At 34.1% G+C, this 271,734-nt stretch overlaps 31 protein-coding genes, 3 long non-coding RNA genes and 3 pseudogenes across 45 annotated transcripts; 10 read left to right on the top strand and 27 right to left on the bottom strand.

Moving 5' to 3' along the window:
- Window positions 1-4,506: 4,506 nt before the first annotated feature.
- Window positions 4,507-7,599, bottom strand: LOC147389709 (short-chain dehydrogenase/reductase 1-like). Its single transcript, XM_086417783.1, has 5 exons — window positions 7,500-7,599; window positions 7,178-7,421; window positions 6,123-6,197; window positions 5,568-5,732; window positions 4,507-5,105 (listed from the first exon to the last, which is right to left on the bottom strand). The coding sequence occupies exons 1-5, from the start codon at window positions 7,532-7,534 to the stop codon at window positions 4,725-4,727; spliced, it is 900 nt and encodes a 299-aa protein (XP_086273909.1). The 5' UTR covers window positions 7,535-7,599; the 3' UTR covers window positions 4,507-4,724.
- Window positions 7,600-28,023: 20,424 nt separating this feature from the next.
- LOC147389708 (short-chain dehydrogenase/reductase 1 pseudogene) lies at window positions 28,024-29,113 on the bottom strand (annotated as a pseudogene).
- A 1,777-nt stretch (window positions 29,114-30,890) lies between these two features.
- Window positions 30,891-34,127, bottom strand: LOC147389707 (short-chain dehydrogenase/reductase 1-like). Its single transcript, XM_086419371.1, has 5 exons — window positions 33,973-34,127; window positions 33,651-33,894; window positions 32,508-32,582; window positions 31,953-32,117; window positions 30,891-31,492 (listed from the first exon to the last, which is right to left on the bottom strand). The coding sequence occupies exons 1-5, from the start codon at window positions 34,005-34,007 to the stop codon at window positions 31,112-31,114; spliced, it is 900 nt and encodes a 299-aa protein (XP_086275497.1). The 5' UTR covers window positions 34,008-34,127; the 3' UTR covers window positions 30,891-31,111.
- Window positions 34,128-39,951: 5,824 nt separating this feature from the next.
- On the bottom strand, window positions 39,952-44,093 carry LOC147389706 ((+)-neomenthol dehydrogenase-like; annotated as a pseudogene).
- A 7,867-nt stretch (window positions 44,094-51,960) lies between these two features.
- LOC147389705 (short-chain dehydrogenase/reductase 1 pseudogene) lies at window positions 51,961-53,050 on the bottom strand (annotated as a pseudogene).
- Window positions 53,051-54,827: 1,777 nt separating this feature from the next.
- On the bottom strand, window positions 54,828-58,102 carry LOC147389704 (short-chain dehydrogenase/reductase 1-like). Its single transcript, XM_086419273.1, has 5 exons — window positions 57,910-58,102; window positions 57,588-57,831; window positions 56,445-56,519; window positions 55,890-56,054; window positions 54,828-55,429 (listed from the first exon to the last, which is right to left on the bottom strand). Exons 1-5 carry the CDS (start codon window positions 58,014-58,016, stop codon window positions 55,049-55,051), a joined length of 972 nt encoding a protein of 323 aa, XP_086275399.1. The 5' UTR covers window positions 58,017-58,102; the 3' UTR covers window positions 54,828-55,048.
- Window positions 58,103-65,421: 7,319 nt separating this feature from the next.
- Window positions 65,422-66,856, bottom strand: LOC147389703 (uncharacterized). Its single transcript, XR_015170690.1, has 3 exons — window positions 66,290-66,856; window positions 65,976-66,043; window positions 65,422-65,887 (listed from the first exon to the last, which is right to left on the bottom strand). It is a non-coding gene; the product is annotated as an uncharacterized LOC147389703 (long non-coding RNA).
- Window positions 66,857-67,819: 963 nt separating this feature from the next.
- LOC147389702 (single-stranded DNA endonuclease family protein) lies at window positions 67,820-74,504 on the bottom strand. Of its 2 annotated transcripts, XM_086418745.1 has the most exons (14): window positions 74,346-74,504; window positions 74,069-74,226; window positions 72,837-72,898; window positions 72,602-72,729; window positions 72,079-72,130; window positions 71,919-71,991; window positions 71,711-71,784; window positions 71,169-71,228; window positions 70,823-70,994; window positions 69,946-70,045; window positions 69,652-69,734; window positions 68,888-68,988; window positions 68,670-68,800; window positions 67,820-68,405 (listed from the first exon to the last, which is right to left on the bottom strand). In XM_086418745.1, the coding sequence occupies exons 1-14, from the start codon at window positions 74,411-74,413 to the stop codon at window positions 68,000-68,002; spliced, it is 1,668 nt and encodes a 555-aa protein (XP_086274871.1). In that variant the 5' UTR covers window positions 74,414-74,504; the 3' UTR covers window positions 67,820-67,999. The 2 variants fall into 2 exon arrangements, with proteins under 2 accessions (XP_086274871.1, XP_086274872.1); XM_086418746.1 differs by lacking the exon at window positions 74,346-74,504 and having other exon boundaries at window positions 72,602-72,733; window positions 74,069-74,147.
- A 2,220-nt stretch (window positions 74,505-76,724) lies between these two features.
- On the bottom strand, window positions 76,725-88,153 carry NAD-ME2 (NAD-dependent malic enzyme 2). The gene is made up of 19 exons (XM_086417639.1): window positions 87,755-88,153; window positions 86,567-86,663; window positions 85,049-85,167; window positions 84,792-84,959; window positions 83,647-83,775; window positions 83,256-83,316; window positions 82,642-82,745; window positions 82,467-82,550; window positions 82,225-82,331; window positions 81,999-82,101; window positions 81,166-81,279; window positions 80,851-80,916; window positions 79,266-79,338; window positions 79,075-79,161; window positions 78,939-78,993; window positions 78,775-78,846; window positions 77,458-77,520; window positions 77,161-77,275; window positions 76,725-76,913 (listed from the first exon to the last, which is right to left on the bottom strand). Exons 1-19 carry the CDS (start codon window positions 87,881-87,883, stop codon window positions 76,842-76,844), a joined length of 1,818 nt encoding a protein of 605 aa, XP_086273765.1. The 5' UTR covers window positions 87,884-88,153; the 3' UTR covers window positions 76,725-76,841.
- A 5,217-nt stretch (window positions 88,154-93,370) lies between these two features.
- Window positions 93,371-94,615, bottom strand: LOC147389700 (F-box protein SKIP23-like). The gene has a single exon (XM_086419381.1). The coding sequence runs from the start codon at window positions 94,498-94,500 to the stop codon at window positions 93,394-93,396; it is 1,107 nt and encodes a 368-aa protein (XP_086275507.1). The 5' UTR covers window positions 94,501-94,615; the 3' UTR covers window positions 93,371-93,393.
- A 3,763-nt stretch (window positions 94,616-98,378) lies between these two features.
- On the bottom strand, window positions 98,379-99,539 carry LOC147389699 (F-box protein At2g17036-like). Its single transcript, XM_086419796.1, has one exon. It carries the CDS (start codon window positions 99,537-99,539, stop codon window positions 98,379-98,381), a length of 1,161 nt encoding a protein of 386 aa, XP_086275922.1.
- A 4,601-nt stretch (window positions 99,540-104,140) lies between these two features.
- LOC147389698 (F-box protein SKIP23-like) lies at window positions 104,141-105,148 on the bottom strand. Its single transcript, XM_086419795.1, has one exon. It carries the CDS (start codon window positions 105,146-105,148, stop codon window positions 104,141-104,143), a length of 1,008 nt encoding a protein of 335 aa, XP_086275921.1.
- A 3,543-nt stretch (window positions 105,149-108,691) lies between these two features.
- LOC147389697 (putative F-box protein At1g65740) lies at window positions 108,692-113,977 on the bottom strand. Its single transcript, XM_086419794.1, has 4 exons — window positions 113,686-113,977; window positions 113,213-113,479; window positions 112,937-113,124; window positions 108,692-109,846 (listed from the first exon to the last, which is right to left on the bottom strand). Exons 1-4 carry the CDS (start codon window positions 113,975-113,977, stop codon window positions 108,692-108,694), a joined length of 1,902 nt encoding a protein of 633 aa, XP_086275920.1.
- A 7,564-nt stretch (window positions 113,978-121,541) lies between these two features.
- On the bottom strand, window positions 121,542-122,615 carry LOC147389696 (putative F-box protein At5g55150). Its single transcript, XM_086419792.1, has one exon. The coding sequence runs from the start codon at window positions 122,613-122,615 to the stop codon at window positions 121,542-121,544; it is 1,074 nt and encodes a 357-aa protein (XP_086275918.1).
- A 3,000-nt stretch (window positions 122,616-125,615) lies between these two features.
- LOC147389695 (putative F-box protein At5g55150) lies at window positions 125,616-126,701 on the bottom strand. The gene has a single exon (XM_086419791.1). It carries the CDS (start codon window positions 126,699-126,701, stop codon window positions 125,616-125,618), a length of 1,086 nt encoding a protein of 361 aa, XP_086275917.1.
- A 3,685-nt stretch (window positions 126,702-130,386) lies between these two features.
- On the bottom strand, window positions 130,387-131,625 carry LOC147389694 (F-box protein At2g17036-like). Its single transcript, XM_086419790.1, has one exon. It carries the CDS (start codon window positions 131,485-131,487, stop codon window positions 130,387-130,389), a length of 1,101 nt encoding a protein of 366 aa, XP_086275916.1. The 5' UTR covers window positions 131,488-131,625.
- Window positions 131,626-135,975: 4,350 nt separating this feature from the next.
- LOC147389693 (F-box protein At2g26160-like) lies at window positions 135,976-136,824 on the bottom strand. Its single transcript, XM_086419789.1, has one exon. It carries the CDS (start codon window positions 136,822-136,824, stop codon window positions 135,976-135,978), a length of 849 nt encoding a protein of 282 aa, XP_086275915.1.
- Window positions 136,825-143,765: 6,941 nt separating this feature from the next.
- LOC147389692 (F-box protein At2g26160-like) lies at window positions 143,766-146,100 on the bottom strand. The gene has a single exon (XM_086418502.1). The coding sequence runs from the start codon at window positions 145,051-145,053 to the stop codon at window positions 143,923-143,925; it is 1,131 nt and encodes a 376-aa protein (XP_086274628.1). The 5' UTR covers window positions 145,054-146,100; the 3' UTR covers window positions 143,766-143,922.
- A 140-nt stretch (window positions 146,101-146,240) lies between these two features.
- LOC147389691 (F-box protein At2g26160-like) lies at window positions 146,241-151,632 on the bottom strand. 2 transcript variants are annotated; one of them, XM_086418500.1, is made up of 4 exons: window positions 151,479-151,632; window positions 150,081-151,272; window positions 146,753-146,922; window positions 146,241-146,673 (listed from the first exon to the last, which is right to left on the bottom strand). In XM_086418500.1, exons 2-4 carry the CDS (start codon window positions 151,213-151,215, stop codon window positions 146,356-146,358), a joined length of 1,623 nt encoding a protein of 540 aa, XP_086274626.1. In that variant the 5' UTR covers window positions 151,216-151,272; window positions 151,479-151,632; the 3' UTR covers window positions 146,241-146,355. The 2 variants fall into 2 exon arrangements, with proteins under 2 accessions (XP_086274626.1, XP_086274627.1); XM_086418501.1 differs by having other exon boundaries at window positions 150,081-151,163; window positions 151,479-151,620.
- Window positions 151,633-156,175: 4,543 nt separating this feature from the next.
- Window positions 156,176-161,877, bottom strand: LOC147389690 (uncharacterized). Of its 2 annotated transcripts, none has more exons than XM_086419078.1 (3): window positions 157,344-160,087; window positions 156,978-157,147; window positions 156,176-156,885 (listed from the first exon to the last, which is right to left on the bottom strand). In XM_086419078.1, the coding sequence occupies exons 1-3, from the start codon at window positions 157,372-157,374 to the stop codon at window positions 156,619-156,621; spliced, it is 468 nt and encodes a 155-aa protein (XP_086275204.1). In that variant the 5' UTR covers window positions 157,375-160,087; the 3' UTR covers window positions 156,176-156,618. The 2 variants fall into 2 exon arrangements, 1 of the variants encoding a protein (XP_086275204.1); XR_015170799.1 differs by lacking the exon at window positions 157,344-160,087 and adding an exon at window positions 160,758-161,877 and having other exon boundaries at window positions 156,180-156,885.
- A 3,112-nt stretch (window positions 161,878-164,989) lies between these two features.
- LOC147389689 (Stress responsive alpha-beta barrel domain protein) lies at window positions 164,990-171,640 on the bottom strand. 2 transcript variants are annotated; one of them, XM_086419076.1, is made up of 10 exons: window positions 171,398-171,640; window positions 171,254-171,319; window positions 171,056-171,164; window positions 170,081-170,208; window positions 167,348-167,487; window positions 167,167-167,235; window positions 166,694-166,832; window positions 165,784-165,846; window positions 165,662-165,705; window positions 164,990-165,378 (listed from the first exon to the last, which is right to left on the bottom strand). In XM_086419076.1, the coding sequence occupies exons 1-10, from the start codon at window positions 171,519-171,521 to the stop codon at window positions 165,292-165,294; spliced, it is 969 nt and encodes a 322-aa protein (XP_086275202.1). In that variant the 5' UTR covers window positions 171,522-171,640; the 3' UTR covers window positions 164,990-165,291. The 2 variants fall into 2 exon arrangements, with proteins under 2 accessions (XP_086275202.1, XP_086275203.1); XM_086419077.1 differs by having other exon boundaries at window positions 171,254-171,311; window positions 171,398-171,540.
- Window positions 171,641-174,737: 3,097 nt separating this feature from the next.
- LOC147389688 (uncharacterized) lies at window positions 174,738-176,275 on the bottom strand. 2 transcript variants are annotated; one of them, XR_015170990.1, is made up of 4 exons: window positions 176,212-176,274; window positions 175,556-175,735; window positions 175,400-175,469; window positions 174,738-175,133 (listed from the first exon to the last, which is right to left on the bottom strand). It is a non-coding gene; the product is annotated as an uncharacterized LOC147389688 (long non-coding RNA). The 2 variants fall into 2 exon arrangements; XR_015170989.1 differs by having other exon boundaries at window positions 175,556-176,275.
- A 1,229-nt stretch (window positions 176,276-177,504) lies between these two features.
- LOC147389687 (F-box protein SKIP23-like) lies at window positions 177,505-178,932 on the top strand. The gene has a single exon (XM_086419788.1). The coding sequence runs from the start codon at window positions 177,760-177,762 to the stop codon at window positions 178,930-178,932; it is 1,173 nt and encodes a 390-aa protein (XP_086275914.1). The 5' UTR covers window positions 177,505-177,759.
- Window positions 178,933-180,835: 1,903 nt separating this feature from the next.
- Window positions 180,836-182,749, top strand: LOC147389686 (F-box protein At2g17036-like). The gene has a single exon (XM_086417532.1). The coding sequence runs from the start codon at window positions 181,019-181,021 to the stop codon at window positions 182,198-182,200; it is 1,182 nt and encodes a 393-aa protein (XP_086273658.1). The 5' UTR covers window positions 180,836-181,018; the 3' UTR covers window positions 182,201-182,749.
- Window positions 182,750-191,006: 8,257 nt separating this feature from the next.
- Window positions 191,007-192,688, top strand: LOC147389685 (putative F-box protein At3g25750). Its single transcript, XM_086419072.1, has one exon. The coding sequence runs from the start codon at window positions 191,255-191,257 to the stop codon at window positions 192,449-192,451; it is 1,197 nt and encodes a 398-aa protein (XP_086275198.1). The 5' UTR covers window positions 191,007-191,254; the 3' UTR covers window positions 192,452-192,688.
- A 1,058-nt stretch (window positions 192,689-193,746) lies between these two features.
- On the bottom strand, window positions 193,747-199,233 carry LOC147389684 (elicitor-responsive protein 3-like). The gene is made up of 5 exons (XM_086419073.1): window positions 198,984-199,233; window positions 196,589-196,654; window positions 194,921-195,047; window positions 194,381-194,495; window positions 193,747-194,010 (listed from the first exon to the last, which is right to left on the bottom strand). Exons 1-5 carry the CDS (start codon window positions 199,048-199,050, stop codon window positions 193,945-193,947), a joined length of 441 nt encoding a protein of 146 aa, XP_086275199.1. The 5' UTR covers window positions 199,051-199,233; the 3' UTR covers window positions 193,747-193,944.
- Window positions 199,234-200,745: 1,512 nt separating this feature from the next.
- Window positions 200,746-206,150, bottom strand: LOC147389683 (elicitor-responsive protein 3-like). The gene is made up of 5 exons (XM_086419608.1): window positions 205,936-206,150; window positions 205,547-205,612; window positions 203,487-203,607; window positions 201,662-201,776; window positions 200,746-201,039 (listed from the first exon to the last, which is right to left on the bottom strand). The coding sequence occupies exons 1-5, from the start codon at window positions 206,000-206,002 to the stop codon at window positions 200,971-200,973; spliced, it is 438 nt and encodes a 145-aa protein (XP_086275734.1). The 5' UTR covers window positions 206,003-206,150; the 3' UTR covers window positions 200,746-200,970.
- LOC147389682 (chromosome transmission fidelity-like protein) lies at window positions 204,339-209,457 on the top strand. Of its 2 annotated transcripts, XM_086419610.1 has the most exons (4): window positions 204,339-204,503; window positions 206,401-206,544; window positions 208,214-208,418; window positions 209,135-209,457. In XM_086419610.1, the coding sequence occupies exons 1-4, from the start codon at window positions 204,501-204,503 to the stop codon at window positions 209,188-209,190; spliced, it is 408 nt and encodes a 135-aa protein (XP_086275736.1). In that variant the 5' UTR covers window positions 204,339-204,500; the 3' UTR covers window positions 209,191-209,457. The 2 variants fall into 2 exon arrangements, with proteins under 2 accessions (XP_086275736.1, XP_086275735.1); XM_086419609.1 differs by lacking the exon at window positions 204,339-204,503 and having other exon boundaries at window positions 206,329-206,544; window positions 209,135-209,456.
- Window positions 209,458-213,889: 4,432 nt separating this feature from the next.
- On the top strand, window positions 213,890-219,355 carry LOC147389681 (uncharacterized; the record flags this gene model as incomplete). The annotated part of the gene is made up of 8 exons (XM_086419787.1): window positions 213,890-214,043; window positions 214,378-214,531; window positions 215,265-215,319; window positions 215,861-215,918; window positions 216,486-216,580; window positions 216,685-216,791; window positions 217,422-217,550; window positions 217,837-219,355. Coding segments are annotated over exons 1-8 (2,142 nt in total), but the record flags the coding sequence as incomplete, so codon positions are not given.
- A 5-nt stretch (window positions 219,356-219,360) lies between these two features.
- LOC147389680 (uncharacterized) lies at window positions 219,361-221,742 on the top strand. Its single transcript, XR_015170643.1, has 2 exons — window positions 219,361-220,153; window positions 221,415-221,742. It is a non-coding gene; the product is annotated as an uncharacterized LOC147389680 (long non-coding RNA).
- Window positions 221,743-226,567: 4,825 nt separating this feature from the next.
- LOC147389679 (bifunctional UDP-glucose 4-epimerase and UDP-xylose 4-epimerase 1) lies at window positions 226,568-230,743 on the top strand. The gene is made up of 9 exons (XM_086418639.1): window positions 226,568-226,978; window positions 227,076-227,125; window positions 227,233-227,368; window positions 228,149-228,250; window positions 228,422-228,649; window positions 229,070-229,151; window positions 229,235-229,317; window positions 229,426-229,517; window positions 230,402-230,743. The coding sequence occupies exons 1-9, from the start codon at window positions 226,784-226,786 to the stop codon at window positions 230,487-230,489; spliced, it is 1,056 nt and encodes a 351-aa protein (XP_086274765.1). The 5' UTR covers window positions 226,568-226,783; the 3' UTR covers window positions 230,490-230,743.
- A 2,200-nt stretch (window positions 230,744-232,943) lies between these two features.
- On the top strand, window positions 232,944-237,141 carry LOC147389678 (CASP-like protein 4A4). 2 transcript variants are annotated; one of them, XM_086417610.1, is made up of 3 exons: window positions 232,944-233,367; window positions 234,295-234,430; window positions 234,577-235,021. In XM_086417610.1, the coding sequence occupies exons 1-3, from the start codon at window positions 233,117-233,119 to the stop codon at window positions 234,721-234,723; spliced, it is 534 nt and encodes a 177-aa protein (XP_086273736.1). In that variant the 5' UTR covers window positions 232,944-233,116; the 3' UTR covers window positions 234,724-235,021. The 2 variants fall into 2 exon arrangements, with proteins under 2 accessions (XP_086273736.1, XP_086273735.1); XM_086417609.1 differs by lacking the exon at window positions 234,577-235,021 and adding an exon at window positions 236,944-237,141 and having other exon boundaries at window positions 233,039-233,367.
- A 293-nt stretch (window positions 237,142-237,434) lies between these two features.
- Window positions 237,435-240,404, top strand: LOC147389677 (Thioesterase superfamily protein). The gene is made up of 3 exons (XM_086417611.1): window positions 237,435-237,680; window positions 237,772-237,918; window positions 240,127-240,404. Exons 1-3 carry the CDS (start codon window positions 237,435-237,437, stop codon window positions 240,268-240,270), a joined length of 537 nt encoding a protein of 178 aa, XP_086273737.1. The 3' UTR covers window positions 240,271-240,404.
- Window positions 240,405-241,440: 1,036 nt separating this feature from the next.
- Window positions 241,441-249,768, bottom strand: GB1 (GTP-binding protein 1). Its single transcript, XM_086417612.1, has 7 exons — window positions 249,609-249,768; window positions 248,150-248,361; window positions 246,494-246,634; window positions 243,448-243,556; window positions 243,280-243,341; window positions 242,394-242,497; window positions 241,441-241,724 (listed from the first exon to the last, which is right to left on the bottom strand). The coding sequence occupies exons 2-7, from the start codon at window positions 248,240-248,242 to the stop codon at window positions 241,616-241,618; spliced, it is 618 nt and encodes a 205-aa protein (XP_086273738.1). The 5' UTR covers window positions 248,243-248,361; window positions 249,609-249,768; the 3' UTR covers window positions 241,441-241,615.
- Window positions 249,769-250,560: 792 nt separating this feature from the next.
- LOC147389675 (protein phosphatase inhibitor 2-like) lies at window positions 250,561-254,682 on the top strand. Of its 3 annotated transcripts, none has more exons than XM_086417894.1 (5): window positions 250,561-250,654; window positions 251,691-251,756; window positions 253,141-253,253; window positions 253,353-253,526; window positions 254,111-254,682. In XM_086417894.1, the coding sequence occupies exons 2-5, from the start codon at window positions 251,752-251,754 to the stop codon at window positions 254,353-254,355; spliced, it is 537 nt and encodes a 178-aa protein (XP_086274020.1). In that variant the 5' UTR covers window positions 250,561-250,654; window positions 251,691-251,751; the 3' UTR covers window positions 254,356-254,682. The 3 variants fall into 3 exon arrangements, with proteins under 3 accessions (XP_086274020.1, XP_086274022.1, XP_086274021.1); XM_086417896.1 differs by lacking the exon at window positions 250,561-250,654 and adding an exon at window positions 250,779-250,852; XM_086417895.1 differs by lacking the exon at window positions 250,561-250,654 and adding an exon at window positions 250,997-251,222.
- Window positions 254,683-255,493: 811 nt separating this feature from the next.
- On the bottom strand, window positions 255,494-260,309 carry CPFTSY (signal recognition particle receptor protein, chloroplast (FTSY)). Of its 2 annotated transcripts, XM_086417892.1 has the most exons (11): window positions 259,584-260,301; window positions 259,354-259,458; window positions 259,186-259,259; window positions 259,023-259,081; window positions 258,876-258,913; window positions 258,263-258,383; window positions 258,105-258,173; window positions 257,916-257,998; window positions 257,000-257,068; window positions 255,872-255,934; window positions 255,494-255,720 (listed from the first exon to the last, which is right to left on the bottom strand). In XM_086417892.1, the coding sequence occupies exons 1-11, from the start codon at window positions 259,902-259,904 to the stop codon at window positions 255,607-255,609; spliced, it is 1,116 nt and encodes a 371-aa protein (XP_086274018.1). In that variant the 5' UTR covers window positions 259,905-260,301; the 3' UTR covers window positions 255,494-255,606. The 2 variants fall into 2 exon arrangements, with proteins under 2 accessions (XP_086274018.1, XP_086274019.1); XM_086417893.1 differs by lacking the exon at window positions 255,494-255,720 and having other exon boundaries at window positions 255,872-255,955; window positions 259,584-260,309.
- Window positions 260,310-261,835: 1,526 nt separating this feature from the next.
- LOC147389673 (uncharacterized) lies at window positions 261,836-265,384 on the bottom strand. 2 transcript variants are annotated; one of them, XM_086419229.1, is made up of 4 exons: window positions 264,974-265,384; window positions 264,585-264,676; window positions 264,290-264,358; window positions 261,836-262,009 (listed from the first exon to the last, which is right to left on the bottom strand). In XM_086419229.1, the coding sequence occupies exons 1-4, from the start codon at window positions 265,209-265,211 to the stop codon at window positions 261,962-261,964; spliced, it is 447 nt and encodes a 148-aa protein (XP_086275355.1). In that variant the 5' UTR covers window positions 265,212-265,384; the 3' UTR covers window positions 261,836-261,961. The 2 variants fall into 2 exon arrangements, with proteins under 2 accessions (XP_086275355.1, XP_086275356.1); XM_086419230.1 differs by lacking the exon at window positions 264,290-264,358 and having other exon boundaries at window positions 264,974-265,360.
- Between the last annotated feature and the right edge of the window lie 6,350 nt (window positions 265,385-271,734).

The following is a 271,734-nucleotide window of genomic DNA, read 5'->3' as shown; positions in this document are numbered from 1 at the left end:
TATCAGAAAAGAATTATTGCCTGATTGGTGCAAGCACCAAGCACAGTGCATTGCATGCATCATGAAACCAAAACATGTGTTAAACTGGTCATTAGAAGGGTCATCCCCATAATTTTACCAATCTAGCAATCCTATCATTCCAACGTATGGGCATATTACTTATTTCTTTACAGCCTATTCATCCACGTACTAGCTCATTATCAGAATGTAACTACTGCCTGATTGGCACAATCTTAAGGTCATGACCATTCTACAAGTTGCATATCATTTACTCGATTCACATCATGAACACAAATAATAATGAATGACAAAAGGCCTAAAATACATCTTAAGTGTCTTAACAAAAAGAGACCAAGGTTGCTCTTAATAACCTTTACAAGCATGAGAGTGGATTTTAATAGAACCAACATGATGAACGATCGAAACAGCATCATTACTCTACATAAAGTACAAGCTAATAAAAAAAACCCAAGAATAATGAATAATATAAAACGAAGACAAATTCTACCTTTTATGCTTTTTTATAGAGCTTGTTTTTTTTTTTTTTTTTTTTTGCTTTTCTTTGGAATAAATGTATAGATAATCATTTGCATATATCAATAAACATGAAAACAGTGTTAAGACTACATATCGATATGTTACTTGAAATACAAATTGATATAAGGGTATTCTTATAATTATAATTATTCTTCAGCAAAAATATTTTTGTAAATCGAAGATGATAATTTCCCACTATTACAAAAAAAAAAACAAAAATAAAGAGTGAGGATTTTCAAAAAAAGAAGAAGAAGAGGAAGGTGTGTACCGTTGAAGAGGGTTTCTTGAAGAAAACCAAAAGAATGAGAGAGAGAGGATACCTCAAGTCTTCTCCTACGTTCGGCTTCTTCGTTCTGCACCTCTAGGGTTTCTGAAATCAGATTAAATTTGATTTTCAGGATTTTTGAAAAAAAGAAGGAGAAGAAAAAGGTGTGTGGGGTTGAAGAAGAGAAAGGTGAGTGCCGTTGAAAAGTGTTTCTTGAAGAAAACTAGAAGAATGAGAGAGAGAGAGGTCGTCTCCCACACGAGTTCGAGTTCGGCTCCTTCGTTCTCTACTTGGGCTTCTGAAATTAGATAAGTTGTTTTATTACTTGGGGTGTAACTAGTAATAATTGACCTGCCAATATCATATTTCTTAGGAAATTTTGAAAATGATGAGGGTAAATTTGGAATATAAATTTATTCCCTTCCCTTCCCTCCTCGTCTCTCCACTTTTGGAGGGAACAAAATTCAGTACTTTTTCCCTTCCCTTCCCTCCGTTTTTCTTCTCTTCCCTCCTTACTTAACAATCCAAACAGGAGAAAGGAAGAGAAAATAGCATATTTTCTCTTCCCTTCCCTCCCTTTCCCTCAATCCAAACACAGTGTTAGAGTAACCACCAAGGGGGTGGCTGAATAGTACCAACCTGGGGTCAAGGAGTCTGCTCCTTCTTTGATCTCAAGTTTGAATCCCACTTCCCATAAAAAATCTTGGTGACTATGCACTATTTCACTTAAGTGGAGTAAAGCCTGGGTGTAGGGCGTAGGGACTAGTCTGGTGTGCACAAGTTGACCCGAATATCCTTCGTTATCAAAAAGAAAAAAAAAAAAAAATCTCTCTAGAATAATGATAAATTGACTCCACCCCCCCCCCCCCTAATAAACTCCCCCCACTTAGTGCTAGAACCATAATTTTTTTCCTTGAAATAAATAACTGCACTATGTTATAGAGATGTGCAATTGTGTATCCCGAGAAAATTTATGATTTTATGCACAATCATGTGAGGAGAGTTTGATGGGAATTTGTCAGAGGGTGAGTTAGAAAATCATGACTCTTCCTTAATCCAACATCAACTTTTTGTCATTGTTATATATATATATATATCCCTAATAACCAAAACGTCTCGGCTTGAATTAATAGAAATTGAAAGAGATACTTTATCCGATTTATTAAAAAATTGGTGCAACGCTGTCTTAAACAAGTTTTTCCTAGACCAGGCTCAATATAATGTTAATCAAGGATTATTTATTTGTCAATGGGATTAGGTTAATGTTTCCAAGAGGCTAATAATGTTCATCAAATGCTCAAAGGAGGTCTGAATAGTTTTATAAATGCAAGGGGCCTAATAAATTGCTCCAGTTCCCAAGCGCAATTCCAACCTTTGTGCCCACGAAATATATATATATATAGCGGCCGGTTCAGCAACCCTAAAGTTTGCCAAACATCTTGCCAAATATTTTTCAAAACATGGGTTAGAAGTTTTGGAATGAGCTGATTTTTTGTGAGGATGATCTCTATGATGAGGACATCATCCTCACTAAAAATCAGCCCATTCCAAAACTTCTAACCCCATCAAAAGTGATTTACAAAAATATGATGGTCCACGATTCTTCAACTTGTAAATTAAGGTTAGAAGTTTAAAAATGAACTGATTTTTTTATGAGGATGATCTCTTCACCGTAGAGATCATCCTCACAAAAAATCAGCCTATTCCAAAACTTCTAACCCCATCAAAAGTGATTTACAAAAAATGTCCAACAACCAATGAGACAATGACGTTGGCCGTGACGTCTTGCATGCATTCTATTGGAGTATTTTTCCTAAGGTCCAACAACCAATGAGACAATGAAGTGTGGAGTATAAATGAGGTACCCAATTAAGTTCGTCACGAACTATCTCATGACAGACAAGTGCATTTATATTTCCATCAAGACCTGATCAAACGATATCATACATTCAGAAAAATAATCAGACTAGGTTTATCTCATACTTAAGGACGGTTAACTTTTATTTTCGACCTTGTGTCGTGCTTAGTAGCAACGTATTTCAGAGACTTTCTAACGCTCCAACAAAACCAATGAAATGTTGACACGTCAAAAGCAGGGGCGGGCCAGGATTTTCTGTCAGTGGGAGTGGGACTTGGGGGGATGGGAGGGCTAAATTTGAACTCGATGACTAATAATTATATCGATCCTCTACATAAAGATCTATTTTATTCAGGAAAAACAAAACAAAATAAAGATATGTTTTCAAAATACAATGATTCCTACATTTTATAAGAATTTTGTATAATTCCCCTTTTTTTTTACTGAACCTCTTTTAAGTTAGATTGTTTTTCGTAATTTGAGTTTAAATTAAAAAAGAATTCATGCTGTTTCCTAAAAAAATGTAATACCCAAATGGTTCTAAGGCATCTAGTTGGGGATGTGAATTTTATCACTATGACAAGGTTGAGGAATATTATTGGTCAAAATATCTATCAATTGGTTGTCTTGGTAGCTCGCATATTCGATGGGATATGTAAGTTCCTTTCTAAATACTTTAGTTTTAATCTATATTTTAAATAGAGATTATCGACCTTTTAATATAAATAGAAGTCTCTACTAATGTTTCATACCTCGAACACATTAAATTCATAACCTTTTGTGCATAGGTAGGCATTGTACTCTTTGCCTTAATTATATAAATACATATTTGATTCTTTCAATCCAATCTGCGATCCCTTCTCAATCCTCTCAAGGAGTTAGTTTGACTTAATGAGCATTCTCTACCAATCAAAACAATAAAATTTGACTTGGTTTGAATCATCTTTCAATTGGTATTAGATTTCATATCTTAGTTTTATATGCAACTTGAATTAGTGGTTAGAAAAGAAAATCTCTTCTTCTATTTCTCAAGGCCCCAACAAAAGATGAATTGTCTAAATTTATTCCTATTTCTCAAGGCTCCAACACATCTCATATATCAAAGGAGTATGTAAGATGCTAGAATGAATTAATACAATTAAACTTTTTGGGGCAAAAAGATTAATAATTTAAACAAGCAACAAATTACAACTAGTATAGAAAGTATTAAGAAGACACACTTGTCTATGATAATTCATAATTTTTATACATTTCGTTTAGATTAATCTCTTAAGTCCTTCTTATAATGGAGTTTTGAAGTTTTTCATACATTCTAGAACTATATTTCCTTAAAAAAGTGGTTGAGATATTTCTAAAATTCTAAGATATTAGTTAAATTTACATGTAGTCTGTGATTCTCAGTTGCTTCAATAACTTCCCATGAGTGCATGACAATATTTACATGTTAATATATACAAGTATTATATATATTACAATAGTTATAATTAGATACGATTCATAATAAATTTTATTTTACTAATAGATAGTTGAAAAAAGTGAAGTCCAATCTTTGTGTACATTCTGGTATTTAAGGATATGGTTTGATGCATTTCAATTTATGAAAAGTGTGAAAATAACGACAACGACAAACTTTCAAACATGTAGCGAGGGATTCCATATTCTATAGCGGCAGATATATCCGCCTCTATAGACCTTTTTTTTTTCTTTTTTTCTGAAGTCCGGTGGGGGCTATAACCCCCACTCGCCCCTATGTAGCTCTGCCCCTGATCGGAAGAAAATACAAGGTAAACTCAATTGGATTAATTAAGAGTTCATGTCACTTGTAGTCCTTATTAATTCTCATCCATTTTATTTTCAAACGCTCAGTTTTTATTTTATTTTATAACAGTGTAATACAAGTACATTCATGCAAAAGAGCTACCTACGTGTAGAACATGCATCCACAATAGAATAGTTCTACATTTATTCTCTTCTAATAATATGTGTAGAACATCCACAATAGAATAGTTCCACCTTTATAAGTCTCTTCTAATATGTTTCTTCCAATTTTATTTTTTTTTTCGATCAGAACAACATTACTTCCTTTCGAGAAAAGAAGAGGCCAGAAGATCCGCCATCAGGTAACAAAGCTAACCACACTGGAGTTTCGGCGCCTTCTTCAACGGTCAATGACCCAGTATTGAGATTAATATCTGTTTTTACAAAACCAGGACAAGCAGAATTTATGATGAAGGTAGGGAACTTTTTTGCAAGAATCCTTGTGTAAGCATTCATAGCTGCTTTAGAGACCATGTAGCCAACAGGAAATGTGCTAGACCAGCCTTTGCTTTCTAACAACCCATCCTTGTAATCCTTTAGAAACTCATTCAACACTCCCTCAACTTTCTCCTCAGTGAGACCATCAACATCATTTAGTATCATCTTAGCCCTTTCATTAGGGACATACTGGAGCACAAGTTGAAGACCTTAAATGAGGAATAAAATAAGAAAATTACCCTTTTACCCAATTAATTTTGCATTTTTCCAACACAAAAATTGCTTTGTGGATCAAGTGATTATTCTAATTTTTTGGAACTAAAAGATGGCTTCAAAAAATGTCGGATTAATGGTGAATTTATTTCATATATCAATAAGATGATAATTCAAAAAATGTTAAAAATAGAATAATTTGTGAATTTTTCAAAACATCATCAATTAAATCGTGATTAATCGTGTTTTTTTATTATTATTTATAAATCAAATATTTTTTCAAAAACTCGATGGTTTTTAAGAAAAAAATATTGCAGAATTTTGTCATTATGATTAGAACAGCGACCAATCTCCCCTCTAAATTATTGTTCTATGAATAGGATTAGTGGACAATTAACTTTCATCCAATATGTCATTATAGAGGAGGAGTTTTTGTACCTCTAGTTTGCCAATTGTGGATGAAACATTAACAATTCTTGGTGATTTGGAAAGCTTAAGATAGGGAAGAAGTGCTTCAGTCACTCCTTTGGTGCCATAGTAGTTTGTTTTCAGACATTCTTCTGCTAATTCGTATGTAGATTTCATTGCTTCCGACACTTTGCGCTGCATTCATGAAGAATAGTTCAGTACTTCCTATAGTTAAAAGGGTGAATTACTATTTCGTGAGCTGAAAATGAGTTATTTACGATTCCCGCTCACTGTTCATTTTTATTACCAAAACGTGAACAATCACATTTTTGTTAAAAACAATTTAGAACGAAGTGACTATTTCATCGGTTTAAAGTGACAATTTCGCAGTTCTAAAGTGAAATTGTCACTTTAAACCTTCTAAATAATCCTTTTGAAAACCTTTGAATTCATTATCGTTATTGTTCACGTTTTGATAATTAAAATGATCGGTGAACTAGAGTCGTAAAAAGTTGAGCACTTTTCTTAAATATCTCCAGTTAAAATTACAAAATTTCCTAACAAACCAAATTCTCATAAACTTACCAAAGCATCCTCGCTGCTTTGGCCCGGTGTAATGTCACCATTTATTATGGTTCCAGTAATTCCTGCATTGTTGACCTGCATTGAGTTTCAGTTTTTTACCTATTCATTAAGACCATTTCACAACTAGCACAAAAATTTGTAATAAAAGAAGAAAAAAATTCAGCGAAGCAATTTGATTTACTCATTATGAATACATTAAAAAAATGAAGATTATACAGGTGGATAGGGCCTTTCTTAAGAACTATTTGATAGTATGTACACATGGATAATCACCCAACTTCCACCTAAACTACGACCATAGCTATACGAATGACAAATCTGGTGCTGTGTGAAAGCGTGCAATAAATAAAATGAACTACGAGCAAGAGATTAAATGCAAAACGAAATAAAGAAAATAGAAACATGAGACACGATTTACATAGTTTGGCAAGATGCCTACGTCCACAGACAACGATGATCAATCCACTATCTACAATGAGATTTCTACAAAGTTCATCAAAAAACCCTAGTCCCTTGTTACTCCTATTCCTAACTCTCTCTGATAACTCTCTTTCTTACACACAAAGAATGAATCCTAAAAATACCCTTTATATACTCAGGGTTACAAAGAGGATAAAACGAGTCAAATCAAAACCCAAACCAAACAGGTCATACGGGTTGTTAACGGATCATCAAGAATCCGGATTGAATTCATGACAATTCTCCAACATGTCGAACATGCTGGTCACCATCACCATGACCTCTCTCCTAATTATCTTCTAATGGATTTTAAAATCCGAAGTATAGATTATGTAAAAAGGGTCATAGGTAATGAATTTTTTAAATATCTGAAACAAAAAATAAAATAAATGACGGGCATGTTCAACAAAGACTGATTATATCCCAATTAAAGGAATATATAAAATGAAGGTTCTATAAAAAGAGATACAAAGATCTAAAATAACGTACATTGAAATATTGAAAGTAGATATGAACACATTTTCAATAATATTAATGTTGATAACGAATTAAGAAAAAAAATAGAAACATCTAAAAACATTGATTTTGAATCTTACCAAGATATCAAGTTTCCGGAATTGGGTATGGATGAATTCTGCCAAGGAAGCAATACTTGATGGGTCCATCAGATCAAGTTGATGAAAAACAACATCACATAGTCCAGATTTTTTGAGATTTTCAACAGCTTCAACTCCTCTTTTCTCATTTCTAGCTGTTAATACTACAAAAACTCCATTCTGAGTTAACTGTTTACATATCTCCAATCCAATTCCTTTATTGGCCCCTGTAACAACTGCAACCCTGAATACACCATTATACCTTAATAAGTTTTGATGAGTCTTACAAATAAATCATAAAATATAAAAGTAAAACTAGAACCTTTTAGTTGTAGAAGAAGAAATCGTTTCTGCCATTTTATAAGGAAGTGAGTTAGATGCAGAGAGAGAGAGAGAGAGAGAGGAGCAGAGCTGATACTTCGTTAAGGATCATGGCTTCCCATTTTATAGTAGCCCCAAAGGGATTTTTAATTGCTAATCCCTGGAAAATATGTTAATTACAAAGATTTCTTGTACTTGTATAAATTTATAAGACACCCTTGGCCTGATCAATAAAGATTGCTTTCGAATGGCGTAGGCCGTGACGTCTTGCATGCATTCTATTGGTGTATTTTCCTAAGGTCCAACAACCAATGAGACAATGACGTGTGGAATGTAAATGAGGTACCAATTAAGTTCGTAACGAAGTATCTCAGAACAGACAAGTGCATTTATATCTTCATCAAGACCTGATCAAAGGATATTAAAAATTTGAACTCATTGACTAATAATTATATTGATCCTCTACGTAAAGATCTATTTTATTGAGGAAAAAAAAACATAAAGATATGTTTTCAAAAATGCAATGACTCCTACTCTTGTTTTCAACCTTGTGTCAAAAGTAGAATTGACATCTTTCAGTGACTTTCTAACGCTCCAACAAAACCAATAAAATACTAACACAGCCAAAGCATGGGCGGCCAAGTATTTTTGTTAGTGGCGTGGGGGGACGGGGGGAGACTAAATTTGAGCTTGAGTACTAATCATTATATCGATCCTCTACACAGAGATCTTTTTTATTCAGCTAAAATAAAATAAAAATGTATTTTCAAAGTACAATGATTCCTATATTTTATAAGTATTTTGAATTTTATAGTAGCCCCAAAGGGATTTTTAATTTTTCGAATGGCATAGGCCGTGACGTCTTGCATGCATTCTATTGGTGTATTTTTCCTAAGGTCCAACAACCAATGAGACAATGACGTGTGGAATGTAAATGAGGTACCCAATTAAGTTCGTAGCAAAGTATCTCAGAACAGACAAGTGCATTTATATCTCCATTAAGACCTGATCAAAGGATATTAAAAATTTGAACTCATTGACCTGATCAAAGGATATTAAAACTTTGAATCCAATGACTAATAATTATATTGATCCTCTACGTAAAGATCTATTTTATTGAGTTAAAAAAAAAAAAAACATGAAGATATGTTTTCAAAATGCAATGACGCCTACTCTTGTTTTCAACCTTGTGTCAAAAGTAGAAGTGACATCTTTCAGTGACTTTCTAATGCTCCAACAAAACCAATTAAATGCTAAGACGGCCAAAACAGGGGCGGCCAAGGATTTTTGTTAGTGGGGTGGGGGGACAGGGGGAGACAAAATTTGAACTTGAGTACTAATAATTATATCGATCCTCTATGTAGATATCTTTTTTATTCAGCTAATATAAAATAAAATAAAATTATATTTTCAAAATGCAATGATTCCTATATTTTATAAGTATTTTGTATAATTTCCCCCTTTTCTTAAAAAGGAGGGAAGGGGAGGGGGGGGTGTTTAAATTTGAACTCGATGACTAATAACTATATTGATTCTCTACCTAAAAACTTTTTTATTCAGCAAAAACAAAACAAAATAAATATATGTTTTCAATATGTGATGATTCCTACATTTTATAAGTATTTTGTATAACTCCCCCCTTTTTTTTTATTGAACATCTTTTAAGTTAGACTGTCTTTCGTAGTTTGAGTTTAAATTAAAAAAGAGATCATGCTGTTTCCTAAGAAATGCAATACCTAACTGGTTCAAAGGCATCTAGTTGGAGATGTGAATTTTATCACTATGACAAGGTTGAGGAATATTATTGGTCAAAATATTTATCAATTGGTTGTCTTTGTAGCTCTCATATTCAATGGGAAATGTCAATTCCTTTCTAAATATTTTAGTATTGAGTTACATTTTAAATCGAGATTATCGACCTTTTGATATAAATAGAAGTCTCTACTAATGTTTCATACCTCGAACACATTAAATTCATAATCTTTCATGCATAGGTGGGCATTGTACTCTTTACCTTAATCATATAAATACATCTTTGACTCTTTCAATCCAATTTGTGATTCCTTCTCAATACTCTCTAAGAGTTAGTTTGACTTAATGAGTCTTCTCTACCAATTAAAACAATAAATTTTGACTTGGCTTGAATCATGTTTCAATTGGTATTAGTTTTCATATCTTAGATCTTTATGCAACTTGAATTAGTGGGTAAGAAAAGAAAAACTCTTCTTCTACTTCTTTAGGACCCAACAAAAGATTAATTGTATAATTTTATTCTTATTTCTCAAGGCTCCAACACATCTTATTTATTATCAAAGGAGTATGTAAGGTACATGATGCTAGAATGAATTAAGACAAACTTTTTGAGGCAAAAAGATTAATAATTTAACAAGCAACAAATTACAACTAAGATAGAAAGGATTAAGAAAACACACTTATCTATGATAAGACATAATTTGTATACATTTCATATATATTAATCTCCTAAGTCTTTCTTATAATGGAGTTTTGAAGTTTTTCATACATTCGAGAACTATATTTCCTTAAAAAAGTGGTTGAGATATTTCTAAAATTCTAAGATATTAGTAGAATTTAGATGTAGTCTGTGATTCTCAGTTGCTTCAATAACTTCCCATGAGTGCATGACAATATTTACATGTTAATACATACAAGTATTACATGTATATATATATATATATATATATATATATGGGAAATGTTCAGTAACAAACATTTTGACAAACATTTTGGCAAAACATTTTTCAAAACATGGGTTAGAGGTTTTGGAATTGGCTGATTTTTTGTGAGGATGATATCTACGGTGAGGAGATCATCATCACCAAAAATCAGCTCATTCCAAAACTTCTAACCCCATCAAAAATGATTTACAAAAAATGAACGGTCCACGATTTTTCAACTTGTAAACTGGGGCTAGAAGTTTTGGAATGGGCTGATTTTTGGTGAGAATGATCTCCTCACCGTAGAGATCATCCTCATCAAAAATCAGCCCATTCCAAAACCTCTAACCCATGTTTTGAAAAATGTTTTGCCAAAATATTTGTCAAAATGTTTGTTGTTGAACGGGACCCTATATATATATATATATATATATATATATATATATGGAAAACGTTGGGCACCTTACGCTTTACCTTGCGTGTTTTGTCCTACATAGGTTAGAAGTTTTGGAATGAGCTGATTTTTGGTGAGGATGATCTCTACAGTTAGAAGATCCTCATCCTCACCAAAAATCAGCCCATTCCAAAATTTCTAGCCCCCTGTTCATAAGTTGAAAAATTGTGGGCTGTTCATTTTTTTAAATAATTTTTTATGGAGTTAGAAGTTTTAGAATAGACTGGTTTTTGGTGAGAATGATCTTCTCACCATGGAGATTATCCTCACAAAAAATCAGCTTATTCCAAAACTTCTAACCCATGTAGGACAAAAACATGTAGGGCAATATATAAATATATATTATGTTATTTTAAGGTTATGGTTTGATGCATTTCAATTTATGAAAAGTGTGAAAATATATATGTATTCTGGTATTTTAAAGATATGGTTTGATGCATTTCAATTTATGAAAAGTGTGAAAATATGTATATATATATATTCTGGTATTTTAAAGATATGGTTTGATGCATTTCAATTTATGAAAAGTGTGAAAATAACAACAACGACAAACTTTCAGACATGTAGCAATAGATTCCATATTCTATAACGGCGGATATGTCCGCTGTTGTAGACCTGTTTTTTTTTTCTTTTTTTGGAAGTTCAGTGGGGCCTATAACCCCCACTCGCCTTTGTGTTGCTCTGGCCCTGGTTGGAAGAAAATACTAGGTAAACTCAATTGGATTAGTTAAGAGTTCCCACTTGTTGTCCTTATTAATTCTCTTTCATTTTTTATTTTTTTTGAAGATGATCGAAGGTCTAGATGTGGAGTATGGATGAAATTTTATCATTTAAATTATTAACATAGTCTCAAATTCTTCATCTTGTATTCCATCCAAGGTGGCTTATTTTGTTTAATTGCTTTGGAAAAGGTTCTAACTGTTGACAAAATACCTTTTCTTGAAAATTTTATTTGTTTGATTTCTATTCCAAATTGGAAGTTAGTGGGTAGCGGTTAATTATCTCTTACTTGTTCTATTTCATACTAGTTTGATTTTCCCTAGGTTGATTTTGTTAAATTTTGTTTGTTAATATTATTGGCTAGAAATAACATCACCTCTCCTTTATATTGATCTACCGTCCAACAATTTGTTGGAACTTAGAAACTTTACAAACACGGATTTTTTTAACGTAGCGTATTATTCATGAACTATATGCATGTTAAATGTCTAATTATACATGATAATTAAAAAATTCTTTTTGACTATAAAATTTAATATCTTCAAATTTGTATTTTCACATTGTTAGCTCTTCCAAATTTTTAAAAAACAAACCTGAATTATACTTTAATTTTTCTCATATCATATTCTTCTATTTGCAAAATTAGAGTATTGGAAAATTTCTTGGAGTCCAATGACTTTATAATAAATAGAATAAAAACAAAGTATTTATACTGTTAATTTTAAGTAATTTTATGGCCATTTTTTCCAGGTTTTTTTTTCCAATAACAATTTCAATTAGAAATAGAGAATCTAGATCAAGGAAATGGCTAATTATTGGAATAAATATATCTATTGGTTTTTTTAATTGGATTTGATGAATTACAATCAATAACATTCTTGGATTAAGTAAAGGTATGGAAAAAGAAGGATTTTGATCAAGACCTATAAAGTTGTTTTTAGAGTCATATTTACAAAGACTTTAAGATTCAATTATATATTAAATTTTCTAAATAGACATAATTCATTAATAGTCTATATTTATTATTAATTTTCAAATAAATTATATTTTTTTGGCATAATTCAAGTTATTTATTTGTGATAAGTCAAAGTCACAAGATTCAAAAGAATGACTAGGATGAATGAAAAAGTACATTACAATCTAGAACCCACAACAAGACTATGGACTAAAATCTATACCCATTAGACCCACACTAACCGCAGTGCCAAGATCTCCTTGACTTCTCATTTTATAGGATGCAAAACAGGCTTGTTGCCCCACGTAAAAGAAAAGTATTTTTTTTTTAAATGTTACACCCTAAGAAATATGTTAACTACTAAGACTTCTTGTATCTTATGGAATTTATAATACCCATTTGACTTGATTGGTAATTTTGGCTTTGAATTCTCTTTTTCCAACAGAAAAAAAAAAACTTTGAAGCGGGCAGGCCATTTTAAAATTTTGTAGGAACTCTCTTCATTGAATCACACGAGGTATTTTCAAGGAGATATTTCAAATTTTGGTGGAAATGACGGCTTATAATGTGTGAAACGATGTCTATTTCAATCTCACTTCAGCACAACTCATTTGTTTTCCTAATTAACAAAAAATTATGACTTGAGATAGTATAAATTGGAAGATGCAATTAACAAGATTTTCTGAGACCAGACCTAATAATGTCAATCGACGATTAATTATTGCTCGGTGGGGTTAGGCTAAAGTTTTCAAAGGACTAATAACGTTAACCAAACAGTTGAAGGAGGTCTGAATAGTTTTCTAAAATGCAAAGGGCTATAATAAATTACTGAATTTTCATGCATCTAATGGGGAATTTTTCCTAAGGTCCAACAACCAATGAGACAATGACGTGTGGAATATCAATGAGGTACTCAATTACGTACTTAAGGAATCGTGTCATAATAGACCAGTGCATATGGACCGTGCTAATCTAACTATCCCACGTGGCAAATTCAATCGACTACTCTGACCTGTCAAGTTTAAGTACAGTAGATCTTCTCTCCTTGGATACACGGCTGCACTTCTCCATAAAAAAATGTATCTCGAGGGAATCGTGCATCCCCAAGAGAACGTATCTACGTTTCCTAAATTTATGACGTTAGATAGTCGATTGAGCATATATATCTTCATCAAGACCTGATCAAACAATATTAGAGTCGTGATAATCTGACCACCCCACATGATAAACTCAATCGACTACCTGACATGATAAGTTTGGAAATTGTAGATATGTGCTTCTCGGGATACACAGTTCTCCCGAGAGACATTTTTATGAGAATGTTAAAATGTGTATCTCGAGGAGTGCAGATCAACGGTTCCCAAACTTACCATGTCAAGGTAATTGATTGAGTTTGCCATGTGAGGTAGTCAGATTATCACGACCCAACAATATTAACCTTCTAGACATTCAAAAAAACAACTGGACTAAGTTTATCTCGTGCTATCATAATGAAGCATGCATATCTTCTATGATAGGCGTGACCTTATTAAACAACTCTTTTTTATATAAAAGTTGGAGTTATTTATGAAAACATGATCGACTTTTGATGAATTTACGATTCCAGCTCATTGTTCATTTTAATTACCAAAACATGAATGGAAACGAATTCGAAGGTTTAAAATGACTATGTTGCAAGTTTCGCAATTTTAAATAGGATAGTCACTTTAAATATGCAAAATAGTCACTTTAAAACCTTCGAATACGTTATTGTTCATGTATTGATAATTAAAATGAACAATCATAAATTCATCAAATTCAGCTCACGAAATGGTAATTTGCCCCAAAAACTGAGATATCAAACAAAGAAGTACTTTTTTGCTTATCAAAATCTTGATAGGTTGAGTCTGGGCTTGGTTTTCTTTTATCTTTGTTACAACTTTTCACACTTGACACACTCAACTCTATTGGGTTACAGTTCATTGACACTGGAAAACTTTACAAGCATGGCTAAGTGAAGATATACTGAAAGGTTTTAGAGATCAATGACCTCTAGCTAGGATAGTATTTTTTTATTATTATTAGGATGGCACAAGTATTTACTGTTGCACCACCTAATCCCATAGAAGTTTCCTAACATACAGCAGAATAAATAAGGAAACCACTCATTTTATAAACACTCTCAATTCCCTCTTCCATTCCATCAAATACGCATGATGGCTCCACTTTAACCTCTTGGTCTCACTATCCCTTCTCCTTTTCTAAGTAGATTCACCAACAAGATCATTACATACTCCCACATCGAGTAAGTCAATGTTTAGAGCCTGAGCAGAATAAGTAAGTCAATGTTTAACACTAAGCATTTTAAAGTTGGGCAGGTTAAAACCTTAAGCAGGCAATGTCATTACTGTGGACCAGGGGCACTATACAACTAGAGAGAGCGATCTCTTGCACTAGTTTTATCATTGACCCAACCCCATCGGGTCGTCCAATACTATATTGCTTTTACCAAGTTATATATAAAATAAATAAAAGAAAGAGACTTTTGAAGCTTTGATGACATTCTTAGGGCCTTAATATATTTAGGACTCACTTATTAAGATATTTTGTCAGTATATCTTGATTCAACCACATTGGAAAATCATTTTTAATCTTCTTGCGTGTTCTTCTAATTTTGTATCAAAACCATCCTACTTCTTTATGCAGGTGTCGCTTTACTTGTATCAATTGGTGTCAGAGCATTGTTGTAATGTGAGCCTTGACGTCACTTGAATTTTAGTGATTACTTTCATGATAACTTCACAGTTGTGAGCCATTCAAACTATCCAATAGAGTGATTCTGTGACTATTTACTAGTAGAGAGATTCTAGATTATCTTCTCTCACTACATGACACAATGGGTAAATTTGATGCAAAGGTCCGTCGAATTTAGCCAAATTTAGCCGGACCTTGGCGCCAAATTTTTCACCTTTTTCACGTAGTGTCTGAACATCTGTTTGGTTGGGCTGTTCCCAAGCTTTTGACAGTTTTGTAGTTGGGTGGTTCCGGGGATCTTAAAGCACCTGACTAATTGATAAGGTCCCAATTATTCGATTTTGGGACCGTAATTGCATTAAGATTACCATTGCATAAATGTTAGTTCCTTTAAATAATTGCAAAATTATTTTATTTATCCAAATTAATAAAGCTAATGATATATTAGTGTTAATTGTAGCGCACGTGGAAGCCAACAAATCGCGAAACAATTACGGTTACAATACACGAGTCGAAGGGAAGTTTCCAGAAAAATCTCGGTCGATTTGGGCGCCACGTCACCGCGCCGCGGCTAGGCATGACCGCGCCGCGGTCATTTCGAGGAATTTATCCTCGAGATTTTTACAGAAGCTTCTAGAAGCTTCGGTGGTTGTAACTGATTGGGTAGTTCGAAGCAAATCATCCGAAAAGTTGACCCGATTACCCGAATACAAATGTTATAAATTGGGGGCTCTTCTCTTCTTCTCTTGTTCCATAAGTTTTGATTTTTTCTTCTTTTAATTTTCTGTAATTTTTCCTTTTGGTGAGATCTTGAGTGTAGTGAGAACATCAAGAGTAAGCCATTGGCTCTATTGTAACTCTTTTGAGAGATCCATTCAAGAAGGAATCAAGTTGCATCTTCATCTTCTTCTCCCATCTTCTCTTTGCTTTTTAGTATTGTTGCAATATAACCCTTGCAATGAGTGGCTAGAATCTCCTTAGAGGTTCAATAATGCCAGAGCAAGTCCATCCATTTAATGTAGTTTAAATTCATTATTTTTGCTTATCTTGTTAATCATTCTATAAATTCTCCTTTGATTAGATTCCTTAGCTTATGTTTATGATTCAAGCTTTGATAGCCATTACTTAGATAAGTTCAAGAATGGCTATGCTCTGTGAAGAATTGAAATATAGGTTAAGCAATCTTAATTAAATCAGTATTTCATGAATGATCCTTAGTTACATTCAATGATTAAACGGCTCCACTTTCCGATCCATGAGCAATGACTTGCTACATGGATTGAGTTAGATTCAAATTTAATTTACATTATGGATGGTTTGTGAAGGCTACATTGAACTCTCTAATCTCCCTTCCTTTTATCTTCAACCTCTAGTTTCTGTTTTAAATAGAATTACAAGTTTATTTCCATCTTATTTGTGCAACAAATCAGTTTTGTTTTTAAATCAATCTGTTTCAAAGCTTTGTTTTGGTTTCTAATCGAATGAATATTTGAATCTTCGTTGTCCCTGTGGAACGAATTCGACTTACCCAAAGTCCATTTCTTAATCTTAATCTCTGCATCTCTTTTGCAAGCATTACAACCGATCAAAATGGCGCCGCTGCCGGGGACAGCGAGTTGATTCATTTTTCAATTCGGAAAGTATCCGAAATAGTTTCCGAAACAGAACCGAATGTGTTTTGCTTGAAACAGAAGCCAAACGAACAAAAAAAAAATTGAAAAAAATTTCATTACAATCCTCAGGATATCAGAAACCATTTCCAATTTGAAAAATCGATTTTCATCAAAATTTTACCGCGCCGCGGTTGTCCCTTGGTGCGCCGCGGTGACGTGGCAACATTTTCTGCTGATTTTTTCTGGACAAGTTTCTGACATCATGGACATTGTAATGGTCATATTGATTTTTTTTTCTTAGTATTCTGATTTGAATAATTTTGTTCTGTTTAGGTGAAGGACTTGACGGAAGTCGACGGAAATTGACGGAAGGCGACACGTGGAATTTTTATCCACTACATTGGTTCCATCACCAAGAAGATCAGCACTTTTAAATTCTCTGCATTTTATTTTTTTTTAGAAACCAACTTGTATTAGGAACTTGAATTTGTATTAAATTTTAATTGTATCCGAGAGGGCTTGGATTGTAATAGAATTAGGGACGGACGATAGTGGGACGAAACTATCTCAGCCCCTCGGGTTCGTACACCAAGTTTGGTGTTGGTGGCCCGAGTCGACTCAACTCGATCATCCCCCGTCTAGAACGGGAGGTAAATTTCGAAACACTCACGCATCACTCGCTAGTGAGTTTCTGTATTGCTTTTGAGTGACTAATCTGTACACATTGGATTGCACATAGTAACAAGGGCACCCTTACGAGGATGGCACCATAAGATAAGAATCGGAGTTCATTACCGATATCTTGCCCTTCTAGGAAAATCAAATTCACAGCAAATTAATTAATTAAAATTTGATTAGACTGGACTCTAGGTTCCATCGAGCTCATTAAGCAAAGCTAATCAAAAGTTGCACCAATTGCACTTCTTGATCGTGAACAGTACCTAGCGCAATCTTGCCCTGTAGTTCTACGTGAATTCAGGGGATAGACTACGTCTATTCAAGACGAGAGGTGATCTAAGAGTGCCCTTGCTCAGCATTGTGCGCCACCTCTCCTCTGGAGATTAAACTGGCTGTTCCGATTTCAGAGATTTGGGTTGGAGGCTTTGATTAATCCTTTGAACCAGTTAGGAGCTGTCTAGTAATAGGCACCCAGTTCTCACGTGTGAATTTCTCCCTCCTATTGTGTGCAATTTGGTAGTGTATGTTAGGTAGGAGATCGCAGAAAAATCCGATTGTATTTGATCCGGAGATCACAAGGTCTCATCCTCTACCTAAGGTTAGACGAGAAAACAACACCGTTCTCACTCCACCAGTCCCAGAAATGGATCCACATCCACTTCCACCTCATCACATCCATGAGGATCAACGAACACTCAATGAGTTGTTCGCACCTATTACTGCCAACCCTCCATCATGTATAACTCTACCTGCTGCTAACGTGGCACAATTTGAAATTCGGGCAGCCACCATCAATATGCTGCCCAAATTCCACGGTTTCGAAAGCGAACAACCGTACAATCACCTCAATAAATTCTTGACCTTATGCCAAACATTCAAAAATGGTCACCTCGACGATGAGAATGTTAAGCTTAGGTTATTCCCTCTTTCCCTCGAAGACCATGCTGCGGCTTGGTTAAATTCCCTGTCCTCCAACTCTATCACTACGTGGGATGAGTTGTCGAGAAAATTCATGGCCAAATTCTTCCCTATGGCGAAGACGGAACAATTCAAAAATGCCATTCGGAACTTCAAGGGAAGACCGGATGAAGAATTCTCTCAGACTTGGGAAAGGTTCAATGACCTTCTTGTCAAATGTCCACATCATGGGATAGACAAAGCCCAATTAGTTAATTTCTTTTACCGAGGTCTCCCAACAGCCCAGCGTATTCTTCTCGAGTCTATGCATCAGGGTAAATTCATGAATCAAACTCCTAATCAAGCTTATGAATTCTTAGTCGAATTGGCTGAGAATGCTCGAAATTGGAGCACAAACATAGGAGATTTCGATAGAGGAGATTTAGGAGCCAAGAAGCCGGGCATGTATGAGGTTAAGTCTGACCCTGAACTTAAGAGTGTCATGAATAGCCTTGTGAGTAGCCTACAAAGTCTCAACAAAAAGTTTGACGCCTTCAGTGTCAAAACCAACTTTCAAGAAGCCACTCCAATTCTACAAGTTGCCACAGAGACATTTTCATCATGTCAGCTGTGTGAGAATTTCAATCATTCTACAGAGAATTGTCCCACCTTGACTCTCTCGCAGTCAGAGCAAGCCAATGCTGTTGGAAATTACAGCACGTATAGGAAACCCACTCCTAACTCCTATAGTCAGACGTACCATCCCGATAATAGGTTTCACCCCAATTTCTCCTATCGACAAAGTGAACCTATCCAATCAGGAGGTCCTCCAGGGTTTCAGAAAAATTTCAATCGTCAAACTCATGCCAGTGCGAACCTATCTTTGGTTCCGCAGCCATCCTATTCTTCACCTCAAAATTCTGATCAACGGGCGATCGTTGTCGACCCTATGACCAATTACTCTCCTCCTGTTGCTCAACCAAACTCAGCATTGGAATCAATGATGGCTGAGATATTAAAGCAACAACAGCAACTCATACATCAACAAATCCAAACTACCCAGAGCCAGTCTCAGACCAACCAGGTCACGGCACAAGCAATCAAAAATTTAGAGGTTCAGATGGGTCAGTTAGCTTCATCCATAGGAGAGAAAAATAAAGGCCAGTTTCCTAGTCAAACTGTGCCTAATCCAGCAGGAACTGTTCCAAGAGGACAGTATGAAATCAATAGTCAGGCAGGTCCCTCTAATTCTGTCCAAGCCGTCCACACCTTACGATCTGGCAAATTGGTGGACAATAAAGTTGAAATGCCTGAGGAGGTTCTATCCAAAGAAACAACCTCTAGTGCACCTTCCACAGAAAAAGAAGACCAGTCTAAGGAAACACCTCCTCCTCTCGAAAGTCGAGTGATCATTCCCAAAGCTCCATTCCCTCATAGACTTCTAGACAACAAAAAGGGAAAACAATTGGAAGGAATTCTAGAAGTCTTCAAAAATGTTCAAATAAATATTCCCTTCCTTGACGCAATTCGTCAAATTCCCTCATATGCCAAGTTTCTCAAAGATCTCACCACAGTGAAGCGAAAAACTCCTGTGCCAAGAGAGGCTATGATGACAGCCCAGTCTTCCTGTCTGATTCAGCAGACAATTGTTCCTAAATTCAAGGACCCAGGCTGTCCTACAATTTCTGTGCACATTGGAGAAACGATGATTGAGAAATGTCTATTAGATCTTGGGGCTAGTGTGAATCTTCTTCCTTTCTCAGTCTACCAGCAATTAGGTTTAGGTGAACTTAAACCTACGGATATCACTCTGAGTCTAGCAGATAGATCGGTGAAGATTCCCAAGGGAATAGTGGAGGATGTGATTATCAAGGTGAAGGATTTCTACTTTCCTGCCGACTTCGTAGTTCTTGACACTGAACCTGTCATTAACCCAAATTCTCATGTGCCAGTCATCTTAGGAAGACCTTTCTTAGCCACTTCCGATGCAGTCATCAAGTGTCGCAATGGTATCATGACCCTATCATTTGGGGACATGAAGGTCAAAATGAACGTCTTCCAAAATAAGTTTCAATCTACTGACATGGATGATTTGGAAGAAGTCAACATGATCGACACCTGGTCAGTAGTACGTTCAAAGAAGAGGAGAACAAGGATCCGTTTGAAGAGTATTTTGGCCAATTCGGCCTTGAGTTCGATACTGAGAAATCCATCAGGGAGGTGAACTCTCTTCTTGAATCTGTCCCTATGATGGATTGGCAGCCAAAAATTCAGAGTCTGTCCTCTCTCTCGTCATCTCCAATAGTGGAAGAAATTCCAAAGCTTGAGTTAAAGCAATTGCCTGATACGCTGAAATACGCATTTTTGGGTAATGCTGAAACTTTTCCTGTCATTATCTCCCCTACTCTAGAAAAATCACAAGAAAATCGGTTACTTGACGTTCTGCGCGAAAATCGAGAAGCTATTGGGTGGACCATAGCTGATATCAAAGGCATCAGTCCTTCTGTGGTCATGCATCAAATTCATCTTGAGGAAAATTTCAAACCATCGAGAGAACCACAGAGGCGACTCAATCCGGTGTTACAAGAGGTCGTCCGAAAAGAAGTCATCAAACTTTTAGATGCGGGTATTATATACCCCATCTCGGATAGTAAATGGGTTAGTCCAGTTCAGGTTGTCCCTAAAAAGTCAGGTGTCACAGTTGTGACAAATCAGGATAATGAACTCATACCTACTCGAGTCCAAACCGGATGGAGAGTTTGTATAGACTACCGAAAACTAAACACGATGACACGTAAGGATCACTTCCCTCTTCCATTCATCGATCAGATGCTTGAACGTTTAGCCGGTCATGCTTATTACTGTTTTCTTGACGGATATTCGGGATACAACCAGATCCCAATAGCCCCAGAGGACCAAGAAAAGACAACGTTTACCTGTCCATTTGGGACCTTCGCCTATCGACGTATGCCCTTTGGGCTATGTAATGCTCCTGCCACCTTTCAAAGGTGCATGTTGAGTATATTTTCTGATATGGTCGAAGACTTTCTTGAAGTCTTCATGGACGATTTTTCTGTATTTGGGTCGAGTTTTGATGACTGTTTGGATCATTTGAAATTAGTTTTGAAAAGATGTCGAGAGAAGCACCTTGTGCTAAATTGGGAAAAGTGTCACTTCATGGTTACCTCTGGGATAGTTCTAGGGCACATTATTTCCCACAAAGGAATTGAGGTAGATAAAGCCAAAGTCGATCTCATCGCAAATCTCCCTCCACCTAGAACTGTGAAAGAAGTTCGTTCGTTCTTAGGGCACGCAGGGTTTTATAGAAGGTTCATCAAAGACTTCGGAAAAATTTCAAAACCCCTGTGTGATCTGTTAGCCAAAGACATTTCTTTCGAGTTTTCTACCGCTTGTTTATCCGCCTTTGAGAAGCTAAAAACTGAGTTGACCTCAGCACCTATTATCCAACCACCCAATTGGGATCTCCCATTTGAGGTGATGTGTGATGCATCCGATTACGCTATAGGTGCTGTATTGGGACAACGAGTTGACAAACTCCCCCATGTCATCCAGTATGCCAGCAAGACGCTTAATGATGCCCAGCTCAATTATTCCACCACGGAAAAGGAACTACTAGCAGTAGTTTTTGCCTTAGATAAATTCCGTTCCTATCTTATAGGGTCCAAAGTAGTCATTTTCACTGACCACGCAGCGCTGAAATACCTTCTTGCCAAGAAGGATGCAAAAGCGAGGTTGATACGATGGATTCTTCTTCTTCAAGAGTTTGATCTCGAAATTCGAGACAAAAAGGGATGCGAAAATGTGGTTGCAGACCACTTATCTAGGCTAGTAGTTGAAACTCTCTCTGACTCTCTTCCGATTTCTGAAAATTTTCCTGACGAGCAAATTATGGCAGTTTCTAATTCTGACACACCTTGGTACGCTGACATTGTCAACTACCTGGTGACAGGTCAAACTCCCACCTCTTGGAGTAAACAAAATCGCCTGCGTTTCCTCGCCCAAGCCAAATGGTTCTTCTGGGATGATCCGTATTTATTTAAATACTGTCCAGACCAGATAATTCGTCGATGTATTGATGAGAGAGAACAAAATGGTATTCTCGAGTTCTGCCACAATCACGCTTGTGGTGGACATTTTGGAGGAAAGAAAACAGCAGCTAAAATCTTACAGTGTGGTTTTTATTGGCCCACAATCTTTCGTGACGCTCATCTCTTTGCTAAATCTTGTGATAGATGTCAACGTCTAGGAAAAATCAGTCGAAGAAATGAGATGCCCCAACAACCAATTTTGATCATCGAAATCTTCGATGTTTGGGGCATTGACTTCATGGGTCCCTTCCCCATTTCACACGGATTCCAATACATTTTAGTCGCAGTCGACTACGTGTCAAAATGGGTTGAAGCCACAGCTTGTCGAACGAATGATCATAAGGTTGTTGTTCAATTTCTAAAAAATACTGTGTTTGCCCGATTTGGTACCCCTCGTGCTATCATTAGTGATGGAGGGAAACATTTCTGTAACCGAGTTTTTGAAAGTTTGATGCGCAAATATTCAATCACTCATAAGGTAGCTACTCCGTATCACCCACAAACCAGTGGGCAGGTCGAAATTTCTAATCGTGAGATCAAAACCATTCTTGAAAAAACCGTCAATCCGACTCGTAAAGATTGGTCCTTACGATTATCTGATGCCTTGTGGGCCTACAGAACAGCGTTCAAAACTCCAATTGGAATGTCCCCTTATCGTTTAATCTTTGGTAGAGCTTGTCATTTGCCAGTCGAACTTGAGCATCGAGCTTATTGGGCGATCAAACATTTAAATTTTGATCTAGCGAAAGCCGGCGAGCTTAGAAAACTTCAACTCACTGAGTTGGAAGAATTAAGGAATGATGCTTACGATAGCGCAAAACTTTACAAAGATCGAACGAAAATCTGGCATGATAGGCACATTCAGAGAAAATCTTTCCACGTAGGCCAGAAAGTGCTCTTGTATAACTCTCGCCTTCATTTATTTCCAGGGAAATTAAAGTCCCGTTGGACTGGACCATTTTTTATCCACAATATTCACCCTCATGGAAACATCGAGGTACTCAACCCAGCCAATGGAAATATTTTCCAAGTCAATGGCCAAAGGCTGAAGCCATTTCAGACTCTCCCTCATCCATCAGAAAAAGACTCATTTCTGAGTAATCCTGTGTACCAGGATTAGCTCTAATTCCATGTCTGGCTGAAGACATTAAACTTAGCGCTACTTCGGGAGGCAACCCTTGATTTTTGTACATATTCTGCGTGACCATGTAGGATTTATTTTTCAATTCTTTCTGCATTCACTAACTTTCTTTCAGGTGTACACCCTGTGTAGTGTGCTTTTCACTTTTACACCCTGTGTGGAACACTTCTTTTGGTTGTACCTACAACTTTTGCAATGTAATGACATCCGCTTTCAGGTGTACTCTAAACCTCTACTCTTTAATCATTGAGGACAATGCTAACTTTAGGTTTGGGGGTGTGGGATAGCACATTTCATTTTTTCACTTTTTGTACATTATTTTCGGTACATTTTCAAAAATACCTTCATCAAAATTTTTATATGTATTGTCATCATACGAATTTTTAAAACCAGGCTCATGTCCAGTTTGTTTATAAATTCTTATTCCTCGGAAACAAGATATTTTGAAAAACAAACTTCACGTCACTTCTGATTGTAGTGAAAAAGTTATTTTGGATTAAGAGTTGTCTTCTTCACTGTCTAGAATGAGAGGGAAAGCTTGAAAAATAATGAACTTTGACCTCCTTGTCCTTTGGTTGGCTGAATAGAAGAAAAACAGAACTGTAGTTGATATTTTTGGAGACAGCAACCATAGGATTAGACTGGGTACCTTGAAAAGGGCTACCTGCTTTTTGAAAAAAAAAAAAAAAAGAATATCAGAAAAATGATAAAGCGTGAAAAAGGTTGAAAAGAAAAGCAGAAAGATGTGAAGGTTAGAACTGAAAAAGTGCAAATTGTAAAAAGAGTCCAATGAGACCAAAATAGTTCAGTAGGGTGAAAGCCGTCAATGGTAAAAACGTGAGTACACTGGAATATCACAGATAAAGCCCCTTAGAGGTATTAAAGTGAACATCCATACTTCTCACAATCCCAGACAGGAGGCTCAGTTTCGAGTTAGAATTTAGGCAGACCCATACATTTTAGTAGTTAAGAAGGGAAACCTTGTTCCGAAAAATTTATGTTACAATCAGAAAAATTTGTGCACACACTCAAGATATTTCTGAAAATGAGGAATAAAAAGAATTTTTACTCAAATAGACCTTTGACTGGATTCTGAAAATTGGTGTGATGGCATTATATACAATAATTTTGAAGTTGTTATCTTTTAAAATGTTAGAATTTTGTGGGTATATTCGCTGCAAACCCTCACGAGTCAAACTCGTCCACTAGGGGTAACCTAGGGGTTTAAGGGCTTACTGCATAAGCTAAATGCAGTCGGGAACCTCACGAAAGAGGAGTTGTTTACATTTAAGTTTTGCTCGGGACTAGCAAAATTGAGGTTTGGGGGTGTGATAAGGTCCCAATTATTCGATTTTGGGACCGTAATTGCATTAAGATTACCATTGCATAAATGTTAGTTCCTTTAAATAATTGCAAAATTATTTTATTTATCCAAATTAATAAAGCTAATGATATATTAGTGTTAATTGTAGCGCACGTGGAAGCCAACAAATCGCGAAACAATTACGGTTACAATACACGAGTCGAAGGGAAGTTTCCAGAAAAATCTCGGTCGATTTGGGCGCCACGTCACCGCGCCGCGGCTAGGCATGACCGCGCCGCGGTCATTTCGAGGAATTTATCCTCGAGATTTTTACAGAAGCTTCTAGAAGCTTCGGTGGTTGTAACTGATTGGGTAGTTCGAAGCAAATCATCCGAAAAGTTGACCCGATTACCCGAATACAAATGTTATAAATTGGGGGCTCTTCTCTTCTTCTCTTGTTCCATAAGTTTTGATTTTTTCTTCTTTTAATTTTCTGTAATTTTTCCTTTTGGTGAGATCTTGAGTGTAGTGAGAACATCAAGAGTAAGCCATTGGCTCTATTGTAACTCTTTTGAGAGATCCATTCAAGAAGGAATCAAGTTGCATCTTCATCTTCTTCTCCCATCTTCTCTTTGCTTTTTAGTATTGTTGCAATATAACCCTTGCAATGAGTGGCTAGAATCTCCTTAGAGAGTTCAATAATGCCAGAGCAAGTCCATCCATTTAATGTAGTTTAAATTCATTATTTTTGCTTATCTTGTTAATCATTCTATAAATTCTCCTTTGATTAGATTCCTTAGCTTATGTTTATGATTCAAGCTTTGATAGCCATTACTTAGATAAGTTCAAGAATGGCTATGCTCTGTGAAGAATTGAAATATAGGTTAAGCAATCTTAATTAAATCAGTATTTCATGAATGATCCTTAGTTACATTCAATGATTAAACGGCTCCACTTTCCGATCCATGAGCAATGACTTGCTACATGGATTGAGTTAGATTCAAATTTAATTTACATTATGGATGGTTTGTGAAGGCTACATTGAACTCTCTAATCTCCCTTCCTTTTATCTTCAACCTCTAGTTTCTGTTTTAAATAGAATTACAAGTTTATTTCCATCTTATTTGTGCAACAAATCAGTTTTGTTTTTAAATCAATCTGTTTCAAAGCTTTGTTTTGGTTTCTAATCGAATGAATATTTGAATCTTCGTTGTCCCTGTGGAACGAATTCGACTTACCCAAAGTCCATTTCTTAATCTTAATCTCTGCATCTCTTTTGCAAGCATTACAACCGATCAAAATGAACTCCGATACAAATTATTAAATTTGAAAAATTTAATAAGTTCAATCTCTATTAGGATTGTAGTAGAAACTAATAAGTTCAATCTCCGGCAGCGGCGCCATTTTGATCGGTTGTAGATCTTGCAATAGAGATGCAAAGATTAAGATTAAGAAATAGACTTTGGGCAAGTCGAATTCGTTCCACAGGGACAATGAGAATTCAAGGATTCATTCGGATAAAAATGCCAAAACAGAATTTAGAAACAAAAACAGATTAGTTTTAAAAACAAAGCAAAGTTGTAGTAGAAACTAAATTGCAATCTAAACAGAAAATAAAGATTAAAATTCTAAGAGAGAGGGATTAGAGAGGTCAAGTAAACCTTTGCAAGTAATCCATAGTGTAGATAAATTCTGAAATTAACTCAATCCATGGAGCAAGTCATTGCTCATGGATCGGAAGATGGATCAATTAAATTTTTGAAAGAAATTAGAAGCTATTCATGAAAATCCTAATATGATGGAGATTGCCCAATTTATATTCTGATTATTCACATAGCATAGCCATTCTTGAACTTATCTAAGTAATGGCTATCTAAGTTGGATCAAAATTATAAGTTGGATTACCTTAATCATAATAGAATTTTCGGAATTAAAACATGTAAGCAAGCAAGAATTTAAATCTACACTAGAGGGATTAATTTGCTATGGCTTCCTTAACTTCTCTAATGAGAATTTAGCCAATCATTGCAAGATTCATAATTGCGACAATTAATAAAAAGCAAAGAATATGGGTGAAGAAGATGAAGACGATGATCGATCCGAAGTTCTCCTTTTATAGCTCTTCCAACAATTACATAAACAATGAGTGGTTCCTCTTGATGTTCTCACTACACTCAAGATCTCACTCAAAGGAAAATTGCAGAGAATTACAAAGAGGAGAAATCAAAACTTAGAAAAGAAGAGAGCAAGGAGAAGGCCCTTCTCTAAAATCAACCCTCAAATTTATAATGTTCGTATTCGGGCAATCGGGTTAACTTTTCGGATGATTCGCTTCAAACTACCCATTCAGTTACAACCACCGAAGCTTCTAGAAGCTTCTGTGAAAATCTCGAGGGCCAATTCCTCGAAATGACCGCGGCGCGGTCATGGCTAGCCGCGGCGCGGTGACGTGGCGCCCAAATCCTTCGAGGTTTTTCTGGATGCTTCCTTTCGGCTCGTGTATTGTAACCGTAATTGTTTCGCGATTTGTTGGCTTCCACGTGCGCTACAATTAACACTAATATATCATTAGCTTTATTAATTTTGATAAATAAAATAATTTTACAATTATTTAAAGGAACTAACATTTATGTAATGGTAATCTTAGTGCAATTGTGGTCCCAAAATTGAATAATTGGGACCTTATCACTAATCCATGGGGAGAGGGCACATGCAGTCCCTCCCCCCATAGGCACCGGGTAATTTCTGGGATGAATCCTTAAGGGGAGATTCAAACTCAATACATCTGCTTTGTTAAGCGTGATGATCTTGACCATCTCTCCAACGTTTTTTGGGTTTTTACTATAAATATTCAATATCATTAAAATTATATTTTTCGTTGTTAACTTTACCAAATTTTCAAGACATACAACCCTACAACATGACACTTACAATTTTTCTAGGTCCAATTTTTTTCATCGCAAAATCAGAATTCTAGAAAACTTCTTTGGATTCAAAGAACTTCACTCAAAGTAGAACAAAGACAAAGTATACTGAGTGCAACTTTATTAATGTCATACACTGGATTGCTCAAGTCAAACTCAAGAACAAGTAAACTGATTCCCAAAACTAATATAGCATACAAACAAGTAGAAGAGCCACTGAAGTGTCGAACATCGACATTTATTCTCTTTCAATAAGACCTTTATTTTATTTTTTTCAGTCAAAATGATACTACTTCCTTCCAAGAAAAGAAAAGGCCAGAAGATCAACCATAAGGTAACAAAGCTAACCACACAGGAGTTTCGGCACCCTCTTCAACGGTCAAGAACCCAGTATTGGCATTCAAGTCTGTTTTGACATAGCCAGGACAAACAGAATTTATGCTTAAATCTGGGTACTTCTTTGCTACAATCCTTGTGTAAGCATTCACAACCGCTTTAGAGACCAAGTAGGCAGTAGGCCAGCCTTTGCTTTGATGCAAATCTTCCTTATAGTCCTTTAGAAACTCATTCAACACTCCATCAACTCTCTCCTCAGTGAGACCATCAACATCACTTAGTATCACTTTAGCCCTTTCATTGGAGATATACTGAAACAACACGATTAGAACAATAAATTGGTCGTAGGTAATGGCTCACATTGGAAATTGAAGCCTTAGACAAGAAACATAAGATGTTAATTTTGGATTTTCTAGAAACCACGATGAATATCATTGTGTTTCATATGATATCCCCACCACTTTGTAAACCATTTTTTGAAAAACCGTGGACCGTCCATTTTTTGTAAACCATTTTTGATGGGGTTAGAAGTTTTGGAATGGGCTGATTTTTGGTGATGATGATCTCCTCATCGTAGAGATCGTCCTCAGCAAAAATCAGCCCATTCCAAAACCTCTAACCCATGTTTTGAAAAATGTTTTGCCAAAATGTTTGTTGCTGAACATTTCCCATATATATATATTGTGAAGATGATCTCTATGATGAGGAGATCATCCTCACCAAAAATCAGCCTATTCCAAAACTTTTAACTTCATCAAAAATGATTTACAAAAATTGGATGGCACACGATTCTTCAACTTGTAAACTAGGGTTAGAAGTTTCAAAATGAGCTGATTTTTTATGAGGATGATCTCTTCACCGTAGAGATCATCCTCACAAAAAATCAGCCTATTCCAAAACTTCAAACCCCATCAAAAGTGATTTACAAAAAATGTCCAACAACCAATGAGACAATGACGTTGGCCTTGACATCTTGCATGCATTCTATTGGAGTATTTTTCCTTAGGTCCAACAACCAATGAGACAATGACGTGTGGAGTATAAATGAGGTACCCAATTAAGTTCGTCACGAACCATCTCATGACAGACAAGTGCATTTATATTTCATACATTCAGAAAAATAATCAGACTAGGTTTATCTCATACTTAAGGACGGTTAACTTTTGTTTTTGACCTTGTGTCGTGATTAGTAGCAACATATTTCAGAGACTTTCTAACGCTCCAACAAAACCAATGAAATGTTGACACGTCAAAAGCAGGGGGCAGGCCAGGATTTTCTGTCAGTGGGAGTGGGAGTTGGGGGGATGGTAGGGCTAAATTTGAACTCGATGACTAATAATTATATCGATCCTCCACATAAAGATCTATTTTATTCAGGAAAAACAAAACAAAATAAAGATATGTTTTCAAAATACAATGATTCCAACATTTTATAAGCATTTTGTATAATTCCCCCTTTTTTTTTTATTGAAACTCTTTTAAGTTAGATTGTTTTTCGTAATTTGAGTTTAAATTAAAAAAGAATTCATGCTGTTTCCTAAAAAAATGTAATACCCAAATGGTTCTAAGGCATCTAGTTGGGGATGTGAATTTTATCACTATGACAAGGTTGAGGAATATTATTGGTCAAAATATCTATCAATTGGTTGTCTTGGTAGCTCGCATATTCAATGGGATATGTAAGTTTCTTTCTAAATACTTTAGTTTTAATCTATATTTTAAATAGAGATTATCGACCTTTTAATATAAATAGAAGTCTCTACTAATGTTTCATACCTCGAACACATTAAATTCATAACCTTACGTGCATAGGTAGGCATTGTACTCTTTGCCTTAATTATATAAATACATATTTGATTCTTTCAATCCAATCTGCGATTCCTTCTCAATCCTCTCAAGGAGTTAGTTTGACTTAATGAGCATTCTCTACAAATCAAAACAATAAAATTTGACTTGGTTTGAATCATCTTTCAATTGGTATTAGATTTCATATCTTAGTTTTATATGCAACTTGAATTAGTGATTAGAAAAGAAAATCTCTTCTTTTATTTCTCAAGGCCCCAACAAAAGATAAATTGTCTAAATTTATTCCTGTTTCTCAAGGCTCGAACACATCTCATATATCAAAGGAGTATGTAAGATGCTAGAATGAATTAATACAATTAAACTTTTTGGGGCAAAAAGATTAATAATTTAAACAAGCAACAAATTACAGCTAGTATAGAAAGTATTAAGAAAACAAACTTGTCTATGATAATACATAATTTTTATACATTTTGTTTCGATTAATCTCTTAAGTCTTTCTTATAATGGAGTTTTGAAGTTTTTCATACATTCTAGAACTATATTTCCTTGAGATATTTCTAAAATTCTAAGATATTAGTTGAATTTAGATGTAGTCTGTGATTCTCAGTTGCTTCAATAACTTCCCATGAGTGCATGACAATATTTACATGTTAATATATACAAGTATTATATATATTACAATAGTTATAATTAGATACGATTCATAATAAATTTTATTTTACTAATAGATAGTTGAAAAAAGTGAAGTCTAATCTTTGTGTATGTTCTGGTATTTAAGGATATGGTTTGATGCATTTCAATTTATGAAAAGTGTGAAAATAACGACCACGACAAACTTTCAAACATGTAGCGAGGGATTCCATATTCTATAGCGGCAGATATATCCGCCTCTATAGACCCTTTTTTTTTTCTTTTTTCTGAAGTCCGGTGGGGGCTGTAACCCCCACTCACCCCTGTGTAGCTCTGCCCCTGATCGGAAGAAAATACAAGGTAAACTCAATTGGATTTAGAGTTCATGTCACTTGTAGTCCTTATTAATTCTCATCCATTTTATTTTCAAACGCACAGTTTTTATTTTATTTTATAACAATGTAATACAAGTACATTCATGCAAAAGAGCTACCTACGTGTAGAACATGCATCCACAATAGAATAGTTCTACATTTATTCTCTTCTAATAATATGTCTAGAACATCCACAATAGAATAGTTCCACCTTTATAAGTCTCTTCTAATATGTTTCTTCCAATTTTTATTTTATTTTTTTCGATCAGAACGACATTACTTCCTTTCGAGAAAAGAAGAGGCCAGAAGATCCGCCATCAGGTAACAAAGCTAACCACACTGGAGTTTCGGCGCCTTCTTCAACGGTCAATGACCCAGTATTGAGATTAATATCTGTTTTTACAAAACCAGGACAAGCAGAATTTATGATGAAGGTAGGGAACTTTTTTGCAAGAATCCTTGTGTAAGCATTCATAGCTGCTTTAGAGACCATGTAGCCAACAGGAAATGTAGTAGACCAGCCTTTGCTTTCTAACAAACCATCCTTGTAATCCTTTAGAAACTCATTCAACACTCCCTCAACTTTCTCCTCAGTGAGACCATCAACATCATTTAGTATCATCTTAGCCCTTTCATTAGGGACATACTGGAGCACAAGTTGAAGAACTTAAATGAGGAATAAAATAAGAAACTTACCCTTTTGCCCAATTAATTTTGCATTTTCCAACACAAAAATTGCTTTGTGGATCAAGTGATTATTCTAATTTTTTGGAACTAAAAGATGGCTTCAAAAAATGTCGGATTAATGGTGAATTTATTTCATATATCAATAAGATGATAATTCAAAAAATGTTAAAAATAGAATAATTTGTGAATTTTTCAAAACATCATCAATTAAATCGTGATTAATCGTGTTTTTTTTATTATTTATAAATCAAATATTTTTTCAAAAACTCGATGGTTTTTAAGAAAAAAAAAATTGCAGAATTTTGTCATTATGATTAGAACAGAGACCAATCTCCCCTCTAAATTATTGTTCTATGAATAGGATTAGTGGACAATTAACTTTCATCCAATATGTCATTATAGAGGAGGAGTTTTTGTACCTCTAGTTTGCCAATTGTGGATGAAACATTAACAATTCTTGGTGATTTGGAAAGCTTAAGATAGGGAAGAAGTGCTTCAGTCACTCCTTTGGTGCCATAGTAGTTTGTTTTCAGACATTCTTCTGCTAATTCGTATGTTGGTTTCATTGCTTCCGTCACTTTGCGCTGCATTCATGAAGAATAGTTCAGTACTTCCTATAATTAAAAGGGTGAATTACTATTTCGTGAGCTGAAAATGAGTTATTTATGATTCCTGCTCACTGTTCATTTTAATTACCAAAATGTGAACAATCACAATTTCGTTAAAAACAATTCAGAACGAAGTGACTACTTCCGAGGTTTAACGTGACAATTTCGCAGTTCTAAAGTGAAATTGTCACTTTAAATCTCTAAAATAGTCCCTTTAAAAACCTCTCAATTCATTATCGTTATTGTTCCTGTTTAGATAATTAAAATGATCAGTGAACAAGAATTATAAAAGTTGAGCACTTTTTCTTAAATATCTCTAGTTAAAATTACAAAATTTCCTAACAAACCAAATTCTCATAAACTTACCAAAGCATCCTCGCTGCTTTGGCCCGGTGTAATGTCACCATTTATTATGGTTCCAGTAATTCCTGCATTGTTAACCTGCATTGAGTTTCAGTTTTTTACCTATTCATTAAGACCATTTCACAACTAGCACAAAAATTTGTAATAAAAGAAGAAAAAAATCCAGCGAAGCAATTTGATTTACTCATTATGAATACATTAAAAAAATGAAGATTATACAGGTGGATAAGGCCTTTCTTAAGAACTATTTGATAGTATGTACACATGGATAATCACCCAACTTCCACCTAAACTACGATGATAGCTATACGAATGGGTACTCGAATGACAAATCTGGTGCTGTGCGAAAGCGTGCAATAAATAAAATGAACTATGAGCAAGAGATTAAAAGCAAAACGAAATAAAGAAAATAGAAACATGAGACACGATTTACATAGTTTGGCAAGATGCCTACGTCCACGGACAACGATGATCAATCCACTATCTACAACGAGATTTCTACAAAGTTCATCAAAAAACCCTAGTCCCTTGTTACACCTATTCTTAACTCTCTCTGATAACTCTCTTTCTCACACACAAAGAATGAATCCTAAAAATACCCTTTATATACTCAGGGTTACAAAGGGGATAAAACGAGTCAAATCAAAACCCAAACCAAACAGGTCATACGGGTCGTTAGCGGATCATCAAGAATCCAGATTGAATTCATGACAATTCTCCAACATGTCGAACATGCTGGTCACCATCACCTTGACCTCTCTCCTAATTATCTTCTAATGGATTTTAAAATCCGAAGTATAGATTATGTAAAAAGGGTCATAGGTAATGAATTTTTTAAATATCTGAAACAAAAAATAAATGATGGGCATGTTCAACAAAGACTGATTATATCCCAATTAGAAGGAAAATATAAAATGAAGGTTCTATAAAAAGCAATACAAAGATCTAAAATATCGTAGATTGAAATATTGAAAGCTCATATGAACACATTTTCAATAATAATATGTGATTTCGGACAGAATTGAATGGCAGAATAGGATTCACTAGGCTGATCTCAAATCTTTGGGATAAGGCTTGATGATGTTGATAAAGAATTAAGAAAAAAATAAAATGGAAACATTTGAAAACATTTGTTTTGAATCTTACCAAGATATCAAGTTTCCCGAATTGGGTATGGATGAATTCTGCCAAGGAAGCAATACTTGATGGGTCCATCAAATCAAGTTGATGAAAAACAACATCACATAGTCCAGATTTTTTGAGATTTTCAACAGCTTCAACACCTCTTTTCTCATTTCTAGCTGTTAATACTACAAAAACTCCATTCTGAGCTAACTGTTTACATATCTCCAATCCAATTCCTTTATTGGCCCCTGTAACAACAGCAACCCTGAAGACAACATTATACGTTAATAAGTTTTTGTGAGTCTAACATATAAATCATAAAAAATAAAAATAAAACTAGAACCTTTTAGTTGTAGAAGAGGAAATCGTTTCTGCCATTTTTTATGGAAGTGAGTTAGATGCAGAGAGAGAGAGAGGAGCAGAGCAGATACTTCGTTAAGGATCATGGCTTCCCCTTTTATAGGCCAAAGCGCAGTCGTAGCCCCAAAGGGATTTTTAATTGCTAATCCCTGGAAAATATGTTAATTACCAAGATTTCTTATACTTTTATAAACTTATACGCACTGTTGGCTTGATCAATAATATTGGGGTGTGATTTCTGTTTAGAATAATGATTAATTGACCCCCCCTCCAATAAATTCTCCTCACAAAGTGCTAAACCATAATTTTTTTTCCTTAGAATATGGAGATGTACAATTGTCGATCCCGAAAAAAATTTATGATTCTATGCACAATCGTGTGGAGAGATTTGATGGGAATTTTTTAGAGGGAAAGTTAGAAAATCACGACTCTTCCCTTAATCCAACATCAACTTTTTGTGGTTTGTTATATTTATATATATAAATTTAAAGTTTTGCACTTTTTCCCTAATAAACGAAAGGTCACGGCTTGAAATAACAGAAATTGAAAATGATACTTTACCCGATTTGTTAAAAAATTGGTGCAACGCACTCTTAAACAAGTTTTTCCTAGACCAGGCACAATATAATGTTAATCCAGAATTATTTATTTAGCAATGGGATTAGGTTAATGTTATCAATGGGATAAAGTTAATGGCATAAATAGTTTTATAAATGCAAACGGCCTAATAAATTGCTCCAGTTGCCAAGGGCAATACAAACGTTTGTGCCCACGAAATATTGATTGCTTTCTAATGGCGTAGGCCGTGACGTCTTGCATATTCGACCTTGTGTCAAAAATATGTTTCAAAATGCAATGACTCCTACTTTTGTTTTCGACCTTGTGTTAAAAGTAGAAATGACATCTTTCAGTGACTTTCTAACGCTCCAACAAAACCAATAAAAGTAGAAGTGACATCTTTTGTTTTCGACCAATAATTATATCAATCCTCTACATAAAGATCTTTTTTATTCAACATACATAAAATAATTGAGTTAAGACACTTATATTCTTTAATCATTGAGGACAATGCTACATTTAGGTTGGGGGTGTGGGAGAGCACATTTCAATTTTTGTATGATATTTTCAATATATTTTTAAAATACCTTCATCAAAAATTTTGTATGTACTGTCATCATACGGATTTTTAAAAATCAGGCTCATGTCCAATTTGTTCATAAATTATTATTCCTCAAAAACGAGATATTTTAAAAAATAAAATTCGTCACTTCTGATTGTAGTGGAAAAGTTATTTTGGATTAAGAGTTGTCTTCTTCGTTGTCTAGAATGAGAAGGAAAGCTTGAAAAATACTGAACTTTGTCCTCATTGTCCTTTGGTTAGCTGAATAGAAGAAAAATAAAACTGTAGTTGATATTTTTAAGACAACAACCATAGAATTAGATTGGGTACCTTAAAAAGAGCTACCTGCTTTTTGAAAAAAAAAATGATGAAGCATGAAAAAGATTGAAAAGAAAAGTAAAAAGATGTGAAGGTAAGAACTGAAAAAGTGCAAATTTTGAAAAGAGTTCAATGAGACCAAATAATTCAGTAGGGTGAAAGCCGTCAATGGTAAAAACGTGAGTACACTGGACTATCACAGATAAAGTCCCTTAGAGGTATTAAAGTGAACATTTATACTTTTCACAATCCCAAATAGGAGGCTCAGTTTCGAGTTAGAGGTTAGGCAGACCCAACCATCTTAGTAGTTAAGAATGGAAACCTTGTTCCGAAAAATTTTTGTTACAATAAATATAAAAAATTGGTGCACATACTCAAGATATCTCTAAAATGAATAGTAAAAAGAATTTTCGCTCAAATAGACCTTTGACTGGAGTTTTGAAAACTAGTGTGATGGCATTATATGCAATAATTTTGAAGTTGTTATCTTTTTAAAATATTAGAATTTTGTGGGTATATTCACTGCAAACCCTCACGAGTCAAACTCGTCCACTAGGAGTAACCTAGGGGTTCAAGGGCTTACTGCATAAGCTAAATGCAGTCGGGAACCTCACGAAAGAGGAGTTGTTTAGGTTTAAATTTTGCTAGGGACTAGCAAAATTGAGGTTTGGGAGTGTGATAAGGTCTCAATAATTTCATTTTGGGACCGTAATTTCACCAAGATTATCAAAGTTTAAATATTAGTTCCTTAAAAATAATAATAAATTATATTCAAATCTCAAATTAATGTGGCTAACAATAGTTTGTTACTAATTTCAGGTGAAAAGGGTATATTCAGAAATCAACAAAAGGTGTAACAGTTACTATTACAACATGCGAGCAAAGAGGAAGCAATCAACCAAAGCTTGATCGATTTGAGTGCCACATCACCGCGCCGTGGCTAGGCAAGACCGCACCATGGTCATCGCGAGGAATGTATCCTCGAGATTCGCACAGAAGCTTCCAACTGCTTCGGTGGTTATAACTGATTGAGTCATTCGAATCAAATCATCCGCTAAATCGACCCGATTACCCGAATACGAATGTTATAAATTGGAAGGTTGATTTTAGAGAAAGGGACTCGCTTCTTCTGTAATTTTTGGTTCTTCTTCTCTTTAATTCTCTGTAATTTTTCTTTGGGAGATCTTTTGAGTGTAGTGAAAACATCAAGAGTGATCCATTAGCACCTATTATAACTCTTTTGAGAGACTATCAAAGAAGGAATCACATTGCAGCACTATTCCACATTATCTTCTCCATCTATTATTTTCTTGCTTTTATTATTATTGCAATATGACTCTTGCGATGATCGGCTAGACTCTCCTTAGAGAGGTCAAGAATGCCGAAGTAATTTCATCATACTTATGTTGTTTTAATTCTTTCTTTCTACTTTACAAGTTAATTCTAAGAATCATCTTAAGATAAGATCAGCAAACTTATACATTCAAATCAAGCTTAGATGATTGTTATTTAGATAAGCTCAAGAACAATCATGTTATGTGAAGAATTGAAGTATAAGTCAGCTAATCTTATTTAAGTTTGGGATTCTCATGAATACTCTTTGGTTACCATCAATGTTTAATTTGATCTATCTTTTGATCCACTAGCAATGACTTGCTACGTGGATTGAGTTATAAATAGAATAAATCAGCATTTTTGATGAATTGCAAAGGTTGAATTAACCTCTCCAAGCTCTTTCCCTTATATCTTCAATCTCTGTTGTTAGTTTTAATTTCAATTACAAATTAGTTGCTACTTACTTATCTGTTTTTACAAATCAACTTGGTTTTTAAAGAATCTGTCTTCTAATTATGTTTTGGCCTTTTTATCCGAATGAGTTTTTTAATCCAAACTGTCCCTGTGGAATGAATTCGACTTACCCAAAGTTTTATTTTACATCTCTATCTCTGCATTTACACAGCAATTTCTACAATTGATCAATATGAACCATGCTAATCTAACTATCCCACCTGGCAAACTCAATCGACCACCCACAAGTTTAAGAACAGTAGATCTTCTCTCCTCGGGTTACACGGCTGCACTTCCCCATAAAAAAGTGTATCTCGAGGGAATCGTGTATCCCTAAGAGACATATCTATTTTTCCTGAACTTGTCACATCAGGTAGTCCATTGAGTATGCATGGGGTAGTGAGATTATCACGACTCTGCATATATATGTCTTCATCAAGACCTGATCAAACAAAATTAGAGTCGTGATAATCTGACTACCTCACGTGGCAAACTCAATCGACTACTTGACATGACAAGTTTGGAAATCATAGATATGTGCTCCTCGGGATACATAGTTCCCATGAGATACATTATTTATGAGAACGTTCAGCTATGTATCTCGAGGAGTGCATATCAACGGTTCCTCGAACTTGCCATGTCAGGGTAATTGATTGAGTTTGCCACGTGAGATGGTCAAATTATCATGATTCGACAATATTAACCTTCTAGACATTCAGAAGAATAACTGAACTAGGTTTATCCCATGCTTATTGTAATGAAGCATACATATCTTCTCTAACAGAAGTGACCTTATTAAACAACTCCTTTTTATATAAAAGTTAGAGATATTTATGAAAAACATGATCCACTTTTCACAAATTTACAATTCCGGCTCACTGCTCATTTTAATTACCAAAACATGAATGGTAACAAATTCGAAGTTTTAAAATAACTATCCTCCAGGTTTCACTATTTTTAACAGGATAGTAAATTTGAATATGCAAAATAGTCACTTTAAAACCTCCGAATACGTCATCGTTCACGTATTGATAATTAAAATGAACAGTCATAAATTTGTCAAATTCAGCTCATGAAATGGTAAGTCACCCCTAAAATTGAGACATCAAACAAAGAAGTGCTTTTCCGCTTTTCAAAATCTTGATAGGTTGAGTCTAGGCTTTGTTTTCTATTATCCTTGTTGTTTCAATTTTTCACACTTGACACACTTAAATCTATTGGGTTACAGTTCATTGACACTGGAAAACTTTACAAGCATGGATAGGTGAAGATATATCGTAGGGTTTAAGAGATCAATGACCTCTAGCTAGTATAATATTTTTTTTTATGTATCGCAAGGTATCCCAACTTTTAGGATGACACTAGTATTTACTGTTGCACCACCTAATCCCATAGAAGTTTCCTAACATGCAGCAGAATAAGTAGGAAACCACTCATTTTATAAACACTCTCAACTCCCTCTTCCATTCCATCAAATACACATGACGGCTCCACTTTAACCTCTTGGTCTCACTATCCCTTCTCATTTTCTAAGTAGACGCACCGACAAGATCATGACATATTCTCACATCAAGTAGGTTAATGTTTAGAGCTTGAACTATAAGCTTTTAACACTAAGCATTTTAAAGTTGGCCAGGTTAAAACCTAAGCGAGCAATGTCATTGCTGTGGACTAGGGGCACTATACAACCAAAGAGATCAATCTCTTGTGCTAGTTTTATCATTGACCCAACCCCATCAGGTTCTCCAATACTACATTGCTTTTACTAAGTTATATATAAAATAAATAAAAGAAAGAGACCTTTCATTGATCTAAAAGGCTTTTGAAGCTTTGATGACATTGTTAGAGCCTTAATATACTTAGGACTCACTTATAAAGATATTTTGTCAGTATATCTTGATTCAACCACATTGGAAAGCCATTTTTAATCTTCTTGCGTGTTCTTCTAATTTTGTATCAAAACCATCCTAGTTCTTTATGTAGGTGTCGCCTTTACTTGTATCAATTGGTGTCAGAGCATTGTTGTAATGTGAGCCTTGACGTCACTTGCATTTCAGTGATTCCTTTCATCCTTGGAGTCTGGATAACTTCACAGTTGCGAGCAATTCGAACTATCCAATAGAGTGATTCTGTGACTATTTACTAGTAGAGAGATTCTAGATTATCTTCTCTCACTACGTGACACAAGGGGTAAATTTGAGGCTAAGGTCTGTCGAATTTAGCCAGATCTTGGCATCGAATTTACGCCTATTTCACGTAGTGTCTGATCATTCATTTGGTTGGGCTGTTCCCAACCTTTTGACAGTGTTGTAGTGGAGTGGTTCCAGGGCTCTTAAAGCACCTGACTAATCCTTGGGGGGAGGGCACATGCAGTCTCTCCCCTCATAGGCACCGGGTAATTTCTGGGATGAATCCTTAAGGGGAGATTCGAACTCAATACATCTGCTTCATGAGGCGTGATGATCTTGAGCATCTCTCCAATGTTTTTTGGGCTTTTACTATAAGTATTCAATATCATTAAAATTATATTTTTCATCATTAACTTTACCAAATTTTGAAGACGTACAACACTAAAATATAATACTTCAAAATTTTCTAGATCCAATTTTTTTCATCGCAAAACCAGAATTCTAGAAAGCTTCTTTGGATTCCAAGAACTTCACACAAAGTAGAACAAAGACAAAGTATATTGAGTGCAACTTTATTAATGTCATACACCGGATTGCTCGAGTCAAACTCAAGAACAAGTAAACTGATTCCCAAAACTAATATAACATACAAACATGTAGAAGAGCCACTGAAGTGTCAAACATCGACATTTATTCGATTTCAATAAAACCTTTATTTTATTTTTTTCAGTCAAATGTTACTACTTCCTTCCGATAAAAGAAGAGGCCAGAAGATCCACCATCAGCTAACAAAGCTAACCACACAGGAGTTTCAGCGCCCTCATCAACAGTCAAGAACCCAGTATTGGTAGTCAAGTCTGTTTTGACATAACCAGGACAAATAGAATTTATGCTTTTAAATCTGGGTACTTCTTTGCTAGAATCCTTGTGTAAGTGATAAGGTCCTAATAATATCATTTTGGGACCGTAATTTCACCGAGATTACCATCATATAAATACTAGTTCCCTTAAAATAATAATAAATTTTATTAAATCCCAAATTAATGTGACTAACAATAGTTTGTTACTAATTTCAGGTGAAAAGGGCACATTCGGAAACCAACAAAAGAAATAACAATTATGGTTACAATACGCGGGCCGAAAGGAAGTTTCTAGAAAAATATCGATCGATTTGGGCGCCACGTCACCGCGCCGCGGCTAGCCAAGACCGCGCCGCGGTCATTTCGAGGAATTTATCCTCGAGATTTTTACAGAAGTTTCTAGAAGCTTCGGTGGTTGTAACTGATTGGGTCATTTGAATCGAATTATCCGCTAAATCACCCCGATTACCCGAATAAGAACATTATAAATTTGAGGGTTGATTTCAAAGAAGGGGTCCCCTCTTGGGTCCCTCTTAGGCTCTTTTCTTCTTTAATTGTCTTTAGTTTCTTCTTAGAATTCTTTGTAATTTTCTATTGAGAGACCTCTTGAATGTAGTGAGAACTTCAAGAGTGATCCATTCATACTTCTTGTAATCCTTTGGAGAGCTATTAAAGGAGCATTACTAATCAATCATCATCTTCTTTACTCAATCTCTCTTTTCTCTTTTATTAATTTCTGCAATTTTAGTTCTTGCGATGATTGGCTAAATTCTCATTAGAGAAGTTAAGGAAGCCATAGCAAATTAATCCCTCTAGTGTAGATTTAAATTCCCTCTTGCTTACATGTTTTAATTCTGAAAATTCTATTCTGATTAAGGTAATCCAACTTATAATTCTGATCCAACTTAGATAGCCATTACTTAGATAAGTTCAAGAATGGCTATGCTATGTGAATAATCAGAATATAAATTGGGCAATCTCCATCATATTAGGATTTTCATGAATAGCTTCTAATTTCTTTCAAAAATTTAATTGATCCATCTTCCGATCCATGAGCAATGACTTGCTCCATGGATTGAGTTAATTTCAGAATTTATCTACACTATGGATTATTTGCAAAGGTTTACTTGACCTCTCTAATCCCTCTCTCTTAGAATTTTAATCTTTATTTTCTGTTTAGATTTCAATTTAGTTTCTACTACAACTTTGTTTTGTTTTTAAAACTAATCTGTTTTTGTTTCTAAATTCTGTTTTGGCATTTTTATCCGAATGAATCCTTGAATCCTCATTGTCCCTGTGGAACGAATTCGACTTGTCCAAAGTCTTAGTTCAAATCTCTATCTCTGCATTTATTTAGCAAGATCTACAACCGATCAGTAAGCATTCACAACTGCTTTAGAGACTGAGTAGGCATTAGGCCAGCCTTTGCTTTGTTGCAAATCTTCCTTACAATCCTTTAGAAACTCATTCAACACTCCATCAACTCTCTCCTCAGGGAGACCATCAACATCACTTAGGGGGTGTTTGTTTAGCACTGATTTCAGCACTTAATACTGAATGCAATTCAGCTTCAACAATCAGCACATTTGTTTACTCCACATTTTCAGCACTTATTACTGAAAAATAAGTAAAAAGTATTAAGTGAAGTTGGATCACTTAATTTTTTTGCTGAAGCGGTAAGCACCAGTCTTTTTCAACACGGACAAGTATGCCCTTATACTTGAAATGATATTACCTCTTATGTCCTATGGATAATAATATAAACACCCCACAAATTAATAAGGCAACCCACATCAATATTATCTCTCTCCTATTTTCTCTCTCATCTACGTATTTAAATAATGTTAATTCAAATTAATTAATATTAATTCAAATTAAATAATATTAATTTAAATTAAAAATAATAATATTAATTCAAATTAAAGAGAGAAAATTTCGACCCTTAAAGGGTCGAAATTTTCTCTCTCGTCCAGTATTTAAATAATATTAAATATTTTGAAAAAATAAAAGAGGAGAGAGAATTTTCCTCTTTCCTTTTTTATTTTTTTAAATATTTAATATTTAACGAAATATTTATATTTAATATTCTCTCTCTTTAATTTGAATTAATAGTATTTTTTAATTTGAATTAAAAAATTTTAAATTTTACTTTTTAAATGATGTGGAGGAGAGAGAATTTGTTCGGCTAGGTTCCCAAAATGAATTTCATTAAATTTAGTATTTTTTTAATAAATAATTTTTTTTTTGGATTTTATTAATAATTTCCCCTTAAACATATAACTCTTGAAAAAGGTAATATAGTCAATTTACCAGTTTTCAGCATTAAGTAACAAACAGATTTATGTGATTACAACGCTTAATTTGAATCAATTCAGCACAATTCAGATCAGTAAACAAACAACAATTTTAGCACTTAAATTAAGCGCTTATACAGTTTTACCAATTATAATCATTCAGCACTTATTTGATCAGTTTAACAAACAGCACCTTAGTATCGCTTTAGCCCTCTCATTGGAGATATACTGAAACAACACGATTAGAACAATAAATTGGTCGTAGGTAATGGCTCACATTGGAAATTGAAGGCTTAGATAAGAAACATAAGATGTTAATTTTGGATTTTCTAGAAACCACGACGAATATCGATGTGTTTAATGTGATATCCCCATCACTTTGTCCAACATTTTGATTATTAATTCAAGTCCAAGATACAATTAAGTCCAGTTGCACATTGTATAATTAATATACTATAACTTGCACTACTATTAGATACAACTAGAGAAAGAAAGTGAATAACTTAAGAGTACATGAGCTTGAGAACATTTTTTTTTTCTCGTAAAGCGCAGGAAAAGTACAACAAGGTAGACCTTTTTTGTCTCCATTTATTTACAAATTACCAACACAAATTTCTTTTTGGATCAAGTAATTTTGCTAATATATCGAAAGTAAAATATGAACGGTTTAGAACAGGGATGGATCTCTAGCCCAATAGCTGTTATGCTAATAGGAATACGAAGACAATCGTTAGTCTAATATGTCACTAATAGGGAAAAGTATTTGTACTTGCAGCTTGCCCCGTTTGGATGAAACATTAACAATCCTCGCTGATTTGGAGAGCTGAAGGAAGGGAAGAAGTGCTTCTGTCACTCCTTTGGTGCCATAATAGTTTGTTTTTAGACATTCTTCTGCTAATTCGTATGTTCGTGTCATTGCTTTCATTAAATTGCTCTGCATTGATGAAGAGTAGTTATATAAGTCCTTTCTATAGCAAAAACTTACAAAAACCTGTTAATAAACTATTTTCTCAAAGACTTACCACAGCATCCCCACTGGTTTGGCTCCTTAAAATGTCATCATGGTTCCACTAATGGCTGCATTGTTAACCTGCATTGAGTTCCAGTTTTGTATCTACTCATTAGCACTGACATTGTAAAAGAACAAAATAATTAGCCAAGCAATTGGATTCCACTTTATCTTTTTGTTGAAATTTTTACTCAAATGAAGAGATGTGTATGTAGAGATCTTTTGAGATGAAAGCAGATATAAACACACTTTCAATAACTGAAGACGCGGTTTGAACATAATTATAAAAAATGGAAACTTATCAAAAGATCTATATCGAATTATTACCAAGATATCAAGCTTGCCAAATTTAGAATTGATAAAATCTGCCAAGGAAGCAAATACTAGATGGGTCCATCAAATCAAGTTGATGAAAAACAACATCACATAGTCCAGATTTCTTGAGATTTTCAACAGCTTCAACACCTCTCTTCTCATTTCTGGCTGTTAATACCACCAAGACTCCATTAAGAGCTAATTGTCTACATATCTCAAATCCAATTCCTTTGTTGCTTCCTGTAACTGCAGCACCCTGAATACAAAACATTATATGTTAGAGGCTATATATGGTGGGTGTTACAGATAAATAAATAACGGAAAAAAGAAAAATTCTGATTACTACTTTTTAGTTGCAGAAATGGAAATTGTTTCTGCCATTTTCAATGAAAGTGTCAGATGAGACATGAGAGAGACAATATTTTTGTTTCAAGAGTTACTTTCTTATAAGATGTAACTCACCCCCAAAGTTTGAAAACAAAAATGAACTTTTTAATACTACCTCCCTGAGAAGTATGTTAAATAGAAAAATCCCCTGTACTTGGATATGGAAATTCAAACTTTGGCACACAAAAACAAAAAAAAAAGATTTGGAAGGAAAAAAATAAATAAATAAAATAAGTATATATATACATATACTGTTTAATAACAGAAGACGCAACTTTAGACGTAATTAAATGAAGAAATAATTCATTTAGTCATAGTGACAAAGCCAGGGTTAGGGAATAATTCGGCAAGAGAATGCTTTGGAAAAATTCACTATAGGAGAAATATTGGATAAATTAAAAAAATAAAAATAATTATTTTAAGTATAAAAAATATATATTTATTTTATATTAAATGAAAAAAAGTATACTTTAAAAATGATAAAAATAAAATAAACTGTGATTTTTTTTTTTTTAAATGTCAATTAAATCACTATTGATCATGAATTTTCTTTTTAAAACAAAGATATTTTGAAAAAATTTTGTGATTTAATCAATAAATATTAATATCGTGATTTAATCATGATTTTTTTTTTTTTTTATAAGATTTTTGTCACCATGCTTTTAGTCAGCCCTCTACTTTGTATAAAACTTTGATTGATGACAGCCACAATGATACTTTATAGAAGGCGTTGGAAATCTATTATTTCGTGTCCTCGAACAAGCTCCTATGGAAAACTTGGTTTGGTGTTTTCAGTTTAGGATTAATAGTTGGTCAATGGGGTTGGTACATTAAGATCCTAAGAGAGTCATTGCATTGGTCAACAGTCAAAGGAGGTATGATTATTTCCAAAAGCACATGGGGCCTTAATAAAAAAAGGGCATTTTCCAACTTCTGTCTTGAGTCGTGACGTCTTGGTTGCTCTTGGGACTTAGAAATATAGGTCCCCCACCTGGTCAACAATTGAAAAAATAAAAGGCAAAAATAAAGAAACAAAATTGTATTATTTGAGACACCATTGACAGAATCGTTTACATACTATAGAAGTCCCACCATGATTGGTCAAAGTGTACATGGGGATAGCGGACACCCACTGGTTGGATAGGGTAACCAGGAATGAATGCACCAAGTTGAAATGAGATAAGGAGGCCATTAGTTGTAGTACCCTCAAGAAACAATAGAACTTGTGGAAATTTATCGCAAGAAGCCTTTCTCTGTATTTAGATCCTTGAAAAAACATTTCTGCATCAAATAGCTAAGACCCATTAATTTTACAGAACTAAGACCCATATGTTCAAATCTTCTCAAAAAAAAAAAGCCCATTAAATTCTCAGAAAATACCTAGAGAGATAATGAGAATAAAACAGCAAAAGAAACTCAAAATGATTCAAAAATACTCATCTCTTAATAATAATTACTATACATCAAAGAGGGGGGGAAAAAAAAACTTCAATTTGTAGAGAAGAAAACCCAGTTTTTTTTTCCTTCTTTTTATTAGTTCCGAAGACCCATTGTTGGGTCTAATTTGTTGGGTTAAACATACATAAAATTCAGCAAAACATGAAATTTAAAATAAAAATTAAAAAATAAAAAGGTTAGAAGGGTTTGTGATTTCTTACCTTTGAGAGAGAGAGAGTGAAGACGAAGCCGTGACCTTTGTCGGCGTGAATCGAAGAGGAAGACGCGAAAAAGAAGACGAACGCAGAGGGTAGAAGATGAACTCGAACTTAGATCTGGTTTTCAGATGTGTGGAGTTCAGAAGAGGAGCTGAATCTGGTGTCTTCGAACGCAGAGGGCAGAAGACGAAGAAGACAATGACTCAGATTTGTTTGAGACGAAACAAGATGAGTTCGTTTCGAACGCAGAGAAACGAAGGAAGAAGAAAAACTCAGATTTGGGTTTTTTTTTTTTCGGGGAGGTAATTGTAAAATCGGAGAAGTTATTTGTTTAAAACGATTGTACTTCCAAGTTTGATCTGGACCGTGGATCTTGCGAATATCGAACGGCTCAAACAATGTGTCGCAATGGGGGTCGTAATGGGGGTCATAGGAACCCGACTGATATATATATATATGAACAACCATTTTGGCAAAACATTTTTCAAAACATGGGTTAGAGGTTTTGGAATTGGCTGATTTTTTGTGAGGATGATATCTACGGTGAGTAGATCATCATCACCAAAAATCAGCTCATTCCAAAACTTCTAACCCCATCAAAAATTATTTACAAAAAATGAACGGTCCACGATTTTTCAACTTGTAAACTGGGGCTAGAAGTTTTAGAATGGGCTGATTTTTGGTGAGAATGATCTCCTCACCGTAGAGATCATCCTCATCAAAAATCAGCCCATTCCAAAACCTCTAACCCATGTTTTGAAAAATGTTTTGCCAAAATATTTGTCAAAATGTTTGTTGTTGAACGGGACCTTATATATATATATATATATATATATATATATATATGGAAAACGTTGGGCACCTTACGCTTTACCTTGCGTGTTTTGTCCTACATAGGTTAGAAGTTTTGGAATGGGCTGATTTTTGGTGAGGATGATCTCTACAGTTAGAAGATCCTCATCCTCACCAAAAATCAGCCCATTCCAAAATTTCTAGCCCCCTGTTCATAAGTTGAAAAATTGTGGGCTGTTCGTTTTTTTAAATAATTTTTTATAGAGTTAAAAGTTTTAGAATAGACTGGTTTTTGGTGAGAATGATCTTCTCACCATGGAGATTATCCTCACAAAAAATCAGCTTATTCCAAAACTTCTAACCCATGTAGGACAAAAACATGTAGGGCAATATATAAATATATATTATGGTATTTTAAGGTTATGGTTTGATGCATTTCAATTTATGAAAAGTGTGAAAATATGTATATATATATATATATATATATATATATATATATATATATTCTGGTATTTTAAAGATATGGTTTGATGCATTTCAATTTATGAAAAGTGTGAAAATAACAACAACGACAAACTTTCAGACATGTAGCAATAGATTCCATATTCTATAACGGCGGATATGTCCGCTGTTGTAGACCTGTTTTTTTTTTCTTTTTTTGGAAGTTCAGTGGGGCCTATAACCCCCACTCGCCTTTGTGTTGCTCTGGCCCTGGTTGGAAGAAAATACTAGGTAAACTCAATTGGATTAGTTAAGAGTTCCCACTTGTTGTCCTTATTAATTCTCTTTCATTTTTTATTTTTTTTGAAGATGATCGAAGGTCTAGATGTGGAGTATGGATGAAATTTTATCATTTAAATTATTAACATAGTCTCAAATTCTTCATCTTGTATTCCATCCAAGGTGGCTTATTTTGTTTAATTGCTTTGGAAAAGGTTCTAACTGTTGACAAAATACCTTTTCTTGAAAATTTTATTTGTTTGATTTCTATTCCAAATTGGAAGTTAGTGGGTAGCGGTTAATTATCTCTTACTTGTTCTATTTCATACTAGTTTGATTTTCCCTAGGTTGATTTTGTTAAATTTTGTTTGTTAATATTATTGGCTAGAAATAACATCACCTCTCCTTTATATTGATCTACCGTCCAACAATTTGTTGGAACTTAGAAACTTTACAAACACGGATTTTTTTAACGTAGCGTATTATTCATGAACTATATGCATGTTAAATGTCTAATTATACACGATAATTAAAAAATTCTTTTTGACTATAAAATTTAATATCTTCAAATTTGTATTTTCACATTGTTAGTTCTTCAAAAATTTTAAAAAACAAACCTGAATTATACTTTAATTTTTCTCATATCATATTCTTCTATTTGCAAAATTAGAGTATTGGAAAATTTCTTGGAGTCCAATGACTTTATAATAAATAGAATAAAAACAAAGTATTTATACTGTTAATTTTAAGTAATTTTATGGCCATTTTTTCCAGGTTTTTTTTTTCCAATAACAATTTCAATTAGAAATAGAGAATCTAGATCAAGGAAATGGCTAATTATTGGAATAAATATATCTATTGGTTTTTTTAATTGGATTTGATGAATTACAATCAATAACATTCTTGGATTAAGTAAAGGTATGGAAAAAGAAGGATTTTGATCAAGACCTATAAAGTTGTTTTTAGAGTCATATTTACAAAGACTTTAAGATTCAATTATATATTAAATTTTCTAAATAGACATAATTCATTAATAGTCTATATTTATTATTAATTTTCAAATAAATTATATTTTTTTGGCATAATTCAAGTTATTTATTTGTGATAAGTCAAAGTCACAAGATTCAAAAGAATGACTAGGATGAATGAAAAAGTACATTACAATCTAGAACCCACAACAAGACTATGGACTAAAATCTATACCCATTAGACCCACACTAACCGCAGTGCCAAGATCTCCTTGACTTCTCATTTTATAGGATGCAAAACAGGCTTGTTGTCCCACATAAAAGAAAAGTATTTTTTTTTTAAACGTTACACCCTAAGAAATATGTCAACTACTAAGACTTCTTGTATCTTTTGGAATTTATAATACCCATTTGACTTGATTGGTAATTTTGGCTTTGAATTCTCTTTTTCCAACAGAAAAAAAAAAACTTTGAAACGGGCAGGCCATTTTAAAATTTTGTAGGAACTCTCTTCATTGAATCACACGAGGTATTTTCAAGGAGATATTTCAAATTTTGGTGGAAATGACGGCTTATAATGTGTGAAACGATGTCTATTTCAATCTCACTTCAGCACAGCTCATTTGTTTTCCTAATTAACAAAAAATTATGACTTGAGATAGTATAAATTGGAAGATGCAATTAACAAGATTTTCTGAGACCAGACCTAATAATGTCAATCGAGGATTAATTATTGCTCGGTGGGGTTAGGCTAAAGTTTTCAAAGGACTAATAACGTTAACCAAACAGTTGAAGGAGGTCTGAATAGTTTTCTAAAATGCAAAGGGCTATAATAAATTACTGAATTTTCATGCATCTAATGGGGAATTTTTCCTAAGGTCCAACAACCAATGAGACAATGACGTGTGGAATATCAATGAGGTACTCAATTACGTACTTAAGGAATCGTGTCATAATAGACCAGTGCATATGGACCGTGCTAATCTAACTATCCCACGTGGCAAATTCAATCGACTACTCTGACCTGTCAAGTTTAAGTACAGTAGATCTTCTCTCCTTGGATACACGGCTGCACTTCTCCATAAAAAAATGTATCTCGAGGGAATCGTGCATCCCCAAGAGAACGTATCTACGTTTCCTAAATTTATGACGTTAGATAGTCGATTGAGCATATATATCTTCATCAAGACCTGATCAAACAATATTAGAGTCGTGATAATCTGACCACCCCACATGATAAACTCAATCGACTACCTGACATGATAAGTTTGGAAATTGTAGATATGTGCTTCTCGGGATACACAGTTCTCCCGAGAGACATTTTTATGAGAATGTTAAAATGTGTATCTCGAGGAGTGCAGATCAACGGTTCCCAAACTTACCATGTCAAGGTAATTGATTGAGTTTGCCATGTGAGGTAGTCAGATTATCACGACCCAACAATATTAACCTTCTAGACATTCAAAAAAACAACTGGACTAAGTTTATCTCGTGCTATCATAATGAAGCATGCATATCTTCTATGATAGGCGTGACCTTATTAAACAACTCTTTTTTATATAAAAGTTGGAGTTATTTATGAAAACATGATCGACTTTTGATGAATTTACGATTCCAGCTCATTGTTCATTTTAATTACCAAAACATGAATGGAAACGAATTCGAAGGTTTAAAATGACTATCTTGCAAGTTTCGCTATTTTAAATAGGATAGTCACTTTAAATATGCAAAATAGTCACTTTAAAACCTTCGAATACGTTATTGTTCATGTATTGATAATTAAAATGAACAATCATAAATTCATCAAATTCAGCTCACGAAATGGTAATTTGCCCCAAAAACTGAGATATCAAACAAAGAAGTACTTTTTTGCTTATCAAAATCTTGATAGGTTGAGTCTGGGCTTGGTTTTCTTTTATCTTTGTTACAACTTTTCACACTTGACACACTCAACTCTATTGGGTTACAGTTCATTGACACTGGAAAACTTTACAAGCATGGCTAAGTGAAGATATACTGAAAGGTTTTAGAGATCAATGACCTCTAGCTAGGATAGTATTTTTTTATTATTATTAGGATGGCACAAGTATTTACTGTTGCACCACCTAATCCCATAGAATTTCCCTAACATACAGCAGAATAAATAAGGAAACCACTCATTTTATAAACACTCTCAATTCCCTCTTCCATTCCATCAAATACGCATGATGGCTCCACTTTAACCTCTTGGTCTCACTATCCCTTCTCCTTTTCTAAGTAGATTCACCAACAAGATCATTACATACTCCCACATCGAGTAAGTCAATGTTTAGAGCCTGAGCAGAATAAGTAAGTCAATGTTTAACACTAAGCATTTTAAAGTTGGGCAGGTTAAAACCTTAAGCAGGCAATGTCATTACTGTGGACCAGGGGCACTATACAACTAGAGAGAGCGATCTCTTGCACTAGTTTTATCATTGACCCAACCCCATCGGGTCCTCCAATACTGTATTGCTTTTACCAAGTTATATATAAAATAAATAAAAGAAAGAGACTTTTGAAGCTTTGATGACATTCTTAGGGCCTTAATATATTTAGGACTCACTTATTAAGATATTTTGTCAGTATATCTTGATTCAACCACATTGGAAAATCATTTTTAATCTTCTTGCGTGTTCTTCTAATTTTGTATCAAAACCATCCTACTTCTTTATGCAGGTGTCGCTTTACTTGTATCAATTGGTGTCAGAGCATTGTTGTAATGTGAGCCTTGACGTCACTTGAATTTTAGTGATTACTTTCATGATAACTTCACAGTTGTGAGCCATTCAAACTATCCAATAGAGTGATTCTGTGACTATTTACTAGTAGAGAGATTCTAGATTATCTTCTCTCACTACATGACACAATGGGTAAATTTGATGCAAAGGTCCGTCGAATTTAGCCAAATTTAGCCGGACCTTGGCGCCAAAATTTTCACCTTTTTCACATAGTGTCTGAACATCTGTTTGGTTGGGCTGTTCCCAAGCTTTTGACAGTTTTGTAGTTGGGTGGTTCCGGGGATCTTAAAGCACCTGACTAATCCATGGGGAGAGGGCACATGCAGTCCCTCCCCCCATAGGCACCGGGTAATTTCTGGGATGAATCCTTAAGGGGAGATTCAAACTCAATACATCTGCTTTGTTAAGCGTGATGATCTTGACCATCTCTCCAACGTTTTTTGGGTTTTTACTATAAATATTCAATATCATTAAAATTATATTTTTCGTTGTTAACTTTACCAAATTTTCAAGACATACAACCCTACAACATGACACTTACAATTTTTCTAGGTCCAATTTTTTTCATCGCAAAATCAGAATTCTAGAAAACTTCTTTGGATTCAAAGAACTTCACTCAAAGTAGAACAAAGACAAAGTATACTGAGTGCAACTTTATTAATGTCATACACTGGATTGCTCGAGTCAAACTCAAGAACAAGTAAACTGATTCCCAAAACTAATATAGCATACAAACAAGTAGAAGAGCCACTGAAGTGTTGAACATCGACATTTATTCTCTTTCAATAAGACCTTTATTTTATTTTTTTCAGTCAAAATGATACTACTTCCTTCCAAGAAAAGAAAAGGCCAGAAGATCAACCATAAGGTAACAAAGCTAACCACACAGGAGTTTCGGCACCCTCTTCAACGGTCAAGAACCCAGTATTGGCATTCAAGTCTGTTTTGACATAGCCAGGACAAACAGAATTTATGCTTAAATCTGGGTACTTCTTTGCTACAATCCTTGTGTAAGCATTCACAACCGCTTTAGAGACCAAGTAGGCAGTAGGCCAGCCTTTGCTTTGATGCAAATCTTCCTTATAGTCCTTTAGAAACTCATTCAACACTCCATCAACTCTCTCCTCAGTGAGACCATCAACATCACTTAGTATCACTTTAGCCCTTTCATTGGAGATATACTGAAACAACACGATTAGAACAATAAATTGGTCGTAGGTAATGGCTCACATTGGAAATTGAAGCCTTAGACAAGAAACATAAGATGTTAATTTTGGATTTTCTAGAAACCACGATGAATATCATTGTGTTTCATATGATATCCCCACCACTTTGTAAACCATTTTTTGAAAAACCGTGGACCGTCCATTTTTTGTAAACCATTTTTGATGGGGTTAGAAGTTTTGGAATGGGCTGATTTTTGGTGATGATGATCTCCTCATCGTAGAGATCGTCCTCAGCAAAAATCAGCCCATTCCAAAACCTCTAACCCATGTTTTGAAAAATGTTTTGCCAAAATGTTTGTTGCTGAACATTTCCCATATATATATATTGTGAAGATGATCTCTATGATGAGGAGATCATCCTCACCAAAAATCAGCCTATTCCAAAACTTTTAACTTCATCAAAAATGATTTACAAAAATTGGATGGCACACGATTCTTCAACTTGTAAACTAGGGTTAGAAGTTTCAAAATGAGCTGATTTTTTATGAGGATGATCTCTTCACCGTAGAGATCATCCTCACAAAAAATCAGCCTATTCCAAAACTTCAAACCCCATCAAAAGTGATTTACAAAAAATGTCCAACAACCAATGAGACAATGACGTTGGCCTTGACATCTTGCATGCATTCTATTGGAGTATTTTTCCTTAGGTCCAACAACCAATGAGACAATGACGTGTGGAGTATAAATGAGGTACCCAATTAAGTTCGTCACGAACCATCTCATGACAGACAAGTGCATTTATATTTCATACATTCAGAAAAATAATCAGACTAGGTTTATCTCATACTTAAGGACGGTTAACTTTTGTTTTTGACCTTGTGTCGTGATTAGTAGCAACATATTTCAGAGACTTTCTAACGCTCCAACAAAACCAATGAAATGTTGACACGTCAAAAGCAGGGGGCAGGCCAGGATTTTCTGTCAGTGGGAGTGGGAGTTGGGGGGATGGTAGGGCTAAATTTGAACTCGATGACTAATAATTATATCGATCCTCCACATAAAGATCTATTTTATTCAGGAAAAACAAAACAAAATAAAGATATGTTTTCAAAATACAATGATTCCAACATTTTATAAGCATTTTGTATAATTCCCCCTTTTTTTTTTATTGAAACTCTTTTAAGTTAGATTGTTTTTCGTAATTTGAGTTTAAATTAAAAAAGAATTCATGCTGTTTCCTAAAAAAATGTAATACCCAAATGGTTCTAAGGCATCTAGTTGGGGATGTGAATTTTATCACTATGACAAGGTTGAGGAATATTATTGGTCAAAATATCTATCAATTGGTTGTCTTGGTAGCTCGCATATTCAATGGGATATGTAAGTTTCTTTCTAAATACTTTAGTTTTAATCTATATTTTAAATAGAGATTATCGACCTTTTAATATAAATAGAAGTCTCTACTAATGTTTCATACCTCGAACACATTAAATTCATAACCTTACGTGCATAGGTAGGCATTGTACTCTTTGCCTTAATTATATAAATACATATTTGATTCTTTCAATCCAATCTGCGATTCCTTCTCAATCCTCTCAAGGAGTTAGTTTGACTTAATGAGCATTCTCTACAAATCAAAACAATAAAATTTGACTTGGTTTGAATCATCTTTCAATTGGTATTAGATTTCATATCTTAGTTTTATATGCAACTTGAATTAGTGATTAGAAAAGAAAATCTCTTCTTTTATTTCTCAAGGCCCCAACAAAAGATAAATTGTCTAAATTTATTCCTGTTTCTCAAGGCTCGAACACATCTCATATATCAAAGGAGTATGTAAGATGCTAGAATGAATTAATACAATTAAACTTTTTGGGGCAAAAAGATTAATAATTTAAACAAGCAACAAATTACAGCTAGTATAGAAAGTATTAAGAAAACAAACTTGTCTATGATAATACATAATTTTTATACATTTTGTTTCGATTAATCTCTTAAGTCTTTCTTATAATGGAGTTTTGAAGTTTTTCATACATTCTAGAACTATATTTCCTTGAGATATTTCTAAAATTCTAAGATATTAGTTGAATTTAGATGTAGTCTGTGATTCTCAGTTGCTTCAATAACTTCCCATGAGTGCATGACAATATTTACATGTTAATATATACAAGTATTATATATATTACAATAGTTATAATTAGATACGATTCATAATAAATTTTATTTTACTAATAGATAGTTGAAAAAAGTGAAGTCTAATCTTTGTGTATGTTCTGGTATTTAAGGATATGGTTTGATGCATTTCAATTTATGAAAAGTGTGAAAATAACGACCACGACAAACTTTCAAACATGTAGCGAGGGATTCCATATTCTATAGCGGCAGATATATCCACCTCTATAGACCCTTTTTTTTTTCTTTTTTCTGAAGTCCGGTGGGGGCTGTAACCCCCACTCACCCCTGTGTAGCTCTGCCCCTGATCGGAAGAAAATACAAGGTAAACTCAATTGGATTTAGAGTTCATGTCACTTGTAGTCCTTATTAATTCTCATCCATTTTATTTTCAAACGCACAGTTTTTATTTTATTTTATAACAATGTAATACAAGTACATTCATGCAAAAGAGCTACCTACGTGTAGAACATGCATCCACAATAGAATAGTTCTACATTTATTCTCTTCTAATAATATGTCTAGAACATCCACAATAGAATAGTTCCACCTTTATAAGTCTCTTCTAATATGTTTCTTCCAATTTTTATTTTATTTTTTTCGATCAGAACGACATTACTTCCTTTCGAGAAAAGAAGAGGCCAGAAGATCCGCCATCAGGTAACAAAGCTAACCACACTGGAGTTTCGGCGCCTTCTTCAACGGTCAATGACCCAGTATTGAGATTAATATCTGTTTTTACAAAACCAGGACAAGCAGAATTTATGATGAAGGTAGGGAACTTTTTTGCAAGAATCCTTGTGTAAGCATTCATAGCTGCTTTAGAGACCATGTAGCCAACAGGAAATGTAGTAGACCAGCCTTTGCTTTCTAACAAACCATCCTTGTAATCCTTTAGAAACTCATTCAACACTCCCTCAACTTTCTCCTCAGTGAGACCATCAACATCATTTAGTATCATCTTAGCCCTTTCATTAGGGACATACTGGAGCACAAGTTGAAGAACTTAAATGAGGAATAAAATAAGAAACTTACCCTTTTGCCCAATTAATTTTGCATTTTCCAACACAAAAATTGCTTTGTGGATCAAGTGATTATTCTAATTTTTTGGAACTAAAAGATGGCTTCAAAAAATGTCGGATTAATGGTGAATTTATTTCATATATCAATAAGATGATAATTCAAAAAATGTTAAAAATAGAATAATTTGTGAATTTTTCAAAACATCATCAATTAAATCGTGATTAATCGTGTTTTTTTTATTATTTATAAATCAAATATTTTTTCAAAAACTCGATGGTTTTTAAGAAAAAAAAAATTGCAGAATTTTGTCATTATGATTAGAACAGAGACCAATCTCCCCTCTAAATTATTGTTCTATGAATAGGATTAGTGGACAATTAACTTTCATCCAATATGTCATTATAGAGGAGGAGTTTTTGTACCTCTAGTTTGCCAATTGTGGATGAAACATTAACAATTCTTGGTGATTTGGAAAGCTTAAGATAGGGAAGAAGTGCTTCAGTCACTCCTTTGGTGCCATAGTAGTTTGTTTTCAGACATTCTTCTGCTAATTCGTATGTTGGTTTCATTGCTTCCGTCACTTTGCGCTGCATTCATGAAGAATAGTTCAGTACTTCCTATAATTAAAAGGGTGAATTACTATTTCGTGAGCTGAAAATGAGTTATTTATGATTCCTGCTCACTGTTCATTTTAATTACCAAAATGTGAACAATCACAATTTCGTTAAAAACAATTCAGAACGAAGTGACTACTTCCGAGGTTTAACGTGACAATTTCGCAGTTCTAAAGTGAAATTGTCACTTTAAATCTCTGAAATAGTCCCTTTAAAAACCTCTCAATTCATTATCGTTATTGTTCCTGTTTAGATAATTAAAATGATCAGTGAACAAGAATTATAAAAGTTGAGCACTTTTTCTTAAATATCTCTAGTTAAAATTACAAAATTTCCTAACAAACCAAATTCTCATAAACTTACCAAAGCATCCTCGCTGCTTTGGCCCGGTGTAATGTCACCATTTATTATGGTTCCAGTAATTCCTGCATTGTTAACCTGCATTGAGTTTCAGTTTTTTACCTATTCATTAAGACCATTTCACAACTAGCACAAAAATTTGTAATAAAAGAAGAAAAAAATCCAGCGAAGCAATTTGATTTACTCATTATGAATACATTAAAAAAATGAAGATTATACAGGTGGATAAGGCCTTTCTTAAGAACTATTTGATAGTATGTACACATGGATAATCACCCAACTTCCACCTAAACTACGATGATAGCTATACGAATGGGTACTCGAATGACAAATCTGGTGCTGTGCGAAAGCGTGCAATAAATAAAATGAACTATGAGCAAGAGATTAAAAGCAAAACGAAATAAAGAAAATAGAAACATGAGACACGATTTACATAGTTTGGCAAGATGCCTACGTCCACGGACAACGATGATCAATCCACTATCTACAACGAGATTTCTACAAAGTTCATCAAAAAACCCTAGTCCCTTGTTACACCTATTCTTAACTCTCTCTGATAACTCTCTTTCTCACACACAAAGAATGAATCCTAAAAATACCCTTTATATACTCAGGGTTACAAAGAGGATAAAACGAGTCAAATCAAAACCCAAACCAAACAGGTCATACGGGTCGTTAGCGGATCATCAAGAATCCAGATTGAATTCATGACAATTCTCCAACATGTCGAACATGCTGGTCACCATCACCTTGACCTCTCTCCTAATTATCTTCTAATGGATTTTAAAATCCGAAGTATAGATTATGTAAAAAGGGTCATAGGTAATGAATTTTTTAAATATCTGAAACAAAAAATGAATGATGGGCATGTTCAACAAAGACTGATTATATCCCAATTAGAAGGAAAATATAAAATGAAGGTTCTATAAAAAGCAATACAAAGATCTAAAATATCGTAGATTGAAATATTGAAAGCTCATATGAACACATTTTCAATAATAATATGTGATTTCGGACAGAATTGAATGGCAGAATAGGATTCACTAGGCTGATCTCAAATCTTTGGGATAAGGCTTGATGATGTTGATAAAGAATTAAGAAAAAAATAAAATGGAAACATTTGAAAACATTTGTTTTGAATCTTACCAAGATATCAAGTTTCCCGAATTGGGTATGGATGAATTCTGCCAAGGAAGCAATACTTGATGGGTCCATCAAATCAAGTTGATGAAAAACAACATCACATAGTCCAGATTTTTTGAGATTTTCAACAGCTTCAACACCTCTTTTCTCATTTCTAGCTGTTAATACTACAAAAACTCCATTCTGAGCTAACTGTTTACATATCTCCAATCCAATTCCTTTATTGGCCCCTGTAACAACAGCAACCCTGAAGACAACATTATACGTTAATAAGTTTTTGTGAGTCTAACATATAAATCATAAAAAATAAAAATAAAACTAGAACCTTTTAGTTGTAGAAGAGGAAATCGTTTCTGCCATTTTATATGGAAGTGAGTTAGATGCAGAGAGAGAGAGAGAGAGGAGCAGAGCAGATGCTTCGTTAAGGATCATGGCTTCCCCTTTTATAGGCCAAAGCGCAGTCGTAGCCCCAAAGGGATTTTTAATTGGTAATCCCTGGAAAATATGTTAATTACCAAGATTTCTTATACTTTTATAAATCTATAAGCACTGTTGGCTTGATCAATAATATTGGGTGTGATTTCTGTTTAGAATAATGACAAATTGACTCCCCCTCCAATAAATTCTCCTCACAAAGTGTTAGGACCATAATTTTTTTTCCTTAGAATATGGAGATGTACAATTGTCGATCCCGAAAAAAATTTATGATTCTATGCACAATCGTGTGGAGAGATTGGATGGGAATTTTTTAGAGGGAAAGTTAGAAAATCACGACTCTTCCCTTAATCCAACATCAACTTTTTGTGGTTTGTTATATTTATATATATAAATTTAAAGTTTTGCACTTTTTCCCTAATAAACAAAAGGTCACGGCTTGAAATAACAGAAATTGAAAATGATACTTTACCCGATTTGTTAAAAAATTGGTGCAACGCACTCTTAAACAAGTTTTTCCTAGACCAGGCACAATATAATGCTAATCCAGAATTATTTATTTAGCAATGGGATTAGGTTAATGATATCAATGGGATTAAGTTAATGGCATAAATAGTTTTATAAATGCAAATGGCCTAATAAATTGCTCCAGTTGCCAAGGGCAATACAAACGTTTGTGCCCACGAAATATTGATTGCTTTCTAATGGCGTAGGCCGTGACGTCTTGCATATTCGACCTTGTGTCAAAAATATGTTTCAAAATGCAATGACTCCTACTTTTGTTTTCAACCTTGTGTTAAAAGTAGAAGTGACATCTTTCAGTGACTTTCTAACGTTCCAACAAAACCAATAAAAGTAGAAGTGACATCTTTTGTTTTCGACCAATAATTATATCAATCCTCTACATAAAGATCTTTTTTATTCAACATACATAAAATAATTGAGTTAAGACACTTATATTCTTTAATCATTGAGGACAATGCTACATTTAGGTTGGGGGTGTGGGAGAGCACATTTCAATTTTTGTATGATATTTTCAATACATTTTTAAAATACCTTCATCAAAATTTTTGTATGTACTGTCATCATACGGATTTTTAAAAACCAGGCTCATGTTCAATTTGTTCATAAATTATTATTCCTCAAAAACGAGATATTTTAAAAAAAAAAATTCGTCACTTCTGATTGTAGTGAAAAAGTTATTTTGGATTAAGAGTTGTCTTCTTCGCTGTCTAGAATGAGAAGGAAAGCTTGAAAAATACTGAACTTTGACCTTCTTGTCCTTTGGTTAGCTGAATAGAAGAAAAATAAAACTGTAGTTGATATTTTTAAGACAACAACCATAGAATTAGACTGGGTACCTTAAAAAGGGCTACCTGCTTTTTGAAAAAAAAATGATGAAGCATGAAAAAGGTTGAAAAGAAAAGTAAAAAGATGTGAAGGTAAGAACTGAAAAAGTGCAAATTTTGAAAAGAGTCCAATGAGACCAAATAATTCAGTAGGGTGAAGCCGTCAATGGTAAAAACGTGAGTACACTGGACTATCACAGATAAAGTCCCTTAGAGGTATTAAAGTGAACATCCATACTTTTCACAATCCCAAACAGGAGCCTCAGTTTCGAGTTAGAGGTTAGGTAGACCCAACCATCTTAGTAGTTGAGAAGGGAAACCTTGTTCCGAAAAATCTTTGTTACAATAAATAAATAAAAAATTGGTGCATATACTCAAGATATCTCTAAAATGAATAATAAAAAGAATTTTTGCTCAAATAGACCTTTGACTAGAGTTTTGAAAACTGGTGTGATGGCATTATATGCAATAATTTTGAAGTTGTTATCTTTTTAAAATATTAGAATTTTGTGGGTATATTCACTGCAAACCCTCACGAGTCAAACTCGTCCATTAGGAATAACTTAGGGGTTCAAGGGCTTACTGCATAAGCTAAATGCAGTCGGGAACCTCACGAAAGAGGAGTTGTTTAGGTTTAAATTTTGCTAGGGACTAGCAAAATTGAGGTTTGGGAGTGTGATAAGGTCTCAATAATTTCACTTTGGGACCGTAATTTCACCAAGATTATCAAAATTTAAATACTAGTTCCTTAAAAATAATAATAAATTATATTCAAATCTCAAATTAATGTGGCTAACAATAGTTTGTTACTAATTTCAGGTGAAAATGATATATTCAGAAATCAACAAAAGGTGTAACAGTTACTATTACAACATGCGAGCAAAGAGGAAGCAATCAACCAAAGCTTGATCGATTTGAGTGCCACATCACCCCGCCGTGGCTAGGCAAGACCGCACCATGGTCATCGCGAGGAATGTATCATCGAGATTCGCACAGAAGCTTCCAACTGCTTCGGTGGTTATAACTAATTGGGTCATTCGAATCAAATCATCCACTAAATCGACCCGATTACGAATGTTATAAATTGGAAGGTTGATTTTAGATAAAGGGACTCGCTTCTTCTGTAATTTTTGGTTCTTTTTCTCTTTAATTCTCTGTAATTTTTCTTTGGGAGATCTTTTGAGTGTAGTGAAAACATCAAGAGTGATCCATTAGCACCTATTATAACTCTTTTGAGAGACTATCAAAGAAGGAATCACATTGCAGCACTGTTCCACATTATCTTCTCCATCTATTATTTTCTTGCTTTTATTATTATTGCAATATGACTCTTGCGATAATCGGCTAAACTCTCCTTAGAGAGGTCAAGAATGCCGAAGTAATTTCATCATACTTATGTTGTTTTAATTCTTTCTTTCTACTTTACAAGTTAATTCTAAGAATCATCTTAAGATAAGATCAGCAAACTTATACATTCAAATCAAGCTTAGATGATTGTTATTTAGATAAGCTCAAGAACAATCATGTTATGTGAAGAATTGAAGTATAAGTCAGCTAATCTTATTTAAGTTTGGGATTCTCATGAATACTCTTTGGTTACCATCAATGTTTAATTCGATCTATCTTTTGATCCACTAGCAATGACTTGCTACGTTGATTGAGTTACAAATAGAATAAATCAACATTTTTGATGAATTGCAAAGGTTGAATTAACCTCTCCAAGCTCTTTCCCTTATATCTTCAATCTCTGTTGTTAGTTTTAATTTCAATTACAAATTAGTTGCTACTTACTTATCTGTTTTTACAAATCAACTTGGTTTTTAAAGAATCTGTTTTCTAATTCTGTTTTGGCCTTTTTATCCGAATGAGTTTTTTAATCCAAACTGTCCATGTGGAACGAATTCGACTTACCCAAAGTCTTATTTTACATCTCTATCTCTGCATTTACACAGCAATTTCTACAATCGATCAATATGAACCATGCTAATCTAACTATCCCACCTGGCAAACTCAATCGACTACCCACAAGTTTAAGAACAGTAGATCTTCTCTCCTCGGGTTACACGGCTGCACTTCCCCATAAAAAAGTGTATCTCCAGGGAATCGTGTATCCCTAAGAGAACATATCTATTTTTCCTGAACTTGTCACATCAGGTAGTCCATTGAGTATGCATAGGGTAGTGAGATTATCACGACTCTGCATATATATATCTTCATCAAGATCTGATCAAACAAAATTAGAGTCGTGATAATCTGACTACCTCACGTGGCAAACTCAATCGACTACTTGACATGACAAGTTTGGAAATCATAGATATGTGCTCCTCGGGATACATAGTTCCCATGAGATACATTATTTATGAGAACGTTCAGCTATGTATCTCGAGGAGTGCAGATCAACGGTTCCTCAAACTTGCCATGTCAGGGTAATTGATTGAGTTTGCCACGTGAGATGGTCAAATTATCATGATTCGACAATATTAACCTTCTAGACATTCAGAAGAATAACTGGACTAGGTTTATCCCATGCTTATTGTAATGAAGCATACATATCTTCTCTAACAGAAGTGACCTTATTAAACAACTCCTTTTTATATAAAAGTTAGAGATATTTATGAAAAACATGATCCACTTTTCACAAATTTACAATTCCGGCTTACTGTTCATTTTAATTACCAAATGGTAACAAATTCGAAGTTTTAAAATAACTATCCTCCAGGTTTCACTATTTTTAACAGGATAGTAAATTTGAATATGCAAAATAGTCACTTTAAAACCTCCGAATACGTCATCGTTCACGTATTGATAATTAAAATGAACAGTCATAAATTTGTCAAATTCAGCTCATGAAATGGTAAGTCACCCCAAAAATTGAGACATCAAACAAAGAAGTGCTTTTTCGCTTTTCAAAATCTTGATAGGTTGAGTCTAGGCTTTGTTTTCTATTATCCTTGTTGTTTCAATTTTTCACACTTGACACACTTAAATCTATTGGATTACAGTTCATTGACACTGGAAAACTTTACAAGCATGGATAGGTGAAGATATATCGTATGGTTTAAGAGATCAATGACCTCTAGCTAGTATAATATTTTTTTTTATGTATCGCAAGGTATCCCAACTTTTAGGATGACACTAGTATTTACTGTTGCACCACCTAATCCCATAGAAGTTTCCTAACATGCAGCAGAATAAGTAGGAAACCACTCATTTTATAAACACTCTCAACTCCCTCTTCCATTCCATCAAATACACATGACGGCTCCACTTTAACCTCTTGGTCTCACTATCCCTTCTCATTTTCTAAGTAGACGCACCGACAAGATCATGACATATTCTCACATCAAGTAGGTTAATGTTTAGAGCTTGAACTATAAGCTTTTAACACTAAGCATTTTAAAGTTGGCCAGGTTAAAACCTAAGCGAGCAATGTCATTACTGTGGACTAGGGGCACTATACAACCAGAGAGATCAATCTCTTGTGCTAGTTTTATCATTGACCCAACCCCATCAGGTTCTCCAATACTACATTGCTTTTACTAAGTTATATATAAAATAAATAAAAGAAAGAGACCTTTCATTGATCTAAAAGGCTTTTGAAGCTTCGATGACATTGTTAGAGCCTTAATATACTTAGGACTCACTTATAAAGATATTTTGTCAGTATATCTTGATTCAACCACATTGGAAAGCCATTTTTAATCTTCTTGCGTGTTCTTCTAATTTTGTATCAAAACCATCCTAGTTCTTTATGCAGGTGTCGCCTTTACTTGTATCAATTGGTGTCAGAGCATTGTTGTAATGTGAGCCTTGACGTCACTTGCATTTCAGTGATTCCTTTCATCCTTGGAGTCTGGATAACTTCACAGTTGCGAGCAATTCGAACTATCCAATAGAGTGATTCTGTGGCTATTTACTAGTAGAGAGATTCTAGATTATCTTCTCTCACTACGTGACACAAGGGGTAAATTTGAGGCTAAGGTCTGTCGAATTTAGCCAGATCTTGGCATCGAATTTACGCCTATTTCACGTAGTGTTTGATCATCCATTTGGTTGGGTTGTTCCCAACCTTTTGACAGTGTTGCAGTGGAGTGGTTCCAAGGTCTTAAAGCACCTGACTAATCCTTGGGGGGTGGGCACATGCAGTCTCTCCCCTCATAGGCACCGGGTAATTTCTAGGATGAATCCTTAAGGGGAGATTCGAACTCAATGCATCTGCTTCATGAGGCGTGATGATCTTGAGCATCTCTCCAATGTTTTTTTGGGCTTTTACTATAAGTATTCAATATCATTAAAATTATATTTTTCATTGTTAACTTTACCAAATTTTGAAGACGTACAACACTAAAATATAATACTTCAAAATTTTCTAGATCCAATTTTTTTCATCGCAAAACCAGAATTCTAGAAAGCTTCTTTGGATTCCAAGAACTTCACACAAAGTAGAACAAAGACAAAGTATATTGAGTGCAACTTTATTAATGTCATACACCGGATTGCTCGAGTCAAACTCAAGAACAAGTAAACTGATTCCCAAAACTAATATAACATACAAACATGTGGAAGAGCCACTGAAGTGTCAAACATCGACATTTATTTGATTTCAATAAAACCTTTATTTTATTTTTTTCAGTCAAATGTTACTACTTCCTTCCGATAAAAGAAGAGGCCAGAAGATCCACCATTAGCTAACAAAGCTAACCACACAGGAGTTTCAGCGCCCTCATCAACAGTCAAGAACCCAGTATTGGCAGTCAAGTCTGTTTTGACATAACCAGGACAAACAGAATTTATGCTTTTAAATCTGGGTGCTTCTTTGCTAGAATCCTTGTGTAAGCATTCACAACTGCTTTAGAGACTGAGTAGGCATTAGGCCAGCCTTTGCTTTGTTGCAAATCTTCTTTACAATCCTTTAGAAACTCATTCAACACTCCATCAACTCTCTCCTCAGGGAGACCATCAACATCACTTAGGGGGTGTTTGTTTAACACTGATTTCAGCACTTAATACTGAATGCAATTCAGTTTCAACAATGATAATAATATAAGCACCCCACAAATTAATAAGGCAACCCACATCAATATTATCTCTCTCCTATTTTCTCTCTCATCTACGTATTTAAATAATATTAATTCAAATTAATTAATATTAATTCAAATTAAATAATATTAATTTAAATTAAAAATAATATTATTAATTCAAATTAAAGAGAGAAAATTTCGACCCTTTAAGGGTCGAAATTTTCTCTCTCGTCCAGTATTTAAATAATATTAAATATTTCGAAAAAATAAAAGAGGAGAGAGAATTTTCCTCTTTCCTTTTTTATTTTTTTGAATATTTAATATTTAATATTTAACGAAATATTTATATTTAATATTCTCTCTCTTTAATTTGAATTAATAGTATTTTTTAATTTGAATTAAAAAATTTTAAATTTTACTTTTTAAATGATGTGGAGGAGAGAGAATTTGTTCGGCTAGGTTCCCAAAATGAATTTCATTAAATTTAGTATTTTTTTAATAAATAATTTTTATTTTTGGATTTTATTAATAATTTCCTCTTAAACATATAACAGTTGAAAAAGGTAATATAGTCAATTTACCAGTTTTCAGCATTAAGTAACAAACAGATTTATGTGATTACAACGCTTAATTTGAATCAATTCAGCACAATTCAGATTAGTAAACAAACAACAATTTTAGCACTTAAATTAAGCGCTTATACAGTTTTACCAATTATAATCATTCAGCACTTATTTGGTCAGTTTAACAAACAGCACCTTAGTATCGCTTTAGCCCTCTCATTGGAGATATACTAAAACAACACGATTAGAACAATAAATTGGTCGTAGGTAATGGCTCACATTGGAAATTGAAGGCTTAGATAAGAAACATAAGATGTTAATTTTGGATTTTCTAGAAACCACGACGAATATCGTTGTGTTTAATGTGATATCCCCATCACTTTGTCCAACATTTTGATTATTAATTCAAGTCCAAGATACAATTAAGTCCAGTTGCACATTGTATAATTAATATACTATAACTTGCACTACTATTAGATACAACTAGAGAAAGAAAGTGAATAACTTAAGAGTACATGAGCTTGAGAACATTTTTTTTTCTCGTAAAGCGCAGGAAAAGTACAACAAGGTAGACCTTTTTTGTCTCCATTTATTTACAAATTACCAACACAAATTTCTTTTTGGATCAAGTAATTTTGCTAATATATCGAAAGTAAAATATGAACGGTTTAGAACAGGGATGGATCTCTAGCCCAATAGCTGTTATGCTAATAGGAATACGAAGACAATCGTTAGTCCAATATGTCACTAATAGGGAAAAGTATTTGTACTTGCAGCTTGCCCCGTTTGGATGAAACATTAACAATCCTCGCTGATTTGGAGAGCTGAAGGAAGGGAAGAAGTGCTTCTGTCACTCCTTTGGTGCCATAATAGTTTGTTTTTAGACATTCTTCTGCTAATTCGTATGTTCGTGTCATTGCTTTCATTAAATTGCTCTGCATTGATGAAGAGTAGTTATATAAGTCCTTTCTATAGCAAAAACTTACAAAAACCTGTTAATAAACTATTTTCTCAAAGACTTACCACAGCATCCCCACTGGTTTGGCTCCTTAAAATGTCATCATGGTTCCACTAATGGCTGCATTGTTAACCTGCATTGAGTTCCAGTTTTGTATCTACTCATTAGCACTGACATTGTAAAAGAACAAAATAATTAGCCAAGCAATTGGATTCCACTTTATCTTTTTGTTGAAATTTTTACTCAAATGAAGAGATGTGTATGTAGAGATCTTTTGAGATGAAAGCAGATATAAACACACTTTCAATAACTGAAGACGCGGTTTGAACATAATTATAAAAAATGGAAACTTATCAAAAGATCTATATCGAATTATTACCAAGATATCAAGCTTGCCAAATTTAGAATTGATAAAATCTGCCAAGGAAGCAAATACTAGATGGGTCCATCAAATCAAGTTGATGAAAAACAACATCACATAGTCCAGATTTCTTGAGATTTTCAACAGCTTCAACACCTCTCTTCTCATTTCTGGCTGTTAATACCACCAAGACTCCATTAAGAGCTAATTGTCTACATATCTCAAATCCAATTCCTTTGTTGCTTCCTGTAACTGCAGCACCCTGAATACAAAACATTATATGTTAGAGGCTATATATGGTGGGTGTTACAGATAAATAAATAATGGAAAAAAGAAAAATTCTGATTACTACTTTTTAGTTGCAGAAATGGAAATTGTTTCTGCCATTTTCAATGAAAGTGTCAGATGAGACATGAGAGAGACAATATTTTTGTTTCAAGAGTTACTTTCTTATAAGATGTAACTCACCCCCAAAGTTTGAAAACAAAAATGAACTTTTTAATACTACCTCCCTGAGAAGTATGTTAAATAGAAAAATCCCCTGTACTTGGATATGGAAATTCAAACTTTGGCACACAAAAACAAAAAAAAAAGATTTGGAAGGAAAAAAATAAATAAATAAAATAAGTATATATATACATATACTGTTTAATAACAGAAGACGCAACTTTAGACGTAATTAAATGAAGAAATAATTCATTTAGTCATAGTGACAAAGCCAGGGTTAGGGAATAATTCGGCAAGAGAATGCTTTGGAAAAATTCACTAAAGTAGGAGAAATATTGGATAAATTAAAAAAATAAAAATAATTATTTTAAGTATAAAAAATATATATTTATTTTATATTAAATGAAAAAAAGTATACTTTAAAAATGATAAAAATAAAATAAACTGTGATTTTTTTTTTTTTAAATGTCAATTAAATCACTATTGATCATGAATTTTCTTTTTAAAACAAAGATATTTTGAAAAAATTTTGTGATTTAATCAATAAATATTAATATCGTGATTTAATCATGATTTTTTTTTTTTTTTATAAGATTTTTGTCACCATGCTTTTAGTCAGCCCTCTACTTTGTATAAAACTTTGATTGATGACAGCCACAATGATACTTTATAGAAGGCGTTGGAAATCTATTATTTCGTGTCCTCGAACAAGCTCCTATGGAAAACTTGGTTTGGTGTTTTCAGTTTAGGATTAATAGTTGGTCAATGGGGTTGGTACATTAAGATCCTAAGAGAGTCATTGCATTGGTCAACAGTCAAAGGAGGTATGATTATTTCCAAAAGCACATGGGGCCTTAATAAAAAAAGGGCATTTTCCAACTTCTGTCTTGAGTCGTGACGTCTTGGTTGCTCTTGGGACTTAGAAATATAGGTCCCCCACCTGGTCAACAATTGAAAAAATAAAAGGCAAAAATAAAGAAACAAAATTGTACTTTTGCTGTTTCTTTGGACAAACACATGAGGTACCCCATTACGTCATGAGCTATTTTAAGGTACATCTGTGATCCATCATAACTGATACAGATCTTCGTCAAAACCTGGTCAAACATACTAACCATCCAATCTTATTGCATTTGAGACATCCAAGACTGAACACATCATATAAGATACGAGGCCTTGTCTCACTAGATCTGGTGAATCCAAAATTCACTAAGATGAAAAATACATCTAGAAATAATAAATCGTCATTTTTTTTTTTTCAGATTTTCCTCCAAGAGACATTCAAGAGATACCTTTGTTAATACTGGCTATAAAAAATCTCAACTCTCTTGCCTTCCTGGCATGTTCAGGTGAGTTGTCAGTTTCTGAATCGCTCAAATCGATTATATCGATCTGCCGACTAACAATTTGTTGACACTTGGAAACTTTAAAAGCACGGATGGATGGAGGACTCAAGAGATCGATGACCTCGGGTGTAGCATTGTTATGAACATTGGGGTCCCGACGAATGGTGGCATTACAAACAGCTTCGCTTTCTGATTCTATGTCAAGCAACAGACTTTGGAGCTTTAGATTAACTTCGATAGCAACAGCTTTGTTTTCTGATTTCTTAGCCCTTGGTTTACCATTCTTTTTCTTCCCTTGAGCTTTTCTCTCCTCGAACTCCACAATCTTTTCTGGGCAAGCACTGAAAAACACAAAACTATTCTCAACGTTGAAATTTTTTTTCTTATTTGTCATAGAAAGAGAGTAAAAGATTCATCCATAAAACATCGTTTAAAGTTGACAGAATTAAACCTCCCGGCTATGGAGAAATGAATTTGTATATTTAAGATGAGAACAGAATATGTTATAAATAGAATAATAGATACATTGCGATCATAAATTTACTATAATTCACAAAAAATAAAATGGGTTTCCTATAATATTAAAAAAGAATAAGTATCGTCACCTCTCTATTAGATCAGCCGGTACTATAGAGGTTTTGAGGCCATCAAACTCTTCCCAAGACACCTCAAAACATTCTCTTCCCTGCAATTTTCTGTTCTTTATAATTGCAGATATAGGACAAGTAACTGGCATCTGTAAAATATAAAAAATATCTTATTATATATGAAAGATTAAAAAACTCAGTGAAGTTCTCTACTGAATTTTTAAACCAAAATATACCATTTGCAATGGAAGTTGAACTCCTAGTTTTGATGAAGAGGAACGTAGATTAGCAAATCGCCTCAAGTCTCTCTCAGCTATCTTGGGAAGGATGTATTCATCTGGGCCACAAAAGCAGATCATGAATAAATTGTAGCAAAAAAGAAAGACATAAGCCTATGTATATAACTACGGAAGTATGCTATATCAAAGAGGAATGTCATAATGTTTCTCATTTTAGGAACTCAACAATTCCATCCTCCATCATATACATTGGTCATCTCATCCAGGTATCCAACAAGAAACCACCTCCTCACTAATATCCAAAACCATGTTAATTGGTTAGGATTATGATGCAGGAGCATCCAACCCAAGCCCAAGAATCGTGGGCCTACTCAATAGTGGCTCTGGCCCAAACAATCATGGGCCTCGTACTAGGGACATTTTGGCACTTTTTTTTTGAGTGCCAATTTTTCTATCTCAATTCTTTGGATTTTGATTGATAATTGAAGCCATCTTCTTGGCCTGCACCAGGTGAATTGATGGTTCAGAAGGTGTCGACAGTGGGTTGCTTATATATAGAAGTTGAAAGGGCTACGGCCAGAGGTGGTTTATTGATTGGACAGCTTGGATAAGTAAGACCTACCATTTTTGGAAGAGAAAATTGATGCGAGTTTCAACAACAAAAACCATACAGATACCATCTCTATACAATGTACTCGTGCATCAAAAATTATCACGTGCATGTCTATATTATTGCAATTGTGCAAGGAGAATGAGGGCACCTATCATCTCAGTAGTCCAACCAAAAAACTGACCACATACTTGTTGAAGTTGGTTTCGTTGGAATGGATGTTGAACAAGCACCCTACAAAGATTAAGTAATTTGGATCAAGTTTCATAAAACTTGTTCTTTACTATTAAGCAAGTATGATTTTAAGGACATACTGGGTTTTACTTGGGAGACAAAACAAGAGGAATACTAAAAAATTGAACAATCAACACAATTTACTGATCAGTAACTTATCAAATATTGCTTTAGGATTATTTCACAGCATATTTGATTCAAATAAACCTACCTATGCACGGCCTCTGAATCGGCTGAGTGGCATTTTGGCTTCAAATATGCATTGATCACTTGCAAGAACTGATTATCCTTTTGAGGATCTTCCTCATTCACTACAAAAATCACCAAGTATTAATAAGCAATGGATTAGCTGCACTCCATCATTTCAAATGACTAAAATTTTTGGACCTAGTGATGCTAAAAGGCAGAAGTCTAGTTTTCTACGTTCAGCAGACAAACGGGAGAAATTACCATAAACACGCACATGCACACATGCACCCATGCATACACACAAACAGAGCAGCCAGGGAATCGAATTAATGGGGGTAGTAGATATCCCAGCCCAAACATCAACCCAATCAGTCAATTTTTCCTGGGCAATTGCTCATAAATTTTCTTGTCCAAAAGAAAAAATCAATTGGATGACATATTGGAAAGACATTTGGGCTATCTGGCTTAAAAATCCCAATGAAGAGGACTATTGACTAGAACTTGTGTATGTGTTCCATACTCCCAGGCATACATAGATGTACAGGGATATACATTGCATAACTCTAAAGTGTACCCTATCATTCCTTTGTTGTAAGCAACTACTTGAACAAAGATTGTGATTGTGTCTAAGTATTGATTATGTTTGAACACTTGATGAAGTTAAAATGCCATTGTGGTTTAAAGATTCCAGCTTGATGAGTTGGTAAATTCTGTCTGTGACAATACCACAAGACACAAAAAGCCATTGTGGAACAGAAAAGAAACGAATATAGCATTCTGGGTTACAACAAAAGAATGATAGGATAAAACATGTTCACTATTATGCTTTTCTAGAACCAAATGCATGTCTAATCTAACAAGAATCACTATTCACTAGCAGAATGTTTTGCTGGACTCACCACTAATGTTCCGTTTATACATCAAACAGTTCTCTTTGTTTGCATCATATTTAGGAACTTGTCCTTGTTTCTTTGAAACTTTTGTTTTCTTTGCAAATGCCAATCCTTCGGATGCAATCCGTTGAAGGACGATATGATCCCCGGCAGATTTAACAATCTGGCAGGCTGTTTCCTATAGCCAGTAACAATAAAGGAATCAGATCCTGCTAAACAAAAGAACAGCACGAAAGGAGGGGAAAAAACAAAAGAAAAAGAAAAACTCAATTCATCGTATCTTGATAAGCTGCCTACTTAATTTTATTAGTTCACGGAAGTTAGAGAAAGTATATAGCTCTTTCTTACTCACCGGGCCAAGCCCATGAACACCCTGAGAGTAATCACTGCCAAGAAGAAGAGCCAAAGTAATCTGAAGAACACAATTTATCGAAAAATATTTCTTGAGACAATAAGAAGGAAATCAGTACCAAGAATATGACCAAATAAATATATATGATAAGTTAAACACTTTCAGAAAAAATAAAATTATGAAAATCTTCAATTTAACTAAAATAATTCTAAAGAATATCAATTCCAACAATAAAACATTGAAATCTAATCAATGCCTTGAAATGCATTTCAGAAACTCGTGAAAAGGGGAAAGTATGCAGGGGAGAAACTTCTCCCCTGCAATAATATAAAGCCACAACACAACTGCTTGTCAATTAGGACCCAACCCAAAACCACCAATTTCTAGTACTAATAGATTCAATCTCCAGTCAAACTACTTATACTACTTGGTGATACAATTAGTAATGAAACTAAAAGCACACAAAGTAATAAAAATTAAAGAAAGAAGGACGATGAGTTTCGGCATCACCAAGTAATCATAAAACAAAGACAGAAGCTTACAAGTGAGTTCCTGCCAAACCCAAGTTTTCTCTCAATGTCTGCCATTTCATAACAAACTACATGACCACCTTCCCCTAATTAATCATCAAAGAAATTTCATGATTGGTACAATAATAAAAAAAATTGGATTGAAAGCCTCTAAACATCCATGCAGAAATTAAGACAAGAAACTCAAGAGATCACACAATCCATAGATGAATCCACTCACCTAGGTGAATATCTCTGTACACCGTCTTAGCACCAAAAAGGAAGACATCCGAATCAGCAGTGAAACATCCATCCTGAAGAAGATGGTAGTACTCATTATGAATCTGTGGCTGATAATATCAGATACTATGAACAGAACTCAGCAGGAACACTCAACTTACACATAATGATTCCGAGTTTAACAATGCACACTGTGCCTCTGCTTCTTCAATCCTGATTCCAGAATATATGACATCATTTTATACGGAGATGGGGACAGAAAGTTCTGTACTTTTTAAAATATCAAGCTACTCTATCTTGATAGAAATTTTATAATGAAATGATATCCTTACTTATTAGGAAACGATAAGTGAGTAGATACCCACAAAGGTACATTTGAAAAAGAAGGAAACAAAGAAAAATTGGTGGGCTTCATAGATGCAGGTGGTGGTTTCCTTATCAATTAGGGGGAGACATTTAAAAATTCATATTTTCTTGCATTGAAGTATGCTCTTCGATTTGAACGTTAACATGTCAACTTCATCATTTACCAAATTAAATTAATAGGATAACAAACCAAAGGAAGTCTATCCATATAAGAAAAAGTTCATTAGTGCTTTTCACACTAATGAAGTTGTGTTTCTCTTTCAATCAGTTTTTCTCTACAAAAATTATTATTAAATCTAGAATTGTAGCCAAGATTACCCATCTAAGCACGGGATCCCAAGTACCGTGCCAAGGACTTTGGCCTCTTTTATCATACACGAAAACTCAGAACCCATGTTCCTACGAAGAGATGACACCTTGCATGAATTCTTCTCGTCACAAGCAACCTGTCTTGATAGTGTATCCAAATGTCAACACAACCAAAACCTTAGAAGTAGAGAGATACAAACAGGGGGAAAAAGATGGGAAGATCAATCCATAAAGAAAGACCTACCTCATTAGTTAACCCCAAACGTCGTCTATAAGTAGCCAATTTGATATTTGGAATAGATCCATCTGTTAAACAAAAAATAATATCAAAAAAAGTTTTTAAAAAAATCCAATTATTTTTCTAATTGCACATATCACCTTAACCTTAAATTTGCCAATGGCATTAGCATGTCTTGAGTGGAAGACATCAGGGAAAGGGATTAACCACTATAGAAGACATTGCTATGAGTGAGATTAAAAAGCACATGGTGGGAGATAGGTGGGCATACAACATAGACTCAAAAGTCTAAACTAAATGACACACATGAGTGATATGCAGATTAAGCCCGTGTCAAAGTGTTTTCTCTAAGATGGTGTGGATTATTAGGAGGCTTTCACACGACATGAAAGTTGGTTGCATTTGAGTGATGGAGAATCAGAGGCCGACACCTAGTTTCTTTAAAAAATAAATAAATAAATAAAATGCTAACTATGAACAAAACCATGTGGCTAACTAACTAGAAAGGTCGATGTCACCAGTGTAATCAAAGCGAGCACCTTGGTGCGCCTCAGGCAGGACGAACACAAGGCACCTTAATATATTTGAGGCAGGGAAATGTAAGTGAGGCGTACTAAATAAACAAGAACACTAATACATTACAAGATTCTATACTCACTTCTTGTATAAGCATAAATTTTGAGAAATAAGTCCTATCCATCTATATAAACATTTAAATTACCAAGATCTTTGCTTCTTTTTTTATTTCTATATATATATATATATATATATATTGTTCCATTAGAATAAAAAGAAACCACTATAATTTTTTTCAGGTAAGATTGCATCAAATATGGTTATAGCATTCAACATTCTTCTAAGGAAATTGCTCTTCTGAATTTGACACTATAAGAAAATATATCCCACAAACAAAACAAAACAAAAAAATCATCTAGAGATATCATTTTAGTTCTCAAAGCAAAAGAACTCGTAAAAAAACAAATATCCATTGAGAATCTTCACCAAAACTGAAAATGGATTAACAGTTTCCACACTAAAAAAACAATCAAATATTCTGGAAAAAAATGCATCATTTTCTATATCTCAAAGCATAAACTTCATCAAGAAACAGAAACCCATCAAGAATTTGCACCAAAACTGACCACCCATCATCCGTTTCCACCAGAACTAAGTACCCATCTACCAATTCAACAATGTTAAACAGAAAAGACGAAGAGATATAGTGAAGAAGCACATACCCGTTACGAATATAAGGCTACAATTCAAGGCAAGTAGGGCTCTAAGCCTGTGAAAGAGGTTTTTAAGGTAAACCTTGTCGATTATTGAAGAGTGAGATTTGCTGGCGGTTTGAAGCTGAACTATCCAACATGAGAGATCTATGCAAACCCTCTTGTTCCTATTCATATTAGAACAAAATTTGAAGGAAAAAAATCAAACCTTTTTCATTTTTGGGTCTCTGCAACAAAAGGGAGTGATTCAAACAGAAGTATAAAATTGAAAAAAAGAGAAACTTACTGGAGATGGTGAAGAGGGAGAGTTTTCTTGCAGGATTCCAAGATATCCCATAGATTTTTCACTCCCATTTTTTGAAAAAGGAAAAAAAAATTCACATTTTATCTTGTTGGCTCTTGAGGACTATTGGTACTTGAAAAGAGAAGAAAGGCCTAGTAAGAGCTATTGATTCTTGAATTTAAAATGAGAACTTTTATTGCCACACTAACATTTTCTTATTACACACCAATATTAAAATTAAGAATAACGCTGGAGCGTGGTATGATGGACCTCAATTCACACTTTGCAGACGTGGATGTGTGTACGGAACAGGAACAGAACCGTAGATGTTTTTCATCGACATACTAGTGAAGGGCATCTAGGTTCTATGCGCCCCTCCATGTCAGCAAACTGTGAATTGAGGTTACTCTAAAATTGAATAATTTTCAAAGGAGTGCTTTTTAAAAAGAAATAAATCTCACCCACACCTTTCTCTCAAGAGTCGGGAGAGACTGACTCAAAAAAGCCACTCAAAATTTACTTGCCAACGTGTCATGTGATTAGAATTATAGATCTTTTTCTTCAGAATACACATGGAAAAAAGATAGAGTACTGTTTTTAGAACTCAACCTAATAGAAACTCAAAAACTCACTGATGTGGCATAGGCAAAGAATCGTAGATTCTATCTCTCAGGATACACAACCAACCTGACCGACCTACCATCTACAAATGTGTATCTTGAGCGAAAGAATCTATCATTCTTTGCGTATGACACATCAGTGAGTTTTGAGTCCGGATGTCAAGTTGAGTTAAAAAATCATTAGTAAAAAAGATTTATGGGTTATACACACATCCACTTCAACTAGTGAATTTCAAGTGAGTTTCCTTGTAGTAGTTTTGACCAATTGAAATATCCTCAAATCCACAAAATATTAAATATGTGTCATTTAAATTTAAGAGTTCAACGACCATTCATTTTCAAAACCTTTGATCGTGATTTATGAATTTTTCTTTTTAAAATCTGATCTATGATTGAAAAATTAGAGGAATTCAGTGTTATTGAGTTTAAAAGCAATCGAATCAAGACCATCGAAAAATCACTACAACGAAGTACAAGAAAAAACAATGACAGATGATTTGCTCTCGAAGAAGTGATATAGTGGAGACGTGTGCGCCCATACACGCACAGAAGAATTTGCGGGGGATATTAAAATTGGGGTGTTATCAGACGAGGTGGTGTCTAAAGAGAGCTGATATTGGCACCCGACTTATACATTTTACACCCCCATTTCTTAAATTATTATCACACCCAATTAAAGATAAAAATGCACTCTTCAATCAAAGACATCCCAACATTAGAGTAATTTATAAAGAAAACGATATTATGGTAAATTTTTCCTCATTACCAACATTAAATATTGAAGATTCTTCATTTATGGATTATATGTTGATGCTTTTGTATTTGCATGTAAAGATGAGAAATTTTAATATCTTTCAAAGTGTTTTAATGCGTTTTTTATCAACATAATTATAATTTGTAATATTTATAAATAAATAAAAACACAATTCATTTCATTTACAAATAACTAGTAACTAGAAGGTGGCACATGCAATCACAAGCACACGTCAAAAGGGTATTTGTAATTTAAAATATTGATTAAAAAACTTTTTAAAGATTATTTTATATAGTGAAAAAGAATACTTATGTAATTTTGAAAACTAAACAACTGTGTTTTAATCAAAATAATAACACTAAACTGATTGGAAAAAAAAAAAAAAAAATACTCAAACGTGGAATGTGCATAGAACCATAGATTTTTTTTCTTGTTCCTTTGAGATACAAATTTTTTTTTTTTTTTTTTTTTAAAGTCAATTTAACTCGGCTCTAACCAAGATGACCCTGGTTAGATATTAAATTGAAACATAATAGTGGAGGCCACTCAAATCTTGGTGTCAAACAACTTCGACTCCGCATCTCTCATTATATGTCATTATAAGAGTAATAGTAAAGATAAAACATCTAGACCCACTTTAAACTCAAAACATAAAATTTACATTAAAACTTAAAAACACTTTCTTCTATTTATCAAGTTCAAGAGGTATGAAAACCTTCAACCATAGATAACATAAATAAAATTAGCAAAAAAAATTGATTACAGATACCTGTCAGATAGAATTAAATCAGTTCCATAGAATTACTGGTAGTTCGTTATAGTCCTAGATCCAACTCTAGTCGGGTATAGATGAAAGGTATCCAGAACCAAGCTTTTCGGTCCCAATTAAATGGATAGTCATCGACTGCCATACCCTCGACATTTTACCAAACTTCAATTCCAGGTCTGCTTTTTTAAGGAATTGTGAAATTATTGATGAAATGGTTATGAACATCAAATCAAAAGCAGTTCAGAGGAATTAAATAATATAACCATCATTCCAATAGCAAAACTTCAGACTTATAAGTGCCTAAAGTTGCCTTCAAATTTAAAAAATATATGCCTAAAATAGCTACAATTGGAGAATTATTTCTCGTGCACAAGGGGGCTGTAAATAGGGAACCACATACTACGCGCCACGTAATCCACAATCTCCTCCTGTAACCAAGTGAAAAAAAATAATTAATTAAATGAATATCAAATTTTACCTCCAAACAAGTGTATTGGGTGGGAATTTACTAGAATAAATGTATATTATTTCAGGCACATTTTCCAGAGTTGCTTTGGACTTCAGAGTATACAATAGAGAAATGAAAATATTGAGGAAGTATAATTTAATGAATTCATGGAAAATTACATGCAATTTTAATATTAGTAAATATAAGAAATCGAGATTTATTCATACCTTTGACATGTGCTCAAGCTCTTTGGCTCCTACATCACCATGCCCTTCAGCGAGGTCTTCAGCAACAGCCTCTCGTACAACAGCTGCTCCAACTTCTGCTGTGATATGTCGAATGCTACATGTTGCACCATAATATTACATCAAAAATATGTGCAAGATATCACATCATATCTAAACACAGCATACTAAAATGTATGTCTTTGAAATTGACCAAAACTTCGACTGGATATATTTTAACAAGAATTTAGTCATTCTATGAAAGATACGCTACTTATCCCATGGAGATCAGAATCTTACCTTGCAATAGAAGGATAGAGGATGCCATTCTGGATTTCTTCATCTGTTATATATGATGCAAGGCTGTAAAGATAACATGTTAGAATAGAATCGCTAGGTCAAGGTAAACAAAACATGCCAATAACATTATTAACGGAGACAAAAATATTTCATATCCATAAGGTTCAAGTCTCATCAGTGCAGTAAATTCATTACACCATTCATGTACTTAACACATGTTAAAAAGAGTCAAAACTTATGTTATTTGATTTTGAGACCAGGAGACCGTTGAGCAGAGGTATAAATGAGCTCTACTTGCTTCTTCCATGGCTTACCTATCAAAAAAGATTTTCAAAACCTCTACAGTAAAACTTAAATCTTGAAGCAGTCTCCTATTCAAGTTAGAACCTTCAAATGTTAGACTACACTAGAAGGTGGCATGCGCAAATATGCATGTATCAAAAGGGCTTATCTGAAATTTAAAACATTGATTAAAGTATTTTCTAATATTACACAGTAAAAAGGATATTTTTGTAATTTTGAAAACTAAGCAATGCGATTCTAGGGTTATAGGCTGCAATTTTCTTGGTTTTTGATGAAAATGACCATGATTATATTAAGTTTAGATATAAAGGTGGGGGCATTTGTGGGGTCAAAATTTGGTGTTGAACCACTTCTACTCATTATAATGGTAAAGATTAATGCTGAGGCTTTTCTTTTGCCTTTTGTGATAAAGTTCCATTTTATTCACTGAAAACAAATCATAAAAGAATAGTGCTCCACACATATGAAGAGACAAGTGTCCCAGAGCCTGAGGACCTCATATATAAATCAATGAGAATTCTTCCAGAGAAATTATGCTTTATGAACTCAACATGTGGAAGGTTTCCAGCTGGACTAGAACTACCACATCAATTGAATGGCAGTCAATAACCTACTAAGGATCAATAAATAAGCACATACCAATATTGAAAGGTAAAGACTGATTGGGTTGGAAATCCCGTGAACAAAGGACATAAATTTCAAACAAGAATGCCTAGAAGTTTGAATGTTAAAGTAACTCTTGTGAAAAGAAACTACCAAGGGTTTATAAAGGAAAAAAAAACCAAGGACTATACTCAAGTCACTAATTCAAACCCACTTCCTCCCCTCCCCTTTCTTTAGCACTTTGGTTAGCACTGCATTAATGAATTCTATCATTAATGTCAAGCAATGTGAAACTAGAGAGGTAGAACCAGAAAATTCCCTTAGTTTTGTCTTACTTCTCATAAAAAAACAAATACTAATTAGTTAAAAATTAAAATGAAGTATAAAGTATCCAAAACATTCCGGTCTTACCATTCAGAGGCAGCTTGGAGCATCCCGTCTGAAATAAAATGAGCACCTGAGAGAAGAGTTCCCAAACCAATCCTGAAACAAAGATAAAATATCATCATATAAAGGATTATTGCTTGGTTTTTTAAAGGCTAAATCAACATAAGGTATCAGCATTCAGCACGCACCCAGGAAACAAATACATGTTATTTGCTTGATTAACATGTCCAACTTTTCCATTCTCTGCACATAATAATAGTTGTTGAGATGATACTGTATGAGAGTTTAAACAAAGAAGCATCAAATAGATGTACAAATGCTAACCAAGATTCACGTTTTCAAAAGGGCTTCCGCTACCAAAAACTATGTTTTCTCCCGCATATTTGAATGCATCAGCAGCTGTGCATTCAGCTGTTCCATATGAAACACAAAAGAAGAGTTTAACAGAGAAAACAGGGTCAGGAAAATCAGAATGTTACAACTTGAAGAATTAGTTAGGGTTTTAAAAGGCAAACCATTAGTTGTAGGATTTGACATAGCAAATATTGCTGGCCTAACAGAATCTGACTCTCGCATGGCCTTAAGTACCTGCTTTATATACCTCAGAAATGATGTCAAGCAATACTAGTATGGAATGCAAACAAATACTAAGAAAGAGGCATATATATCAAATCCAATCAACTACTTGTTGGACAAAAAATAACAAACAAAAAACATGTAAACTTGACAGCACAAACACTTGGATCAATGTCATAAACAAAATCTGGGTATTAAATATAGCTCTCAACTTGCACATAAGTGTTGGGATGGTTCCATAATTATTCCTTTTTTTTTTAATAGGTAAAGATGGGTTAGTGGTTAGCATAAGAAGTATGGGTTCAAGGGGGTTTGAACTTAAAACGTGAGAACAACTTTCCACACATCTTACCACTTGGCTAAGTGGCACTTCTTAAGATGGTTCTATAGAAGCCCATGAGCCTAACTCATCCTCACAAAACCGGCTTGTAAGGTGAGGATTACCCCAGGTTTATATATAGCCAACGGTCATGATACCAAGGCGATGTGGGACTATCACTCACACTCCCCCTCACGTGTAACGTGTCTCCTACATCCCTGTGGCCACCCGCTCTGATACCATGTAGAAGCCCATGGGCCTAACTCATCCTCATAAAACCGGCTTGTAAGGTGAGGATTGCCCCAGATTTATATATAGCCAAAGGTCATGATGCCCAGGCGATGTGGGACTATCACTCACAGGTTCCATAATTAGACTTTGTTATGCAATACCCAAAACATTTCAATCGATTTTCTTTCATTCAACATCCTCATTCCTAATTTTTTCTTTCCTGGAATCACCAGTTATCCCTCTCTACATCCTCATCTTTGCTAGTAACTACATTCTATGAAAATGTTGTTTCATCACTGCCCAACAGTCAACTTCATAAAACACAGCTTGTCTTACTGATGCAGGACTGTGAATGTTTCCCTAGGATGATAAATCTGATATCAGACTGAATTAATATAAGCAATGCAAATATAAATCATTAGCTCATACATTCATGCATATGGAAGAGAATCCAAGCAATAATCAAAATAGTCCTAAGGTTGAAACAATAGAAGCAAAAAAATAAATAAATAAATAAAACAAAAAAATCATCTAAATTGATCACTCAGCTTTGTTGGTAAATTAATATAAAATAACTAAATAGACCCTGGTAGTTCAATCTGGATCATCCCAGTCACATGGCCAGTTCAAGCACCTGGAATGAATAGTTTTAAGTAAAAAAAAAAAAAAAAAAGAGGTTTTTAATCTTCATTACAGGTCCAAGAAATTTGATCAAACCAGTCAAGGATGCAATTCACCATCAATTGGACCGGGCCGGTCTGATTCTAAAAACATTGGGGTTTCCATTGATGTGGTGGCATGCTGTTAGGCACAAAGGATGGTGGATCATCATCACATAAAATGAAAAAAAAAATAGAGCTTCATACGTGAATTTATGGACAACAAAAACAACAAATAATAAAGGCACCTTGAATAGTTTATTTCCCTCCAATGTGCAAGACAGTAATAAGTATAGCATATATATTTGAACCCACCTCCTCATTGAAGATACCACCAACTCCGGACAGACCTAGAAGCACATGGGGCTTTACCTTTTTAACCTGAAAAAATATTGATACAATGAAAATTATAATGTACTATTAATACCACCAGGCAATCTGAACCTAATTACAAGAAACTAATACATAAGCCAAGATTTCCCTCTAGCCTGTCAAAAAATAAAGTAAAATAAAGAAGCGAAAGAAGAAATATTTCTACGTAGATATCAAATTGCATTTTATTTCTAAGGATGGCCAAATTAAAAGCCTTATTAACTTGAATAAAGACTGAAGCATTCCTGCAATATTTACCACTTCAACGAGACTAGCCCCCTCCCTGAGTCCCTCAACCTCTCCAGGACCAAAGCCTCTTGCAAAAGGTGCAGCTGTGGGATCAATAACTTTTCTGTCTTTGGTGACAAGTCCCTGTGCCCAAACCATTATTTATCATGCACAAGTCAAATAAAATTAATAGATGATCAGATGTGATGTAAGTGAAATAATGCAGTTTTCAAATTGATATACCACGGGGTATTTGACAATGTTAAATATGCATATAAAATTGTTTTAAAAATCATTTTCATGCTTTTTTCCATGAGAAGAGGACAAAATTCACATATGAAAATCAGCTTTCTAAAGTTTCACCTTAATGTCAATAACTTTCCATTCATTTAGTCAATAAGCATTAAACTTAATCAAACATTTTAACATCTCCCAGCCATCTGATAACTTCTTTCTTTTTTTGTTTATTAGAGGAAAAACTAGTACATGCTAGGTGGTACATTCCATTGGATAGGTAATGTGTTTGATCATAATTACAAAAATGATGGTTACTTAATTTGTGTTTTTTCTTAAGAAATTTATGATTAATTCAGGAACAAAAAGAAAATAGAAGATCCAAGCACCCTAAGTTGGTCAAGTCTGTTTATTTTGATACTGCACACCTGCTTTCACAACTATATTGACCCACTAATCCTCAGACGCTAGTCTACCCTAAACATGGGTGCCATGGGGTACCATTTCCAGAAACAATAGATTCTGCACATAAATTCAGGAAAGAGATCTTGGGAAATATCATAGGGTGTATACTAGAAAAAGCTAAAAGCTTAATCACCAAAACATGACTAAGAAGAACAGAAGCACACATCTTTATCCAGTAGCCAGAATGGATTGTTTGCTTCCATTTCAGTAGTTCCCGTCATCCTAGCAACAGCCTGTTTGGCCATGTTAAGGACACCAATCCCTGCACTGAATGTGAGATGTGAAAGTATTATGATCGAGCGAGACTACAAATAGCAAGCCCATCCTGCTTCAAGAGAAGTAACATATAAGCAAGAAAAACAACACATTTCTGTTGAATTTCTCAAGTACCTTCCAGCCCCAACTACAACAATCTTTTGTTTTACAAAGTCACTCAATGGTCGACCCTGTGCTCTAACAGCTCCCAGTAATCCAGCAAGTGCAACACCAGCAGTTCCCTGTTAGACAAAGTATTGGCACAATGAGCCATCATTAGTAAAGGCACACAACCTAATTTCATGAAAACTCAACATCCCTTATTAATTAATCAATGGAAAACATAGAGAACCCGAACACCATCAGGCGATTCCCACCTGTATGTCATCATTGAACATGCGAAACTTTTTGCGATACCGATGTAGAGTTTCAAAAGCCCACTTCATTTGAAAATCCTCGAACTGATAAAGGTGTCAGGACTATTCAATAACTGTGATTATTAAAAAAACAATACAAGTTATATGTTGAACTGTGTTTTTGAAAGCTATGGACCTGCACAATAGCCTTGGGCCAACGAGTGAAAACGGCTTCCATGAATTCATCAACAACGGATAGATACTCTTCTCCTTCCAACCTAGGTTGTCTTAGTCCTAAATCTGCAAAGCTAACACCAAGTGAAAAGAGAGCGTGGAAAGACAGGTTCAGAAGCTAATTAAATGTGGTACACTTTTATAATATTAAGTTGAGTACATGTTCGGAGAGAAAGTGGAGTATACTCTGCAGTCAGTATCTATTTTAGTAAAATGAGAAACACAATAAATAATGACTGGCACAGTAAATATTGAGAAACACAGAGTACTCAGTACTCACGATCTCTCTAGGACTTGATACCTAAATACTAGAAGTATTATTAGATGCCGAGTGCCTTCATCTGAATTGATTTAGTCTATAAATGGATGCAACTCAGGAAGGATATATTCAGTTCCAAACTTAATCAATGTGAAATCAGGGAATACTTTCCCAAGTTATGAAGAAATTAGATTCGTCATGAAGCCCTCTTTTCCTCTTTTTGAAGTTTCCTAAATTTATTTCTCGAAAAAAAAACACACACACACACAAGTAAATAAGGACCAAATATGAGATGGCGAGTAGAGATTTTAACTCACAAAGACGATCTTCAAGAAGTTTTTGATTGTTGGTGCCAACATCTAGCATAACTGGAAGAATCTGTGAGAAAGAAATTGCAGTTGATCAAATAACACGGTGAGAAAAAAATCTGAGATAGTTATATCAAAGGGAAAAATGAAATCTGAAAGAGATATGTAGTTGCTTTTAGCATACTCAAAACTATTATCCAAATTCAGAAAAATCTAATGAACTGATTATGGGCTTTAAACAGTACAAGAATTAATGGGTGGTGCCTAAAGCCCTCTTAGAGAATATCATATAGGAGAGAGAATTAAATACCTATGTGACCATATTCAATATGTCACACGAATAAACTCTAAGTCATGATTGACACATACGAGAAGGGGGGGTGGCACAGATAATACGTACTCTCTGTGGGTTCATGCCAGCAGCAGCAATATACATATCAAGTTTTCCAATAGGTATCCCAATTCCTTGAACTCCAAGGTCTCCAAGGCCAAGAATCCGGCTACCATCTGTCAGCACTATCATGTCTACCTGTGTTCAATAGAAGAGACAGTAAGATATGACAAATTCAATGACGCAGATAACATGGAGCTGCAAATACTTGTATGCTGAGTTTATTGAAGTGCTGTTGCAGGAATGAAAAAATAACCATCTTCATGCATCAGGTAGGGAAAGTTCCTCACAATTCCTACGGAAGGTTTCATAGAAACGTAGCAAAATCCACACTCAACCATATGTCTGCTTCTTGCACATAATAAGAAATTAACAATTCCTCAAAGGATGCTCTTTGTTTTGATTTTGGTCAACAAAATAATTATAACAAAGCATTATAGACACATTTGAGAGAACGCGATAATTTTTTAAGCTATTCTTTATGCTGATCTTTATTAGTTTTCATTTGACCAATTGATGCGTGTTGGTTTTAAACTAAATAAATTGTTTCAAAGAATGCCAAATCTTGAGGATATCAAAATCCTTGATAAAACCAGAGGTGGAAACACATGGAAACTTTGGCACACATGCATGACATTCCCTTTAGGATTACAGCCTTCCAATTTCCAATAATTATGGAAGGATGAGGAACCAAGTCCATGAAATTTCAATACATCATAGACCTAAAAATATCTACGTTTTAGATGATAAATTTTCTTTTAACATAATAAAATCAGGACCAAGCAAAAAGGGTAGAAGAATAATGTATGATGAAATAGACTAAATCATCAACTTCAAAAGACAGTTAAATTCTCGCAGCTGTCCATTAGAGGATGAAAAGAATAAGCTCCTTATAAAAGTTACAACCACATCATATGTGGATTTCAAGTTAACAGTAAAAATGGATAGCCCGGATTTTTTTTCAATTTGCAACAAGGATAGAAATGTTGGAATGACCTAACTTCTGAAGAGGAAGATATGTTTATTATGGAAATCATTCTTGTTAATAATAATGATAATAGTTAAAATAAATAATAAACCAGACCATTGTGGCATTTCTAACCTTATCTAAAGAGGATTGCATATTCAAAAAATTCTTAAGATACGCTGAATACCTGTTGAGATGGCCAGTTGTAGATCATGGACATCATCTCGCCTTTATCCTTTGCACTGAAATACATCCCCCGTGGGCGTCTAAACAAGCCTCCATAGTTTTGACAAACCAATCCCACGGTTGGAGTGTAAATTATTGGAGCAAAGTCTTTGATGTTATCAATAAGCACCTGTATGAACCAGCTACAGCATTATTTCAAATTATAAGAATTACTACACACGCCATACATTTAAAATACTTATTGTCCACCAAGCTTACTCTGTAGTACAACGTCTCATTCCTGTCATGCAGTCTGTTCAGGATCCTCCATTTTGCTAAAGAAACTACATTAGCTGGTTGGTCACTGGTATTTTTCTCCAGTGATCGATATGACTCCACTAACATTTCAAACAACATAAAAATGGAATCAAATCTTCTTTGTTTTAAAATAATAAATACAAAAAATTAATAATAGTAATAATAAACATCAGGATCAGGAAAAGAGATCTGTTAAGAGTAAGATCCATAAATAATAGCCATATACAAGAAAGATCAGATGTTACTGGTGACCTTTACTTTAATTTCATACTAAGCAATTTTACAATGAAAAACAGAACATTGAAAAAAGTGACCAGAAAAACTTTCCCTCGAAAAGAAAGAAAATGATGGAGAATGCATCTCAAACATATTCTGTGAGCTGTCCAATACTTCTATATTTACTTGTAAGTATTTAAATAAGTTCTCAATAATGTTAGCATACAGAAATGCATTGCAAGATCGTGTTATTTACTAGGATATAGCTTCATGCTTAATATAGCCATTTTTGTTGTTAGGCCCTCATATAAATATGCCAAGAGTAAAATAGAACACTATTAATCTTCATTTCCACACACCATATGGTTCTTTATAGTAGTTAGATTATTTACGAGTGTGTTTTTATGTTTGTTTTAACATTTATGACGTTTTAAAGAAAATTCACCCGAATATTTCATCAGTTCCATGAAAAATATATTATTTTCCACAAGGATAGAAATATTTCCAATTCCATATTGGTCTTATCATTTACTATTGTTTCACAGAAAAATATATCAATATTTCCATGAAAAAAGTATTAATTTTCACAAGGATCGAAAGATTTTCATTTTTCCATGCCAAGTGAAAGCCTCTAATACCGAAATTTAATACATTTGTACTAAATAAGATACTTATAGTATATAATTTAACTAATTAGTAGAAATGAACTCCAATGGGTTCTTACAAGAATTATCTAATTGTTGTACTTAAAAATGCTTAGAATCAGAAAACATGGGATACTCGTACTCTATAAGCATTTTGCACATTATATTGGATAAACAAATTTAGTTGGCTACTTCATGCAGCAAATGAGTAACTTAGTCTACTTACTTGCAAGCCACAGCTATCAGGTTTAAGATATGCCAGGTCAGTTCTGTTTTCTATTGAGCTCATATGTAAGTTCTGGGGAACATGAGAACCTACAGATTTCTCTCAACATACATCCATCGTAAATATTTTACATCAAAATTCAATTTGATGACTATTTCATTTTATTTTTTTCAGATAATAATCTTTCCTTTTATATGAGCAATCAAGGCATCCTACAGGATTCTTGCAAATTTAGCACATGCTGTCATTCAGTACAAATTTAGATCCAATGTTGAATGCAAAATCTAAAACACAGTAATCTTGAAAAAGGGATAAGCATGGCTTGACTAGAGAACGAATGCATGAGAACTAAAAACATATGTAAAGAAGATATATTAAACCTATTAGACTCACTAAAACGTTCATATTGCTGCTCAAATGATATAATGCGAGGTGGAAGGAGGCCACGGAGCCCAAGTCGGTCTCTTTCTGTCAAAGGGAAACCAGTATCCTATCGGCAAAATCAAAGGAAGAAATTCAAAAATAATCTCATCAAGTGAAGAAAGTTCTGTAACACAGACACACGGGAAATCATAAAACCTGTTTTAAATCATGCAGGAATTTAACCCACAAAACAAGTAGAAACAATAAAACCATGGATGATCCTTATGAAAAAAATATAACTTGAACAGAGGTAGTTAAGTATCTCACAAAGGCACAACCACAAAACCATTGCTTTCATTGTTGATGATTTCATCTTGATATGAAAACATATTGCGTACTCTCTACTTACAGAATATGAATATTATAAGTTGGAATTAAATAACAATTCTGAAATTGCATTAATGAGCAATTGCTTTAATAATTTGAGAAATATACTCATCTTTCAATCATGGTTTTGGAAATCATTTGAGATCAAGATGACTCGCCTAAGCCATCTTGGCATTGTTCCTGAACAAGATGAGACACCATAGCCAAGATTTATCTTTTAGTTCTTTCAAGTTCACAAAACTGCAAAAAACATTTTGTCTTGTCGGAGACACTGACTCGATATTGCTTGTAAACTAGATGAGACGAAAATCCAACATTTATAACTGCGCCTCCAATCCAAGTTCAAGTATGGAATATTGGATCTGATTAGCCCCCAAAAAAAAAAAATTCATCTTTTTTGCCTTACAAAAAATTCTTTCTGTAGGTTTCAGGTTTCTTAAAGTTAACTCACTCAGGACATATCCCTACATTAGATAAAGAGCAAAACAAGCACAATTTCTCATCCACAATTACGACCTTAGTTCAACAGGATCCGTTCTATAGTCTCGTACCTCCGTATCATTGACTGCTAAGGAGACATAAATTTCATAGATACTAGGATAAAAATTCAATCAGTATGAAAAAAAAACAAATCAGTAGCTTCGCCATGACATCAAACTCTGTTCAAACCCCTAAATTTCTCAAATTTACAAGGAAACTCGTCAAACTCCCCACCATACTTACAAAATCCGTGCAAATCGAGATCCAAAGCTAAAATCAAAATTTTCTTAGCTCCTACTATAAATTAACAGAAAAAAGCTACTAAACCTAACAATAACAAAGCAATCTAACCTTATTGAACCATGGATCGTGAAGAATATCAGCTCCTCTCTTGTGAACAATACAGGGACCTGGTATCGCTGCTGAGAACCGCCGTACCTGGCGTAGATTCGATGCCGCAGTTCGAGTAATCTTCCACATTTTGTGCCCTAAAAAACCAGATCAGACACCAAAAGAAGAAGAATTTTTCGAGGTCAAAGCGATTCTTCTCTTTGCTCTACGCTCGTTTAACACTGCATTACTCCTGAACTTGGAGAATCAGTCAGATTTGAAGCTGATGTTTTTTATCTACCCCTTTAGTCTTAAATAGCAGACTTGTAGTCAGAGATATTTGTTTTACCTTTCTCTCTCTCCCTCTATTTTCATCGCGTTTGAAACAGTCGAAGAGATTGGGATTCGAGAGAATGAAATCACATTCCAGCTACCCACAATCTACGGTTAAGTTTGAGGAGACGAAATGTTCATGGACGCGGATTTAGAACTGTGTCCCCGTTCCCGTTCCTATATTATACGAACGGTGTCTACGTGGCACGTTTTTGTTGGAGTTTAAAACACTAGGGTTTATGCTCGCTGTGATTAAATCCAATAAAAATTTGGCACTTAAATAGAGTATGGACATCGTAAGTTGTTATAGGAACGGGACACCGTTCTGGATCACGACTCAATTCCGACTCAATTCTTAATGGATGGTGGTTGAATTGAAAAGGGGCGGGGTATATATGCCATTATAACAATAATGGAGAGATTCTATTCAAGCACCAAATTTTATTTAAAACACACTTATCTTTTTAATATTAATGATCCTCAACATAGATTGCTCTGTCATAAGTAAAAATTAGTGTGTTAATAGAATCTCTTTATTAATACCGGCATTATAATCAGAAAGTGCTGTGTTGACTTCCTTGACACTGCATTTGACTATGGACAGAATCAAAGATTTTTTTTTTTTTTTTTTTAATGTATTTTCAGTGAAAATTTCAGAGATGTGAAAAATTGACGCAAAAAACCACTAAAATACAATCAATTTATATAATAATTGCCACGCCAATTATTATATAAATCATTGAAGAATGGGTAATTATAAATGCACCCCACATGTTATTAAGGGCAACCAGCACCATAATCAAATTGTTGTCTTCTAAGAATTAAAAATTTGTTTTGTCTTATATAAGTTAAAAGTTAGAGAATGAACTGCTTTTTGGAATGGATGATCTCCTAAAACCAACCCATTCCGAAAATTCTAACCACATCAAAGATAAAACAATTCAATTATGGTGTGTATTGCCCTTATTAATTCATGGGGTGTTTTTATAATTACCCTTGAAGAATTACATATAACTAGTGTGGCATAAGTAAAGTTGGTGGGGGCAATAACAGCTCTTTTTTTTTTTTTTTTTATCACAAGGCACACAAGAGAAAAACAAATTTGTGGTTTTGTGCATATTCTAAGTCAATTGAATGTATTTAAGTGTCTTTTTTAGTTAGATTGATATTAAATGAAAGAGTGTTGATATTCTAACTAGAAATTCTTCACTCAATCAATACTTGGCTGACGTGTTACAAATATGAAATCATAGATTTGTTTTCTTGGGATACACAAATGCACATCTCTAATAGGGATTTGCATCTATGTATCCCCTGAAAATAGATCTATGGTTTTGTCTATGTAACACATCAACCGAGTATTGATAGAGTGAAGCTTTCTAATTAGAAAATCATTAATCTAATTGAAAATCTATGATTTTACACACAACACGTCGATGCAGTATTAAAAGCAATGTCCTTGGAAGTCGGTTTGGAATGACTTTGTTGTAATAAAAGTCACCATGTTCAGGGTCCACAGTGAAAACCTTAATTCTGAGTTGTTCTATATTGACTTACTAAAGCACTGCACACTGACATGGTGGTGTGCACGGAACCATAAATGCTTTTCATTCGATGGAAAAGCATCTATGATTCTATATAGGAATGGCAACAGATCCGTTCGATACTGAATCAATGCCATGTATTCAATTTGAACAGATTAATGAATATGTGAACCAAATCCGTTTTGATTAGATCCAAACACATACCTTATTTTTAAATTATCAATGTTCACTAATTTTAAAAAATCTACCTTCCTACTACAAATATAGAGGAAAATAAAAAAGATTAAAATATTTTATTCATATGAAATTAAGAATAATAATTAGAAATTATTGAAAAATGTTTGAATTCAGATCGGATTTAGATAGATCCTAATTCGATCCGAAATTATTTTAAATCTAAGATTTCAATCCAAATCTGATTTTTCAAATTTTTTTCAGATCAGACCGATTCTGACGTCCGGTATATTTCGAATCATTGCCAACCCTAATTCTATACTCCTCCAAGTCACTGCAGTGTGGAAGGCAGTGGTGCAGAAAGTCGGATTAGCATTTTTCTTTCTTTAATCATTCAAGCTGTCGCTGCTGAATTTTATACGAACAAAATGGTCCCACATATGAGACCCTCACGAGGTCCATTATTACGATTCCATTAATGCATAATCTTTGAACCTATCCCTTGCGGAGAGTATAAAACAAAGATCAGAATGATTGATGTTTTTAATCCATGCAATCGCATTGTTTGTGGGCCTCGTAAAGAGCATCAGATGAGGTTCAAAGCGTGCCAGGAAAAAGGCTTATAACGTGGGAGAAATACCAAGGGTTAAGGACGAAAGAATGCCACGTGGAAAATTGGAATATGAGAATGTTACTTGAATGTGATCGATGGATGAGATTAAAGAGATTTTCAATTGAAACTGATCTCTAGGAAGCTAATATCTCCTTCCCATCTCAACCTTTCGTTGAGGTCAAACTCCATAAAAGTTACCATAATAATCTTCGCTTTCTAATGCGCGTGGAATACATTCTCTGCGTGTAAAAGGGTTCAGTTATTCTATTAAATCAACTAAGGTTAGAGGAAGAAGGGACCAGATGCCAATCAACCAATGGTTCATGTTGCATCAAATATTCTCCACACAAACCCAAAAGTAAAATAAAACAAAATTTAGCCACAAAAAAAAAAAAAATCTATGCAATAAAACACAATGGTGGGTCTTACTCTCTTTGTCAATCTAATCATAAACAACATTTCTCAAGAAGAGATTCTACTTGTGTTGATCATTGGTCATAAGGAAATAATGCAATCCTCCATGTTGACTGCAATTATCGGTGTTCACCGCAAATGGGTGCAACACTATTGGTCACCCAAGCAATCTTAATAGTTCAAAATATGATTGGTGTGGTAATATTCACCTTGAAATTTCTAAAGGTACTAGAATTTCAGGCCCCATTTACACGCATAAATTTATGAATCGTGATAATATGACGCTCCCGTCTGACAAACACCCACATCATAGAATCGTAAATCAAATGCCTTAGGATACATAAGAAGAAGATTTATTATTCTACATATCATGAGACAAATGATCTACGATTTTGTGATGGAGCATTTGTGAGAAGGTGGTGTCATATTCTCACAACTCAAAAATTATAACAGTTATTTGTACACGAAAATATGTTCCATATACTTACTCTACTTGAACCTAATTATTTAGTGTTTGTTTTCCTTTTATTAGTGCCCAAGCATAATTTATAACCGAATGCTTGAGATTCGTTGTATCCTGGAACGGGAACATGTTTGACAATATCTTAAAGCATAAATCCCAAAAAAGAGCTTTTAAAAGTTGGTCCATCGAATTAATCCTTCTCCTTGACCCAATCATGTATAAAGTAATGTCTATGTTGATTCAAGTGTGTTAATTATCGTGGTCCTATTGTTAAATAGTTGAAGTCACTTGCTCTTTTCTTGCAGTTTATCATTAATTATCTACTTGAACATGTGTATATAAAAAAGGGTGAATTACCATTTCGTGAGCTATAAATGAGTTATTTAGTATTTCGGCTAAATGTTCATTTTAATTATCAAAACGTGAATGATCACATTTTCATTAAAAAAAAGTTCAAAATGTTAACGAATTTGGCAAATTTTAAGTGATTATTTCACAGGTCTAAAGTGACTATTTCCATTTAATAACTTTAAACTTGTGAAATTGTCACTTTAAAACCTCCATGATCGCTCGCGATTTTATAATTAAAATGAACTATGAGCCGGAATTGAAAATTTGTCAAAAGTTTAATCACCTTTTCATAAATATCCCTTAAAAAAAATTAGAAATTTGTTTCCAAAATTGAGTACATTTCGAAGGTATATACTTGCAAAGTTGATCAAAGTCTGAATATTAATATTATGACATAGATTTAAAACCCGCCATCACCTATTAATGAGTAATCACTAACATGTTTGCCCGTAAAATAATTAAATAAATAAATTTGAGCACATTAATGGGGTGTGGCATCTTTTAAAACCCGGATATGAATTATCTCTCCTTACAAACTCCTTCCTACCTAATCCTTTAAAAGTACTATTAATATACTTGCGCTTTTGGATTGAGAGAAGTGGAAAGATGAGAAATTCAATTTCTTTCCATCATGTTTTGAGTGACTAGAGAGAATTTGGGATAACTTTAAAATTTTAAAATATCTTAAAAGAGATCAAGGGATATATTTTAAAAGGGTTTCTTTTCATTTCTCTCCACTTTTAGAGAGAAAGAAAACCTTTTTTCTTTTCAATTCTTTTCTCTTCTCTCTCCACTTAACAATTCAAACAGGAGAAATGATGAGAAATTCATTTATTCTTCTCTCCTCTCCATTTCTCTCAATTCAGAGATAGCATTAAAGTCTTTATACCAAAAGAATAAAAATATGAACAGTAAATTATCAATGAGCCTAAAATATTCTAATGAGGCAATTATCAGAGTTGTTGCAGTTAGTGTAAGGACTTTTGAGCACGTATACACTTAATTGGTGACCACCGAGAAGAGCGATTTGTCATTTTTAGCTTAGCTTCCATTTTAGACCAAATGTTGAATTATGTGACGCCTGAGATTAGTTTTAGTAATGTCAGGGCCATGGAGAAACTAAAAATGATTTTCTTGGCTAAGGAGAATAATGATTAAAAATCATTTTTGTGATTAATGATTTTGTCGATCCTCTATTTTTAAATGCCCCAAGACAAAGTGGGGAGGAAGTTTGAAAATGTTCTGGAAGTATTTCAATGGAGCAAGCTATTACTCAAGAAAAACAAGACGATTATATATAAAAGTTCAATTGACAATGCCATCCAAGACAAGACTTTGTGATCATAAGTTATTGAATCGTTATAATATGACGCTCCCCTCTAACACATGCCCCCTATCCCCCATCTATCCCCCATCGCAGAACCATAAGATCCATCCATAAGAGTAAAAAGTTACAAAGAATTGAAGCAAGTTAGAAGAATAATTAGAACAAATCAAGTCCAATTTCAGTTTCACAATTTAAACAGAACAGTATGGAAATTTAAGTCCATAAAACATTATTTCTAAAGTCACTTAAAATACCAAGATTATTAAATTAACCCTCCTCAAAGCACCACACTAGAACATGAGCAATTAATCCTCACTTAAAAAACAAAAACAAAAAAAAAACAAAAAACCCACACCCTGAAAATTGAATAATTTATCCATAACATCAACAATAATAATAAATAAAAGACGTAATAATATAAACTATTTAATTACACCACCTCTAGAGAGTAGGCTCGATCCAAATTTTCCTCGGCATGATCATCGGTGACACAATTGGGTAATATTTTTCAATTCTACCATCTTCTAAGTTGAAAACTCCCATGTTAATAGGCCCATATACAAAATTCTTATCGCAACAATCGTCATTTGTAAAGTAAATGCAATTCGGCTTACAACCAGGAAAATCTGAAGCCAAAATTGACATGGAAGAATTGTTACCTAAGAACAATGAGTGTCCACACAAGCTCTTCACATCGACCCACTTCGGGCCAACTCTATCTAATTTGAAGACTTTGAATCCAATTGTTGCGCAACTCAACCATCCATCTAAATCCTTCCACTCCAGTAATCTTCCAACCTGCAATAGATCCCCTAACAATTCCACAAGATACTTTTTTCCATCCCAATATTCAGTAGGTAAGAACGGTGCAACTAATATTTGCTTGGGACATCGAAAACTGATGTCTAGTGCCAAAACTTGTCCCTTCTTGTGTACAACACAAAATTGGCCTTTATAGAAGATAAGATCATCAAAACAGTGCCAATCCCTATTTATTAGAGTCCAAGTTTTGTCAACAGGCTTGAAGAAGGCCAATTTTACTAATCCACCATATAGTACCATAATGGCATAGTCAGAGGTTGATGTTGGATTGGCGGACAAAACTACTCTACGCAGGACAAAAGGATCAAAAGCATGAATTTTGGCAACGTTTTGTGTGAAACCTGTCAATGACGGGAGTTCGATCTCATTATTGATCGACAATAAAGGATTAAAAAGATACATTGTGAAGTTCTTATCCAAAAAAACCAGCCATCCAAAGCAGGAACCACGACAGTAGAGGAGGTTGCGGGGGATCTGTACTTGATAGTCATAAATCCTATCCTCAGAGAGGTTGTAGAACAAAGCGGGTGTTTGCTCGTTGGGACTATAATTAGTATGAATCATGAGCAGTGGAAGTTGACGGGGTAAACAATCCCGATATTTAATATAAACAAAGCGCCATGAAATACAAATAGCTCCAAATCGGATATAATCTTTGATGATGACTAGTCGTTTGGCTATTAGAGTTAGAAGATCCTCTGGAAGGTTAGACCAATTAGATGCCATAATAATATAACCTCTAATAATCGATTTGAAGGATATTTGAAGGTTGAAGAGAGTTCATTAAAAATAAAGAAATAGGAAGAGATGATAAAATAAAATAGAATGATAAAGGAAAAGGAGGAAATTCTTTCTTCAAATATAGCGGTGGTGTTCTTTCTTATTCTTTATTAGGGTTTTCCAATGGAATGAATGTTGTAATAGCCTAATAGAAGAGTTGGACTACAACTCTGACTCTAGTTACGTGACATTCTTGTAAATATTAGTCCCATTCTATTCAACAACTACAACAACCAGCGATTGAAGCTAAGCCGTACGTTACCCAGATTAGACCGAAAATTGGTAAGACAATGCTCACACCCTGGTTAAATTTAGTTGGACTCTTCACACACACACAAATAAATTATATATTAAAAACGTAATCTTATTTTATAGTCAAACTTCTTATATTTTTTATAAAGGGATACATATAATTAAATAGTTAAATTTCTAAGTGATAAGATTTCATAATTAAACCCCGAGGGGTTGGCTTAATGGCAATTTCGGGCTGATAAGCGGTTAATGACCCGCTTATAGGTTGTGAGTTCGATACCTAATATGAGCATTAATTCCTCAGGGGCCACCCATGAGAGCATGTGCCCCATGACTAGTCCTTGGACAAGACTATGGTCTGTGGACCTGGCACAGCTTGATACGGGCCCGGTCCATTGTCTAAAGGGATACCCGGTTATTAAAAAAATCAAAGACTTCATAATTAAGAAAATTTCTACAATTTTGTTGAAAGGAAATATTTTTTAGTTGTGATTTTTTGCCTCCCCCCTTTGACATACTCCCCATACTCTCCTGTCATGACATGTGTTATGACCATAGATTTCCTCGAGAAACACAACAGCACATCTCATAAATATGTGCAGTTGTGTATCCTAAGGGAAAAAAATCTATGGTTCTAACACATGCCATGTCAGGAGAGTATGGGTGAGTATGTTGGAGGGGGGAGTCAAAAAATCATTATACAATACTTTTCAACAGTTTACAAGAAAGAAAGAAAAAAAAATGCTTCATCAATTTAACCATTGGTTTTTGTGAAAGAATTCAGATCGTATGCACCTGGGTGGAAAAATGAAACTCTCCTCCCACACCTCATACGTGCTATGTAAGCCACAATCTAAGGAAATTTTGAAAAAAGAGATATTTTAGGCTTTAATTTATAAGATTGGCATGTATTATGTGAAGAGTCCTGATAATATGACTCACCAGGTGGCATACTCAAATGACTCCATGGCGTGGACAAGTTCGGGAGCCATAGATCTATATGCCTCAGGATACACAATTTTTGGGGTTGTGCAATCGTGTATCCCAAGGTGTTCATATCTACGGTACATGAACTTGTCATGTCATGGAGTCATTTGAGTATGCCACGTGGCAAGTCATATTATCGTGACTCTTATGTGAAAAGCATAAGTCATAGCACCAATGTTACTTGGATCTCAGATTTTCTTAAAGTCAATCCATCTATAAGTATAGATGGACACACTTTGAGATCTCACATCAGAATCCTAAAGAGTTTTACAAAGTAGTAATGGTTGGAAGTAATGAAGTAAGAAAGGATGAAAGAGAGATTTGGATCTTTTCCTATTAAGAACTTTTCTTGAACTCAAGATTTTTCTACTTTCCAGTGTAAATTTAACTTGGTTTAAAAGTCCTAGCCAAAGTGTTTTGTCCTATATGGACTAAAAGTTTTGCAATGGGCTGATTTTTTGAAAGAATGATCTTTGTCACAAAACTCAGCCAATTCTGAAACTTCTAACTGGACTATCAATTTATAAACCACTTTTGATAGGGTTAGAAGTTTTGGAATGAGCTGATTTTTTGTGAAGATGCTCTCTTCACCATAGAGATCATCCTCACAACCAAAAAAAAAAAAAAAACAGCCCATTCTGAAACTTTTAGCTTATATAAGACAAAACTTTGACTGTTGAGTTCGACTCTATATGCATGTACTGACTAGTGCATGCATGCAGCAAAGTGGGAATCTGTGCTATTTGACGAACCGCGGCGAGGGAAATGTTAGTCATTGAAACCGCCAATGTTTAGTTTCCTAGAGAAGCATTAATTTTATAGTCTTGTGTTAAATTGCAACTCCATCTCCATACCATCCTTTGATAATTTCATGGAAGCCTATATCTGGTTGACTCTCACTCTATTTAGATTTGAGAATATGTAACTTTGACATCCTCAATTTATTGAGAAAGTTGTAAATGGTGGAATTATATGAAATTTAAGAGCAAGGTAGCGATGAATTCTAGTGATATTAACCTTGGGAAAAATAAAAAGAAGAAACATTTTAGTTTCTCCGTTAACATTTCTTAAACGTATCTCGACCGTTACATAATCCACAATTTCATATTTTAACAGAAATTTCATAGTTAAACAGGGCAAGTCCCTCTTCTCGACATTCACCAAATGAACACTAGGCTTTTCAAATTATTTTTTTTCTCTCAACAAGTAGCTTTTCAAATCATTCAATTGAGACCCTAAGATGATACAGAATTAGAGCTAGAACTGAAAGAGTGTTCTATTATCTTTCATGGTCTTGCTAAATTTTGGAAGTAACATAAGAGCAGAGAAATCTTTCGACAAAGTAGCCCGATGCATGATAAAGTTTTTAAATGTCTTCATCCATTTCTTTCAAGAGTGCTATTTTGTTCTTAAAATTCATATGGGTTCTCTTCTTTTACATTGCCCAAAACAAAGTGTGAAGTTCTTATTGAAGGCATTTAGGAACTCAAGAAATAAGTATTTAGGGAGAATTCCTAGGTTTTCTCACATCCGTGTCTATTTCTAGGGAGAAATTGGTGATCTGATGGTCTTGATCGTGTCCATAATTCTGACCTTGATTTCAGGTCCGGTTGTGATCCCTAGATCCTCATATGGGAACTCTTCCTTTGACTGCATGTCAAGATTCTTTCAGGATATTTGGATGCCTTAACTTGAATTCCTCCTCCTAGGGTTTTCCCGCTCAAACTGTCTCTTGGCTAATTAGGAACATTGATAATCTGACGCTCTTTTTTCAAATGTTCCCTGACCGGGCAATTACAGAATCACAAATCTTTTTCTCGTATGTCTTTTGCTTTGGGATACGAGAAAAAAAATTGTGATTCTATAATTGCTAGGTCAAGGAGCGTTTGAAAAAAGAGTGTCACATTATCACGACTCTATTAGTTTATACTCCATTGACTGAGATCCCTCGCCCTCAGCCTTGACTGGTGATGCCGGCCCTGACGGAACGGAATTAGAAAAGTCAGTTGTGGATTCCAATCCTTGTTCTCAAGCACCAACTACGCCTTCAAAGCTCTTCGTTCAACGGCTCGGGTTGACCAACCAATTGATCGAGTAAGCTTCGTAGAACTGCGGGATGCTGGACAAAGTCAAATAATGGGTGCGCGATTGGAGAATCACTTCCGAGGGTTAGGATCAAGGGCTGGTCGAGCCAGCCTGACGGCTTCCCTCTCCTTTGATAGTCATTAGGGCGAGTACTTTCGCTCCACTAGCTTGAAGTGGCAAAGGGAAGTCCCAAGTTCAATCATGTAATTCGCCTTAACGGACCGTAGGACTAGTAAGGTCCCATTAGTGCTCTACTAGTATAGCAAGATTTTCACAATTACAACAATGGGTAAAAAAACCCAATCCAGTAAAAGAAGTTTAAATTTGCCAATAAACATATTCAACAAATAATAAGCCGTACAGATTAACTCCAAATTTGATTCAATAACTAAAAGAACGTGAAAGTTTGCAAAGTTCCAGCAATAAAACATTATTTAACAAAAGATTAAATTAATCATCCCAAAAATTAGTAACTTGTCCATTACCAACCCAACAATGAGTTACCTGTAACAGCCCTGAAGGCTAGGCTCAACCCAAATGGGTTGCGGCATGATCATCGAGAATTTTGTTGGGAACTCTGTTTCAAAACTGTGATTTTCTACATTGAATACTCCAATGTCATTAGGCCCATATAGTGGTCTTGGCTGAGTTGACTGTTTCTTATAATATGTGAAATAGATGCAATTTGGTTTACATCCTGGGAAGTCCGAAGCTGAAAGAGAAATTGAAGAATTGTCACCTAAGAACAACGAGCAACCACCCAAGCTATGCAACATGTTCCACTTTCGCTCAATCGGGTCAAGTTTAAGGACTACGAATTCAGCAGGTGCGCCAGGCCAGTAATCACCACCATACTCAAAGTAATCTGTGCAGTTTATAAATTCCCTTATAATCAGCAACAGTTCTCCTGATGATTCCACAAGTTGATTACTTCCCGGCCAATAAAAGAATGGCAATTGCGCTACGTGTTCCATCGCTATGTGTTCTATCGACTTAGGATGACGAGAACTGATGTCAAAAGCCTTGAGTTTTCCAAAGCAGAGAACATACAATTTGTCTTTATAGCACTTAACATCTTTAAAGGCTTCATATTGATCTTCCCCAACCAAAGTCCAATTTTTATCACCAGCTTTGATGAAGCCCAATTTTGAATATCTTTTGTAGATTACGATAACCAAGTAATCGTGGGTGGACGCCGGATTGGCTGTTAGAACGACTTTCTGGACATCATTCGCAGTTAAAACTCTATTACCTCGGTATATGGGCTCTAATATATTAAGAGAAGGGAGATGAATCTCATTATTGGTCGACAAGAACGGATTTAGAAGACGAATTGTTGCTCTCTTGTCTACCGTAATTAGCCATCCAAAACTTGAACCACAACAACGGCCCTTATGTGGTACTACTAGTGACTTGAAGTCATAGACTCTTTTTTCCAACAAGCAGTAAAAACTGCTTTTCTGTGGCTCGTGATCCTCATTATGCTTGAAAGGAAACATAAGCACTGGAAATTGTCGGGGTAATTGGTGTCGATTTTCGATGAAAAAAGAATGCCATCTGACGCAAGTATTCCCGAATCGGACGTAATCTTGGATGAGAAATAACTTGCTCATGATCAGAGTAATAAGATCGTGTGGAAGGTCAGACCAATTAGACGCCATATCTCTGTATCTGAATTGATGATCGACTAAAGAACAATAAGTGAATCTTTTGGGTTTTTATTTGAGACATTCAAGTTGTTGTCTAAAAAGAACTCATTCTGTGATTTTTTTTTTTTTTTTTCTAATTCATATTTTTTTCGTCTGTCAATAATTTTATTATAAAGAAAAAAAGTTTTATTATGCTCTCTTCTTCGAAAAAGTTTCACTGTTCCACTTCGACTGGAACTCTTATATTATTTATTTACAAAAAACCACATATCGCCATAACCTAACGCTGTTGACGTAGCATACACAAACTCATAAATATTTTTTCTTCAAAAAAGATCTATGTTTCACGTCAAAAGAGCAAGTAAAAAAAATTATCTCCTCACGTCTCTCTTCTCTAAAAAGGAAAAGAACTTTACCCGAACTCGAACTCGAACTCGAACTCCTCCATCTTTCAAAAGAGTTTTACTCGAACTCAGGGTTTTTACCCTTAGAATGTGAAAATATTAAAATTTCGTGTGGATTTTGGTTTGACTAGGGGTGTCAATGGGTCGGTTCCGATTCGGTTCCTAGGGAACTTAGAATCATAACCATTAATATTAGTTCGATTCCAGGTCCGGCTTCAAAATAAATGGAACTGAAATCAAAACCGTCAAAAATCACGGGTAACCATCGATTCTGATTCTCAAGAATCGAATGAAAAAAAAAAAGTATTTCAAATCATTATACCAAAAAAATTTCTTCAAAAAATTAACATATTATCAACAAATTATTAACTTAGTTATAATTTGTTATACTAAAGATACAAATTAATGATTTTTTTCAAAAGAAAAAAAAATTAATGTTTGTTAAAAGTAATAAATTTTTAGAAGAATACCTCATTTTAAACTTCAATCGATAATTTATATGAAAAATTAAATAATTATATATAACATGCATTTATTTTGAAATAAAAATACCTTAAATCTTCTATAGTATGGAAATAAATGACAAAATAAATCAGTTCCGGCTATTTATGGTTCGGTTTTGGTTCCTATCGGTTCAGTTCCATTTTAAACTCGACTCTAATCAGTTTCAATAAAAAGGGATCCGGAACTGAGATTTTTGGTTTCAATTCCGATTCGATTTCGATTAAATGGGTACCCATTGACACCCCTAGGTCTGACAGCTCAAAAGGATAATTGTTAATTTCTGAATTCTTTTTTAAAGGTAATCAGGGTTTAAGTGGACCCTGACCTACAATATTGAAAGGAATCAAGTGATACTTTGGTACATAGGATAATATTCATCCATTCCGACGTGATACAGTGAGTTCAAATAGTCTTACTAAGTAAGAATTTCACCCTGACTAAGGTTCTTTGCCCTCATCTTGTGGAAACCAAAAAATGATCCAATACTTCAAAGTTGTAACAAACAAAATGTGGTGTTGGATTGCTGATGTTGTTATCCATTTTAGCAAAACGAGTCTTAGTAAGACTTAAAATCTTACTATGTTAGTAAGGAAAGTGTTTCCCTGATACAATTTAGCTCAACACTAAAATCTTGGGGTTGATGATTGTTTATTTTTAATAGGTAAGTCTCTTTTTAATGAGTTTTATAACTTGGTGCTAGTAGGATTTGAACCCAAGTATCATCACCCAATTAGACTTCACCAACTAATCTAGTTGGCACATGTAAATGATGATTGCCTTTCGGAAGAACTGAAACAAGTAAGCAAAGTTGTATTTGCTCTATAAGTTTCCTAGTAAACAGAAGTAAAGATAGTGTAGTGGATGGTAGGGGTGAAATTGAAAATGGCCCAATGGAGGTAATTGCCCCCACTCAAGTTTATGGGGAAATTAGATGTCCCTTCCAGTTTTGTAATTTTTGAGAGACTTGTGATTTCAAGATGATGCCACGCTCGTTGTATGTGTTTTGCCCCCACCCAAACCCTCACCCCCACCCCCTACCCAACGATTTCTTTTGTTGTTTGACATGTGGCAAAAATGACATCAGCAATAGAGAGAAAATTTCTCTCTCTTGCTCACACATCCTCTGCCCACAAATTTCAATATGGGCCATTGAGACCATATGGATTATCACATTGTCAACCTAAAAATCTTCTAAATTTTATTTTAAAAAAAAGACTATTTTGTTTTTACGAGCTTATGGCTATCGAGTATCCAAACTTAAAGTTAAAATTCAACGGTGATGGCCCTACTGCCTTAGCTAGACCTTAATCCATTTTTTATATTTTATTATTATTATAGTTTTCTTCAATAAAATCGCATCTCCTTTTATTTCCCTATAAAACTCTCACGTCTATATGTTCATCCCTTATGATTTAATTTTTTTTCCTTATTAAAAAAAAATCTCTCCAATGAGAGTTCTTTTATTTAAATTGCACAATCCTAATTTCTTTGCTCTTGCGAAAGGTCATGACGAACCTAGTTTCGTAAGCCACTGGCTCTGAAAAACTCACAAAAAAAAAAAAAAAAAAAAAAAAAGCGGGATGCAACTGTGATGGACTTTATAGACAGGCGTTGACCACTAAGAGGTAGAATTGGATTTTTGGCAATCTAATTACATGCTACTTAATGAGATTAAGAGAAATTACTCAAAAAAGCCAATTGCATATTCTTTTTTCAAATGATCATTTAATTGTAAGAGGATGTTAGAGAATCGAGTTCGAGTTGTAGATTATAATTAAAAAAAAGTACAAAATTACATTTACAAGCAATAATCGATTCATAGAGACAACGTTAATCTAATGTTATTTTTACTTCAAATCCAATTCGAATTTACATAATTAAGTTAAAAACAATTTGTGAAAATAAACAATCTAAAGAAAATATGAAATTTAAAGACTTAAAATACTATGAAGAAGTTTAGATCAGTCCGATACACCATCATAAATTCTATTAAGGATTTTACAATCTTTTATTTATCTCGATCCACTAAACAAAGTTAATATTTGTGGATCGGAAGATTAATTCGTTTTATTAAAAAAGAAATTCAAAGTATGTGATTAATGTATTAAGTTAAGATTATATGATAAATATTAAGAGTTCTCTGTGAAGCATGGGTTATCTTGAACTTATCAAAAAATAAATCATCAAAACTGAGAAACAATTAATATTAATTCCTATAATAATTACTTAAATTCATCACAATAAAACAATCAACCATTATTATAAGAATAATAAAGAAATTAATAAAAACTTGCTCAGACTTCCTCGACCAATCTAACAGAGAATTTAGCCGATAATCATTACAAGAACAATAAAGCAAAAATAAAAAATAAAAAGGACATGAGAGAGATAATAGAAATGAAAGAAAGATGAATCTTCTTTATTGCTTCTTGAATTTTGAAACCGACAAAGGTTCTTCGATTACAACTCATTCTAAATAGAAGCTAATAAAAATAGGAAAATAAAACTACTATTATTCTAAGATCTAGATATACATTTATAGATCTCCCTCTTTTTATAGATATCCCATAAGCTTTGACTTGGTCTCCTATTTATAGAGATCATATTAGGGTTTGTAGGGTTCAAAAACCTTTCGTAAACAAAATAACTTCAAAACCATACTTCAATACGAAGTATTTTTAGTCGCCAAGCTATTGTACAAATCTTGAGGTTCGACTATTCGAAATCACCGCACTATCCAAGTTAACCAAGGCACCACCTTTGGGCCTGAATTTTGGTCCTTAGTCTTATTTTGGATCCTGGATCACGTGATATCTTCAGATTTTTCTAATTCAGCTTGAAATTTTACAAATTTCTCCTATTACAAATAAATAACTGCAATTAGGTCCGAAATACACATTTAATGACAATCAATATTAAATATGAACTAACAATGAATTATATCTAATTAGAGGATGTAGTATATAATTTATCCATAAATTCTATGCAATTAAGGTTTTAGAAACCACTTTCTAGACCCTTATCAAATTGGATGTAACATATTATGATACATTGTATCCTATCTCAACAAGAAGGGAAGGTTGGAGAATAATATACGTAGCAATATCAATTAATATATTTTACATTAGGAAGTTGCAATATCAATTAATATATTTTCCTTATCTTGATTGATGTAATCCCTATAAATATTCTATCAGGATTCATGTAATATTCATCCAAAAATTACTCAATAAATTTCAGATTTCACAAAATTAAATTACCTTTTCTATTTTATTGTTGTTTGTGGAGCTTAATAGGGCTGGTCAATAAAGAGGTATTGTTAATCAAGCCACCCACCCTCGTCGGTCGAAAGGGTGTGTAATATGTAACTATGAGTTTTTTGTTCATAGTGGAATTGGTGTGATCCTTGGATGTACTTCAATTTTGAGGAAACCAAGTAATTTTTTTTTATTAGATCCAAAGATTTTAAAATGGATGGTCAATGAATTCTCAATTTCAAACGGTGGGTTTTTTGTGTATTGCTAACGTGGCATTCTTCAAACAGTTGAATTGCGCTACAAAGGACTACAAGGAAGTTGTGCTTGAGAGGATCCGGCACCAAGATTTTGAGCCTTACCAAGGGTCGTTTTGGTCAAATGGATTATCCCATTGACAATCCAACACCACCGTCTTCTAGATTTCATGAATAAACTCAGACACAAAACATTATTTAAAACAGATTACATTAATCCCATTGAAAACACTTACAAGGGTAGGCTCAACCCAAATGGGTGGAGGCATGATCATCAAGAACTTCTTCGGGTACTCTGTTTCAAAACTCTGATCTTCTAAGTTGAATACTCCAATGCCACGAGGCCCATATGGTGGACTAGGCATATCTGACCGTTTCCAACAATAGGAGAAATAGATGCGATTTGGTTTACATCCTGGGAAGTCCGAAGCTGAAAGAGCAATTGAAGAAGTGTCACTTAAGAACAACGTGCAACCACGCAAGTTATTCAACACCTCCCACTTCGCCCCAGTCGGGTCAAATTTAAGGACTAAGAATCCAACAGGTTTGCAAGGCCAAGCATCACCACCATACTCAGAGTCATCAAAGCAGTTTAATTCCCTTATAACCAGAAACAATTCCTCTGATGATTCCACAAGATAATTTCTTCCCGGCCAATAGTTGAATGGCAAGTAAGCTGCGGATTCTAACAACTTGGGATGACGAGAACTGATTTCAAAAGCCTCAAGTTTTCCACAATGGCGAAGAACGAACAATTTGTTTTTATGGTACATGACATCCTCAAAGCCATAATGATCTTCCCCATCTATGAGAGTCCAACTTTTATCACTAGGTTTGAAAAAACCCAGTTTCGCGGATCTTCCATAGATTACTATAACTAAGTAATCATGGGTTGATGTTGGATTGGCAGTTAGAATGGCTTTGTGCAGGTCATTGCCGGTTAGAACTCTATCACCTTGGCCTATGGGCTCCATTGTATTAAGAGAAGGGAGATGAATCTCATTGTTTGTCGACAAGAACGGATTTAGAAGGCGAATTGTCGCACTCTCGTCCACCGTAATTAGCCATCCGAAGCTTGAACCACGACAATGGACATTGTGTGGTACTACTAGTGACTTGAAGTCATAGACCCGTTTTTCCAATAAGCAGTAAAAACTGCTTGTCTGCCGCTTGTCATGCTCGTTATGCTTCAAAGGAAACATAAGCACTGGGAATTTGTGGGGTAATTGGTGATAATTTTTTATGAAAGAAAAATGCCATCTAAGGCAAGTAGCCCCGAATCGGATATAATCTTGAATGAGAAATAACTTGTTCATGATCAGAGTTAGAAGATCATGTGAAAGGTTGTACCAATTGGATGCCATGTCTCTGTATCTGAAGCGATGGTGGCCTAAAGAAGTGAAGCTTTTGGATTTTGAAAAATACTAAGATAAGTAGTTGTCCGTTGTCCTACTTAAAACTTTCCAATAATCATATTCACTGTTGACAGTTCCACTCGAACTTTAATGCTTAGAAAAAGATTCTCTATTCACGTCTCTCCAATCTAGTAGAGTTTTACCTTGGACTGGTAATGTGTTGGCTAATACCTGATCACCCAATTCGAGTTATTCTCGCAGGGTACATTTTTTTTGTATCTGATTAAAAATTTGGGTAATCGGATATAAATGTGTCATATATAACCACCCAAAATCAATATTCATCCATCCTATTAAAGTATATATATTCGACTGGAATATCCAGTCAAAATTTGGGTGCAAGTAGGATACGGATGCCCATTTAAATGTTGGATTACTGGTCGGATAAGGATATCCCTAACAAAATGGGACAAAAAATTGGATACACATATCCAGATATGATGTAGATCCGACCCACACCCAACTCCTTGTCTGTCATAGTTTTAACGGATTCTCCTCAGTGCTCACAGTCCAACACTGTCTTGACATGTGGAGCTGATGATGTAAATAATAAAAAAGAAATTTCTCTCTCTTGCCTCCACATCAACTGTCTATAAATCTTTATTTTTAGATTTCAAATCTTAAAAAAGTACAGTGGGATACACATGGATTATTATATTGGCAATCGAACACCACAACCTTCTAAATTTCATACAAACCCTCTTGGTAAAAAAAACACCAAATTTTTTTTCCGAGCTTGATCAATGGTGTTGAAAATGGATGGCTATCGAGCACCTAAATTTATAATTAAAATATAACAATGAAAATTAACTTTTTTTAAATAAATTTTTTAATTTTTTTTTTTAAATTCATAGAATTTCATCATCTACAACACTATTGTATTGGATCATATTTTTGAATGCGACAAGATGATCTTATCAAGAAATTTCGATTTCTTACCTTGAGTAGGAGAGAAAAATTCTCTTATTATCACTTATGTCATCAGCGCCACATGTCAAAACGGTGTTGGTTTGTGAGCAAACAATCACTTGATTCTAATTTAATTATTAAGATACTTAGAGCTATAACCATACGACCAAGAGTGATGCTAAATGTACACTATTTTTGGTCAACGCACTTTTTCTCTTGCCCATAGTGAAAAAAAGCAAACTTTATGATATGATCACCTTGTGACATTGAAAAACATAATTGGATGCAATGGAGTTGTAGAGGGCACCATTGAATTTTATTTATAAATTTGGGTGCTTAGTGGCCGTTCATTTTCAACACCTTGGATCAAACCAAAAAATAATATTTTTTAAACTTTTGTGTTTTGAATATGAATATTTTCACAAAATCTAAAAGGTTGTGTCGTTAGATTGTTAATGTGGGCCCAATGACCCTTTTTAAGATTTAAAATTTAAAAAAATAAATATGTGGGTAGCGAGCAAGGGAGAGAAGTTATCTTTATTGTTGATGTCCTTGCGCCACATGTCAAACGTTTGTTGGGCTGTGAGCCAACACGTCATAAGGTGTTGGCTAAAAACGACGTCCATTTAGCATTTCTCTATGACTAATGATAAATTGGCGCAACAAAACATTATGGTCTGTATGCGACTGACGTAGCAAGGGCACAAAATCGTTGATTTTTTTTCTTGTGTATCCCAAAGAAAAAGATCTATGATTCTGTGCTCTTGCCACGTCAACCGTGTGCATATCACATGTGTTTTGCTACATCAATTTATCACGGCTCTAACAAAATATTATATTTTTTTTTTGAGTCGTGCTTTTTGACTCAAGTATTTTCACTCGGTCTGATGTGGCAAGGGCTCAAAATCGTTGGTTTGTTTCTTCAGGATACACAAGAAACCGATAAACGATTACGTGCCCTTGCCACATCAGATCGTGTGAAAATACTTGAGTTAGAAAATCATTAACCATATATTTTAGGTTTTCTACTTGAATTTTAATATTTAAAAAAAAATATTCTCTACTCTCTAGGAAGAAATTTATCCGAACTTGCTCTCATTAGAGTTTTACTCAAACTTTACTTATTGATGCTAATAAATGCTCAACTTAAATTGGTATTAAAATTCAGGGGTACCCTCATAGGTTGAAAATCTTAGAAGTTCATGTGGATTTGGTTTGACAGCTAAAAAGGAATAATTGTTGATTTTTGATCTAAGTCACTTTTCCTGCCTATCTATTGTTAACGGACCGGGAGTGTCTAAAGACCTGTTGTGTACGGATAATGAAAGATAGTTACAAATCTTGTATTTTGTTATTCCATAGCTTCATCCAAATACATTAATTAGGTTCAGACTTGGATTGCAGTTTTTGCAAAATTCTATTACATGGAAGTCATGTTCAAAACAATATTCTCATTTACCTCTTGCAATAGATTGATCTAAGAGTTCACTTTCTTTCCATATGATGGATTATTATTTGGAAGCCAACATTTTTGGTTTTGTTTTCTGAATTCTTGCAACTCTATAATTTTATTCTCCAAAAAAGTGGGAGCGGATACAGTGCTGTTAGGATGGTACCACGTCACACGAGGCAATAAAAACAAAATATTGTTTTTTTTTTTTTTTCTTTTTTTGTCTCTTTTATCAAATTAAATCTAGGCCATTAACACTAGAGGACTATGGTGTTATTTTCTCTCAATGTGGTGCTCTCCCCCTATAGATAGATGTCATGCTCTCTCCCTATAGATAATGTGATCCAGAGAGCAATAGAAAAAAAGGACGACAGAGGATTTGCTCCCCTAAAGGTCCACCAAATATGGTTGGCGGTTAACTTAGATTGATTGATATGCCTTAGCCACACTTAGGTAGACCGTTGGAACGAGTGGATTTAGTTTGAAGATAACCATAATGAGATGAGGGATTTGTAGCTGCAATGCATGGAGATAAAACTATTGTGAAACGTTCTTGTTTTTTTCAACTCCAACCAACTAAGAACTGTAGTTGCTATTTTGTATAAAAAAAGGGCAGAATTTTGATTCCTGTAGTGAATGAGAACAAGATTCCATGATATTGTCTGTTGAGTAGATGCAATTTGGCTTACTTCGAAGGAAATTCGAAAACAAAATGGACATGAAAGAATAACACATAATAGCAACGTTCATCCACATAGACTCGAGAATTTGTGAGTACATATGAATTATGAGTGAAAAAAAGGACGTATAGAAAAATAAAATTTAAGTGATAAAACATTATTTCACAAGATCATCATAACAAAAACATAAATTATGTCATGTGGAAACCACATAGGGAACTACGCATTAGTAATTTTCCCTCACCAACTAAAACATGTTGATAAGTATAGATTGGAAGAAAAAAAAGAGAGCTAATTGAAGCAAACTTGTAATGTAGGTTCAACCCAAATGGACGGTGGCACCATCATTGGGGACTTCAAAAAAGGTCGTCGAAAGCTCCCATCTTTTAAGTTGAATCTTCTAATCTCAGTAGTCACATATTCTGTGTCGCCCTGGGAAGTTGAAACCATCCTATCAGCTGTGAAATAGATGCAATTTGGCTTACATCCAGGGAAGCCTAAAGCCGAAACAGACATGGAAGAATTGTCACCTAAGAACAACGCACCACCACTCAGGCTCTTCACCTTAACCCACTTTTCCTCCATTGATTCCAGCTTGAAGACTTCAAATCCCAAAGTTTCATTAGTCGACTTATATATTCTACCCCAAAGATCACAACTGTTGAAGTCTTTCCTTCTAACTAGAAAGAGTTCCCCCATTGATTCCACGATATACTTCTTATTTAACTTATATTGCGCTAGTAAATACGGTGCAACTATTTTAAGCTTCGGATGAGATGAATTAAGGTCACAAACCACAACTTCTCCCCAGCTTTTTACTGCATAAAACTGATATTTATAGTATATAGCGTCATCATAACCTTGCCATGACCCATCTATGGAAGTCCAAGTTTTCTCACCAGGCTTGAAAAAACCCAATCTATGAAATACACCGTAGATTACGAAAACCACATAATCAGTTGTTAATGCTGGATTTGCAGAGAGAACGACCTTGTGCAGGTCAGTGGGAATTAAAATATGTTCTTCTGGATGCAATATGTCTAAAGAATCAAGAGAGGGTAGTTGGATCTCATTGTTATTAGAGAAGAAGGGATTTAAAAGTCTAACTGCTAAACTATCTTCCTCCACCAAAAACAGCCATCCAAAGCAGGAACCACGACAGGAGAGTTTGTAGGGCACTGGTACTTGCAAGTCGTAAATCTTTTTATCAGAGAGGCTGAAGAGACTGCGCTTTTGTTTCGTGCATTGTTTCGTAAAAAGCATTAGCATTGGAGGTTGTTGGGGTAAACGATGAAGATGAAGATAATTAACAAAAGCATTATGCCATGTAATGCAAGTAGTGCCAAACCGGATATAATCTTTAATGAAAGTAAATTTGTGCATGATCAGTGTTAAAAGGTCGATTGGAAGGTCAGACCAATTGGAGTCCTCCATAGATCTCTGGATCTGAATATTAAGATTTAAAAAAACAGTAATAAAAACGATGAAGAGGGCAAGTAAGAAGAACAATAAGGAGGCAAGAAGGATGAAAGTCTTGGAAGTACAGGACTTCCCAAGTTCTTGTTAAAAGGAGAGACTCGCGCCAATAGTATATATGCTGTACCGGTATTTTATTGTAGAGTCCGGATCATATATACGCGGAGGATCGAAGTTTGAAACAATCCTCCAACACCCCCAGTACACGCCACCTAAGCCATTATCAGAGGATTTCGCGCCTAAAATATCTCTTTTTAAAATTTTTCTTAAATTTACGTGACCTGTATTGAAGGAGCGCGATTTTGTTGACGCACAGTTTCGTGATCAACTATGACCTCGCAATCCTATTGGAGGATTTTATGCTAGTTTTATGCGATTTTTTATTCAACACACATTTTTCTATTTTCTATTAAAGGTCTCTAGTTATTAACTAATTACAAATACCTCCAATCGAATGTAATACACCGTGATTTTGGATTTAAAATATCTCAATATGAAATGGGAAATAATTTCCTTACAAACGTATTAAGCTTTAATGCTTACTAAGGGTCGTTTGGTTAAAATGGATTACCACATCAACAATCCAACACCACAGCCCTCTAAACTTTGTCCAAAAACTCATAATAATAATAATAATAATAATAATAATAATAATAAATTATTTTAAATTGAAATAATAATATTTGCCCTTTCAATCCTATTGGAGAATTTTGTGGTAATTCATTTTATAGTCAAATGACCCTTAGTAAGTATTGTAGAGGACAAAATTCTATGAATTTTGAAAAAAAAAAAAAAAAATCATTTTTCACCTTTGAATTTCAATTTTTAGTATGAGAGTTATGAGGAATTTTGATACTCACGGTAATTTTTAAAATCTTAGATCAAGTTCAAAATAATTTATTATTATTACTATTATTATTATTATTATTATTATTATGAGTTTTTGGACGAAGTTTAGAGGATTGTGGTGTTGGAATGCTGATGTGGTAATCTATTTTGGCCAAACAACCCTTAGTAAGCATTAAAGTTTACTATGTTTGTAAAGGAAGTATTTCCCATTTCATATTAAGACATTTTAAATTCAAAATCACCGTGTATTGGATTCTGTTAGAAGTCTTTGTAATTAATTAATAAGTAGAGGTCTTTAATAGAAAATAAAAAAATATGTGTTGAATTTAAAATCGCATAAAATCCTTCGATAGGATTGCGAGGTCCTAATTGATCACGAAACTGTGTGTCAACAAAATCGCACTCCCTAGATGGTATGATAACGTGATTCTAGGATTCAGTTACGTAAATTTCCAGTAATTTAAAATATTAGTTAAAATAACCAACGTGATTGTAGGAATGGTTGAATTGTAAATTTCCTTAATTTAAAAGAGGAAAATGCTGATGTGGATGCATGTACGGAATCATAGATGCTTTTCATCGAGATAAAAATGAAAGGCATCTATGGCTATGTACTCATCTCTACATCAGAATCGATCTCAATTTCAATGTTACTACAGCACTGACTCATTAAAATATTAACTAAATAAAATTTAGAAAAGCCCCATTTTAAATTTTGCCTTGGGCCTCAATATATATAGAGCTGGCCCAGTTTACAAATTTTTGTAAGTTAATAAGTTATTGTAAATCATTAATTAAGACAGCTGCTATTGCCACACCAACTTTTACTAATACTGCACCAATTCTTATGTAAATCACCAAGGAATTGCACACAGTTGGTGCAGCAGCGTTAGTAAAAATTGGTGTGGCAATAGTAACTCTCTCAATTAATCATGTTTATTAAAAAAAAATTCGAAATTCAAAAAATTTTGGTTCTTCCCAAACCCGGAACCAATTTTGAACCCAAAAAACTTGGTTTGGTTTGGATTCTTTCTATTGGAATAAAACTTGGACCGAACCCAAAATTTTCGATCTGATTTAAGGTCTTGCAAAACCTGGACCGATCCTGAAGATTCGGTTTGGGTATACCCGAATTTGCATGCCTAATTGCTAGTATTCTTAACATTGTTTTATTTGTGGATTTTTATTTTAAATGAAGTTTATTTGTCTACCAGTTTGAAGAGCATAAGCACCAAATGACATTTAAAAAATGTGATTTTTTTTTTCTGCTCTTCAAAGCAGCACTTACTTAAATCGACTTTATTGTAAAAAAAACAAATTAACACATTGTACACCATTTAAAACACTGGCAAATAAAATCCTAGATCAAATAATTTTGAAGAATTTGGATAATAAAACTGAAAATTTTAACAAAAAAATCCTAGATCGGTGGTGAAAGAATAACGATGAACAACGATTAGTGCAAATCTATGGCGACAGTCAATAAGATGAATAACTATTGTTATATCAAATGATGTCTGTCGCTATACAGTCTTCTTGCGATGGGAATTAGAGGATCATGGCTATAAGGTGTCATTAAATAATATAATTCCCAAATTTTTAATTGAATATAAATAATAGTTTGTTCCATAGTGAGAGTCTTGTATGGCCATTGCAATAAGTCAAATTTCTTGTAGTGAAAGAAAATAAGATTCCTTAATATTGTCTGTTAAATAGATGCAATTTGGCTTATTTTTAAGAAAATTTGAAGCCAAAAGTGACATGAAAGAATAATACAATAAGAACAACGTGCATCCACATAGACTACTCACCTTGGTCCATTTTGGCACGTTAGGGACTTGGGGTTCAATTCAAAGACCTATAATCCAACAATTATAGTTGTGTTGTAATTGTGCTTCTAAGTAATTGTAAGGTTAAGAGTTAATATGAATTATGAGAAGGATCTTAGGACTGACATATATAACACTGCGATGGAATATTTCACTACTATCTACAACCTATGATAGAAGAGTTAAAAATTTCTAATAGTAATAGTATACAAATAATTAAAATAAAGTGAAAGAACACTATTTCACAAGATCGATCATTATAACAAGAAGATAAAATTATATAATGTGGAAAACATTTATATACTCAAGCACTAATAATTTGTCCTCACCAACTAAACCATCTTAATAAAAATAAAAAACAAATGAGTTAATTGAAACCAACTTGTACTGTAGGCTCAACCCATATCGATGGTGGCACCATCTTTGGGGACAAGTAATGTTGTTCAAAACTCCCATCTTCTAAGTTGAATGCTCTAATAATATATTGAGTCACAATCACTGTGCGACGTCGGCCCCGAACGGCTTTACTATCGGTATAATAGATGCAATTTGGCATATACCCAGGGACGTCTGAAGCCGAAACAGACATGGAAGAATACGTTGAGCCACTTTTTCTCCAGTGGGTCCAATTTGAAGACTTTGAATTCTAAACTCGTACAAGTCTCCATAATGCGAGTCACTCTCCTTGTAACCTTCAAGAGGTCTCCCGATGATTCCACAATATAATTTTTATGATAAAAACATTCCCTTTGTAAAGAGGGTGTAAATTCTTTAAGCTTTGGTTGAGGCGAATTAAGGTCACAAACCTCAACTTTTCCCGTGCAGTGGATGACATAAAACTCATCTTTATAGTATATGGCATCCTGACAACCATCAGATTTCCATCCCATAGAAGTCCAAGTTTTATCACCAGACTTGACAAAACCTAATCTATTAGTTTCACCATAGATTACTAAAACCACATAATGAGGGGTCAAATAAGGATTGGCAGACAGAACGACCTTTTGTAGGCTATTGGGAATTAAATAATTATCTAAAGACTTAAGAGATGGGAGATGGATCTCATTATTAATGGACAAGAAGGGATTTATAAGGCGAACTGCCAAACTCTTTTCCTTCACACTAAATAACCATCCAAAACTGGAACAATGGCATTTGAGATAGTGGGGTTTGGTACTTGCAAGTCGTAAACTTTTTTATCAGAGAGGCTGTAGACTCTGTGCTTCCGCTTCTGCTTCTTCAGATGATCAACAATCATTAACATTGGAGGTTGTTGGGGTAAACGATCATGATTATTAACCAAAACATTACGCCATGTGATGCAAGTGGCCCCAAAACGGATGTAATCTTTAATGAAAATCAATTTGCCCACGATCAGTGTTAAAAGATCGATTGAAAGATGAGACCAATTAGACTCCTCCATATCTCTAGATCTGAATTGGACGATGATTGAATTGAATCGAAGATGCATGATACAGAGAAAATAGTAAGAAGAACGAAAGACGAAAGACTCGGTGAGTCTGAGTTCTAGAAAGAAAGGGATTCCTTATTTTCCTCCAACTTCTAATTATAATTAATTAAAGAATCGTGATAATCTGACTTCACACGTGGCAAATTCAACCGACCACCGCTTCTCGGGAAACATGGCTGCACTTCCCCATAAAAAAAAAGGGTATCTTGATGAATCCGTGTATCCCGAGGATCCATGATTCTCAAACTTGTTACGTCACGTGGGGTATTCAGACTATCACAGACTCTTAACTACAGGGTAATTTAGACATACTCATATGTTTTAATTAATATTAGAGATACTTTTCATGATTTGAAACTGATGACATTTATCCCTTGACCTTAATATTTTAAATAGACTAAGGGGCAAGGACTCAAATGCCCCTAATCTCCATCTAAAAACTTAGGTTTTTCTTCCTCAAATTAATCATCTTCAATTTCATTGGATAAAATTTTTAAACCTTATCGTCTATTTTAAGATTGTATCTACTTCAAGTCTTCAACATTCAAATCTCAAGGCAAGATACAATTTTTGATAAAGTTTAAAATGATAAAATTTTAAATAAAAAAATCTAGGATATTTTACGAAAGGAGACAAGATAAGAAAATGATGGATAAAAATTAGGTTTGAATAGATTAAAATTATCTTGGAGGTTGAACAGCTTGAAGATGATTGGTTTTGAGGAAGAAAAATCTGGATTTTTAACTAGAGATTAAAGATGAGAGCATTTTAGTCTTTTTGCTTTAATCTATTTAAAAGATTGAGGTCAAGGATGCATGTCATCAATTGGAAAACATAGGGGTATGTTTAAATCACCCTTAATTAAATCAAGAATAGAAGATTCACGAGAATGATTAAAGTCGGAATAGGTGGGTCCCATTCACACCTAGGTCCTTTCTCGTATACTAATGAAAACTGACCTCTAAGCCCTTATATTTAAATTCATTAATTCAATTATTTTCATTTATTCAACCAAAATTGAAGGTTGAAGATAGGGGTATCACCAATGTTTTAAAAATCGAACCGACCATCAAACCAAATTTTTTGCTTAAGTGGTCGGACTAGAGTTCAATTTCGTCGGACCGATTTCTAATTATTAAAAAATATATATATAAGGTGGCATTTGGAGGCTCTAAAAGAGCCAAACAAAATTTTCAATGTATTAGTTAGAAGTTTCAGAATGAATTGATTTTTTGTCAGGATGATTTCTATGATAATAAGATCAAACTCGTTGAAAATCAGGCCATTTTGAAAATTCTAACCCCATCAAAAGTGATTTACAAAAATCGATTGGTCCACAATTCTTTAAATTGTAAATTAGTGTTAGAAATTTCGGAATGAGTTGAGTTTTGGTGAGGACGATCTCTTCACCATATAGATCATCCTCATATATATATATATATATATATATATATATATATTTATTGTGTGTGTGTGAAAAATTATAGTGAAGTATAACTCATAGTATTAAAATATTACTAATATAAGATTAAAAGAGTTATTTTTTAAATAACTTGAAATTTTAATTTTAATATTATTTAATAATTGGTAAGAATGGAAAATTTAAGGATTTCTTGACATTTTGAAGTCCTTTTAAAAGTCCAACTCTTTAATAATCGACGAAGGTTGATTTGAAAAGAATTGCATATTTTAGAAGTTCACTCTTTCAATTTAGGAAGAATTTTTTTTAAAAATCCCTTAAAAATGAATTCTTTCCAAAATTGCACGAATTTTAATACCTTAATTAAGATTTTTTTTTTTAAATAAAAAAATTGGATAATGACATATCTATGTATTGGTCAAGACTATTTATGAAGTTTTCTTTTGAGAATGTGAATCGATAATAATGCACCATCGGTTTTCACGGTTCAACCACTTAATTAGAAAAAACTACGGTTCCCATTCAAATTCTGGTTTCGAATTAATCAGATCGACTTTTTTTAAATTTTTGATTAGTCCCTATCGAACCATTGGTCCGGTCCGATTTTTAAAACACTAGTGTCAGCGGGTCGAATCCATATATACCTAGAATTGGAAATTAAATAAAATTTTGATTTCGGTTTGAGATCTTTAGAAGCAGAACTGAACTTATAAATATCACGTACCCATTAAGATAGATATTTCATCATCTCAATGAGAAAAAAAAAGCATTAACATTTGATTAGATAGACACTTATTAGAAGGTTGGATTATTTGGTAAAAAAATCGAGGGTTGTTACAAGATATTAAAGATGGTCGATCGAAGATGAGGGTGATAAATCTTTTCATGTTGGGTCTCATCAACTGCACACAAGGGCGGAACTAAGTAGGGACGAGTGGGATAGCCCCCTGATAAGGTCCTAATAATGTGATTTTAGGACCATAATTTCACAAATTCTATCACATTTTAAATGTTAATCCCTTTAAATAATTACAAATTTAATTATTTCTCCAAATTAAGAGAGCTAATGAGATTTTATTGTTAATTGTAAATAAATAAAGCGCACGTGGAAGTTATCAAATCGCGAAACAAAGACGGTTACAATACGCGAGCAAAAAGGAAGCATCCAACAAAATCTCGATGAATTCGGCCGCCACGTCACCACGTCGCAGTTGGGCTTGGGTGCTCCGCGGTGAACTCGAGGAATTTGTCCTCGAAATTTATACAGAAGTTTCCAAATGCTTTGGTGGTTGTAACTGAATGGGTCTTTCAAATCAAATCATCCGAAAAATCAACTCAATGACCCGATTATGAATGCTATAAATTAGACGGTTGATTTCAAAGAAGGGGTCCCCTCTTGGGTCCGTCTTGACCCTCTTCTTCTCCCTAATTCTCTGCAATTTTCCTAATTTTTCTTTTAGAGAGAGTTTTTGTAATAATGAGAGGATCAATTATTTCTTTAGTTTTTCTTCTTTTGTAATTCTTTGGAAAATCATTTAAAAAAGGAATCAAGTTGCATTTATATTTTACATTTTCTTCTCCATCTATTGTTTTCTTTATTTTCTTCTTGCTGCAACTATGAACCTTGCAATGAGTGGCTAGAATCTCCTTAGAGAGTTTAATAATGTCAGAGTAAGTCCATCCATTTAATGTAATTTTAAATTCATTATTCTTGCTTATCTTGTTAAACATTCTGTAAATTCTTCTTTGATTAGATCCCTTAGCTTATATTTCCGATTCAGCTTTGATAGCCATTATTTAGATAAGTTCAAGAACGGCTAAGCTTTGTGAAGAATCGGAATATAGATTAAGCAATCTCAATCAGATTAGGATTTACATGAATAACTTTTAGTTACTTTCATTGATTAAACGGCTCCACTTTCCGATCCATGAGCAATGACTTGTTACATGGATTGAGTTCGATTCAGAATTAATCTGCATTGTGGATGGTTTGCAAAGGCTACATTGAACTCTCTAATCCCTCTCTCTTAGAATTTCAATCTTTATTTTCTGTTTAAATTTCAATTTACAATTTGATTTCCATTTTAGTTTCTGCTACAACTCTGTTTTGTTTTTAAAACTAATCTGTTCTTGTTTCTAAACTCTGTTTTGGTTTTAATCCGAATAACCATTTGAATCCCAACTGTCCCTGTGGAACGAATTCGACTTACCCAAAGTCCATTTCTTAATCTCTATCTCTGCATTTACATATCAAGATTTACAAACAATCACCCCCTCTGGACTCTTTGAAAAAAAAAATCATTGACTTATAACTTCTTACATTTTAATAGATATTAGAGACACCTCATATTATCTACACTAACAAAATCTAGCCCCCACTAATTTTAATTTTTATTTTTAATTTTTGAGAGATTTAGTGGACAGATATTACAATTTTATTTAAAGAAAAAAAAAAAAAACCCCCCTCACATTACTTAATATGAATCAAGCTAACATGACTAACTTAGTAAGATTTCAAGTCTTATGAAGGGTCATTGCGCCCATATGAATTATCAAATTGGCAATCCATCACCATAGTCTTCTAGATTTTCATGGAAAAACACAGATTTTAAAGAATAAAAAAAAAAAAAAAAAAAATTCATTTTTGAGCCTGATCCAAGGTGTTGAAAATTAATGGCTATAGAACTCCCAAAATTTGAAATTAAAACTCAATGCAAAAAAGTTAACTTTTTTTTTTCAAAGTTCTTAGAATTTTGTCCTCTATAAGCCCGTGGCGTGACATAAGGATTTTGTTTTTTGGATGCCACAAATTGATACGGTTAGGATCCACTTAAAGGTTTGTCATGTTTTATTTTGTTAGGTAAAAAATTAGCTCCATCAATTTGAATTTTGATTTAGGACAGAATAGATGGAGAGAGAGAGAGAGAGAGAGAGAGAATATAATAGGTATTTGTTTAAAAAAATGAAAGTAGTATATCTATTTAATATTTTTAAAATGATGTGGATCCCACTTCAACGTTTGTTGGGTAAAAAATTAAATAAAGTAAAGTTCCTTTAAAGTTGTCAGAATTCCAAGGAAGTTTTGTAATAAAAAATAATGGCGATGCAAGATAAAATTTCTCTTAAAAATGGCAATTTAGCCCCACCCCACTCCAAAGTTTTGATTGATATTAAAGATACTCTTGTGTGTTTCAAATTGATGAAATGTAGGCCTTGAGCCATCGGACACTAATATGACATTACTTAATGGTCCTCACCTTCAATCTCAATTAGATTTAAAAAAATAATAATAATTTGATGCACTGTGTTCAAAAGAAGAAAAGATCAAATTGTAAAAGAGCTTTACCATTGCTATAGATTTAGGTGTTTTTGGCATAGGATGTCTACTCATATGTTGGCATGGTAAGAAAAACTTCTTACCATTTTAGCCATTAAGGATTATTTTGAGCTCTTAATTTCTTCTTACCCAATCCAACACACACACACACACACACAAAAGTTAAGTTCAAACATCTATGATTTTAGTGAGAATCTTTTGTCACTCTTACTGATATTATTGGCCAACCATTGTTTCCCGTGATGAACTCAACATTTGCATAGAAGGAAGTCAGTATTACCTGTCGACCATCATTAGCATTTAGCCCCCACTGACCAAAACTCCCGGCTCCAACCCTGGCTTCACATAAATGATTTTATACAAGACTTTTCTTAGTCTTGGACTTCGAGGACTTTGGGCAGTTCTCTATTATAAACTGATCACCTTAATTTCCGATTGTCAATTTTTTTTAAACTCAATCAAGTTGAATGGAATATATGGGAAGAGAATTTACAGAGCATAGATGAACAACCAAAATGATTTTAAGACTGACATAACATCTTAAGCGATGTGAAGAATCCAATCTATTGAATGAGTTGAAAATTATAGTATTGGCATTACACAAACGATTAGTACACATCAAATCCAAATTCATTACCATGAAGAGAGAGAGAGAGAGAGAGAAACAGAGGAAGAAGAAGAAGAAGATAATGATCCCTTTTGTGGAATGTTCATGGAACTGTACATTAAGGGTCTGTAATGATAACTAATGAAAATCTTCATGGGCATTACATGAACTAATGATAATCTTAATGTAATGATAACTCTACATTAAGGTAGTGTGGCAATAGTAACTCTCTTAATTAATCATGTTTATTAAAAAAAAATCTGAAAACTTGGTTTGGTTTCTCACAACGTGAAAAAAATCTATATTTGACCATCCAAGTCCGTCGAATTTCATAAAATTTGATGGATCAATGAGTCAAATTTTACATTGTAATTTTTTTTTTTTTTTTTTTCGATTGACTGAAACCATTCAATTAATGGAAGATGAGAGAAATTTGATGGCTCTAAGCCGTCGAATTGGGGATTATCAAAAATTTCCACGGCCATACGCCGTTCAAGCCAAGTTATCCTAGTCCCTACTGGAAGAATAGCCCTACTATGGGACAAATAGCCCCAGAGGCGCTCTAGCCCCTTCGCCCCACCAGTGGAAGCAAGCTAGCCCAGTGAAAGAAAGTGACTTTCGAGGCCGACAACGCTCTGTATCAATTACCGGCTGCCATGCCACAACGATATGCATCATCCACCGGCAGCCACCACGTAAGGTCCCTAAAACTTGTGGGCTTTGGCCCATCGAATTTTCTCGTCCAAATTTTCAGTTTTCACATAGTGTCTATTCTTTCTGTTGGAATAAAACCTGGACCAAACCCAAAAATTTTTATCCGATTTAAGGTTTTTCAAAACCTGGACCGATTCCAAAGATTCGGTTCAGGTATACCGGAATGTACATGCCTAATTGCTTGTATTCTAAACATTGTTTTATTTGTGGATTTTAATTTTTTTAAAATGAAGTTTATTTGTCTACCAGTTTGCAGAGCATGAGCACCAAATGACATTTAAAAATGTGATTTCTTTTATGCTCTTCAAAGCGGCACATACTTAAATTGACTTTATTGTAAAAAAGCAAATTCACACATTGTACACCATTTAAAACACTGGCAATAAAATCCTAGATCAAACAATTTTGAAGAATTTGGATAATAAAACTGAAAATTTTAACAAAAAAATCCTAGATCTAAATACTATACTCACCCCTCCCCATGAGGGAGGTGGCGGTGAAGAGGGAGTGGTGAAAGAGTAACGATGCTTTGGTTGGTGTTAAACGAGAGATCTATAGCTGACCACAAAGGAACGCTATAGAGCCTAGGTAAAAGCTACTAAAACAATAGTGCAAATCTATAGTGACGGTCAATAGGATGAATGACAATGGCTATGACACATGGCCATCAGTATATAAGACTACAACAGTTGTTATATCGAACAGTGTCCATCGCTATACAGTCTTCTAGCGATGGGAATTAGAGGATCATGGCTATAAGGCGTCATTAAATAAAATAATAGTCTGTTCCATAGTGAGTAATTGCACATAAATAATAGTCTGTTCCATAGTGAGTCTTGTAAAAGACGTAGCGTTATAAACATACAGTGACGGTATTTATATGGCCGTCCCTGTAAGTCAATTTTCTTGTAGTGAAAGCAAATGAGATTTCTTAATATTGTCTGTTAAATAGATGCAATTTGACTTATTTTTAAGAAAATTTGAAACCAAATGTGACATGAAAGAATAATACAATAAGAACAACGTGTGCATCCACATAGACTACTCACCTTGACCCATTTTGGCAAGTTAGGGACTTGGGGTTCAATTCAAAGACCTATAATCCAACAATTATAGCTGTGTTGTAATTGTGCTTCTAAGTAATTGTAAGGTTAAGAGACTTTGCAAGTACATATGAATTATGAGAAGGATTTTAGGACTGACATAACATTGCGAAAGAATTAACATAACATTTTGATGGACTATTACACTACAACCTATAATAAAAGAGTTAAAAAATTTCTAATAGTGATAGTATACAAATAATTAAAATAAAGTGACAAAACACTATTTCACAAGAAGATAAAATTATATAATGTGGAAAACATTTAGATACTCAAGCATTAATAATTTGTCCTCACCAACTAAACCATCTTAACAAAAATAAAAAACAAATGAGTTAATTGAAACCAACTTGTACTGTAGGCTCAACCCAAATCATTGGAGACAAGTGATGTTGTTCAAAATTCCCATCTTCTAAGTTGAGTACTGTAATAATATATTGAGTCACAAACTTTGTGCGACAGGGGGTTGGAACTGCTTTAGTATCGGTGAAATAGATGCAATTTGGCTTGTACCCAGGGAAATCTGAAGCCGAGACAGACATGGAAGAATTGTTACCTAAGAACAACGCACGTCCACGCAGGCCCTTCACGTTGAGCCAGTTTTTCTCCATTGGGTCCAATTTGAAGACTTTGAATTCTAAACTTGTACAATTCGCCATAATGTAGGTCATTCTCCTTGTAACCTTTAAGAGGTCTCCCGATGATTCCACGATATACTTTTTATGATAATAGAAGTTCCTTTGTAAAGAGGGTGTAAATTCTTTAAGCTTTGGTTGAGGCGAATTAAGGTCACAGACCTCAACTTTTCCCGTGTAATGGATGACATAAAACTGGTCTTTGTAGTATATAGCATCCTCATAGCCATGAGATATCCATTCTATGGAAGTCCAAGTTTTATCACCAGACTTGACAAAACCCAAGTTATGAGTTGCACCGTAGATTACTAAAACCACATAATCAGGGGTCAAATAAGGATTGGCAGAGAGAACAACCTTTTGCAACTTATTGGGAATTAAATTATCATCTAAAGACTTAAGAGATGGGAGATGGATCTCATTATTAATGGACAAGAAGGGATTTATAAGGCGAACTGCCAAACTCTTATCCTCCATAGTAAATAACCATCCAAAACTGGAATAACGGCAGTGGAGATTGTGGGGGATTGATACTTCCAAGTCGTAAACTTTTTTATCAGAGAGGCTGTAGACTCTGTGCTTCTGCTTCTGCAGATGATCAAGAAACATTAACATTGGAGGTTGTTGGGGTAAGCGATCATGATTATTAACGAAAACATTACGCCATGTGATGCAAGTAGCCCCAAAACGGATGTAATCTTTAATGAAAATCAATTTGTCCAAGATCAGTGTTAAAAGATCATTTGAAAGATGAGACCAATTAGACTCCTCCATATCTCTAGATCTGAATTGGACGATGATTGAATTGAATCGAAGATGCATGATAAAGAGAAAATAGTAAGAAGAAGAACGAAAGACTAGGTGAGTCTGAGTTCTAGAAAGAATCGGATTCCTTATTTTCCTCCAACTAATTATACTTTGAGGAAAATCAAAGAATCGTGATAATGTGACTATCCGACGAGGGAAACTAAATCGACTACCGCTTCTCGGGATCCTGGCTGCAGTTTCCCGTTTAAAAAAAGATATCTCGATGAAACCGTGTATCCCGAGGATCCATGATTCTCAAACTTGTTACGTCACGACTCTTAATTAAAGGATGATTTACACATTCTCCTATGTTTTAATGAATATTAGATATACCCTTCATGATTTGAAACTTATGACATTTATGGCTTGACCTTAATCTTTTAAATAGAATAAGGGGTGAGGACTCAAATGCCCCCATTTTTAATCTCTAATCAAAAACTCATATTTTTCTTCTCCAAATCAATCATCTTCAACTTTTTTAGATAAAAATTTTGAACCTCATCATTTATTTTAAGATTGTATCTACTTCAAGCCTTCAATATTCAAATCTCAATGCAAGATATAATTTTTGAAAAAATATAAAATGATTAAATTTTGATTAGAAAAATATAAGATATTTTACAAAATGAGGCAAGATAGAAAATGATGGATGAAAATAAGGTTTGAATAGATTAAAGTTATCTTGAAGTTGAACACCTTGAAGATGATTCATTTTGGAGAAGAAAAATCTGGATTTTTAACTAGAGATTAAAAATGAGGGCATTTGAGTCATTTCACCTAAGTATATTTAAAAGACTAAGATCAATGATGCATATCATCAATTTCAAAATGTAAGGGTATCTCTAATATATTGGAAAACATAAGGGTATGTCTAAATCACTCTTAATTAAACCAGGAATGAAAGATTCACGAGAATTGGATTAAAGTCGGAACATGCGGTCCCGCTCCCACCTAGGTCCTTTCTCGTATACAAATGAAAAATGACATGTATGCCTTCATCTTTAAATTCACTAATTCAATTATTTTCACATATTCAACCAAAATTGAAGGTTGAAGATAGGGTTATCACCAATGTTTTAAAAATCAGATCGATTTCTAAAGTGGTTGAATCGATTTCTAATTAATTCGAACCAATTTCTAATTATTAAAAATAATATATATATATGGTGGCGTTCAGAAGCCTTAAAAGAGCCAAACATTGTGCCAAACAATTTTTCAATGTATGGGTTAGAAGTTTCAGAATTAGTTGATTTTTTGCGATGATAATCTTTATGATGAGGATATCATACTTACAAAAAATCAATCCATTCTAAAAAATTTAGTCCATATAAGAGAAAATGCTTTGTCTAGAATGTTGTCTAGGATTTTGTCAAAAGAAAGCCATCATCTCTCTCTCTCTCTCTCTATATATATATATATATATATAAAAAAGAATGATTTTTTAAAATAACTTGACATTTTAATTTTTAATATTATTTAATAATTGATAAGAATGAAAAATTTAAGGATTTCTTGATATTTTGAAATCCTTTTAAAAGTCCAACTCTTTAATAATTGACGAAGGTAGGTTGGTTTGAAAAGAATTGCATATTTTAGAAAGAGTCGTGCTGGGGGTGACATAGTATTTACTGTGATTCTTACAATTCTGACGTGGACATATATACATAACCATAGATGATTTTTACTCGTATCACGAGAAAACACATCTATGATTATATGCACATCCCACGTCAGACTTGTGAGAATCACAGTAAATACTTTTTGTCATTTCAGCATTTTGCATTTAGAAACTCACTCTTTCAATTTAGGAAGAAATTTTTTTTTTAAATCCCTTTAAAACAAATTCGTTATAGAATTACACGATTTTTAATACCTTAATTAAGAAATATATATATATATATATATATATGATGTGCATGTATTGGTCAAGACTATTTATTTGACTTCTCATTATTTAAGAAGTTTTCTTTTAGGAATGTGAATGGATGATAGTGCACCATCTGTTTTGACGGATCAACCACTAAATTAGAAAAATCCATGATTCCCAATGTATTGGATCGAATTTTTTTAAATTTCCGATTAATCCCAATTGGACCACCGGTCCGATCCGATTTTTAAATCACTAGTGTCAATTGGTCGATTCCACGTATAACTAGAATTGGAAATTAAATAAAATTTTGGTTTTGATTTCGGTATGAGCTCTTTAGAAGCAGAACTGAACTTATAAATATCTGATACCCATCGTTTACCCATTAAGTAGATATTTCATCATCTCGATGAGAAAAAAACATCAACATTTGATTAGGTAGACACTTATTAGGAGGATGGATTATTTGGTAGAAAAATCAAAGATTATTATAAGATATTAAAGATGATGGATCGAAGATAAGGGTGATAAATCTTTTCATGTTGGTCCCATCAGCTGCACACAAGGGCGGCACACTAAGTAAGGACGAGTGGCCGAACTCTTTGAAAAAAAAAATTCATTGACTTATAACTCCTTACATTTTTAATAGATATCAGAGAGATCTCAAATTATTGACACTAACGAAATCTAATCCCGACAAATTCTTTTTTATTTTGTTTTTTGAGAGATTTACTGGACGGACCTTTCTATTGCAATTTTATTTAAAAGAAAAAAATACCCTCACATTACTTAATATGAATCAAGCTAACATGACTAACTTAGTAAGATTTCAAGTCTTACCAAGGGTCATTGGGTCCACTTGATTTATCAAATTGACAATCCATCATCATAATCTTTTAGATTTTCATGGAAAAACACAGATTCTAAAAGAACAATATATGAAAACAAAGTAATAGTATACAAATAATTAAAATAAAGTGATAAAACACTATTTCACAAGAAGATAAAATTATATAATGTGGAAAACATTTATATACTCAAGCATTAATAATTTTTCCTCACCAACTAAACCACCTTAATATAAAAAAAAAACAAATGACTTAATTGAAACCAACTTGTACTGTAGGCTCAACCCAAATCGATGGTGTCATCATCTTTGGGGACAAGTAAAGTTGTTCAAAACTCCCATCTTCTAAGTTGAATGCTCTAATAATATATTGAGTCACAAACATTGTGCGACGTGGGATTCGAAAGGCTTTAGTATCGGTGAAATAGATGCAATTTGGCTTATATCCAGGGAAGTCTGAAGCCGAAACAGACATGGAAGAATTGTTACCTAAGAACAACGCACGTCCACGCAGGCCCTTCACGTTGAGCCACTTTTTCTCCAGTGGGTCCAATTTGAAGACTTTGAATTCTAAACTTGTACAAGTCGCCATAATGTAGGTCATTCTCCTTGTAACCTTCAAGAGTTCTCCCGATGATTCCACAATATACTTTTTATGATAACAACTTTCCCTTTGTAAAGAAGGTGTAAATTCTTTAAGCTTTGGTTGAGGCGAATTAAAGTCACAAACCTCAACTTTTCCCGTGTAATGGATGACATAAAACTCATCTTTATAGTATATGGCATCCTCATAGCCATGAGATTTCCAACCTATAGAAGTCCAAGTTTTATCACCAGACTTGACAAAACCCAATTTATGAGTTACACCGTAGATTACTAAAACTACATAATCAGGGGTCAAATAAGGATTGGCAGAGAGAACAACCTTTTGCAACTTATTGGGAATTAAATTATCATCTAAAGACTTAAGAGATGGGAGATGGATCTCATTATTAATGGACAAGAAGGGATTTATAAGGCGAACTGCCAAACTCTCATCCTCCACAGTAAATACCCATCCAAAACTGGAACAACGACAGTGGAGATTGTGGGGGATTGGTAGTTGCAAGTCGTAAACTTTTTTATCAGAGAGGCTGTAGGCTCTGTGCTGCTTCTGCAGATGATCAAGAAACATTAACATGGGAGGTTGTTGGGGTAAACGATCACGATTACTAACGAAAACATTACGCCATGTGATGCAAGTAGCCCCAAAACGGATGTAATCTTTACTGAAAATCAATTTGTCCACGATCAGTGTTAAAAGATCGTTTGAAAGATCAGACCAATTAGACTCCTCCATATCTCTTGATCTGAATTGGACGATGATTGAATTGAATCGAAGATGATAAAGAGAGAAAAAGAAAGACTAGGTGAGTCTGAGTTTTAGAAAGAAAGGGATTCCTTATTGCCCTTGAACTTCTAATTATAATTAATTAAAGAATCTTGGTAATCGGACTATCCCACGTGGCAAACTCATTCGACCACCGCTTCTCGGATACATCGCTGAACTTCCCCCATTTAAAAAAAAAAGTGTATCTCGATGAAATCGTGTATCTCGAATAGTGCAGATCTATGGTTCTCCTACTTGTCACGTCAGTAACCGATCGAGTATGCCACGTGGGGTGTTCCGATTATCACGGCTCTTGATTAAAGGGTGATTTAGACATTCCCCTATGTTCTGATGAATATTAAGCAGGCCTTTCATGATTCGAAACTGATGATAAATAGATTAAAGGGTAAGGATTAAAATGCCCCTGTCTTTAATTTCTAATAAAAAAAACTCAGATTTTTCTTCTTTAAATCAGTCATCTTCAATCTTTTTGGATAAAAATTTTGAACCTCATCATCTATTTTAAGATTGTATCTACTCCAAGTCTTCAACATTCAAATCTCAAGTCAAGATACAATTTTTTAAAAAAATATATAAAATGATAAAATTTTGGATTGAAAAATCTAAGATATTTTATGAAAGGGGGCAAAATAGAAAATGATGGATGAAGATAATGTTTGAATAGATTAAAGTTATATTGAATGTTTAACAGTTTGAAGATGATTGATTTTGGAAAAGAAAAATTTGGATTTTTAACTAGAGATTAAAGATGAAGACATTTGAGTCTTTTTACTCTAGTCTATTTAGAAGACTGAAGTCAAGGATGCATGTCATCAATTTCAAAACATAGGGGTATCTCTAATATATTTAAAAACATAGGGATATGTCTAAATCACCCTTAATTAAATTAGGAATTGGAGATTCTCAAGAATTGGATTAAAGTCGGAACACGTGTTCCCACTCTCACCTAGGTCCTTTCTCGTATACTAATAAAAAACGAACTATATTCTCTCATCTTTAAATTCATTAATTCAATTATTTTCATATATTATACCAAAATTGAAGGTTGAAGATAGGGGTATCACCAATGTTTTAAAAATCGGACCAACAATCAAACCAAATTTTTCGCTTAAGTGGTTGGACCGATTTCTAATTATTAAAAATTATATATATATATATATATAGAGGGTGGTGCTCAGAGGTCCTAAAAGAGACAAGCAATTCTTCAATGTATGAGTTAGAAGTTTTAGAATGAGTTGATTTTTTATGAGGATGATCTCTATGTTGAGAAGATCATATTCACCTTTGAAACTTCTAATCCCATCAAAAGTGATTTACAAAAGTCGGATTGTTCACGATTCTTCAAATTTTAAATTAGAGTTAGAAATTTCGGAATGAGTTGAGTTTTGGTGGATGATCACTTTACCATATAGATTATCCTCACAAAAAATCAGCCCATTTTGAAACTTATAACTCCTATTTTGAAAAATGTTTGACATAATATTTGATTCTCTTTACGACTTCTGAACACCAACTATATGTATGTGTGTGTGAAATTATAGTGAAGTATAGCTCATAGTATTAAAATATTATAAATATAAGATTAAAAGAATTGTTTTTTTAAATAACTTGAAATTTAATTGTTAATATTATTTAATAACCGGTAAGGATGGGAAATTTAAGGATTTCTTGACATTTTGAAGTCCTTTTAATTTTTAATTTTCCTTCGAAACACCTCATATTATTGACACTAACGAAATCTAGCCCCCACTACTTCTTTTTTAATTTTTAATTTTGAGAGATTTACATGACTGTCCTCTCCATTACAATTTTATTTTAAAAAAAATAAAAATTCCTCACGTTACTTAATATGAATCAAGCTAACATGACTAAGTAAGATTTCAAGTCTTACCAAGGGTCAGTGGGCCCACATGTATTATCGAATTAGCAATCCATCATCATAGTCTTCTAGATTTTCATGAAAAAATACAAATTAAAAAAAAAAAAAAAAAACCCTTTTTGAACTTGATCCAAGGTGTCAAAAATGAATAACTACGGAACTCCCAAAATTTAAAAACTCAATACAGAAAGTTAACTTTTTTTTTTTTGAAGTTCTTAGAATTTGTCCTCTATAAGTTTGTGGCATGACATCATATCATGTTTTTAGATGCCACAAATTAATAAAGTTAAGATCCACTCCAAGGTTTGTCATTTTTTTTTTGTGTAAAAAATTAATCCCATCAATTTGAATTTTGATTTAGGAAAAAATAGATGTTGAATATAATAAGTATTTGTTTAAAGAAATGAGTGTATGCAAGACTCTTCTTAGTCTTGGAGTTCGAGGACTTTGGGCAGTTCTCTGTCATAAACTGATCACCTTAATTTCCAACTGTCAATTTTTTAAAACTCAATCAAGTTGAATGGAATATATGGGAAGAGAATTTACAGAGCATAGATGAACAACCAAAATGATTTTTAAGACTGTCATAACATCTTAAGGGATGTAAAGAATCCAATCCATTGAATGAATTGAAAATTCTAGTATTGGCATTACACAAACGATTAGTACACATCAAATCCAAATTCAGTACCATGAAGAGAGAGAGAGAGAGGAAGAAGAAGAAGAAGATAATTTCCTATCTTTCACTACATGAAAACTGGAAAATTCTACAGAAAAAATTGACGGGCCAAGGCCCACGAATTTTAGAATCTGAATTTTGACAGTCTAGGACTGTCGAAATTCTTGATGTTCCCAGATTTGATGGCTTAGAGCTGTCAAATTTCTCTCATCCTTCATTAATTTGACATATTTGACCTGTCGAACAAAAAAATTTTGACAATAAAAAATTCAACCTCTTGGTCCGTTGAATTTTATGAAATTTGACAGCCCACAACCGTCAAATTTGGGCTTTTTTCACATTGTGTTTACAAAGGAATCATGATCCCTTTTGTAGAATGTTCATGGAACTCTACATTAAGGGTTTGTAAGGATAACTAATGAAAATCTTCATGGGCATTACATGAACTATTGGAATACATCAAATCCAAAAACAGTACGATGGAGGGAAAGAAATAAAAGATAATTACTAAGACATTAGTGCAAATCTACAGCGACGGTCAATAGGATGAACTACGATGGCTACGACACATGGCCATAATATTGTCAGCTTGGTAGATGCAATTTGGCTTACTTCTAAGAAAATTGAAATAATAATACATAGGAACAACAGTGCATCCACATAGACTAATCACCTTGACCCATTATGGCACATTAGGGACTTGGGGCCCAATTCAAAGACCTATAATCCAACAATTACAGTTGTGTTGTATTTGTCCTTGTAAGTTATTGTAAGGTTAAGAGAATTTGCGATTACATACGAATTATGAGAAGGATCTCAGGACTGACATTACATTTCGACAGAATATTACACTAATAACTACAGCTAATGGAAGAGTTAGCATTTCTAATAGTGATAGTATACAAATAATTAGAACATATGATCAACTGAGAGTACAATTCTATAATTTAAAAAGAAGCATGGAAATAAAATCAAGTGATAAAACATTTATAGAATCGAGCATTAATAATTGTCCTCATCAACTAAACCATCTTAATAAATATATATAAAAAAGAAAAAAAGAAAAAGAAAAAGAGTTAATTGAAATAAACTTGTACAGTAGGCTCAACCCAAATCGGTGGCGGTACCAAGATTGGGGACAAGTAATATTGCTCAGTACTCCCATCTTTTAAGTTAAATACTCTAATATGATAATCCACATGCACTTTTCTCCATCGGGAAGATGGCCCGATCTTAGAATCTGTAACATAGATGCAATTTGGCTTACACCCAGGGAAGTCTGAAGCCGAAACAGACATGGAAGAATTGTCACCTAAGAACAACACACGCCCATGCAGGCTCTTCACCTTGAGCCACTTTTTCTTATTTGGGTCCAATTTGAAGACTGTGGATTCTAAAGGTCTATAAACCGACGTAACGTTGGACACTTCTCTTCTTACCTGCAAAAGATCCCCCGATGATACCACAATATAGTACTTAGTCCTAGGCCAATTATCTTCTACTGTTGGAGATGGTGCAAATTCATTAAGCTTTGGATGAGGTGAATCAAGGTTACAAACCACAACTTTTCCCGTGTAGTGGACTGCATAAAACTGATCTTTATAGTATATAGCATCCTTATAACCATCCCATATCGATTCTATGGAAGTCCAAGTTTTGTCAACAGAGTTGATGAAACCCAATTTATGATATTGGCTGTAGATTATCAAAATCACATAATCAGTGGTCAAATTCGGATTGGCCGAGAGAATGGCCTTATGCAGCTGAGTGGGAATTAAAAAATTATCTAAAGACTTAAGAGAGGGAAGATGGATCTGATTATTAATGGACAAGAAGGGATTTATAAGGCGAACTGCCAAACTCTCATCATCCACAGTAATTAACCATCCAAAACTGGAACCAATGCAGTGGAGATTGTGGGGCATTGGTACTTGCAAGTCGTAAACATTTTTTTCTGTGACGCTGAACAATTTGTGCTTCTCCTTCTTCCGAACATCATTATCTAGGAACAGTAGCATTGGAAGTTGTTGGGGCAAACAATTACGATTATTAACGAAAACATTACTCCATGTCGTGGAAGTAGCGCCAAACCGGATGTAATCTTTAATACAAATTAATTTGTCTGTGATCAGTGTTAAAAGATCCATTGAAAGGTCAGACCAATTAGACTCCTCCATATCTCTAGATCTAAATTGGATGATGATTGAATTTAATCGAAGATGATGAGAGAAAACAGTAAGAAGGAACGAATACTAGTCGAGGCTGAGAAGACTTGTTTTGGAAGTTAGGTTATAAAAAAGAAAAGGATTCCTCGTTTTCCTTCAACTTCTAATTATAATTAAATCAGGACTTTTCAATAAGTTCTTGTTAAAAGGAAATTAGGAGACTCACGGGAACACGCGATCCCACCACTGTCATTAATTTAGTGTATCTTGATGGAACCGTGTATCTCGAATATTGCAGATCTATGGTTATCCTACTTGTCACGTCAGTAACCGATTGAGTATGCCACGTGGGATATTCAGATTATCACGACTCTTAATTAAAGGGTGATTTAAACATACCCCTATGTTCTGATGAATATTAAGGATGCCTTTCATGATTCGAAACTGATGATATTTATCCTTTGACCTTAATCTTTTAAATAGATTAAGGGTTAAGGACTCAAATGCCCCCATCTTTAATTTCTAATAAAAAAAACTCAGTTTTTTCTTCTCTAAATCAATCATCTTCAATCCCTTTGGATAAAATTTTTGAACCTCATCATCTATCTTAAGATTATATTTACTTCAACTCTTCAACATTCAAATCTCAAGTCAAGATATAATTTTTAAAAAAATATATAAAATAATAAAATTTTGATTTAAAAAATCAAGGATATTTTATAAAAGAGGGCAAAATAGAAAATGAGAGATAAAAATAATGTTTGAATAGATTAAAGTTATCTTGGAGGTTTAACAGCTTGAAAATTATTGATTTTGGAGAAAAAAAATTTGGATTTTTAACTAGAGATTAAAGACGAAGGCATTTGAGTTTTTTCACCCTAATCTATTTAGAAGACTGAGGTCAAGGATGCATGTCATCAATTTCAAAACCTAGGGGTATCTCTGATATATTGAAAAACATAGGCGTATGGCTATATCACCCTTAATTAAATTAGGAATAGGAGATTCTCGAGAATTAGATTAAAGTCAGAACATGTGGTCCCACTCCCACCTAGATTCTTTCTTATATACTAATGAAAAACGAACTATATGCCCTCATCTTTAAATTCATTAATTCAATTATTTTCATATATTCAACCAAAATTGAAGGTTGAAGATAGGGGTATTACCAATGTTTTAAAAATTGGACCAACGATCAAACCAAAATTTTTGCTTAAGTGGTCGGACCGGGCTTCAATTTCGTTGGACCGATTTCTAATTATTAAAAATTATATATATAGGATGGCGTTCAGAGGCCCTAAAAGAGCCAAACAATTTTTCAATGTATGGGTTAGAAGTTTCAGAATGAGTTGATTTTTTTGTGAGGATGATCTCTATGTTGAGAAAATTATACTCACCGAAAATCAGTTCAGTTCGAAACTTCTAATTCCATCAAAAGTGATTTACAAAAATCGGATAATTCACTAATTCTTCAAATTGTAAACTAGGGTTAAAAATTTCAGAATGAGTTGAGTTTTGGTGAGAATGATAACTTCACCATATAGATTATCCTCACAAAAAATCAACCCATTTTGAAACTTCTAACCCTTATTTTGAAAAATGTTTGACATAATATTTGATTCTCTTTACGACTTCTGAACACCAACCATATGTATGTGTGTGTGTGTGAAATTATAGTGAAGTATAGCTCATAGTATTAAATTATTATAAACATAAGATTAAAAGAATTATTATTTTTAAATAATTTAAAATTTAAAATTTTTAATATTATTTAATAACAGGTAAGGATGGAAAATTTAAGGATTTCTCGACATTTTGAAGTCCTTTTAATTTTTAATTTTCCTTAGAAACACCTCATATTATTGACACTAACGAAATCTAGCCCCCACTACTTCTTTTTTAATTTTTAATTTTTGAGAGATTTACTTGATTGACCTCTCCATTACAATTTTATTAAAAAAAAAAAAAAAAATCCTCACGTTACTTAATATGAATCAAGCTAACATGACTAAGTAAGATTTCAAGTCTTACCAAGGGTCATTGGGCCCATATGGATTATCGAATTGTCAATCCATCACCATAGTCTTCTAGATTTTCATGGAAAAATAAAAATTAAAAAAAAAAACCCTTTTTGAACTTGATCCAAGGAATCAAAAATGAATAGCTACGGAACTCCCAAAATTTAAAAACTCAACACAGAAAGTTAACTTTCTTTTTTTTGAAGTTCTTAGAATTTTGTCCTCTATAAGTCCGTGGCGTGGCATCAAATCATGTTTTTTTTTATGCCACAAATTGATACGGTTAAGATCCACTCCAAGGTTTATCAATTTTTTTTTTTTTTTTGTGTAAAAAATTAATCCCATCAATTGAATTTTGATTTAGGACAAAATAGATGTTGAATATAATAAATATTTGTTTAAAGAAATGAAGGTATTATAGGTATTTAATATTTTTAAAATTATGTGAATTTCTCTTCAAGATTTGTTAGGTAAAAAACTAAGTAAAGTAAGGTTGCTTTAGAGTTGTTAGAACTCCAAGGAAGTTTTGTAATAAAAAACAATGGTGATGCAAGATTAAATCTCTCCAAAAAAAATGGCAATTTAACCCCACCCTACTTCAAAGTTTTGATTGATATTAAAGATACTCTTGTGTTTTTCAAATTGATGAAATGTAGGCCTTGAGTCATCGGACACAAATATGAAATTACTTAATCGTCCTCACCTTCAATCTCAATTAGACTTAAACAAATAAAATTGTGAGGCCTTCATTGTGTCCAAAAGAAGAAAAGATCAAATTATAAAAGAGCTTGACCACCATTGTAGATTTAGGTGTTTTTGGCTTGATATCTACTCGTATGTTGGCATGTCAAGAAAAACTTCTTACCATTTTAGTTGTTGAGGATTATTTTGAGCTCTTAATTTCTTTGTACCCAACCCTTTTGAGATATCCTTGTGTAAGGCCAACAAAAAAAAAAAAACAGTTAAGTTCAAACATATATGATTTTAGGGAGAATCTTTTATCACTCTTACAGATGTCATTGGCCAACCATTGTTTCTAGTGACGAACCCAACGTTTGCAAGGAAGGAAGCCAGGATTATCTGTCAACCATCATTAGCATTTAGCCCTCACTGACCAAAAATCCTGGCTCCGCCCTTGGCTGCACATAAATGGTCTTATGCAAGACTCTTCTTAGTCTTGGAGTTCGAGGACTTTGGGCAGTTCTCTATCATAAACTGATCACCTTAATTTCCAACTGTCAATTTTTTAAAACTCAATCAAGTGGAATGGAATATATGGGAAGAGAATTTACAGAGCATAGATGAACAACCAAAATGATTTTTAAGGCTGTCATAACATCTTAAGGGATGTGAAGAATCCAATCCATTGAATGAATTGAAAATTCAAGTATTGGCATTACACAAATGATTAGTAGACATCAAATCCAAATTCATTACCATGAAGAGAGAGAGAGAGAGGAAGAAGAAGAAGAAGATAATTTCCTATCTTTCACTACATGAAAACTGGAAAATTCTACAGAAAAAATTGACGGGCCAAGGCCCACGAATTTTAGAATCTGAATTTTGACAGTCTAGGACTGTCGAAATTCTTGATGTTCCCAGATTTGATGGCTTAGAGCTGTCAAATTTCTCTAATCCTTCATTAATTTGACATGTTTGACCTGTCGAAAAAAAAATTTTGACAGTAAAAAATTCGACCTCTTGATCCGTCAAATTTTATGAAATTTGACGGCCCACGACCTTCAAATTTGGGCTTTTTTCACATTGTATTTACAAAAAGAATCATGATCCCTTTTGTAGAATGTTCATGGAACTCTACATTAAGGGTCTGTAATGATAACTAATGAAAATCTTCATGGGCATTACATGAACTAGTAGAATACATCAAATCCAAAATCAGTACAATGGAGGGAAAGAAATAAAAGATAATTACTAAGACATTATTGCAAATCTACAGCGACGGTCAATAGGATGAACTACGATGGCTATGACACGTGGCCATAATATTGTCAGCTAGGTAGATGTAATTTGGCTTACTTCTAAGAAAATTGAAATAATAATACATAAGAACAACAGTACATCCACATAGACTACTCACCTTGACCCATTATGGCACATTAGGGACTTGGGGCCCAATTCAAAGACCTATAATCCAACAATTACAGTTGTGTTGTATTTGTCCTTGTAAGTTATTGTAAGGTAAAGAGAATTTGCGATTACATACGAATTATGAGAACGATCTCAGGACTGACATTTCGACGGAACATTACACTAATAACTAAAACTAATAGAAGAGTTAGCATTTCTAATAGTGATAGTATACAAATAATTAGAACATATGATCAACTCAGAGTACAATTCTATAATTTAAAAAGAAGCATGGAAATAAAATCAAGTGATAAAACATTTATAGAATCGAGCATTAATAATTGTCCTCACCAACTAAACCATCTTAATAAATATATATAAAAAAGAAAAAGAGTTAATTGAAATAAACTTGTACGGTAGGCTCAACCCAAATCGGTGGCGGCACCAAGATTGGGGACAAGTAATGTTGTTCAGAACTCTCATCTTTTAAGTTAAATACTCTAATATAATAATCCACATGCACTTTTCTCCATCGGGAAGATGGACCGATCTTAGCATCTGTAGCGTAGATGCAATTTGGCTTACACCCAGGGAAGTCTGAAGCCAAAACAGACATGGAAGAATTGTCACCTAAGAACAATACACGCCCATGCAGGCTCTTCACCTTGAGCCACTTTTTCTTAATTGGGTCCAGTTTGAAGACTGTGGATTCTAAAGTTCTACAAACCGACGTAACGTAGGACACTTCTCTTCTTACCTGCAAAAGATCCCCCGATGATACCACAATATAGTACTTAGTCTTAGGCCAATTATCTTCTACTGTTGGAGATGGTGCAAATTCATTAAGCTTTGGATGAGGTGAATCAAGGTTAAAAACCACAACTCTTCCCGTGTAGTGGACTGCATAAAACTGATCTTTATAGTATATAGCATCCTTATAACCATCCGATATCGATTCTATGGAAGTCCAAGTTTTGTCAACAGACTTGATGAAACCCAATTTATGATTTTGGCCGTAGATGATAAAAATCACATAATCAGGGGTCAAATTCGGATTGGCCGAGAGAATGGCCTTATGCAGCTGAGTGGGAATTAAATGATTATCTAAATACTTAAGAGATGGGAGATGGATCTGATTATTAATGGACAAGAAGGGATTTATAAGGCGAACTGCCAAACTCTCATCATCCACAGTAATTAACCATCCAAAACTGGAACCAATGCAGTGGAGATTGTTGGGCATTGGTACGTGCTAGTCATAAACTTTTTTATCTGTGACGCTGAACAATTTGTGCTTCTCCTTCTTCCGAACATCATTATCTAGGAACAGTAGCATTGGAAGTTGTTGGGGCAAACAATTACGATTATTAACGAAAACATTACTCCATGTCGTGGAAGTAGCGCCAAACCGGATGTAATCTTTAATACAAATTAATTTGTCTGTGATCAGTGTTAAAAGATCCATTGAAAGGTCAGACCAATTAGACTCCTCCATATCTCTAGATCTAAATTGGATGATGATTGAATTTAATCGAAGATGATGAGAGAAAACAGTAAGAAGGAACGAATACTAGTCGAGGCTGAGAAGACTTGTTTTGGAAGTTAGGTTATAAAAAAGAAAAGGATTCCTCGTTTTCCTTCAACTTCTAATTATAATTAAATCAGGACTTTTCAATAAGTTCTTGTTAAAAGGAAATTAGGAGACTCACGGGAACACGCGATCCCACCTCTGTCTTTTCTCGTATACTAATGAAAAAGGACCTATGCTCTTCATCTTAATTTAAATTATTTTTCATATATTCAACCAAAATTGAAGGTTGAAGAAGATGGGTTGTTCCACATGTATTGGAATTGGAACCTAAATAAAATTTCAGATTTGATTCCAGAATTTCGGATTTGATTCCAGATAGAGTCTTGATAATTTGACTTAGGCACGTGGCATACTCAATCGACTTTCCCGACACGACAAGCTCAGAAATTGTAGATCTTCTCTCCTCAAGATACAAAACTACACCTTTTAATGAAGAACCACAATTGTATATCTCGAGGAGAACAGATCTATGATTTCCAAGCTTGTCACATAAGATAAGTCAATTTAATATGCCACGTGCCCAAGTCAGATTATGAGATCTTTAGAAACTGGACCAACCATGGTATCCATTAAGATAGATAATGTTTTTTGAATGAGAAAAAAAAGATAAGTATTTGATAAAATAGGCACTTATTTATAAATATAATAATTTAACTTGTAATGAAACTTAAGATCAATAAGCTTTTAAAACTTGGAAGAGTAAAATTGCAAAGAAATGTTAAAAATTAAACATCCCTTATCCTCTTTATATTTTAATTTTAGTTTAATTACATTTATTAACTAGATATCTCTTTGTAAGTCTATAATTAACTACTAATATTATTGTATAAATAAAATAAATTTGATAGCCATCAGGTAACTTAATGAGACCTGATTCGTATTAGGTCTTTAAGATAACTACTCAGAGCCGTACCTAAAAATGATTGGGTCCATAATGGTAGACCCAAAAAGGACTAATCGATTCTTATTAGGTCCATGGTGAGAACATTTGAAACAATCGGTTACTCTATCCCCTTTGCGGGTGTTTCTTTTTATTTTAAATGATGGCATCCCTTGATCTCTGTCTTTCTTCTCTGAATTAACATAAATGCCGCCATCTTCAACCTCTACCCAAAAGCAACTTGATTTTCTCCAAAATTAGTATCTTCAACTTGGTTCTTACCTTCATTTTCAACCATAAAGTTCTATCTTCTTCAGCCCTCAAACGTTAAGAACAACATATAATTTTTAGAGAAGTAGAAGGATGGATTATTTGATAGAAAAATCAAGGGTTATTACAAGATATTAAAGATGGTGGATCGAGAAGACGAGGTTGATAAATCTTTTCCTGTTAATAAAATAATAAATTTATGCCTTTTGAGTAGCATGTTGGGTCCATCTGCTGCAAAATTTTGTAACAAATTTAAGGTCATTTTACCACCAATCAAATAAGAGACGAAGGAGATCAAGGAGAAAAAATTTACCAATTTGAAAAGGAAACTTTAATTAGTAGATGTAATTTTACTGGTGTGAGCAAGATTTTTATAGGGTACTACTTCGAAGATTTCTTAAAAAATTTGTGCTGTTTTGACAATTTGTAAGATTTGAGTCCAGTGGGAACATCACAGCCCATTAAACTGAGCTACGAATTTTTAAACTTAATAATGGCAATACTGATTAAAGAGTGTCCTTTAAGTTTGGAACATTAGTACTGAACCAAAAAAAAAAGAAAAATAAAAAGAGTTTGGAACATGTTTTTAATACCATTGGATATTGTGAATAATGGCAGTAATGACTAATGAGAAGTAATATAGGAAAAAAATAATCATTACAATTATTATTTGTTTTTTTTTAAATTCATATAATTGTGTCTTCGGATCATGTTTTTGAATGTCACAAGGTAATCAAATCAGAAAGTTTGTTTTTTTTTTTTTTTTTCACTATGGGCAAGAGAGAGATAAGGGTGTCAGGGGCATTGGCCAAAAATAACGTGCATTTAGCATCACTCTACTTTTTATGATAACAATATTCCCCTCATAACTAGAGTGCAAATTCTTTAAGCTTTGTTGAGGCGAATTAAGGTCACAAACCACAACTTTTCCCATTTAGTGGACAACATAAAACTGATCTTTATAGTATACGGCATCCTCATAGCCATATAGCCATGCCATTCCCATTCTATGGAAGTTATCACCAGAGGCTTGACAAAACCCCATTTATGAGTTATACCATAGATTATCAAAACTACATAATCAGGGGTTAACGTAGGATTCGCAGAGAGAATGGCTTTTTGCAGGTCAGTGGGAATTAAATAACTATTGTCTGGGCATTTGATTTCTAAAGAGTTAAGAGAAGGTAGATGAATCTTGCTATTAATGGACAAGAAGGGATTTATAAGCATGATTTCAAAACTCGTCTGAGTCGTCTCGGTATCAGACATGAATGAGATGGACGCACAAGTCAATTTTTAGAATGAGATTTAATACCTCACGTTCATTTTTAAAATTTTTGGACGAGATGTCTCAAACATATCGGAAAACTCATCCGAGATGACTCGGTATCAGGCATGGACGAGACGAGACACAAAACAGAGTTTTAAAACCATGTTTATAAGTCACCAAACTCTCGTCCACTGTATATAACCATCCAAAACTGGAACCGCGGCAGTCAAGATTGTGGGGCACTGGTACTCGCAAATCGTAAATTTTTTTTTATTATAGAAGCTGTAGACACTGCACTTCTGCTGCTGATCCTCTGGTATGTATTGATTTGTAGGAATCATTAGCATTGGAGGTTGTTGAGGTAAACGATCACAATTATTAACAAAAACATTATGCCGTGAAAGACAAATAGCACCAAACCGGATATAATCTTTGTTGAAAATCAATTTGTGCATAATCAGTGTTAGAAGATTGATTGGAAGGTCAGATCAAATTGGACACTCCATATATCTCTGAATCTGAATTGAAAGTAGTTCAATGCAAATACAAGGCTGAACAGTTAGCTAGGGTTGGATCTCGGATTCAGGCAAAAAAAAAAATGCCCATCTCTAATCAGGTTGGATTCAAGAAAAAGGATTTGGGCATAGGCATCGAGCAACCTGATTTGCCCAAACTTAATATGGTTATAATCCAAAAATATTTATTATATCTTAGTTTCTTTCGCATTCACAACACATATTTTAGTATGTTTGCTTTTGTTTATGTTATTCTATATTTTCATACAATGATTATATTACAATTTCAAATGTTTGGTTTGTAGGAAATTGCAATTAACAATAAGTAAAGATGGTTGCTTTAGTTGATTTTAGACTTGAGTATTTTCACTCGGTCTGGCGTAGCAAGGGCACAGAACTGTTGATTGTTCCTTGTGTATCCCGAAGAATCCTGATGGAAAGGATCAACGGTTCTGTGCCCTTGCTACGTCAGACCGTGTGAAAATATTCTAGTAAAAAAATCAGGACAATTTAATTAATCATCATATTTTTCTTTTTTAAGTTTACTTGGGTTGCATTGAGCATAACATGCCCAAAGTCAAATTGGGTACGGGTTGGTGTTTGTCAAGTTTGAGTTGGGCTTGGGTTGATCCCTAACATACCAGTAGTGCACCCTTAGGATTTGGGCACGTAAATCCTTATAAAAAGATTAATGGCAAGGAGAATATTTGAAGCTACCCTTAGATTTGATCGCAAGCTTTAGACCATACTTGATAACCTGCAACTTGTGGAAGATCACTGACTTACCTCTTGTGTCCCTAGCATACGCACTAGTACCTTAGATATGCCATTCCTTATCAATGCCTCTTGGCCTCCAAAGGACCTCATGGTTTAATCAACTCCATTATGTAGCTCAACCCAAAATGGTAGTAGCATGATTATTGGAGACGCAATTGGGTATTGAATAGGCACCATATAGATATGTAGGTAAAAAGATTTACCTCACTCCCCAGACTCAAATCTCGATGAAGATCCCTCTCATAATTCTTGGAAAAAGTCACAAATCTGAGAATTTCAAGATCAAGACCTTCTGATGATCTAGTTGGCAAGAATATAAGAAGGGATGAGTTGGAGAATGAGTTAAAATGTCATTTACCTGGGTGGTTAACTTGTTATTTATAGACTCAAAAGACTTTATTCTCTATTGGCAATTTTTCTAACGAAATCTTTCCAATTTTCCCATATCTTCTGTTTTCTTCTCGAATTAGGACTTTTCTATTCTTATCCTCTTTGATTCCATGTTGAATCACTATTCTTACGTATATTGGTCTCTTTCTAATTTGATATGAGAGTAACTTTAACCAGAATTCCAAAGATCTGAGGATATATTCAATTAAGATTCACATGGATTTTCTTTCTTTTTCAGCAATGTTCCCTTAACGAAGTGACCATTAAACTACGTTCAATCAAATGCTTTGACTCTACCATGTGTACTCAGGTTGAGTCCTTTCATGGACTCAGCTAGGTCGACGCGTGAATATCTTGGCTAAGACCACTCGTTTGCTATAAGTCACTCTCTAACTTAGATAGTAAAACACATGTCTTACTTGACTCAACCTTCTTAGGCGTTGGGGGCTATGTGGAAGTTTTTTCATTGGTCCAGTTCTTCAAACATACTTATACACCCACAAGATGTAAAGAAAAGGCTCCATGTGGAAAAAAACAACCAATGTCCCGTGTGTTTGGATTTGTTTAAGTGTGCATCCTAAGTGAGTTGGATTTATTAGACAAAAATAGTAGATATTTTATTGTCATGCCAACTTTTGCTAAGAGCACGCCAATTCATATAAAATCACCAAGAATTAGAACAAATCTTGGGATGCTCTTACTAAAAGTTGTTGTGGCAGAAACTCTACAAAATAGTTGCACTTCAAAATAACTTAAGACTTGAACTCACGGCCAATATGTAAAAATAAACAAGGGAATTTAGGTCATTTTTCATTAGTCGATGAGAAAATACCTAAGTAAAAGGGGGACACCATCCGTTTAAGAAGGTATGATAGAGTATTTCAAATATTTCACCAAAAAACCCTACGCAGCCCTTGCCAGCTTACCTTGATATTATGTAATAGACTAATGGGAGATGACCTCAATAACCCCATTTTCAACTTGAAACCAAAGACCCCTTTGACTTCTATTCTCATAACTTGCCATCTTCAGCCTCTTGGGTAAATTTTTTCAACCAAACTTCAACCCGAAGATTAACATACATTAATCTTCAAACCTAAAAGAACAAGATATGATTTTTGGAGAAGAAGATGATGAGATTTTTTTTATAAAAAATTTCTAGGATTGTCTACAGGGAATTTATGCAAGGTTAAAAACAATGGATTAAAGATGGGGTTAAATAGATTAAAATTAATTTACTATATAGGTTGAGTTTGAAGATGACTAGTTTTAATAGGAAAAAAAAAATTAAGGATTTTTTGTTATATTTTTTAAAATGAGGGTACTTACTTGTGCTTATAAGTTATTGCGAGATTAAGAGAATTTGTGAGTACATACAAATTACGAAAATGATTTTAGGGCTGACATAACATTATATCTAGAACACCCTACAATTCCTCTTTTTCTAAAGACCCAACAAACTGCAAAAGGAAGAATGACCCACAGGTATCTTTTTCAGTTGGAGAAAATGTTATGAAACCACCCAATGAACAAATAAAAAACATCCTATGGGATGGAAAGACCAAGTCCTAGTCAAAAAGAGAGAAAATGGGACTACTGGATCGATTTGTTTACAATTGGTCTACCAATAAAGTAAATAGCAAAGCAATTTTGAGGGCGTGGGTTCAATTCCAGCTTACCCATCAAAATAAAAGCACATTTTTTTATATCAATTTTTTGTTATAATCATCTATTATGAATTCTAATATATGGGCCTTACACCTAAAGCACTTACGGTTGTCCATGTAACCTAGGCACAATCCAAACGAGTGGTGGTGTGATCATTGGAGACTCCATTAACTTCACGACGGACACTGAGAATAAGATTCCGTAATATCATCCATGAAGTAGATGCAGTTTGGCTTACTTCTAGGGAAATTTGAAGCCAAAAGTGATGTAAAAGAATAATACATATAATGAACCTGCATCCACATATACTCCTCGACTGCTCAACTCCTACCCTTGAACCAATTTGGCACATTGGGGTCCAATTTAAAGACTTGGAATCCAACAGTTACAGCTGTGCCTTACTTGGGTATTAAGTTATAGAGAATTTTCAAGAACATATGAATTATGAAATGGATCTTAAGGCAGACATAACATTTTACATACCAATGCTTCAAACAGTCTGGCAAATTCTAAATATTTCTATTTAATTATAGGCTCTCTTTTAAAAAGAATACAAAGGTGAAGCTATAGCCTATTTTAGTGTGTTTCCAAAGTAATCTAACCAACTATATATGTTAACCAGCTATGTTTCCCATTTTCACTAAATGGGAGAGTCAGGGACGGGAGGGATCCAAATTCCAACCTAATAAAAAGAGTTAAAACTTCCAAGATTACAATATTAAACTAAAATTCAGAATATTTAATAAAAGAGCTAAGATTTCTAATCCTAACATTACACATATAATTAGAACATACAACTCGAATTCATTCTATAATTTAAATAAATAAAGTATGAATAATTAAGTATTAAAATACTATTATATAAGGTCATCATAAGAAACTATTAAACTACATGGTGTGGAAACCACTTATAGAATTCAAACATTAGTAATTTGGTCTCAACAACCAAAACAAAACAGGTAGATAAATATAAAAATGAGTTAATGGAAACAAACTTGTAATGTAGGCTCAACCCAAATGGGTGGTGGTCGGATCATGGGGGACTCCATCAAGGAATGTGGTTCAAAACTCCTATTTTCTAAGTTGAATACTCCAATGTCATGAGACTCATACACAAAATCTGAAGCTGATTCTATCTCATCATCTGTGAAATAGATGCAATTTGGCTTACATCCAGGAAAGTCCAAAGCCGAAAGAGACATGGAAGAATTGTCACCTAAGAACAACACACGTCCATGTAGGCTCTTCACCTCTACCCACTTTTGCTCCATTGCGTCCAATTTGAAGACTTGAAATCCATCTGTTGAATTAGTCATCTTACATTTGCCATTGGAAACCCTAGGAATGTGGTACATTTCCCTTCTAACCAGTAAGAGTTCCCCTAGTGATTCCACAATATACTTATAATAAGGCCAATATTTCATTGGCAAAGTAGGTGTCACTTCTTTAAGCTTTGGATGAGGTGAATTAAGGTCACAAACCACAACTTTCCCCTTACAGTCGACTGCGTAAAAGTGATCTTTATAGTATATAGCATCCTCATAGTCACGCCATTTCAAATCAATGGAAGTCCAAGTTTTATCACCAGGTTTTACAAAACCCAATCTTGAAAATCTACCATAGATCACCAAGACTACATAATCAGGGGTTAATGCTGGGTTTGCAGAGAGAACGGCCTTCCGCAGGTGAGTGGGTTTTAAAATCATATCGTCTAGGACTTTGATTTCTAAAGAATCAAGAGAGGGGAGACGAATCTCATTATTAATGGACAAGAAGGGATTTATAAGGCGAACTGCCAAACTCTCATCATCCACAGTAAATAACCATCCAAAACTGGAACCACGACAATTGAGATTGTGTGGCACTGATACTTGCAAGCAGTAAGCATTTTCATCAGAGAGATTGTAGACACTGCGCTTCTGCTTCTGCTTCTTATTTGGAATCATTAGCATTGGAGGTTGTTGAGGTAATCGATCACGATTATTAGCAAAAACATTATGCCATGTAAGGCAAGTAGCCCCAAACTGGATATAATCTTTAATGAGAATTAATTTGTTCGCGATCGCTGTTAGAAGATCGATTGGAAGGCCAGACCAATTGGACTTGTTCATATCTTACTCTATCTGACTTGTTTAATCCAGAAAACAGCAAGAATAACGAAGAAACAGAGCTGAGATCGTTAAATAAAAAAAAAGTAAGGTCTTAGAAGAAAGGATTCCTATTTGTAATTGATTCAGGATTTTCCAAAAAGAAAAGATAATGGTGACGATGGTAGGGTTTCTTAAGAAGTTCAGTTAACTCAGTGGGAGTTGGATTGCAACACGACTGTCAATGGATCAGTTCCAGATCCAAGAGGTCGATTTGGTACCGATCCAATCAGATTGGAGCGGATCCAAAACTGTTCCAATAAGTATTGGATCGGATCTTTGTCAGACCGACTTTTTTATTGGATCTCAATATTAATATCCAGATTTGATCCGTTACAATTAGATCGGCCCAACCCTTATACATATAATATAAGTAAACTTTATGTGTATATCAACCAATATATAATATAATTTATATACTTTTTAACATATTATGAGATTGGAACATGATTGATTCAGATCCAATCCAATATGACATCGGATCAAAATCTTATTGGATCAGATCCTTTTTGGGGTCTAATACATCGATCCATACATAGAGTAATTAGAATGGATCGGATTTCGTGTTTTGTACAATCCATTGACCATCCTAACTTCACGCATGAAGGAAAACTAATTAAATGACCATGGGAATGGTATATGGGTATATATTTAGATCCGAGTAATCGGACCATGTTCCACCATATTTTGTACTGAATGGGATTCTACTAAGATTATTTTTCTAAAACACATTTTTATATTCACTAAAACCAGATCAGATCCGATCCAATCCTAATTGCTTGATTCAGGTTGGATAATTCTGAATCATTTGAAAGTTTTTCCCTTAATTCCAAGTCCAAAAGTTTTGGAAAATGTAATTTTCAGAAACTTAAAAAATATAAATTTCAAAGTAACAAATAGACTAAAATCAAAATCTTAAAGTCAATCAAGTAAGACTTATTGGGAGGGATGTATGAATATATCCCTAGCCACTCCAATAGAGTCGGATATTGAATCATATTCAACACCTTTATAACATGCAGTAACCCCACCATCCAAACAATCACCACCACCAACACATTCGTAGCACCACCACCACCAAACAAAGCACTACCTACTTCCAGCATTCATAATCAAATAACCTAAAATCTATGGTTCTTCAAGTAAAAGGCTACTAAAAAAGAAAGTTTAAAATAGCGATCACAATAAATTGAAATATCAAGTCCAAGCATTTACAGGTAATGATAAATTTATAATTTTCATCTTTTCAAAACCATCCAAAGAAAATTAGTGTTTATCAGAATCTTTCTTTATCAGTTGGAGATGGAATAAGACTGTTCTAAATTGGGGCCATTCAATGACATCACCAATTGTCAAATCTGCAAAGGTTCCTTCTCCGTTTAGCAAGTCAACGTTCCCTTCAAGGATCTCATCTATAATGATCTTATAACAACCTGGATCGTCTTGCGACACACCCACCACTCTTCCTAAGGCAATACAAGTGGATTTCTGATATATATTCATCAATTTACAACTACTCATTCTCGTCTGTGCAGTTTGTGGGTCAGGCAGCAGTGCCGCCTGATGCGGTGAATCGTAACTTACCTACAAAAAATATGTGAGTATTTATAAAGTTATTTATTTAAATTTAGGAATCTACTAATTAATTAAGTAAACAGTGTACCTTAGAAGAACTCCCGGGATCAGTGGAAGACTGCATCTGTATCTCAACTGTAGAACGAGATACTGCGAAAAGCTTCTTCAACTCCTTCATATCTTCCTTCAACTGATCAATTTGAGTCTGAATGGATGCATTTGATGAATTTTTCTGTTCTAAGACTTTCTTGTAAGGAGCTGAAACATGCACAATGGGTCTTAGAACATTTAAAACCATGACTCATACGCAGCCTCAAGTATTAGGACCATTAAAATACAACATTTTATTTAGATCATTCATATAACCATATTAGATAATTTAAATTAGAAAGGAAGCTAAATCTTCAAACTCATTAGTATTGGAATTCTACGAAACATCGGTAGCACCAGCGATAAAATCAGATTTACGAAAATTTACATGATAGAGAAATACCTGTATAATTCAAATCAGATATCCAATTCATCTATACATACATCCCAACCTCCATACTGCATCACATAAGTAATTTATTTCACATCCAACCTACTATCAAAACACACATCTGCTAACCTTGCAATCTCTAATCACTATTGCTAATCTGTAACCATGACTTATTGGATGATTGTTGCACATCAAAATTCTACTTCAGCTACTGCTATCCTACACTGCATATAATTGTAGGAGGGTGAAATGGGAAAGGGCATTAAGTAAAAGTCAAATGACAGGGCTTAAATGCAAGTAAAACAAGTGGTGTTTAACCCAATAAAATATGTAAAGTTTATAAGGTTACGAGAGGATTTGAGAACTACATCATCTTTTTCTATTTGTAAAATACTCATTTCAAAATTTTAATAATTTTTTTATATGAGTAAGCTGAACTTGAACCCACGACCTCAAAGTTGCTTTGCAAAGTTTCAATTATCGTTATGCAAACTCTGAACTCGCATGATAATGTCCAAAACTAAAGTAACCGACCCAAAACACACTTCTCCCTCAATCCATTCGATGAAATCAGGAAAATGAACCCATGTAACTAAACAACTCTCCTACTAAAACATTAGGTCTTTCAACAGTCACCTCGATAGGGTTTTAAATTAGGAAAATCAAGAAATCTCGAAATATCAGTCAAGCTCCACAGAATAACTGTGTATATCACATCCAGGCTACCATATAGATAAATTGAAATCAGAACTAATATCAAATGTTAGCCACTCCTGCTACACTGGGTAAAATCAACAGCCCCACCACTAGTATAGTCACCAAAGAAAGATCCTGATAGGTTCACACAGTAAAACTGAACTGATACTCCAGTTAAAATCTGAGTTCACCAGAACAACCGGCCTAGACTATCCCGACATCGATAGCCCAATCGTACCTGTGTTAAGGTAAATGTGTGCTCCCATAGACAAGTAGAAACCACTTGGATCTAATAATAGGTTTAGGGTCTTGCACTCAAGGGATCATTATGCCCCATCTGCTGAGGTATTCCTTTCTCATCGGAATCACATAGTATATAAAAAACATAGTATATATAAGAATCATTTAGCAAAACCATTCTCCAAATCACAATGGTATCATACTAAAGATATACAACTGGACCAATGACCATTCAAAAAATTTCAAATAAAACTAATCCACCGGCCCTTTTCAAAATAAATACACAGTTTTCTCGAAAATTGACCCAGTGGCCTTGCAAAACTCAGGCTAGAGAAACCAAAATTTCCAAACACAAAATCAAATGACATTCATGATTAAATGTATACTAAAAACATGCTTAAATCATAACAGATAATTCACATTGCCTATAGGCATAAAAAACATATATAACATAAATCGATAAAACCATGTACCCATTCCTGTAAGCTGAAATCACCATGCATTTATGGAATCTCATGAAGTTTATATGTGATAACCAAAACCCCTATTAAACTGAAAAATCACTTATACACTAATCATAACTACTTTACCCTTTTCTCACTCATTGATCTCTTAATACATCACTCACTACTGCATAACATAATCGCATCCCAACAGTGTATGTATACACTTCACATTACAAAGAAAAATCCTTATTTTGACTCTCAAACAGACTCCCTTCAACTTAACTACCACTCTAATCACAAACTCAAGCACAAACATACAAACCGTGGACTTCACTTTAAGCTTACTTGAAACTTGTGACACCCTACGTATGATCAGATACTTACAAGAATCCAAAACTAGGTTTCACTATCCAACCATTATTCGGATTTATTATTAATCCCACTCCTACTAATAGATCACTCGCAGTTTTACATATCACTAAAATCCCCAATTCATGCCTTTTATCTACGTACAAATCTTAACTTGCCTAAAGAATCATTTCCACGTATAATTGTCTCAAAGACATCATAAACAATTGATTCAACTAGAATCAATTAACTAGCTAAACTCATAGAAATCCGCATTCCTCAATTAATATCCTGATTTCGCTGGATTAGAGAAACCAAAACAACAGACTGAATTTGTTAACCAACTAAAACTTTTAACATTAAACATAAACCACAATTTATCAAAAATAGAACTTAGAAAACAACAACCAATTAAATAAACCTCAAATTCACATGTCCTAATTTAATAAAACATGGACTAATTATCATTTCAGATTAAAACAGCCCAGATGAAATAGCAATTTCTCGGTGTAAACAGTTCTAAACCCCATTTGAAAATATAAATCCATCACATATAACACTAAATTCAGAATTCCTCAAGAATAGAATACTTTAGTTCTCTAATAAATAATTGAATTACATTGAACCCTAATTAAAACAACTTATCAAATGACTCAGAGTTTTCTAAACTAAGAAACTAAATATTAGTTTCATGGATAAACCCTAAGACGGGAAATGACTAGCAATTTCTTAACTTAATTGAATACACCAATTAACATGATCAACATCTTTCTCAAAATAAGTAATTTACACCCATTCAAGTTCTGAAATCAATCTCAACACAATAGCTTGATTAGGGGCTTGAAATCCCGTACGCACCAAACATGTATTTTCTGCCTAGATTCATAAAATCTAACAAAACTACAATTTATATCATTTAATTTCTTACCCTACCATCAAATCCTTCCATCAATCACCCAAAACCCAGTAATTTAGACAAAAATCTGAAATAAATAAATAAATCAAGCCTGTAGAAAACTACTCACTTTACCCAAAATACTATTATACTATTATTGGGAAAATAGTAAAATCATCACTCTACTACCCATTTTATCGAACATTTTGCAAGTAAAACCCAAAACATTTTTTGTGAATTCAATTTCCCCAAAACACACTCACCAACCAAAACTACTAGGTTAAAATAAAAACGAGTTAAGGGAAGCAACCTTGTACTGTAGGCTCAACCCAAATGGGTGCGGGCATGATCATCGGTGACTCCATCACGTAATGTGGTTCAAAACTCATATCTTTTAAGTTGAAGACTCCAATATCATGAGGCCCATATGGCGGACTGAAATATGCTTCCCTCCTATCATCTGTGAAATAGATGCAATTCGGCTTACCTCCAGGGAAGTCTGAAGCCAAAAGACAGAAGGAAGTGTTGTCGCCCAAGAACAACATATGTCCACCGATGCCCTTCACTTCGACCCATTTCGCTTCCATTCGGTCGAGTATGAAGACTTGGAATCCAACAGTTACATAAGCCCAGTCCTCCTCTCTATCCTCAACATCCTCATTTTGCTCCTCATCCTCATCAATGTCATCCTGACCAATGAACTCCACTACCCTTCTAACCAGCAACAGCTCCCCCAAAAATTCCACAATATACTTCTTTTCCGTCCAATATTCCTCTGGTAAAGATGGTGCAACTTCGATAAGCTCTGGCTGAGGAGAACTAAAGTCACAAGTCACAACACCCCCCATGAAGTTGACAGCATAAAGCTCACCTTCATAGGAAATAATATCCTCATACCCATTCCCTCCCCATTCCATTGAAGTCCACGTTCTATCACCAGGCTTTAGAAAACCCAATCTTCCATTTGCACCATGTACTACCATAATTACAAAATTGGATGTTAATGTTGGGTTGGCTGATAGAACTGCCTTGAACAGATCATTACGCGGGTAATTGACTTCTAAAGAATTTACAGAGGGGAGATGGATCTCATTATAGAATGACAAGAAAGGATTTAAAAGGCGAACAGCCAAACTTTCTTCTACTGTAAATAGCCATCCAAAGCTGGAACCACGACAATGGAGTCTTTGGGACACTGGTATGGGTAAGTCGAAAACTATTTTATCGAATATATTGTAGAATTTGCGTGAGTGTTGACTGTGGGTAATTTTTGTAGGAATCATTAGCAATGGAGGTTGACGGGGTAAACGATCAATATTTTCGGAGAAAACAGCATTCCATGTACGGCATGTGGCACCAAATCGGATGAAATCTTTGATGAGGATTAACTTGTCTGTGATCAAAGTTAGAAGATGATCTGAAAGGTCAGACCAATTGGGCGCCATGTCTCCTACTCTCTAGAGCTACTGAATGTGATGATGTTTGAAGATTTTACAGAAAACCTTAAAAAGAAAACAAGAAAGAGAAAGATAAATTAATGGAAGATTTTATTTTAAATAAAAAATAAAATAAAACCTTTCTTTCTGGTTTAAGTATAAAGGGATTTTATCTAAGTTTAACTTGAAATTGAATAGGGTTTTTAGAATATCTAAGAAATTTTATGAAAAAGATTTTTCCAACCAATAGAGAGAGAGAAGAACATGCGTACTTTGAATCGGGATTGGAACTTTGGAAGAGAGATCGTCAAGAGAGGGGCTTCGAGCCTTCTAAAGTTCGACTGAAGGAGGAGGAGGAACTAACTTGTTTCTGAAATGAATACCCATTGGCGGTATCTTTGTTTATGCAGATATATACCCTTAGTCCCTCACCTAAGCAACTAAACAACCATTCTAAAATATCAAAAATACCCTTTTCTCACAAGGAAATTTGGATCCACAAATGACCACACCTTTATATCTAAACTCAATACAGCTAGGGTTATTTTGGTCAAAAAGAAAAACTATGATCAACATAATCAAGTAGCTTAGTTTTTAAAAAAATAATGATTTTCTGATTCACCTCTAACAAACTCCCACCGAACTCTCCTGACATGGTTTTATGCATGAGAGCTAAAGGGGAGTCTGTAAGAGGTGAGTTAGAAAATCAGGACTCTTTTCAAAAGTATAATGATTTTCTGACTCCCCCCTCTGACACACATCCTAACTCTCGTAATGTGACTATATGCATGAGAGCTAAAGGAGAGTTTATCAGAGGTGAATTAGAAAATCAGGACTTTTTTCAAATGTGTAATGATTTTCTGACTCCCCCCTCTGACACACACCCTAACTCTCATAACATGGCTTTATGCATGAGAGCTAAGGGGGAATCTGTCAGAAGTGAGTTAGAAAATTAGGACTCTTTTCAAAAGTATAATGATTTTCTGACTCCTCTCTCTGACACACACCCTAACTCTCGTAACGTGGCTTTATGCTTGAGAGCTAAGGGGGAGTTTGTCAGAGGTGAGCTAGAAAATCAGGACTTTTTTCAAAAGTGTAATGATTTTCTGACACACACCCTAACTCTCGTAACGTGGCTTTGTGCATGAGAGCTAAGGGATAGTCTATCAGAGGTGAGTTGGAAAATCAGGACTCTTTTCAAAAGTGTAATGACTTCCTAACTCCCCCCTCTGACGCACACCCTAACTCTCATAACGTGGCTTTATGCATGAGACCTAAAGGGGGTGTGTCAGAGAGGGAGTCAGAAAATCATTACACTTAAGGGGATGTACAATTGTGTATCCCAAGGAAAAATCTATGATTCTAGCTTATGCTACATCATGGGACGTGTGTCAGAGAAGGCGTTAGAAAATCATGATTCTTTTTTAAATTACAAAAATATCCTATTTAACTATTACGTTTTATTTATTATAGAATTCTGACAACTCAAGAAGGATTCAAGTTTGTTATTGAATAAATGTTAAAATAAGACCCACATTCCTTTAAGAGAGATTTAACAAGCAGACCTCATCGATACAATTTTATTACAAAAATTCCCTTAAATTTCAAACAACTCTTAAGGAACCTTATTTTACCAAGTTTGTTGAAGTGAAACCCATATTCTTTTAAAAGGTTTAATAAGTATAATATTTCATATTTTAAAGTAAATATCTATTATATCCTCTCTCCTCTCGTCATCAATTATTTATCCCCAAAATCATCATTGGACCCACATTGGCCATACAAGGACAAAATCTTCTAGATTTCATTATAAAATCAAAATCAAGATCAAAATAATTATAGAAAACATTTTAAAATCCAATTTATGGTTTCGATAGATAAGAAATCTTGAGAGGAGAGAGAGATTATAGTGAGTATTTGATATAGAGAATTAAAGTTATTATAGATATTCGATCTTTTAAAATGAGATGGATCCCACTTAAAGGTTTGTCCGGCAATAAACTTGATTACGTAAGGTTCCAATATAGTTCTCAGAACTCCAAGGGAGTTTTTGTAATAAAAATGCAACAGTGAGGTCTATTTTGTAAATCTCTTTTCTTTTAAAAGATGAAATATGTATAACACTCTTTTTTTTATCGATTTAAAATTGTTCAATAAACTACGTATAACACCCTAATTCTTTAAATCAAATACCCTTTCTCCTCTCAACATCAATTATTTCTTTTAAATCATCATAGGGACTACATTGGCTATCTTCCAGATTTCATGATAAAATTCATATATATATATATATATATAGGTCGGGATCCCTAGACAACATTCTAGACAACGATCTAAATAACGTGTTTTGTCTTATATAGGCAAAAAGTTTTGGAATGAGCTGATTTTTTGTGAGGACGATCTCTATGGTGAGGGAATGATCCTTGCAAAAAATCAGCCCATTCCGAAACTATTTTTTCATATAAGACAAAACGTTGTCTAGAAAATTATCTATGGAACACTGCCCTATTTATATATATTTGATTCATTATTTAAGAGAGTAGATGTTAAAAAGAGAAAAACATAATAAGTATTTAATTTAAAGAATATGAGTCCCACTTTAAGGTTTGTTGGATAACAAACTTGATAAAGAAAGGCTCACTTGGAACTCTAAGCAATTTTTTTTATAATAAAAAACCAATTGCGAGTCTTGCCAGATAAATCTCATTATTAATGAACATGAAGGGATTTATCAGGCGAACTGCCACTTTAAATAACCATCTGAAAATTGGAACCACGACAATGGAGATTATGGGGGCAGTGTGATCCGTACCAAAATGGTGGTTGATGTAATTTCGTTACGATAGGTGAGAAATATAAAATGATTATTTAGAAGTATTTGTGTTTAAGTGGAAAAGGTAGGAGATTGGTGTATTGTACATGGGTAATTTGTACGAAGTGGGTACTTCGGGGGAACTAATTCATGGTGGCTAGCTAGGACTCTCTCTATTTAAGTTTCTTAATTATATGAAAAAATTATGCACAAGAATATTATGAAAAATCCTATTAGATTTTGAAGACTAGCTAACAATCTGGAATCGATTTGGAGGTTGGATGACACAGTGGCATGAATGCCACAAAGTATGGTGCCCAAAGGAGATATCCATAGGGTAGCATATCTCAAATATTTCACCAAAAAGCCAAAAAGCCCCCTTGTTCTTGATATATATATATTTATATATGTAGGGTCGGGTTCAGTATACCCCTATTACGACTCACATTGCAACACACCGTTTTGTCTTATATGGGCAAAAATGTTTGGAATGGGCTGATTTTTTGTGAGGATGATCTCTATGGTGAGGAGATCATCCTTGCCAAAAATCAGCTCATTTTGAAACTTCTAGCCCCATGTTTACAAGTTGAAAATTTTTTGTAAATCAATTTTGATGGGGTTAAAAGTTTTGGAATATGATGATTTTTTGCCAGGATGATCCCCTCGTTACAGAGATCATCCTCACAAAAATCAGCCCATTCCTAACATTTTTGCCCATATAAGACAAACGGTGTGTCGCAATATGAGTCGTAATAAGGGTTGTAATAACGCTATATATATATATGGATGGCGTTATTACGACCCCCATTACGACTCACTGTTTGTCTTATATGGATAAAAATGTTTGAAATGGGCTGATTTTTTGTGAGGATGATTACTGTGATGAGGGGATCATCCTGGCAAAAAATCATCCCATTCCAAAACTTCTAACCCCATCAAAATTGATTTACAAAAATTGGACGGTCTAAAATTTTTCAACTTGTAAACATGGGGTTAGAAATTTCATAATGAGCTGATTTTTGGCAAAGATGATCTCCTCACCATAGAGATCATCCTCACAAAAAATCAGCCCATTCCAAAAATTTTGCCCATATAAGACAAAATGGTGTGTCGCAAAGGGGGTTGTAATGGGGGTCTAACGGAACCCGACCCATATATATATATATATATATATAGAGAGAGAGAGAGAGGGTGGGGTTCTGTAGACACATAAAGCTACTCATAAAACTACAACGTTTTTGTCTTATATGGTTAAAAAGGTTCGGAATGGGCTGATTTTTTGTGAGGATGATCTTCTCATCATAGAGATCATCCTCACAAAAAATCAGCTAATTCCAAACATTTTTGCCCATATAAGACAAAACACATTGTAGCTTTATGTGTATACGGATCCTAATCCATATATATATATATATATATTTTTTTTTTTTTTTTTTTTTTTATAAACAGGATATCCCTTTTTTTTTTAAATCGGGTATCCATGTGGCTAGTGGGTTGTGCACAATCCATCAAGTTTTGCCCGATCCATACAATAATCATATCCGATAGAACTAATCCCTGGATATCACGCATCATCCCACCTGTCAAATGACACCATTTAAGTAATCACATTTCTGTGGAGGAGTATATAAAAATTCAAAGTCACGACCTGCTGAGCAAACCCAGTCACTTCTTACCATCTCAACTAACCCCCAGTGGGTAAACCCCATTTTCAAACCCAATCAATCTTCTCTAGTAGACTAGCTGAAGATGATCCCAATAACCAATTTTCAACCTGAAACCAAAGACCCTTTGATTTCACTTCACAAAATCAGCCATATTCAATGTCTAGGATAAAACTTTTACCCAATTTTCAGCCTAAAGATTAATCTACAATCTTCGAACCTAATGAACAAGATATGATTTTTGAAATAGAAGATACTTAGATTTTTTTTCTATTAGAAATTAAGGCAAGGATCAAAACAACGGATTAAAAAGATTAAAAATTAATTTAATAAAAGATTTTCTAACTAATAGATTTTTGGAAATGAGAGTACTTAGGTTATATTTTCTGGTAGAAAAGAAAGATAAGGTCGAAAAGGAGCATATCACTAGTTTGAAAACACATGGTACAGGAAATATTCCCCAAAATATAGAGGGTTTGTCGATATCACCCAAAATATTGAGGGGGAGTGGGAGAATTGATCAAAGGTGCATAGGCCATCTCAAACGTGCCTAAATCACCTAAACTTCGAGAGGGAGAAAGGGGTGGGTCCTAACTTGAAAAAGACAAGGGGTATCTCAAATATTCACAAAAAATGGAGGGGTCTAAATCACCTGAGGGGTCAAGTCAACAAGTCAAAGGGGGACAAACCATCAACTTGAAAAAGCAGGTGAATATTGAACAAAACTTTTAGAAGTATCAAAACATCCCTCTCTCACAACCATTACCCCACAATGTGACTATCACCATCACAGTAAACAGGAAAGTGAAAAATAATAATCAATCACAGTAAATTGAAAGATCAAGTCCAAGCTTTTGCAAGTAATGATAATTTTATAATTTTCATGATTTTCAAAAGCATAAAATAAAAATTAGTGTTTTATACAAATCTTTCTTATCAGGTGGAGACGGAGTAAGACTCTGTGCTAAATTGGGGCCATTCAATGACATCGCCAATTGTCAAATCTGCAAAGATTCCTTCTCCATTTAGCAAGTCCACACTCCTCTCAAGGATCTCATCTACAATGATCCTATAACAACCTGGATCATCGTGCGACACACCCATCACTCTTCCTAAGGCAATACAAGTGGATTTCCGATATATATTCATCAACTTACAACCACTCATTCTTGTCTGTGCGGTCGGTGGGCGAGACAATGCCTCCTGATGCAATGAATCATGCTTTACCTATGAATATTTTATAAAACTAATATTTAAGCTTAGGGATCTACAAATTAATTAAGCAAGCATTGTACCTTAGAAGAACTCCTGGGATCAGTGGAAGACTGCATCTGTGTCTCAACTGTAGAATGAGAGGCATCGAAAAGCCTTCTCAACTCCTTCATATCTTCCTTCAACTGATCAATTTCAGTTTGAGTGGATGCATTTGATGAATTTTTCTGTTCTAAGACTTTCTTGTAAGGAGCTGAAACATGAAGAATGTATCTTAGAACATCTAAACCCATGTCTCATACACGGCATCAAGAATATTTATTTCATACATATAATCACATTAGATAATTTAAATTAGAAAAGGAAGCTAAATCGTCTATCTCTACCTATTAGAATTCTACGAAATTTCAGTAGCACTACTTACAAAAATTTACATGATAGAGAAATACCTGTATAACGCAAACTAGATATCCAATTCATCTATACATGCATCCCATCCTCCATATTGCATCATTCATAAGTAATTCATCCACAACCAACCTACAATCATAACATACATAAAACATGACTACTGACTTACAGATATCTTTTCATTTGTTCTCCCAACTCATTCTTACCTTCTTCTATAATCACAAATAGCCCTAAGACAATTGTACACCACACTACCTGCTTACCTTGTGATCTCTAATCGCTATTGCTATTCTGTAACCATGACTTATCGGATGATTGTTTTACATCAAAATTCTACTTCAGCTACTGCTGTCCTACACTGCATCCAATTATAGGAAGGTGAATTGGGAAAGGGCATTAAGTAAAAGTCAAATAATAGGGTTCAAATGCAAGTAAAACAAGTGGTTGTTTAAAATCAATAAAATATGCAGAGTTTAATCAGTTATGAGAGGCTTTGAAAACTTCATCGTGTTTTCTAGATACTCATTTCAAAATTTTAAAAATTATTGTTATGCAAACTTGTACAAAACTAAAGTAACCTGCACAAAACACACCTTTCTCAATTCATACGATGAAAACAGGAAAATGAACTCATGAATCTAAATAACTCTCCTACTTAAACATTAGATCTTTCAACAGTCACCTCGATATGTTTTTGATTTAAACCCCATGTATAGACAAATCAGGCAAATCAAGATATCTCGAGATACTGGTCAAACTCCGTAGAATAGCTGTGATTATCATATAATGTCCAGGCTACCAAATAGATAAACTAGAGTTTGCCTGTGCCTACCAAACCTTCTCTTTGGGGGTTGAGGGGGTAAAAGAGGAAAAATAATAAAATTGGAGGGGTATTATTGAAGAAAGGGAGGAAGAGATGGGGGAGGAGGGGAAAGACAAAAAAGTAGAAGGGTTGAAGAGAGAAGGCAATAAACTGGGTCTACACAAAAGGAATGATGGGATGTTTATACCCATAACTGTAGCAACTGTGGGCCCAGTTGTGTTTTATTATATAGATTGATACCATAATTTAATATCAAATGTTACCCCATACTGCTACACCAGGTTAAATCAACAACCCCACTAGCATAGACTCCAAAGAAAGCTCCTGAGAAAAATGGTATTTGTTGGGTTCACATGGTAAAACTGAACTGAAACTCCAGTTAAAATCTGACTCCACCAGAAAAACAGTTGAGACTATCCTGACACACTGATAGCCTGATCATACCTGTGACAAAGAAAATATGTGCTCTCATAGACACAGAGAAGCCACCTGGGTCCAATAATGAGTTTAGAGTCTTGCACCCAAGGAATTATTATGCCCCATCTGCTGAGGTATTCATTTCTCATCAGAATCCCATAGCATATCAAAAAACATATAGATATAATATATCAGAATCACATAGCAAAACCATTCTCGAAATCATAATGGTATCATACAAACGACATACATATCAGTCTCAACGCAACTGGCTTAGTGGCCATTCAATTTTTTTTTTTCAAATAAAAATAATCCACTGAGAAAATGACCCTGTGGCCTTTCAAAACACAGGCTACAGAAACCAAATTTTCCAAAGGCAAAATCAAACAACAATAAGACAACATTCATAATTTAATGCATATTAAAAACATGCTCGAATCATAACAGATAATTTCCATTGCCTATTGGCATAAAATAACATAAATCAATAAAACTAGGTACCCGGACTGAAATCACCATGCATTTATGGAATTTCATGAAGTTTATTTGTGATAAACAAAGCCTCTATTAAAGTGAAAAATCAATTATACACTAATCACAACTATTTTCACCTTCTCCCAATCTATGACCTCTTAATAGACATCACTTCACTCCCCACTGTATAAATAATTGCATCTTAATAGTGTATACACTTCATATTACAGATACTACTCTGTATTTTCTCAAATAGACTCCTTCAACTTGACTACCACTCTAATCACAAACTCAAGCACAAGCATACAAACCGTGCAATTCAATTTAACCTAACCTGAATATGATCAGATACTTACAAGAACCCAAAACTAGATTTCACTATCCAACCATTATTTGAATTTACTAAACATATTAATAGACTAAAAGATCACCCACAGTTTTACATATCACTAAAAATCCCCAATTCACATATTTTAACTACATATGAATCTTAACTTACCAAAAGAATCGTTTCCACATATAGTTGTCTCAAAGACATCATAAATACGGTATTCAACTAGAATCAATTAACTAGTTAAACCCATAGAAATCCTCATTCCTCAATCAATATCCTGACTTCACTGGATTTGCGAAACCAAAACATCAGACTGAATTGGTTAACCAACTAAAACTTTTAACATCCACCCCACTTTATCCAAAATAGAAATTAGAAAACAACCAAAAAAATAAACCTCAAATACACATGTCATTATTTAATAAAACATGAACTAATTATCATTTCAGATTAAAATAGGACAGATGAAATAGCAATGTCTTGGTGTGAATAGTTCCAAAAACCCATTTGAAAATATAAATCCATCAGATATAGCATTAGATCCAGAATTCCTCAAGAAAACATTAGTTCTCTAATACATAGTGAATTACAGATGGAACCTGAATAAAACGACTCATCACTTACCAATCAAATGATTTAGAGTTCTCTAAACTAAAAAATTAAACATGAGTTTCATGGATAAACACTAAGTAAGAGGAGAAATGAGTAGCAATTTTTTAACTTAATTGAATACAAATCAATTAACATGATTCCCATCATTCTCAAAATAACTACTAATAAACATCCATTCAAGATATGTTGAAAATCAGATGAATCTGAACTTGGTGAAGAAAAAGTATCGAAAAACAGAGAAAGCAAAGAGAACTTGGTAAACTACTGAATTGTAATTCATGAATTTACATTAGAGTTGAGTCCTATATATAATACATCAATAGTACAATATCAGAATAAACTGAAATTACTAACTCTTCTAACTAACTAACAAACTCTTCTAACTGAAATAACTAACTCTTCTCTTCTAACTTTCTTTCTACTTTAAGTCTTTCTTCTTTCCTTTTTAATTCCATGCTTTCAATATGAGATGTAATACTCCAACAAGATACGAGATCAATCTCAACACAATAGCATGCATTTTCTACCAAGATTCTTAAAATCAAACAAAACTACAATTTACATCATTTAATTTCTAACCCTAATATCATATTCCTCCATAAATCACCCAAAGCCCAGTAATTTAGAACACTATTCACTTTACCCAAAATAGTACTATACTATTATTGGAAAAATACTAAAATCATCACTCAACTACTCATTTTATCGAAAATTTTGCAAGCAAAACTTCTGAAAACGCACTCGCCAGTCAAAACTTAGAGGTTAATATAAAAATGAGTTAAATGAAGTAACCTTGTACTGTAGGCTCAACCCAAATGGGTGTGGCACCACCATCGGGGACTCCATCACGTAATGTTGTTCAAAACTCCCATCTTCTAAGTTGAATACTCCAATGTCATGAGGTCCATATGGTGGACGGAAATATGCATCCTTCCTATCATCCGTAAAATAAATGCAATTCGGCTTACCTCCAGGGAAGTCCGAAGCCAAAAGAGACAAGGAAGTGTTGTCACCTACGAACAACATGCCCACCGATGCTCTTCATCTCGACCAGCTTTCGCTTCCTTTCTGTCCAATATGAAAACTTGGAATCCAACAGTTGTGTAAGTCCATTCATCCACTCTATCCTCATCATCCTCATTCTCATCAATCTCATTGTCACCAACGTATTCCACTGCCCTTAAAACCACCAACAGATCCCCCGATAATTACACAATATACTTCTTATGAGTCCAATATTCCTCTGGTAAAGACGGTGCAACTGGTTTAAGCTTGGGTTCAGGACAAGTAAAATCAAAAGTCGTAACGTGTCCAGGGCTTTAACAGCATAAAACTGACCTTCATAGGATATAATATCCTCAAACCCATTCCCATGCCATTCTATGTTAGTCCAAGTTCAATCACCAGGCCTTAGAAAACCATATCTTGAATATGGACCGTAGATTACTATAACTATATAATTGTTTGTTAATGTTGGGTTGGCCGACAGATATGCCTTGAACACATCGTTACGTGGTAATTCGTAAACCCTTTCATCAAAGATGTTGTAGAAATGGCGTGAATGTTGATTGTGAGTAATTTTTGAAGGAATCATTAGCAATGGAGGTTGACGAGGTAACCGATCGATATTTTCGGAGAAAACAGAATCCCATGAACGACATGTGGCACCAAATCGGATGAAATCTTTGCTGAGGATCAACCTGTCTGTGATTAGAGTTAGAAGATGGTCTGGAAGGTCAGACCAATTGGGTGCCATATCTCTACTCTCTAGAGGTACTTAGAGTATGAGATCATGTTTGAAGATTTGAAGAAAACCCTAAAAAGGGAACGCAGAACGAGTAAGATAGATTAACATTAAAAAAGTATTGAAAAAGAGAAGAAAATGCGAACTTTGAATTTGCGCGATTGGAGCTGCGGAAAAGGAATCGTCAAGAGAGGAGCTTCGCGCCATCGACTGAGACAGAGTAACTAACTTCTCTCTTATACCCTGAAAACAGAAGTTCTAAAATACCAAAAATACCCGTTTTTCTCACACTACATCTATTGATATATTTACCGGGCAAACCTATCTGTTGCTATTTTATTACAAAAACTCCCTTACATTATCAAAGTTTGTTTCTCAACAAACCTTACCTCAGGCTATCTGTCAAAGTAAGATTTCCCTCTACACTCTATTTTTTTTTTCTTCTTCAACCATTTCCACAAAAAATTTCGTTGGTTCAATAATTTTTATGAGAAATTCTTGATTGTATAGTGAGCATGTTTGTAATTTATAGAGTCGGGAAGATGAAGCCATGTGAAGGTAATTAAGTCATGAACCCTAGGTCACATTAATGAGGCGCGACTAGTATGTTAAAATAAAAATTATAAAAAAAAAAAAAAAAAAACTATTTTTTTAAGATTCGTGTGCAACCAACCATGAGTGGTGAGGTGTGCAACTAGTCGTTCCTTTTTAATTTGACTAAGAGTTGCTGGTTCCACGTGAAGTGTCACATTGACAATCCAACACCATAACCTCCTAGTTTTCGTTAATCTTGATCCAAGATATTGAAAATGGATGGCCATCAAACTCTCATATTTAAAATTAAAATTCAACGCTGAAAATTAACGGTTTTTTTGAAAAAAAGATTGAAAATTCTTAGAATTTTGTCATCTACTACCTTGTTTTTAAATGTCGCAAATTGATGTGGTAAGGAAACTTTTCTTACTAAGTACTTATCAAGGAAAATGCTTTTCTTACTTAACAAATCTTGAAGTGGTAAACACATCTTTTAAAATATTAAATACTTTTAATACCATATGTTCTATCAAAAAAATAAAAGCACTATTCATGAAAGCCACCAATTGTTTTTAAATAAGGGGGGAGAGAGGTGTACTATTCATGCTTAACTGATGTTATCCAGTTTTTTTAAATATTTACATGCAGATCTTGTGGTAAGAGTTCATTAATAATTGACCCTTTCTGCAAATATGATTTTCTACTTTGCATAAGGGGCCGTTTGCTAACCATTTTCGTAGTTGATTACAACTGGTAATTTTATTGACCTTGTAATCAATTTAAATGGTTTTGAGTCATTAATCAACACATAAATAATCAATTACTTTATAATAATAAATCTCAATGTCAAATATTTCCGAAACAAAAATAAACCTATAGACAAACGCTAACAAAAATGTCTCACAATCTCTTCCAATAAGTTTATTCTAATTCACCTAGAGCAATAAATGGATCATATTAGAAATTCTATCTGATAACTTATAGATTTGGGTTTAGGATTTAGAATCCGATAAGGGTCCAAAATGATATCTAATTGCATCTTCATGGATGAACTATATCCCAATTCAATGAATTGTGGAAATATACACAAATCGTTGTTTAATTGTATGACATATTTTTTTATCTGATTTTGACACGAAATGAATTTCAGCAAATTGGTTTCAAATTCAAACATCGATATATGGTAAGAGCCTGAAATGCTATTTGAATCAATTAGTGATCCAATTAATTTGAATCCGACCTAACTCCCATCAGATGTCATATTGAGTTAATATCCACAATAGTAATATCTCATAGATAGCAATAAGGATAATTCCAAGGCAAGAAGACTCAAACCGGATTGGATATAATCTTTGGTGAAGATCAACTTGTCCACGATCAAAGTAAAAAAAAAAAATAGTCGGAAAGGGTTAACCAATAGGCCTCCTCCATATCTCTACCTCTAGATCTGAATCGGATGATGATATGAATTGAAGATATAGAGAGAATATAGAGAGGGTGCCTTTGGTAGAGGAAACCTCCAAATTTCTTCCAAATAACAGAGAAAGATGTGAAGCGGTCCCCTTTGCACAAGCTGCATTTTCTTATCAATTCCTCTCAAAGATCTCATCTACAATGATCCTATAACAATCTGGATCAGTGGGCGACGCACCCATCACTCTTCCTAAGGTATTACAGGTTGATCTCCTATATATATTCATCAACTTACAACTAGTCATTCCTGTATGTAAGGTTGGTGGGCCTGGTTGTGCCTCCAGACACAGTGAATCACGCCTTAACTACAAACATTATTAGGAAAACATAGTACAAATTATTTTATAAATTCAACCATTCATTCAAGTTTAAAAATTTAGTAATTAATTAAGTAAACATTGTACCTAAGAAGAACCCTTGAGATCAGTTGAAGATTACGTCTCAGATGGAGAAAGATATGCAAAAATTCTCTCCTAGGATAACTTGCATGCCCTAGAGACCTCTTGCAACCATTCCCTCAACAGAACCATTTGAGCCTAACAGGTTGTATGTGATGTCTGCTCTTGTTCTAAGGCTTTCTTGTGAGGAGTTGATAATGCAGTACGGTCTGGACAATGCATTGCATATGGTAAAAATGACCACTATTTAACCCAAGCATTTAAGACTATTTAAAGTTTGAAAAACCATTATTTCCAAAAAAACCAAACTGGAAATTATATTGTAAGCAATGGCAAGTCGTTTGCATATCTCATATGCTCATTTGAATGGGTTTTCATCAATTTAGTTCAAGAGTGTTACTATTTCCTTGAATATAACAAAACAAAAAACGTAAGAATAGTTCTTTAAATTTTAAAATTTATCAAACAAAAAGAACAAGATTATATAAATTCAAAAAAAGTATTAATTAACATATAGAGACATGTAAAAAATTTATCAAAAAAATAAAAAAAACATGCCAACAAAGAGAACCTTGTGAATGTAAAATAAAAAATGCATATAAAATATATATGTAAAACATAAAAATATTTAGCGGGTTTAGCCCTTTGAAGTAAATCCTAATAAAATATTGATCGATATCCCTTGACCCGAGTCCGATTGGGTTCGATACGAATCCATCCTTATATCCACCTACATCCGAATGATACAGTGGTTTGAATTTTTTTTTAAATGTTTTTCACAAAATATCTTTTTTTCGCTAAATATTTTTTTTTTCTACTACCTTAATATAACATGAACTCTTATAAAATAGAAGAATTATAATGATAAAATGGAATAGTACAACACTTAGAAATAAATATAAAGTTGAAGGGTCTACAATTATCTGACTCAACCGACCCAAATCAAATAATACGGTCAAGTTAAAACCAAATCCAGATTTAAGGAAAGCAAAATGGTTTTGGCAAATGGTACCTGAGCCAGATTTGGATTCGGATCCAGGCCACAGTGTTAATGCTCTCAATCAATCCTAAGGCTGAGATGAATGTATCTTATTTTGATAAAAATGTAAATATATTTCGTATATGCTTCAGCTAAAATATACAATGAAACAAACAATCAATCAATTATGGAACGATACTACATAATTTCAGTGCCCACTGGATCAACAGAAAAATGAACTGCAAGTGTCTTCTGAGTGATCGGCTCAAACTTTGAGGTCCACATCTGCATTTACAATTCAAAGAAACTTTAGGGAGTTGTCACCAAATATGAAAAAGATTCCAACATCCCTAGCCATCAAATACCAACCAAATGGGAGATGGGGAAACCAGATTCATTCATAAATGTATAAAATGTATGGACATATGAACATGGAAAAGAATGCCGCGGCACCCATGCAAAACAGTTGGTGCAGTATTCATTGACTAGCTAGTCAGCAATAATTTTTATATTTATTTTTTCAAAGGATTTCACAAGTTATGCTTATTCAAGGGAGTAGGTCCCTTACATCTCTATAGGCAGAGCTACCAACAAACATCTCGAAGGCCTCAGCTGCAAGAATGGACCAATAATCAGCCAAGACAGAGAATTTGAGTATATATTAGAGATCATAAACAAATTAAAACTCACATGATGGAAAGCGTATAACTGCGGCATGCGTGTATTCACTATCAGTCAGATTGAGATTTGAACCTGAAAATTAAAATTATATATAACTACATAGCATCCCATGGATAGAAATTAAGTGCCTAGAAGCAAGAGAGAACAAATGTACAATTACTTTGCTCTGATACCACCTTTCAAGAACTGGAGGAATTGCTTATCCAAAGCCTTCGGACTGCACCTTCATATAAGTGCACAAATTTGGAGGGCTGGGCTCATGCTATAAGTTAGAACCCAACCTGGACCCAATCCAAACTATAAAACACCCAAGCCAATCCCGACACAACCTACCTGAGATGCTAAGTCTGAAGACAAACCACACTATTCACAAGCTTGGCCCAAGCCCAACTCGGGTTGTATTGTGTGAGGTTGGGCTAATCAAGCTGGTCAAGTTGAAGGTTTAACTATGGATGAGTTGCCCCATATTATCATGCTCATCATAGAAACTCCCCTCCCCACACCACCCCAAATCATTTTCAAAATATTCACCTTATGGTGCTAAAAAGGTTAATTTGAAAAAATTTCAATATAATAAAACTCAAAAGACGTACAACTTTGAACAAGGGTACAAGTTGTAAAAAGAACTACGAAATGTACATTTTATTTATATATCATATACACAGTGATCAGGCATCGGTGGGCCATTGGCCAAGGTCTTAGCCCAAGAGCACCACATTTTGATGGGATTAAAGATCTCAACTCAAGCCTGCCAGAGTTTGGATTGAGCTGGTTAGGCAAGGGTTCAATCTGACCTGGGGCAATCAAATTTGCTTCCTAATAGGCAATCATGCTTGAGGAGACACATCAGAGAAAAACATGAATTAAAAATTGAAAGTCTTAATAAAATTAAAGGGATTTTCTTTTTTATTTTATGCACCTTGAGTGGACTGTACAATCAAGGATGGAAATTCCATGGTAAGCTTTGCATGAGCAGCCAATGCATCTTCTATGTGACCTTCAAGTGCACTATTAACAACCGAAATCAAAAGCACATACTCCACACCATAGTTGAACTCCTGTACCCAAAGGCAATTCAAACTTGATTTAAAGAATTTGCTAGTAAAACAGCACTAGAACATATGAACCATCAACCATGTCATAATAATCTATTTCATTATTAAGGAAAACCAATGGTTGACCAAAAATTGATTGAGAAACTCATAAAAATACCTATAAATAAGAAAGAGTAGACCAATAGTGACAAAATGTAATATTGCCAATAGTTGGATTCCATTTTCTAGACTAGTCTAAATAGACATTTAGCCATCGAGCAACCAAATAAAGACCATTTCAATTTTTCATTGAATAAGAATGAAATCAATATTTTCATGAGCCAGGTCTGATAAACACCTCTCCTTTCCGAAATATGGGTAGGATATCATCTTCTACTTCAGATTCATAATCCACAGAAATCAACCCCTATGAAGAAACATCAAATATAAGTAAAATTAGTGATGAAAAGGGTGCTTCAGCAGGAACTATAAAGAAAAGCAAGGAACTGGAGTGTTGGTGTTTACATGTCAGGGCGTACATGGCAGTAAGGCATGACATGATCTTTAAGAACCCCCAGGTAGGAGGAGTTGTTGTAGAATTTTGAGAGGTCTTCCCTTCTTTGAAAACGCATGTATACCGCGTGAGTATAACCATCAGGATTTTGATCAGAGATACGGCCTACAAGAGTGGATATGATATCTGAATATAGGATCCCTTATAGAATAAATGTATATATGTGTACATGATCTCTGTACAGTTCATTTAAAGAAGTGGATCTGTCAGTGCACATGACCGATTGAAACACCTCAATGTGTACTGAATGTTAAGACTCAGTATCAATGATCGTCCAAACCAAGAAGGTGGGACATTAATAAGATTTTGAACAATGTTTTCATTTACCAAGATATATGCTTTGATCTCACTACAAGTTAACAAGCTAATAAAGATATGCTATAGGAAATATAAAACCATGCAAAGGCTCATATAAATGTAAAGCTGCAAAATGCATTTGCCCCTCATTAGCAGCCATCCTCAAAGTTACAACAAAATTAAGCATATTCAAGAAAGAGAGTATTTATGAATTCTAGCTACTTACTTCATGTGATCACAAATAAACTGTGTAAGATAGAGATAGGAAGCAAGTCAGTGCAAGACACACTAACACTAAGTGTAAAATACTTTAGTCCATATTAACATTAAGTGTGTGCAATACAGAATGAATGGATTTAGATAAGCTGATATTATGTTTTGAGGTAGTATTTGGTTTTGCTTCGAAGTTGTGTCTGGCCATCAAACTCTCCAAAAGCAATGTTTTGGGTTTAGGGAGGTTCCCAACTTAAAGTATTTTCTGTCTGTTTTGGAATTTGAGGTGGAATGCTTTCCAACAAGATATCTTGGACTGCTGCTCAAAGCCGAGTGCAAGAATAAGTACATTTGGGTTAAAGTCATAGAAAGAATTGATGGAAGATTGGGTTCTTGGAAGTCTAGATTCCTCTCCAAAGGCAGAAACTCACTTCTAATTAAGGATACGTTTTCCACTATCCCAATGTAATTTTATTTCATTACCCTCCACTGCCAAGTCTGTTGAAAAGCAAGTTGATTATTCAACTTGGGTCTTATTGTGGAACTTAAAAGAGAATGTGTCCTACAACTTCCCTTTTAATTAACTGTTAGACAGTTTTTTCTCCTAATATGAAAGAAAGATTGGCCTTTTGTGATATCAAGACCATGAAAATCACATTGTTGAAAGTGGTTGTGAAGATAAGGAATTGATCTGAATGACCTGTTGCAATTTAAGTAAAATATGGGAGTAGTAATTTTGGAAGGGAGTGACTAGGTTGGATCTTGCTATATGTTTTTGGGGAGTGTGGAGCAGTATACAAAATGTGCTGCCCAAATTCACGAAAAAATAATGACTTTTAGAGTAGATAATAGGATTCACTTCTGGGGAGACTACTAGTGTGGTGTTTGTCCCCTTTGATCTAGTTTTCTGACTTATATTCTATTCCGACAAAAAGAACAAGCCAATTCAAAATTCCATGGTTCGGTCAGATTGCAAACTATTGTGAGAGCTTTCTTCAGCAATAACTACAATGACTAGGAGGTTTTCTTCAAGCTAGTCTCATCAATTTCATTGCTGACACCCATGTATTTATCTGCTGTGGTGGTCAATCTCGATCGTCCTTCTATTTTAACAACAACAAAAAAAAATTATTTCAAAAACACAAAGACATTAGGGTGTGGCTGAGAAGTCATGATACTCATTCAGATCCTTTCAATATTCCTATGCTCACTCGAGCATAGCCAATTTCTCAGCACCCATCATATTCGAGGTGTATATATATTTGTTTTAGAGTCATGACAATATGACACCCCCATCACAGAACCGTGTATCATTTGCCTCGGGACACACAAGAAAATATTTATGGTTATGCATATCTTGAGGTAAATCATCTAAAGTTCTGTGATGGGGGGTATAGAGGGTGTGTGTCAGAGGGGGGCGTCAAAAAATCATTACACATTTTTATTTAGACAACTGCATTTAGATAAGATTTTGATTTTCAATCATCTCATCCCTCAAGGAATTATAAAAATTGACTTTTGCTCCTTATGTAAAGTTAGTGATGAATCCATTAACCATCTTTGCATTCGTTACAATTTTTCCAGGAAAATTTGGTCCCATTTTTCACCTTCTTGATATTAGTTGGATCCCTTCAATTTTTGTTTCATCTATTTTTCCAAAGAGAGCATATATACTGTACAGTTCAAATCTAGAAAGAGGATTCAATTCAGAGGATATTGATTCCATTTGCGCTTTGTCACTGTTTGAAAGGTGAGGAATATGAGGATTCTTTACTGGTAGGAGCACTGGTTAATCAATTTATCATTGGTATTTCAACAATCCTTTTCTTTTTGTGGTAAGCCGTATTCAAAGAATTAAGAGGTATTTTCGTTGAGAACTTTATATTTGGTAGGAGCTTGTGTTTTCAGATAATAGTTAACAATTCTTACCTTCAGTTCTTTCTCTTTGTTTGGTTGTTTATATTGCGTTTCTTTTAGGTAGGTCTTTACAACCTCCACCCTGTTTGTTTCTGTTGCTTGTTTGATATTCACTGAAGGTATAAAAAATAAAAATAAAAAGAATAATCCCTGAAAATAGTTGAATAATTAATATTTGTTGAACATTTCTCTCATATGTCTCTAGGTGTATTTTGTAAATTACAAAAGAAAACAAAAACAAATAATTAACGTATGTAGATCCTACTCTCACCTAATGATATTGCAATAATTCCACCCATTTGATATTGGGACGTGTAAAGATAATCTAGCATATCTTTCTCTTCCTCATCAGACAAATCTTCTTTTGCTTTCAGCAAACAAATGTGTTCCACAACTTTTCTGCAATTAAAAAAAAGGGGGTTTTTGGTCAATTATTACCACAATGGAATATAGAATCTATGCTCAAATAATTTACAAGCATAAGAAAACACTATGTCAAATCTTGCTAGTGAAATTTCAACAAAGATGATCATCGCTACCAAACTGAGTTTTTTTTTTTTTTCATATTTTTTCAGATACGCATTTTCTTTTGTTTTGGATAAATTATACATCACCGCAGTTAAATGTAAATTTTAGACTTGGCCCTGCTTGGTACACTACAAATCATTTGCACCGCAAATGTTTTGCAATGCAAATGGTTTGCGATGAATGATTTACTATTGCTTGGTAATCATTGGGAAATCTCTTGCAAATCTTTTTATGTTATTGATTGATCTTTGCAATAAAAAATTTCACTGTGATTTTGCAAATGATTTGCAGTATTATTTTGCCACAAATCATTTGCATTGTTTAAACAAGCACCAGTAAATTTATTTCAGAAAATTATTTGCATTTGCAAATGATTTGCAGCATACCCAAGCAGGGCCGTAATGTTAAACACATGAAAGGTGCCCATATAAACAAAACAATCAAACCTAACCTTGGAGGAAACCATCCCACAAAGGCTTATAAAACAGAAACACCCATTAATGAGATTGTCCAAAAATTAAATATGTTGAACTATACTACAGGCGATGCAAATATACTGAGCGAAGAGAGTTATTTTCCCTATTTCATGTGAGCCCAAAAAACTATAAGTAGGAGTAAAATTTACAGCATTTAATTTAAACAGAACGAGAATTCGGTGTCTTGCAAATAATTCATTATTTCACATTACAAAAATAATCAAAAGTAGGAAATAAAGAACCTTTTCTTCATGAACTCAGAGCTCTCTGAGGCAATTCCGGAACTATATCCATCAGAAGCTGAAAACCTCACTCTCAGGTGATTTTTCCGCCGAAAATAATTCTTCAGAACTTCATAAAAAAAAATTAAAAAATCAACCAAGAAAAGTAAAGAACAAATGAATCACAATGACCATAAATCCTTCTAAAATAACGCTCACCATCAGAATTCGTTCCCTTTGAAGCTGAAAAGATCAGTGTGTTCCTCTCTCTATTCCGCTGCGATGCTAAAAGTTAAAATCCGAATCAACCACAAAATCATCGAATCAGAGGATAAAAACGATTCTGAAAGACATGTAGCTCACCATTGAAGTATCTCTCTCCAGAGAATTTGAGAAATCGCGATGAAGAAAAGTTGAAACCTCTGGAATAAATGCAGTGAGCAGAGACTAGGGTTTCATGGCAGAAGGTGCGAGTGTAGATAGCCATATTGTTGAGCTGTTAGGAATTTTCTCTCTCTCTACGTGCAAAAAGGATCACTGGAAAGAGTGGGTGGCGAAGAAATCCTCATAAATGGGTGGACTAGGAAAAAGAGAATACAAATATTTGGACGATTTAAGGAGATTGGGAATTGGCGCCTAAATATGGATCCGTTTTCTTTTTCGCCCCAAAACGATAAAAGAGTTTCAAAAATTACTAAACCAGGCAACCAGCCATGTTTTAAAATAAAAGAAATATTTATGAAATAATTCATATATCTGATTCTATAATTATGTATTTTTACCAGAACAGTTATATTACTTGTACCCCTCACATTTGTTATTTACTTAGGTAAATTCATTCAAATGTTTGAACGTATAGAAAAATTATTTAATTTTCAAAATTGGACATTTTCATAAATAGAATAAGCTATAACCATCTATTTTAGAGATCATCCTCACAAAAATTAGCTCATTCCAAAGCTTCTAACCCATATTTTGAAAAATGTTTGGCATCAAACTTGGCAAACTTTAGGACTGCTGAACTGTCCCCATATATATATATATATATATATATATGAAAATGTTCAGCATCCTACCATTTGCCCCATTTGTTTTGTTTTGCATGAATTAGAAGTTTTGGAATAGGCTGATTTTTGATGAGGAAGATCTCTATAGTGAGAAAATCATCCTCACCAAAAATCAGTTCATTCAAAAACTTTTAGTCCCATGTTTACAAGTTGAAGAATCATGGACTGTCCATTTTTTATGAGGTTAGAAGTTTTGAAATGGGCTGATTTTTTATGAAAATGATTTTATCGTCATAGAGATCATCCTCACCAAAAATCAGTCCATTCCAAAACTTCTAACCCAATTAGGAAAAAACACCTAGGGCAAAACGTAGGATAAATAGTAGGGTACACAACATACCTCATATATATATATATATATATATATATATATATATATATATATGTGGGAGCAATTCGGTAGCCCTAAAGTTTGCCTAGTTTTGTGCCAAACATTTTTTGTAAATCACTTTTGATGGGTTTAAAAGTTTTGGAATAGGCTGATTTTTTGTGAGGATGATCTCTATGATGAAGAGATCATCCTCACAAAAAATCAGCTCATTTTGAAATTTCTAACCTTAGTTTACAAGTTGAAGAATCGTGGACCATCTAATTTTTGTAAATCACTTTTGATGGAGTTAGAAGTTTTGGAATAGGCTGATTTTTGGTGAGGATGATCTCCTTATCATAGAGATCATCCTCACAAAAAATCAACTCATTCCAAAGCTTCTAACCCATATTTTGAAAAATGTTTGGCACCAAACTTGGCAAACTTTAGGGTTGCTGAACCGCTCCCATATATATATATATATATATGGGATGGTTCAGCAGTTGTCAAGTTTGGTACCAAACATTTTTTATAAATCACTTTTGATGGGGTTAGAAGCTTTGGAATGGGTTGATTTTTTGTGAGGATGATCTCTACGGTAAAGAGATCATCCTCACAAAAAATCAGCTCATTTTGAAACTTCTAACCCTAGTTTATAAGTTGAAGAATCGTGAACCATCCAATATTTGTAAATTACTTTTGATGGGCTTAGAAGTTTTGGAATAGGCTGATTTTTGGTGAGGATGATCTCCTCATCATAGAGATCATCCTCACAAAAAAATCAGATCATTCCAAAACTTCTAACCCATAATTTGAAAAATGTTTGGCACCAAATTTGGCAAACTTTAGGGCTGCCGAACCGCTCCCTATATATATATATATATATATGACTGTTTTGGTAAAAATGCATAATTAATCATTCCCCAGTGCACCTTGGCTACATGAATTCCTTATGCCAGCCAGTCAGCAATACGGTCCATACAGCTCAATTCACTATTCAAGCTGAACAAACAATTAAATCAAACCATAACAAAAGATAACAAATCAATCTCTCTTTTTTATTTGATCCGATGGAGGTACAGAGATGCACCAATGTCTTCCACTGGTGTGACTAAACCACTAGAGCAAGAATCCTAGTCACCATATCCACGAAATGTCATTTGACAACTCGGGTGCATGCTTCATTAGCTCCAATCTCTATAGACTTCCAAGCATCAAGACATTCTGGTTCTGAAAGAGCCCCAAATGATGTTTCTTTGACATGAGTCACTTCTAGACAACTTGGGACACAGCTTACTCTGGTCAGTAAGGGCACAAGTTAAAATGCAATAAATACATTTTGGGAATAAGCATTTAGGAGGTAATTTGGAAAAAAAATGATTTTTTAAAGGTATTTTCGGTACAAATTTCAATTTCCCAAATGCATTCAATGCACTTTTAAAGGGCACACCTTAACAAGACCCAAATAATAGACATACCTCTTATGTTTTGCTGAATATTAGAGATACCCATTTGTTTTGAAAATTATGACATACATTCCTTAATCTCAGTCTTTTAAATACACTAAGGAGAAAAGATTCAAATATTTTTCTGTAGTTTATAAAAGAATACCTTAGATCAAGTGGCATATCATGAACTTCAATGCATAAGGGACATCAAAAATATTCACCAAATTGTGATGGGATATGTTAAAAGTCTCCCAAAAATTGGATCGATCTTTTCATAAACCCTATCAGGGGTCATGTATAACAGTAAAACCAAGCAGGCCAATTGATTTTATAAGATTTGAGTTCCTTTAGTTGACTCAACTTGTACAAGCTAACAGATCTGATCCAACCTGGTCTGTTCAGGTCTGCTTAACCCTCGGGATACAAAATTTTGTGGGGAAGTGCAGTTTTGTATACCGGGGAGCACAGATCTATGATTCTCGAACTTGTCAAGTCAAGAGAGTTGATTGAGTGTGCCACATGGGATAGTCAGATTATCCCGATTCATCAAACAAAATATAAGTTAAAAGAGTCGTGATAACTGCACATGCATATCAATCGACTCCCCTTACATGACATGCACAAAAACCATAGATCTATACTCCTAGGGATACTCAACTGCACATCCCCATAAAAATGCAGTTGTGTATCCCACGGAGTACAGATCTAAGGTTTTACCAAAGGAGTCAATTGAGTATGCCACGTGGACGAGTCATATTATCACGATTTAAGTTGAAAAAATACCCTTTAGTGAAAAGTAAAGGGAAAAAAAAGACAGCCTAAGGCCATCGTTTATAGCTTCATTCATCAGTGGGTGGAAATTACCAAAACAGACCTGTGTATATGCACCTGAAAATTAAATAGTTTATAAAATAGTAAATAGATTAAAAAAATTTATCTATAAATTTAATTTACAATCCCAATCAAATCATAATATACAATAAATAATATTAATCCTAGTGTTATGGCCTCATGTTGAAAGGTCACTACTATCATCAAGAGTCGTATGACTATCATGGGAGCCTGCAAATAAGCCGCACTTTGAATCATATAGGGATGCAATGAACCCAGCTCCTCTCTCACAAATTCAATACTTGCATTGTGCTTTATTGACATCTAAACAGTCACGACGTCTCTAATGGACTTCTCCGGTCTCCCTAGCACCACCTGAGTGATTCAAGTAGAAACTCGACTGCTTTCCCTTTGTCCTAGTTAATAGCATGTCGGACCTCTAAAACCTTTGAACAGAAAAAATCAATCTTACAATTAAAACAATGATCAAAATTTTCAACATCCACAATATGTCCCTTGTAATAGAAAACAATACTGTAAAATATAAAACAAGAATCATTGAGCTCTCAAGTAAAACACCTTACGGCCATGAGTTTATAACATGCATGGGTAGTCTTTTAGAATATCATGGCCACATTGTGCAATCGTAGTCCAATTCTGAAAATTGCACCATTAAGCAAAAAAAAAAAAATAAGGATACTCTGATGCTAACCTTGATTAGGTGCTAAGATACAGGTTTGCAACTCTGGCAGCCTCAACGCAGTCTTCTTGGTAGTTTTTAACTGGAAGAAAAAGGAAGGATGAGGAAATATTTCTAGGAACCACTCAAAATACAAGAGAAGAAAAAAGTGAAGGTGTACGCTCTTACCTTCTTGTGGAAGACAGGTTTGGTCTATCCTCCATGACCCGACTGCTTGCAATCATAACGAAGCTTCCCTTGAACAGCGAGACTGTCCTTGCCCTTCTTCTATTGGGTAACCTTGTGCAGGGTGTGCTTCTTGTATTTGTTGTTCTTGCAGCATGTCTTCTTTGTCTTTGAAACATTAACCTATGTCACAAAGGTTGCACTTCTAATTAAAAAAGAACTATATATATACAAAGGCCTGCAATTTAGACAGAATTTATAAAATTAGAGGCCGAATAAGATTATTAATGGGTTGATCTGCAACTCATGACTCCAAAAATCTCAGGTAATTTGTTAAAATTGTACTCAATTTTATGTAATTTCTTACTCTTAAAACATTAATTTTGGGCATGCCTTGAAATCACAGGTTTCAAAATACTAGGCTAATATGTCAACTTGTAGCACTATCAGATTGATTAACCTTAGCTTAGCTGGGAACTCCAGATCAAGAAAATTTGATGATAATAAAATAACTTTTTTTTTGCATATGAAGGAGACGAGGATCCAACAATCAATAAAAGGGATTAACCACATCCTTGGACCAGACTTTGAATCAAGATAAAAAGTCAGGTAGGTAAAGATTCTAAATTACTTCTGTTGGTTCATGCATGAATACTCACCAACCTGAATGAGATCAATCCTTCAAAACTAAGGTAGCCAATTCAGCCCCCCCCCCCCCCCCCCCCCCCCCTCTCCCAACCCTGACAAAAATTGAGTCATTGGGTCTCCCCTTCAGACCAACCTACCATATGCAGATACAGGTGTTTGATCCATTTGGTAGGACAAATAAATAACATTTGACCAAAAGTCGAGATTGGGCTCAGAGTCTAGAGGCCAAATAAGGTTTATGTTTCTTTCCCCAGCTTGGTCTCCCTTCATGTGTGTGTGTGTAATAAAATACATCAAAGGAATGTAAAGTGGTTTAGAGTTGGTAGCATTGCAAATTCACAGTCCACAGGGAACATTATCCATCAGCTGTGTGATTTTGTCCAATGCCCGATTAGCAACATACATTCCTAACAACATGAGAACATCACGGCATTGAAATTTAGATTTCGTTAATGATATAAACAGTCTTTCAAATTCCCAAAATGATTTTCTTCTAAATCAAGAAAAATCTGCTTAAATCTCCATGAATCACATTAAATTAAACGAAATGAATGAAGAAAAAATAAAACCCTAGAAGTCAAGAATTACCAGTGCTGGTTCTCAAATTGGCGCCCAGTACAACAACCCCATCGTAGGTAACTCCAATGATGGTGGTTCCCATCGAATGAGGAGCGTTAAGATTGAGATCCATTGCAGGAGTTTGAACATTTTGGGGGAAAAAACCAAATAACTAATAGAAATTTGTTAACTCAAATAACTCTCAATTAGATAAATATTTTCCTTCAACAATTGAAAATCTACTAGTGTACACAACCAAATTAATATAAATTTCACCAAAACCTGAAAAGAAAATGATCTAAATACCTCAAATCACCAAATCTAGACCCTAAATACTTCAATAAGTAGTAACTGAGAATCTAAAAAGTTGCTCAAACAACGAAGAAAAAAGTCAGTGTCTACAAAACTGAGAGAGAACTGTTGATAGAAACCCTTCCCATTTTGCTTCTACTCTGCTGATCGTCCCTATGAAATGGAGTTATTAGGTTGAGATCAACGAAGTATGTTGAAGAGATCGAGAACTAAACCGAAGATCGATAGTTAAACCAGAGATTGAGAGATCCAAGAGGCGTTCGAGAGTGAACCAGAGAGGGGGTTTGGGAGTGAACCAGAGAAGCGGATTGAGAGAGAGACGAGAGGAGTTCGTGAGAAAATACGGTTTCTCATTAGCGTAATAATCGGCGGTTTGAGATATTCGAATATTTTCGAGATGTTAGGCCCGCCGAATTATTCGGTCGAAAAATACCATTTTTCACGTTGTTGTTAAACGAATTAGAGTTAGAAGTAGATTCTTTTTCGACGTCAAAAGATTCAATTAGAATTAGAACGGGACACGATCTTGACTCTTATAACTAAATATTCATCATCAGTGTTTTCTCCTTCGTCTGCTTTTCCTTTCTTCTCGCCATCCATTAGATTAGTTTCGTCCTTATTTTTAGTTTCTAATTTCTATCGATTGATATTTTCTCACAAAATTTCGATTTCGATTTAGATTTACAGATATGGCGTCCAATTGGATGGACCTCCCAGAAGATCTTTTAACTATGATCTCGGATAAGCTGTTGTTGCTCATTAAAGATTACATTGTATTTGGGGCTACTTGTGTTAAATGGCGTGCAATTTTTATTGAAAATCGCCATCGTTTGCCAAGCCAACTTCCACTACTTATGCTTCCAGCCTACCCCAAGCATGAACAGGATGAGAGTCAGACACGGAGTTTGTACAGTTTATTGGAAAAAAAGGTCTACGACTTTCAATTACCAGTGCCGCACAATCTCATGTGCCGTGGTTCCAGCTTTGGATGGCTAGTTATAGTGGAGGATAAGAGTTTGGCAGTTCGTCTTATAAATCCATTCTTGTCCATCAATAATGAGATCCATCTCCCCTCTCTTAAGTCTTTAGAAGTAAGAGCTCCCTATTACGATGTTTCAGTTGCGGCCGACGTGAAAAAAGCCATTCTCTCAGCCAATCCAACATCAACCTCTGATTACATAGTTATGGTGATCTATGGTGAATTTTCAAGATTGGGCTTCCTCAAGCCTGGTGACAAAACTTGGACTTCCATAAAAGAGAACTGGTGTTGGTTTGATGATGTTATATACCAACAAGGCCGGTTTTATGGTGTCCAGACCATGCAACATGTTGTGGTTTGTGACATTAGTTCTCCTCAACCCAGGTTGACAAAAGTTCCACCTCCACCGTCCGTAATGGAGACCTCATATGGGTTGGACAAGAAGTATCTTGTGGAATCGTCGGGGGAGCTGTTCTTTGTTAGAAGGAAAGTGGACTTCATTGACTTTGACGAAGATGGCTTTTTAAAGACTTTTTGGACTTACAGAACTATTGGATTCCAAGTCTTTAAAATTGATCCAATTTGTGGGAAGTGGGTTCAGGTGAAGAGCTTGTGTGGACACATGTTTTTCTTGGGTGACAATTCTTCCTTGTCTCTTTTGGCTTCGGACTTCCCTGGGTGTAAGCCAAATTGCATCTACTTCACAGATGATAGGACAGACGTGTATTTTGAGAATCCACCATATGGGCCTAGTGACATTGGGGTATTCAACATACAAGATGAGTGTTTTGAACCACATTATCATCATCTGATGGAGTACCAAATGGGGTTTCCAATGATTATACCGCCACCCCTTTGGGTTCGGCCTACATTTTCGTATTAAATGTTTTTATAGACGTAATACTTCCATTCTTTTTAGATTATTGGTTTGAATTTGGACTTAGATCTGTTCAAGTTACTCTTGTAATTAGTGTTTTCATTGACTGCTTGTGATCAATGAGGAACTTCTTCCCCACTTCCATTTGTGATCTTCTATATGGAGGAGTGAAATGATTAAGTACAAAGTAGAACTTAGAAAATGATTGATGAAGACATTTATGCAAGTTATATTGTATTGGACTACCTTGAGAAAAAATTGATGAAGACATTTATGTAAGTTATATTGTATTGGACTACTTTGAGAAAAAATAGTTCTGTTGTATTTTATGTTCCAAATCTAATGACATTGAAAGCTAACATAGCACACTTTTCAGGGTTTTAGTATTGCTGTTTGATTCTAGATCTTATGATTGGAGGATTAGCCTACTCTTAAACATGTCAGAAAAATAATAATAATAAAAGTAGTGGTCGTAATTATTGACTTCTTTTTTTATAAAAAAAATTAATAATAAAAAAAAATTCGGCCCTTAAAAGGCCGAAATAGATTCCTTTTAAGTAATTTCCACAAAGTTGTTATTTTTTTTGTAAATTATTTTTTTTTTTTAAGGTTTTTTTATTTTAAATTTCCCCTTAAAAATATCATAATATCAAGACATTATAAAGAAGTGGGCTCTACCTAAAACCAGCCCTATACGCCAAAGTCAATCCTAATAGGCTCTTGCTTGACTTGATTTATATTTGAGCCAAATAAATTGACAAAGATTCTATTTTTTAAAAGAAAATTGTATTTTAAAATAGAAAAATTGTCTTTAAAGATTATCCAATTGAATTTGTAATTAATGTCTTATAAACATATAATAGTTATGAATGGGACTTCAATTATAATTATACAAGATATTTTATATTATTTGAAAAATATTTATTTAATTAAATATCTCATGAATATTTCTAAAATATATGATAGTGGGTGGGGGTACCTGAGCACTATTAGGCCCTAGCCCAATCTAGATTTAATCGGTATTTACCATTAAGTCCTTAATTACTTCATTTCAATTAAGTACTTTTCACTTAAAATTTGGTATAAATCAAGGGTTTTAGGCTATAAATATAGCTTTGGAATTGGGGTTGTCAACGGATGCTTATCAGCTCGGTTATAGTAATATCCGAATTTGATTTTTTTATCTGATATCTAAATTCGAATTTGAATCTAATGGATATTTTAAAATTCTATCCGAATTCGAATCTAATTATCTTATTGGATATCAGATAATATCTTATTAAAATTCGAATAATTTGTATATTTAAAAAAAAATATAATTTTTCTTTATTCAATATATATATATATATACATTATTTATATAAAAAATAAATCAAATAAAATAATATATATTATATATTATTTCGAATCGGATATTATCTGATTCGAAATGTTAATATCCAAATCCATATTCGATAAGGATTTGAATATATAAATCTAACCAAATTTGAATTCTATTTGGATTCAAATTCTCGACTATCCATTGACACCCCTAAGGCATTTGAGGGTATTTTAAAATAATAATAAAAATTAAGGGCATTTTCGATATTAAAAAAAAAAACCATTTCCATGGTGTATTTTATTGCCCTTTTAACATAGGTCGGTTTTTAAGGAATAGCGCCGTAGAGGTTAGCGAAATTGGGTCTCAATCATTGTTAAGTGGGACACCAAAAGAAATACAAAGTCGCACTCCTAAGATCTTCTCTTCTTTGATTTAAATTAGAATTAGAAGTTGCTTCTTTGTTAGGTGGGACACCAAAAGAAATTGAAAGTCGCACGTAGGGATTCCTAAGATTACTCCTCTTATATTTGAAATCAGAGAAGTAGTCTTTGATTTAAATTAGAATTACAAGTTGCTTCTTTTTCGATGCCAAAAGTTTCTATTAGGTTTTTTATATATAAATATTCACTAACGAGTGTTTCTCCTTCGTCTCTCTCTTCTTCAGCCATCATCCATCAACCATATATCTTCGTCCCTATTTATATTTTCAGTTTTGGATTGTTGTTTTCTCACAAACAAAATTAAGATTAAGATTAAGATATAGAGAGAGATATGGCGATGAATTGGCTGGACCTTCCAGACGATCTTTTAACAATGATCACAAATAAGTTGATCCTCGTGGATGATTACGTTCGATTTGGGGCTACTTGCGTTAAATGGCATTCGATTTTTATTGAAAATCGTCACTCTTTGCTTCGTTTGCCACTTCAACTTCCAGTACTTATGATTGCTGATCCTAACCCCAAGCATGATAGTCAGACACGTAGTTTCTACAGTTTAACAGAGAAAAGGGTCTACGACTTCAAGTTACCAGTGCCCCACAATCTCATGTGCCGTGGTTCTTGCTTTGGATGGCTATTTATAGTGGAGGATGAGAGTTTGCCAGTTCGCCTTTTAAATCCCTTCAAGTCCATTAATAATGAGATCCTTCTCCCCTCTCTTAATTCTTTAGAACTAATTTACGATGATGATGGCCATATAAGTCCCATTGGCGTGCAAAAAGTTGTTTTATCGGCCAACCCATTATTAACCTCTGATTACATAGTTATGATAATCTATGGTGCATTTTCAAGATTGGGATTCCTCAAGCCTGGTGACAAGACTTGGACTTCTATAGAATTGATATGGAATGAGTTCAGGGATGTCATATATCATAATGGCCAGTTTTACGCTGTTCAGGAAGAAGGACATGTTGTGACTTGTGACCTTAGTTCTCCTCAACCCATACTGATACAAATTGCTCCATCCTTAATAAATTATTGTAAGAAAAAGACATATCTTGTGGAATCATTGGGGGAACTTTTTCTGGTTAGAAGGGAATTATATTTCGCTGATGACGGAACGTCTGATGGGGAATGGGATTCCGATGATGATGTTACGTCTGGTGAATATCTTTGGTTTTACAAAACTATGGGATTCCAAGTCTTTAAATTTGATCCAATTGGGTTGAATTGGGACGAGGTGAAGAGCTTGCTTGGACGTATGTTTTTCTTGGGTGACAATTCTTCCATGTCTCTTTTGGCTTCGGACTTCCATGGATGTAAGCCGAATTGCATCTACTTTACAGATGATGAGATGAGTTTGTACTCTGACCATCGACCAAGTGGATCTAGTGACATTGGAGTATTCAACTTAGAAGATGGGCGTTTTAAATCAAATTATCCAATAGAGTCTCTGATAATCATTCCGCAACCCATTTGGATTCAGCCAACACTACAGGGATGCCGCAAGTAACTCATTTTATATTTATATTTATCATGAAGTTTGATTACTGTTAATCGAGCGCCAATAGTGCTTTTGACTGGCTCTGATTTACTCTTAATTAATGTCAAACATGTTTTATAGCTGTAATTTTTTATTTATTTTTAATTATTTCCTGTGATTAGTACTTTTATGGACTGCTTCAAATGAGGAACTTCTTCCTCACTTCGTTTTGTGATCTTCTTAATGGAGAGGAGTGAAATAAATTTTAAGTACAAAACAAAACTCTTGAGAAAGATATATGAAGACGGTTTGGATTGATTATCGGAGAATGGGCTCGGGACTTCGAGTTTCGAAGAGGTCTTGAAGGCTTGGATTTGGTAGAAGTTGGCAGATTAATTGATAAAGTTTTGTGTATTGATCTACGTATGGGAAGGGAAGACAAGAGACTGTGGATGGCAAGCAAGAATGGTAGATTTTCGCTGCATTCTTTTTACTATTTCTTATGTAATAATGGAGATAATTCATTTCTTTATGTCTCAATTTGGGGTACTAAGGTGCCAAGTAAAATTGATTTCTTCACATGAATAGCATCTTTAGGAAGGATCCAAATGGTAGATTTTTTATGCAACGTGGGTGATGTGGAGCAAGTTATTGTGTCCTATATATAGATAATGCAAAATCTTCAGATTACCTTCTCCTTCATTACAAATTCACTTATAGAATTTGGACGCATTTTTTTAAGTTGTATGGAATCTTAACTTGCTTACCTAAACTAATAAGGGATCTTTTCACGTGTTGGTCATTGATTGGGTATTTGTTTAGTGGCACGAAGAAACTGTTACGGAACATTACACCATTCACAATATGTTGGGGGTGGCTGGAGAGAAATATCCATATCTTTGAAGGAAAATAAAAAAGATGGCACAAATACGATTATATTCATTTTGGGCCTTATATTTTGTTGGTCTAAAGTCTATAAGGAATTTAAGGGGTTTTTCTTCGAGGATTCTATATATAATTGAGATGGAATTCATTGTATTTCTCGTGAGTAGCGTCTTTTGTAAGGTCCTGCTAGGTTGATCATCTCGACTGGCCTAGTTCTGCTTTTATGAATAAAATGCTACTTATCAAAATAAATTTATATATATATATATATATATATACATAAAGACATTTATATATTTATACTATATTGCATTGGACTACTTTGAAAAAATAGTTATCTGGTATTTTTATGTTCCAAATATGGTGACATTGAAATCTAACAAAGCTCAATTTTCAGGTTTTGCTATTGTTGTCTTTGTTGTCTAGACTCAATTTTCAACTTTTAGAAAAAAAAATTGTTAGCCCCATACACTTAGATCACTACTAGAGATACTACATGAAATTATTTTGAAGCCTTTTCTTCCTAGTTGTTAGCAAGAGGCCTTCCAGGAAAATATTAATAATAAAACAAAATCTATCAACAGAGTGCAATACTATAAAACTAAACAGAATCTAATTTATTCATATTTTATTAGCACCAAATCTACCTTTCTTAATGATTCATGTTAAAATCATCAAGATTGATGATTTATAAACAATGATCTCAACAATTTCAAGCTTCAATCTCAGTTATTCATGTTAAATCGTCAAGATTGGTAGTTTATGATCATTGATTGCAACAATTATTGGTCAAACAGACAATTGTAAACAATGTAAAACTTTGAGGATTTGAATTATTGAAACTTGAAAGAGGGTTCAAGGACGGTTAGGAAAAAAGGTTAGGACTATCAAGATATTGACCTAAAGTATGGTATTATTTAGGAAGAAGTCCCTTCCCTTGATTTCATCAAGCAATTTTTCCTATACATTAAGTAAGGGTGCAAGGTGTACCCAATTACCTGATGCACCGAAAATTGATTAATCGATTTTGGATCCACCAATATCGATCCGATCATTTTTGGATTTGGTTCTAAATCGCTATTTCAAAGATCCAATAAGAATCGGATCTCCTGTAGATACCCACGAGTATTCGATGGGTATCCAAATAATAAATTTATAATATTATAATAAAATTAGTAGTCTAATTAAAGACTTACAAAGAGATGTCCATAAGTAGAATTAAAACATAAAGAAAATGTGAAGTTTTTAATTTCTACCTTTTTTTTCTACATATTCCCACTCATTTTTAATATTTTAATATAATTTCAACAATAAATAAATGATTCATACTATAATTTTCTATGATTTTATTTTTAAAATTTTGATTTGCTTGAACAATTTATCACTGATCTTAATTTTTAATTGAGGAATTACAAGATAAATTGTTACATTTATAAATAATTATCTATTTTATAGGATATATGTATTTTTTTCTCATTTAATAAAACATAATCCATCTTAGTCGGTAATATGTACACAATGAGTATAAGGTATTTGTATAGTCGATTCTAATTCCAAGGTTCTCATACCTATTTCGTGAGTTGAAAATGACTTATTACGATTCCAGCTCACTATTCATTTTAATTACTAAAACGTGAACAATCACATTATCGTTAGAAAGAATTCAGAACGAAGGGACAATTTCGAAGGTTTAAAATGAAATTATCTCTTTAAACCCAGCGAAATAATCACATTAAAAACCTCCAAATTCGTTATTGTTCATGTTTTGATAATTAAAAGGATCAGTGAGCCCAAATTGTAAATTCGTCAAAAATTTATCACTTTTTCGTAAATATTTCTTTTATTTATGGTCGTTCTGGGTATACGAGGAACAGACCCAGGACCAATCGATTGACACCCCAAATATGAAGGTATCGCCCAATATTTGCAGTTATTTACAACAACAACAACAAACCGTCGTATTTCAGTGTAAAATTATCTTATTGGCCGAGAGGTTAGCGAACCTTCGCATTAAAGCTAATAGAATTAGAAGTTAGACCCTTTTCATCAGTCCTAAACAGATTAGAATTAGGATTAGCAGTGGCGTCTTCTTATGATTCCAAAAGTTTGAATTAGAATTAGAACGGGACACCTTATTCCTTATAAATATTCAGCCATCAGTACTTCGTCTTCTCTCTTTTCTTCTTGCCATCCATCCATCAAGACTATCTTCGTCTCTATTTTCTATATATTCTTGTTTTCTCAATAAATTGCAATTAAGATCTTTTTGTGATATGGCGCCCAATTGGTTGGACCTTCCACACGATCTTCTAATTATGATCATGGATATGTTACTCTTGGAAGATTATGTTAAATTTGGTGGTACTTGTGTTAAATTGCATTTAATTTTTACTGAAAATCGCCACCCTTTTCTTCGTTTGCCTGTACTCATGATTCCTAACTCCAAGAATGATCAAGATCAAGATCAAGAAGAGAGTCAGACACGCAGTTTCTACAGTTTGTTGGAGAAAAGGGTCTACGATTTTAAATTGCGAGTTCCCCACAATCTCCACAATCTCAACTGCCGAGGTTCCAGTTTTGGGTGGTTATTTATAGTGGACAATCAGAGTTTGGCAATTCGCCTTATAAATCCTTTCTTGTCCATAGATAATGAGGTCCATCTCCCCTCTCTTAATTCTTTGGAATCCGAATCCATAGACTTCGATGAGTATCTTTCACGTCCCACTTACGTATCAAGGCAGTTCTCTCTGCCAATCCTCTATTAACCTCTGAGTACACAGTTATGATAATCTATGGTAGATTTTTAAGATTGGGCTTCCTCAAGCCAGGTGATAAAACTTGGACATCCATAAATCAATGGAAATGGAATTGTTTTAAAGATGTTATATACCATCAAGGCCAGTTTTATGCTGTACATGTCAAGGGACATGTTGTGGCTTGCGACATGAGTTCTCCTAATCAACCCTTGCTGATACAAGTTACACCATCCTTGCCAGAGGAGTATTGGAATAAGATACTAAAGAAGTATCTTGTAGAATCATTAGGGGAACTGTTGGTGGTTATAAGGGAAGTGAAATTCTTTCTCCATGGGTTTGGAGTGGTTGATGAAAATGGCCTTATTAGGACTTTTTGGACCTACAAAACTGTTGGATTCAAAGTCTTTAAATTTGATCCAATTGGGATGAATTGGGTCGAGGTGAAGAGCTTGTGTGGTCGCATGTTTTTTTTTGGGTAACAATTCTTCCATGTCTCTTTTGGCTTCGGACTTCCCTGGATGTAAGCCGAATCACATCTACTTCACCGATGATAAGATAGATGTTTTTTATGAGCATCGCCGACCAGGTGGGTCTAATGACATTGGAGTATTCAACTTAGAAGATGGGAGTTTTGAACCACATTATCCGATGGAATCTCAGACATTGTCTCCAATGATCGTGCCACCACCCCTTTGGGTTCAACCTACACTAGGGGGATGCTTCAAGTAACTCATTTTCAAGCCGCATAAATTTGGAATAGGCCATATTTTCTTTTTTTTTTTTAAATCATAGATTTGAATTTCTTCTTAATATGAGTTCTAGTTATTCATGTAATGGGGGTAATTCATAAATTTGAGCTTTCTTATTGGATTGGATTATATTTATCCTAAGATCCTTTTAGTAAATCATATATGTACCCTCTTAATCATATGTCAACTTAGCGTCACAAAATTTTCGACTTGATATGTTAATTCTCTCAATATGCTAACACCTCTTTGTGAAGTTGTATGATCATGTTGTCCTTGTTGGGAAATTATCTTTGGAGTATTTTCAGTGACTACTTCTAATGAGGAACTTCATTTCATTTTGGGGTCAATAAATGGATGCGAACAAAATGAATTTCAAGTACAAATAGAACTCTAAAAAAAGATTGATGAAGGCACATTAAAAATGTTACATTGCATTGGACCACTTTGAGAAGACAATTTTCAGTTCGATTTCATTGGTCCACTTTGAGAAAATATTTAAGTGTCCATTATTTTTTTCAAATCTAGTAACATTGAGAACTAACAAAGCACATCTTTTAGGTTTGGCCTTGTAGACACCCCAATTTGAATAGGCCCTACTCGAAAAAGGTTTAGAAAGAAGTATTTTTATAATATAAAAAAATATCAACAGGCTTAAGAGTTCAAATCTTCAAAATTCAAATTTTCTTTTATTCAAATTAAAGGTCCCGAGACTTCTAATAGTCCAATGATACCATAATTAAGTCAATTCATCACCTGAATCTCCGTTCACCACCATTCTATTCTCAAACCTAAGATCCATTGCAAACCCACCAACCTCCTAAAAGTCCACTAAATCCCAATTCAATCAGTTTCCAACATCACCCTAACCTAATCAATTTCAACCGAACCTTAACCTAAATAAATTCCAACCTAACCTCGAGAAAGAATCCTAGAATACGATTGGTGGAAAAGAAAAAAAAAAAAAAATTATTATGTGTACTAAGATTTGAGAATTATTATACTTGTTGTCTTTTGAATTTTTTATTTATTTATATATACATCCATGAATGTGTTCTTGACTTGAAACATATTTAATAAATGAAAAACTACGAGAAGATTTCTCACCTAAAATGTCTGCATTTTTTTTCAGGAGCATAGAAGTTTCCAACCGATATAAAATAACTACATTGCCTCAATTGAGTTATTATTGGTTAGATCTCTAATTAGAACTTAAATTAAATTTTTTAGATTTAATTTAAGAACTACACTATTTGTTTTGTATTTTTTTTTTTTTTTAAATATTATTGTTTGTAGGTAATATCCCTTATTTAATGTTGTGTTTGAAAACATGATAGACATTGTTGAACCGGAATATTTGATAATGTTATTTAGAATTTTTATTATTATTACTATCATTTTACCTAACTTTGGACTTGATTGGGACTTATTTAAATTTTATTTGATGGTTGGCATGTTTTACAAAATTTTAGACCAGATTCATAACGAAAATTTTAATTAGTTCTTTAGATATCAAAATTTATGAAATTTTGTGGAGATTGACTTTACTGACTTCTTGTATGACCTTCAATAAAAAAAATTCAAACTCTAAAAAGATCGTTAAGCATTTTTTTTATTTAATATCCTTGGGATCTGTTTCTTTATTGCACGGATAGTTTTGATGAAATTATGACTTTAGGGTTATATATTCTAAATTATTATCATACAAAGTATTGTATTTTTTAAATTCTAGGAGTAATACAAGGATTAAACTTCCTAAACAAAAAAATCTCATATAAAAATTACTTTTTATTTTATTAGATATGGTTTTTACAACAAAATGTGTTGAAACAGATTTTATAAAAACATAAATTTGATCAACAACTTTATGACCACTTTTTCAAGATCTTTAAGTTTGTATTTATTCTTCTTATAAATTAAGGAGTTTTAATATTTTAAATCAAGTTTTCAAATCAAGAAACCATTTGCAAAAATCCCAAATATTGATTTTTATAGAAATTATTTTATGTAGTATTGTCTGATATGAATCCTATAAAATTTCTTAGTACTTATTCATTTATCTTTATCTCACCCATTTGGATCCGGGATTTAGACTCAAGTTAAAGATCTTGTATCGAGTGAAATCTCGAGAAACTAGGGCATGACATGAAGACTATTAACATTCTCACTTCTATTTAATTTGCCCATTTGATGTTCAATGTGAAGAATGATGTGTGTTCTTTTAAAAAGATAATTTGATCGAATTTCTTCATAAAATATCTCATTTTCCACCAAACATGTCAATCTACATGATAAACTAGCAACCATGACTTAAATCTTTGTTTTTTTTTTTTTTAAATTTCCTAGATGAGCCTTCAAAAGAATAAATTAGATTGAATCTCTTAAACAAGATGACATCACCCTTAATAGGGTTTTTGTTGGAATTACTAGTTAATCCTAAACAGATGCAAACTGTAGATGAAGAAACCTAATTTAATCTAATCTCAATCTTCATCTTCGTGAGGAGATGTTTGGGTGCATGACATAATACCTTACTGCTTATACTCGGATATGCGTCCACAGAGTAATCATTTTGGGACTTGGAGGTCAGTTTGCGACAAATGAAGATGACTCACATAACCAATAATGATTGGTAATGGTCATTTCGGAACATTAATCGGGCATATATAAGATTTGAGGAATTTAAAAGAAAGCCAAGACCATGACGTTATGATGCATTGAAATTATTTTGATGCATTTTCTTCCTAACTGTTAGCAATTTTTCGGTTTGGTAATCTCGTGGAATTATAGCTAAAAGGCCTTCCAAGAAAATACTAATAAAAAAAAAATTATTAAAAGAGTACAATACTCTAAAACTAAATAGAATCTAATTTATTCGTAATTTATTAGCACCAAATCTAGCATTCTTAATGATTCATGTTAAAATCATCAAGATTGATGATGATCAATGATCTCAACAATTTCAAGCTTTAGTCCCAGTCATTCATGTTAAATCGTTGAGATTGGTAATTTATAATCATTGATCGCAACACTTATTACGTGCTTGATCACGATGATTTTAAAAATGGTCGAACGCACAATTTAAGGATCTGAATTATCAAAGTCAACTATTGAAACTTGAAAGGGATCAGGAACGGTTAAGAAAGAAAAAAGTTTTACTAATCAAACTACCAAGATATCAACCTAAAGTAAGGGATTATTTAGGAAGAAACCCCTTCCCTAGATTTCATGGAATTAAGGGTATCGACAAGTGCCCGATTACCCCATTATTTTTTAGTAAAATTAAAAAAATAAAGAAAATAAGAAATCTTTAAGTTTTACCTTTTTCCCTTGTGTAATGATTTTCTGACACACGCGGTCTACACCCTCATCACAAAACCATAGATCATTTGCATCAAGATACACATAATGATAAATCTTTTCTTGTGTGTCCCAAGATAACTGATCTACAATTCTGTGAAGGGGGCATGTGTCAGAAAAGGGGGGGCGGGGGGGGGGACCATATATGTACTCCTATTCATTTTTCATATTTTTATACAATTTCAACGACAAATAAATAGTCATTACTATAATCTTCTATGATTTTATTTTTTTAAATTTTGATTTGCTTGAAGAATTTATTGTTGATCTTAACTTTTAATGATTTTATTTTTTTAAATTTTGATTTGCTTGAAGAATTTATTGTTGATCTTAACTTTTAATTGAGGAATTGCAAGATAAAGAGTTACATTTAAAATAAATAAATAAAGAAAGAAATTGGTTAAGGGCATCATATATGTACTCCTATTCATTTTTCATATTTTTATACAATTTCCACAACAAATAGATAGTCATTACTATAATTTTCTATGATTTTATTTTTTAAAATTTTGATTTGCTTGAAGAATTTATTGCTGATCTTAACTTTTAATTGAGGAATTGCAAGATAAAGAGTTACATGTACATAATAATAAAAAATAAAGAAATTGGGTATTGTTAAGGGCACACGTTAAAATGCAATAAATACATTTTGAAAATTGGATTTTCTATCGGAAATGCCCTTAAATTTCTTTTTTTTTTTTTTTTTTTTACCAAAATACTCTTAGATGTTTATTTCCCAGGTGTATTTATTGCATTTTAACATGTGCCCTACGTACACAAATTAACAAGACCCATAATTCATTTCTATTTTGTTGGATAATTTCGTAGTTTTTCCCATTCAAAGACATAATCCATCCATCTTAGTGGCTACCTAATAGGTATCGCAGTATCAGGTATTTGTCGGATCAGTTTTGGTTGCAAGGATCTCATACCCAAAATCGAAATCAATAGGATCATGAACAGAGATTTTATTTAGCATCCGGCTCTTCATTGACACCACTAAATTATGAAGGTATTGCCCAATATTTGTAGATATTTAAAAAAAAAAAAATCCTTATTTTAGTATCTATTAAGTAATTTTATCTTAAATTTGGCCGAGAGGTTAGCGAACCTGTACGTTAAACCAAATAGAAGATAAAAGCCTTTCTCATCAATCCTAAATAGATTAGAATTAAGATTATAAGTAGCTTCACCTTACGATGCCAAAAGTTTGAATTAGAATTAGACTCAACTTACCTTATTCTGATTCATATAAATATTCAGCCAATCACACTTTTCTCCTTCGTCTTACTCTCCTTTCTTCTCACAAAATTGCAATTAAGATCTTTTTGTGATATATGGCGCCCAATTGGTTGGATCTTCCAGACGATCTTCTAATTATGATCATGGATAGGTTACTCTTGGAAGATTACGTTAAATTTGGTGCTACTTGTGTTAAATTGCATTTAATTTTTACTGAAAATCGCCACTCTTTGCTTCGTTTGCCAATTAAACTTCCAGTACTCATGATTCCTAACTCCAAGCATGATCATGACAAGGGTCAGACACGCAGTTTCTACAGTTTATCAGAGAAAAGGGTTTACGATTTAAAATTACGAGTTCCCCACAATCTCAACTGCCGAGGTTCCAGTTTCGGATGGTTATTTACAGTGGACGATAAGAGTTTGGCAATTCGCCTTATAAACCCTTTCTTGTCCATTAATAATGAGATCCATCTCCCCTCTCTTAATTTTTTAGAATCCAAATCCATAGGCTTTGATGATTATCTTTCACATCCCAATTACGTACACAAGGCAGTTCTCTCAGCCAATCCTCTATTAACATCTGATTACATAGTTATGATAATCTATGGTAGATTTTCAAGATTGTGCTACCTCAAGCCAGGTGATAAAACTTGGACTTCCATGAATCATTGGAAATGGAATAGTTTTGAGGATGTTATATACAATCACGGCTGGTTTATTGCTGTCCATGTCAAGGGACATGTTGTGGCTTGCTACATGAAGTCTCCTCGTCAAGTACCCTTGCTGGTACAAATTACACCATCCTTACCAGAGGAGTATTGGAAGAAGATACTAAAGAAGTATCTTGTAGTATCATTAGGGAAACTGTTGCTGGTTATAAGGGAAGTGAAATTCTTTGTCCATGGGTTTGGAGTGGTCGAGGAAAAGGGCCCTATTAGGATTTTTTGGACTTACAAAACTGTTGGATTCAAAGTCTTTAAACTTGAGATGAATTGGGTCGAGGTGAAATGCTTGTGTGGTTGCATGTTGTTTTTGGGTGACAATTCTACCATGTCTCTTTTGGCTTCGGACTTCCCTGGATGTAAGCCGAATCACATCTACTTCACCGATGATAAGATAGATGTTTTTTATGAGCATCATCGATCATGTGGGCCTACTGACATTGGAGTATTCAACTTACAAGACGGGAGTTTTGAACCACATTATCCGATGGAGTCTCAGACATGGTCTCCAATGATCGTGCCACCACCCCTTTGGGTTCAACCTACACTACGGGGATGCTTCAAGTAACTCATTTTCAAGCCGCGTAAAAACATTTTCTTTCTTTTTTAAATCATAGATTTGAATTTCGTCTTAATATGAGTTCTAGTTATTCATGTAATGGGGTAATTCATAAATTTGAACTCTCTTATTGGATTGGATTATATTTATCCTAAGATTCTTTTAGTAAATCATATATGTACCCTCTTAATCATATATCAACTTAGCATCACAAAATTTTCTACTTGATATGTTAATTCTCTCAATATGCTAACACCTCTTTGTGAAGTTGTATGATCATGTTGTCTTTGTTGGGAAATTATCTTCGGAGTACTTTGATTGACTACTTCTAACAAGGAACTTCTTCATTTCATTTTGGGGTCAGTAAATGGATGCGAACAAAATGAAGTTCAAGTACAAAAAGAACTCTAAAAAAAGATTGATGAAGGCACATTAAAAATGTTATATTTCATTGGACCACTTTGAGAAGACAATTTTCAGTTCGATTTCATTGGACCACTTTGAGAAAATATTTAGGTGTCCATTATTTTTCAAATCTAGTGACATTGAGAATTAACAAAGCACAGCTTTCAGGTTTAGCATTGTAGACACCCCAATTTGAACAAGCCCACTTGAAAAGAAAGACGTATTTTTGTAATATAAAAAAATGTCAACGGATTTAAATGCTCAAATCTTCAAAATTCAAATTTTCTTTTATTCAAATTAAAGGCCCTAAGGCTTCTAATGGTCTAATGATACCATAATAAGGTTAATTCGTCACCTAAATCTCCATTCACCACCATGATCTTAACGCGTTTGTTGTTATTTTGGTGCAAGTGATTCAAATAATTTGAGGATTTTAATTTAGGTGGGTTATTGTGTATAGTGCAGTATCCTACTAGTTTTTCTCTTGGATATGTTTGGGGTTCGAATCCCCACTCCCCACAACTAGCCCTAGTGGAGAAGAGGAGGGACACGGAAGAAAAAACTATCAACCATAGGGAAAAAAAAAATTGGTATGATGCAATAGACGATACTAACCATTTTCTTGGTCTCCTCTTGAGCATTCCTTCCCTTCTATTCTTCCCAACCATCGCTGCAATGTGGGAGTTTGAAACGCATTTATAGCAAATGGCATCAAAATAGTCTCATTTAAGTTGAATCTAAGCTCTTACGCTATTTACTAGTGTTTTGCTTCAAAACAGAATGTTCTGTGTTAGACGACACTTGGATTAAAGCTTTACTTGGACAAAGGGTTGGTTGTTGGATGAACGAAAGGTCAGTCATTCATGGAGGATCTATGCCGGCACACGTTCATCCCACCATTATGAACTCTAGAACACAATATAGTTCACCATTGACACCAAATTAAGTAATCCAGTATCATATGTTTTTAACGATCGTAAAAATAAAATAGTTCCAAATACCAAACTATTATTCATCACACATCATGAAACTAAAAGTTGGCAGAGGAACCACCCATGAACACTGGAATCCACAACTGAACACAGTCCATCTCTCTATTAGGAAGATTCTTTCCATCCACCAAAATCCTCTTCTCGTCCACAGAACCCCTCACCACAGCTTTCCTATTGTAAGAGAGGGTAAACAACTAATAAGCACAACACACAAAAAACATGAAGTAGCATAATTAATGAATTTTAATCCTTAACAAGGAAAAAAAATTGGATCACCAGGCACACATGCATTGCACAATTAAAATTCAACCAGACTTGTCCAGCTCAAACTCAGCTAACACGTATTATGCCCATCCTGTAGTGCTTCAGTCACATAGGGATAGATGGGGCTTGAACTTAAGTTGTGCTTTTGTTTCTTTTTTTTTTTTTTTTCACTTATTTCTCTTCCCATCTGGTTTTTGTGACTAATGGAGAAGGTTGTTTACATTATAGCAGTTATGAAAATGCATATAAACAGATTAAAAGGCATCAAGAAAAAAACCTCAGGAGTGAATGTGAGGCCAACTCTAATCTCTCCACAATACTCTTGGTCCTTGACCACATTGTAAGGAGTTGGTGGCAAGTTTCCCTCCGTAAACAGTGGATCAAGAGGAATGCTGCAAGAATCATAAAATAAAAATTGGAATAACTTCACTTCAACTATGATGATAATACATAAAAATTAATAGAGCTAAACAAAGCAATGTCAGCCTCGTATATTTTGTAACAGCCACTGACCCATGAGCACTTTTCAAGCTACAATTTAATGAGATTTTAATAATATGAAAAATAAGAGTTGAAAAGATGTTCCTTTATAAATTAAGAGAGACTACCATCGCAAACAAAGGAACTACAGGCGGGGGGGAGGCTATGTCTAGGAGTCAATTCAAGGGCAATAAATAGTAGCAGTGCCAAGCACACCAGATAATATTTGTATTCCCCATAATGTCCGCAAAAAAAATTTCTTCCTTGTATGCATGATGCATACCACAATTGAAAATGATTTAATAGTAAATATTCTATATATTAAAGCAATACTCACGTTGCTTCTCCCACAAAATCATCTGAAGTTCCACTATCACTGTCCATTAATTTAATAGTAAGTTCTGAAACACCATCGGAGACTATGAATACGAAATTCTCGTTCCATTCTGGTTCAGTTCCTTTGCCTGCATCAATCCATATACTTCACCAACATTGACGAGTACAAAGCTGAAACATAATAAGTATTGATCCAGGTTTCATAATCATATATACAAAGATCAAGGGACAACTCCTTGCCCCAAAAAAAAAAGTACCTAACAAACTTTAATAACCCTAGAAAACTTCATAAACAACTACAATTAAGAAAAGAATAGCTTCATCCAGTGCCCTTCGATTATTTTGTGTAGAACTAGGATGATGCATGTCGGAGAAGTATCAATGTAGCTATCTAGAGATTTAGTATCTTATCTTTTTTTTCTTTTTTTGCGTGAAATAATTCTTTAAATAGGTGCAGTTAAGGATATGAGGATGTGAGTAACACATGATGAAATAGAGGAGTTGGGTGACATGGCTCCGTTTCCATCTAAACTGAATTGACAGGCATTTTATCAACTGTTGTATCAACGAAGAACAAAAAATGGAACCGCTGTAAGGAAGATGGAGATGGACACAATTACGGCTGGTCCGAGTGTGATCTAAAGAGCACAGCTGCGAGTCTAAAGCACTGTTTCCCCCTTAGTGACCTTTGAGGCCTTACAATTTGGAGTGCTATAAAAGGGCAATGATGCATGTGGATGTGACCCGCGGGGGGGGGGGGGGGGGGGTTGAAACCAGGGTATCCAGGCCTCTTACTGCACCCAACTAATCCTCAGGAACGTGCAGTCCCCCCTCCCTACACACACACCCCAAGTAATTTATGGGATAAATCCCTGAAGGTAGCCCCTAAGGGGGTGATTCAAACTCAAGACCTCTAGCTTCATGAAGCATGGTCTTGGCCATCTCACCAACCCTTTGGGATTGTCGGGAATTAGTGACATGCGGTGAATGTTCCAAGCTACATACCCATGCCTGACACGTTATACACTCTTTTCCTGCAAGAAACCTCACATGGATACTTTAGTTGATAGTGGAGCAGGTCCCATGACATTGTGAGCATCCATGGAGGGTCTCCTTAACCACCAAACCTTACCTCTATATGGTCTCAAGCATTGATCAGGCCTACCCGTTTGAGCTATTAAGTTGGGAGGAGTCCATAATGAGAGAAATAAACATGTTTGCCATCCTTTTGTGGAATGCCATACGACCAATTAATTCCAGGATACATATCATTGTGCACAGTGATTTGGGGACATTACTAGACATATATACAATATCAGATCATCATACATGGAATTTCTCTAGTGTGTCACATCGTTTTACTTGATGGCAATCTACCTAACAATTTGGTGGTCTGACTGGGCAGACACACGGCAATTCACGCCACATGGACATCTACACTATCTATATGGTTTTACGTTATTTCTTGTCTAGAGAAATTTTCACAGATTTCATACTAGAAAACAAGACATATATTCAAGGAAAAATATTCTTTCAATATAACATTTTAGCTTGCCAATTTCACATCCTTATGTTCAACTTGGTATAAAGATCTTATAGGTGTTTTCCCAAAAGAAGCATGGCAAATAAAATAAGGCAAAGAAGATTTCAAAGTGGATAGATAGTGCACCTGATGCAACACTGCTCTTTTGCTCCTGAGTTCGACAAATGAGGATAGCATAAGGATCCATATTACCTGCTCAAAAAACCATTTAAACCTCATCAATCAGTAAATCAGGGGGAAACATGGAAGTAATAATATCACTCCGACACGGGAGATATTCTACAATGATTCAATCTCTCTACTTGATAGCAAATGATGAGATACACTAATTTCAAGTAGATAAATAAATAAATTGACTATAAGCAAGATTGGTCCAATTTTGCCAAATTCTCATGAGTCATGATAAACAAACACGCTAAAACGTACACGGTTGACGTGGCAAATGCACAAAACCATAGATATTTTTCTTTGTAATAAACTGACACGCTAAAACGTACGTGGTCTGTATGCGGTTGACGTGGCAAGTACACAAAACCATAGATCTTTTTCTTCGGGAGACATAAGGAAAACAATCTATGGTTATGTACACTTGCCATGTCAACCATGTCATAGCGCGTCAGTTTATCGTTAATCAATTCTCAAACAAAATGCCTTGGTAAAACTTAAATTGATCATTGGCGAATAAGAAAACACTAACTACTGTTTTCTTTCCACAATTTGAAGGGAAAATCACCAAAATGGCACAGTAAAATTGAAATTTTAACAAAACAGAACCCTGTTCATTTTAATTCTGAAAACAGCGAATTACCATTTTCGGAATTATTTTTTTTACCAAAACGATAAAAAAGTTAAATGAATAATATTTTTTTCCTATTTTATAAAACATTAAGTACTTTCCCTGTTTAAATTTCATTTAAAACAGTGAAAAAAAGTTCTGTTTATAAAACAGTGAATTTTTTCCCCACTTTAATGAAAATATTTTAATTCCAAAAATGGTAAATTACTGATTTCGGAATTAAAATAAATGTTTCTGTTTTGGTAAATTTTCAATTTTCAGTCCGTGTTTTGGTAAATCACCCATTTTGAATCTCAGGTCCCATATGAAAGTGTGGAATTTTTCCCAAAAAATGCTACATTAGATTAAATAAATGCTAATTTACCAAAACATGCACTGAAAATTGATTAATTCCGAAAACAGTAAATTACCGTTTTCGGAATTAAGGTTTTTTACCAAATCAGTAAAAATTAAAATGAACAGTGTTCTGGTAATTTTTCATACCCAAAAAACCCTTTTTTTTACACTTTCCTCACTAACAAATTCTAAGCTTTACTAAGGATCGTTTTGACCATTTTCGAAAATAAGTTTTTTTTACCAAATCAGTAAAAATTAAAATGAACAGTGTTCTGATAATTTTTCATACCCAAAATACCCTTTTTTTTACACTTTCTTCACTAACAAATTCTAAGCTTTACTAAGGATCGTTTTGTTAAAATGGATTATCACATCAGCAATCTGACCCCACAGCCCTCTAAATTTCATCAAAAAACTCATATTCAAAAAAAAATTGTTTGGATTTTGATCCAAGCTTCTGAAAATGGACGGCTAGTGAACTCCCAAACTTAAAAATAAATTCAACTGTGAAAATAACAGTTTTTGGAAAGAAAAAAAAAATTAAGTTCATAGAATTTTGTCCTCTACCACCCTGAATCATCGGATCATGTTTTTGGATGCCAAAAGGTAAGCCCAGGTACATGATCTGATGATTCAGAGTTTTAGAGGACAAAATTCTATGAACTTTAAAAAAAGAAAATTCGAAAACAAATATTTTTCACTGTTGAATTTTAATTTTAAGTTTGGAAGTTCGCTAGCAGTCCATTTTCAAAATCTTGGATCAGGCTCAAAACAAATTGTTTTTTATCTTTTATTTTTTATTTTTTTGAATCAGAATTTTTCGATGAAATTTTGAGGGCTGTGGTGTCGGATTGTGATGTGATGTGGTAATCCATTTGAGCAAAACGATCCTTAGTACAGCTTAGAACCTGTTAGTAAGGAGCTTATTTCCGAAAATGGTAATTTACCGTTTTGGTAATTAATCAATAATTGTGCTCCGTTTTTGTAAATTTCTCTTAAATAAATGGAAATTTTTCCAAACATCAAAAAGATCTATTAAACAACATGAGATTCCAAGGAAATCAAGGCGGAAAACATTGTCTAAAATATAATATTGAAAAACAAGGTTTCTATCAGTAAAAAACATATATTCAGTAAACATCCATGAATTTATAGCCTAGAAAGTATTAGATCTAAAGGATTTGAAGCAAGATTTCATCAAAACATGGATCTACAAAAACACATATCAAGAACATACAATGTAATTAAAGCTAGATTGGATTGAAAACAGAACTTTGGTTAACATATTGAAATCGAGATCTAAATTCTAAAGCAAATAGAATGAGAAATCAAGTAAAAAAAAAAAAAAACACGACTTGTTGAGATACAGATCAATTTGTGAAAACTTACAGAGAAAATCGGTGTTCTCGAGACCTTTGGCACCAACGAGAAGAACTTCAAGCGTCCCTCGAGGCATCTTTGGTGACTGATTCTTGAATCACCTTCGTTCCTCCTCTCGGACGCGGTTTTGGATTTGTTCGATCTCTCCAACTTTGATCGGTTTCAGCTGTTCATAAATTTATATTACAGAGTCAAACCTTTTTTCTTGGGATTCTAATGCGGTCAACACCGTCCAATGCATAAATTGGATTGCGAAATGAGGAATCAGTTTCCTTCCTTTTTTTGAGAAAAATAAATTAAGAAAAATGTTTCGCATAAAGCCGAGATGTCAGGAAAAACACAGATTTCCAAAAATGACTTTAACTGCCATTACTTTTAGAAATCCGTTTTTTTTTTTAAAAGAACTTCCAAGTGGCATCCTTCCGTGTTAGCGGTCGTCGTTTGTTGAATGACTTTAGACATCGTTTGAGACTAGTGATTTCTTAGAGAATTTCTATTATTGGCACCACAACTTTTACTCATTACATACCAAGTAAATTTTAAAACTCAAAACTAATAAGGTAATACTATGTTCTTTAACTTTAGGAGGTTTAAATATCTTTCTTCTATTTGATGGAGAGATATTAAAGAGAGAAGAGTACAAGATCAACATCAAGAGGTCAGAATAAATGATCGTCATTGATGTCAATTTATTCTTTTTTATTGGTTATTGTTAATAATGGCATTTCATGGCTTTATATATATATATATATATATATATATGGGGACGGATCAAGGGACATATGTAAAAACAATGTAATAATAAAACAAATTCAAAATACGGGTTAGAGGTTTTGGATTGAGTTGATTTTTTGTGATTGTGATCTCAACCCCATCAAAAGTGATTTAGAATGTGAATCATCGATTTTTTACCAATAATTTGTAAATCACTTTTGATGGACTTAAAAGTTTCAGATTGAACTGATTTTTTGTGAGGATGATCTTCTCATTATAGAGAACATTCTCACTAAACTTCAACTCAATCCAAAATCTTTAATTCATATTTTGAACAACCGTTGTTTTTACATATGTCCCATGATCCGCCTCCTATGTATATGTATCTTGTGCAAGCATTATGATGAAAGCCTTTACGTAGGAGTGTTGATTCTTATTTTAAATGTCGTGTGAATTTTAAGTTGGGAAGCGATAAATATTTTAATTAGTTGGGGGTATAATAAGAACTTTTTTCCTCTTTTAATGACAAATTCATTAGTGTAAAAATATGAAGGTTTCATGTAAGTATTGACATTGGTACCCTATAATGCCACTATTTTTGGGCAAGGATATTACACATCATTATGTTTTGAATAAATATCGTAAGTGATTTTATTCTATGGTGTGATTTCACAATTATCCATAACATAATGATTGTTGTTATATCATGGCCTTTTTTTAATGTGTTCAAGATTGATTAAGTCAATTTTGGATCTACTATCGTGGACCGGATGATTTTTTTTCTTTTTTGCTTTGATTCTGGGTTAGCTTATGTGCTTACAGTCTTGATTGAGCCATGAGTTGCCTTGATGGTTCACGGATTTGAATTTGGAAAGTAAGCTGCATTGAGTTTCGGCTTGTGGTCACCGCGTAATCCAATCAAGTCAAGTCAACTTGGTTGAGTTTCAAGTCTGACCTGACAAGTTCTAAAACTATGGGGATCCATAGGAAACCTTCATGTCTCGATTTCATGACCTCATTGGATGAAGAAACCTAATTGCAATTTTTTCTCACAGAATGCTAGGTAAAAACATTTTCAATAGTGTTGAAAAACAAATTACAAGAATACGGGTGCACTCAAAGTCAGAATGACATCGATCGAATCCAGAGAGGCTAAAAATAACTGAAAACAAATAGTGCTCCACAAAACATTAACACACTTACACCTAAGGTACTAAATCTTGGCAAAGAAACAGTTGATGCACACTGGAATTCACATGAAACAAAGTCCACCTCTCCATTGTTATGATGAAGATTCTTTCCATCCACCGAAGCTCTCTTCTTGTCCACGAAAGCCCTCATCACAATTTTCCTAATGCAACAGATTGTAAAAAGATTATAAGCACAACAAAATAAGTAAGTGAAAAGTAATATTGAATGGGAAAATAGATCAGTAGGCAAGTATGTAAACATGCGCAGCAGAACTAAGATTCTACCACACTGATAGAACTAAAATGAATAATGATTTTCTGACATCCCCCCCTTTCTAACATACGTTCCTTGATGTGGCATGTGTTAGAATCATAGATTATCCTCGGGATACACAACTGCACATATCTACGGGGATGTACAGTTGTATATCCCAAGGAAAATATCTATGGTTCTAACACATGCCACGTTAGGGAGTGCATGTCAGAGGGGGCATCAGAAAATCACAACTCAACTAAAATTACTCAAAATGTGCCTATTATATATTGGTTAAGTAACATTGGGATACGCATGAACTATTCTTTTAATGACTTTAACAACCTCATCTGTCATTCATGGTCAAAGGCTTAGTCGAATCACGTAAAATTTGCATTTTTTTTAGTGTTTTTCATTTCATGTATCCCTCGATCTAGGGATCTACACACTCAAACAACTAATTTTCTTCTCCTTTTTTTTTTTTTCATTCTCTCTTTCCACGAATTAAAGAAAATAAAAGAGAATTATACCTCAGGAGTGAATGTGAGGCCAATTTTAATCTCTCCACAATATTCTTGATCCTTGACTACATTGTAAGGAGTTGGTGGTAGGTTTCCTTCCATAATCAGAGGTTCGAGGGGAATACTGCAAGGATCACAAATTAAAATTTAGAATAATTTTAAGTAGTAAGATAATTATACTAGAGATAAGTTGGGAATGATAAAAATAATTAGAAGTATTATAATGAAAGTACCAAAACGGTCATTTATGAGGCTAAAATTACTAGGGCAACCATGCTTTTAAAATATTTATCAAAGGAGTTACATACTAGAGATAATTTGGTTTTTTTTTATTTTTACAAAAATGGGTACCATTGTAAGTCACATTTGCAATTTTAGTATTTTTTTAACATTCTTGTGAACCTCAAATAAAATACCATGTTTTTTTTTTTTTTTTTTAATGTAAAATAATGGAAAAATCCAGACCTATATCTATGGTTTACGATTTATTTCAAACTGAAAATAACATCAAAACGTAAATTCAGTTAAATGAATATTTTTTATTGGAGAAATTTAAGAACCCATAAGAAAAAGAGGAAAGAGAATACAGAGAATTCATCATAAGCACAAGAATTATCATTATATTTAAATCGATATTTGCCCCCGAACGAAAATCTTGATTTGCTAGGGACTACTAGAACAGTTGGTTTCAGAATGCAAGTCCAAGGGCGGAGCTAGTAAGGAGCTGGTGGTGGGGCAATTGCCCCCACAAAACTTTGAAACACCCCTATATTTTCAATTAATTACATGCCCCATTTGTCCCCATTCCCTCACCTCTCTTCCCATTTGCTCCCACACCCTCACCTCCCTCCAATTTTTGCCCCCACAAAACTTTGAGACACCCCTATATTTTCAACTAATTACATGCCCCATTTGTCCCCCGCTCCCTTACCTCTTCAATTTTTTGTTGATGACATTGTCTCTTGATCGGGACTTCTCAAATATTAATTGGAAATGACCTAAATATCATTTTCTTCAACTTCTAGCTAAAAACCTCTTAATTTCTCATCATTCATCTTCACTATACAACTAATCACAGTTTGCCCCCACTACAGGAAATTCCTGACTCCACCTGTCTCTATCTTATTAATGTTTTATAAGCTTCACCAGAATACTTTTTTAATTAGTTGGATAATTCGAATCGAACCACACATCCAAAAATGTATCCAATGTCTTTGATTATAAGTCACAAATCCGCGTATAGACAATACATCACTTTCAAATTTTATTTTATTATTTTTGAAAACGCTAGATTCCAACCCCTCTATCAAACAAACAATTGAGATAAGACGAATAATGAATATTTCCTAAAATCAATACTGATTGCCTAGTAACCAATACAATTTTTTTTGTCTAGGGGTACATTTTTCTTGAAAACCTATATCATCTCAACCGTCTGTTTGATGTAGAACCTCAATGTGAGGCTAAATTTTTATTTGAAAATATGAATAACATGCCCCATTTGTCCCCACTCCTTCACCTCTTCAATTTTTTGTTGATGACATTGCCTCTTGACTGGGACTTCTCAAATATTAATTAGAAATGACCTAAGTATCGTTTTCTTCAACTTCTAACTAAAAACCTCTTAATTTCTCTCTAAAATCATTTATCTTTACTATACAACTAACCATAGTTTGCCCCCACTACAGGAAAATCTTGGCTCCACCCCTAGATGCAATGGATCGAATATAAATTTTGTTACATGCTGAATAAAACCACTTATGATGTTTATTCATAACATAATGGTGTAGTAACATCACATCCGTAAACTTAATTTGTAACAATATATACTTACGTTGCTTCTCCCACGAAATCATCGGCACTAAAAGTATCTTTGTCCATTATTTTGATAGTGAGTTCGGAAATGTCATCTGAGAGGGTGAATACAAAGTTCTCATTCCATTCGGGTTCAGCTCCTGCGCCAGCATCATCAGCCCACACATATTTCATCAACATCTATAAATATAGGGCTGAAACTTAATAACTAGTAATCCAGGTTTCAGAATCATTGACAGTTTCAAACAGAAAAATGTTCATAATAAACTTGGATAAACTCAGAGAACTTCAAAAATAATAACATTTGAGAAAATCAAGTGGCATGACTTCGGTAAATCCTAGGATGGGTAATTTGACACAACAATGAGTGATATCTGAATTCATATCCGAAATCTATTCGAATCCTAAAAACACATCCGAATTCGAATCCGATATCTGAAAATTTCGAATAATATCTGATTTTTCGATTTCAAATTCGAATTCGGATTCGGATTCGGATTTCGGCTATCCATTGACAGACCTACCTATAATACTCTAATTTAAACTAATAAAGCTAAGCAATTGGGCGCACTATAGAAAGTGCGCAACGTATGCATGCGCCATATGTCACATAGTTTTGACACATATACATGCAAATGAGATGAACATTGAGAACCAATTCAAATACTTCTCTCTTCCTCTATATATATCTAAATATTAATTAAGACAAGACCAAACATCTCTCTCTCTCTCTCTCTCTCTCTCTCTCTCTCTCTCTCTATAATAAAGACAAGACAATTCTCTCTCTTTATAATAAAGATAAGACAAGACAACTCTCTCTCTCTTTCTCTAAGACGAGACAAGACAAGACATATGTGGTTGATAACCTTTCTTTCCCTCTCCCTCTCTCAACTCAAACTGCGCAAATAATCTGCAAGTAATTTCCATGGCAAGCCTGAGCTTCAATCCAACTAGAATTAGAAACCACAGGCCTGAGGTTTAAGACCAATGTTAAATACTAGAGGGAAGAAGGTTTGGGAGTTCGTCGTCTGTGATGGTACACTTTCACTTCAGTATACCAAGCACTTTCCAAACAATGTCATCAATGGTATAACTTTAAAGGATGCATTGGTATCGATTAGCGATGAATTGAGTGTTCCTTTGCCAGAAAAAATCCTATTTTTCAAGTAATTTTTACTTTAATTTAACTCTATTTTGCCTGTAAATTGATTGTAAAAAATCAAAGATTTTTTATTATTTAAATTCGAATCGAATAGTTTCGGATATCTGATAATTCTTTCGGATGCGAATTTGAATATTGGTTAGTGGTATCCGATCGGATTCGAATTCGAATATTACTATTTTTTTTTCGAATTCAAATTTGGATATAGCACTATCCGTTGACAACCTTAATTATAGGATCTATTTGAATAAGGTGTATTGCAATAGAATAAGATATATTGTAATACATAAAATCTTCTTTGAATATTAGAATATGATTAGATTAGATTTCTTATAGAGCTGTGATTTTCAGACGCCCCCTGACGTGGCATGAGTTAAAACCATAGGTTTCCTCGGGATACACAAATGTACATCCCCATAAATATGTGCAATTGCGTATCCCACTGAAAAAGATATATGGTTTAAGCACATACCACATCAGGGGGCGTATGGGAACGTATGTTAGAGTGGTGTCAAAAAAACATTATTCTTTCTTATATTAGATTTTGTTTTATTTATTATATAAATCCGATTAAAGTTCATTCTTCTATTAATAGGATCAATCTAATTCCTTTTCTTTTTTCCTTAGTCCAAAAGAAGCTGATGTACGTGACATTTTGATGTTCTGACTATGCAGACATGTGACAAGTCACACCTTAGTAAAGACCTAAAAAAATGTGTCATTCATCGCTACTTACATGGTCTTACATTATTTTTTAATACAAGGCATGTATTCACAAATTTCATAGTGTACAAGATGTGTATTCAGGGAAAACTAATCCTGCCAATCAATTAATGTAATATTTTAGTTTTTCCATTTGATTCATCACATTTTTCGTCGAAAAGCTACATATTCAACTTGGTAAATAAGAAATGAACCTGATGCAACACTGCTTTTTAGCTCTTGAGTTCGGCAAGTGATGATGACGTACGGATCCATTTTAGCTGCTCCACAAACATTTAAACCTCATCAAACAGCAAAACAGGGGAAGTATAAATGAAGTACTAATATTACTCTGATACATGAGATATTCAAAATTGATAGGGTCTCTCTACTTTTTTCTTTTTAAGAATCAAGGTATTTGGGCCTCTTAGAGCACCCTACTAATCCTCGGGCCACGTGCAATCCCCTCTCAAACCCAGCACACACCATATCACATAAGTTCAACAAAGAAAATATTTTTGAAAATATTTGCATAGACTTATGAAAAATTGAGATATTAAGCAATTTGCGTGAAAAATCACGGAAGAAAAGCAAGAGAACTTACACAGAAAATCTGTGTCATCGAGCCCTTTGGCACTGACAAGAAGAACTTCAACCGTTCCTCGAGGCATCTTTGGTGATTGATTCTTGAACGATCTTTCTGATTTGTTCGATCTCTACAACTTCAATCGGTTTATGTTGTTTATAGAATTTCAAGCTTCAACAGGTTCTAATGGGATCACCTACTCCGCTTATTGATCCTGATTAGGTGTGCTTCGGTTTCTTCGTCAAAGTCAACTTTGTTTAAGGTAGGTGTACAACAGTTAGTAGAGATATTCCTCTTTTAACCGTTGCAGTTGTTTTAAAATTTACCCTCTAGTAAATGGCATTCAAGTAAATTCATACGTGGCGGGAAACTTAAAATTCCCGCGCTTTCATAACCTAGTGTATACTTTAGAGTACATTTAACACTAGTTTCGCTCAAATCTCTGGTTTTTGGAGAAAAATAGATTTTTTTTAAAACATGCAGATTCGTGTAAAGTGCAGCTGTGGCGAAGGGAACTGTCCAGAATGGGCGATCGTGGAATTGCAAGGCGTCGTTGAAGCTCAACCTACGTTCCAAGATCGTATCCAGAACCTCGAAATTGGTCGCCTCTGTCGCTCTTCTTCCCAGGTTGGTTTTCCTCATAGATCAGAACGATCCCTCTTAAGCTTTGAGATCTCCCATTTAAGCTTGTTTTGGATCATATATTAGGTTATGGTTCAAGGATCCCATTTTGGAGATCCCCTTTACTAACTCAAACCAGATCTAACGATCTTAACCAATTGACCTATCACAATTTGGTGATTAAAAAATTTAGAGGACGATTCAGGGAAAATTAAAATCTTTTCTTTAAGAATTGGGATGATGTAATTGGATGTTCGGATTGATATGCCCTAGTTTCAAACTGATGACATATGCCCTTGACCTAGGTCTTTTCTTATATACTAGTGAAAATGATCTAAATGTCCTCACCTTTAACCTCAAGTAATTTATAATAAAAAAAACTCTTGATTATTCTCCAAAAAAAAATATCTATTATCTACAAGTTCTTTAAACCTACGTGGAAAAATATTTTTAACCTATTCAATCTCATAATCAATCCATTGTTTTCAATCTCACCTTAAACCCTATGAAAATACCCTTGATTTTTCTTCCCTAAAGTCTATTATCTTTTAGAGATTAAAGATGACTGACTTATTTTGGGGAAAAAAGCAAGGGATTCTCACAAAATATTCAATGACAATGACATTTCTTTAGTCGATTAGAGTATAATGAAAGTCAAGGAGGTGCGTCATTGGTCTGAAAACACAAAGGTATCTCAAAATATTCACCAAAACTTGGAGGAGTATGCTAAATTGTCCACATTGAAACTAATGCACCGACAGATGAGATTACTCTCATATGGGTCTTGTTAACGTGTGCCTTTATGTTAAAGTGCAATAAATACATTTGGAAATTGGATTTTGTTTCGAAAATGCCCTTAAAAATATTATTTTTATTAAAATACTCTCTGATTCTAATTTTCAAAGTATATTTATTGCAATTTAACGAATGCCTTGTTAAAATGCAATAAATACACCTTAGGAATAAACATCGGGAGTATCTTTAGTAAATAAAAAATAAAAATTTAAGGACATTTTTTATTTAAAATCCAATTTTCAAAGTGTATTTTTTGCATTTTAACAAGACCTTAAGGCAAGGGCACACCTTAACAAGACCATGAGGCGGAAGGGTATATGTCAAGATGCATTTAAAGTAGTTTCAAAACCCTTTTATCTTTTCAAAACAATTCTTAGAGTAAAGTTTTTAAAAATACACTAAATGCACCTTCAAAATCATTTCTTTGAGTGGCAAGGCCCATGAACTTATAAGGAGAGAGACAAGGCCATGAGTATCCGATGTGGACCAAACTCAACACGCCCCTGCATGTGTGGGCCAAACTGGGCCGAAGCACATGGAGATATGAACTGGATGATGTGGAGGAGAGAAAGGCCTGTTCTGATATTATAATAATAAATTGAAATTAGATTTATTCTTAATGATGAATACATAATCCTAATGGGATTTATATAAAAACTAATAACAAACTCAAACAGAAAAGTTCAAATCTCTATCTACTCTATTTTATCTAAATTTTCATAGATATGATTCGGTATATTATTGTACACCTTATTACAATGCTTCACATCTAATATTACATTCGATGTGGACTAAACTCAACATATACACAACAATGAGAAGTTAAGAAACATGTTGGTTAAGATACCGACACAATCATCTTGGTTTCTATTTTTTTCAGGAGAACTACACTTTCACTGTTGGGTATCATGAATTATCCGGGTCTAAAATGGCCTTGAAGAAACCATTTGTAGTATTGAAGAAAAAGAGAGTCATAAATCCAGAGGAGCATAGTGATGCCAATTCTTCAAGGGCAGAATTGGAAGTTATCGGAGTTATTCGACACAAGATTTTGTTCAAGACCAGACCCAAGGCCCTGATATCAAGTATGTTTTATTATTTATTTTCATTTTGGTTGGCAAATACATTTTATTTGATAATTGATGCTCGAATTTTACAATCGTCCAACATGTTATATAATCATTACTTTATGTTATAAACTGTATTAAAAGATGCTTAAAATATAAATAATAAATATTTTAATTTTTAAGAATGAAATTTATATGAAAATATCTAACCAGTTCACTCTCCATGGATTTCCAGGTTGAGATTTTTAAAGTCTTAACAGAGATAATTTTGTAAATTGTTGAGGGAGATTGATTTGGGAAATTTCAAAAGGAGGGATAGGTTGAAAATTTTTAATTCAAGCCAAGGGATCAATTAAAATTTTCTAATTTTTTTTTTTTTTTTTTTAATTGGTCATTATTTTAATAAGAGTCGTGTTGGAGTGACCTCAAGTTTGTACTTCATATAGCACATCCTGGTGTGAAAGTATATAGGAACCATCGATGCTTTTTAACTCATATCTCGATGAAAGCATCTATGATTCTTAAACACTTCCACGTCAGGATGTGCGATGTGAGGTACAAGCTTGAGGTCACTTCAGCCTTATTCTTCTAAATCCCCAATTTTTTGAAATACATTACTCTCCTTGTGTAAAGTATTTCATACTCTCCTTAATGTAAAGTTCTTAGAATCTTCAAGGTTAAGTCTTCTTGGATTTGCATTACTGACCCACGGACTTGTCTTTTGTTTTGTTCAGGTTCACAACCACAAGTGAAGGAAAAGGTCAGTGATCCCACTGCCATGGTCCAGTAACTGAGGATGGTATCTGCCCTTGAAACAAGCTAGCTTTCTCTTTTTAAGTCTGTTCATTTTGAGTAAAACCAACTGATCTAAAGTTCTTACTTTATACTTCTGTACTCAATTTTTATTTTTATTTAAAAAGATGATAGAAATCAGTATAAATGTTGGATGTTTGCAACTTCAAAAATCATGGTTTTTCTGGAATGGGTTTTGTAACACCCTGTAAAAAAAATTCGACGGTTGAGAGAGTGCTACGTGGACAAAACAGCAAAATCAGATGTCAATGGCCCTCCACTTTTATTTGTTCCTTGTTTTCTTTTTTTGGGTTCAACTGATCTAGGCTATAAATCCTGGGCTGAGTTATTATTTTTTAAATGTTGACTTAGGCTATTTCAAGAGATTAACTTAGTGTGTTGTACAGATACTACACACTAAAGTACTAGATCTTCTGCACCATATTTATATTTCTCTCTTTGGTTTCAATGGATAATGAGATATTTGATTGATGATTTATTTTTAAAGCATATTTCATGTACCCCAAGCTTTGATTGTTTTTTTATAAACCTTATTAAAATGAGTAGAGGTAGATACGAATGTTGGTCAAAAAATCTTAGTTTTAAATTTCTCGTCTAATTGATCTATGGGAAATCAAAACAAGTTGGCTGATGCAGTGAGATGAAGTAGATCACCGTCTTCCATCGTAGATAACGTTGAATCCACCAGTCAAGCCAAGGGAAATAATTCAAAAATTGTGAATAATCAAGTAATAAACATTGTTTGAGGTCGTGGGCTTGACTCCTCCCCAGAAAATAAAACAATTCTTGTAATGTTCCACCGTTGGATCCGACTCCTTTTTGGTCTTATTTTTTGAGATCGTAGGATTAGCCATGGAGATGTACTTGATCTAATCCAAACAGATTAATGAAAATGTGAATCGAATTTGATCCGTTTCATTTCATCCTTAATCCGAAACCGATCTAAACACATGTCTTATTTTCAAATTATCAATGTTCAAAATTATTTAAAAATCTACTTTCCTACTATAAATATAGAGGGAAATAAAAAATATTAAAATATTTTATCTATATGTATTTATTTGAAATTAAGAATAAAAAAAAAATTATTGAAATATGTTCAAATCCATTTTTTAATGGATCAGATTGGATTGGATCTGAATTCAATCAAAAATCATTTTAGGTCTAAGATTTTAATCCAAATCCAATTTTTCATATTTTTTGGATTAGACCAATTCAGACATCAAGTATATTTCAAATCATTGCCAACCCTATGAGATCCTATCAATCATAAGATCCACTGGTACCATTGACTGGGTCTGATTGAAATTTCTAAAAGATTAATGCTAGAGTGATCTTATTGGGGGACACACGGAGGATATCTTGACGTGGTGGTACACGTATACCTATAGATGCATTTTTTTTCGAGATCCGAGTAAAATGCATTTATGGACATGCACACACCACCACATCTAGTTGTCCCCACTAATGTCACTCCAACACGACTCTTTGTAAAAGCACATATAGGGCTCAATAGAGCTGAGTTGTTTTGAAGTGGGTTTTCTTCATGAGATCAGTGGCCTGATTTAAAAATTATGTCTCCGGACTTTTCCTCTGGACCGTTTATTTCACTTTGATTGGCTATTAATTTTTTGAGGGTGGGTTTTGATCCTTGATGCTTTCAACTAGTGCCACGTGTAATTATATAGCTGTTCATGTGTTAACAAACTTTTTCACGCAGCGCAATTGTTTTGGTAAATTGATTGGTGCGGTTTCCATGAATTTTGCTTCCCACTTAACTTTCGATAAGAAGTGTTATTAATGTGGCCAAAAACATATCTGCAAGTTCCCTTATCTACACTCTTCAGTCTTCTTTATAAGTTCAATTTTTAACTTTATTAATAGCGACTAATGAAACCGTTGTACTTTCATTATTTAACCTTGATAAGGGAGGATATATAGAAAATGGGTAGACGTGATTGTGGAAAATAAAATTTATGGAAAAGTAATATTGGAAAATGGGTAGAGTGAAAAAAAGAAGATATAGTGTTTGATTGCTTGATAATTTTAAAAAAATCAAAAGAAGAAGAGAAAGACATAGGGAAGAGAGGGGAAGGACAGAGCAGGGGTGGTGGAAAAGAGAGAGAGAGAGAGAGAGGTGGTGTTGGTGACAATGGCGACGGTGATGAAGAGAAAAGGAAAGAGAAAGGAGAACGCGAATTATAAAGGCGGTTGATTTGGGGTTGGATTTTATTTACTAAACGAGCATGGTGAAAAAAAATATCCAACATTTAACAAAAAAAATTTTGGATAAAAGGTGAAAATCCATTTTCTAGAAAAATATCGAACTAGTACATAGAAAATGTGATTTTTCACGAAAATGGATTTTCCACATATTTTCATGTGCAATCAAATACATCCTTAAAGAAAGAAAACCGAATATTAAGGATTGTTATGCTACCACTCCAATAAATGCAATTTTGGAGACAAGCATTTAGAGACTTGAGAAACCATTGACATCTAGATCTCAAAAACCCAAGAACTTTAAAAAAGAAGTTATTTTTCATTATTAAATTTTAATTTTAAATTCCAAAGGTGGAGGACTTATCTAAAACCCCTTTTGCAACAGTGAATGACGAATGAAAAATGATATATAAATTGTTTCAAAGATTTAAATGTAACTTCCCTATCTATATCAAAGAATCGTGAAAAGGAATCATGAATGAAGAACAACATACTTATAATTTTGAAGATTTAGTCAAAAGTTTGACCTGATAACTCATTCACCACTATAATTTATGCATTTTGAGTGATTTGGGAATATCCATCCAATGTCGAGCTTGAATAAAAAAACTGAAATTGTTGAGGCCTCCACATTTAGTGTTGTGGTTCGACGCAAACATTGAATCTCAATGATTTTGATTTTTTGACTCAATACTAGATGAATATTTTAAAACTACAAAAATGCATATATTATAGTGGAGAAATGGACACTAAGAATAAATGTCATTATTAAATCTTTTAACATTATGAGTTTGTGATTGTAGCATATATTTTTCCTTTTTTGATTGGCAAGATGAGATATACCACCCTCTTGGTTTTTCTCCAATAAAATTCAAACCTACAATGGATAAAGGCCATTTTACACTATCAGTTGATTTGGATTTAAATTTTCTGTTTGTCACTCTAACACGAGTCTAATATTGTAAAATTCATAGTTTTATTCATGTTTTTGTTAGGGGCAAATTTTAAAATCAAGATCTCTTGAGTGTTATTCGTAAAGTGTAGGGATTTCTTTAATTAATGAAACCTAAATTAAATGAGTTTTTTCTTTTTTTGTATAAGTTGAAAGTCAATGATTCTCTAAGTTTTCTTGTTTGTGAGAGTTGTAGAGAGTATAAACAACTTTTCAAATTTTTAGTTCTACTTCGAATAATTACAAGAGTGATGTTGACCTAATAAAAGATCTCATTATTTCACTTATTTGAATGTAAATGAGAAAGAGAATATGTTTCATGTGCACATAGGAGCTTAAGCACCATAGGATTGCAACCCATTGTCTTTGAGACTAACGGACAAAAAAATCTTAGCGTACATGTGCACATATAATGGGCATGTTGGGAGGATGCAAATATCGAATTTAAGCATCAGTTGGGGTGCAATTCGTTTGATCTGACTAATCGTTAAAATTAATGTATTGATTGTTTGGATCCTCCAATGTTTAGAAATAAACCAATTATCTATCATTACCATAATGGATCGTTGGGCCTATTGTTGATAAAACAGATTGTTCCCTACTGTTTGAGATAACACCCAAAAAAAAAAAAAAATATGATCTCTCTTCATCTCTTCTCTATTGTTCTCTCTGAAACAACTGCTTGTATAAATATAAAACAAATATTTCTTCAATCTATAGGCCTTAAATATTTCTTATAAATTATTTAAAGTTTGATTCTTTTTTAGTGGAACCGGTCTAGATTGGTTCGATTTTGATTTGTCCCCAAATTGCACCCCTAATTTCTATTGAAAAAGAATAAGATGAAAAGAAACACATTTTTGATCTTTTTGGAGTGCAATCATACCAATGGTGGTGTAAGGGATAGTATTTAAATGATGGGGTGCAATTGGTTATAGGATGATGTACAAATCAAAACTCCTTATAACACATATCATTAGAAGAGATGCGGTTATATGGATCAAAGGACTATCAATTTCTACGGACCACATTCCAATGTGACTTTCAAATCTATCATCAGATGCCACGTGTAGGTAGAGCATAAAATTTTCTAAACTTTAAAAAATAAAATAAAATTTTATTTTATTTTTTATTATTAGATTTAAATTTTAAGTCTAGGAGTTCATCATCATTCATTTTTAAATTTAAGATCTAGTCAAAAAAATACTTTTGTTCAAATTTTTTTTATAAACCCAACCTAGAGTATAAATCAAGAGAGGGATGAGATGTCATTTGGACCAACGTGACAGTCCAAATGGCTTGAATGTGGACATGACCCCTTTTCCCTAATTGGAATGAAGGCTAAATCGAGGATATCTTGGTAATTTCGCGAAATAGAACTTAAAACGTGGCGTGTAGTGTTTAAACGGTGAGAAGCGCCGTTAGGTGCCGTTACCAATAAGCCGTTAACTCGGCTCTTGGCTTCCTTCTAACGTAAGCTGTAGAGGGTGCTTTAAAAGGGGCGGAAATTAAACGGTATTTAGTTTCCTTTGGACTCTTCTTCTTCATAGAGAGAGAGGGCTTTACTTCTTTTCAGTTTCCCGCGACTTGTCCATCGTAACTTCTCTCTACTTCTGTAAAAACCTAATTCATGGCGGTCGAAAATCCTAATGAAGGTCAGTTTCTCTAAATAAAGAACTTTTTTATATTATTATTTTGCGTTTTTCTTGTCCTTTAGCTTCTTTTCTAGCCGTTACAGAGCTCCTGATTTCATATAATCAAGAAAGAATCATAAAACCCTATAATATATTGAAATCTCTATGTTTTTTCTGTTGATTTTGATTTTGATCTGATTGCTTAACTGTGTTCTTTGTTTGGAGAGTCGGATTCGAAGATTGAATCGTTGAAAATCGAGCTTTGAAGTTGGGTTTTTTGAGATAAATATTTGTAGTTAGGGTTAGTATTTGGTTCTTTTCGGAGTTCTTGTTTAGGTTTGTTTGTTTGTTTTAGTTGCAGAGTTGGTTCCGAAAGATATGGAAGAAGAGGTGAAGAAAGAGGATTCTAGTTCGCAGACGAGGAAGGATGTTACAGTCACTGCTTCGAGTTCTTCGGTTTCTGATACGAGTTGCGATACAGCTCTTACTAAGAGAAACTCTGCTAAAGGGTATTTTTTTCAGTCTCTTTTTTCTTAATGTTTTTAACTTATTTTCTGTTAGTTAAGTATTTGATTGGTATTTTGTATCAGCTTTCAAATTGGTATGAATTTCTTAGTTCATCCGTGAAAGTAGCTTTAAGTAGGTATTGTAATTCAAAATGCAAATCAGAGAAAGAGAACAAGACACAAAATTTATGTGGTTTGTTTTGCCTACTTCCACGGAACGGTGAAAAAATAAGGTCACAATCTCTCTTCCTCACAGAAAAACTGAACAAAAACCCTAAATCGAGTTGGCTATGACTTTATAGTTCGTACAAATATGGTTTAATGTATCAGAATGTATCTGTTGATACGTATCTGTAACGGCCAAGATTGATACGAAACATTGAATGTTTTGGGAATGTATCGATACTTTATTGGTTTTTTCATTAACCGAGACGTTCAATTGATATGATTTTTTAAACCATGCGTATAATAACAAAATTGCCACTAGGGAAAATATTACCATATCGTGGAAAAGTTACCCCAAGTAATATCACTTCTTGGTATACAATGCATTTTGCTGATACAAAGCTACCTCCAACGGAAGGCAAGTCACCAACATAACATTTTACATGAAAACACAGAGACCTTATGGATGTTATTCTTTAATTAGTTTTGTAGGGTCTTCTGCTATTAACTTATTGTACGAACGATGGTATTGTGGCTTTCATTGTGATATTGACTGTTGTTTTATTTCTAGGAGGACAACTGGTCCAACTAGACGCTCAACAAAGGGAGGCTGGACAGAAAAGGAGGTTAGTAACTGAAATATTTTTTTTTTTCTGTTGAATATCATTTTAGTTTGGTTTATAGCTCGATGCTTTGATTGTGTGTATTATTCTGTTTAGAAGCTCTTGCTTATCTTTGAAGATTAAATTTGAGATCATGCCAACCTTTCTAAATTTTTTTTTTTGATCGGTTGTCACCCTTTCTAATGCTTCGGTGGAACTAAAAAAATGATGGAATGGTAGGCAAACCTAGTTTAATTGTGCAGACCTACATAGGCTAGTACCTTGAAAAGTAGTTAAAGAGCTATAAAATATGGTCTACATCACTGCTTTTGATCATTCCTTGCTGGGACTTAGTGTCTTATTTACTGTTTGTTTGGAAGAAATATGAATTAAAAGAAATATGAACCTTCTTTCTCACATACCTATTTAAGTACAAGAACCCACAACCTGGTCAAAAGCTTGAATTCATCCCTAACTTTTTGTAAGGACTCACAATCACTGAAGTTTTTTAGATTTTGTTAACTATTAATGCCTTTGTTTTCTCTGCTCTGTTAATTTGAAACAGGATGAAACTTTAACGAAAGCAGTCAAGCTTCACCATGCAAAAAATTGGAAGAAAATAGGTGTGCATTCTTCTATCTAATATTTTATTTATTGATTTTTTTTTCATGACTCCTGCAGACGACTTGGCTTTAGATAAAGTGGAATAGGGGAAGAAGATTTGTTTAGTTGATCCCAAATCTTTGGGATAGGCTTTAATGTTTTCTGGTTTCTAGTTGTATGTAGTTAAAATAGACTTCCATTTAGAATTGTCGAACATGGTATTATTAACTTCTGAAGGGTTGAAAATAATATGGAACTTCTCCAATTTTCGCTATGATAAATAATTAATATTGTAATTTTTTATTATTATGTGCATCTGGCTTCATTTATTTGAGAATTGTAAGTGTATATTTAATGTAAAGCAACTTACCTGGGTATTTTATCGCGCAGATTAGCTACTGTATATGAAGTTTTATTATTATTATTATTTATTTTGGATGGGTAAGCTGGACTTGAACTCACAACCTCAAAGTTGCTTTGCAATGTGTCAAACCAACTGAGCTATGGGTCTAAGCCCATATGATGAAGTTTTAAATTCCTATGTCAGTCCAAACTGTTGTTTTGATGAACTTTCTGATCTTCTGCAGCTTGTTATATTCGGGGTCGGACAGATGTTCAGTGCCTGCACCGGTGGCAGAAGGTTCTTAATCCAGAACTTGTTAAAGGACCATGGACAAAAGAGGTGCATGTTGAACTTCTTGCTTATTTGTTCCTAGCAGACAATGTGCCTACATCTCATGTTTACACACCATGACCTTGAAATGTTTCTTGTTTTGTTGTTTTCAGGAAGATGAACATATTATTAATCTGGTTAAAGAAAATGGTATTAAGAAGAAGTGGTCTGCAATAGCAAAATCCTTGCCAGGTCGCATAGGCAAGCAATGCCGAGAACGGTAAGTGACAACTGTTACTGCGCCAAATTCCTGACGTGCAATGAATATATTTGATCATTAAGTACTATTGCTTATTGAAGCCCTTTTTCTTTTACTTTCTTCGGGAGAGCTTTAGCCAGTTTGTGGTTGCTTCAACAGTTCTATGTGGAAACAAGGATGCATTAATGCTTTAGTTTACTTTCTTTTCAATCTATAGTTAAATGGGGTTCTTTAGTATCATAAATGGGAGAAATAAAGATTCAGTTTTTTCATCATTGGGTCAAATTCATGAACTGCATGGAAGACCATGAAGTACAACTGTGAAAATGGCCCGATGAGCAAAAAGAGTGAATGGGGACAGAACCTAATTCCTTGACCCTTGTCAGGCAACCAGATAATTATAGGGTTCTGTACTATTTCTGACTGACCAAATCTGCTCTGCTTCCAACCTGCCACTTAGTGCCTTTTTATTATGGCCATTTATCCGAACTATAAAAAGTTAAATTAGGGCATAACCTGGTTAGCTTCTGACTATAATACTTGCAAGAGCTAAGCTGCTAAACCTTTCTGAACTATGTATTTTTTTATTATTTTAGAAGGGATGTTTAACTGTTTATTCTTGAAAATTTGAAATTAATGATTGATTTTCAGGTGGCACAACCATTTAAATCCTACGATAAATAAAGATCCATGGACCAAGGAGGAGGAGCTGGCTCTTATTGATGCCCATCAAATACATGGGAACAGATGGGCAGAAATAGCAAAGCTTATACCTGGAAGGTACCTATGGATGATCACCATTACATCAAAGTTAAATTTCCTTCTGGTAGACTATAAGGACCGTATACAAGGTTCTCCTGCATGATCAGAACTAGAAATGGCTAAGCCTGCAGAAAGAAATGAATAAATTGGATAGTGTGGATATTCTAGTGGTTGGTTATTGGCCTAGGAGGATCCACTATGGTCTACCAGATCGGAAATTCCTTCTTCTTTTTATGACGACATGTCCCTATTTAGTACGAGCACATTCATTCTTAAGTTCTTTTTTTCTTTTGGAACCAAACAGGGCAGACAACTCGATCAAGAACCATTGGAACTGCTCGGTGAAAAAGAAGTTGGATTCTTATTTAAAATCTGGGTCTGCTGAAGATCTGCCAGGTGTCAGCGCTTCTGATTTGTGCATACAAGAAAGAAAGGAAGAATGTGTAAAGGATGAGCAGTCTCCTGGAACAGTAGGTTCTCTTGGTCAGAAAATGGGCTCAGAGGGTGGAGTTGATAATAGTTTGGGAGCTTCAATTGTGGGAAATTCTAATGGAAAGGAGAAAGATGAACAATTGCAACTTGTTAAGAGAGAAAAAACCAGATCCCCGAAAGCAGTAGACAATCTGAAAAAGTCACCCTTTGGGAACCAATGTGATGTTAAAAATGCCATTGCAAGTAGTCTGATCTATGAGCATCGTGGAGCAGATGCTAGTCACACTAGCATTCCTGATGATTTACGTCTTTCTATTGCAATCCGTCCTGAAATACCATCCGGGATTTCATTGGGTGATCCTATGAAATTCCCGAATTCACAGAAACGTACGAATGAGCATGTCAATCATGATGATCTTTCATCTCCCAGATCCCCCCCAGCAAGACATATTGCTTTGACAACCTCTTCTTTGAAATCTCCTTTCGGTGCAAGCTTCTGTAGCAAAAAAAGTCACAAATCTCCAGAGTTGGTTGTTCCTGTCACTGCCAAGAGATTACTTGAATCTCCTAAAAGGCCTCGTCATTATGCCTCTTCTCTGAATAATAACTCTAGTGATATGGGCTCAAGATTTAACAGTGAATCCAACAATACCTTTTCAAATTGGGTAGGATGTGAATCTGGTAGAGACAATGTTCAAGCTTGTAGGCATAGCAAAGTTCATGCCACACCTCTACACTCCAAGGATATAAATTTTGGTCCGTTGTATTATAGGCCACCTGAGTTGAAGGATTTGGATATTGACTTGAACAACAGTAAATTTTCGAGCACAGACAGTTACACGTTGCAGGCAAAGAGTCCAGTTTTTTGTTCTACTCCACCTAGTCATGAGAGAAGTATCTTTGTAAATAGTAGCCCAGAATCAATATTGAGGAAAGCAGCGATGAGTTTCAAAAATACCCCATCTATTATCAGAAAACGACGGCATGAGACTTCCACTCCAGCTTCCTATGGAAATGATTCTGACCATGTTTGTACACCAGAATCGAGAAGCAGAAATTCCAATGATGTAGGGGGTTCGACACGTTTATGTCCGCATGTCTGTAGTGGCCAAGTCAATCTTAGAAGTTCAGATCTTCCATCTTTGAACTGGCTTTCCCTTTCTTCACCAAATTCTCGGCTACCTGAAACATCAGCTCCTGTAAAATCTGTGGAAAAACGCCTGGAACACGCATTTGATATGGTGTGGGATAATTCCAAACCCAAGTGCAACACCTCAACTGCTGTAGATGTTTCTTCTGATGCGAATCTTGGTGCAAATAGTGGGTCCATGCCTTTAAAGAAACCGGATTCTTTAAGAGGGGGACAAAAGACTATCCAGACTAAGATTGAGATATCTTCTCTTCTTTCACCATTCATCTTGTTATGCAGGTCTTTGTGTAGAGAAGTAAATAGTTGTGCCTTTTTGGTAGAAAACATAATCTTCAGTTTATCATATTTTAATGGATCATTTTATATAGTTTTTGAGCTTCTATGGCTGGACCTCAGCTCATGTTGTGAGGATGATTTCCATGGTAAATATATCTTCACCAAAAAACCAGCCACCCTCATCCCACAGACACATGTAAACTAAACGTGGAATACCTTCTTTGTATGAAAATGAGTCAGTATAGATTGACTATTTGATACTTATCAAAAAAAAAAAGATTGACTATTTGACATGTTGACTAAACATCATGAGATCCACATGGAGAGCAGTTACGGTTTGAATTTAGGTGAGTACCATTTTCTTACCTAGGAGATCATCTCATACGTTCTGACATTTCTAGCCTTAATGGTGGTGCTTGTTGATTTAATGGTGGACTTTTGGATGCAGTTGCTTCTTCATTGCTAACATTATGAAAATTTGGTGCATAATTGCAAATGCCCATTTCTAAGTTACATATAACAGGGCCTTTTAGTGTCACTATTAATAGGTTCTCATAAATGATGTCAAATATTTTGTCCATATATTACACCCTGATATATTTATTTATTTTTCCAATGATCCTCAGTATACCAAGGATCTTATCTTTCCCAGTTATTTACTGTAAATACTCATGTTTTCCATTGTAGGTTGTAGCCTACACAAGCCAGGCAGGTCAGCCACTCTCTAATTGAGGGGGGTGCTTTGCAGGTCTGCAACTAGCAGGTATGTGTAGTCCTAGAAATCAATGCTAACCCAAGGGAGTTAACCAATTTTATTTTTTTTGATAAGTGGGGGAGTTAACCAATTTAACAATGATACTACAGCTTTTAGTGTCTCAATGATGATACATCTGTTATATACCATCAGCTTTTAAGGATCAAAAGCTCAACTTGTTTGTCCATTTTATTATAAACAAATGTTCTGTTTTTGACATGTTTCTATATCTTGGTATATTTATATTGTGATGAACTAGGGTGTCAGTCTGATAATAACAAAGTGTTCATTGTTCAGGAATTGAGTATGTTAGTATCACCTTGTTTCTATTGGAGATTCACTGGAGTGTTGGTCTAAACTCCCTATTTTTCCTCCCCCGCATGAGGGACCTATTGGTAACCCCTTCAATGTGCATTATTATTCTATTCTGATATTGCTAACTACATTTAAAAAAAAAAAAACCAAAATAGTTATTTAAATGAATATTATGGATTTTTCTATTTCAAGTCCACTTTTCATGAGATTTTTGTGAAGATGGTCTCTAGGATGTAGACAATTCACTGTGTGGTTGAATCATCGAATATGATCCCTCTATGGACCTTACAAGTGGAGTGCAAATGGGCGTATGACATGTATTGACTACTTACATGATCATACAACATATGGAAGTTTCAAAGTAGAAATGAGTGCCATTTCATGACTAGTTTGTTGATGATGTAGACAACACAAGCACACCGAGCCTCATTTCTAAGTTAAATGTAGGGATGGATAATTTCTTCATTAATCTCTCTCGCTAATGTTTCTTTTGCTGTCCATAATGTTTACTCTTCCTAGCCATTCTCCTGCTAATTAATAACAATAAAACCAGGGATGCATGTCACCTATGCTTGCATTGGCGGTGGAAATAAGCACAACTCAAGATGATATTCATAATCCTTTAAAGCGGTAAAAAAAAAGAGAAAAAAAAAGTGGTAATCTGAATTCATGAGATTTAGGCAATCTATGAAAAAAATGAGATTTAGGAAATCTTATTGAATCATTATTTCTCAAGTTCGATGATTTTAGAAGTTCAATTATTCGTTGTTACTGTCAATAAGTAAGCAAAATAATTGTTTGATAATTTGTTAGGCTCTTTGAATCAGGGTAGCTACTTTTCTTTGCCGAGTCTATATTTCAGTAAAGAATATCTGGTCTATTTGTGCCCCAATTTTGTAGGATTTTTTTTTCCAATTCGGATTGTACCTAAATTCATTTTTACCCTTTTTTTCAGATTACACTTGCCTTCCTCTATATTAGCTCTGGGGAAGCGAAAGGAAGAGCACTTTCCAAAGGATGGTGCGTGACAGTCTGACACAAAATAATTTATTCTTTTTTTCCAAATTCACCTATCTTGGTTTGTCGAACAAGGTCTCATGGTGATTTCTATATGGTTTTTGCTAAAATCAATTTTTTTTTTTTTGTTCTCGTAAATTTATTGGTGTAAATATGAACAAAGTTAAAAGACTGAGCATCCATGCTGCTGTAATTGGCTGTGATGAAGAACAATAAAAGCACACAGCCTTTCTCTTCTGTTAATAGATAAAAGAAAATTCTGGTAATGAGCTTGCATGTTGTGTGATCCATTTTTATGCTGAAGTTCTGTGTTGTTAATTGTGATCAAACTAAGTTTTGCTGTTTTGGGGCCCATTGTATTCTAAATTGATTTGCAGTCATATTTGTGCTCATATATATCGGGTTTCTAACACTGATGGATATAATCTGGTCAATTTTTTATGAGAATTCTGCGTGCTGTGAATTGTGATCAAACAAAGTTTTGCTGTTGTGGGCTCATCATCTTCCAAATGGATTTGTTGTATTTGTAGTCATATATTTTGTGGTTGATTTTCTTTCTTGTTTGTTCTCCCCAATTTTTCGCTTCTTAGAGTTTTCCCAACAGATGTACTAGGTTTTCATGTGATATTCAACTTATTCATGACAAAATATGCCTTGTGCAATTTTAGGCAAATTGACCCTTGAATTTACCAGATCGTTGATTTTCAGATCAACAATTGTTTTTTTGGTATACAAACTCTATGTGTCGACTAAAGTCATCTGACATTAAATGTTCCATGTCAGATGTACTCGGTCGACAAAAATTTTTTGGGTATGCAAACTCTCTGTGTCGACTGAGTACATCTGGCATGTTTTGAAAGATATCAGATGACTTTGGTCGACAGAGAGTTTGTATAAAAATAAAAATTATTGACCCGAGTCATTTAACATGTTTTGGTCAATGTCAGACGAAATTGGACACTGTATTTTCTTCAAATTTTTTTAACAAACTAACTTTCAAACATTCACTTTGAAGCAACAAACTTTCTTCAAATTTTCTGCAAATTTTAAATAAAAAAAAACACACATTCAAAAAATTATTTACAAATTACATTGACCCACAAAAAACAATCACTATAATAAAACAACCACGTACAAAATTACTCTCGAAGAGTGAATGGTTGTGGGTATCATAAACAACAGAAACCTTCCATTGGTTGCTGAGTGTAGTTTTATACCTTGCAATGAGAAAGGAAAACCACCACGTTTTGAGGTACTTTTCAATTTTTTCCCTTAGAAAATTTTCACCCCTTTCACAATCATATGTAATCCTAGGTGTTTTACTCAATGACTGAAGTCTGATCTTTGACACAATAACAATTGTACCAACAAATTTTCCAATATCCCTAGCTCATTAAGTCAATTTATCAAGGCAATCAAAGACATGCGAATAAATAATTAATAAAACATTAAAATCGAAACCACCATTTAATCTTTTAGTAAAGTAATTTTAAATAACAAAACACACTTTATCTGTGGTGAATACATCCATGAAATCAGGCTCTTTGAATGATTCATTAACTTGTGAATGTTCAATTGATAACAGAACCTATATTGAAATGTATATGTTAAATGTTTATTATGCATCATAATAACTAATAAATTTGGAGATTCAACTCAAAATCAATTGGCAATGAGTGGAGAGACCCAGGAGCTTATAAGGACATGTGAGTCAGATTGGGCCAAAGCACGTTGACTTATGAACTGAGTGATGTGGAGGAGAGCAAGATGATAAATTTGAGGGTTTTACTTAAAATCAATTGACAAATAATGGAGAGGTCCAAGAGTTTAAAAGGAGAGAGAGAGAGGGCAATTTGTGTTCGATGTGGGACTAAACTCAACAATAACAACATAAGAAACTAAACTTAAAAAAACAAAATCGTATAATTACTTACATAATCCCCATCATCTTGAAATGTGCATTGAACTTTGGATGCAAAATCTAAGTCGGTTGAAGTACTATAACCCAAGCAAAAAAACATATAATGTCGACCAAACTAAGGTGACAATTACCAAAGCATGTAGCTCAAAAAAGGGTGACATCTTCCAAATAATGTCACCCAAACTAAGACAACAATTTCTCAATAATGCTGACTTATTTTTGTCGATAATATTTGGATATTGTGCCTCACGTGAAGTCAACAATATTCTAAAATTTCATAAGTACAGGGTTAACATTAGGTTTTATGATAGACACGAAAAAATGAAACAGAAATAGAATGGAAATTAACAAGTTCGATTTAAAACTTCTAAACTATTGTATTTCATTCTCATTGTGAACATTTGATTGAGTAACAACCCTCCTTGTTGCATCTCTTGGGCATCATTCATTTGATTCAAATAAATGAAATAAATTGATTTTAAACCCTAAACATAGATTTTAAAAATTCAATATTAACCAACCTTCATTATTGAAATTGATCGAAGTAACGATTTATATAAGCTTTTTCAACCCTAAATGGAAAAATCAGACGAGTTTGTCTTCCTGCTTGACAGGGATTTTTTATTTGAAATGATCAGTTATAATAGGGAGTCCAAGTATTAAAATAAATGGGATCCATCCATCATTTTTTATTTTTTTAAGTGGGTGTTGATATCTCCAAAAACATGGATTTGAGCATCATTTTCCGGTGAACAAAGCACCAAACTAAAGGACAACTAAACTACTAAGAAAAAAATATATATTACGCTCATCACATGGACACGTCATCATTATTAATTTCCTATAAAAGTTTCTAATTTAATATTCTCATTAACAATAAAATTCTCCTAAAAAAATGTATTGTGGCCTAATTAGGTATAATAATCATTATTAAAAATGATAAAAATAGTGGTTAAGACTAATTATGAAGTATAATAATTTTATTTTATCATTAGATTTGAACTTTTGTCCATAGATCACAAAAGTCCTTATGGGGTTCATAGGTGGATTGAAATTTTACATTCCTAGAAGACTGGGATGGATCCCTTGCATATATGTATTCGTGCTGAGCATTATCATCATGGTTTTAAAACTCATTTTGACGTCTCGGACACGCAATTTAAAAAAAAAAAAAAAAAAGTTTAGAATTTGAACAAATCAAATCATGTCTTTGAGACAACTTGTCAACTCTTTTGTTGAAAGTCGATACCAAGACAACTGGGATGAGACTTAGAACCGTAGCCATCATGCATGATTTAAGCTATATCCAGAGTCAACTAGAATTCTCAACATGTGGGATATAAGCATATACTTATAAACAAATCACTTAAATAGAAAATCTCAACATGTAGGCAAAAATCTAATCTAAAATTTTCAAGATTGTATGGATCATTTTGTAAGAAAAAGCTTAGTGGCAATGTGACATAAGTATATATTCATATAAAAAATCTATTGAAAATTTTAAATTGGATTGAAAGGATTTGGCATGTGAAAGATGGGGATCCGTCAAAGATTTTCCACTTTAAAACTCATATTTTTTTAGTTGATTTATATATATATATATAGGGAGCGGTTGGGTAGCCCTAAAGTTTGCCAAGTTTGGTACCAAACAATTTTTGTAAATCACTTTTGATGGGGTTAGAAGTTTTGGAATATGCTGATTTTTTGTGAGGATGATCTCTATGGTGAAAAGATCATCCTCACAAAAAATCAGCTCATTTTGAAACTTCTAACCATAGTTTACAAGTTGAAGAATCGTGGATCGTCCAATTTTTATAAATCACTTTTGATGGGGTTAGAAGTTTTGGAATAGGCTGATTTTTGCTGAGGATGATCTCCTCATCGTAGAGATTATCCTAACAAAAAATCAGCTCATTCCAAAGCTTCTAACCCATATTTCAAAAAATGTTTGGCACCAAACTTGGCAAACTTTAGGGCTGTTAAATCGTCCCTGTATATATATATATATATATATATATATATATATATATATATATATATATATAGGGTCCCGTTCAGCAACAAACATTTTGACAAATATTTTGGCAAAACATTTTTCAAAACATGAGTTAGAGGTTTTGTAATGGGCTTTTGGTGATGATGATCTCTACGTTGAGGAGATTATCCTCACCAAAAATCAGCCCATTCTAAAACTTCTAGTCCTATTTTACAAGTTGAAAAATCGTGGACTGTCCATTTTTTTGAAATCATTTTTGATGGGGTTTGAAGTTTTGGAATGGGCTGATTTGTGGTGATAATGATCTCCTCACCGTAGAGATCATCATCACCAAAAATCAGCCCATTTCAAAACCTCTAGCCCATGTTTTGAAAAATGTTTTGCCAAATGTTTGTTGCTGAACATTTCCCATATATATATATATATATATATATATATATATATATCCCAACTTTTAGTGAATATTTGATACATCCATTGGGTTTTCAATCTAATGACCTAGATAGCCCTTGACCACTGTCTTTTATGAGACACTAATAAAGAAATGATTGAGATACCCATCTTCAATCTCTTACCAAAAAGCATTGTTTTAGTGTATTGTAGATAATTTTGTCAAGTAAATGAAGGGTTGAAAAAAAAAAATAATAATAATAATAATAGCGGTGCTGACTTTAAGATCGTACCTCATATCACACTTTTCTGATGTGAAAGTTTATAAAAAATATATATATATTTTTAAAAATAAAAATAAATAACCATTGCTAAGTAAATGGAAAATTTTACCCTAGAATTTGAGATTTGTTTTAGGGTGATTGGTTGATAGGAATCATAAATGCTTCTTCTCTTGTATCTCGAGGAAAAGCATCTACGATTCACACTCACTTCTACGTCTAGGTGTGTAATGTGATATACAAATCTTGAGGTTGACAGCAAGATTTTTGTGAGTATTTTGGTCATTTTATCAGTGATCCACCGTCAAGATCACGTGTCATACGCTTAAAAGCGCAGTATGCCTTTATCCAAAATAAAATTTCTAGGTGGATTAAATGATTAAAAGAGCGCGAATAGTGTTTAGTTATTCATAGTTAAAAGACGACAATTGAATTCTTGATCTCGACTTATTTTTCGTTGTTTTGTTGACTTGCTTTTCGCTGTTTCTATATATATATATATTTCTTTGTGATGAACGTAAGAAAAGCCCCAACTCCAATCTCCAACTTACTAAATAATTTCATTCTTATCCACTTCCCGATTCCCATGCCGTCTAACAAATCCTTGATTTGCTCAATTTGCCAAATCCAATAAATACTCTTCTCTCTCTTTCATTCTATCAAAGAAACCCTCATTTTCTCTTTTACTTTGTGGATCTTGATTTCTCTGTTCTTCTTCAATGGCGTCCCAAGATCAGATCATACTTGTCACTGGCGGGGCTGGATTTATCGGTACTCATACTGTTGTTCAGCTTCTCAATGAAGGTTTTAGGGTTTCAATCATTGATAATCTTGATAATTCTGTCGAAGAGGCCATTGAGAGGGCAAGAGGTTTAGTTGGTCCCGATTTGTCCAAGAAACTACAATTCCATCTGGTATGAATTTTATGTGAGAATCAAATATTAGTTTTTTTTAATAATAATAAGTTCCAGATCTTTTAGTGTTTCATGTCATCTCTGCATTTGATTTCAGGGTGATCTTAGGAACAAGGAGGATTTAGAGAAGCTTTTTTCTCAAACAAAGTATGTGAAGTAGTTTGGTTATCTTTTTAGTTATTAATTTCGAGTTGTTTTTGGTTTTGAGTGGTTTAGGAATCATGATTATTTGGTGGTGCTAATAAATGAGACAGATTTGATGCTGTGATCCATTTTGCTGGTCTAAAGGCTGTTGGAGAGAGTGTCGCAAAACCTCGTCGATACTTCGATAACAATTTGATTGGCACAATAAATTTGTATGAGGTCATGGCGAAATATGGTTGCAAGAAGGTGCGTATCGTAAATTTGCTTCATCGTGGTTTCTTAATGCGAATTATTCGGTTGTAACTAGTCTTCCTCTAAATTTTCTACATTGGTTAAAATTATTTACTGATCCACCAAATATTAAGCCTTTCTTTCTTGTTGAAATGGGCCTCAAACCACTTGCTATTGCAGCAATGTCATGCTTGAGAGTTATTTGGACTATAAAAGAATGCATAAAAAGAAATTTATTGGTGCTTATTGCTATTATGGTTTATGGATTAAACAGAAAAATACAAATGGACTTCATGTTATGGTTTGCCAAGTAATTCTCCATTTAAGGAGCTTTAGGCACCAAAGGAAAAAAATTATATCAACCGCATTAAAAACAGATATAATTTCACCAAAAAGAAAAAAAATGATTGAGTTTTTATTTATTTATTTATCATTTTTTCTTATAGCTTAATTTCTCTACTTTTTTAAATGTTTTACAACTTGGGTTTATGATAATCTCTCTGTTTGCTTGTCTTATTAATTTGATTTTCATATAAAACAAGTTTGACGTTAAGTTGTAGCCTGTGATACTTTCTATTTACAATGTATGAAGAAGGAAAAAAATCTCATATACCGATGATATTTTGCCACTCAATAATCTCTTATCTTCGATCTCCTTATTATCAAACTCAATCAGCACTTTTCAAAACCTTGTTATAGGATATATTCAGTGTATTTAGTCTATTGTGTTGTGTTTGTAATCTGTCTTCTTCGTTCTGTCTACTGATGTGAGCCGCATGATTCTGTAAAAAGTAGATGGTTTTTTCATCATCTGCAACCGTTTATGGCCAACCTGAAAAAATCCCTTGTATTGAGGACTTCAACTTAGTGGCGATGAATCCATATGGGCGGACTAAGGTATGTCTTTATTATCAATTGGTGATGCCTGCAAAAATTGTTTCTCTTAATTGAGATTATAGTAAGCATATAGGTATTGATGAACCCCTTTGGAATATGCATCTTTATTCTTCTAAATAGTTATAATTTCTAATCCTTCCTTACCTCTGCTCTTTTTCTTTGGCTTATTAGCTTTTTCTTGAAGAAATCGCTCGAGATATTCAAAAGGCTGAACAGGATTGGAGAATAATATTACTAAGGTATTTCAATCCCGTTGGAGCTCATGAGAGTGGTAAACTAGGTGAGGATCCTAAGGGCATTCCAAATAATCTCATGCCTTACATCCAACAAGTAGCTGTTGGCAGATTGCCTGAGCTGAATGTATACGGTCATGATTATCCAACAAAAGATGGTAGTGCGGTATGTAAAGCTTTGTTACCTTTTTCTTGATTTATTGAACATTTCTTTATTTTCTGGCCTGAAAAGATACTGGTCGGCATATGAATGATCCGAGATTTCATGTTGAATGAGACAATCATGTGTTTAAATTTCTTGAAATTTACACCCCAAAACCAGTTTGACTTGGTCAACATTGCTATCACGTGTTATGTGTATGGATTTTGAATTGTGTGATGCCTATTGCATGAAATCTTAGTTGATCTTGTTTGTTTGTGCCTTGTGAAAATGTGAGAACTCTTGCTCATTGTGGAAACTCTGAACAAAAGTCCTTGTGGTTTAATTTATGCTTCTGTTACTAGAACTCAGACATTATCACCAAATATCAATAACAGTAGATGAAATATTATATTAATAACGTCAATTTGATCTGACAATGAACAGATTCGAGACTACATCCATGTTATGGACTTGGCAGATGGTCACATAGCCGCTCTTCGGAAGCTTTTTGCAACAGACAATATAGGTGATTCCTTTTTCTGTTTCCCTATACATACATCCATACATTCGACTGTATTAGTTGTAATTGAGTTTTAAGGCCCATCTTAGGTTGTAGGGCCTACAATTTGGGGACTGGGCGTGGCACATCTGTGCTTGAAATGGTTTCTGCATTTGAGAAGGCTTCTGGGAAAGTGAGTATTGTCTTGGTGTTCCAACTATAACTTTTGTTTATTTTTTCAAATAATTCATCTAGTATACATGGGTTCCCATTAATGGATTTTTTTGTTAACAATTAATAGAAAATTCCGGTCAAGCTATGTCCAAGAAGACCTGGAGATGCCACTGCTGTTTATGCCTCCACTGAGAAGGCTGAAAAAGAACTTGGTTGGAAGTAAGTTAGCAAACTACAAAATTTATTTTTTCCTTCAGTACATTTACTGTAGTTCTAGAATATTTTGTTGGGGTTTCTACCTGTCTGATCATAATATACGTAAAAGTTATAAGCACAGGTGCTTAGAACAGTTTAAGACATATATGTTGGAATTGTAACTGGCATTAGACAATTTGTAGCAAGGCGAAGGAACTTTGAACTGCTAACCATACCTTTTTGCACTAGAAGAAGTAAATTTAAAACTAGAACGATGGGGATACATTAGAAACTGTAGGTTTTATGATTAACTAGGACTAAGACAAAATATATTAGGTGCAACTTTAATCCCCTTAATTCTAGGGACAAATCTCTTGTTAAAATAAAGGGAAATGTATGTATATGTATATATATATAAAGGGTTGCTTTTCTTATTAATTATCGAAAAAAATAAGAACACTGATAATGAGCACTATCGTGCAAAGCGAGGAAGGAGGAACACAAAAAATAATATGAATTGAGGTAGGAAGAAAAGATCGGAAACATTCCTTAACTGAAGATCTATAGATGGTGAACTAGGAGTCATGTTTCTGGTCTGAGTAATTGCAATAAATTGTAGGTGACGACGATGATGATCTCCTAGTTTAAAAAATCAATCCATGGATGATTACAAACACCTGAGATGAGTTTGGCTATGTACACTATTCCTTTTAACAATCTAGATGAATGGTGGGATCATTGGGTTGATTTTTCTACCTGGTGATCTCTCACCAATTTTCCGGTCCCACTCCCAACCAGACATTTTGTGGCATATTCATGGATAGAAAAATGTTGGAAAATCATATATACCTCATCCGTTCTTGTATTTTGTTTGTTGGTTCTTACTGGCAACTACATGCCATTTTCAGGGCAAAGTATGGCATAGAGGAGATGTGCAGAGACCAATGGAACTGGGCAAGCAACAACCCCTGGGGGTACCAAACAAAGCCCGAGTAACTAGTAGAGACATTCCAATCAATTCGTCTACAGATGTCCTCCTGTTCGCTCGTGCACCCCCTATTAATTAAACTCAATAATGTTTTTCTTTTTTTACTGTTAGGGACATTGGACCGACTTTACTGCTCCATTGCAAATAATTATTGTTGTTCTTCTTCTCCCTCACTTTGTAAGGTGGTAAAATCACCCTCAAATTGATAACCCCTGAAATATGACTTTCAGGTGCATGAATATGATTTGGTCATTTTTCTTTCCTTTGAGCTGGTAAATATTTTCGTACCCAAAACAAATATACAACACTACTGTCGACATTTCCTTAGGTGCAATCAAAGGTTGGGGTTTAGTTTTTTGAGGAATGCGTGATCTTATTTTGAAGGAATTTATTATTCTTTGAATTCCCTTTCAGTGTCATAAGAATGTGATGTGGATAAACAAAAACATGTGGGTGGGGAAGTTTAAATTTGATTGTTAACATTTTGTTTTTGGAAAAGTCTACGTAACATTGAAATTGACATCATTTGGGACATTCCTGATGTGGATGTATCTATAGAACGATAGACGCTTTTCATCAAGATATGAGTGAGAAGCATCGATGGTTCTGTGCACACAAATGTCCCAAACGATGTCAATTTTAATGTTACTCCAGCATGACTCCATGGCCTACCAACTTTATATATGGAACAATTGAGTTCTAAAAATCAAACAAACAAAAACAAGAAAGTGAAAAGTAATTGTGATTGAAATTGATGGTCTCTCCTAATTTTGTTTTAAAACTATATTTTTCCTTTTAATGTATATATAAATGCTTTTTAAAGGTTTAAATTTAAATTTTTTATTTTTATATATAATATTGAGTGAGTGTGTGTGTTTGGTAACACTTTTAAAGGCTGAATGGAAGTGGTTCCACCTTTAAAATTTCGACTTCAAAAGCTTTATCGCACGCTGGATGAAACTTTTAAATCTTGAATTTCTTTTTTATTTTTAAAATACCCTCCTCAAAATACCGATTTTTATTACTATTCGTTTTTAAAGGCCTTATTTTTAATTTTTTGTATCTCTCCTTCCTCTACAATAGTACTGTCAAGGTTTCTCTCATTTCATGTTTGAAAATCCTATATTTTTCATTTCGAAATTAACCTAGTAAAATTTCTCTCTATCGTTGATCTACTATTTTCATCCATTAAGGGACATTTTTTTTTCTTCTAATATCATATGTTTCATGCATGTAATTTCAATCATATGCTTATAATTTAAAATTTTCTAGGATTTTTTGAGTGCATGAGATTTAGGTTTTGCTAATTTTGGTGTTTCAAGAAAAAATGATTGAGATTATTATGATAGTCATCTTGGTTTTTGATGATTTTTAAAATCACAGAATACTAGTGTCTATTTTAGGAATAGCTTCAGAATTATATATTCCATAGATAATGAAGAGGTGATTAGGTAGTTCACATTTCAATTCAATTGGATAGTGTTTTGTACATCAAAAACCATTTTGAATACAAGTGATTTAGTAGGATAGTTAGAATCTTATGAGTTTTCTCTTTTTTGATGAATTTTTTTAAAGAAGTTTTGAAGTTATCTTTTGATGACTTTTGAGGGACGTGGTAGGGTGTGTAGCATTTCAAGGGCTTAGTTATTGGTGTATTTTTGGGTGTTTGAATTTTTGTTTGTTCCTGATTGTTCAATTTAACCTCCTTTATTTATTACTTCAATGAAATTTTCTCATACAAAAATGTAAATTTTCGTACCCATAAGTAATCATCTATACTTACCTTTTCTATGAGGTGCATCTATGTTAACTTGCCAAAAATTATTAACTTTAAGATTTGTAATATATGACATGGATGAATTCCATATAGCAAACCTATTCATCATCTTGAGTTTTGACAATATGAAGTAGATGTCAACGAAGTCAGTAATCCTTTAGTAGACTCCAAACCATCAGAAAATTTATAATTTTATAATGAAATATTCTCACCGTAAGTATAAACTGATATGATCATTTACGTAATCAAATTGCAAATCAACTAGAAAATGCAGGATTGTTTATTATTTAAGTATTACCTTTTTGGAATATAATTTCTCAAGTATAAATTTAATTTGAAAATAATACTTTTGAATTATTTAATTAATTAGAAATTGAAATTTAATATGCGGATGATTTCATTATACATAACATGTTATATTTTTCGATTAATAATTTATTAGAATTACAAAATGGTAATATTGTCAAAGTGACCATTATGTTTTAAAATTATGTTTATAACTCAAAATTTTTAAAAATGACAAGCAAACAACTAATTCAAAATCAGATTTCAGAAAATAAAAATTAAATTTCAAAAATGTTACCAAACATAACCTTTCTAAAATCGAATAGAAATTAGACTTCAGACTCCGGAAGTGTTACTAAACATGCCCTGAGACTTTATAGTTCTAAAATCTAGATGCCAAATTAATGTCGAATTGGTTTGTTCAACACATCACTTTCAGTGAAAGTTCATGGATATTTCTGACTATATTATTATATCGAACAAGGGGCACAAGGAACTTTCCTTTGAAGTAGTAGTAGTAGTTGAAGAAAAATATTTGATTAGATGAGACTAGCATGAAAGAAGACAAGAGTGATGAGAGCAATGTCTGGTGTATCTCCTATCCTCTACTCTCCGGCCCAGCCGCCTTTGCCATCATCTTCATCATTGACATTCTCTGTTGCCTCGACCGGTTATAGCTCTAGACCCAATCTCCACACCGTTAATCTCTTGTTACGTTCCTTTGCACTTCTTTTCTCGTTCATCTCTGTACTCTCTCTCGCTGTTCCTTCACCTCGAAAGAAAAGTAAACAGCCATCAAGCTTCATTGACTATCATGAATTAAGGTGAAAATTTTCATGTTGATTTCGTTTCAAGTTCATGGCAATTAATATCATCTAATGAAGTTTGATTCAAAATTATCTTGATCGATCCTTGAAAAGTTTCGATTTTTTTATATTATTAATTCTAAAAATTAGATGAAATTTTACAATTTCTCTTTAGATGAAATTTTTTAAACGTAATATAACTTGAAAGACTTCCTTCAGGTCTTTTAGCCCAATTCATTAATTTTGAGATCCATCAAGAATTAATGTTTTCTTGATGAGCCTCTTTTGTCATTTTAAATATAAGATTATTCTGGTGAAGAATTCAATGGAGAAAATCATTATGGATGTGAGTCTTGAGTCATGTAGAATATGCACAATAGATGATCCATCAATTTTGATGAACCAAACCGCACCTACCTGTGAAAAAAAGACAAACAAACACACAAGGATTTACGTTGTTTGGCAGTGTGCCTATGTCGATGGAATAGAACAAGAACAATCACTATTCTCTCATAATTCTTAAAACCCTAGAGATCTTTATTTATAAAATTAAGAGTTACCAACACAGGTAAAACTACTTAAAACAGAAATCCCCCAAAATAGAAAATCCTTTAAGAAAATATTACATGATTGCCAGGCTGACTAGTCAGTGGGGGAACTGCCCCCTGCACCCCCGCAACTCTGCGCAATATAATACAAGACATTTACACAACACATCCACCCTCATAGCCCCAATTGCTTTCAAGTACAAATGGCAATCACTTCATTTCTTTATGACATAAATTTGATGAAAATTAAGGTTTCACCGGATTATTTTATAGCTGTTTATGAGCACTTTTCCCATCTAATTTGTTAATTATATTACTGCTCGCAACAAGAAAACTCTCTTCTGTATCAAAAAGAATTTTTTTTTTTTTTTTTTTTGACTTTTATGTTTTGAAACAGGTACTGTTTCATTGTAGCTATTTTGGCTTCTCTTTACTCAGCCTACCAACTGTTCAAAGGTATATGTGACATTACATACAGAGGACTCATCATCTCAGACAAGATCTCAGACTACCTAAGCTTAATTGTTGATCAGGTAAAAGATGCTCTTCAGGATTTTTACTTGGGAACCATCACTTATTGTGAAATTCTGAGGTACACATACATCTGTCTGGTACACATGACGTGCATGCAAAGTTGATAAAACTGATGATTAGGACCATCTGATTGGGTCAATTGCAGGTACCAAGTGGGACCAACCTTTCAATGATTTGCCCCATTGTCCTGTTTCTCCCTTGTATTTACTGGTCTGGTATACTAGATGTACAGTCATGTTGTACCCCTCTCCATATTTTGAATCGGTGTTTTATGACACTGGATTTCAAATAGTCAGTCAGGTTATTTGAAAGAATAAAAGCTGAAACAGTTTAAATACAACTTTTTTGTTTTTAAAGGAGTTTGACCAACCTTAAAAAGGGTCCTTGGGCTCAATTTGTGGCATCCAAAAACATGATCTGATGCTTGGGTTGTAGAAGAGAAAATTCTATTTACTTTGAAAAAGGATCCCAAAAAAATTTATTTTTTACCGGTAAATTTCAATTTTAAGTTTGGGAGTTACATGAAAATTCGGTAGCCGTCCATTTTCAAAACCTTTGGATCAAGTTAAAAGAAAATTGTTTTTTAAAATTATTTATTTGGAACTGAGTTTTTCGAAGCAACTTAGGGGGCTGTGGTGTTGGATTGCTGAGATGGTAATTTGAGCTAAACAACCCTTAGTCTCAAATATGTACTTGTAACAAAATTTCTTCTCCCACTTGTTTTTTAAATCTTTAACATTAATACTTGGAAATGGTATTAAAAAAACATGCATATTGTAATTTGTAATTTCATTTTTAAACTTACTTTTAGAACAGTGATAATATGTCGCTCTCCTCTGACAAACACCCCCTACTCCCCCATCACAAAACCGTAGATCATTTGCTTTGGAATACACAAGAAAAAGATTTATGGTTTTGTTTATCTTGAGGTAAATGATCTACGGTTTTGTGATTGGGGCGTAAGGGGCTTTTGTTTAGGGGGCGTCATATTATCACGACTCTTACTTTTATGCCTTTAATTTAATTTCAAATAAATGCAAAATATAATGGTATAAATTAAACTTAAAATGCCCTTTATTTTATATGTTTTTCATCTGAGAATGGGTTACTTGGGGCTTGAACCCAAACCAGTGGGATGGAGAAGAGAATTTCCTCATTGAAATAGGATTTTTTGTTTCAATTGTGTGGGGTGTGTGTGTAAAACACCTACTTTTAATAACATTAGCGAGTACAATCAATTTGAACCAGGGTTCATGATTCATCACTCTAGAAAGAATCCCCGATAAATAGAGGGTTTGCTTAGATATGCTAAATCCTTTTGTTAGTTTGGGGAAAATTCTGAAATGACAAAAAGTATTTACTGCCATTCCCACAAGTCTGACGTGGGATGTGCACATAACCATAGATGTGTTTCCTTGCAATACATGTAAAAACCATCTAGGGTTATGTATGCATGTCCATGTCAGAATTGTGAGAATCACAGTAAATACTGTGTCACCCCAGCACAACTCTTTGTTTGGTTCGGTTGTGCAAGTATGCAAACTATGGTAAAAAAGTTTTGAAAGTTAAAAATTATAGAAAAGTTTTAGATTTATTTATATTGGATGTATATGTGAAGATTAAGAGGCATTTCAAAATGACATATTAGAATGTTTAATGACTCAAATTTGAGACAAATAACGAGAAAAGAAACTCATTAAAAGAAAATAAAAGAAACAAAGAAGAAATCTAGTTTTTTTCCATCTTATTTGATTTAACAATAGAAAAACTAGTTTGGATAGAAAAAGGGTAGAGTTATAATTTTTAATGCTCTTATTAGTCATTAGCATTTTTTTTCCTCTTCATTTCTCTCCGATTTAGGGAATAAAAAAAAAAAAGAACAAAAATTGATTCATTTTTCTCTCCATTATTTTTATTTTCCCTCCTCACTTAAAAATCCAAACAAGAGAATTAGAGAGAAATTAACTTTTTTTTTCTTTTTCATTTTCTTGTCATTTCTCTCACATAAAAGGAGTGGGTCTTTTTTTAAATCTTTTTTTCCTTAAATTTGAATTCAAGTATTATTATGAATTAGAGCTGGAGATGTTCTTTTATTTCCACCCCCGAAAAAAAAAAAAATTCAATTGGGTTTACAACTTAATTAGCACCAACCCAATATAAAATCGAGTCCAACTTTGAAGCACGCAGCCCACTTCAAATTTGAAGAAACCCCCCTCATTACAAGACATGTAGTGTTTTGAATTTATCTCACAGCCTCATTTCTGCCAAAATTTGAGTACCACCTTGAAAATATCACATGTAATCCAATGGAAAGAGTTTCTTCAAAATATTAAAGCCGACTGCCTGTTTCAAAGTATTTTTTCCTATAAACCATCTCGATGTGACCAATTTGACAAGTTTTCGGTCCAATCATGGACTCGATCATTGAATTTATAAATGACTTGAATTAGCTATAAGTAGAGATTTAAAACAACTTTATGTTTCTAAAATTTGACATTGTTTTGTTAAACAGTTGGTGTGCTACCTCCTCATCTCATCATCTTCAGTCTCTGTGATCGCCATCCAACGTATTGGGATCGAGCAATATACATCACTTTGGAAGGCTTCCATTATCTCACTCACCATGTCCTTTGCTGCTTTCGTTGTTATTGCAGCTTCTGCTCTCTTGTCTGGCTATAAACTCTGCAAGAGAATCATTTGGTGATCCCTAACTTTTTTTGTTTTGGTTTGTGTGTGGGTATTATTAGATAAAATAAAGGCCCATTTCATAGACTCTTAAGGATCTATATTAAATTTCAATAAAAATCATCATTTAGAAATTATATGGTTTTGGTATAATTTAAGATTTTATAATACCAACTATTTCACATTCTAACCCAAGAGGCTTTGATTGTGACATAAATCCCCTCGAAAAAAAAATTGGTTTTTTTTTTAAAGAGTAATTAAGGCTACCAAAGTACCAAACCAAAGATTGTTTCAAATCGATCGATTACCGCTTTAGAGATGGGCGAACCCTCGACCCCCAAAATTGTCTCCTCTCCTTCAAACACCATTACAGAATCAGAAAATGATGATCAACCTCCATCGTTCTTGGTAACCAAGAGGTTATTTCAGAGTGCTGGAACGAAACTTCCAGAAGGTTATGCGAAAAAGGATTCTTACTCCGATCTGATTCGTGGCCTTCTCAAGGCTCATCGGATCCAACGCGGCAGAATCATCTGTTTTCTCACAGTGAAGCCACCTGTAATTGTATGATATATTCACTTTTTCTCAATAATTCTAATGTGAAATTTTGATTTCTGTTGTTGTTCACGTTTTGGTTTTCTTCAATTGTTTGAAGAACGTTTACGGTTCGTTGCATGGAGGCGCAGTGGCGGCAATTGCAGAATTGGTGGCGATGGCGTGTGTGAGAACTGTGATTGGAGATGAACAGGAGTTGTTTTTGGGGGAATGTGCCATGTCTTATCTCTCTGCTGCACTTGTAAATGTGAGTACAATAGTTTTATTGATTTTAGTTCTTACTTGTTATTTGGTATAAATTAAGTTCTCCTTGGCATAATTTTAATATTACAATCTGAAAAATAATAATAAAAATTGATCCTCAAACTTCACTTACTATGTGATTCTCTAGCTTCAAATTGTGTCAATTTGTAGTATAAATAATATGGCAAACTTACTTGGTGTATGTGATGTACGGGTGTTGCACATGCCCCCAGACTAGTCCTTGGACAAGATCATGGTCTATGGATTGGGCAAAGCCCAGATACAGACCCGATCCATTGTCTACAGGGATACCCAATTATCAAATATATATATATACACACACGACAAGATGTACTAAATAATGATTTTTTTTAAAAGGTGGATCTTGGGTATAACATCTCTATCACACATTTTTCTACGCAAAATTAATATCTAGATAGACTGATAATGATTAATATTTGGCTGAATTTATTAAAAGCATGTTTATATTTGAGTCATAGGATGTCGGGACATGATGGCTGTGTTATAGTGGTTCTTCATGGATATGGTGTGCAAAATGAATGCATGCTTGGTAAAGATAGGGAGTCACTATTTCAACCCATCGAAAAAATTTAGGTTTCTATTGTTCTTAGCGAGTTTTGGGTACTAGGGATGTTTTCAAATTTTTGCAAAAGATAAAAATTCATCTTAGTCCAGAGAGTTTTTAAAGTGGTTGTGTTTAGTTGGTTTTGTGGGCAATCTTTTATATTATAATTGTGGTTTGTTTGGCTGCTATATAATTTTGATCTTCTAATGAAGTTAGGATCTTTGTCAAAATGCCATTGGACTCCTAAGAGCTTCTCTTTTCTCATTAAACACTAATTAGTGTGACAAATCTTGACTTTAATCTCTCTCATTTTTTCTCGCTTGCATGATCATGATTTCCCTGATTAGTGTGGCATTCTGATGGTTGATTATATATTTTATCAAATTAGACTTACTGTTAAGGATGTCAAAGGAAAAGTTAAATGGACATTTATATTAGATTGTACTATTGGAGATGTGTAGTACTGTAGAAGGTAACCCTTGTAGAATTGAAGATTATGCACAACTTGTGGTGGGGGTGGTATGGGATATAGGAGAGAACATTTCTGACCTGCTAAAGAAAAAAAAATCTTTTACAGTCTCATTGGTGATGGATGTTGAGTCAGAACTCTATTATGACTCTTTGATCAGAATATGAGAAGAGGGAATAGAATTCATACTTTTAGGATTGAAAATAATTGAGTTGACATTGCCCTTTGGTTGCATATGTTGTCTGAATTCTCCTTCGCCCTCTGTTGTTTGTTGGCTGTATGGGTGCTCTTCTCAAGAACTTCCGGACAGAATCATAAATGCCTCTCGAGACAATACATCTAATAGTGGGGTTCAAAGTGATATCCATTTTTTTTATAAACCCATTGAAAATTTTAAGGTGCACCATCTACCATTTCAGTACATTTAGGATCATTTCCAACAAACAATAGGCTTCTCTATATGAGGGTTACAGTTTTCCATGTGAGTTTCCGCTCTAGAGTCTAGAGGTGTAGCATATGTTTCTGTGGTTATTTATTTTATTTTATTTTTGTCAATGAATGGGATAGACTCTGGAAAGGCTGGACAAAGGAATCAAGGCTCAAAGTTTGCCAATAAACTTAATAGCAAAATTGTTCCATATTGAATATATAAATGAATCGTGACCCCTGAAAGCCAAAGGTGTCCTTGGAGTGACCTCGTAGTTCCGACAGTGGAGACAATGGGGTCAGTCTATAAGTTTTCCTTTCTTTTTCCATATTTTGCTCAAAGTGTTGAAAGAAGGCAGTCATCAAGCTGTTCGTATGGGCTTATTAATTTGATCCCTTCTCTAGGGATCCTAGCTGAGAAAACCCTAGGAGAGCTGCCAACTCCAACTACCATCACAAAATTATTCCATGATGAATAGATTAACAAACATAAGATCCGCTTTTTTATAGATTTGAATAAGCATAATTCTCAATAATTCTTCTACAGCTTGTCGGAAGTTTAATTGGAATTTGGACTATTGTACAATCCAAAGATAAGAAAACATTGGATTTGCAATGTAATCTATGTGGTTGCCAAATTCTTCGCATATTGCGCAACCTAGAAATGTCCTGTAGATGGTATAGTGAATGATGCATGTTATAATTCCATTGCATCTTCTTTGGTCTCACAGGTTGAACTGGAAGTTGAAGGATGCATAGTGAGGCACGGAAGAAATGTGACTGTAACCTCTGTCGAGTTCAAGGTCAAGGGAACTAGGAAGGTGGTTTACATCGCTCGTGCTACCTTCTATTGCATGCCCATAGCAAAATTGTGAACTGTACATGGTTTGATAAACTTAGGGAATAAACAATCTTCTTTTATTAAACATGAAATATTTTCATCCCGACAGACTGGATATTGTAATGGGAGTTTTATGAACTTGCTGGTATAGAAGACCTATTTCTGTCATGTGCAGATAAGAAAGGCAGTTTATGTGCCATGGTCATAAATTTTCTTCATATAAAAGAACCAGCATTTTATTTACCTGAACTATTATAAGGTAAGGGTATCTAACCCTAAAGTTCATTTGTAAAATTGCACTAACATGCTATCATGTATTTCTATCCTTACTGGCCATTGAGACCACAATGATAATGGTTTACAGTTCATGGAAAGAGCGCAATAGCCGCACCTTCATTGGAAGAGGGAAGGATGTGAGGAAGCGATTTCAGATATTTCAGGTCTTGTATTTTGTTGGTCCAAAGTGTTCAAGGAGTTTAGAGGGATTTTCTTACAAGATTTTGTTGGTAATTGGGATAGGGTGTCATATTGCTATTGAAAAGGATCTTTTGTATTGGTTCTCCCTAGTTGGTCATCGAAACCCTTCTGTGGCACGCCCATAGCAAAATTGTCATTGTGTATTCATTATATGTAGAAAAAGAAACTTTACCATGTAAATTCAACAGAGAAATGGCCTTTGTGAACTTGAAATATTGTTTTGACACAACTTGTGTACCCTTATGCATCGAGCCATCCGAACATCATCTAAGGCAATTAGACTATTAGAGAAGTAAATTTTTGAAGAAAAAGCCAAACTCATTTAACATCAAATTCAGTATAGAGGTCCATATGCCAAAAACTGAGAAAAAAAATAGAGCATAGTTCTTAAAAGTTGTGATTTGTTGATGTATGATATAGATCTGGATGATTAATGGAAGGAAACGTTTAAATGACGAAAATGATTTGCTTTCAAAAAACCCATGACTACTAAAGATGATTAATCATGAGTGGCAATGGTTCATGCTAATGCTAATGGCATGGTTTGAGGATTAAAAGAGGGAAACAATTCTCGTCCTCGGTCTCTGATATAAGTTATTGTAAGAGAGGCCAATTCTTTGTTTGCTTTGTTAATTGTTTATGATCACATCATTTCAATCTCCAGAATAGCTTCTAAAGTAAATATTCTTCCGAGGTTCACATAAACCAAATGCAGAACAACACATGATCCAGCCAATCCAATCAGCTATCTTATTTCAATTCCAAGCTGTAACAAGTGATCGAGCTGTTATCACATAAAAATCGGTCTTAGATACAAAAATACAGTTTGACCAAATGTGGTGAAACATTGCAGCCACTGGACCAAAATTTACGAATCATTTGAGCCAATATAATTTCATTTTCTACATGGAACCAGAGCCTGCCATGCCCGCACGAGCTCTCAACCTTTCTGTTCTTTTACTTCTCTCCATAACCTCCACCAGCCAGTCTATGCCATCTTTAATTCCCATCCTGCAATCAAAACTGCAGTGATTACAACTTTGAACTTTCCAAGCAATGGAGAACCCAAATGCCTACTAAGATTCAGAGGTGGAGAATAGAAATGAAAATCTTGTTGAGTGTATATTTTCCTCCTTTCTCGGGTGTGTCATACCCCAATTAAGCCCTGTAACCCTCTTATTTTCATAGTCCCCCCTCCCCAACAGATCGGTCTCTTGGATTAGTTGGTTGGTTAACATGGTATCAGAGTGCTAGGTTCATATAGGTCACTGGTTCGATTCTTTCCACGCTTTTGTGTGAGGGGGAGTGTTGAGTGTATATTTTCCTCCACTCTCAGTGTATCATACCCCAATTAAGCCCCCTAACCCTCTTATATTAATCGATCTCCCCCTCTCCAATAGATTGGTCATTTGGAGTAGTTTGTTGGTTAACACTTCTGTGAAAAGACTTGAGAACACTTAATTTTTATTTGTTCAGGTGATTTAGTTTTAATGGAATTTCAAATGTTTTTGTTTAAGGGAGAAGATAAATCCAGCAGAAAATACTGGTTTCAAGACCTTCACAATATCTAGTAAAGATGAACAGATTTGCGATAAAAGAGCAGTTTTGCATTTTTTTTTTCTTTTTTTCTTTTTTGGGTGGGGAAATAAGGCTACTGAATTTTAGAAGTTCTATGCTTACCCATCATATGCAGAAACAGCTTCATACATGTAGAGTCTTTCATCCAACTCCTTGAGATCCAAATACCTAGCCAGTTCTTCAGCAGACACAGCTCCAGCAAGATCCTGTGCCATCAAAATAAAAATTAACAATACTCTGACAATCATCAAAAGCAGGGAAAAAAACATAAAAGTTTTCAAAACACCCAAAAAAATGCCAAGAAAAAAAAAATGACAACGAAAATTTGATTTTACTGAAGAAAATTTAACCTCTTCCAAAGATTTTTTATTTTAGGGACTTGGGATAGAGTAAAAAAGCTGAAACGATGTTTCTCTGGAAGGGGTGAAATTTTTTTACGGAAAAATTGATTCCCAAGGAAATTACTCATGTAAATGATTCCTCAATATCCTACTCCATGAAACACAATTTCTCTAAAAGTTGAATACTATAAAAGCTCAAAGATAAAGGTAGCGAATATAATTTAAGAGGAGAATCATGCACAGAGATGAGAGACACTCGCTACAGATACTATAGAACTTAAAATAGCGAAATAACAGATTCAAGAAACTCCAATATCCAATTTCTTAATTCATCATCATCATTTATGATGCATTCCGCTTGCAAGTAAAGAATTCTTAGGACTGCAGTTTTGCAGTCATTACCAAGGTTTAAAATCTTGTCTCGAGGCAATCTTTCGTCTAGGAAGAAAAACCAAGACGGTCTTGACCAAACATTTCAAAATATTCCCAAAGCATTCAATGTGGGGTGTCGATGTTTTGTTTCAGTCTCAGCCTGAACCGGAATGTTTTGTCAAAACATTCAAAATGGAACGAAGGTTTGAAGTTGAACTAAAGTTAACAAACGTATGTATAGGCCTGAAAGAGACAACATGAATTAACTAGCTGACCTGCTTGTTTGCTACTATTAAAAGAGGGGCCCCTTGTAAATCCTGATGCCGAAGAACTTTCTCTGGAAAGTAAGCTAAAGTTATTAGTTCAACATCATAACATTGATTCAAACCTCTTCAAGAATGCAACTGGTAGTCAATCCATAAAGTAAGTATTAAATCACTAACCCAATGCAGATTTTGAATCTTCAAAACGAGAAGGGCAAGCAGCGTCAATTACATATATTACAGCATGTGCTTCTTCATAATATTTCTCCCAAATTGTTCGAAGACCAATCTGGCAATAGAAAGTTCATGTGTCACAATGACAAAAGCTGATGAGCCACAAAGATATGACTGATAAATCTGACACCAACTTTTACTAGATGTTAAGGTGTTGCTGATTACTAACTCTTAGATGCTTAACATTCCAACTTGAATCTCCGCATATTAATTTCTGAATTCACAGATTGTACCCAGAACAACTTTATGTCTGGACCCCATAATTAGATATCTCGGCAATAAGAACATACATGGTATATGCAGAGAGTTGGGCAGACCAAAAAGACATTTAATAGAATGAGCATAACATTGATATGATGTTGAAATGGATGAGTGGGAAGGACTAGGGAAGACAGTAAGACATGAATACATTCGAGGGAATTCAGGAATAGACCCAAAAGGAGATAAAAGGAAGAGAACTGAGATGGTTTGGCCATATCAAACATCCATACCTTCCCAATTGATAAAAATAACTGCCTTAGAGAAAAGGGTTGAGAAACTCAACGCTATTACTCCTCTATTATTAACCAACTTGAAGCTGGACCTTCTTTTCACTATTAAAATTACAAAAATGATGGAAAAATTAGAGTCAATTTTCAACTACTACTATTCTAAATAGGATTGATTATAGATTTGAGCTTCATCACATGGTTTTATTATATTATTTAATGGAAAGCCTGTTTATATGCACACTATCCTTGGTAGAATCGTACTATGATGCAAAGACTATTATAAATAGTTGAAGGGGCATTTCATGTACCTGACCTCCTAAGTCCCAAAACACAAGCTTTGACTTTGATGCTTCAATACGGCCGATATTAAGCCCAACTGTTGGGACAATTCGATCAGGTGGGAGGCCTTCCAAATTTGAGTACAATGCCTTTAATTTCTCTAGTAAAGTCTGCAAAGTTGTATTTATGAAAAATTAGCTATGCACTTTATAGAAGACACATTTATATATAAAAATACCTACTTGGCTAACATAAAGGCGTAAAATAGGATACAGTTTAGGTTAAGTGATAATAATAGCAAAGGAAGTGGGTTTCCAAATGAAATTCTATTTCTACTATTTTCCAGCAACATCAACAGGCCTTTCTTAATTTCTTATTAGCCTTGGCTGATGCACAATAACAATTAAGATGTATGACTCCTGAGTTTTCAATAACCGAAATGAGACATGGCACAATTCAGTTACATTTATTACTGACGATATTAATAGAGGGTATTGGAGACCATGTTTAAAATCGTGACTGGAGGCACTGTTTATGTAAAAAAAAAATTAAAACTGAAATTGTTTAGACAAAGACATGCCAAAATAATCCAGGAGAATTAGAAACATTGATCAATGTTTTGTTTCAATTTAGCCCAAAATAAGACATCTTGGCAGGACATTCTAAGATGGTAAGAAACTTCAAATATGGCTGGAGATGTTAAGTTTGTTGCACAAGATTTCTCCACAAACTACATGCAAAGGTTACTTATAGAGAAATTTTCTGCCATGTGGAATTCTTCCAAATTCTAAAATATTGTACATACTTCTATTTAGAAAAATGACGAAGCAAGAAATTCATGACATAGACCTTACAATTCCTTATATCACTAAGAGTAGTCCATCTAGTTTGATTTTCTTGAAGCGTGAGAGAAAGACCTATCCAAAGAGATAAAGTGGTTCACGATTTTTTTATCAATATAACATACAAGTCCTAGTGGGACCAGAAACTTTCTGGAAGCCATCTAATCATGTCAACAAAATCCTTCCTCGATTAGATCCCTAGGCTAAATCATTGAAAATTCTAAGACTTGAGAATGGAGCTCTATCTCCAGCTTCATCAGGGAAGATGCTCATTGGACAGGATATCAGCAGTGTTGTTTTAAAATAGCCCAACCAAGCTTGCCTTAAGACCTAGCAAGAAAGTGAGATTTAAGATTTTTACAGATTATTTCCCAACCAAGCCTCATTTGTTAATAATCCTTTCCTTCGGCAATCAATTTCTTTGAGATTCAAAAAGATTTTTAGGACATAGGATTAAGCCAAAAGCCTCAGATTCATCCATCCGATACACTTCAAAAACATATTGATGCCAATTTCTAAGTTGGTCAAAGTCTGAAAGTATTGATACCATGACACTTGGGTTCAAACCTATTGAATGCAACTGTAGTCAATCTGAAAGTATTGATACAACCTGCAAAATCTTCAACTAAAACAACCACTAACATAACCTGCTCTTCTTATTTAAAAAACCAACCAAAAACACAAAAAAAACTGATGAGTAAAGATATGTGAAAATTAAATTTTATTATGTAAGGTGTTGCTGATTACTAACTCTTAGATGCTTAACATTCCAACTTGAATCTCCGCATATTAATTTCTGAATTCACAGATTGTACCCAGAACAACTTTATGTCTGGACCCCATAATTAGATATCTCGGCAATAAGAACATACATGGTATATGCAGAGAGTTGGGCAGACCAAAAAGACATTTAATAGAATGAGCATAACATTGATATGATGTTGAAATGGATGAGTGGGAAGGACTAGGGAAGACAGTAAGACATGAATACATTCGAGGGAATTCAGGAATAGACCCAAAGGAGATAAAAGGAAGAGAACTGAGATGGTTTGGCCATATCAAACATCCATACCTTCCCAATTGATAAAAATAACTGCCTTAGAGAAAAGGGTTGAGAAACTCAACGCTATTACTCCTCTATTATTAACCAACTTGAAGCTGGACCTTCTTTTCACTATTAAAATTACAAAAATGATGGAAAAATTAGAGTCAATTTTCAACTACTACTATTCTAAATAGGATTGATTATAGATTTGAGCTTCATCACATGGTTTTATTATATTATTTAATGGAAAGCCTGTTTATATGCACACTATCCTTGGTAGAATCGTACTATGATGCAAAGACTATTATAAATAGTTGAAGGGGCATTTCATGTACCTGACCTCCTAAGTCCCAAAACACAAGCTTTGACTTTGATGCTTCAATACGGCCGATATTAAGCCCAACTGTTGGGACAATTCGATCAGGTGGGAGGCCTTCCAAATTTGAGTACAATGCCTTTAATTTCTCTAGTAAAGTCTGCAAAGTTGTATTTATGAAAAATTAGCTATGCACTTTATAGAAGACACATTTATATATAAAAATACCTACTTGGCTAACATAAAGGCGTAAAATAGGATACAGTTTAGGTTAAGTGATAATAATAGCAAAGGAAGTGGGTTTCCAAATGAAATTCTATTTCTACTATTTTCCAGCAACATCAACAGGCCTTTCTTAATTTCTTATTAGCCTTGGCTGATGCACAATAACAATTAAGATGTATGACTCCTGAGTTTTCAATAACCGAAATGAGACATGGCACAATTCAGTTACATTTATTACTGACGATATTAATAGAGGGTATTGGAGACCATGTTTAAAATCGTGACTGGAGGCACTGTTTATGTAAAAAAAAAAAAAAAAAATTAAAACTGAAATTGTTTAGACAAAGACATGCCAAAATAATCCAGGAGAATTAGAAACATTGATCAATGTTTTGTTTCAATTTAGCCCAAAATAAGACATCTTGGCAGGACATTCTAAGATGGTAAGAAACTTCAAATATGGCTGGAGATGTTAAGTTTGTTGCACAAGATTTCTCCACAAACTACATGCAAAGGTTACTTATAGAGAAATTTTCTGCCATGTGGAATTCTTCCAAATTCTAAAATATTGTACATACTTCTATTTAGAAAAATGACGAAGCAAGAAATTCATGACATAGACCTTACAATTCCTTATATCACTAAGAGTAGTCCATCTAGTTTGATTTTCTTGAAGCGTGAGAGAAAGACCTATCCAAAGAGATAAAGTGGTTCACGATTTTTTTATCAATATAACATACAAGTCCTAGTGGGACCAGAAACTTTCTGGAAGCCATCTAATCATGTCAACAAAATCCTTCCTCGATTAGATCCCTAGGCTAAATCATTGAAAATTCTAAGACTTGAGAATGGAGCTCTATCTCCAGCTTCATCAGGGAAGATGCTCATTGGACAGGATATCAGCAGTGTTGTTTTAAAAAGCCCAACCAACGCTTGCCTTAAGACCTAGCAAGAAAGTTGAGATTTAAGATTTTTACAGGATTATTTCCCAACAAGCCTCATTTAGTTAATAATCCTTTCCTTCGGATCACATTTCTTTGGATCAAAAAGGTAGGATCATACTCTTGAAGCAATTTCTTTAAAGAAAAGATGTCATCATCCGATACACTTCAATCAAACATATTGAAGGTGCCAACTTGCTAAGTTGGTCAAAGTCTGAAAGTATTGATACCATGACCTGGGTTCAAAAACCTCCTTCACCTACTAAATACTAACCACTAACCACTAACCTGCTTGCTTATTTAAAAAAACCAAAACCAAAAACAAACAAAAAAAACTTAGGAGGAGATATGAAAGTAAAGTATTAGGTGGTGCAAAGAATTAAGATATGGATGTATTATGTATATAACGAAATGAACTGAAACTGAACCCCACTTATAATTAGACCACAAAATTAAGGAAGACAGCAGTAAAATAAAAACTAAAACAGAAAAAAATAGAAAAATATTACAGTTTTCCCAGCCTTGTCGATTCCAAGAATAATAACATGAAACTCCGTCTTACTGAAGAGATACTTCCAGAGTCCATAAAACAATGAGAACATCTCTCTTCCTTTCCTTCGATATTATCTCTTCCACGATAGATTTCAAAAGTTAAAATGCATAGATTTCATCACGACCAACTTGATGTCAGTAGGGTTCAACTGCGCAATATTTAAAAATCCTGGAAATTGAAGGAGAATGGTCAATGGTTTGAACCAAATTAAAGAACAAGCCAAAACTATAAATGCAAATGGCTCCCTAATTATTTCGATGTGTTTACATGTGACAATGAAAACTATATAAGTAAATTACTAGTTTCTACGACCTCTGATATCTTTCCAAGTTCGTGTCCTATACATCCAATCCATGCATTACTTAAGATAGACAATTATATAAAAAGATGAAGAAATTGGTTGGAATGCAACCCATTGAACTAGTTCTGGATGGATAAAGTGGACGAACATAATTTTTATGTGGTTGGCATAAATACTAATCAAATTAAATTAAAAGTTTTACAGGAAAGCAATAAAGACCAACCATGGTTTATTAAGCTGAATGTGGATGTTCAAGAAAAATATTCATAAACCATAGCAGAGAGACCATGACGTCTAAAAGGACAAGAGGTAGACTGAAAACAGCATGGATGGATGTAGTAAGAAAAGAGATGAAAGGAACTTGATTGAATATATATAGTTCATAAACAAGTTAAATTGCACAATAGGTGAGATCCTTGCATCAACCCTCTTCAAACCACATGTCAACTCAACATGGTTCATCAATTCATGCTTGTATTAATCTAAATATACCAAGTAATAACACTATCCCCCTAAAGATCAAACAGGTTCGCAACCAGACTAATCTAGAAATTGAATGAAACTAATAAAAATGTTCATAGTAGTATATTATGCAGTGCTAAGAACTCGGCAATATGGTAAATTAAACTATCAAAACCCCACCTTCACCTTTTTTACCAATCACAGCCAACAACAAAAAAATGAGATAACAATTCAACCCTATACCACAACAAAGAGCTCACATCCTTCGTTTTTTATCTGATGCATGAGTATTAAGGGATGCTTTACTTACTACTCAACAGATTTTGAATTGAAAACGCTTCACATGATTCAAGCTGCAAATTGATCGAAATGGGGAAAATTTACCAATAAATTGCAAATAAAATTAACTAATTACAGATGATCTACCATTTTCCGCCATTATAATCAAGAAATCAAACTAACCCACCAACCTAATTTCAGAAAAATGAAATCATGAAAGAAAAACATGTGATTTGGAAGAACGTAGATCAAGAATTATAAGTCATACATATAGAAATATTCGATTTTCCAAAAACAAATAAGCCTAGATCGAAGGAGACAGACTAAATGCAGAAAATTGAACCAAAAAAAATAAAATGACAAAGATTCCTACCTCGCGATATTATGGGGTCGAGAAATTGTCACAAAAAATAATTGATTTCTGAATAATTGTGGCTGCGTTTTTGCGTCTCCGAAAATTAGAGATCGAACGAAAAAACACTCTCTGCCCTCTCAATTCTTTCTGAGTTTGTCTCTAGTCTCTCTCCCGATTCTTGAATTTTTACAAAGTACCCTTTCTTGAGGCCTCCTTATTTTTCGGGTGAATTAGAAAATACTCCTCCACATTTCGGTGAATATTTGTGTTATCAAACTCTCGAGTCGTACGTGAACACATTGACTCGTCCGAGATTTTCAAAATATCGGTCGAGTCAAAGGATTTTGTATTATTTTAATAAAAATTATCATTTTTGAATAATCTAGATATTTATTTTCTTAACATTAAGGACTAAACATATTCTAGTCCACTTTATTTATTTTGTTCGAGCCAGTTGATTCATCTCCTTATCGGTCTGGAATCGATGATCATATGGAATATTGAGATTTAAAATCATGTGACATGGGGGGACGGTTTAAAGTTCTAAAGTTTGTCAAATATTTTTCAAAACATGGGTTAGAAGTTTTGAAATAGGTTAATTTTTGGTGAGAATGATCTCCTCATTGTAGAGATCATCATTACAAAAAATCAGTCTATTCCAAAATTTCTAATCCCATCAAAAATGATTTACAAAAAATGTTTGACAAGATGTTTGGCAAACTTTAGGGCTGTGGAATCGCTCCCGTGACATGTCCTCTTGATCTCAGTTCACTCGCTCTCATTGTTTGGTAGAAAAATCAATATTTTTTAATTACAGGTTGAATATGAGCGTATTTAAGTTATTTTTCATTGGTCAATTGGAGAAAACCAATGTCAAGGGGTATGTCAACAGTTGGAAAACTCAGGGTATCTCAAATATTCTTAAACATAGAGAGGTAAGTTCAAGGAAGGGCTAATTTGGGAAAGTTAATTGTTATATGTTTTCCCACGGTCTGTACTTTTCAAGGATTTTGCACGCAGTTTCCTCTTCTCCGGTTTTCCCCTCTCGTGCGTTCCGTCTACAGGTATGGATCCCTCAAATTTCACCATAAATTTATCTGCAATTATCATCTATAAATATGTTTGTCTTGATTTATAATTTTGAATTTCCCCATCTTGATCCCTTTGAAAATTGTATAATACAATCTCCACATTCCTTGACCCATATATCTTTGTTTTATCTGATCCTTTTTTTTAATACGTTTTAGGAATCTGGGTTCATGGTGATTCTTTATTTGGAGTTATTTTTCTGGGTTTTTCAAATTCACTATATTTGAGGATATTTATGCAAAATTTTCAAATAGGATATCTTCTAATGAATATGTTTTGTCGGCTCTCTGAAATTTGGGTTTGTTAGTTTTTCTTTATTTTTAGTTAGCTTTCTGGTTTTCATGTTGACAAAGAAGGGTATTTTGTTGTATTATCCCTTATATGAGCTTGGTTGTTTATCAAAGTTTTAAACTTTTAATTGAAGGGAAATTTGGGTTTGACATGATAGCTGGAATTTGATTTGGATTCTGGTTGTTTATTGATTTGGTGGTCAGGCTTGGTTTCATAGATTGAAGATGAAATGGTAGAGTTTATGGGAAATTGGTATGGAGTATTCCATTAAAGTTACCAAATTCAGTGTTCTTAATTTGCCTGCTTCATTGGATTCAGTGCAGGATTTTTACTATTTAGATTCTTCTTTTTTTTCATCTTGCTTATGATGTTTTCATTTTTTCACTTGACGAGGTCATGAAAATGTCTTTGTGGTTGATTTTTTTATTGCAATTTGGCAGGATAGCTTCATCCTTCATAAAAAATTTCAAACAAAGTGTAGTTACAATTATTATTTTTAGAACTCTTGCTTTCTCAATGGTTCAGGTTGGATATGGAGACTTTCTTTTTGTCTTGGCTCCTTGTGACCGAGTCAAACACAGATCGAGTTAGGTTTAGGCATAAATAATCCGGGAAATCTGTCGCACTATGTTTTATTTATTAAAAATAATTGTATCATTGCATTTTTTTTGTATTTTATTGAGATTTGAATGACCAATTTCCTGTTTTTTTTTTTTTCAGGTCAATTTAGCAATTTCTCAGTGTATGTTTCATCATCCAAGGAGATAGTTGGTTTAAAGAGATGAGGTAATTCATGCCGTAATTTTCAAGAGACTGTATCATATAGAGTTTGGATGCTTTATGCAATTTTTGTTCTTCGTATAGACAAGTTCCGCCAATGATAACCATAGGTAACATGCTTTCCTTGCCGGAGCTTGCTTTGATTCATTGCCATGATAACGTTAAGCTCCACCCTAAATAAGAGCCCTTCTTGGAGCAATATTGTTAAGCTCTACGGTTTCTTGGAACCTCAGCTTATAGATTGTGTTAAGCTCTTGATGGTGGCGAGTAAAAAATCTAAAGGTTGTTTGCAAGAAACAATTGAATATGAATCCTCAGCATTTCAGTATTCTTTTGCAGGTTAAGTGGATGATTAGTGCATTTTTTAAGACCCCAAGGCACGACTGCCCTTTTAAAATGTTGAATAAAAAAATTTACTGGAGAACTCCAGAAATATTTGCTCAATTGTGGGTTCTCTTGATATTTGTTATGTATGCTTTATCCCAAATATTCGAGTTTGCAACATGTATTTTATTTTTTCCACTCAGCTCTATCTAGAGCCATATCTTTGGCCAAGAATGAATTCATATATTTATTATTACCTTCACATCATATTTGGTCTTCCCTTCACCTTCTTAAAGCCTTCTACTTGCACCAAAGGGTTCCTTCACATCAGTACTATCTTTGATCTTGATATGTATGCCCTAACCATATCTAATTTTGACCTTTTCTAAACTTGTCCTTTGAAGTTTATTCCTAAATCTTTTTCGAACGTATTCATTTCTGATTTTTCTCATTAATACATTTCAACATCCCCATCTCTGCTAATCAACAGTTTTTGAACTATTTTACTCATGATTGCAACTAAATAATAGATGGGGTCCACAAACAAGTACTATGGTCAGTGTTGTTTAGAAGCTCAGTTTGAGCATGATCTTGGAGATAAATGTAATGTGTGTTCTCTTGGTTCCTATAAAATAACTTAACTAGCTACAATGCTATCTCATGATGAACTTACATGTTTCAACGTCATCTTTTATGGGGAATATTAAAGCATTGTATATGGATCATGTGATTTCCATTCATCATATTTTGCATAACTTACTGCAATTAATAATTAGGGAGGAAACAGTTGAATTGCCTAGTGAGGGAATCATTGTTGTAGGTAAATAAACTTGGTCCAGATTTTCTTTCAGCCATTTTAGTGAGCTTGGTGGGTTATGTGCTTTGAAAAGAGTTTCTCAGATGTGTTGGCCCTTGCCATTATCAATAATAATTACCTTTTATACAATTACACTTGCTAGTAGTGTAATTTAGTTTTTTAAACTTTGTTCCAGTGTATGCTTCATATCTTGTGTCCCAATTATAATATGCACTTATTCTGTTTTCTCTTTGTTTGCTGGGGGATCAGTGGACGTGTAAGGTGGGATGAGGCTAACTTGGGTGAAATCGAGGCAAATAAACCTGTAAGGCAGAAAATCACTGAACCCAAGACTCCATACCACCCCATGATTGACGATGATGGTTTGTTGATGCACTTTTATTCTGTCTCCAAACCACATGCAATGAAAACTACTACTAAATCATGTTGATCAATGTTAATTGATACTGTCAATCTTGCAGGTTCTTTGTCTCCTATACGTGATTTCGATGAATGCATGGGTGATGCTGCACATGCAGAAGCTATACGGAGTGCTTTGAGTGATGTAGCTTCTTCAAGCAGAAAGCCCGCCACACTGTCTGGGGGCTGGATTTCTTCTGAAGATGAGGCTGATGCCATGGAACAAGATGATGAAGGTTATTAAGTTCACTTAATAGCTTAAAATTTAGCTTCTAGATTATATGATTGTTTCCCTTGTTGTCGTTATTGCATCTTACAGTATTAGTTATATCCCATCTCTTTCACTGTTTCATCGACCCCATTGCTTGACATCCCAAATGGTTTTTTTTTGTTGTATGATGCATCATGACCTTTTTATCAGTGTTTGACACTGACCCATGTGCCATTGACTATGTTACGAAGACGGGAGATATGGCACCGTCTATGATCAAGCCTTGTATCCTTTTTGGAGTTAATCAGTCAAAGTTTTCTCCTGGGTTAACGTTGATAAGTATTGTATGTCAGGATATTCTAACAATCCTTCATTTTAGACTCCTTACCCTCATGATTTTGGTTACCATTCTACGGTAAAATCAGCTAAGCGCATCAGTACATGACAATTTGGAGGGATTCTGTTATCTGCATTCCAGTTAAATTTGTTAGCTTTGCTCCTGAAATATTAGTTGACATTAATTCAAGTGGTATGTAATGGTTACAGTGTCCTGATTGTGACTTCTTTTTTTTTCCCTTCTGTAAACCTCTGGTGTCGGAACATTCTCAGACTCTGAATCGGATAAGAGCAAAAGTTTTAGGGAGCACCGTAGAGAGCATTATGATGAATTCCGCAAGGTGAAAGAACATGAGCGTAAGGGGTCATGGGTAGAAGCTGACGAGGATGATGGCTACAAGGGGATGAAAGATCGAGGTGATTCATCGTCATCATTGACTGGTGGTGTGAGAGCAATGGACATCAAGGAAGATAGTGAAACTCCAGCTCAACGATTATCAGCACCTCCATTTAAGTGAGGAGCTTAGATGTTAGGTAGCAAAACTGACACTAAACGAATTAATCCCCTCAGTTTCTTCAATTTTTCCTCCTTTTACATTTCTTTTTTTTTTTTTTTTTTTCTTTTTTATGTTTAACGCAAGTTCTCAGTTACGTTGTCACTCTTTGTATCTTTTCTGGGTTGTCTTTTATGTAAATTTTGAGTTATCTTGTCACTCTTTGTATTTTTATTTTTATTTTTATTTTTGTGCATTTTGAGACCCTATTGCCGTTCCTTGAACTTTACCATGAGTGATGGGTTATTGCTGATGACATCAGTTGAATCATACTTATTTATTGTGTTGGTATTTTTTGTGTGCATGATGATTGGTAGGGAGGCTCAAGTAACCTGAAAGGTAGGGCCCAACAATTTATTTGCAATATTCTAGGTGTTACTATTCCAACTCTGGGGTGTAACATATCTTTTTATACTTCCATGGCCATTCTCAAACCCAGATATAGGACTACAAAAAATTGAGTTTATTCAAAACCTTGCCATCTCCTAATGTGAATCAAGATCCTCCTTTTTATTCAACATCTTGAATTAACAAAAGGCCTAACTTCATATAGAATTGAAAGGAGGAAAATGATTCGTTCAGTCAACCCCAGATTTTTGGATAAAACTTTGATGATGTCGATGATGTTGATGAAGTGGCAATATCCTCAACTGGAACAGGTTCCTCTACTCACCTTGTAAGAAAGCGAGGTGAGAAAGTTCACGTAGGAATAACACAATGGAATGCTGATGGATTATGTTAGTGCCCAATTTTATGGAAACCTTTGTGCTATCAAAGCATCAACATGGTACAGACAAGCATATATGTTGCCCTTGTGCTAGATTATGTCCTGCCAGAGACGTCCGAAGCAGGATGATCCAAATGTAATAGCACCATACCAAGTAGATATAGGACTTGCACCAAACTTATGTTGTATGTTTGCAAAGAAGATCACAGACGGCAAAGTTGACAATATATGATCCAATACAGGCTGAAAACTCTCAAGTGGTGAAGGGAAAGGCCACAAAGGACATGATCTGAGACGGACATAATGGCAAACCCAATATTTGTGATGAGGCATTAGGTGACACCTTGAATAAACAGTGTTTCAGGCGTAGGTAAATACCAAGAACCAGAAAACAAGATACATTAGAAACAAGGAACCGAGGGAACTTAGTATATAATCATATACAAAAATAATTGAAGGTGATAACCACACTAGTCACTATCAAGACCTCAAGAGAAAACTGCATTAACAAAAGCCTCTGCATCAAATGGTTGGAGGTCTTCCACTCCTTCGCCAACACCCACAAACTTTACAGGGATGCCAAGTTCATCAACTACACTCACCTGCAACTTGCAATGAAAATCTTTTCCATTAACATGGCTTCATAAATATTCTATTCATGTGATGGAACAGTTTAGGACACTACGGAAACCAAAATTCTATAACTAGAACATAGAACTAAAAAAAAAAAAAAGCTAAAGATTCTGAGCTTACCACACAGCCACCTCTCGCAGAACCGTCCAGTTTCGTCAAGATCAAGCCAGTAATTCCAACCACCTAACACAGAAGTTTTGAACTCTTTTACAAAATAACCTATCAATGCAGTTTTTGAGATATATATATATATAGGGGCGGTTCATGGGACATATGTAAAAACAATGGTTTTTCAAAATATGGGTTAGGGGTTTTGGATTGAGCTGATTTTTTGCGAGGATGGTCACTATGATGAGAAGATCATCCTCACAAAAAATCAGCTTAATCTGAAACTTCTAAATCCATCAAGAGTGATTTACAAATTATTGGCAAAAATTGGCAAAAAATCGACGGTCCACATTCTAAATCACTTTTAATGGGGTTAGAAGTTTCAGATTGGACTGATTTTTTTTTTTTTTTGGATGATCTTTCCATCATAGAGATCATCCTCACAAAAAATCAGCTCAATCCGAAACTTCTAACCCATATTTTGAAAATTTATTAATGTTACATTGTTTTTACATATGTTTTTTCATGTCCCTTGATCCGTTCCCTATATATATATAAAGAGAGAGAGAGAGAGAGAGAATGAATTTTTAAACTCATTTGAAGTCAAACGTCAATGTAAGAAAAATAACGAGAAAAGAATCATAGAAAGATTATCAGAGATCCTCGGAAGTTGTTATCATTTATAACCCTTTGCTTAGAGAATGACTTTACAAAGAAAACAAAAGAGGACCTAGCAAAAGATCATCGGATCAGAGATTCTGACCTAAATAATGAGCATGAAGAATTATTTTCCATAGCATGTATACATTCTTGAGTACTAAGAAAATGTCACCAATTATACTTGGTGCAATTTTTTTAAAATAACGTCGTCAATAAGATTTTGCAAAAATGAGGAAAATCGACAATGTATGCAAATTTTCAGCCAGTGATTCAATCACATAAATCATATGCTGGGGTGCTTCTACATTACTCGTTTAGACCTTCACAGATTCATCAATAAATAAAAACAAAGTGAAATAAGCATATGGTTTATCAAATAATGCAGCTCTTGATACTAACAAAAATCACAGAACTGAATAACTAGAAATCTAAATGTATAAGATGAAGTTAATTACTAATATCTAAAGGTAGGAAAATTACTTCATTAAACTCCCTTGCTTGTGGCAGCATATTCAAACCAGTTGTCCCATCCAAAACTAGCAGGATCTCCTATAAAGATTTTACAAGAATATTACCACATTTCAACATGAAAAATTGGACTTGAATACAAAAGAAAAAAACAAGAACTTCATAAGTATGCAGATTTGAATATTAAGCCTCATGCAGAATAATTCTTATAATATCAAAAGACCCATCTCAAATAATATATAACCAATACAGAAAACAGGAAAAAAAAATATTATTCAATTCATACAAATGCCAGATTCAAGCAACTTTATTTCCAAGTACGGGCTTTTAGGCCCATAGCTCAGTTGGTTTGACACATTGCAAAGCAACTTTGAGGTCATGAGTTCAAGTCCAGCTTACCAAAAAAAAAAAAACACTATTTCCAAGAACATTTTATTATAGAAAAAAAACATGAAGCTCAAATGCACCAAAACAAAGGAAAAATAACTCCTGCAAGACAATAGACATGCTACAAAATAACAGCAACATTTTATTTAAGCAACTTCTGCAAAAAATGGAGAAGTTAGCCAAACCAGATCAGATCTTCTAACAAGATGACAAATAATACAGTGTCGGTTGATGAAATCAGAAAGACAGTGAACTAAAAGCAACAAGCAGGATCAAAATAGAATATATGAAATGAAACTTGTAAAGAACAACCCTAGGGATGAGACATTAGTTAAGATTGACTAATTGGAAAGTCCCCAAGGAGACTTCATCATTTAGGTTCAATTACTCATAATGATACAAAGACTGTTGAATATATGACCCATAGAATTAACATTGCTGGATAAATCAAAGAACAATCACATGGCACCACAAGATGGACTACACAACATTTAACGATTCAATGAAGAAAATTTTTATGAATCCGAATGGTTAAGCTTACATTTGGTGCACCAGGAACAACTTTACCCACAGATTTCTTGCATGCAATCAACTCCTCCATCAAGCTATAGTTAGTGTGTAGACCTAATGAAATAAATTACTAGTACAATGAAAATCAGGCCCAGGTATTTAAAAATAAAATAAGATACGAGTACAATAAAAACTACCCATGAAAATTCTCGGTACATACGTCCAGATGTATCACATAGAACTACATCAAAACCATCTTCTTTCCCTCTTTTCACAGCCTGTGAAAGAACTATCCAGATAAACAATATAAGAATATTAAAAAAATTATAATGGATTTACGGAAGGATTCCATTGTACTCTTCTGATTTGGCCGAATACCTGATGCTGCTTTGACTTTCTCCCCTTCAGCCATAACTATTTCAGACCCAGTCCTCTCGGCCCAAATTTCCAACTGATCACTAGCAGCTGCCCTGAATGTATCGCCCGCTGCCATTAATATCTGGCTCAATCTCAAACCATAAACTAAGCAAGATCAGATTTTTAGAATAAAAAGAACTTCTAATCTTATCAAACTACATAAAACAAAGAACAGTTTGTAACACCAAGATTTTGCAAAATTGAACTCTGAGATGAGAGAAACACTGATAAACAGACGCAGATGAACCACAAACCATCTTTTGTACACAATGCAGTTAGGAAACTGCTTTAAATGAACTTTTAGTTTCATTTTTCATATTGGCTCATTTTAATGTTTGCAAAAGCACTCTTGGATAGATAACATGTGTAGTGTTGTAACGTGCTTTATTATTGAATTGTTGGTTCAAGGAGCTATATTTCGTATCTGGTTTGCCAAACAAACATAATTCGACTAATAAACTTTGATTCTTGAGGCAGGTCAAGTACAGAGTAACCCTTAGGCACATATCACATAAACAAGAAAAATAAATAATAACAGAATAATGTCAATGACTATTAAATAACGTTTTCTCACCTTTACACCTTCTTTCTTTAATCTATAAGCAAGCTTTCCTACAAGAATCAAACAAACGATCGAAGTAATTTTACCGACAAAAAATACATTATAATTGGAAAGACAAATAACAAATAACAAATAACAAAGCAGAGCTCTGAATGTCACCTAGAGAAGTCGTCTTCCCGCCTCCATTCACACCAACAATCATTATTACAGCCGGTTTCCTAAATGAACAAAGAAATACTTTGAATTAAAGCCCATCCAAGGTTTTTTGTTTTTTTTTTCAAAGAAACCACCATAAATCCTATTAAGCAAAAAATAAACAAACCTGAATCCGAGTTGAAGTTCAGTCTTATTTGCTTTGGTAGTCAACAAATCAAGCACAAACTTCTTCAAAGCATCCTATCAACAATGCATCAACGAATAAGAATTTTCAATAATTATAAACAATTAAGCCATTTTAACACATAAAACACAATAATTGCCATCTAAGTACCTTTATCTCACTTCCTGATTTAAGCTTCCCACCTAATATATCCTTCCGCAAACTTTCCACAATCTTAATTGTGATTTTGGGACCAAAATCAGATACAAGTAAAGCCTGCACTATAAGATACAGCATCGAACATCGTTTGTAACAGAACTTAGGAAATTCTTTTGGGAACGTAATCAATCAAATTGTCCCCAAAATTGTAAAATTGAAAGAGAAGTGAAACAGAGAAGAACCTCTTCGAGTTCGTCTAAAACTCGATCCGTTTCAGAGAGATTCCAGTACAAAAGAAGCTCATCAATCACAGCTAGGTTGTCTCTGGTTTTGGAAAAACCAGAGAAGATCTTCTCGACATCGCTCTTGGCCTTCTCCTTGATCAGACGGCCTAGTTTGGTGAAGAACCCGGTCTGACCGGCCGAGCATTTGAATCGGGATGAACCAGTTGTTGTGGTTCCTGTTGGAGGGAACTGGGTTCGCGGGAGATTTAAAAGGGTAGTTGTTGGTCTTTTGAAGGGAGAAGGAGAAAGAAAGGATAAGTTGGAAGGAGAAGAAGCCATCTCTCCTCTCAGTTTTAGCTGTTAAGAGTGAAGAGGGGATTTTGAAACATTTGCTCTCATCTTCCTCGAGTTGCAAAGATTTACGAAACTACTCCCAGCTTTACTATTAACTACAAAAATGCCACCGAACATATAAGTGCTACTAGGCCAATTGGTCGGAACTCGAGATGGTACTCCGGAGCTCAACCCCGAATTAACCCCATGGATGGGTGAGCCTGGGCCTGAGTTATGTAGAAAACGAGTTAAGCTTGGGTTAAATTAAGGGGTGCAACTTGATTCGGTTCGGTTTGAGGTCAAATTTGAACCGAACCAACATAGATCGATTCTAGTAAATAAGAACAATAAACAAATCAAATTCCATTGGATCCAAACCAACCTAAATCCGAACTAAAATTGGTTTGGTTCGATTCAATTCTATGGATTGTCAATATTCTATAAACTATAACATTTTTTAATGAAAAAACAAATATATGATAAACATAAAATTTTATACAATACATCACTAATATATCCATAAAAGTCATTAGTTTATCCATAAAAGATCATTAATCTATATCCTAACTCATAAAATAATTCATAATAATAATTATTATTATTATTATTATTATTATTATTATAGATATAGTTTTTGCATAAGGGTTCGATTATCGATTTTGTTCAGTTCTAAACAAGTTTGATCCAAGAATCGAACCAAATTGATTGGTGCAACTTATTCCAAATCGAATCAAACCACCTAAAGCTATCGGTTTGGTTCAGTTCTTGATTTGAACTGGACAAATTTGAACTCGTAGTTAAAATAATTCAAGTTGAGCTTAGGGGAATTTGACGAGGTAACCTATACCACGCTGAAACTGATTTATCAGGTTTTGGTTCAATTTGAGGGCAAATCAGGAACTTGGATCGAATTGACCAATTATGGGTTCAACCCAAATTGGTCACATGATGGTGAATTTGAACAACACCCAAAATCTGTGAAATCGAGTTCAAACCAGTTTGGATTTTATTCGGGTTATAATCCGAAATTCATAAAATTAGTATAAAAAATACATTTTTATTTTTATTTATTTTTTAAATGTCATAATAGTCTCAAGACTGTTGGAGTGGTACAATGTAGGTCAAATACCAGGTTCACCACTGGTTAAGGGTTTCGACCTAGGTTTTCGAGTTATTACCAGTCCAATTCCGAGTTTGGTTCAATTTCAGACACCTAACACCTAATCGAACCTATAAGGATCGGGTTGCTCACAATTTGGGTAAGTTTTCGATTCTTATCCAATTTCTAGGTTTAAAAAAAAAAAATGGTCTAAAGCTATATAACAAAATGTAAACATTTTATATTGATTATTTACTTTTATTTATTTTTTAATTATTTCATATTTAAGATTTAAAATTGTCAATATATTAATTGTATTTCCTATTTAAGACACAAGATTTATTGTTAATCAAAAAAAAATTAGACTTGTTTAATGAGCCCAATAGGTCCAATCCACCCAAAAATGTAACTTTAGTCAACTCCTCAAGTTGGAATTAAAGTTCGGGTGAATAAGTTAACAAGCCACCAACCAATGATATCTTTTTCTACTTGAATTGAGCTTGGGTTTACCCCCCAAGGCCATGCCAAAACTTAAAAGTCTCGCAACTGAAAAAAGCTGCCACCTGGACATGTAATCAGGTTGTTGATACACGTGATGTGATGACCTACTTCTTTGTGCAAGTGGCCGATCATTAACATGTGATAGCCTCTTTTGCTGGTGCACTGCAACAGCAGAAGCCCTAACTGTATTTATGTGGAAGGTTCATGTATTTATAGGGTGAGTACAACGTACATCAGTTCCTCCGACTTTTCCTCCTTGTGCAATGCGTTGGGTTTTATACACGTGTCATATTATTGTTGGACAAGATGTAAGTGTAATTGAAGGCAAATATCTCACCTCACGTAAAGAATAAGGAACCAACTTTATAATATTGGGATGATATTCATATTCTAAAGTAAATCAAATTCCACATAATCACTAATAAATCAAGATGTTAGGCGAGATGGCGACATAAAGTTTGTGTCACTCATCATTCTCATCACCTTTGCTGTATCCAATCTGTGGGACCACCTGCAGATACACGTAAGCCAAAATCCTTTAGAAAATATCCAATAGAGCCAGAAAATATCACAATATGCATAGTTTTAAACTCGCATACCCACAGAGTCGAGTCTAGTGAAAAACTCCAGAGTCGACTTGGCCGAGTCAAATTAAGATCATTTATTTCATTTTATCCCTAAAAATCTATGTACTCGTCTTCGATCTAAAGATTTTATCTCATCCTCATCCTCAAGATCTTTGATAACAAGCATGACCATACTATGAGGGTTTTTAGATTAAATTTTAGAAGAAACATAGGGATTTATATATAAAAAAAATATATGCAGTTTCATTAGTGGCTATGCCTGCAACTCGAATTTCTTGACTCGACTGAGTTTTTTATTTGAATTGACTAAATGTTGAGTCAAGTCAAGTCAATGTGTTTTAAAATAATGTGCAAAAATGAATGTTGTATTTATTATCGTAGACTCGTGAGAAGAGTCTCGAGAAAAAAAAAGTTTTTGGGATTGTTGAGAATGTTTAAACATGACATTGATGAGAATTAATATAACTTATTGAAGTTGGATGTTGAACTTACAATAAATGAAACGATCATAGGATGTTTAAGAAATGTTTAGACGGATGATTTAAGACCAAAGTCTAAAATACAAAATACAAAATACAAAAATGATATATACTATTAAATTTATATATAACTTTAATCTCGGATAAGTAAAACTCATTTGAGACGATCTGGAGTTTGGACAAGTAGAGGATATAATACACGTCATTTCCAATGCATATATTGTCACCCTGAGACTTGTGTCAAGGTGAAAGAAAGGGAGATGAATATTGCATTGGTCGATAAAAGGGAGATGGGCATTAACAAATGAAAAATGAACATGATCTCCGAAGATGAAAATATTATAACTAGCACTATCGTAGTAAAAAAGAAGTCTTATCAAATATTTCCTAAAAATGAGTTGATCTTCTAGGATATATCATAATGTGAATTCCACATGAATGGTTGATGGGTATCGACACTAGTGATGCCATTGACAAATAAAAATAACATAACTCAAAGAGCCATGATAATCTGACGATACTTTTTTCAGACGTCCCCCGTCACAGAATCATAGATCATTTACAATTATGGCCATGACCTTTGTTAGCAATTTGGAATTCGGTAAAAATTTGATTTGTGAAAATTTTGAGTTTTATTTGATTTTAAATTAAAAGCATTCGATTTAAAATATTATCAAAAAATTCGATAAATGAAAAATATGCAGCATATGCTTCAGACGTGTATTTTCTATTTCATCTAAAAAATTTAGATATATAATAGTGATTTTAATAGCAATAGTGATGATGATAATAATGTTCGGTGGTGATAATAAAGACATTGAGGTTATTATTTTATTGAATTCTAAAAGAAAATCAAAGTCAATGAACAAATCATCAATTTGAAAAATTAAAGTATAATCTCAAACAAATGAAGAGATCATGTCATTATTTTTTTTTTAAAGATAAAAGGGATATTTGTCACATAAATAAGTGGATTCCTCTAAAATTTTGAAACAAAGTTGTTTCAAAGTCAACTTGTGTTATATGTCACAATTTACAAGTTTACACTTCGCAACATACAACAAGGTATAGTAGCATTTTTTTTCCACTAAGTTTTATAAAAATTCATAAAATTTGTAAAAATCATTAAAAAAAAAAAAAAAGAATTTTATTCTTTTCAAACTTAAATCCGTTAATTATTCAGAATAGTTCAATAATGTGAAAAATGATACTTTCACTAGAAGAATAAAAATAACGGGAGATTGCTAACATGGGCCATGACAGGGAGATCCTTAGATCATATCTAATTCACACCTTCAAATTTTTCCATCAAATTGACTCTCCTTCAAATTTGAAGATCGTCCCCTCCTAGCCACTTTGAAGATAACAAATGGTTATTTTATTAAGGAAAAAATAAATAAAAAAATAAAAAATCGTGACATTGCTTTATTAGGGGAACAACAATGAGATTTAAAACATGTTTTACCTAAAGAGAAAGGCCAAAAATTGCATTATGGAAAAATGAGAACAAAAATGGGTACTTAAAAAAGGTCAATAGATATATAGAGAGGGTCTTCAAAATGGAAAAAACTTTGAGGGTGTGAATAGTAAATGGATCCGGAGATGCTCGGATCGGTGGGAGTTGGGTCGGGAGATCTCCCCCTCCATGAATTAGGTTGGAGATGATCTTAATGAAAAACATTAAGGGATCTAAAAGGTCCAAGTCGCATTGATTTCTATGATGACCTCGAGAAGGACCCACAAATGTCGATGATCATCGAATGGTTGGATCAGATTCATTGAAGTTTGTGACACCTGTCATGATATATAGAGTGTCGTATCAATTCATTTAAAGTTATTACATCGTATTCAATTTTTCAAATGGATTCCAGCCCCAAAGATATAGAGGTTCTCGGTTGATCAAACCCGTTGAATGGTCATTGCGTTTAATCAAAACGAATCTAACAGGATTACAGTACTTTTTCCATAAAAGGCTATGTGATACAGTACAATAGAAGCAAGTTAATAATGTATAACAAACCTGATCCTGTGACACATCATGCCGTCTTGTAGACCGCCTCCTCGTCTTCCTGCCGTTAGTTCTAACGGCATTCGTGCTTGGATCCGTGACTTCTACAAGAACGCACCACACAAAAACGATTTAAAACTCAACTCAACATGGTCACAAATATCTTAAGGCAAGGACATTTTCGTCATCTTAGTAAACTTTAGCTATTTCGTTGACCAGTCAGCCATCTGCTAACATGCGCCACTACACCATCGATCAAAGTAAATGATCTACATCTATACCTTGTTTCGGGTGTTTCCACTTTCCAGCTAAAATAAACCCGTACAATCCAACGGCGCATAATAGACAAGAAAAAAAATCCAAATAACAAGAGATATTTCATTTCGAGAAATATTGTTTACCTGGAAAATACAAATGGGTGTTCTTCCTTCTATTTCTCCTGTGACCTAATTCTCGAGTCGACTCGGAACTGTCAGGGACGTAACGGTTAAGAGGAGAATTGGCGCATTTTAGCATAGAACGGTCGCCATTTTCAAGCATTGTTCGAACGAATGAGGCTTCCATTCTGTTAAGAAAGTTGACATGCTTCTCGTTCGTCCAAAACCCACTTAGATCGTCGCTCGGCACGTGTGAATCCATCGAGACTCGAAAAGTGCTTAGAGATAGAGATTGAGATAGAAAGAGATTGGTGTATACTACTTCTTAGTGTCTAAAGAGGCTTGAGGTTTTCTGGTTTATATAGGGGCGGTTTTGGTGAGTGGGTGGTCTATTTGAAGCATGAGATGCTGAGATTGTTTAGAAGATATTTTGCGATCAGCCGAGAAGAGAGAGAGAGAGAGAGAGATTCTTTGGTCAGACTAAGGTGGTCATAGATTAGACCAGCTTCACATTCGTTTTTTGACACGTTTAGCTGAGCAGTGTTTTGTACTCATTTAATGCGTCGTTGGATTACTTGTGTCCGGCGCAATTGCCGAAAGAAGCAATGAGATGAAAATATCGTCCTTTAAAGCTTGTGCAATGGCGACAGGTGTAGGCTGATATTTTATTGGGAATTTTGAATTACGTAAATGACCTTCTCTACTTGTGAAATTACACACGTGACCTTTGGCAGTGGTCACCGTCAAGTTATTAAATGAGAGGACTTTTAAGTTTTGCCAAATAAAAGGTACAAAAAAAAGGGAAAACTTTGTGGGTGTGATTGTGTACAGCAATACTGAGAGGATTTCTCTGGATTTAACAAATATATGGGTCCCACCTAAAGTATCTCACTACGAGAAATATCAGTTTGATTCAAGCAATCTGATATACCTTCGATGGGAAGTTTGGCATGGGCTCTTATAATGGCGTACACGTCATTCTATATATATATATATATATATATATATATATATATATATATATATATATATATATAGAGTAGCGTTCAATGGCCAACAGTTTGGCAAACATTTTGGCAAACACATTTTTCAAAACATGGGTTAGAGGTCTTGGAATGGGCTGATTTTTGATGAGGATGATCTCTACACCATTGAGATCATCCTCACCAAAAATCAGCCCATTCCAAAACTTCTAACCTCATCAAAAATGGTTTTCAAAAAATGGACGGTTCACGATTTTTCAACTTATAAAATGGGGCTAGAAGTTTTGGAATGAGCTGATTTTTGGTGAGGATGATCTCCTCACCGTAGAGATCATCCTCACCAAAAACCAGCCCATTCCAAGACCTCTAACCCATGTTTTGAAAAAGTGTTTGCCAAAATGTTTGCCAAACTGTTGGCCACGGATAGGGACCCATATATATATATATATATATATATATATATATATATATATATATATATATAGAACAGTGTTCCGAAGATTCATATTGCGACTCACATTGCGACATACCGTTTTGTCTTATATGGGCAAAAATATTTGGAATGGGCTGATTTTTTGTGAGGATGATCTCTATGGTGAGGAGATCATCGTTGCCAAAAATCAGCTCATTATGAAACTTCTAGACCGTCCAAATTTTGTTGAAAAATTATAGACCGTCCAATTTTTGTAAATCAATTTTGATGGGGTTAGAAGTTTTGGAATGGGATGATTTTTTGCCAGGATGATCCCCTCATCACAGAGATCATCCGCACAAAAAATCAGCTCATTCCAAATATTTTTGCCCATATAAGACAAAACGGTGTGTCGCAATGTGAGTCCCAAAATGAGTCTTAGGAACGCGACCCATACATATATATATATAGGGAAATGTTCAGCACCCTAAGTTTTACCACACACTTTAACAAACGTTTTTTGTCCTACATGGGTTATAAGTTTTGGAATGAACTGATTTTTGGTGAGGATGATCTCTATGATTAGAAGATCATCCTCCCCAAAAATCAGCCCATTCCGAAATGTTTAGCCCCATGTTTACACGTTGAAAAATCGTGGACGGTCCATTTTTTGTAAATCAATTTTGATGGGGTTAGAAGTTTTGGAATGAGCTGATTTTTGGTGAGGATGATCTCCTCACTATAGAGATCATCCTCACCAAAAATCAGCTCATTCCGAAACTTCTAACCCATGTAAGACAAAACGCGTTTGTTAAAGTGTGTGGTAAAACTTAGGGTGCTGAACGGGACCCATATATATATATATATATATGAACAGCGTTCCTAAGACTCATTTTGGGACTCACATTGCGACACACCGTTTTGTCTTATATGGGCAAAAATATTTGGAATGGGCTGATTTTTTGTGAGGATGATCTCTATGGTGAGGAGATCATCGTTGCCAAAAATCAGCTCATTATGAAACTTCTAGACCGTCCAATTTTTGTTGAAAAATTATAGACCGTCCAATTTTTGTAAATCAATTTTGATGGGGTTACAAGTTTTGGAATGGGATGATTTTTTGCCAGGATGATCCCCTCATCACAGAGATCATCCTCACAAAAACTCAGCTCATTCCAAACATTTTTGCCCATATAAGACAAAACGGTGTGTCGCAATGTGAGTCTCAATATGAGTCTTAGGAACGTGACCCTATATATATATAGGGAAATGTTCAGCACCCTAAGTTTTACCACACACTTTAACAAACGTTTTTTGTCCTACATGGGTTAGAAGTTTTGGAATGGGCTGATTTTTGGTGAGGATGATCTCTATGATTAGAAGATCATCCTCCCCAAAAATCAGCCCATTCTGAAATGTTTAGCCCCATGTTTACACGTTGAAAAATCGTGGACCGTCCATTTTTTGTAAACCATTTTTGATGGGGTTAGAAGTTTTGGAATGAGCTGATTTTTGGTGAGGATGATCTTCTCACCATAGAGATCATCCTCACCAAAAATCAGCCCATTCCAAAACTTCTAACCCATGTAAGACAAAACATGTTTGTTAAAATGTGTGGTAAAGCTTAGGGTGCTGAACGGGATCCATATATATATATATATATATATATATATATATATATATAGAGGGTCCCGTTCGGCGCCCAACTGTTTACCAAACCGTTTAACAAACATATAGGGACTGTCCGATATAACACAAATGGACAATCGAGATTGAAAATAACAGCTGATCATCTATTCAAAGCGCCATCCCTCCATTTATTCTTATTTAGTGTCACATCCCTCTTCCCTTAAAACAAAAACGAATAACAGAGTAGAACTCTCTCTCTATTGTCTATCTCGCCGAAACCCTCCCTTTCTCTTGCTCTCTCTCTCTCTCTATCTTCTCTCTCACTCTCGTTCTCTCTCTCTCTCTCTCTATGCCTCCCTTAATCATGGTGGTTCAAGTAAGTGCATGGCGGTGTACATGCTTAAATGGATTTTTTAAAAGATTTTCTTTTAAATTGAAAGCTTGAGCAATTGTAGTTTTCAGATTGGGTTATTTTATGTTTAGTGATTTAATTTTTTCTTTCGATGACTTTTTTTTTAATTTTTTTTTTATAGGTATGTGGTAGCTCTTCTGAACCTCCTCTTTCTCCTTTAATACCTTATAATCATTAAAAAATAAATAAAAAACACTTTTACTGTTTATTATGTTTTGATTATCATGTTAGTAACAATTACAGACCAAATAAATCAATTTGCATATCAATCTCACATTGAAAAACAACAAAACCAAGAAAGGAAAACTAAGAACTACAAAAACTAGATTGTTGGGCAAGAACCCATTCGTGCGAGAGAGAATGCAAGAGTGAGAGCAAGAGAGAGGATTTCAGGAGGCGAGAGCGAGAGCGAATGAAATAGTAAGAAAGAGGGTTGAGAAGGATTTAGTTGCAGCTAGAGTGCTCGAGTGAGCGAGAGGGTTTTGTGAGAGAGGAGGGTTCAATTCTGTCGAGAGTGAGAATCACTCTATGTTTTTTTGTTTTGATTTTAAATCGACAGGGAGGACGCACCAATTTATAAATTTTTGAGGGATGGCGCTGTAAATAAGTGTATAATTCCTCACTTAAACTGTTCGGCTGTTGTTTAATCTCGACCGCCCATTTGGTTGTTATCCTACGCACGAAAAATGTTTGCCAAGATGTTTGTCAAAATGTTTGTTGCTGAACATTTCCCATATATATATAGGATCAGGTTCAAACGACAACCATTTCAACACACATATAGACAACATGTTTTGTCTTATATGGGCAAAAATATTTGGAATGGACTGATTTTTTGTGAGGATGATCTCTGTGGTGAGGAGATCATCCTTGCCAAAAATCAGCTCATTCCAAAACTTCTAGACCGTCCAATTTTTGTAAATCAATTTTGATGGGGTTACAAGTTTTGGAATGAGATGATTTTTTGCCAGGATGATCCCCTCATCACAGAGATCATCCTCACAAAAAATCAGCTCATTCCAAACATTTTTGCCCATATAAGACAAACACGTTGTCATTATGTGTGTTGCAGGAACCCGACCCATATATATATATATAGGGTCAGGTTCAAACGACAACCATTTCAACACACATATAGACAACGTGTTTTGTCTTATATGGGCAAAAATGTTTGGAATGGGCTGATTTTTGTGAGGATGATCTCTGTGGTGAGGAAATCATCCTTGCCAAATATCAACTCATTATGAAACTTCTAGACCGTCCAATTTTTGTTGAAAAATTATAGACCGTCCAATTTTTGTAAATCAATTTTGATGGGGTTACAAGTTTTGGAATGGGATGATTTTTTGCCAGGATGATCCCCTCATCACAGAGATCATCCTCACAAAAAATCAGCCTATTCCAAATATTTTTGCCCATATAAGACAAACACGTTGTCTATATGTGTGTCGCAATGTGTGTTGCAGGAACCCGACCCATATATATATATATATATATATAAATACGGTTAAGTAACAAACATTTTGGCAAAATATTTTTCAAAACATGGGTTAGAGGTTTTGGAATGGGCTGATTTTTGGTGAGGATGATCTCCTCACCGTAGAGATCATCCTCACCAAAATCAGCCCATTCCAAAACCTCTAACCCATGTTTTGCCAAAATGTTTGTTGCTAAACATTTCCCTAAAAACACATTCTTTCAAGAAGATTAATTTCTTAGAAAAATGTTCTTAAAAAAGAACAGATTCCTAATGAATTTTTATAAGCCTGGGAAAACGTTAAATAAACTGAAATAGATTTTAGTTTTAAGGTTGAGAAAATCACTTTTTCCAAGAATTGAGTAGGAGAATGTTTTGAATCGTGTTGGGGTGACGCAAGATTTACTGTAATTCTCACAATTCTGATATGGAGGTGCGCACATAATGATATTATAAAATGTATCAGCATTAGTAAAATGTATTTCTAGTAATAAGAAATAAAAATATGCTCCCGAATTGAATTATCATACACATGCAAAGCTCATTTTCTTGCACAATCATACAAACATTAACAAAATTAATATGTTACTTTTATGCTTTATGAGCTCAAATGAGAAATCTAATGTAAATAATTTGATTTGTCATAAAAATTAGATTAGAGTATTAATATTTACAAATTAATAATAATCTTTGATTATTTGTGTATAGTTCCACCAAAAGGTCTTGAGGAATCACAGTAACAAAAAAAAAATGCATCTTGTACTTAGGGCAATTAAAAAAAAAATATTTTTTCAAAAAAAAAAAAAACTAAATCCTTTCATTTTATTAATGTGGGATTTGTTATTTAATAGAATTTGGTGAGTCATAAATGTATAAATATGGGATTTGATGATAATATATTGATGTTATGATTTTTCATTTTTTTCATAATTTATTATATTAAACAAAAGATATGTTGACGTGTTAAAAAAAATTGACATCATAACATGTATAAGTATATTTAAGAACATGTTTTATTGAAAATATAAAATAAATATTTTATGTATTACTAGATTTATAAATTTTTCATAAGTTTTACAAACTTTTCTTTATATTTTATGTTTTATCCGTGTTTTTTACTATGTGTTTTTTTTTTTTTTCTATTTTTTATATTTATTTTCCAAAATTTTCCTTTGTCGTCTTAAACCCGTACTCTGTATTCTGTACTCTGTACTCTGTACACTGACTTTGTGACTATGAGAGTAATATTAAAGATCGAAACTCCTTATGGGAAGGTTGAAGTCATAACTCGGACGTGGTGTCCACTTTTCATCAAAATTGAGACTCGCTTCTTCCTTTAGTGGACGAATAAAACCATCTGAAAATTATAATAAATCTACTTAGATGATTAAAATATTATCAACTTGATTAAAATATTACCAACTTTAAGAAGGAGAAGTAACAGTAGAAATGTAATGATGCGTGGACCACTTAGACCTCTTCAGTGTCGTTTGGTACAAACTTATTATTGGTCCATAGTTTTAGCCAACCTAGTTAATAGTTTCTACTTCTAATCATTGTTAGAAAATATTTTCCTAATGAATGAGAATCACGAGAAAATAAATAATATTTAAGTCAGTCAAGAAAATTCTCATATCATATCCAATGATTAGAAACCGCCTATAATATAATTTTCGAAAAATCCAACCAAATGGTAGAAAAGAGTGCCACTTTGACATTTTTCAATATTTTAACTCCCCCATCCTTAACATACACTCTCTGACGTGGCATGTGTTAGGATCATAGATCTTTTTTCTCGATATACACATGCATATATTTATGACGATGTATAATTATGTATCCCGAAAAAAAAAGAGTTGTGATTCTAGCCCA

Source organism: Akebia trifoliata, chromosome 12 (assembly GCF_017979445.1).
Source record: "Akebia trifoliata isolate Shusen 1 chromosome 12, ASM1797944v1, whole genome shotgun sequence".
Classification (NCBI taxonomy): Eukaryota; Viridiplantae; Streptophyta; class Magnoliopsida; order Ranunculales; family Lardizabalaceae; genus Akebia; species Akebia trifoliata.
Note: the sequence above shows the minus strand (reverse complement) of the source record. Positions and strands in the feature narration are given on the sequence as shown.

Coding starts and splice junctions, on each gene's coding strand:
- LOC147389709 (XM_086417783.1), bottom strand. CDS start 7,534: ATGGCAGAAACGATTTCTTCTTCTACAACTAAAAG. Junction 6,198..7,177: donor TCCGGAAACTTGATATCTTG/GTAAGATTCAAA, acceptor AACTCAATGCAG/GTCAACAATGCAGGAATTAC. Junction 5,733..6,122: donor AAAGCAGCGAGGATGCTTTG/GTAAGTTTATGA, acceptor TCATGAATGCAG/CGCAAAGTGTCGGAAGCAAT.
- LOC147389707 (XM_086419371.1), bottom strand. CDS start 34,007: ATGGCAGAAACGATTTCCTCTTCTACAACTAAAAG. Junction 33,895..33,972: donor TCCTCTTCTACAACTAAAAG/GTTCTAGTTTTA, acceptor TGTTGTCTTCAG/GGTTGCTGTTGTTACAGGGG. Junction 31,493..31,952: donor CCACAATTGGCAAACTAGAG/GTACAAAAACTC, acceptor CTTGTGCTCCAG/TATGTCCCTAATGAAAGGGC.
- LOC147389704 (XM_086419273.1), bottom strand. CDS start 58,016: ATGATCCTTAACGAAGCATCTGCTCTGCTCCTCTCTCTCTCTCTCTCT. Junction 57,832..57,909: donor TCCTCTTCTACAACTAAAAG/GTTCTAGTTTTA, acceptor TGTTGTCTTCAG/GGTTGCTGTTGTTACAGGGG. Junction 56,055..56,444: donor AAAGCAGCGAGGATGCTTTG/GTAAGTTTATGA, acceptor TCATGAATGCAG/CGCAAAGTGACGGAAGCAAT.
- LOC147389702 (XM_086418745.1), bottom strand. CDS start 74,413: ATGGGAGTGAAAAATCTATGGGATATCTTGGAATCCTGCAAGAAAACT. Junction 74,227..74,345: donor CTCCCTCTTCACCATCTCCA/GTAAGTTTCTCT, acceptor TAATATGAATAG/GAACAAGAGGGTTTGCATAG. Junction 70,995..71,168: donor GTGTTCATGGGCTTGGCCCG/GTGAGTAAGAAA, acceptor TACTGGCTATAG/GAAACAGCCTGCCAGATTGT.
- NAD-ME2 (XM_086417639.1), bottom strand. CDS start 87,883: ATGTGGAAGATTACTCGAACTGCGGCATCGAATCTACGCCAGGTACGG. Junction 86,664..87,754: donor ACGATCCATGGTTCAATAAG/GTTAGATTGCTT, acceptor TTTTGCCGATAG/GATACTGGTTTCCCTTTGAC. Junction 79,339..80,850: donor GTGGTATCTTCAATGAGGAG/GTGGGTTCAAAT, acceptor TATATAAAGCAG/GTACTTAAGGCCATGCGAGA.
- LOC147389700 (XM_086419381.1), bottom strand. CDS start 94,500: ATGGCATCTAATTGGTCTAACCTTCCAGAGGATCTTCTAACTCTAATA.
- LOC147389699 (XM_086419796.1), bottom strand. CDS start 99,539: ATGGCGTCTAATTGGTCTGACCTTCCACACGATCTTATTACTCTGATC.
- LOC147389698 (XM_086419795.1), bottom strand. CDS start 105,148: ATGTTTCCTTTGAAGCATAACGAGCATGACAAGCGGCAGACAAGCAGT.
- LOC147389697 (XM_086419794.1), bottom strand. CDS start 113,977: ATGGAGGAGTCTAATTGGTCTCATCTTTCAATCGATCTTTTAACACTG. Junction 113,125..113,212: donor GACTCGCATTATGGAGACTT/GTACGAGTTTAG, acceptor TTTCGGCTTCAG/ACGTCCCTGGGTATATGCCA. Junction 109,847..112,936: donor GGGTTGAGCCTACAGTACAA/GTTGGTTTCAAT, acceptor CTTAATATTCAG/ATCCAGAGATCTATGGAGGA.
- LOC147389696 (XM_086419792.1), bottom strand. CDS start 122,615: ATGGAGGAGTCTAATTGGTCTCATCTTTCAAATGATCTTTTAACACTG.
- LOC147389695 (XM_086419791.1), bottom strand. CDS start 126,701: ATGGAGGAGTCTAATTGGTCTGATCTTTCAAACGATCTTTTAACACTG.
- LOC147389694 (XM_086419790.1), bottom strand. CDS start 131,487: ATGGAGGAGTCTAATTGGTCTGACCTTTCAATGGATCTTTTAACACTG.
- LOC147389693 (XM_086419789.1), bottom strand. CDS start 136,824: ATGCCCAACAATCTCCACTGCATTGGTTCCAGTTTTGGATGGTTAATT.
- LOC147389692 (XM_086418502.1), bottom strand. CDS start 145,053: ATGAACAAGTCCAATTGGTCTGGCCTTCCAATCGATCTTCTAACAGCG.
- LOC147389691 (XM_086418500.1), bottom strand. CDS start 151,215: ATGGCGCCCAATTGGTCTGACCTTTCAGATCATCTTCTAACTTTGATC. Junction 146,923..150,080: donor GGTTGAGCCTACAGTACAAG/GTTGCTTCCCTT, acceptor TGCATGTTTCAG/CTCCTTACAAGAAAGTCTTA. Junction 146,674..146,752: donor ATCCCGGGAGTTCTTCTAAG/GTACACTGTTTA, acceptor TATTTTTTGTAG/GTAAGTTACGATTCACCGCA.
- LOC147389690 (XM_086419078.1), bottom strand. CDS start 157,374: ATGAATTGGATATCTAGTTTGCGTTATACAG. Junction 157,148..157,343: donor ATCTAGTTTGCGTTATACAG/GTATTTCTCTAT, acceptor TTCATGTTTCAG/CTCCTTACAAGAAAGTCTTA. Junction 156,886..156,977: donor ATCCCAGGAGTTCTTCTAAG/GTACAATGCTTG, acceptor TCATTGCATCAG/GAGGCATTGTCTCGCCCACC.
- LOC147389689 (XM_086419076.1), bottom strand. CDS start 171,521: ATGGCTATCTACACTCGCACCTTCTGCCATGAAACCCTAGTCTCTGCT. Junction 167,236..167,347: donor ATGTCATGCCTTACTGCCAT/GTACGCCCTGAC, acceptor GTTTCTTCATAG/GGGTTGATTTCTGTGGATTA. Junction 165,847..166,693: donor GATTGTACAGTCCACTCAAG/GTGCATAAAATA, acceptor TTTAATTTTCAG/GTTCAAATCTCAATCTGACT.
- LOC147389687 (XM_086419788.1), top strand. CDS start 177,760: ATGGCGTCCAATTGGATGGACCTCCCAGAAGATCTTTTAACTATGATC.
- LOC147389686 (XM_086417532.1), top strand. CDS start 181,019: ATGGCGATGAATTGGCTGGACCTTCCAGACGATCTTTTAACAATGATC.
- LOC147389685 (XM_086419072.1), top strand. CDS start 191,255: ATGGCGCCCAATTGGTTGGATCTTCCAGACGATCTTCTAATTATGATC.
- LOC147389684 (XM_086419073.1), bottom strand. CDS start 199,050: ATGCCTCGAGGGACGCTTGAAGTTCTTCTCGTTGGTGCCAAAGGTCTC. Junction 195,048..196,588: donor AAAGAGCAGTGTTGCATCAG/GTGCACTATCTA, acceptor GGATTGATGCAG/GCAAAGGAACTGAACCAGAA. Junction 194,011..194,380: donor GCCTCACATTCACTCCTGAG/GTTTTTTTCTTG, acceptor CTCTTACAATAG/GAAAGCTGTGGTGAGGGGTT.
- LOC147389683 (XM_086419608.1), bottom strand. CDS start 206,002: ATGCCTCGAGGAACGGTTGAAGTTCTTCTTGTCAGTGCCAAAGGGCTC. Junction 205,613..205,935: donor CGATGACACAGATTTTCTGT/GTAAGTTCTCTT, acceptor TTTGTGGAGCAG/CTAAAATGGATCCGTACGTC. Junction 201,777..203,486: donor GATTTCGTGGGAGAAGCAAC/GTAAGTATATAT, acceptor TGATCCTTGCAG/TATTCCCCTCGAACCTCTGA.
- LOC147389682 (XM_086419609.1), top strand. CDS start 206,395: ATGCAGATTCGTGTAAAGTGCAGCTGTGGCGAAGGGAACTGTCCAGAA. Junction 206,545..208,213: donor TCTGTCGCTCTTCTTCCCAG/GTTGGTTTTCCT, acceptor TATTTTTTTCAG/GAGAACTACACTTTCACTGT. Junction 208,419..209,134: donor ACCCAAGGCCCTGATATCAA/GTATGTTTTATT, acceptor TGTTTTGTTCAG/GTTCACAACCACAAGTGAAG.
- LOC147389679 (XM_086418639.1), top strand. CDS start 226,784: ATGGCGTCCCAAGATCAGATCATACTTGTCACTGGCGGGGCTGGATTT. Junction 228,251..228,421: donor ATCCATATGGGCGGACTAAG/GTATGTCTTTAT, acceptor TTGGCTTATTAG/CTTTTTCTTGAAGAAATCGC. Junction 229,518..230,401: donor GAAAAAGAACTTGGTTGGAA/GTAAGTTAGCAA, acceptor TGCCATTTTCAG/GGCAAAGTATGGCATAGAGG.
- LOC147389678 (XM_086417609.1), top strand. CDS start 233,117: ATGAGAGCAATGTCTGGTGTATCTCCTATCCTCTACTCTCCGGCCCAG. Junction 233,368..234,294: donor ATTGACTATCATGAATTAAG/GTGAAAATTTTC, acceptor GTTTTGAAACAG/GTACTGTTTCATTGTAGCTA. Junction 234,431..236,943: donor TAAGCTTAATTGTTGATCAG/GTAAAAGATGCT, acceptor TTTGTTAAACAG/TTGGTGTGCTACCTCCTCAT.
- LOC147389677 (XM_086417611.1), top strand. CDS start 237,435: ATGGGCGAACCCTCGACCCCCAAAATTGTCTCCTCTCCTTCAAACACC. Junction 237,681..237,771: donor CAGTGAAGCCACCTGTAATT/GTATGATATATT, acceptor AATTGTTTGAAG/AACGTTTACGGTTCGTTGCA. Junction 237,919..240,126: donor TCTCTGCTGCACTTGTAAAT/GTGAGTACAATA, acceptor TTGGTCTCACAG/GTTGAACTGGAAGTTGAAGG.
- GB1 (XM_086417612.1), bottom strand. CDS start 248,242: ATGTTCTCATTGTTTTATGGACTCTGGAAGTATCTCTTCAGTAAGACG. Junction 246,635..248,149: donor TCGACAAGGCTGGGAAAACT/GTAATATTTTTC, acceptor ACAACTTTGCAG/ACTTTACTAGAGAAATTAAA. Junction 243,557..246,493: donor TTTGGGACTTAGGAGGTCAG/GTACATGAAATG, acceptor TTCTATTGCCAG/ATTGGTCTTCGAACAATTTG.
- LOC147389675 (XM_086417894.1), top strand. Junction 253,254..253,352: donor CCCCATGATTGACGATGATG/GTTTGTTGATGC, acceptor TCAATCTTGCAG/GTTCTTTGTCTCCTATACGT. Junction 253,527..254,110: donor CATGGAACAAGATGATGAAG/GTTATTAAGTTC, acceptor GAACATTCTCAG/ACTCTGAATCGGATAAGAGC.
- CPFTSY (XM_086417892.1), bottom strand. CDS start 259,904: ATGGCTTCTTCTCCTTCCAACTTATCCTTTCTTTCTCCTTCTCCCTTC. Junction 259,082..259,185: donor GAACTTCAACTCGGATTCAG/GTTTGTTTATTT, acceptor TTGTTCATTTAG/GAAACCGGCTGTAATAATGA. Junction 257,069..257,915: donor TTGTTCCTGGTGCACCAAAT/GTAAGCTTAACC, acceptor AAATCTTTATAG/GAGATCCTGCTAGTTTTGGA.
- LOC147389673 (XM_086419229.1), bottom strand. CDS start 265,211: ATGGATTCACACGTGCCGAGCGACGATCTAAGTGGGTTTTGGACGAAC. Junction 264,677..264,973: donor CACCCATTTGTATTTTCCAG/GTAAACAATATT, acceptor GCGTTCTTGTAG/AAGTCACGGATCCAAGCACG. Junction 262,010..264,289: donor ATTTGTGGGTCCTTCTCGAG/GTCATCATAGAA, acceptor GTGTATCTGCAG/GTGGTCCCACAGATTGGATA.